Below are 266115 nucleotides of genomic sequence, written 5' to 3'. Positions count from 1 at the left end.
GAAGCCCATAAGGCCATGGAATCCAACCCGCTGCTCAGCGCAGGAATCCAACTTAAACCATACCTGACGGGTGGCTGTTGAGCTGCCTCTTGAATGTCTCCAGTGTTGGAGAGCCCACCACCTCCCTAGGTCATTGGTTCCATTGTTGTACCTAGCACTAACAACTAGGAAGTTTTTCCTGATGTTTAGTTGAAATCTGGCTTCCTATAACTTGAGCCCATTATTCCATGTTCTACACTCAGTGATGATTGAGAAGAGATCCTGGCCCTCCTCTGTGTGGCAACCTTTCAAGTACTTGAACAGTGCCATCATATCTCCTCTTAGTCTGCTCAAGGCTAGACATGCCCAGAGCTTTCAGTCTCTCCTCATAGGGCTTTGTTTCCAGTCCCCTGATCATCCTTGTTGCCCTCCTCTGAACCTGTTCATAGGGCTGCAGCCCAGAAGTCCCAACAAAACCATGGTTTCCCCTGCACTGTCTACAACTGTTGAAGTAGGCTAGAGCCCTTTGACTAAAGAAGCTTCTCTCACCAGAAGCAGTGCTAGCCATCCAGCAGAGCTAGCCACCCACTCTTAAGGCTCACACACCAAACAAATGAACACCAGAAATTAAAACACTGGAACACCACCCCCAAAAAAGGGGTGACATGAGGGCAGAGGGGGGAGGGGAGCTAGGGGGAGGGAATAAAGGATTTACTGTTTTATTGTAATAAAGTGAAAACCCTAATAATCTATGCATTTTATTAAGGCTCAGTTAGAGGTTGCTTGTTCCTGAAGCAATATTTGAGCCTTGCTCCTACGAGTCTCCAGCTTGAATTCCTTATGGAGCTGTCCAGGGTGCTATCTGTAACCTGAACGTCCATGTTGTCTTGGGCCACATCTACACCATAAATTTAAAGTACATTTAATGCACATGGCTTCCCCCAAAGAATCCTGGGTATTGCAACTTTGTAAGGGGTAAACAACAGTTCCCAGGATTCTTTGGGGGAAGCCCTGTACATTAAATGTATTGTGTACATGTGACCTTGCTTTACTTTGACTTATCTTGCTTTGCTTCACTATGCTTTATCTGTCCCTGCTGTGCCTTGTTGAAAGCTGGACTCTGCCCTCATTTGCCTTGTCTGCTTATCCAGGCTGCTGCTTGGGCTAGAACCCTTCTATTGCTAAGGGCATCACTTGGAACAGAAGATCTGTCCCAATCCACCCATGTTCAGTGCCCGAATTACAGGGGGCAGAGGGAGTCTGGCTCCATTTCCTAGTGTTTTTAGAAGGTTTTTGGGGGAGGAGGCTTATGATTTGGCTAAAATTAATGTAATGGATGGAGCCTGTGGATTTCATTAAGGCCCTTATGTGTGTCTCCCCTCCACCCCAAAGAATAAGAATAGCACCTTAGACCTCTGAGACCTTATGCTGTCAGGGTGGATCAGGTGTGGGGAACCTTTGGCCCTCCAGATGTTGCTGAACTACAGCTCCCATCAGCCCCAATAAGCTTGGCCAATGGCCAGGGATGATGGGAGTTGTAGTTGAGCAACATCTGGAGGGCCAAAGGTTCCCTATGCCTGGGATAGATGAAACCAAACTAGATAGACCAAAGGACTTCCTCAGTATAAGGCAGCTCTGTATCTTCAATTTTATTTGTCTGAAATAAATCAAAGGTGGTTTTGCCATCTTAAATATACTGCATGAGATCAAAGGCTGGCTATTATAGCAGTCTTCATATAGAACAATATCTAGTCTTCATGTATTGGAGTGGGCATCCCTAGACAGGTGTGGGGCCTTGCCTGAAGAGGCAAATAACCCACCCACCCCCATAATCAGCCAGCACATCTCAGCCGATTTTCAATGTGTCCCTCTAGCATAAATCCTGTTAGTGGTTCTGTGGATAGTGTCATTTTATAGCTTAATCACTAGATGGCACTGGGCTTAGTTATATCCTGCTGCTCTTCAGTTCCTTTTTTAGGAGACACAATGAAGTTCTTGTCTAGCTTCCTGACTGGTGTGCCAACATTCTGTTACAGTATAAATGGAGGAAACTATTCACAATTTCCCCCCAAACTCTCCCCCGTCAAATTGTATCCAACAGCCATTCATCTGAGTCATATGAATTGTTAGACACACATTCAGATTAGGATGACCATTTATGCATCAGCAGAATAGAATGAAAGACAAAAACAAATTTCCATACAATTTGCATGTGCTAATTCATATGTATAGATGCAATTTAGAAATAGTGAGTGATAACCAACTGTCATACTCAGACTTATGTCCATTGGGTTGTATTCAACTAAGCCCTACTCAGAACAGACCCATTGAAATGAATGAAGCTAAGTTAGTTATGGCCATCAACTTCAGTGGCTCTACTCTGAGTAGGACTAGCATTGAATGCCACCATTGATTTCTGTGGGTATGTTCTGAGAAAGACTGATGTTGGATATCACCCAATTTCTATAAATAGAAATAGAATACATCTTGCAATAGTGGAGAAGACTGTAACCAGGTACACAGTCTGCTGTCCAGGTGCAAATTGTTGACGGGCAACTTCAAGACTTCTGCTTTCCCTTCGAGTTCCTTCTTGAGGTTCTTTATCTTTAAATGAGACTTGGATTGGGCAACCTTTTGAATAGAGAATGCCTTCAAATAGAGAACTGTTCTCTGTAAAGTGGTATGCATAGCCACCATAATTCAGATCTAGACCATGGGTTGGCTAGCTAAGGACTGGTTTTAACCATTTAAAACCATTTAATATTTAAACATTTCAATTCAAAGTATACTTTTTCAAAAGCTTTCCAATTAATTTTTCCCTTGTAACATTTCCCCCCCTTAAAAATCTACATTCAACAGCATCTTCCTGTGGTGATCTTGGGGGAAAAAATGAATTAGACTATATAAATGCCCATGTTTGCAAACACATTCATTTAGGATAGTCTGCATGAGAGTGTTCTTTCTGTTGTGCTGTTGATGGGGCTGGTTCACACATATAAGCTGGTTCCGTTTCTGTCTGTTTACGTGACCCTTTTATAAAGATTATCTGGAGAAACCGTCATTGTGATCATGGAAGTGGCTTGTAGGCTGTCTCCTTTCATGAACTGACACTCTACATGTATCTGACCCCTGCAGACCATAGCTGAACCGGCTAAGCAGCTCTGTGGCTTCAGAAAGCTCAGATGCTCTTTTCTAAAAATCTAAAACAGGTTTGGGGAACTTGTGGCCCTTCAAACGTTGTTAGACTGCAACCAGTAGAGGTTGGCCCATTTGGGCAAATGGGGCACTGCCCCAGTAGCCTCAGTCTGCCTTCAGCCAGCCTTCACTTGCCTGCATTCTTACAAGCAGTCCAGGAAGTGGCACTGGGTGTCAGCTTCCTCCTCCTCAGTCTCTGTGTTTAATTACTCCACAAGGAGGAGGATAGAGACAAAACTGGAATGAGTTGGCTCTGGCTGTCATTGGCTCTGGTTCCATCTTACTGTTGGGTCTCCTTGCCTTCAGTGGGCACCTGCCACCACTGATGACAACTCATGGAATCCCTGGCCATTGGCCATGCTGGCCGGGGCTGATGGGAGTTGGAGTCCAACAATATTTGAAGGGCCGCATGTTCCTCATCCCTGACCTAACGCTCTGTTCTGTGAAGCACAGCAGCTTCATGTACAGCAATTGCAATGCAGGCGCCTTTATGATTTACAGTTGAGTGTCTCTGGCCATACCAGGCTTTGCCAGTGCCTGCTTTCTTCGGCCCACTGCATGAAGGATTTTCTTCCTTGGGCCTAGTTGCATCTGAATGCTCCGTAGGTCTTCATCCGAACAAAGCAGGAGGGCCTCTAAATCAATGTTTTCACTCATCAAGATGGGAAGGAATTCATTCAGGTTCTGGGATGCCAAAAACACCTCAAGCGGGGTGGTCTCCACTTTCCCATTGTCCCATCCTATTTCTTCTTCAATCCAGGATTCTTCAGGATCATTCTCTGTGTCTGGGTCGGCACCGTCAGTCTCAGGCTCTTTGAAATGGAGCAATTCATCAGGCATGTTGACGCTGATATCTTCTTTCTTGCAGAGCATTGCATCAGTGTTTTCACCCACAGTGGGCAAGTTGCTCCAAAACACAATGTTTCCAAGCCCTGGCCGCTTGAAAATGGATTCTGGCCCCAGCTCATCGTCATCTTCAGAAACACTGTTTTTTCTCTTAAATTCATTTGTCAGCTCTTCCTCATCGTTTTCATTGAAGACATCCATCACGACAGTTCGCCCAGCTAGGGTGCCTTTATCTTGGCCAGTGCTCCCATCTTCATGACCATCTAAATTCTCCTCTTTCTTTTTGTTCCTCAGCTTGAAGGTGTCTTTCAAGTGTTTGGGCAGTGGGCTTAATGAACTGGAGGTAAAGAAATTGGACACTTTTGTCCTCGTGGCTGTTCCCCTTGCAGAATGCATGGATCCTTTGCTGAAGTTCTTGGCCATTTCATGTTCATGTTTCTCTTGACGTCTCTCACATTCACGGATTTGCCTCTCTGCATCACGCCGAGCCTGGGCTTTCAGCCTGGAGACTCTTTTGAGATTCTTCATGTTCTGCTCGGTGGCTGCGTTGTCGAGGATCTTGACGCATTCATATTGGTTTCTGTTGGCAGCCACGTCGAGAGGAGAACGCATGTAGTTATCCAGGACAAAGATATTGGCACCAAAATTGATTAAGAAGGTTACGCAATGGACGTGGCCGTTTGAGGCTGCATGATGAAGAGGAGTGTTCCCCCAAATGTCACACTTATCTGGATCACCCCTGAGAGGAAAAAAAAAACATGAAGGACTCAAACACTTAAAATCAGCTCTGGGGTCTGGTTTTCCAATGGCAGGAAAATGAGGCAGAATGGATAGCACTTCACACTGCAGACTGGGAGTACCATTTATGAATTCTTCCCTGCAAGTTAAAGCTAGCAGATTAAAGAGGTGGCTTCTGGGCCAGCACATTCCCTGATGTGCTTTTTTGAGTGCAGGGAGTTATTGATGGTGGTGTTTAATCTAGGGGAGCATTAAAATGTGAATGTCCACCTGCGGTCCAAAGTGGGTACAGTCCATTCTGCTACCTTAGGACTCTACCATTTCATTCCTACTTCATTGTCTTATACATGTTAACCAAGAAATAAAAGTCTGTGAGAGCTACATTTCATACCTTCCTGGAGCACACACTGATCAGAAGAGGCACAACTAATTTGAGCACTACAGCACATTTAATAGCTGCAAAAGAAGGCTGGCAAATGTAATGGAATTCCAGAGGGATATCCTTCAGCAGTTGATGCATGTATTTCAAGGATTTGGCCTTCAACAGACTGGAGATTCTAGCCAGAAAGACAAGATTATCCCAGTCATTAGCTCCCGCTGAGAAAATATCACTTGATCTCCAGCTGTTAGCAAGCAATCAGCTTCACAATCATTGGTCACTCAGCATAACTCCATCCTCTTATTCATAAAAAGGCCTGGTCCCCAGACAGGTTCTAGATTTCAGCTCCTCCCAGAAAAGAAGATCAGGTTAGGCTACTAAAACCCAAAAACATACTAAACTGTAGTTAACAATTATTAAATGTTTAAATGTATTTCTCTTTCCAAGAATGAGGGATGGGACTGAAAAAGGCTTTCTCCACTCTGAGGGCTGGCCCAAGATATTTTACTGCTTGAGGTGAACAACAAGATGGTGTCTGTCCCCATTCCATATTCAAAAGTTGACCAGACAAGTAGCTGAATATTTTCACACAGGCAGTGTGTGGTAGCGAAAGTGACAGATGGTCATTGGCCCAAGATAGCTCAAAGAGCTTCAAGGTAATGTAGGGATTTGGCTCCAACGTAGCTTCCCTCATGGGAAAATAGCAGCCACAGAGAGAGTGTGTGCATCCTAATCCAAATCAGAGACCTCAGTGGGGGTAAAGGCCTGCCCATGCCACAGTCCCAATCCAAGGCTGCATACACATACCATTTTATTCTAGAATCAATGGAGACTGAGTACTTGCTTGTTCTATGTGTTCCACATACAATCTAACCCCACCGCATACTTTTTGCCCCTGTGAGGTGCTTCTTGTGAGAAACTGATTTCATTCCAAAAATAAACGCTCGTTACAGACTGATTCTGCATTACATTATCAGTGTGTCCATTTGAAAACAGATGTTGGTGGTCCCAGCAATGGCGGGGTGGTGATGTATCCACACCTGCAATGTTACTGGGTTCTTAACAAGTGGTCCATGGATGGGCTTCTGGGAGTCCATGAACTGGGTGCAAAAAAAAAAAATCTAATGCAATAAAATAAATTGTATGCAATTTTTTTTGTGCTGTGTGTTTACGTGCGCTGTTCTGGGGAGAAGTTCTATAGCTGTCATCAGATTCTCAAAGGGCTCCATGGTGCAAAAAAGGTAAAGTACTACTGGCAGATACCATGATTGCAGTCACCATTTCCTCTTTCATTCACCTGGGGCATGCGGAAGAAGAAAAAGGCATGGATGACTTAATTGAGGGGAGGGGTTTCAAATCCATATAAAGTAGCCACACCCACCCTTGTGGACAGCATGATCTGGAATCAATCTAGATTGAAAACAGCATGTTGAGGACAAGCATGAATGATTCTGGATTGAGAAAAACGACAGTCTTGTGTTACAAATGGGTTAGAGTGTATGCAGCCCAGATCAGGATCAAGTATGTAAGAGCCAAACATCCCATTCAGCTGCTGCAAAGGCTTCCATGATCTCAGGAAAAGGTATTTGGAGCCCATTACACTTAACTGCTGCAGAGATTCTGAGATTTGAGGATATAAACATATCATGATGTGTATTTCTGTGTTATTGTGTCTAGACTGTAGCTATTTTTAAGTATGTTTTATTGACTTATTTTAGTTGACTTTATGATGAATTGTTGTAAGCAACTTTGAACAGTCATTGACTGGAAAAGCAGCCTGGAAATATTTTGAAATAACATAAGAACATAAGAAGAGCCTGCTGGATCAGGTCAGTGGCTCATCTAGTCCAGCATCCTGTTCTCACAGTGGCCAACCAGGTGCCTGGGGGAAGCCCGCAAGCAGGACCCGAGTGCAAGAACACTCTCCCCTCCTGAGGCTTCCGGCAACTGGTTTTCAGAAGCATGCTGCCTCTGACTAGGGTGGCAGAGCACAGCCATCACGGCTAGTAGCCATTGATAGCCCTGTCCTCCATGAATTTGTCTAATCTTCTTTTAAAGCCATCCAAGCTGGTGGCCATTACTGCATCTTTATTTATTTATTTATTTTGTTGCATTTATATACCGCCCATAGCAAGTAGCTCTTGTGGGAGCAAATGCCATAGTTTAACTATGCGCTGAGTAAAGAAGTACTTCCTTTTGTCTGTCCTGAATCTTCCAACATTCAGCTTCTTTGAATGTCCACGAGTTCTAGTATTATGAGAGAGGGAGAAAAACTTTTCTCTATCCACTTTCTCAATGCCATGCATAATTTTATACACTTCTATCATATATCCTCTGACCCGCCTTTTCTCTAAACTAAAAAGCCCCAAATGCTGCAACCTTTCCTCGTAAGGGAGTCGCTCCATCCCCTTGATCATTCTGGTTGCCCTCTTCTGAACCTTTTCCAACTCTATAATATCCTTTTTGAGATGAGGCGACCAGAACTGTACACAGTATTCCAAATGCGGCCGCACCATAGAGTTATACAACAGCATTATGATATCGGCTGTTTTATTTTCAATACCTTTCCTAATTATCACTAGCATGGAATTTGCCTTTTTCACAGCTGCCGCACACTGGGTCGACATTTTCATCGTGCTGTCCACTACAACCCCGAGGTCTCTCTCCTGGTCAGTCACTGCCAGTTCAGACCCCATGAGCGTATATGTGAAATTAAGATTTTTTGCTCCAATATGCATAATTTTACACTTGTTTATATTGAATTGCATTTGCCATTTTTCCGCCCATTCACTCAGTTTGGAGAGGTCTTTTTGGAGCTCTTTGCAATCCCTTTTTGTTTTAACAACCCTGAACAATTTAGTGTCGTCAGCAAACCTATCCACTTCACTGCTCACTCCTAATTCTAGGTCATTAATGAACAAGTTGAAAAGTACAGGTCCCAATACCGATCCTTGAGGGACTCCACTTTCTACAGCCCTCCATTGGGAGAACTGTCTGTTTATTCCTACTCTCTGCTTCTTAACCAATTCCTTATCCACAAGAGGACCTCTCCTCTTATTCCATGACTGCTAAGCTTCCTCAGAAGTCTTTGGTGAGGTACCTTGTCAAACGCTTGTTGAAAGTCTAAGTACACTATGTCCACTGGATCACCTCTATCTATATGCTTGTTGACACTCTCAAAGAATTCTAATAGGTTACTGAGACAGGACTTTCCCTTGCAGAAGCCATGCTGGCTCTGATTCAGCAAGGCTTGTTCTTCTATGTGAATCTAGCTTTAATAATACTTTCTACCAGTTTCCAGGGACAGAAGTTAAGCTAACTGGCCTGTAATTTCCGGGATCCTCCCTGGATCCCTTTTTGAATATTGGTGTTACAATTGCCACTTTCCAGTCCTCAGGCACGGAGGAGGACCCAAGGGACAAGTTACATATTTTAGTTAGCAGATCAGCAATTTCACATTTGAGTTCTTTGAGAACTCTTGGGTGGATGCCATCAGGGCCCGGTGATTTGTCAGTTTTTATATATGCAATTATTTTAACTGTTTTTTATAAGTGTGTCTGTTTATAGATGTTATTTATATAGTTAAATAGCTTCAGGATGCCTCATGGGAATGGATTCACAAATGAAATAAATAAATACATAACTAATAAAGGGAGATTTCTTATGTATGGTCCTTTGTATTGCGTTTACAGTGTACAGTATATGCACAGCTCAGTTTATCCCCCCCTCCTCCTGCTAAGGCAATACAGGCAACCTTATTTGCAAATTTCCCTCTCTGAATATAAGTTGCTGAGACCTTGGACTTCAATTGCTCTCAGATATGCTGTCTGTATCCATGGCAGCCTCTTGTGCGTTCCAGTAAGAGGAAGCACGTCCTGGCTCTACACTTAACTTTCCTGCTTTGCTGTTGAAATCTGACAGAAGCCATCTATTCCCCGAGGTGCTTTGTTCTCCCAACTGCATTTGCTCCTGAGAAGTTTTTTCAAAAATGGAAACACATTTGCGCAGAACGTATGCCTTCAGCGGGTTTCCAGAGACTTTGGAAGCTGTTGCCCCCAGTAGATAGGGATGGGAAGAGGCAGCGGGTTTGGTTCAAGAAGAAAATAGGGGTAGCCCTCATCAAACTCATTTTGATAGCCCTGCCTCACTTTTGATAGGATTATTATTTTTTATTCCCCTTGTTTTTTTCGCCACCCCCCCACCCCCAGCCTGGACCTGCGCCTGGTGTCCCCTGGACTGGCTTCCCCTGGACTTCCCTCCCTCCACCCTGGAGCGTCTGAATTGGGACAAACTACAGATGATGGGGAAGCCCACTTTCCTAATCATGCATGTGGGGTTCTGAGGATCCGCTTTCACATAAAACTATGGTTTTTAATGAAATTGTTTTACAGTGCAACTCCCACCCAGAGGAAAAAATGTTCGCTTTAAAAATGGATATTTAGCAGCCTTGGTGCCTACTTGCAGTTTTATAATCCTGCTACTCACCTGTGTCTCCATGGCAGAGAAACCTGTTTAATGTGTTAAAGACTCAGGATGTCTCATAGTGGCATCTGTGAGACTTAATTCAGAGCTGGGGGCAGAGGTTGTAATCCTCTTACTACAGCTCAGAAGAGCCTTGGCAATTGCCATAGAAAAAAAATGGAGCCTCTAGGTCCAGAGGCAGCTATTTCTGAACAGGGGGCAAACCTCTAAAGCAATGGGAACAGAGTGTGCATCTGGGCATGCACGAAGTACTTGCACTTTCTTTTGGCAAACTCAAGTTTTTGATAGGGATTATTTGTAAATCGCTTTCCCCTCAGACTGTGCTTTTCAAATGAAATTGTTTTGTAGTGCAACCCTCCCTCACTGGAAAAAAATGTTCAATTTTAAAAACGGGCATCCAGCAGCTCATGGACACACGTACTGCATTTTTCCACCAGGGCCCATTTTTCTTACCACCACCATACAGGGCAGAGAGAATGTCTGCTCCCAGCCACACCAGCTTTTTATCAGATCCATGGGCGGGGAGAGATGTTTCTCCTAACAGTCGGTCATTCTTTTCTAATCCACTTCAAGAGACAACATGAATTGGTAAGGAAAATAAAGATTGCAGAGGGGAGGGGAAAGTTAGGTCCAGAGTTTTAAAAAAAATGATTAATAATTGTATCTTGCTGTTATTTTTTTACATAAGAATTATCTGCTTTCATGTGAATGTATTTTTATATAAAGGTGTTTATATTATAATGTATTTTATGGATGTTTATGTTTTAAATATGTTGGAAGTCGCTTGGAGACTTTTTGCATAACCAGCAACTAACCAGTTTAATTATTATTATTAAAGTGATCATTTAAAAAAGAAATTTTATTATAACAATAGTAATAAAAATAGCAGTGATAAAAACCTTCCTCTTTCAACAAGCATTTTAAATAGAGACCTTTATTATCCCAGTCTGCATCTGTATTGGAATTGTTTTTAGGATGTTTTCAGAGCTTTATCATCTGTTTGCTGCCCTAGGATCCCTTTGGGAGGAAGAGTGGGATATAAATTTAGATAATAAAAATAAAAATAGAATAGATAATAAAAATAAATAAATAAAATTTCTTTTAAAATTGCATCTGTGGGATACCAACCCAGATTGGGACTGTGGTGTGAGGGAAGGGGAGCTTAACCTTTTGCTCTGGTGAAAGTCCCGCCCCCAACTTATTTGTCCCTAACAGTGCCATTGCAGCAAATTCCCCGATCTTGGGCCATGGTCCCAATCCAGATCAACCCCTCCCTTCACCCAAACAGGAGCTTGATAACAATGTGTTTAGGAAACAGAGGGAAGAGATCCAGGGGAAATGACGTGATGCTTGGGGTGGTTGTTTCAGGTTAGCTGATGATGCAAACAAGAGCTAAGTTAAATATATCTGGGGTAACCCTCTTCCTCGTCTGTTCAAGACCCATGTGATCTTTGGGGAATGCATTATCCAGCAATGCACTAAAGCACTTTCAGAGGACTGATGTAGCACAGGGCTTAAGAGACACAGGCTGCAATCTTATAAAGTCACACTTACCAGGAAGTAAGTTCCCCTCTTCATTACCAGGAAAGCGTACTAAGCACTTCATCGATGTTCGGGCCGTCGCAACTGCCGCGCGGATATGAGGCATCCAAGAAAGGGAGGAATGGAATAACATACCTAGATATTTGTAAGCACTAACTTGCTCAATGGAGTGGCCGTTAATTTTCCACATGGGAGTTAGGGAAGATTTTGTAAACGCTAGAATTTTAGTTTTTGAAAAATTAATTGTTAATGCGTTCTCTGAGCAATACTCCATAAAAATTCTAATCAAGCGTTTGAGGCCAACTTTAGAAAAAGCGAGCAAGGCCGCGTCGTCAGCGTAAAGCAAAATAGGACAACTGGTTCCTTTAATTTTAGGCGAGTGGAGGTCAGGTGAAAAACATTTAGGGGCCAAATCATTTAGAAAGAGATTAAAAAGGAGCAGGGCCAGCATACAGCCTTGTCTCACCCCTCTTGACGTGATAATTGAGTTGGAGAGATCTCCTTTTTGGCTACAGCGAACACGAAGGGAAGTGTTCAGGTGCAGCTTATAAATCAAGAACAACAATCTCTTATCGATAGTTGTTTTAGCCAATTTGGCCCACAGTATATCCCGTGGGATAGAGTCAAACGCCGCCTTCAGGTCAATAAAAGCAACGTAAAGACCACTCCCTACCTGATTTCTATATTTTTCGGCAAGATGGCTTAATAAAAGGCAGTGGTCCATGACCGATCTACCACTCCTAAAGCCTGCCTGTTCCTCTCCCAGTACATTTTCCTCCTCCATCCAGTTGGATAGCTTGTTCTTTAGATAGTTAGCATATAATTTCCCAATCACCGATAGTAAGCTAATTGGTCTATAACTAGCCGGCTCCGTCCTGGGGCCTTTCTTATAAATAGGCACAACAATGGCTTCCTTCCATGCCTGAGGAAAATGTCCCTTATTATTAATCAGAGTGAAAAGATTGGCCAAAATAGGCGCCCACCATTCTGAGTGTGTTTTTAGAAGCTCAGGGGAAAGATTATCACCACCTGGAGCTTTGGCCGGTTTTAGGTTTTTAATTAAATCAAGTATTTCTGATTGTGTAACCGGCGGCCAAAGGGGAGAGGATTCATAGTCAACAACAAATGGAATCTTTGGAGACGAGCGATAAGAATCCTTTTGGCAATCCATGAAATATTGTTCCCAGACGTTTGGAAGGATGTTACAAGGGGCAAAATTGGAAGGTCTAATGGAGCCATTAATTAGAGACCAAAACCTTTTGGAGTTGCTATCTTTGGCTGCCTGTCTTAGGGACTCCCATCCCAATTGTATTGCTTGTCGTTTTTTGGACACTATAAGGGCTTTGTAGTTCCTTTTGGTTATATAATATATCTCAGGCAAGACTCTAGCATTTTGATGACGATAACATAGATATATGTTTCTCAATTGTCTCTTTGCGTTAAGGCATTCTTGGTCGAACCATTTATGCGAGTCATCCCACACGTTTGATCGAGTGGGCACATTATTCGGTATTAACAAAGGTTGAAATGACTCAACCAAAGAGTCCAATGCAATTAGGGATTGAGTGAGGTCGGGAGAATTTCCAAAAGACTCCTGAATGTTCTTAGCCAAGGGAGATGCTATAAATTCTGCTACTTTAGAGGCAACTAATGAGGTCCACATGGGTCGTTTGTATTTAAAATACATTTGATTGATGGCCGGATTATATTCTGCCGCTAACCTACAGTTCACCTTTAAATGCAATGAAAAAGAAATGGGTAGGTGATCGCTGTCCAATCTCATGCCGACCGAAAAATTCGTAATCGAATTCAAAAGATGGGGGGATGTGATCGCGTAGTCGATCACGCTACTTCCTCTATTTGATATGTATGTACTCCGCACAAGCGTCAAGGGGCTTTAATCCATTTAAAATGGTAAGATTATGGCTGCCAACCATACGGGATAAACAAATTCCTTGATAATTGACGCTATAATCCTTGGAGGTTCTCACTAGCTCAGGAACTAGATGTGTGTTAATTTCCCCCCTCCACAACTTAGAAGCTAGAAGGGTCTCATTGTTCTGGCCTATCCTAGCATTAAAATCTCCCAGGATAATTACCAAGGCTCCAGGGAATCGGGACTCCAACTCCGTGGTATAATAATCAAAATCTTCCCACAATTGATCAGTAAGTGACCTAGAAGTAGCAGGGGGGATATATACATTGATTAATAGAAGAGACATTTTAACAAAAGTCAGGTGAACAGCCATGGCAAAGTTATTACATGCTGGAATTTTGTTACAACGGACATTTAATGCTGTAGAAATAAGGATAGCCAGGCCTCCTTTAGGGCATCCCTTAGTTTTTTCTATTTGGTGGACAGCTGGTAAGGTTATAGCGTTGAAGCCATCTATGTTCAACTCTGTGGTATTCCAGGTTTCCTGTAAGCAAATTACATCTTGACGATTTAAAAAGTTAATAAAGTCTGGAATATTTTGTTTGGATGACCACCCTGCTTAGTACTTAGTGCTTAGTACACTTTTTTTTATAACAAAGGGGGGCAATATATCCCGGCAGCTATACAGGTATTCAGAGCCAAAATTCTAGCCCAACTATTGTATGGTGTCCAGATATGGATACATGCGTTCAATCCCATGGTGGAGACAGTGCTGTCCATCTTCTTATGAAGAATCTTTGGAGTTCAAAGATGCGTTCCAAATGCTGTGTTAAGATTGGAAGCGGGATCGTGCTTGGTAGAATGCCAAGCATGGTCCCTAGCTTTTAATTTTTGGACTAAAATTGCTTATATATGCCCGTCAGGTTATCTGTCATGTCTTGGAGAAGACGGGCTCCTATCCAGCTGGATGAAATGCTTTTTAGACAAGCTGCCCTACTTAGGCCTTTCATTAGAATTTCTTTCCTCCCAAGACTTTGGTAGGGCTAGGCAGATTATTAAGGATAGACTCCATGACATTGATAGACAATCAACAATCCAGGCCGCATCTAAAGTATGTTCCCCCCTTCATCATAAACTGGACTTCAACTTTCTAAAGTACGCGCCATATCTAGATGTCTTAATGAATCCCAAATACCGATTAGCATTCTCTAAGGCCCGCTTCAACTGTCTGGAGTCTGCGCTCCTGGAGGGTAGATTTAAGGGCATGCCCTTAACACAACAACTTCCTGTGTAAGGAAGGCTTAATAGAATCTCTGCCCCATATCCTCTTTGCTTGTCCTCTATATGCTGAGGAAAGGGATCTATATATCATACCTTATATGCAAAATCATCCCAATAGATCTCCTGAACATTGGATGTCATGGCTTCTATCTGGCAATAATAGCTCTCATTTGATTTCAGTTGCTAAGTACTTTTATGTAGCCCAACGTAAAAGACAGTTATTTACTATTAACCCTTCTATGTAATTGCTTAATATTACTAGTACTAGTTTAGTGATAATTTTAACAATATGTTTGCAACTGGTTGTAATTTTTATTTTTCTTGACGGGTCATTGACCGTAATAAAGTATCGATTACCAGGAAATAAGTTACCTCTCCCACGAACACCCTAGGTGACCTTTGGCAAGCCCTTCTCTGTGCCATATGGTGATAATAATACTATCTTACAGGGTCGTTGTAAGGATTACAACTAGATAATGCATGCAAAGAACTTTGAATGCTTGAAACCAGTAGGCAGATGTTTATTTATTTCTAATGTATGGGTTAAAATCATAGACTTGGAAGGGGCCTATAAGGCCATCAAGTCCAACCCCTTACTTAGTGCTGGAATCTAAATTAAAGCATACCTGACAGGTGGCTGTCCAGCTGCCTCTTGAAGGCCTCCAGTGTTGGAGAGCCCACCTCCTCCCTAGGTCATTGGTTTCACCGTCCTACTGCTCTAACAGGAATTTTTTCCTGATGTTCATTCGCAATCTGGCTTCCTGTAACTTGAGCCCATTATTCTATGTCCTGCACTCTGGGATGATTGAGAAGAGATCCTAGCCTTCATCTGTGTGACAACCTTTTATGTACTTGAATAGTGCTATCCTATCTCCCCTCAGTCTCCTCTTCTCAAGGCTAAACATGTCCAGTTCTTTGTCTCTCCTCACAGGGCTTTGTTTCCAGTCTCCTGATCATCCTTGTTGCCCTCCTCTGAACCTGTTCCAGTTTATCTGCATCCTTCTTAAAGTGTGGTGTCCAGAACTGGACTCAGTACTCAAGATGAGACCTAACTAGTGCTGAATAGAGGGGAACCAATACTTTAAGTGATTTGGAAACTATACTTCTATTAATGCAGCCTAAAATAGCATTTGCCTTTTTTGCAGCCACATCACACTGTTGCCTCATATTCATCTTGTGATCAACAACAACCTCAAGATCCTTCTCACATGTAGTATTGCTGAGCCAAGTTTCCCCCATCTAATAACTGTGCATTTGGTTTCATTTTCCTAGGTGTAGAACTTTGCACTTATCCCTGTTAAATTTCATTCTGTTGTTTTCAGCCCAGTTCTCCAGTCTATCAAGATCCCTTTGAATTTTGTTTCTGTCTTCCAAGGTATTAGCTATCCCTCCCAATTTTGTATCATCTGCAAATTTGATAAGCGTTCCCTGCACCTCCTCATCCAAGTCATTAATGTAAGTGTTGAAGAGCTCTGGGCCAAAAACTGAGCCCCGCGGTACCCCACTCATTACCTCCCCCCAGTTTGAAAAGGGAACCATTGATAAGCACTCTTTGAGTACGACTCTGTAGCCAATTGTGGATCCAACTGATAGTTCCATCCAGCCCACATTTAGCTAGATTGCTAATCAGAATAGCATGAATCAGAATAAATATCTTGCAAGTTTACCTACAAATGAGTTAAGCTAAACTGTTACAATCTCATCTTAGTCCTGTTGATGTCAGTGAAGTTATCTGTAGAAAAGGTTTTTCCTGCAGATCAGGTCACAGTGATTTAGTGTCCTCCAATATGAATGGTCTACAGGGCGGCATCTTTTTGTTTTATAACAAAGGTTTTTTCTACATCAGGCGCAACGTTGCATTGAGTTTGTTGCTTAGATGATTTAATGTGATCAGTCACAAGTTAGGAAGATGATCCATTTGCTTAGTGATGGTTCCACTCCTTGAGATTTGTATTAACGTGATTTGCATTTGTGATGGTGGCCAAAGTATTTTTTTATTTTGTTAATTAATTACTTTTTAAAAACAAAAGTCCTTCCTCAAAGGAGTTCAGGGTGGAGTACATGGCCCCTCCCCATTTCGTCTTCACAAAGCTCTGTGAGGTAGACTAGGCTGAGTGAGGCTAGCCCAAAGTCACCCCGAAAAGGACCAGGGAAGAAGAGCAAAGGCACTATGAGCTCCTATCTGGGAGCCAACAGGTTCACACAGGCTTGCTAAGTGAAGGTTTGATTTTTTTTCTTTGAGCAAGGCTTTTTTTTTCTTTGTTAGCTAAGGAGTGATATTCATTTTAACTACAGTGAAATCTGGCTGTAACTTTAGGACAAGCAATTACACTGTTTAAAGGTTGTTTTTATTGGCAATAAAATGTGGCATATACAAGCGCAGGCCACACCCAAAAGCCAGGAACTAAGAAACATATTGTGGGCCTGCACTTAATGTTTGCATGGCATTGTAACACTCTAAGCCAGTGGTGCGGAACCTTTCATTTAAGCCAAGGGCCACATTCCATTGTTAGCAACCTTCTGGGGGCCACATGCCAGTGTGGGGGAGCAAGAGATATGATTCTTACTTTTGTATAGTAGGACTACATTACAGACATGTAAAAGTCATCTCTCCATCCAGGAATGCAGGGATGTAGTCGTCTGGGGTCTTGGGGTGGTCTTAGACCCCTTGGCTTTTTGGAAGCAGGCTCCCAGCAGGCTCACTATATCTCCAGTGTCCTACAACCAATCAGCATGAAAGAGGAGTATGTTTGCCACTGAGAAGAGTTTTCTAATTTACTTGCTGTTTGGTTCCAATCAGAATGAAAAGAGGTAAGTCAGCCACTGAAGACTCTTCTCAGTAGCTTACACTCTCCTTTTTCATGCTGATTGGCTCCTAGGGACATCTGTTGTTGTGGGAGAAGGCATTGACAATCTAATTCTCAATCCAGCAGCAAGAGAACAAAAGGGGGGGAGGGTGTGTGGATGTGACTATCACAAAGGGACCCTGCACTTCTGAATTTGCCACTACATTACTGCAGGCAAGCAAGAGGAGTTAAATTCAAGGGCACGTTCCAGCCAGGCAAAGCACTCAAGGAGAGTATAGAGCAAGGCTTATATGGGGTGTGGCCTGATGAGAGGGGTGTGGGTTGGGGAGAGTCCTGAGGGCCAGACAGAGAGACCTAGAGGGCAGCAGTGGCTGGTCCCCCTAGGGCAGAAAACAGGGAGCCCAACAGTAGGTGGAACTAGAGCCAATGACAGGCAGAGCCAACTGATTCTAGGGTTGCTCCCATCCTCCTCCCTGCTGAGTTCTACGAGGGTAAAACTGAGACTAAGGAGGAGGAAACTGTCCAGGCAGTTCTACCATCCGGACTGGTTATAAGCAGGAAGGTGGGGGCTGGCTAATTGCAGCGCCTTATTTGCCCCAGTGGGCTAGCCTCCACTGCTAGAGGGCAACATGTGTCCCCAAGGCATGACCTTCCCACCCTGCTTGTCTCCATTTTACCTTGCCATGGTTTTAGTGTGCTCTACATGGGAAACTGCCTTACTGAGTCAGACCATTGGTCAATCTAGCTCAGTATTTGTCTGCACTTACTGGCAGTGGCTTCCCAGGGTCCCAGGCAGGGTTTTCTTTCAGTCCTAGCTGCAGATCATGGGGACTGATCCCAGGACCTTCTGCGGGCAAAGCACATGCTGCATCACTGAGCTAGGGCCCTCAACCTTCGTCAGTATTTCTGTATGACTTTGGCTCTGCAAAATGAGGAAAGAGGGTAGATGGGACTCAGAAACATCATCATAACATGCCACCAAACATCATTAACCAGAGCCGGCGTCAAGGGTCAAAATGGTTGGGCGTGTGTCGAGGGCCCACACCCCGGGGGGGTGGGCACTGATATATAGCAGCAAATTCAGAAGTGCAAATTCAGAATTCTTCCACATCCAGAAGTCACAGCCACAGCACTTCCCTCCCCCTCTTTTTTGCTGCTAGGTTGAGAATGAGATTCTTGTTAATGCCTTCTATTGCAACAACAGATGTCCCTAGGAGCCAATAAACACGAAAAGGGAGAGTGTTAGCAACTGGAAATAATCTTCTCAGTAGCTGACTTATCTCCTTTCATTCTGATTGGATCCAATCAGCAGGAAAGGACAAGAAACCATGTTAGAAGAATCTTCTCAGTGGCTAACACACTCCCCTTTCATGCTGATTGGCTCGTAGGATGCTGGAGACATAGAGACCCTGCTGGGGCCCTGCTCTCAAAAAAGGAAGGGGTCTAAGGCCCACAAGACCCCCGGAGAACTACACCCCTGCTGACAAAAGACCACAGGACCTGCTCTTCCACTTCGCCATTGCAACCTGCTTGCTTGTTCACCTGCCTCCCATTCCAGCCCACACAACGGGGGTGGTGAGAAAGAGAACAGAAGGTGCCACTGTCTGCTTGGTCATTGGTTCTCTGCCTGGCATGCAGCCAGGTGGTAGCAATGATGACAGGTGGGGGGAACCTTTGGCTGAATGACAACTCCCATTACTCCGGTCCATTGGCCATGCTTGCTAGAGCTGATGGGAGTTGTCGTTCAGCAACATTGGGAGAGCCAAAGCTTCCCTGCACCTGAATTATGAGGATGGGGCACAGGAGCAGCAGCAACTGATGATGATGATGGAAGTAAGGAGGTAAATCAGGGATGTCGGCTGGGGCTGATGGGAGTTGGGAGTCCAGCAACATCTGGAAGGTCACAGTTTGCCCAGCCCTGAGGCAAGGGACCCCAAGGCGTTTTCCTTCTGAAACCTGAAGCTAATACTGTAATCAACCAGTGGGAGAAACCTCAGAACATTGTTTCAAGAGAAATACGGAGCCTGGATGAATATTCCTTGTATGGATGGGCAAATCAGTCCATTCTGGCTACTCTCCGTTTCTCAATTTTCTAATCTTAAATTCAGTTCTCTGCATTTCCACATTGGTTTGTGATGGGGGAAAAAAGCCCTCATGAAAAATCACCAGCATTTTAGAGCAAATCTAATATATGCATTTTTGTATACAATCTTGCCTAATTTGCACATTTTTGCAAAGGAATTTCCTCCTAGTATATTTCATTTTCTTTGTTATTTCCTGTAATGTTTGCACCTTCATGCACACTTTACCCCAGTATATACATTTTTGTATATCTTACTAGGCTGGAGATGGGCACTGCAAAACCTCTAAAAATGTGAATTTTGAAGGATGGCTGCATCTCGGTTTGCACATTGTTTTAGAAAGTGTGAATTAGGGAGGTTCACCTTGAAATGCAAACAGAATCAAATTTCTCCCCCATCCCTTAAATATGGTCTGTGTATATCAGATGCTTTTGAGCTTCCCATGGGTATCTGGGTGGCCAATGCGAGACTTTCCTCTTCTCCCAGGCATTTTAGCATGCGTTTTTTAAACTGTTTTTTAAAATGTGTTTTTAAATGTGTATATTTGTTTTTAATGTTTTTAATTGTTGTAAACCACCCAGAGAGCTTTGGCTATGGGGCAGTATACAAATGCTGTCAGTCAGTCAATAAATAAATAAATAAACAAACAATAAACAAATAAATAAATAATGGGATGCTGGGCTGGATGGGCCATTGGCCTGATCCATCAGGCTCTTCTCATATTAAACACAAGTTTACAAAGGTTACCTCCTCATTGCCCACAAATGTCATATCATTTCTAAAACAAGGAATCTCACAAATGTCAGTCAATGGCACACTTTCGTCTCTCCCCCCTGGGCCTGCTGAACCTAACAAATGAACCTAACAAAAGTTAATCAATGACACGTTTTTGTTCCTCCCTAACCACCGAATTTATGATCAAAAAGGTATTACAGGCTATATGTAGGCCTGCTGAACTTACCCTCTTCGGCAAATGATTTCCATTGCCTCCAGGTTGCCGTGGTATGCCACCAGCAGGGTGGGCGTCATCCCGTCTGCATCAGAAGTGTTGAGGTCTTTTCTGGTAGCTTCTTTCAGTAGTTCCAGATTGCCATCAGCAGCTGCCTGGTGGTACCGGGTGGACATTTCCCCCCAATAGTATCTGGCTGAGGCAGCTTCTCTCACACAGCGTAGTAGCTGGACTCCACAGATGCACACTTCCCAAAGCGCGGGTAGTTAATGAATAGTCACAGACAGCATTGCCAGCTTTGGGAAGATAAAAATGAGGAAGCAAAGGTCACTTCTGTTTGCACAGACTGCCTTATTCTTCATGGAAATGGCAGGCTTCAAAATGTCATATCCTCAGTTTTAACTTCTGGTGAAGCAAAGCAAGATAGACCAAAGTAAAGCAAGGTTACACATCCATACCATACATGTAAAGCACATTTAGAACACACAGCTGCCCCAAATAATCCTGGGACCTGTAGTCTGTTAAAGGTTCTGGGAATGGTAGCTCTGTGAGGGATAAACAACAGTTCCCAGGATTCTTTGGGGAAAGCCATAGGCTTTAAATGTGTGCTAAATGTATGGTGGGAATGTGACTCGTGTGTGGCTTTGAACAGTGGCGGATGGTGGCTCCATATCAGTGGGACAGTAGAATCCGCTCTGGGGTTTATTCTGAACTTTCAGGGGCTGTCCAAGGTGCTGAACCTCTTGTGGGAGTATGTTTCAGCACTTTTGATAGCTCCTTGGAAGTTCACACTAAAACCTGGAGTGGATTCCACTGCCCACTGACATGGACCCACCAACTGAACGAACCATTGTTCCATCAGGCCCAAATCCCTGCATAGACCTGGATCACCAGACTCCATTTTCAACATCTGACAGCGAAAAATTAGTTTGTGTTATAAATGAAGGACTCTCATAGCACGGCAGTGAGCAAGACTCCTCTATGGGCTAGACTTGCTGGGGTGGCCATGTGTCCTACTTTATAGAGGACAATCCTCTCTTTGAAGGCATCCTCTGTTTGGAGGGATGTCTGGTGCAACCCCGGTTTAAAGATAAAGAAACCAAAGAAGAGAGAGCAGGAGCAACATAGGAAGAATCTGGCTGCTGGCCTATGAAGGCCTATGTAGTCCTGGATTCTGTTCTCCCAGCAGCCAAACAGATGCCTGTGGGAAATGCACAAGGAGAAAGCATTCCCCTGCTTGTGATGCCCAGAAACTGGAATGCAGAGGTGTAGTGCCTCCTGTACTGGAGTTAATAAGCCATCATGACCAGTCGCTTATGCTAGCCTTAGCCTCCATTAATTTGTCCTTTTAAAGCCGTCGAAATTGGTTGCCATTAGTACATCTTATAATACCCTAGTTTAACTATGTGGTCTAGTCTCTGGCCACTGCACTAAGGTGGCTTCATAGGGATGGAGAGAAATCATTTTAATCAGAAACCACCTAATTCACACTTCTTGATCCAACACATGAACAGAAACACAATTACCTTCCAAGATTGTCACTTCACTGAAAGGTGTGATGCAGTTCTCCGACACAACATGTGCAAAAAAGCATAATTAATGAGAATAATATACAAAAATGCCTTGTTTTAGGGGAAATTGCTGGCAAAATGTACAGTCAAAAGGGCATACAAAAATGTGTATGTTGAGATGAATTTTCATGAGGCCTTTTTTGGCTGGCTTTAAAAGAGGATTTGACAAGCTCATGGAGGTTAAGGCTATTAATGGCTACTAGCCATGACAGCTATGTTCTACCTCCATTGTAGGAGGCAGTGTGGCTCCGAATGCCACTTGGCAGGAATCACAGTTGGGGACAGTGCTGTTGTACTCAGGCCTTGCTTTCAGGCTTCCCGTAGGCATCTGGTTGACCATCGTGAGAACAGGATGCTTTTCTAGAGGGACCTTTGGTCTGCTCCAGCTGGGCTCTTCTTATGTTCTTAACAAAAGAATTTGTAAATTGTTGCAGAATGTAGAGAACTGAAATGTGAAACTGAAATTGACAAATGTGTCCATCTCCGGCTGGTTTACAATCCAGTACACAGGAACATAGAAAGCTGCCTTATACCAAGTCAGATCATTGGTCCATCTAGCTCAGTACAGTCTACACTAACCAGCAGCAGCTCTCCAGGATTTCAGACAGTGGTCGCTCCCACCTCTGCCTAGAGATGTGGGGATTCAACCTGGGGCTTTCTGCATGCAATGCAGATGATCTACTACTGAGCTATGGCCCTTCCCCAAACTCACCCTTGTTATCGACAAGAGGTTCTAGGGCTAAAACTGAGCAGAGCTTAGCCCAGATGAATATCTGAATGACTTCATACACTGGTTTGAAAAGACACAAGATCTTCTGACACCCTGAGACTCGCAGCAAAGTAAGGGTGCAGTCCTGAGACATTGCCATTAAATGGGAGTTTTGTCTTTGATTTTACTGGAGGGGGGGCACTGTGTGTGTAATAACCCCCTGGGTCACAACCGAGTGTATGCAGTGTTGGGCAGCAGGAATGAATTCAATTCCCTTTTTGCCCATTGCAACTGAAGACGTAATGAAGCCAGCCTCAAGAAGAAAAAGGAAGGACTTAATGAGCCGCATTGTGGGTTCTGCCAGGCAGTTTGGAAAAGATCAAACGAAACTGACCCCGAATTCCCTCCCAGGAGTTTATTAGCCCTTCTGACCAGGTCTTCACATAGCTTTAAGAAATGAGCTACGTTCAAACAGAACCCTTTCTTCTTCTTTTTATATAAGTGTTAAATCAAAAGCAATGAAGTTCTGAGCCACAAGAATTATCTTTTCTTCTTCCTCCGCTGAAGATCTCCCAAGGCTCAAATCACTTCACAGTGAAATGGGGGTGGGGGGAGTGAAGCCTCTGTGTGGGACTCATTAGGACGCACTGATCGCTGTTTGAAACAATGCTTTTTAAATTTGTTATGATTGCTCAACTCCTATCTTTGCAGTCCAAGTCTCTGCATGTTCCCTGAAAGTACATTCCTCTGTCTTCCAGGGGACTTTCTCCCTTGAAAGTGTGTTCTAGGATTGCAGCCTTTACAAAATTATTGGCAGAGGGGAAAGGGATGTTTTTAGAAAAGGTTCTTTTTTTGATTTCCAGGTTGATGATGACTGTTTTGTGTTTTTGATTCTCAGTTGCCCAAAGAATTCAGACTTGCTGAGAACGTCATCGGACAGAAGAAAGCAACAAAGAGACACAAAGATGTTATTTCTCCATTGAGTTGTGTTTGCTGGCACACCCAAACATTTACAAAAGCATCATAAACTGCCATCTCATAAAGTATCAATAAAATAACAAATACCATTTAAAAAAAAAGTACAAAAATCAGCATTAAAGTGACTGGCCAGTCAAAAACACTAAGCATCTGCATGGGCCTATCAGCATAAAAAGACCTTCAAGAGACGCCTAAAAGTCAAAAGTGAGGATGCCTGCTGAATCTCTGCTGGAAGAGTGTTCCACAGCATGGGACTGGCAACACTAAATGCTGGACATCAAGTGGAGGCCAGCTGGGTATTGGGACAGTTATACACAATCCCACTTTCAATACTGTTGGTGCCTGCAAACATTTTGGGGCGGACATACTGCTTCATTTGCAATCAGTGGATATCATGTAATTTCCTACTGATATCCTGCAACTTTTCCAAACATAAATATTCTGTCTTTCCCCCCCCCAGCTTTTTTGGGGGGGCTATAACTCAAGAGCACCCCTCCAGTTGGCAACAATGCAGTGACACTGGAGAAGTATTGCAGAACAACTAACAAAGCAGAATGCTGTGGACAGTCCTGTATAAATCCACCACTAATGAACTATTGCATCAGTGACATATTGTAGAATACACCGGGGGGGGGGGGGAAACCACACCAGGGGCCGTAAGACTGCAGCAGCTGAAACAGCAGAAGTTTATCCATTAGGACAAGTGGGGCACTGCCCCACCAACCTCAGTCTGCTCTCAGCTAGCCCCCACCTGCCTGCTTTCCTACTTACAACCAATCAGAAGGTGGATGGGCTTGCCATTGGCTGCGACTCCACCTACAGCTGGTCTCCTTGCCTTCTGCCCCATCAGTCTGAATGAGCACTGGACACCTGGGAAAAAAAAGCTGGAGTCTTTTTTGTTGTGCAATTTCTGTCATTCTGCCTTCTTCAGCAGTTACTCTGTTCTGTCTGCTGATGTTTCTCTCTCCCCACCCCCTCTCCCCAGCACAATGGGAAATGCAAACTCTGTCACAAATAAACCAAAGAAACACACTGATCTTATTACCATTGCAAATGCCTTTGTGTGGGAAAAAGAGAGCAAGCGAGCTGAGGACTGAGGCTGTAAAGGGAGGATGCAGAAAGCAAGAGCCTTCTTCAGCTTTGTGAAATTAGGGTTTCAGAACTGGGGCTGTTTACTCTAAGCCTTTGACAGTGGCTTCTTTTCAAAAGGAAGAGGGGGGAAAAACAGAAGGCAAGAAACTAAACTGGATCTGGAAACGGACGATATGGCTTCTCCATTAGGACTATGACTTCCTCCAACAATGCTCCCATGTAAAATACCAACATTCTCATGCTGATATTTTCATCAGCCTCTGCTAGACTGGAAATCGTTTTTAGTCATTAATGAGCTAATAATTACCTTTGTTCCTCAACTTGGATCAGTGTCACACTGGCTTTTTATTCTCGCCAGTCACTGTCTCTCAGCCTAACCTACCTCACAAGGTTGTGGTGAGCATAAAATTGGGAGGGGGAGAACCATGTGTGTATGCGTTTTGCCAAAGGTGTTTTTTCCCAGAGGCAAGAAAGTTTGAGAACTTAAAACACACTTACGAAGAAGGAAATTTTAGTGCTTTATTGAATTGCAAAAGCTGTTTTGCAGGCAGACACTTAAAGCAGCTAACGAGCACAGCTCTTACGTTTTCGTTTCTCCCTGCTGGAAGCCCCAAACAGCAGACAGCAGAGAGATCACGTTATGGCCCTGTTTGGATTTACACCATGCTGCTCTTCCCTGCAGTCCAGTGTCAAGGCTTATCTGCCCAGATCTAAGGCCTTCTATTTATACCGAAAAAGCTCCTCTGGGAGGAGGCACAGGTGGCACCTATACCTGTGAGATTTTTATCTTTCCCAGGGGTTAGTGTCTTTAGATCTCACACTTTTAACTTTTGTGGACCACTCCCTGTGGATCAGTGTCCTTGAATTTCTGCTACCAAGAGCTGCAAATGCAGCTGTGAAGCTCACTCTCAGCCTTTGTCAGTGTATGTGATTAGCTCATCCATTGTCTGTTTTGGCTAATTAAACAGTCTTTTCCAGCTCGTTTTCAGCAAAGACTGATGCCAATGGTGCCAGATGGACTTCTCAGGGGACAGCATCCCACAGTTGGGGAGCCACCACCAAAAAGGCCTGATCTCATGTTGCCACTTTCCATACCTCCCTTGGATGGGGCACAAGATGAAAAGCCTCAGATGATGAATGCAGGGTCCAGGTAGATTCATATGGGATATTGGGGTCCTGAGCCGCATAAGGCTTTATAGGTCAAAACCAGCACTTTGAATTGAGCCTGGAAACTAACTGGCAACCAGGGCAGTTGGATCAAGATCAATGTTATATGATCAGACCTCCTACCTCAAGTTAACAATCAGGCCACTGAGTTCTGCACTAGCTGCGGTTTCTGAACTGTCTTCAAAGACAGACCCTACGCATTACACATTGCGGTAAGATAACCTAGAGGTTACCACAGCATAGATAACCCAAGCTAGGCTATCCCCGCCCAGACAGAGTAGGCTGCCTGGTTACAGCATTGGACTAAGGAGAATCTGCTTCAAACTCCCATGTTATGAAGCATCCCTAAAAACTCTCCACTTTTTGCGATGGTAGTCTGCATCCGAGGTTCGATTTTGGCCTGGGGAAGCCTCAAGAAAGACTCTCTCACAGGAAGTCGGCATGCAGGTTCAACCAAGCTGAGCTGCAATACCCACTGATTGTCTCCTAAATCTTTGCTTTTCCCCAAAAAATACGTTAATCTCTTTCCCCAGTCGCACATGGGCAGCTAAATAAGATGCATTTTAGAAGCCATTCCACCAGCATTTTAGACCAACTCTTTCTGGCTGGCACCATTTAAGAACCATTTAACATCTATTCACTATCGGGAAGACAGATTTTGCAATCTTTGTTTTTATAATTTTCAAGCCCCCCCCCTTGAGCATAAGAGGTGATGCTTTTCACCTCAAGGTTTAGGAATCTCAAGGACAGGTCATCCTTTCTTTCCTGGCAAAAACCTTCATCCCTTCTCCTCTCTTTCCAGCCCAAGCAGATCCCTTTTTCTTGGGGAGACCTGCTCTGCTCTCTTCCTCCCCCTTGCTATGCTCTTTCCCTCCTCCTTAGCTGTCTCACCTCTGGGTCTCAGATCCCCACCGGAACACAGGAAATTGCCTTATACTGAGTCAGACCTTTGGTCCATCTAGCTCAGTATTGCCTACACTGACTGGCAGCAGCTCTCCAGGGCTTCTCTCAGCCCTACGTGGAAATGCCACTGGGACACTCTGCATGCCAAGCAGATGCTCAGCCACTAAGCTACAGCCTTTCCCTTTCCCTTACTATCCAGAGGCACCCACTGCAAGAACGGACCTTTGTCTCTCGGCCATTGCCCCATAGTCTCTCACCTGCCCTCCTCTGATTGTTTCACCTGAGAGCTTTGCCAAAGCCCCACAAAATCTCTACCCAAGCTCCCTTCCTCCTTTGGAAAGTTCCTAAAAGTTTTGAGTTCCTAAAGCCAGCAGCTCCTCATTCCTTCCTTCCTTCTCTCCTGCCCCTTCCCTGACTAGGGTTGAATACACGCCATACATTTTTTAAAAAAATGTTTTTGACGTTGTTTTGTTTTAATGTATTTTAAGGTCTGTTTTTATGATGTTTCAAAGTGTTTTTAGCATTTCTGTTTGCCGCCCTGGGCTCCTGTTGGGAGGAAGGGCAGGATATAAATTGAATAATAAATAAATAAATAAAATTTAAAGCTCCCCTGCCCCCCCCGAATCTCGGGAACTGTGGTCTTCCCATCACAGAGCTATTATTCCTGGCATCCTTAACAAACTACAGTTCCTGGAATTATCTGCAGGGAGAGGGGTTGCTGTTAATATATCGTATATACACAGCCCACTTCCTGGTTTTCCTAAATGTTCCCAGGTATGCTCTGAAAAATAACTCTTGTATTGGTTTTAAACTCTTTTCAAACTGGGCCTGTTGCTAGCGTGGTGTATATCTTTAGTAATATAAGTGGATTTCTGTTTGACAGAATAAAGTTTTACTTTCGATTTCTTGCTGTTGCTTTGTGTTAAGTCTTGGGGTGCCAAACTCTGGAGTGCATCCAGGTTTCAACATCAAAAGACCCCTAGTACTGAGTATGAGGACTGCATGTGGGAATTGCAGGCTTGTGTGCCAATTGCACACTTTCTAACACCCACTCAGTCATGAAGCTTATTGGGATGGTTGCTAGTGTTCAGTTAACCTACCTCACAAGGCTGCTGTGAAGGTAAGTGGCAGGTAAGCCATGTATTGACTTTCTCAGGAAGGGGGTGACATAACAATGCAATAAAGAACGCCCCTCGTGAGAGCTCAGGATCACCCAACTTTATCCTCACACAAGCCTTATGAGGCAAGACAGGCTGAGACCAAATGACTGACTCATGCTTCTTAGTGCATTTCCTGGCTGTCAGGATATGAACCCAACTCTTCCCATGCCAAGTCCAGCACTCTAACCAGCACTCTGATAAATTGGCCAGAAACTTTTGAGAAAGAGCAGGAAAATACATAGGCATAAGTAGTCACAGGATTGGGACCACCTAATGTTAAAAAACAGCAGGAGGGTCAGTGTGGTATAGTGGTTAAAGTGTGAGTCTGGGACTTGGGAGTCCAAGGTTCAAATCCCCACTTGGCTGTGAAACTCACTGGGTGACCTTGAGCCAGTCACTGTGTCTCAGCCAGGCCTACCTCACAGGGCTGTTGTGAGGATAAAATGAGGGCAGGGAGGGAACCACATACACACCCTGAGCTCCTCGGGGGAAATGAATGCGATAAATAAATGCAACGGGTACAATGCTAGTCTTACTCAGAGGAGACCCACTGCAATAGCTGGAAATGAATAACCTTGGTCCATTCCTTTCAGTAGGTCGACTCTGAGTAGAAATTAGTTGGATGCAACCCCAATGTTTGTTATGCCTTCTTTACAAGCTAATTTGGGCTTTAATTTAACAAGGGAAAAGATCCCCCCGCCGCCGCCGCCGCCGCCTTGCATATCTAATCATTCTGAGCTCGGGAAATGAAAGAGGAAAACCGACAAAATGTAAGAAGTGGAAAGGGGGCTGGAATGCGATCCACAGACTACTTAAACTCCAGTTGCTCTGAACTGAGATTACCACTGTTTACTGCCCAGCCTCTGCATGCTTACTCGGAAGTAAGTCCCAGTGCATTCAGTGGAACTCAACCCTCAGGTAAGGCTACAATCGTAAGAGAATAACACCCATTAAACTCAACGGGATTTACGTACGAGTAAACACTCCCAGAGTGGAACTGTACGGCTGAAACCCTAAGTGGATTTACTTGGGAGCAAGCGCCTTGGTGCATCATGGGACTCTGTTCCTAGTTGACACGCAGAGGATCGGGCTCTTGCATATGCTCTGCGGCCGTGCAGGCCCGATCCCAGGAATGCTACTCAGAAGTCAAGGCCCAGTTTGAGTTCAGCGGGAGCTTAAGTACTTCTGACTAAGCGCGCTTAGGATCACTGCTGCACAGGGGCAACGCGCGTGTCCAGCCCCAGCCTGCTTGTAGTAGTTGCAATTTCTGTGCCTTCTGAACTGTGCGATGTAACTGCAGAAAGAGACGCGTCCCTCCGCGTTGCACCGCCTATTACACGGAGAAGAAACCCGACCGCGAGACACGTGTTGACAGCCGCGGCGACGATCTCTAATCAGGCGCTAATTGGAGAACATCGGCACTTTCCGCTACCCCGGAGAGGGACAGCGCATGCGCGGCTCTGAGGCGCTGTGTATAAAACTCAACCAGCGGCTCGTGGAGCGCATGCTTTGGGTTGCGCTGGTTGTTTAGGATGGGGTCGTACGGTAGCGGTGGTTTTTGCGCCGTGCGGTAAGGGGCGTTGTTTTATGGAACTTCGGGGGGGGGGAAGGGAGGGAATTGTAGTGTAGTTTCTCAAGGGATGATGTTTCTCTTGTTTGTGTTTAGGGTGCTTTTCTTGCTTGGCTGTTTGATGGGAAGTATTCAGGATTCTGGAGCTCTAGATTTCCTAGGTAAGTTGAATATTTTGCTGGGTTTGGGGAGGATAAACTTCTCTCTGTCTTTCTCCTCAGAAGTAGTAGGGAAAACCAGACTGGGAGGGTCTTTTGAGGTGTCTTCTTGTACTGTGCCTTCATCATAACATGTTCATGATGGTAGTGGGATGGTAACATGTAATCCTGCTTCTAATATCTGGTTCAAGAGTCAGGGTGCTTAGAGTGTGAGACTAGTACTTGAGAGGCCAGGGATCAAATCCCCACTTGGCTATGAAGCTTGTTGGGGGACCTTGGGCCAGTCACTGTGTCTTAGCCTAACCTGCTGTACAGGGTTGTTGTGAGGATAAAATGGAGAGGGAGGAGAACCATAACTGCTTCCTTGAGCTCCTTGGGTAACGGGTGGAACAAAGTAACAACAAATAAAACATATTGTTACAGGATTGGAGGAGTTGGTTTGGATGGTGCCTTTAGGTTCTCTCCAAACCAGTGGCTTTGTATCTGTAAGATGGGAGTCTCCAGCAAAAGAAAATGGCCAAACCAGTCTTTGTGGCCTAATGACCCCAGCAGAGCCTGTTAAGCATTGTTTTTACATGTCTAAAGACTTGGTCAAGTGCAGATGTGCTGCCATAGAAACAGCATGTTAGTGAAGCCTCCACAAGGTGGTGTTAGGTTTTCTTGGTCTCACTTGGCTGGAAGCCAGGTCATTCTAGGGGCAGGAGAACAAGAAGCCAGGGGAGTGCTTTTGTCTTCATGTCCTGTTCCTGGGGTTCAGAAAGGAGTTTGATTGGCTGCTTTGGCATAACAATACTGTGGAAGCTAAACGCTGGACTGGATTGGCCTTTGGCCTGGTCCTGCAAGGCTCTTACATATTGAGGTCTTGTTAACAATTGTGATGGCTACTCTTGTCTGTCTACATCTATTTCCTGAATGCTTGAGTTTTTGCACCTGGTGAGAAGTACCCCAAGGGACCTTAGCCAGGTTGCAATGCTTATTCAGGCAAAGCTATTGCACACTGTGAATTGAGTTTCGGTCTACGTATTGACTTGCTACAGAGAGCAATAAAACTTAAAACGACTCAGCTGTATGTAAGTCTAATGTCTCTGTGCTCTTCAACCACTTCCTAACAAAGGAGAGAACAAGTAGAATCTGCAATAAATTGTTGCAGTGTGGAGTGCTCCTTTTCAGGGTTCAAGCCAACCATGTTACCTTCCCGGATATTCCATTTCCCTCCCCCCAGTTCTTTGGGTTTTTTCCCAGGAGTCAAAGTTCTGTGCTCACTGAGCGCTGTTTCCCTGCCTCCTTTAGCGTTTTTCTAAAGATTTCAAGCACTTGCAGACCGTCACTCTTTGGGGGTGGGGTTCAGTCACATACTGGCAAATTTGGTTTTTGCAATTAAAATGGGTTGGGAAGTCTTGTGCAACAAACCAGCTTCCCCAAAAGGCTGGACTTCTGGTGATAAGGAAAATATGCTGTAATACTCGCTTTGATGCAATGTCTAGCCTCCCCTCAAATCATGAGGCTTCTCTGAGCCAGCTTGATATCTCCCTCTTGTGCCTGGATAGTTCTGTTTTAGCTACGTAAGGATCCACACTTGGAGAATAGGTTCACTACTGGTGCATAGGACTTTATTATGTATGGGAATTGAATTGTGGTGCAAACATATGTGCTTTCTATTGCATGGCTCTAAGATGACTGAAGTCTAAGGCTGGCTTGGTGCTGTTATCTGTTACAGGTACAACAACATGCTATGAGGATGAACTACAAATCTGGCTTCCCAGGGAACTTGGAGACTTGAGCTCCCGGCATATAGAAGTTATTGGTATTGTTGTTTTATATCAGGGGATGGGAGCCTGTGGCTCCTCCAGATGTTGTTGGACTCCAGCTCCCATCAGCCCTAGCTGGCATTGTCAAGGAAGATGGGATTTGTAGTCCAGCGGCAGCTGGAGAGCCACAGGTTTTTCATGTTCAGTCACTTCCTGTCTCCAGCTAAACTGGCTCTTGGTTTCTGCTGTCAAAAAGCATGCTTGATTGCGCATCTTTCTCCTTAGATGCAAGTGGGGAAGAAATAAAAGATTGTGACTATGATGTGGACCTTGAAAGGCGCGCACTCACCGCTGTGTACATGAATTGTACAAAATTGGAGGTAACTATATATGTTTGCGATGCCTTCTGGGCGAATGTAAAAAGTGCTGCTGCTTCCAACAGTGTGTTTTGTTAGTAAGGTAATGTCCCAGCGCTCCACTGTACAAATGCTATAGGAGCTGTTCATAAGAACACAATCCAAAGGTTAAGTTTCTTAATGCTTAAGCTTCTTAATACTATGGGTGGTATTCAGTGTTAGTCATGCTCAGAGTAGACCCTTTGAAATTAACAGACATGGCTAACATGGGGTTCATTAATTTCAGTGGGTATACTCTGAGTAAAAGGAAGTCTAATACAGCCCTAAGAAACCTTCCCTGTCCTGGATCAGACCAACAGCTATACTGTGATTTTTTTCATATATAGAAGTCACTTGCCTTCCATGGTCAAGAGTTAGCCATTTTGGGGACCCCTCTTATTGAAGAACAGGGTACAAGTAGATCTACGATTGTAACGCCAATCTTCAAAAAGGGATCCAGAGGGGATCCCGGAAATTACAGGCCAGTTAGCTTAACTTCTGTCCCTGGAAAACTGGTAGAAAGTATTATTAAAGCTAGATTAACTAAGCACATAGAAGAACAAGCCTTGCTGAAGCAGAGCCAGCATGGCTTCTGCAAGGGAAAGTCCTGTCTCAGTAACCTATTAGAATTCTTTGAGAGTGTCAACAAGCATATAGATAGAGGTGATCCAGTGGACATAGTGTACTTAGACTTTCAAAAAGTGTTTGACAAGGTACCTCACCAAAGGCTTCTGAGGAAGCTTAGCAGTCATGGAATAAGAGGAGAGGTCCTCTTGTGGATAAGAAATTGGTTAAGAAGCAGAAAGCAGAGAGTAGGAATAAACGGACAGTTCTCCCAATGGAGGGCTGTAGAAAGTGGAGTCCCTCAAGGATCGGTATTGGGACCTGTACTTTTCAACTTGTTCATTAATGACCTAGAATTAGGAGTGAGCAGTGAAGTGGCCAAGTTTGCTGATGACACTAAATTGTTCAGGGTTGTTAAAACAAAAAGGGATTGCAAAGAGCTCCAAAAAGACCTCTCCAAACTGAGTGAATGGGCAGAAAAATGGCAAATGCAATTCAATATAAACAAGTGTAAAATTATGCATATTGGAGCAAAAAATCTTAATTTCACATATACGCTCATGGGGTCTGAACTGGCGGTGACCGACCAGGAGAGAGACCTCGGGGTTGTAGTGGACAGCACGATGAAAATGTCGACCCAGTGTGCGGCAACTGTGAAAAAGGCAAATTCCATGCTAGCGATAATTAGGAAAGGTATTGAAAATAAAACAGCCGATATCATCATGCCGTTGTATAAATCTATGGTGCGGCCGCATTTGGAATACTGTGTACAGTTCTGGTCGCCTCATCTCAAAAAGGATATTATAGAGTTGGAAAAGGTTCAGAAGAGGGCAACCAGAATGATCAAGGGGATGGAGCGACTCCCTTACGAGGAAAGGTTGCAGCATTTGGGGCTTTTTAGTTTAGAGAAAAGGCAGGGCAGAGGAGACATGATAGAAGTGTATAAAATTATGCATGGCATTGAGGAAGTGGATAGAGAAAAGTTCTTCTCCCTCTCTCATAATACTAGAACTCGGGGACATTCAAAGAAACTGAATGTTGGAACATTCAGGACAGACAAAAGGAAGGACTTCTTTACTCAGCGCATAGTTAAACTATGGAATTTGCTCCCACAAGATGCAGTAATGGCCACCAGCTTGGACGGCTTTAAAAGAAGATTAGACAAATTCATGGAGGACAGGGCTATCAATGGCTACTAGCCGTGATGGCTGTGCTGTACCACCCTAGTCAGAGGCAGCATGCTTCTGAAAACCAGTTGCCGGAAGCCTCAGGAGGGGCGAGTGTTCTTGCACTCGGGTCCTGCTTGCGGGCTTCCCCCTGGCACCTGGTTGGCCACTGTGAGAACAGGATGCTGGACTAGATGGACCACTGGCCTGATCCAGCAGGCTCTTCTTATGTTCTTACATTCTTACAAACTCTTTAAAAAGTCCCTCTGACCTTCCTCATAGGAATGTATGGCAATCCCCTCAGTCACTTTGGCTACTCTTTTCTGTTTTTCACCTTAGTGCCCTTTCTGAAATGGGTTGACCTGAACTGGCTGCAGTAACAAACTTATGGAATAAGTGAGACCTGCAACAAAATGTTGCAGTGTGTGGAGTGCTTCCTGTTGACCATTCCAGTTATTCCATTCCCTCAGCTTCTGTTTTCCCCACCTACCAGCTGGCAGCTTTTCTAAAAATCTGTTGTACTTCTATGAATCTTAGGGTTTCTCTAAGAAATTGATGCATATATGTATGTGTACCATCTTGGCTACAAAAGTCATAGCACATAGCTGACTCCAAATGATGAACTGGGGAAAATATGCGACTGCCTCCACGATGGGTTTTGAGATTTCTGATGCCTTCTCTGAGCAAATATGTGATCACATAGTTTGCTGCATTCTAGCACGTTTCTGCCAACAGCATAACAAGCACCACCTGCGATTTAGGCTGCAGTTCAACAATATGACAGCAACAGGTCCTGAGGATGTAACTTACAATGTTGACTGTGATGCTGTCCAGGCAGATGAATCCTCCTTCCCCAGTGGCTTCACCAGTGTTACAAACTGCACCAAAGATTTCATGACTGTAAGTAATGGCAGCTCTCCTTAAAGGAAAAAGTTTTGTTGCATAGTATTACAGTTATAGTCTGGCTGAGTGACTTGTCCATATCGGTGTAACATAAGCTACTTCTGGCTTGCATTTGAAGTTAGCTACTCTTGCTTTAAGAGAAGCGAACATGTCCAGGGCTACAATTCCTAGCACTGCTGAGGCTGGTGGGCTTTGGAGGTTGATACCACCTGGCGGGCCACAGTTTCTGCATCCCTACCTTAAGGGCTGAAATGGGACACTAGCAGCGCAGTGGCTTCTTCCAAGGGTCCAAACATGTTCAGGTTGGGAACAATAAATGCGCACTGTTGCATGGTCAATATATTCTGCTCTGATGTTGGCTTTTGTTGGATGTTGCCTCTTGCCAGGTGAATCCAAGTTTCTATAATTTGGGTACTTGTGGTTTACCTTCCTCCTGTCGTTACTCATCCACGTGATCTTGAATAGCATAGCAGGCGCTTGTCTGCAATGAATGCCCATTCAGCACTGCTTCTGTGGATCTTGGGGTCCAGTTTAGATTCAATGCTAAAAGTGTCATTACAAAGCATGTCTCATTTTTAAAAATAGCAGACCTAGAGAGGTGAGGCGTAACAAGTGGCTTCTTTACTAGTACCAATGAAAAACTAATCTCCCCTTCCCCCATGTTACCCTGTAGAGGCAGGAAAAGAAAACAGGTTGGTAGGAAAGAAATGGACAATCCGCCTTTCTCCGTGCCTGCTAACTTTAAAAAATGACTTGCGTGGCCCTTATGCTTGCTCTTGGACTTTCAGTTTCTTGATGGCCACCATTCACTGTGCAGGATTTGCCCAGGTGTGTTCAATTAAGTGGCCAGCAGCAGCATTTTCTTGCTCTGCCAGCAGTAAATGGCTCTCCTAAGCCTTTTAAAATACTTTTCTCTGTGGTCTATACATCTGCCCCCGCCCCTGTCCCTTGCATCCCATGGTAAGATCAAGTTCAACTGGACTTGTTGCAAGTAGCAAGATCTTTTCACTAAGGGTAGTCCACCGCATATGCAGGGATTATTTTGATCCTGTGCACTTAATGCTGACCTCAGGATAGGGGAGCCATGATAACCAGGGGACAATGGGAACCCATGTAGTTCATCTTGTTTTTGTAGTAAGTGGAGCTGAAGTGATGTGGGTGTTGACACCAGCAGTTTCAACCTTTTCAGCCCAACTTTAGCCCAAGCATGAATTAGAGACTCATTTTTTTAAAAAAACTACAGGTAGTATATATCCCTTGGGCAGGTCCATGGCAGGTCTCAACCCACCAGTTGAAGGCCAAGTATTTTCAACAAATAACAACCTAATTCTGCATCCTTGACTTGAAGCTTTTAGGACTGGGGAAGCAAATGTACCCTTGCTGATAAGAACAAAGGAACAGTGCAGATGACATGGACTGTGACGGTCCTTTACAACAAGGGAATATGATCTGTAGACCCTGCTGCATGTACTCAGCATATCTCTTTGCAATACCCACTCTCATTTAACAGCCGTTTCTACAAACGTACCTGGCCACTTCTTTGTCCAGAAGCAAGGCTGGCACAAGATACTGTCCAATCTGGGATGTGCTCCAGAATTTTTTGGGAAGTAATTTCCCATGCAGCTTGAACTCTGCTCAATGACATATGGTCATAGCTCAGTGGTAGGACACTTAGTTGGCATGTAGAAAGTCCCAGGTTCAATCTGGGAAAGACTGCTGTCTGAAACCCTGGAGAAGTACTGCCAATCTTCAGGCTTCTTTGTTTTAGCAGTCCTAGGTGAAGCCTGCCTAGACTCAACTGGATTTGGCTCAGCTAGGTGCTATCTTCTCCTACACTCAAGCAAGACTGACCCATTGAGACTACATAGGATTCTGCCGTATACTGAATTGACCATAACAAAGTTTCAGATAGTATATCAAACCAACTTTCTTCTCTTCTAGTGTCCACTCTGTTTCAACATTGATTTTTTTATTGCTGTTTGTCCATTTGGTTCTCATGAAGGGGTCATCTCTGGCAGCGGCCCTCAGGCTAGAAGCTGGCCTGCCATCATTAGCATGCCAAGCGTGGCTGCTTGCCCTAAAATATTGCACCAAAGTTTCCTATGAAACCCCTCTGGGTTATTTAGCATACATGTGGAATGATACCCATATTTCCTGTTGGAATAACAACATCAGGAATAAGCTTTCCCAGATTGGTCTATCTTCTGACTATCTGTCATCGCAAACCTTTTCCTCGGCCAGAATATCCATCTGTACCCGTCTTAATGATATCGATTTCCAAATTGCCAACAATGAGGCTTCCAAAACTTGCTCTCCAGTATATTTTAAATTGCATTTCAAATTTCATAAGCAGGCTCCCTACCTAGATTACCTTGAAGTACCCAATCTACATCTGGCCTTTACTCGGGCCAGATTCAATTCTCTTAATTCCGCACTTTTGACAGGGAGATATAAGGGGATTCCCCCTGACCGCCGCTTATGCCCTTGTGAATCTGGCAGTATTGAAACACTTGAACATGTTATATTATTGTGTCCTATGTATAACTATATACGTCATATTTTAAAAAAACCAATGGAAACTGTCTCCTGGATGTCGCCCGATAATAAAATACGTTATCTCATCTCAGGCATCAATAGGGGAATAACAAACGGAGTTGCTAAATTCCTGCACGCTGCACAAAGTTTACGCTCTAAAGTTCTTCCTGAGTAATGTATATCACTTCAGCTGTTAAAGATTTACCCTTTTTAAATGTTCTTTGTTAACTTTCTTTGCTCTTTTGCAATGTTTTATTATATGACGGGTCAGTGGCCGCAAAATAAAGAATTTGATAAAGGGGTCATCTGACTGCATATATTGGAATTTTCCATGTGGTTGCACATGACTTCCTCATGTGGCAAAAAGCAATCTGTGCTGACAAAACTGAGCTACGTGAATCACTGGCCTGACTTGGCAGCTTCATACAATCTCATCTCATTGTGAATGGTTGTGAGCAGCAATCCAAGAAGTGTGTTCCTCTTGGTTGGTACCCTAAAATGTTACCTCAAGCAGGTTCTGGGGGGGGGGAGGCTGTGTAGTTGGACCAGTCTGGTTTAGAAGTATCTTGGCTTTAAAGATGTTGCCGCTCATTTCTTTGGGAAGAAGATGGGTAGTACTAAAATGTCCCCTCTTACCTCCTGCAGGTTGCCTTTCCGAGACTCTCTTCCAGCATCCATGATGTCTATGCGGTATATACTACTATATTTTATCAGTTTCTAGACCTTGCCACATATATGCCCACTTGACTGCTTTGATATGCAGAACTAGCATTGTTATGGGTGCCACATAATACTCATTCCATGCTTGTTAAGAAACTGACCTTTTAGTTTTGTTTACCACTTGCACTTTGGAACCGAGCTCTCTAGGAAGAGGGATTGACAGTGAAATGCTCTGGCAATTGTATCTCTGAGAGGAAGAGGGGTCTCCTAATATCTCTTGGCACCCTTCGCAAACTACTGTTCCCAGCATTCTTTGGGGGAAACCATGACTGTTTAAAGTGGAATAAAAGCAGAATAAATGTATGGTGTGAATGTGCCTTAATCTCTTTTAGCTTACTGCTGTTTTAATAGTGTTTTTAATTGTTTAACTATTGATTTCTCTCTTGTAATCCACTTAAGGGGTTTTTACAATCAAGCAGCCTATAAATCTTAAGCGCAGAGGAAACACAATGCTAATGGGGAAAAGGCGTCAGTTACATACCATTATCGGACTGAAAATGGCAGCAACAAATATTGACCATAATCGCTGGACTGATTTCTGTTCCAGACATGGGACAAACAAGCAAACGCAGCAATTTTTGCTCCTGTTTCTGTTGGGATTTTCCAGCAGCCCTATTTCCAATCTACAGTTTTTATAAGTAATTGTATTTAAAAACCTGCTGCCTGACTTGGCTGCAGTATCTCATTTAAGGCCAGTTGGTTAGATTAAAAGCTGACACTCTGATTGAGGGAGGGGAACCTAAAAACCACTTCCTGTACATGCATCTCTTAATTCAGTTGCGTGTTTACCATCGTAATGGAAACCTTGTATTGCAGACTGAGTCTCAGATGGAATGGATTGTGTCAATAGATTATGGAAGACAAACACGGAGGCTAAGCCTTAAACAAGCCATACAACAGGGCTCCATATTTATAACTGAAGACTCTGCAATGGCTGTAAAAGTCCCGTTACAAGCGACAGGAGTTGTTACGTACAAGGTATTGGGGAGGGCAGTTTGATGTTTCTTGGGCAGCAAAGCCCTTGGGTGTATATTCCATCTTCAGTCAGACTTTTGACATAAGAGCTCTGCTTGATCAGACCAAAGGTTCGTCTAGCATCCCATTCCCACAGTAACCAGTAAGATGCCTCTGTGAGGTCCAAAAGCCCTTTTATACTGCTCCCTAGTGACTAGAAATTTTCTCAGTGCTGGTGGTGGAGCAAAGCCATCAGGACTACGCCACCTATCTCTTTTTAAAAGAGCCCTCTAAACCAGCATTTCCCAACTAGTGGGCCACCAGATGTTGTTGGACCACAATTCCCATCTTTCCTGACCATTGGCAATGCTGGCTGAGGCTGATGGGAGTTGTGGCCCAACAACATCTGGTGGCCCACCAGTTGGGAAAGGCTGCTCTAAACCTTTCAGCTTCTATACTAGAAACCCATAAACCCGTGATTCTCAAACGGTGCGCCAGGGCACACTGGTGTGCCGCAAGAGATGGCTAGGCATGCTGTGAATATTATGAAAGTATATTAAGTTATTTTTATTCATATATATTTTTATATTAATATATTTTTAATTTTGTACACTATGCGCCAGAAATTTTTTACATGTTTTACAGTGCGCCATGAACCAAAACAGTCTGAGAACCACTGCCATAAACTATATAGTCTTTTCTCATCGGGAAGCTGCTTCAGTCCTGATCACTTTGGTTGCACTCCTCTGCAACTTTCTCAGCTCTGCAATACCCCCTTGAGAAAGGGATGCTAGAGTTGTGTACCAAGAGAGGCGCACCTCCAGCCTGGGGCTGAATGTGGCCCTCCAGACCTTTCTGTGTGGGTGTGTTCTCAACATGCCTGAATACCAGCTGCTGGGAACTGCAAGTGGGAACAGCACTGTTATGCTTGGGCTCTGCCTATGGGCTTCCCATGGCCATCTGGTTGACCACTGTGAGAACAGGATGCTGAGCTAGATGGGCCACTGGCCTGATGGAGCAGGGCTCTTAGGTTAAATGGCTGTGAGTGCCTTATCCTTGGTGCCACTGCTTTCTTGTAGTGTAGGATGCTCATGCCTCATCTATCCATCTCTAGACTATGGTAAAGTACCTCTTAACTTTTAAAACTGTAAAGTTTTCTTTTTTAAAAGTCTAAAAAGTTCTAGTACCAATACCTTCTTGATATCTAACTATTGGTTTCTTATAGTGAAATGTACATGCTTGAATCCTTTTTCTCTATTGCAAGCCACTCCTATATTAATGGAAGAGTGGGATTTAAATTTCATCATGCTCATTAAAAAGCCCCAAATGCTGGGGAACATCACAGTACTTACTAGTAATGCTAGTAAGTCCTGGTCACTGCTAGTAGACCCAAACCCTAGTAAGAAGCCCTTCCTGCCCACTAACAACGCTTGCTTGCATTTTTAAAGCATTTGGTACCACTGTTAATGGAATGGTGAGGCTTGTTGCTCTGAACATGGAGAGGACTTTGAGCATTGTCTCTCCAGCATATGGGTCAGTTTTGGGGTGGGGACAGTTATGGCATCATGTACAGCCTTAACCAATGTCAATGGCTAATGGCAGTTAATACATTATAGCAAGATGACCGAGTGCTATACACTACGGCACTCAAGCTTACCTATGGGCCTCCTGAACAGCAGCTGACGATGGAATCAAGAATGATCTGTGCCCCAGGTAAGCAGAACTCTTTCAAGATGTGTGTAGCCTGTTCTGTTCACTGCTTTGGAAAGAAGAGCCCAGTGGGAATGGCTTCAACAGAGGGGTGTGCAAATTGCTCTTCTCAGTCCATGTCAGTCTTGCATGTATTCACCCATATGTTTTTCTCTTAGTTGTTACAAGTTGTACTTTTATTAAGTACCGATTTCTACCTTAACAGTTAATAGCAATCCCCTTCATACTAACTGATTATGTAAAATAAAAAAGTGGAGAGACAGTGTGTTGTAGTGGTTAGGGTGTTAGACTAGGATCTGGGAGGCCAGGAGTCGAATCCCTGCTCAGCCATGAAGCTCACTGGGTTACCGTAGGCCAATTGGTTTCTCAGCCTAATCTACCTTGCAGGATTGTTGTGAGGATAACATTGAGAGAGGGAGAACCATGTGTCACCTTGAGCTCCTTGGAGGAAAGATGGGATATAAGCTAATAGTAAAACAAATGATTTGAGCCTCTGATAACCAAGAGAAAATAAGACAGTTTCATTCAAAGTGGCCTTCCTTTCTCATAAAATCATAAAAGGATTATAGTTAATGCCCCCTTACATTAGTTCTATCCTGTTTTCACATCTCTCCACGCTTCAAAATGCACTCACATTTGAGCCAAGAACTGAATTGGGACATTCAAGTGCAAAATCCACTGGATATTTTTAAATTCCAATCATGCATCTACTCCAGGAGGGGTGGTCAGTTTCCATCAGAATTAAGAATTACTTCCTCGAGCATCCCTCCTTCAATGCAAATGTGCATCGAGTCACAGCTTCATTGGATAATAGCTTTTGGACTCCTGTTCTAGGCCCAGTGACCTGCAATTCAACACACATGACAGTTACGGTCCCAGCTTTTCCAGGAGCGCTGGCAGCTATGCGTCTAGACAACAGGAACATTCTGCTGGACCAGCGTCAAGTCAATGGAATCAGTATAGACACAAGTAGGGGTGTGAAGTTGTACATTAGCAAGAGAGCCTTGAAGTCTCGGGTAAATTCCTTGTTTACTCCACAGAACAAACTACTTACAGGCAAGCTTAACATAATCCTGGGAGCCCCAGAAACCTTTCAAATGGATTGGAGTAGAAAGGGGCTGCTTTTAGCCACTACAGTTAATGTGTATGTTGCCGTCTCTCAACACATCAGGGAGGTGTACAGCAACATGCAAACACTTAAGAGCAATTCAAGCCTGTTTGTTTTTTTTCTGAGTTGGGTGATGGTCTAACCAGTGACACAAACTGAAAATGGCAAATCTCATTTCAGCTCTACAGAGATGACAGCTGCTCAGGCTTTCAGTCGTATGCGTCGTCCTTGAAATTGGATTTCAACTATCATGGCAAAGTGGCAGCGATGGTAACTTATCCTGAGTGTCCTTGTGAGCAAACTGCACCACTTGGTAAGGGCTTCACACATCCTATATATGCCCCAGCACACAACACCTCCCATGTGTGCTAGGAAAGTATAGTCTTGCCAAGCATGTTAGTTTTCTTCCTGGGGCCTAACTGATGAGATTTTGAGGCTATAGCTTCAGGGCATGTAAAGCTAGCTTGGCAAATGGAGTCCAACGCACTCTTCGGCAGTCCCTGTCTTGGGCTTCGTGCAGCTGCGTGGCTCGAAAGCAAGTGTTCCTACATGATAAAGATGAGCTCGATAGCTGTATACAATAGAGCTGCTCCTGAGGCCAAGAAGGATGCAAAAATAGAACAGAATGAAAGTCAAGAGGGACGAATTGTTCAGATGGAGCCCAGCTGCCTAAATACTGAGCCTTTCAACAACAAATGGCATAATGGACGCTCTAATGCAGCCGTCCCCAATGTGTGGCCCTCTGGATATTGTTGGGCTCCAGCTCCCTTCGATCCCACCCAACATGGCCAGTGGCTTGGGAGGAAGGAAGATGTAGTCTGACATCATCTGGAGGGCTGTAGGCTGGGAGAGGCTGCTTTAATGCTTCATGGGTGGAACACAGTACCCAGTCCACGAATGCATATATTGCAGAGTAAAAAGATGGCTCTCCTGTACATTGCAGTCAACAGTGCAGTTAACCCAGGGCTGACCCAAACCTAGTAGCTTTTGTAGCAAACATGACCTAGAATTGCAGTCCTTTCAGAAGAATCCCTCCCTCCCGGATGTTTCACCTCTTGTGAAACCAGGGTCTTTTCTTCACTGAGGAGAGATCTTGATGGGCTCCCTATTGCTGTCAATGGTTTCCTGCAAGATCTCAGGAGGCGGCCTTGTACAGAGTCACACCGTTGGTCCACCTAGCTCAGTGTCATCAGCACTGACAGGGAGCAGCTCTCCAGGGTTTCAGGCAGGGGTCTCTCCCAGTCCTACCTGGAGATGCCGGGGATTGAACCTGGGATCTTCTGCATACAAAGAAGATGCTCTACTACTGAGCTGCAACTGCCCTTTTTAGAAGCTGTGGTCACTACTTCCTGCCCATTTTTCCCCCTAAAGGAGACAAAGGGGCTGTACACAGAAACATAGATCTGGAAGTAACCTTGAGGCCATCTAGCTCATCCTGCTGCTGGATACAGGGTAGCCACTACAGGACAGGCTAGCTTTCCTGCTTCTATTCTAACTCCGTTGGCAGCAAAGCCCCTTGCAAAAAAGCCTCTCTCAAGGCTGAGATTAAGCATTGTAAGCAGGGATGCTGCAACCACCCAGTCATGACTGTTACAAGCCTCTATCGCCTATCATAACTCAACCGTCAACTTTGTTACAGTTGCTGTATGCACTCGGGATGGTCACATGGCCTTTGAAATAGCCAATAACAGCACAAAGCCGTCACTTAATCTGGATTCACTCAAGCTTAAAGACCCTGCCTGCAAGCCAGTTTTCAGATCTCCTTCGAATGATGTGGTTCGGTTCTATATCCCACTGAATGGGTGTGGCACCATGCAAAAGGTGAGTTTTCCTGAGCTGTGGCACATCTAATGGTCTTAACTCACCTGAGACTAACATAGCTCCTCTTCCTGTCTGCAGTTCAATGGCGAGAGGACTCTTTATGAGAACGAAGTGGCTGCATCTTGGGCAGACCTTCCACCACGGGCAATTTCCAGAGACAGTGAATTTAGGTGAGTCTTTAGTCCTCCGATTGGCCCTCACCCATACCAGTTGGTAGGGATGAGGAAGAAATTTGACTCTGTTCACCTTGAAAGGCAGATCTACCAAATTTGCACTATTGAAAAACAATTCAAATCGTAATAGAGCCAACCTTCAAAATTTGCACTTCTCTGCATTTTCCAGTGCAGTTCTCCAGCCAGGTGATGTGTACAAAAATGCACATTCTAAGGAGAAGAGTGCATAAGCATATATATGTTTGTGAAAATAATGCATAAGATGCATTGTATTAAGGGAAATAGGCTTTGCAAAAACATGTATATTAGACATTATTGCATACAATACTAGGAGAAATTGGTACCCAAATGCTGATGAATTTTCATGAGAACTGTTTAAAAAAATCATAAACTGATGAAATGAGAACAGAAGGTTAGAAAACTGAGAAGCTGAAACTGATGGATCTATTTATCCCTATAGGTTGGTCATGGCGACAATAGGTTCCTTCCAAGTTCAGCAGTAGTATGCATCTGAATTACCAGCTCTTACGGCACCACAGCAAGAGACAGCTATTGCCTTCAGGCCCCACTTGGGGGCTCCCCATAGGCATCTGGTTGGCTGCTGTGGGAACAGAATGCTGGACTACATTGGCCTTGGTCTGATCCAGCAGAGCTCTTGCATTGCATAGCTGTTGTACCCTTCCACTGAAGCCTCCAGCGGCATGAGCTATGAACTGCAAGAGCTCTATGCTGCTGTTTTAAGTTGGTGGTAGAAATACCTCGGTGCTAACTAAAGCCTTTGCATCTCACAGGCTAACAGTGATATGTTCCTATGGGAACGATGATGCCTCACTGAATGTTGAGATAAGCAGCCTTCCTTCTCCAGCATCTGTAACAAACCAGGGTCCACTCTCCTTAATTCTCCTAATCTATCCAGGTGAGGCTTCCTGAAGGTGAGGACCTGTGGCCCGCCAGATGTTGGTGGGGTCCAATTGGCATGGCCAATTGTTGGGAATGGTGGGGGTTGCCCAGCAGCATCTGGGGGGCAGCCAGTTCCCCCACTCCTGTTTTAATGCACAGTTGCAACTTGTCAGTTTGCATCATCATTATTACTATTTAAATTTATTACCTGCTTTTCACCAGAAGATCCCAGCGTGGGTCACAATAATATAAAATACAGTGTTTAAAACAGTTTATTGCAGACATGAACATCTGCTTTAAGGAGTGCTCTTGCATAGCTTACCTACATGTGTTCAAATTGTTACCAGACTTGGCAGCCAAAATAATTGAACTAGGGATGAGAACTTGCTGCATTCAGTTCCTAGATGTTCAGTCTTTAGCTCTGTTCCTGTGTAATCTAAAATATCTCTCTTAATCAGGAGAATAGCTAAAATTCCAGCACTGGAGCATGTGCAAATGTAGCTTTCAGTATGATTGCATCTTGTCCCTTCTGTTAACTAGTTTGCACTGATAAGACTCTGCAACGAGGTGTTCTTGATGTCATGTATGTGGGTGCCTCAGGACTCTGAAATGGTGTACTAACGTGCTCTAGCATGTTGGTAAACCATCTTTGTATAAGAGTGTCACACTTGGTCGTATCCCATGAATCATCAATGTGTACATGAATTGGTAAAAAACCTACATGGTGCTCCTGATGCAACTTTGCATACATTCATAGAGTTCCTGATTCAATGTGGGCTTTGGTAATGTAAAGGTGGTGATGGTGGGGGAACGGCAAGCCAGTATTTAACAGCCCCAGGGAACACTTAACAGTAGTCCTGTAAGAGTCTGACAAACGTGGCAAGGTTTTTCTTAGTCCTTCAGACGCTCTGGCCTCACACCAGATACTACCTGCACCCATGTGAATCGGCCCAGGACTTCAGATTGGCTTCAGAGGCCTTGCTGGAGCGTGTGCGCTATCTTCAGATTTGTTATATTGGTGGGGACTAGGGCTGGGGCCATCTTGATGGTGGCCCTGTATTTGTGAGAGATATGTCTGACCATTGGTGCTGCCTATTTTTTTTTTTTTTTGCAATGGGTGGTAGAAAACCCTTTTGTTCTGAGTTGGCAGTAGCTGAGTATTGGTCCAATTAGTCTTTATATGCTAGCCTGGACTGTAGAATACGTTTTTAGAAATGCTTTATTTCAAAGGGGACATTGTAACCGTATGTTGAATGCTGGTTGCCTAGAGTGGGCTTTGCCCTGAATGTTGACTAGAACAATTTTAAATTGGGTCTTGGCAGGTTGCCAACACTTGTCATGCAAGGGTCCTGCTCTGTAACCCAAAGGTGGCTGATTTGAGTAGAGTGACATGTAGGAATGAGATGCCGCAACTGGTCTCTTGTCTTGCAGATGCCTCCTACTTGTACCCTTATAGCGATGACCAATATCCTATTGTAAAATATCTGCGGCAGCCAATCTTCTTGGAAGTTCAGGTGCTCAACCGTAATGATCCAAACATCCATCTGATGCTGGATGACTGCTGGGCTACGCCATCTCTGGATCCAGCCTCCTTGCCACGCTGGAACATCATGGTAGATGGGTAAGATCAGTGAGGGGACCAGTACTGGTGCATTTCCCTGCTCTTCTCCAGCAAGGGTGAAGTCCTGATATATGCTCTTAATAGCAGTCCTTAACCACACCAGGGGTCAATAGCAGTCAGAAATGCTCAGCACTTAAAGGTTGCATAAATTCACATGAGAGTGTTTGCACGAAGAAATATATAGATGAAGAAAGATCTAGTCTGTGTACACACTGTACCTTTAAAGCACATGGCTTCCCCTCCAAAGAATCCTGGGAACTGTAGTTTAAGGGTGCTGGGGATTGTAGCTGTATGAGGGGTAAACCACAGTTCCCAGAGTTCTTCCTTGGAAGGGGGAATATGTACACAGCCTTAAATACACATGGTTTAAGCAGTCTATGAAGCCTTAGGAACATCAGAAAAGCCCGGCTGGATCAGTCCAAAGGTCTGTGTGGATCAGCCCCTTGGTTCCCCACAGTGGCCAACCAGGTGCTTCTTGGGAAGACCCCAAGCATAACATAAGCATAACAGCACACTGCCACTGGCAGCTAGGCAAGGCTTCTTCCAGTGGGACATTTGGCTACATTATATAGAATTAACTTCTCCTAAGCAGCAAACATAGCATCTCTACAATAGATGTTGGGACATCTACACTCTAGATTGAGGCGAACATTACCTAGAAATAGGTAAAAGGCCTGCCAAGTTCACCTGGAGGGGCCAGAAGGCAATCGCCATGGGCAGAGCAGTGTAGCAACATTGAAGGATGTTGAAGGCTACTGATGGGAGTGGAGATAGCTGGTGGCACTGGCTTGCCCCCTGTCCAGAACAGAAATCAGTTCAGCAAAGACGATCGGTGTTCACTGTCTTCACTCTGCAAATGATAAATAATGAATGTTTTTCCCATTTGCGTTGTTTCCTTTTCACTGAGATGAATGGTGTGGAATCACTTTAATTACATAAAACCCTGCTGCAGCAGAAAGCAAGCCGAGTAATGTAGGTTTTTGTTGTTGTTGTTGGAAGTCAAACTGCAGCAGACCTGCCACTCTCCAGGTACAGTTAAGACTACCACTCCCATCATCTCTGACCACTACCTGTGGTGGCTGGAGCTGGTGGGAGTTGCAGTCCAGCAACATCTGGAGAGACTTGCAGATCCCCCCCCCCCCGTTCCTGGCTTACAGCTTGGATCTTGGTCCCTTGGTTGCAAGCTCTGAAGATTTCTAAAGGTGCCCTCCAGCTGAGAGCTCAAGCCCAGAAAGTGAGTTTGCTTATGTTCATTGGCTTTATAGGTGTGATTATGAGCTTGACAACTACAAGACAGTGTTCCATCCAGTGGGCCCTGAGGTCACCTATCATAACTTCCGCCAAAGGTTTGAAGTGAAGGCGTTTGCTTTTGTTTCTGGTGGCAAGGCTTTACCCAGCCTGGTGAGTTGCAGCTGAAAAACTCTTGCCTAATGGTGCTTCCAGTAAAGGGGAGGATTCTGGTATGGGAGAGGCGGAGTAATCATCGCAGCAATGCCTCTTCTGCACTGGGGACCTGAATGGGAACTTGGAAGGGGGCTACTTGATCTGCTGGTCACAAAATGCCCTGTTGCGCCACAAATGTCAACTGGAGGAAAAGGGAAGCTGAAAGAACATGGAATTCATACAGTAGCTTAAAACTGATCCCTTGGAGCTGATGAAATAACCAGCTCTTTCTTTCCTAGGTGTACTTTCACTGTAGCGTTCTCATCTGTGACAGATTTCACCCAGATTCCCCTCTGTGTTCAACCGGATGCCCTCTTCGTCCTTCCAGAAAAAGACGAGGTATCAAAGCATCTTCTAATGAAGAGGGAAGGCCACTGTTATAAGACCCTCAGGAGAAGGTCTTTTAACACTTCTTTGGTCTATTTGTGACCCTAAAATGACTTCCAAATATCATACAGGTGCATGTGTCAAAGCCCAGGGCTGGTGTGGCTCTCTGCTGAGAGCACATTTCACACCAAAAAAACTTCCGCTGTGAAATGTCTTAACTCTGGCAAACCAGCTTTGTTCATGTAGATCCGGTGTGGGGAACCTGTGGCCCTCTAGGTGTTCAATTACGACTCCCATCAGCCCCAGCTGATATAGCCAAGGGCCAGGAATAACAGGAGTTGTTCAGCAACACCGGCAGGCCACAGGTTCCCCAAACCTGATGTAAACGACTGAATGACCCAGCCGACAGTGTTGATCTATCTTTACTCTGCTGTCCTGAAGCAACGAGAGTACAGGTGGTGATGCTTCTAGTGCTTGGAGCTGCAGAACAGCTAATCCTGAGTTGAGACCAACACTTCTGAGATCTGCCAGGGGACTGCAGTTATGCTTGTCCTATAGCAGCAGTGTGGAATGCCCGGAAGCTCTCCCCATTTGGCCTGTGAGGCTGTCTCTTCTGAGCCATGTCCACCTGCCCTACATTGTGATGTCAGGTATGGGGCAGGTATAGACTTGGCAGAGCGGGGTTTGTAGGTGCTGCTGAACAGCTGATAATTGGTGCAAAACATGCTGGAGTTTTGCAAGGGCTGCCAACCAGATGATTGGGGGATGGGATCGGAGGCGTCATATGCACTAGTGGAAGATCTCAAGGGCACCACTGTGCCCTTCAGAGCTATGCTGGTCACTTCTGAAATAAGGATATGAATGGTACGATTTGCTTATAACCTCTAATGGGGTCTTATATGCAGTCACTAGAAGTGTTGAAGGCCTGGGAAAAAACATTGAGGCAAAAAACCTTGGTTTTCTTTTTTCACCTGTGCTCTCACATCTCTAGCAGTTGGACAGTTCACAAGCTCCAGTTGTGACTTGAGAAATGACATACAAATGCCTTAAATGGAGGACTGCAGGGGCTGGGAGCTTAATATAGTCAATCTGTTGACCCACAAAATCTGAGACATTCTCTCTTGCAGATGTGATGCCTATGGCAAACTCTGCTCTGGTGACTCTTCTTCATCCTGTCATTTTGGTACCAAAGGAGCAGCTTGAGATTACAGGTATGTTTCTTACATTGGTGGTTACGATGAGCTAAGATGGGTTGGGTCCTGGATAGGGGGAAGAGGCAACCTGGCAGCCCAAAGGAGAGCACCGAAGCGGCGACTAGGGGAAACCTGAGGCTGTGTCCAACTAAGTTTTGCCCGGAGCCATTGAAATCAATGAACCTAAGTTACTCATGTCCATTAATCTGAACGGGTTTGCTCTGAGTAGGACCAGCATTACATACAAACCCTGGCCCCAACCTTTAGGCACAGCATCTCAGTCATGGCATACCTCTAGAGATCCATTGTGACGTGCAAGGTAACTTGTTGGGCTGCAACTCCCATCAGCCCTGGCCAGCCTGGCTAATGTTCAGGGATGATGGGAGTTGTAGTCCATCTGGAAGGCAGTAAGTTCCCCATTCCTGGTCTAGATGTCTAAACTGGATTAGGAAAGCAGAAAAACCGAATGTGCTAAACATAAAACATTCCTTCTAGTTAACAAGTGTCACAAGTAAAAGATAGTAGATCGAGATCTAGCCCAATCTCTCCAAGTGATCTTTTGCCAAAAAATACCTAAACCTTGGAGGGCAGAACCTTTTCTGGCTGTCTGCATACCCCTGGGGGGGGGCAAATCTGATAGGTTGGCAGGGCTACCTGCTTGTCAATCACCTGGTGTCATAGCGACATAAGGTAGCACTGTGCTTTGAAGCCCTGGTTCCCAGCAGGGGAATCGGCACATGCAGCCAAACTGAGCAGGATTAAACCTTTTGCTCGCCAGCTGATCACTGGCGAATGCAATCCTTCTGGCTTACAGGGGTTGCCTTCACCAGCAAGCTCCCTGCAGGGAACCAGTGATGTCACCTAGGAATGTCAGCTGATGGACGGGCAGGCTTGGTTTGGGAGAAATGGCCTCATAGACAGTCTCGGACTGCTTGGCAAGCGGAGGGTTGCCCATAGGCTGGGGGTCACCCACCCTGATGTAAACTGGCCATGAGCTTGCTTCTGACAACAAAACTGGTAGTGGTGAATATGCACACATGTGTAGAACCAGGATGGAAGGGTAGCTGCTTGACCCCTTCTGTTCACAACTTTATACACATGCATGTACGTTAACAATGTACCACTCAAATACATACCCTTGATCTGAAGCAGCATGGGTGATTCCATCAGACCAGTGACGTTTCTGGCATTATTACACTTCTATCCCACCTTTCCTCCAAGGAGCTCAACTTGATGTACAAACATGGTTCTCCCCTTCCAGAAGTTATCCTTGCAATGACAGCCCTGTGAGGTAGGTTAGGCTGAGAGACGGGGACTGGCCCAAGGTCACCCATCGAGCTTCATGGCCATGCAGGGATTTGAACCCTGATCTCCCAGGCCTCAGTCCAGCACTACCAACTGCAGCACACTGGTATAACTTACATAAGCTAGCACAATAGCCATCTAATAATTTCTATTGCTCTAAAGGCTTGATGCAAACTAGATCATAGATCATAGAATCACAGAGTTGGAAGGGGCCTATAAGGCCACCAAGTCCACCCCCCTGCTCAATGCAGGAATCCAAATCAAAGCATTCCTGACAGATGGCTGTCCAGCTGCCTCTTGAAAGCCTCTGGTGTCAGAGCCCACCACCTCTCTAGGTCATTGGCTGCATTGTCATGTGGCTCTAACAGTTAAGAAGTTTTTCCTGATGTTCAGTCGAAATCTGACTTCCTGCAGCTTGAGCCAGTAGATCCCCAGACCCAACTAGTAGATCCCTAAACCTTTCTTTCATCTGGGGCAGGGGGATTGACAGCCTTGGCATTTACTATATCACTACTTCCACAGGCCAAGAAGAATGGAATGAAGACAAATGGATAACTTGTACACTGATGGCAGCTGTGGTTCTAGGGCTTTTGGGCATCGTACTAGCTATATTCAATTGGTGTAAGATTCCCAAAAGAACTCTCCGGGTAAACTGAATAAAACAAGATACAAGCTGTAAGCTATCTGATTGCTTCGGCAGAATTATTTCTTTGCAGTATTGGGCTTGTTTACCAATCCCTGGGTGCTGAAAAATGGATCAGCCAAGAAGCATATACAAAAATGCATGTAAAATGCATATATTTTTTAATAATAAAATGGTGAAAATGACATACAGTGCATTTGTCATGCACATTTTTTGCATGTGTATATTAGCATTTAGTGTGAATTTCTCCTAACAAATTTTCATGATTTTTTTAAGTGAGATGCTGATGTAGAAATACAAAAACTGAATTTAAGATTGACAGGTTCACCTGTCCCTCTCTAGCCTCAGCAGGTGCCCAATGATGCTTACCCTGATACCAGCACCAAATCCTGGGTAATTACACACTCATGATTTGAATGTGTTGAGAACAGGCCATGGCTCAGTTGTTCTGCATCTGCTTGGTGTGCAGCAGCCCCAGCATCTGCAGGGAGGGCTGGGAGGAACTGCCTCTCTGAAACCCTGGAGCACCACTGCCGGTCAGTGTGGGTAACACTGAGCTAGATGGACCCCTGGTCTGACTCTCGGTAGAAGGCAGCTTCCTATGTTGTGAAACTGATGGCCTGAAATGTGTGCTGCTTCTCCCTTCCTCTAATGGCTGAGACATGCTAGGAATTGCATGTGTACGTCCAGCAGGGCTGGAGAACCTGTGGCCCTCGGGCTGATGTTGGACTTGATAGCCATCACTGGTCAAGCTTCTTGCAGAACATCTTAGCGTGCTGAACATTAGCTGACTGCCTTCCATGGAAAAAATGGACTGCCTTGAAGTCGATCCCGACTTATGGCAACCCTACAAATAGGGTTTTCATGACAAGTGGTATTCGGGTACTGTTGCCTCCCTCTGAGGCTGAGAGGAAGTGACTGGCCCAAGGTGCCCCAGTGAGCTTCATGGCACTGTGGGGAGGTCGTAGTCCAACACCTTAACCACTATGCCACACTGGCTCACAGTAGGTGGAGCCAGAGCCAATGGCAGGTGGAGCCAATTGAGGAAAAGGAAGCCAACAGACAGTGCCACCCCCTGGAGAGTTGTATAACAGTAATCTGTCAAAAATAACAATAGCAATCAAAATATAATGAATGATATAACAAGGCAGAGAATCCCACACGTTTTAAATGGAGGCCACAGTAACTTTTGATTTAGGCCTGTCTTTGGTTGCATTTCTCTGAGACATTTTTCTATCCGTGGACTGCCTTCAAGTTGATCCCGACTTATGGTGACCGGGTTTTCATGGTAAGCGGTATTCTGAGGAGGTTCCCCATTGCCTCCCTCTGAGGCTAGTCCTCCCCACCTGGCTAGGGCCTGCTCAGCTTGCCACAGCTGCACAAGCCAGCCCCTTCCTTGTCTGCAACTGCCAGCTGGGCGGCAACTGGGCTCCTTGGGACTATGCAGCTTGCCCACGGCTGCACAAGTGGCAGGGCACATAACCCCTGAGCTGCTCACTGTGTGTATGTGTGTGTGTCGGGGGGGTGATCTTCAGCTGGCCCTTTACACCCAGGAGACACGAGCGAGGATTTGAACTCAGACTCTGGACTCCCAGCCAGGTTCTTCTCCCCATAGTGGCATGCATATGCATGTACTTTAGAGTTGCCACATCATATGGATTACATTGGCAGGTAAAGCCTTTGAAGCAATGGTGGCCTAGAGCCAATGATGGGAAGAGCCAACTAAAAATCTAGCTTGGTCTTCCCTGCTGAGTTCTACAAGGCCAGCCCTGGGGCTCAGGAGGTTGATAGGCACTTGATGTAGGTAAGCAGCTGGGGGCTGCACATGGGTGGTCTGAGGTTGGTTGGGCAATGCTTCTACTGCTTTGAAGCAATTTTAACTGGGTGTGTGTACACATCCTACAACAGAGGCACATGGTTTTCCTCAAAGAACTTCGGGAACTGTAAGTTTGCTGCTCACAGACATACAGTTGGCAAGATTCTTGGAGTCATGTACTTTAAGTGTGCTTGGAGTCATGTGCCGCCCTGGGCTCCTGCCGAGAGGAAGGGCGGGATATAAATCAAATAATAAATAAATGAATTTATGGTATATATGCAGCCTTGGAGAGAAGCACAAACCCCTTGGCTTTCATGAGCACACTTGTTGGCTTGTTTGTGCTTTGCTTGAAGCTTTCTTCTGGTTAAGCCCTTAATCCAAATGTGAGTGTCTGAGTTGACATACAGCTGAGCTCTGTGCTGCCTCCAGATAGTACTGGGGAAAGCTGTATGCTTTAGTTTCATGAAGGCAGGAGGTCCAGCACAGCAATACTAGTGGCTCACAAAGATGGAGACTACTGAATGGATCTTTACATGGGTGTTCTAGGGCCTGTTCAGTCCACAGGACTTCCCTGCCTTGGCTCTCCTTTCCTGTGTAGAAACGGTTCCTTTTAAAAATAAGATTCCTTTGTCAGTAGAGGCACCTGTGGACCGAAGTAAAGGAGAGATTATAGGAGAGTGGTGGCTAGCTATGTTGCTGGTCTACAGCTCCTGTTACTTCTGACCATTGGCTATGCTGCCGGGAGCTGGAATTCAACATTATCTGGAAGGCCACAGGTGTCCCCCCCCCCCATGTTCTAGGACAAGAATCGCAGGCCAGGATTTCTGGGTTTCATTCCACCTGCCAGGTATGTGTAGGAAGGACATCTTGTAGTATAGAATCTAATCCCAGTCATAGATTGTCAGGTTTTTAAATATGGACACCAGTCAGTGAGAGCTTCAGCTTTTACTTGTAGCCAGGGGTGTTCTCCACATGGTACCATAACAGGGAGCTGCATAAAGCCTGTATGAACCTGCCTAAACCTTTAAGATATGTATCAAAAGTAGCTTGCCAATAAGTAGATTGGTGGGGCAGGGCCTTTTTGGTGGTGTGCCACAGTGGGAAGGGATTAAAAACTCCATGCTTCCTTGCTGCACATGATCATAATTATTACTTCCCACTGTTGCAGTATGGGGAAGAAACTGATATAAAGGTATTTGGGAAGGGTTAAAGTGCTAAGAGTTCTCTCCTAGGCAGGGGACAGATGGACCATAGAGAATGAAATGCATAGAGTGATCGACACAGGTTATAACTGACACAAAAAAATACTGAACAGTCTGCCACCTACACCTGGAGAAATTGCCGAGTTGTTTTTTAAAGTCGGTGCCTGTAAGTGCTAGAAAATAAGGGAGCAGGGTGTTCTGTCCACATCATGCAGATGTCCCTCTTTTTTTTAATAAAGTGGAATAGCCATGCTTTGTTCACAATAAATGCCCAGTGTGGAAGTAGCTTGAATTCTTACTGTGCACTTCATGCCCTGTCAGAGATGGGAAGACTGTGGTTCTCCAGATATTGCTGAACTTCAACGCCTATCAGCCTCAGCAAGCATAGCCAATGGTCAGGGAGGCTGGGAGTTATACTTCACCAACATCTGAAGGGCCATGTCTCCCCCGTCGCCAGTCTGGGAGAACGTCACAACCTTGTTCCAGAAAGCAAAATATTGGTTGAGCTAATAGCAATTTGTGCATTGGTCCTGTTAATTGCTTCTGAGCTCTAACGAGAGATGACGCTTCTCTCAAAATTCCTCTGAAGTGACAAAACATTTTTTGCTCCCTGAGCTGCTGGCACTCTCCTCCAGTAAGCTTCGCTGCCCTTTCATCCTGAAATGAGAACGTCGATTGTGTAATTGGAAACAGTATCCTGGGAGCCACAGCATAACTTGCTGCAATTTGCTTGTTAGCACTTCTGGCTGACTAGATTTGGGGGAGAGGTTAGTAGAGAAGAAATTTTGTTCTAAGTCCTGGCAGTTTCTTGCAGCTCTCATCTGGTGCTGCTTTTCTGCTGCCACATATTTTTATGTAATGTGTATGGGTGGGAATGCTGCCCTAGTTTTAGGCTTTTGCTCGTTCTCTGCAATCTAGCAAGAGCCTGCTTTTGCGGATAGATAATAGTCCTCACTGCCCTCGCTTTGCACCCCCTTGGAGTTTTCCTGGCTGGAATGTAGCCTTGGATTCTGACAATGGGTCCTTGCTTGTCTGGAAAGAGGATAGAGAAGGGTGCATGAGTGTGGCTAGGAACTGGCCTATTCTACAAAAGGAAAACTCACATTTGTTTCTCTGTCTGCTCTTGTGGCTGGTCCCCGTCCACCACTGGCATGGGGCCTCAGTCTGTAAAAGGTCTTCCTCCTATGTTTTAACACTGTGTGCTGTATGTATGCCTTACAATCTACACTCTCCAGGATACCTTGGGGGATATTTAAAGTGGAATAAATGTATGGTGTGAATGTGGGCCTAATGTCTGGGGTCTGTTTCAAAATTATTGCAAGCATGTGAAAGAATGTTGTGGGTGTGCAACTACTATTATGGGGGGAATTCTTTGCATTGTAAAATGTAGCCCCATCTTAAGAGTTTGCGGCATATAACGACATCGCCATCAGCTTATCTGACCAGTGTGTGTGTGGGGGTCCATTTGCCTAAAAAGTAACCAAGCCAACAGCTATTGTACCCTGCTAGAGGTACAGCTGTATACTTTCTTTAAAAAGGGGGAGGGAACACAAGTGTCAGCCTATGCACGTGGCATACATTTAAAGCACACTTTCTCCCCAAAAAGAATCCTGGGAACTGTAGTTTGTTCATGGCGCTGAACATTATAGCTCTGTGGGGATTAAGTGGCAGTTCCCAGCATTCTTTGGGGGAGCAGCAGAATTGCCATCTTCCCCCCCCTTGGCTGTGCTTCTGTGAGTTTAGGCATTGATGACGGCTGCAATCCTATACTCTGAGTAGTAAATCCTTTTGGTCACTTCTAAGCATACATGCAGAAGTTTGAGCCAGAAGTTTTCCCACGATTGATATAGCCATGTCCTGAATAGCTTCACCTCTTCACTTTCTGCCTGTTGTGCTGTTAAGGAGGCAAGAGTGGGGCTAAGGGAAAAATGGGGAGAAAGTAGTTTCACCTACCAATTATCTGCTGTGGTGCCTTCTTCCCCAGGAGGCCCAATGGGAATCAGCTGCCACTAATCAAAGATATGCCAATTGGCATAACCCATTTATATTACAGTATTGCACCTGCTCTATTCCTCCCCCTAGTGGTGAGAAATTCTGGGTGTGGCTCCATTTATAAAGTGAGGTCACTGAAAACTTAATAGCAATTTGTAGAGTTATTTGGCTCTCTTAACAAATTTGGAAGCAGAGCATGGGGGGGGAGATATACAGCTTAAAACTCCAGCATCAGCAAACATCTGTCTTGCATCAGATCTGCAGAGAAGCTGGCCGGACACCTGCAAAAGATGCTTTTAGTTGTCCAGAACTCAAAATGCGCCATGAAGTTCAGTGACTGACTTTGGTCCTGTCACACATCATCACTTTATGCTGGTTTTCCACAAATAATGCTCACTGTGGCTTACAGCAAGGAGAGCAGCGATGCTTCACCCAATCAACAACTGCAAGAACGATTGCACAATAACAGCAGTGGAGCAGATTATAAAGCGGTCAGTCTGTAAGCCCCTTGAAAACAATGTAGTGATTACTAGAAGCCAACATGGATTTATCAAGAATGCCAGACTAATTTTATTTCATTTTTTGATCAGATAACCTCCCTGGTAGACTGTGGGAATGCTGTGATCACAAACTGAATATGAGCCAAAAGTGCAATGTGGCTGCAAAAAAGGCAAATGCTATTTTAGCCCGCATTAACAGAAGTATAGTTTCCAAATCGCGTGAAGTATTGGTTCCCCTCTATGTGGCGTCATCTTGAGTACTGCGTCCAGTTCTGGACACCACACTTTAAGAAGGATGCAGACAAACTGGATCAAGTTCAGAAGTGGGCAACGAGGATGATCAGGGAACTGGAAACAAAGCTCTATGAGGAGAGACTGAAAGAACTGGGCATGTTTAGCCCTGAGATATGATAGTGCTGTTCAAGTACTTGAAAGGTTGCCACACAGATCATCCCAGAATGCAGGACATGGAATAATGGCCTCAAATTACAGGAAGCCAGATTTCAACTGAACATCAGGAAAAGCTTCCTAACTGTTAGAGTGATATGAAAATTGAACCAATTACCTAAGGAGGTAGTGGGCTCTCCAACACTGGAGGCACTCAAGAGGAAGCTGAACAGCCATTTGTCGGGTATGCTTTAATTTGGATTCCTCCTTTGAGCCCTGCCATTCTCTGAACCTTTTCCAGTTTGTCTGCATCCTTCCTAAAGTGTGATGTCCAGAACTGGATGCAGTACTCAAGATAAGGACTAACCAGTGCCAGATAGAGGGGAACCAATACTTCACGTTGAAACCAACTCCATGCTCAATGCAGGAATCTATCCTAAAGCACACCCGATAGGTGGCTGTCCAGCTGCTTCTTGAATGCCTCCAGAGCCCACCACCTCCCCAGGTCACTGGCTCCATTGTCGTACTGCTCTAACAGTTAGGACGTTTTTCCTAATGTTCAGCCGAAATCTGGCTTCCTGCAACTTGAGCCCATTATTGCATGTCTTGCACTCTGGGATGATCGAGAAGAGATCCTGGCATCCTCTGTGTGACAGCCTTTCAAGTATTATTACAATTTGTTACCCATCCTTCACCCAAAAGTCCCAGAGCAGGTTACAATTTTAAACGCATAATTAAAAACAACCTAAACAACGTCACAGAAAATAGGGTGGGTCCTAAAAATGTATATAGTAACTCAGGTGTTGAAGGCCAGAGTAAAGAGGTGCATCTTCAGCATTGGCTGAAAGTTGTACCATGAAGTTGCCAGACGCACCTCAGTGGGGAAGGAGGTCCACAGCTTTGGGGCTGCCACAGAGAAGGCCCTCTCCCAGGCCACCACTCCCTGTGCTTCTGCGGGTAGCAAAACTACCGAAAGAGCCCACTCTGCTGCTCTTCACATCCAAGAGGGTCTGTAGGGGAGGAGGCACTCTTTCAGATATCTGGGACCTAAGTTGTTTAAGGCTGCAAGCACTAACATGAGTACCTTCAACAGGGCCCGGAAAGAAAGAATTATGGAACAGCTTACCGGAGGAAATACGCCTGGCGCCTACGGTTCTTTCTTTTAGGCGCCAGGTTAAGACCTGGCTGTACTCCCAGGCATTTTAATGTTCAATGTTTTATGTTTAATGTTTTAGTTTAATGCGTTCCTTTCTGTTACTGATTTTATTCTATATTGTATTTTAATCTCGTTTTGTACACCGCCCAGAGAGCTATTAGCTATGGGCGGTCTAGAAATGAAAATAAATAAATAAATAATAAATAAATAATAAAGTGGCAATTAATGCAGCTGTTTTAAAATAGATGTTATATGAGATCTAAAGGGAACTCCAGCTAGTAATCTGGCTGCTGCATTTTGGACCAGTTGAAGTTTCCGAGTCATCTTCAAGGGCAGCCCCACATAGAGTGCCTGGCAATAATCCAATCTGAAGGCTACCAGGGCATGGGGCACTGTGGCCAAGTCTTCTCTGTCCAAAAGGGGCTGAAGCCTGTGAACCAGCTGGAGCTGGAAAAAGGCACTCCTAGCCACTGAGGCCACCTGAACCACCAGTGACAATGTTGGATCAAGGAGTACCTCCAGGCTGTGGACTTGCTCCTTCAAGGAAAGAGCAACCCCATCAAGAACAGACCGTCCTCCCACCTCTTGGACATGAGAACTCTGGTCACATAACACTTCTATCTTTTCAGAATTCGGCGTCAATTTATTTGCCCACATCCAGTCCATCACTGCCTCCAAGCACCAGTTCAACACCTCAACTGCCTCTCCTGATTCAGATGGAAAAGAGGTAAAGCTGGGTGTCATCTGCATATTGATGGCACCTCACTCCCAAACTGCTGACTGCAGCTCCCAGTGGCTTCATATAGATGTTAAATAGCATGTGGGACAAGATGGAACTCTGAGGAACACCACAGGATAGTTCCCATGGTGCTGAACAGTAGCCTCCCATAATTGCTTTTTGGAAGCGGCTCTGGAGGTATGAATGTCACCACTGAAGCACAGTGCCCCCAGTCCCCACCTCCTCAAGACGTTTCAGAAGGATACTGTGGTCAACAGTACCAAAAGCCACTGAGAGATCAAGGAGAACAAGCAGGGTCACATTCCCCCATCTCTCTCCTGACAAATGTCATCAACCAGGGCAACAAAGCCAGTTTCAGTGCCATGGCCAGGCCTGAAGCCAGACTGGAATGGATCCAAGTAATCAGTTTTCTCCAAGCATGGATAGACCACCACCACCTTCTCAAGGACCTTACCCCAAAAGGGGATATTTGCCACTGGGTGATAGTTGTTTAATACTTCTGGGTCCAGGGAGGACTTCTTAAGGAGAGGACGCATCACCGCCTCCTTCAAGGCAGATGGTACATCTCCTTCCTCCAGCAAAGCTTTAATCGCTCTCTGGACTGACCCAGTCAGTCCCCTACGGTCAGTTCTTAGCAGCCAGGATGGGCAGGGGTCAAGAGGGCAGGTGGTGGGCTGCACTTCTTCAAGCAACTTGTCCACATTCACAGGCCGCAATGAAGAGTGCTATCATATTTCCCCTCAGTCTTCTCTTCTCAATGTTTCTTTCAGTATCTCCTCACAGGTATCTGTTTAATGAATGATACACGTGACAGTTATATTCTACAAAGCAGAAGGGGGTTGCCTCTGAGTCTCAAGCAGCATTTATTTCTGCCTGATCGATATCTGGCTAGCATCAGAAGTAGTTCCTGCTGTTAATGCATAAGCCATCTTGGACTCCTTTTCTCATTAGGGTCTCTTGCCATGGAACCGTACTTACAATTGTTCTGAGTTTATTAAAATCAGCTTTCCTGAAGCCAGGGTGCACGTATGGCTACTCTCAGCTTTTGCTTCTGTTAAAGTCAAGAATTCAAGTATGGTGTGGTCACTTTCCCCCAGAGTTCCCGTAACTGCCACTTCATCCACCAAGTCATCTCTATTGATTCAAATCAAGTCAAGAATAGCTGATCCTCTAGTTCCTTCCTCCACTTTCTATAGGAGAAGGTTATCTCCAACACAAGTCAGGAACTTCTTGGATGGGCCGTGTTTGGCATAATATGTCTCCCAACAGATATTGGGGTAACTGAAGTCCCTCATTACTACTATATCATGACTCCTCGAAATATTGGCAATTTGCTTGCAAGAGTTTCATCCTCATTTTCTCCTTGATTGGGTGGGTGGTAGTAGACGCCAACTACCATGTTCCTTTGATTCCTTGCCCCATTAATTTTGATCCAGACACTCTCGATGGAGCCAGCAAGCTCATTCTCCTGTATTTTTGAGCAGGGATATGTATATATTTGCCTTGAGCCATGATAGCAGAGGGTGGACCAGCAAGGAGGAGGAGAGCGAGGAGGACTTCGACTGAGATGATCCAATCGGGGGAGGACCGGGGGAGGACCGAGGGAGGGGTGGGACACCAAAGTAACCTCCACTCTGGATGTTGATGGGTCACCTCCACCAGTTACAGATACCCCCCGGAGAGACAACCAGACCTGCCTGTCACTCCTCAGCCTGATGAGGCTTCTCTCCCAGCACCCTCACCGCCACTGGAGAGCCCTACCCTCGCAGAGGAAGAGGACAGGACAGTTGCCATATTCCAATCATGGGAGTCATCCCACCAAGTTTCAGTTATACCTATCAAGTCATATTTACCTTCCTGTATTGAGAGTTCAAGTTCATGCAGTTTGTTTCCCATATTCTGGGCATTAGTATACAGACATCAAAGACCATTTGATTTATGGTCTGGCTTCCTACATTTTTATGAAGACTATTATTGGGTCCCATTAGAGGTGTTCTCTCAGTTCCTGTTACTGTGCATAAGCCTTTGTCAATCGTTACCTCCACATTTATGTCTCCCTCCCCCTTAGGATTCAGTTTAAAGCCCTCCTGATGAAATTCTCCATGCTTTGGCCAAACACACCTTTCCAGTCTTTGGGAGGTGCAGCCATCACTTGCCAGCAGTCCGTCTTCCACAAAGTGTAGCCCGTGGTTCCAGAATCCGAATCTCTCGCATCAGCACCACTTCCATAGCCCGTCATTCACCTGGAGCATTTTTCTTTCCCTTTCTACTTCTCTTCTAAATACTGGAAGGATGGATGAGAAAACTATCTGGGCCCCAAAGTCATTGAGTTTCCTTCCCAGAGCTTCAAAGTCTGACGTGACTTCTTCATAGCTCCAGTTTGCGGTATCATTCATTTCCACATGGATGAGAAGAAAGGGATGTCTGTCAGTGGGCTTTGTGAGTGATGGCAACCCTTCTGTCACATCTCTAATCCATCCTCCAGAGAGGCAGCATACCTGGCAAATCCATGGATCTTCTCGGCATACTTGGGTTTCAATCCCATGCAGTAGGGAGTCTCCTACTGCTACTCTTCTTCTTGTCATGGGGCCTCTGCTTGACTGAGCTTCAGCCTCTCACTTGCTGTCCCATGGGGTCTCCTGTAATTCCTTCTCTGCAGGCTGTCCTCCAGTCTCATCCTCAAGTGCCTGAAAGTGGTTCCATAGTTCCACCAGTGCAGGATAAATGGATATCCCACCCTTCTTCCCAGAAAGAGCCCAGGGCTTCTAGCTCTTCTGCTCCTGTCACTCTATTCCATGGAATTTCCTCCACTTCGTTGTTCCTCTCTTCAGTACTTTCCTCTTCTGTTTCAACTTGCTGTTTTTCTTCCACCTCCTGTACTTCTCTTTGGTATTGTTCTTCCAGCATTCTGTCTAAGAAGACTTTGTCTTCCCTTATACTCCAGACTTCTCACTTTTTCTTCCAGCTTGCATCAGCTTGCACTTGTTGCTTGTGTATGCCATGTTGTTCTCAGGCAAGAAAACAAATATTGCACACACCTTGGTCAACACCACTGGAGAACCTTGATTTCTTTGAAGGAATAATGAGATATAAATGTACTAAGCAAATAAATCCTTCTCTAGGATGCACACCTTAACGTGGTGAGGGGGTTTGAGAGTGTCAAAGAAGCTGAGGACAATGCCATCAGCAGTCTAGACCGCTAGACTCCTAGCAGGTGCACCCAAGGCGGAATAGTCAAAGCTGAGACACCAGACTAAGATGCATCCAGACTCAGAGAAAAGCAATGGTAAACCATCTCTGAATACCTCTTACCATGAAAACCCTATGAACAGAGTATCCAAAATGCAACACGAGATAGTGCTGGAAGATGAGCCCCCCAGGTCAGAAGGCACTCACTGAGCTACTGGGGAAGAACAAATGACAAGTATGAGTAGCGCTGTGACTTATGACGCCACTGGGTCAAGCCAAATGGAAGCCCAGAGGCCGATGCACACAGATATGAAAGAGTCTGGAGTTGTATGACATGCACAATAGGAACATAGTATGTGAGAATTGTGAACCAGAGAATTGTGAACCAGGGAAAGTTAGAAATTATCAAGCATGAAATGGAACACATCAACATTACAATACTTGGCATGACTGAATTAAAATGGACGGTAATGGGACATTTTTAATCAGGCAACTACAAAATATTTTATGCAGGAAATGAGAAATTAAGAAGAAATGAGCTTGCTTTAATAGTGAGAATTGATGTAGGAAAAGCAATTAGGAGCTATAATGCAAGGTCTGAGTGAGTGATATCAATGAGATTAAACGGGAAACCTATCAACACAACCATCATCCAAGTCTATGCTCCAATGGCAAACACAGAAGAAGAAGAATTGGAGAGATTTTACACAGAAGTACAGGAAGAAATTGATCACACACCAAAACAAGATGTTCTGATAATCATGGGGGACTGGAATGCAAAAGCAGGGAACAGAGAAGAACTAGCAACTGTGGGGAAATGGTGCTTAGGAGACAGAAATGAAGCAGGAGAGTGACATTGGTTTATGTGAAGCCAATAATTTGTTTCTTGCAAACACATTTTTTGAGTAACCAAAAAGATGACTGCATATGTGGACATCACCAAATGGTCAATACAGGAATCAAATTGATTATATAATTGGTAGCAGAAGATGGAGAAGTTCCATACTTTGTGTAAAAACAAGACCAGGAGCAGACGGAGGTACAAATCATGAACTGGTGATATTGAAAATCAGAGTAAAGCTAAAGAACAACAAAGCAATCATAATGCCAAAACACAATTTAAATAACATCCCAGAAGCACATAAAGTTCAAATAAGGAACAGAGTTGAGGCTTTAAACTTAGTGGATAGAAAACCAGAAGAACTATGGATTGAAGTCAGAGACATTATCAGGGAAGAATGCAAAAAGACAACACTTCTTGTTAAAAAGAGAGAAAGACCTCAATGGATGACTGAAGAAACTCTTAAAATGATTAAAGACAGAAGGAAAGCAAAAGAAAAGGAGACAGAAACTCGGTCAGAACTCTAAATGCAATAATAGAACGACTAGTATGTAGGGACAAAGAACTATTACAATAGTTATTGTAAAGAAATAAAAGAGGACAACAAAAAAGGTAGAACAAGCGCCCTATTCCAAAACATTAGACAAATTAAAGGGAAATTTGAACTAAGAGTAGGGATGTTGAATAATCAACAGGGGAACATACTGACTGACCGAGATAAAATAAAAGGAAGATGGAAGCAACTCTGTAAAAGAGATGCAAGGATGACAGATTCATTCACAGAGGAACTGTAGGATGAAGAACCAGAAATTTTAGAATGTGAGATGAAAGCTGCTCATAAAATACTTGGAAGAAACAAATCACCAGGAACAGATGGATACCAATAGAGTTGCTACAAGTTACTGAGACTGAATCTGTCCAAATTTTGACAGAAATTTGTCAACAAATATTGGAAAAGAAAACAATGGCCCACAAACTGGAAGCGTTCCATATACATCCCAATTCCAAAGAAAGGGGATCCCAGAGAATGCAGTAATTATCGAACTATTGCCTTAATATCCCATGCAAGTAAAGTAATGCTCAAGATTCTACAACAAAGGCTCTTACCACATATGGAGCAAGAAATGCCAGCTGTCCAAGCTGGATTTAGAAAGGGAAGAGAAGAGGTACAAGAGATCATATTGCAAACATACACTGGATAATGGAACAGACCAAGGAATTTCAGAAGAAATCACCCTGTGCTTTATAGACTACAGCAAAGCCTTTGACTGTGTAGATCATGAAAAACTATGGAATGCTTTAAAAGAAATTGGGGTGCCACAGCATCTGATTGTCCTGATGCACAACTTATACTCTGGACAAGGGCTACTGTAAGGACAGACTATGGAGATATCGATTGGTTCCACATCGGAAAGGGTATGAGACAGGATGTATTTTATAACCCTGTTTCTTTAATCTATATGCAGAACATATCATACGGAAAGCAGGATTGGACCAAGATTAAAGATGTGTGAAAATTGGAGTGAGAAATATCAATAATTAAAGATATGCAGACGATACCATACTACTATCAGAAACGAGTAATGATTTGAAACAAATGCTAATGAAAGTTAAAGAGGAAAGCACAAAAGCAGGATTACAGCTGAACGTCAAGAAGACTAAAGTAGCGACAACAGAAGATTTATGTAACTTTAAAGTTGACGATGAGGACATTGAACTTGTCAAAGATTATCAATACCTTGGCACAGTCATTAACCAATATGGAGACAATAGTCAAGAAATTAGAAGAAGGCTAGGACTGGGGAGGGCAGCTCTGAGAGAACTAGAAAAGGGCCTTGTGATGTCCTTCCCTGGCACCACCTGTGTCGCTCTCACTCGTGCCTACCAGCAGTCTGGATCGTCGTGTTTATTTTTACCTCTCTCCACTCTAGCACAGATCTCAAAAGATCCCCCTGCTAGGCCACACTACCCAACACTCTGTGTATCCAATATAACCTCTAGACTGTGCTTTAGTCTCTTCCTGGTTATTTTGATACCTTGTGTCTCCGTGTATAGGTAATTCCCAACCCCCCTGAAGCCTCTTGCCTATGAAGCTCACAGCTCTGGGTTGCTCTGTGGTAGTGGATGTTGATACAATATCTCTTCCTTCACCGCTGCTACCATTCGACACTATTCCTTCTTCAGCCTTGGTTACTCTGCCTCCCCCCTGGTCTGTGCCCCCCAGCTGAGGAATCAGGCTTTAAGTAAACCAAGAAAATATTTATTGATAACACTAAGAATAACAAGATTACTTATAGATTTCATTGACAAGCATATGGTTTCATATATGTTTCTCTTATGTTCCTAATTCCTACTATTTGCCTCAGAACTCCCAATCCAATATCTCAACAGCCACCTCTTACTCTCCACATCAACCTCCCTGTCCACAACCACCCTGTCCAACCCCCACTCCGACTCAACTGTCATACTCTCAGCCATTCAAACACACAGCCAATCATCATCCAGCATTCTACAGCCCATCTACTCCCCCTTCTCACTCACTCCACTTACCATATTTCCTATAATAAACCCGCACTTACCATATTTACATTACATTCACATACAGGAACATCACAGTCCTCAAATGCAAAGATGTATCCCTGAACACTAAAGTCAGGAACATTCAGACCATGGTATTCCCGATCTCTATGTATGGATGTGAAAGCTGGACAGTGAAAAAAGCGGATAAGAGAAAAATCAACTCATTTGAAATGTGGTGTTGGAAGAGAGCTTTGCGCATACCATGGAGCGTGAAAAATACAAGTAATCGGGTGTTAGAACAAATTAAACCAGAACTATCACTAGAAGCTAAAGTGATGAAACTGAGGTTATCCAGAGATGGATTGATTTCATAAAGGAAGCCACAGACCTGAACTTACAAGATCTGAACATTGCGGTTTATAACAGATGCTATTGGAGATTGCTGATTCATAGGATCACCGTAAGTCAAAATCAACTTGAAGGCACATAACAACAAATCATATAAATAAAAGAAAATGGTCTATCTGACACCAAAAGGTCATAGAGCATGGCACCTCCTCTAGGGAGATGAAAGAACAAGGAAATATAAACCAAACCTACAGAAATAGACAGCAATACAGAATTGGGTTTGCATATCTGGGTATATAAATATTGATATAAAAGTTAATAAAATAAATAAAAATGTCCAGTTTTAATCTCAAACAATTGATGTGTGTACACACACACACCCCAGAGAGAGAGAGAGAGAGACTGACACTGACACTGACCTGTGAAAGAATCGCTATTTGGAAAAGGCCCTGCAAGTAAGAATGATTGAGCAAACTACATGATAAATCCAGATCCAACAAAGGATATAAATATATTCTCAGGAGTAGATAGGTCATTATATTATGTTTGGTTACAACAGAAAACTGCATGTAGTGACAAAATTGAATCATATATTATATGTATATTGACCGCTGAAGAATACCCATTCAGGGTAGAAAAGCCTTTGGTCCACTGTCTAAGTATCTGTTTGTTGCATTTGTTTTGTCACAACATTGTTGGCTACATTAGTTGACGTTATGATATATTCCATATACATGTCAATAACTGAGTTTTTAGACATTTAATATATTATCATTATATATAGATATACATTAATTGTTTGAGATTAAAGTTGGACATTTTGAGTTATTTTATTAACTTTGGTATCAATATTTATTATACCCATATATGCAAACCCAATTCTGTATTATACAGCCACGAGAGTCACCTAGAGTGGGTGATCTCTTGTCTCACAGTGCAGATGGGGGGCAAGACTCCTTCACATGTCCTCTCGGAGATATCATTTCTTTAGCTAAGAATTTAGATAAGGGCCTAGAATATGCTGGGGGGGATGATGCTTTGGCTTGAACATACAACCAGTAATGATAGCAGCAGCACCTTCTGAGCTTGGTGTTCACTGCAAGCAGGGATTCACAAATGTGCTCACCAAGTCGCCAGTGGCGACTGCTTTCAATCTGGTGAGTGCCTGCTCCAGTGCAGGATGCAAGATGTGCGAGGGCTTGGCTTCGCTTTGTGTTGGGACTTCCAGAGCTCAGTGGAGTGAGCCTCCATTCTTCTTCTAAGCCTGGGATGTAGGTGACAGATGGGAGCTCACTCCTGTAGTGGTGCTGAGGATCCTTCCTTGAATCAGGTTGGTTCAAAATTTGTGGGCCAGCCCACAGGACTGGCACTTGGAGACTTCTGTTCTTCTCATGGATGCTACCCTTGTATTTATTAAATTTTTATTGCACCTTTCCTCCAAATACCCCAAGAAAATATCCATGATGATTCTCTTTCTCTCCCCTTGTAGCCTTATGACAGCCCTGTGTGGTAGCTTGGCCTGAGAGATGGTGACTGATCTGAAGTCATTCATTGTTGAGCTGGAATTTGAAACTGAGTCTCCTCATCCTGGTTGGTCACTGTAACCACCAGACCGCACCAACTTTCTTACATGCAACTCAGTTTAGCTGTTCTGTTCCTAAGTATGTGGCTGAGAATAATTCTTTAGAACAATGGGTCTCAAACTTTTTTCTCTGCAGACCGCTTGAAAATTGCAGAGGGTCTTAATCATTTTATCAGCGCTTCTTTGTTCTACAAATCAAAGCACAACTTGTACTTTAATAATTTTCTTCTCTTCAGCATGGGCTTCATCAAAACCGTGAATTATAAAAAAATCACGGGCCTTAGACTGCGGCCTTGTTAGCCTATTTGATAATCCAGTCCTGATTAAAATGGCCTTGATCCCCATTATCAAGGGAAAAAAATAACCAAGAGCAGAGCAAAGGACTGATCATTCTTGACTCTTCTGCAACCTGAATGGGGCTTGCAGACAACAGTTTGCATTAGAAAATATATGTGTTCGTACACACACACACACACACACATGAATGTGTACACGTGTGTATACACATGCACATATACAGAAACATTATGTATGTGTGTATATACACCTACAATCAATCCAGCAATGGTTTAGTCAACCCTTGTCAAGATTTGTTAAGGACTCTCAGGGTAGGTGACTTAAAATGCAACAGGGAGTATTGCAAGATACTTTAATCTTTGCCCCAGGTATCTGTTTAATGAATGATACACGTTACAGTTGTATTCTGCAAAGCAGAAGGGGGTTGCCTCTGAGTCCCGAGCAGCATTTATTTCTGCCTGATCGATATCTGGCTAGCATCAGAAGTAGTTCCTGCTGTTAATGCATAAGCCAAAATGGAAAGACTCCATTCAAAGCAGCTTCCATGAAGAGACCCTTTTCCTCTAATCATATGGTTTACCAACCCTCCCGTCTGTCTCTTTTAAAATGAGGAACAACAAGCAAGTTGAAACAAAAGAGGAAGACTGATTACGAACGTGAAGGAAGAATCACCGTGTCTGTGCCTGATCTTGGAAGTGGAGAAAGTGTGAGCAGTTGAATAAATTGTCTGCATTGATTAAAGAAGCACTTGATGGCACGGTTACATCCTGTTTTTCTGCCAATTAAGCAGGACTAGAAATAGGTGGTCTTTCTACTGGAAGAACTGGGCTGTGAGCAGCTAGAATACTGTACCAGCAAATCTAATCTGGCAAGCAAGACACTGAAGGTCTTTTCGCCTTGGGCCTCTGTGTGAGAGTCACAATGTAATGAGGACCGTTTTGATGTTAATGAAGCAGCTCTAACAGTAGAGAGCCTCTCTCTTTCTCTCTCTCCCCCCCCTTGCTCCATCCAACTAAACGTAAGGGCCAAACTAGGGGTATCTCCAGACTGCGGGTAGGATCCACACTCATGGGCGGAGCAACAAATGTCAGTTTAATTTGTTTTACACTGTTTTTACTACTGCAGTTTCTATTGTGACCAGCCCTGGGACCTACTGGCGAAGGGTGGGCCATAAATTTAATCATAACAATACCTTTGTACAGTTGGCTTGTTTCTCCACACACCCCTCTCTGTCCTCCATCCGGGCAAGCAAGAGGCATGATCAAAGTTCAAGGAGACATTCTAGCCGGGCAAATAAGCAAAGTGAGGCCAATAAGGGGTGTAGCCTTGGAGGAGTTCTGAGGGCCAGATAGAGAACTGTGGAGGGCCGCATTTGGCCCCTACGCCCGAGTCCCTCACCCCCACTGCTCTAGTGCAACAAATTCACTTTAAAAAAGAAAAAGACTTTTTGCAGGGGGATTTTTTTGCAAAAAAGAAAAGACTTTTTTGCATTGAAAAGTGTGGGGTGAACAAAGACAAACACCCTGCAGACAAATCAAGAGCAATGCAGGGTGAATGCTCACTAAGAACATCAGAAGAGGAGAGGCCAGCTGGCTCAGGGTGCCAGTGGCCCATCTGGTCCAGCAGCCTGTTCTCGCAGTGGCCAGCCAGATTTCTGTGGCAAGCCCACCAAGAGGACCTGAGCCCAACAGCACTCTCCCTTCCTACAGTTTCGAACAACTGGTATTCAGAAGCATACTGCCTCCAACAGTGGAGGTATATAACCTGCTGGAAACAAATCAGAGCAGAGGTTCAGTAATGACTGGATATAATGTAACCTCTACATAAGCTTTATGCAATCAAATCAGGACGAATGCTCGATATATTGGTCATCTGGAGGAGCCTAGATGTGACAATGGGGTGGAGGGAGTCACAGGGGTGCCCCAATCATGCATTGAAAGAAAGTATGAGGGGGATCATGGGGCTATGTGGCTCAGCCTGCGTGCCTCCTACGGACATGCTTGGAGACCACTGGCACGCTCCTGTGTGTTTGGAGCGTGTTAGAAGGGGCTTGGTGCATATACCGTTGTCCATGTGTAGGTCTCCAAAGGAGGGGAATGACTCTGATTGTACCTGGGTCCCCCTCCATGCCTGAAAGTGCTCTGGGCGTGTTCATCTTTTTCTGGGTCATGCTGAGTGTACAAATGTTTGGGGACCACATCTTAAGTTGTTAAGTTGGACAAATGCAAAAAGTACAGTTCTGCAAAACAGTAAGTAGTGGCCACAGGGGGCAAATGAGGAAGGGAGACTTTAACCCTTTCCAGTCATGCCACGGTTCTGAAGAAAACAGCTCACCCTTGTTGCTATTTGTATTGGGAGGAAAGCCTCCACCAGTGCCTCTGTGGGTCTGCTTGCTGTCTCTCTCTCTCTCTCTCTCCCTCCCACCCCCAGGTGGTAACTTACATTTTTAAAAAGTGTGTTAATTGAATTCACACTATCTACATTGCATCTGGTTTGGCCTTTCATCTCACAGAAAGTTGCAAGACGTAACAATATGATCCTATGCATGTTCATTCTGCATGTACAGGAATCGAAAGCAACGATCTTTTAGGAAAGGGACGTAGCATGCATCTGTTATGCGTGTGGAAGGTCCCAGGTTCAATCCCTGGCATCTCCGAGTAGGGCAGGGAATGTTTCCTGTCTGAAACCCTGGAGAGCCGCTCCCAGTTAATACTGAACTAGATGGACCAATGATACAAAGGCAGCTTCATATGCTCATTTGAGACTTCACAGTGTGGTGCTCTGTGCCTTTAATTGGCCTCTTGGGATGTTTTCCTTCCTTACCCTCCAGCTTTTATGCTAGATCAAACTGGATAAAATTCAAAGTTATTGAAACTGCTGCCTACAGCTTTTTTATTATGATGCTGCTGCCTTATTTTACATGGTGGTTAGCTCTCTTGAAACCTTGTAAAAAGGAGGGCTATGTATCCAAAGAGAAGCACACAGAAAAGTTTTGCTTTGAAATGCCATGCAGTTCAGTAGGATAGCAGTTACTCCTGAGTAAGTGTGTATAGGAGTGCTGCCTTACGGTGCCATCCTAACCATGTCTGCTCAGAAGTAAGCCCTGTTTAATTCATTGAGGCTTACACCCAGGTAAGTGGGGTTAGGATTGCAGCCTTCGCTGTGACTAGAGATGGACAAATCCATGATGAATGTTGGTTTCTTATTTTTTCCAGTCTTAATTGCAGTTTCTCGCATATCAGCATCAATTAGCAATTTTTAAAAAACAAAAATTTCTTAAGAAAATTTGTTAGTATTTTAGTGTAAACTTCTTTTAAAAAATAATTGCAGTTGATATGGAAATGCGGAGAACTGGATTTTAGACTGGTGGTGTACCAAGCCCTATATAGCTTGGGACTAAGATACCTGAAAGATCTTCTTACCCTTTATATAGCTAGTCAGTCAATACGCACTGCAGGTGAGAGCCTCCTGCAGATAACCACGATATCAGGAGGTCCGTTTCACACAACATTGGAATCTGACCTTTAGTGTTGTGGCACCTACTGTTTGGAATTCCCTCCCCTTAGATATTACACAGATGCCAGCGCTGTTTTATTTTCAGCCCGTACTAAAGACCTTCCTCTTTCAACAAGCCTTTTAAGTAGAGACCTTATCCCAGTCTGCGTCTGTGCTGGAATTGCTTTTTAAGATGTTTTTAAAGTTGTCTTTTTAAAGATGTGTTTAAGATGTTCTGTTTTAATATATTTTAATGTCTGTTTTTACAATGTTTTAGAGTGTTTTACTGGGGTTTTTTTGCCGCCCTAGGCTCCTACTGGAAGGGCAGGATATAATAATAAAATAAATAAATAAATGGAAAGGGAGAGAAACTGCAGGTGAAAGATTTGCCTATTCCTAGCCCTAAGCCAAGGCCTTGTCAGTTTGTTCACTAAATCTGGCTCTGGTCAAAGTGGCCTTCATGGTCAGAAAAAAATGCTTTGAGTGCACGACCAAATGCTCATATTCTCAACTGCTAGCTGGCTTGGGGGAACCACAAAATTTGCAGAAGGACAAGAAAAGGACCCTATAATGGGGGACTGAGCATGCTCAGTGGGCATGAAATGCTGACTGACTGTTGGAAGGAAAAATGGAAAAAGCTGGGGGAGGGATAGTGGAATGGAGTATCTTGGAAGAGGGCATGGCTGATTGGCTGGAAGCCTGAAGAGGAGCACTCCATACTGCAACATTTTGTTGCAGGCCCCACTTGTAGCTTATGCACAGTTTGATGATGCTGAGCTTTGGGATGGAAACAGACTCAGAATGGGCTGTGCCCATTAGTTAGAGGAGGCAAAAACTTGATGTTTCTTTGTCTTCTTGGGGTGGGTGGGTGAGACTGGTTCATTTTGCTGGTTCAAAACAGGATTAAATTGTTAAATTCTGTTGCCAGTAGAGCAGTTCATCTGGGGACGGTTAGGAGAGAGATGTGAAGAAGCTGGAAGGAAAGATGCCCTCTGAAGAACGTCTGTGTAGGACATAGGAGGAAAAAGCCTAAGAAGCTTTCCGGTCCTACTGGCCAGCTTCCCATTGGCATTCGATTGGCCTCTGTGCCTCCTCTTTTGGTGGGGAGAAGGGTGTTCCCCACCAGCTGGCAGAGGCCGGCAGGGCTAGGTGGAGGACACCTCCATCTATTATTAGCAGTTGTAGTAGTAGTAGTAGTTGTAGTAGCAGTTGTAGTAGTAGTAGTAGTTGTAGTAGTAGTAGTAGTAGTTGTTGTAGTAGCAGTAGCAGTTGTAGTAGTAGTTGTTGTTGTAGTAGCAGTAGCAGTTATAGTAGTAGTAGTAGTTGTAGTAGTAGTAGTAGTTGTTGTTGTAGTAGCAGTAGCAGTTGTAGTAGCAGTAGCAGTTGTAGTAGTAGTAGTTGTTGTAGTAGCAGTAGCAGCAGTAGTAGTAGTAGTAGTTGTTGTAGTAGCAGTAGCAGTTGTAGTAGTAGTAGTAGTTGTTGTAGTAGCAGTAGCAGTTGTAGTAGTAGTTGTTGTTGTAGTAGCAGTAGCAGTTGTAGTAGTAGTTGTTGTTGTAGTAGCAGTAGCAGTTGTAGTAGTAGTAGTAGTTGTTGTAGTAGCAGTAGCAGTTGTAGTAGTAGTAGTAGTTGTTGTAGTAGCAGTAGCAGTTGTAGTAGTAGTAGTTGTTGTTGTAGTAGCAGTAGCAGTTGTAGTAGTAGTTGTTGTTGTAGTAGCAGTAGCAGTTGTAGTAGTAGTAGTTGTTGTTGTAGTAGCAGTAGCAGTTGTAGTAGTAGTAGTAGTAGCAGTAGCAGTTGTAGTAGTAGTTGTTGTTGTAGTAGCAGTAGCAGTTGTAGTAGTAGTAGTAGTAGTAGTAGTTTTCCTTTCCTGCCTCCCAAAGAAGCCCAGGGTGGCAAACATATTAATAAATACAATTAAAACTTCTAAAAACAATCTTCTTAAAAACCATTAGAAACTTGTAAAAAAACCCAATCACCTACTCTCACAGCTAATAATTTCAGGGGGTTTAGTGACTTTAAATATCTAGGAGTTACTATTATCAAAGATTTAAAACAATTAAAAACAGTAACTTTGATCCAGTAATACGACCGATCAAAACTGAACTTTATTCTTGGAAAAACCTTTCCCTTTCTTGGCTTGGCAGAGCGGTTGCAGTGAAAATGGCCATTCTGCCCCAATTCCTCTTCCTTTTCCAAACTCTTCATTTATCTCCCTAAGACACTCCTACAGAAATGGCAGCAAATGCTTGACTTCTACTGTAACAGCGGTAAATGTTTGCGCTTAAGCAAAGCAGTTCTTTATTGCTCAAGCAATAAAGGAGGTTTTGGTATGCCAGATCTGTAGCTATATTATGAAGCATCGCAGATTAAACAATTAGCTCAAATGATTCACTTTGACCTAAATATACCTTGGATTTCAATGGAAATTACTTTGAATTTGAAGTGCCCGTCAGTAAGATCACTTCCTTTGCTACTGCTATCTAAATGTGTTCTTTCCTCAATCACACACCCTTTCTTGAATGCCACATTGAAAATCTGGAAATCTGGTCTGCAAATTAGTGTCTTGGCCATCCTCTCTCCTTCCATTTTTAGATCATCCCAAGTTTTGCCACATTGACAAATATCGGCAATTTGAAGGTTGGGAGCAGAGGGGATTGCTGATGATGCGAGATCTGTTTGATCGAGGATGTCCTTTACAAATTTCTCAGTTAGAAAAACGTGTCTCTGGGTTAGGAATCAACTGGTATAGGATCTTACAAGTATCCTCCTTTATAAACACAATATACAAAGTTGAAAGTTTGCCACTTTCTCTGGCATGTCCTACAGAGCCATGTGGGAACTGAAAAGGAGCTATCTCTGTAATTTATAGTCTCCTATTAGAGTTTAAATATGAAAAAGAAAATTTAGCATGTAAAGCCTGGGCTAAAGATTTGTGGAGGGAAATTGTGGAAGAGGAATGGAACAATATATGGGTAGGCCCACACTCTCAAGCCACCTCAGCTCTTATAAAAGAAAATGCTTTGAAAGTTATGCATCGGTGGCACCTCACTCTGGTCAAACTGAACTATATCAGCTCCTCCCTCCCCCCTCTGTGCTGAAGAGGATGCCCAATCCGTGGTTCCTTTCTCCATTTATGGTGGGACTGAAGTACAATGAGACAATTCTGGAGAGATGTTTTTCAAATTGCTAGTAAGGTTCTTAAAGCTACAATTACCCTGGATCCAGCCTTGCCACTTCTTTTCCTTCAAGGGGTTCCCATTTCCCCTAAAACACATCTCTCCTATTCAGATCCCTACTTGCAGCGAGGCTTGAAATAGCCCAAAATTAGAAGGGGGCAGAACACTTAGCGATAAAGAATTGGTTTACTAGACTTTGGCAGCTTGCCCTAGATGAAAAATTAACTCAAGAGCGAGCCTAAAAAGCTTGGGGGGAGACATCCTCCATAGTCCCAAGCTATGGTCTGAAGGCACATAAGGCCATCTCCCTGCTGAAGCTAAGCCGCCTTGGAAACCCATCGTGAAAAGAAAGGTGGGGTATAAATGTAATAAACAAATGTAATAAATAAATAAATAAAATCCTCTGATCAATTCACCCCAATATGGTATCTTTTTATATGTTATGCCATCAAAAATGAAGCGAGACCACCCTCAACACTGACTTCCCTTTGATGGGATGCATACCCTGCTTTTCAATTCTATTGTCTCACTTTCTGGCATTATTTCTATTTTTTTTTAATGTAAACCTGCTATTGCTGAATGTACTATCTTTTTTCATGTAGAGTGACATGTTTGTTATACTTGTTTGTTGTTACATTTACTGGAAATCTCAATAAAACATTGTTTATATAAAAATAATTTCAGGGGGTATCATTCACACACACCCCGCAGCCCAGAGCAAAGGGGGTTTGGATTGCAGCCTAAATAACTAACCAGTTGCTGCCCTTTCATGATACTCAAAATCAGGTACCTGAGGCAGTGCCTTACTTTGCCCACTGGTCAGACCGGCCCTGCTGTTATTAATAAAATGTGTATGTTTGCTTTATGGTTTAAATGCTGATCCAATCCCAATGTCTTTAAATTCTCTGTGCTATCTTAAGTCTGTAGCTGGGATAGGGGAAGCTGTGGCCCTCCAGGTGCTGTTTGGCTGGGGCTGTTGGGAGTTGGAGTTCAACAACGTCTAGAGGGGCACACCTACCGCATCTGTGGCCTCGTTTGCAGACTGAAAACTAGAGACTCTCAAACATCAATTATATATGTGCATGTTACTGATGACAGTAGCTCAAATGATGGCACCATGCTGTTTCTTAATACATCAGTAGACACCCTTGAGCCATAAGGGAAAAAAAGTGAATACTTCTTACTTCTCAATTTTTTTTCACATTGAAATCAATATGTCTTGTGTCTGGTTTCCTGGGTTTATACTGTTGCCCTGTTGCTAACAATCTCAGATCTTTCCGGGAGCTCAACCTTGAATCAAAGCATGCTAAAATCAATGAACGCATCTGATGAGTCCAAAGACAGATCATGCAAAACAAGGCTGCCCTTATGGTTTTCTACTATTTGTATTTTACTGCAGCATTTCTGTGGAATATTCCAATGCAAAATGAACAATCATACTGCAGTTCTACCTCCTATCAGCTAAGGCCAGCAAATTTGTATTCTTTTGGTAAACTGCTCTGGGAAAATGATTGAAGAGCAGTATAAAAATATTCATAAAAATCGGTGGCAGCCAGTGCCCATTGGGAGTGGTAGGACGGACGATGGAGAGGCCAACAGCAAGTGAAGCCAGAACCAATGACAGACAGAGCCAACTAATTCTCATCTTGCCCTTCATTCTTCCTCTGCTGATTGCTATAATGGCAACACTGAGACTGAGGAAGAGGAAGTTAACTGCCAGGTTCACTTGCACTTGCCCGCTCACCTAGGGAGAATTGCTAGTCACCCCAGATGAGAAAGGAACTAACAATCTGCAGCTCACTGTTAGTTATATTCACTTATAGGTAAAAAAACCCCTTGCGGTTTAAAATGTACCTATGGCCAACAGATATTTCTATCAAACTTTAACGAGCAGGGAAATTGGGCAGCTGTAGTGAATACACTTGGGGAGCTGGAGACCTGACCTCCTCTCTGAGATATTGTACTGCCCTACACATTTGCAAAAATGCAAACACAGTTTGGGTTGGTCTTTCACAGTCCAATCCACTTGCTGTGTAGCTTGGAAGAATTTGGTAACATGTGCCTCTTGGGCAGATGTTGGGCAGGCCAAGTTTGCTTTTTCCAACAGCTAGAGTCATTGCTTAAGTACCAAAATATTGTAATCAGTCTGATTTTACATCACACTGCAGATGCAACTGTTAATGCATCCAAAATAGAAATAGAACATAACCTTCAGTTTGAAACACAAAAGGCTGTCTTCACCATCATATGACATTGAGCAATAAAAAGGCCTTTAAAATTAATAAAAATAAACTTGACACAGGTTTCTAGGATGAATAGTGAGAGAAATATAATTTTCTAGGTTAGATTCTCTGTAGAAACAGAATAAGTAACAGTAGTAACACAGGAAATAAGCAAAGTAAGAAGAACACTAACAAACATACAAAAATGTAATTCTCCATCTTTGGAGATGGCACATTACCAAATTCTTCCAAGCTACACAGGAAGTGGATTGGACTGTGAAAGACCAACCCAAATGGTGTTTGCATTTTGACAACTTTGTAGGGCAGTCCAATATCTCAGAGAGGAGTTCAGGTCTCCTGCTCCCCTGGTGCATTCACTATAGCTGCCCAATTTCCCTGCTTTTTAAAGTTTGATAGAAATATCTGTGGGCTGTAGGTATGTTCTTAAACTGCAAGGTTTTTTTTGCCTATTAGTGAATAAGAACTAATGGATGGTAGTCAATGCTAGTCCAACTCAAAGCAGACCGATTAAAATGAATAGACAGGACTAACCTAAATTCATTAATCTCAGTGGGTCTACTCTGATTAGGACTTAGTTGAATATAACCCCAATATCTTTTATGAGATTTCTATTTCTGCTTAACTTTTTGAAATAGTTAACTATATTGACTTATAGTGATATGACTCAAAATGCAACAAATGCGTCATTCCATATTTTTTTGACAAAAGCTATATAGGGAAGGGAACATTTTTAAAAGTCAGCTTTCTTCAAGCTGGTGCCCTCCAGATGTTTGAGACTACAACTCCCACCAGCCCCAGCCAACATTGGGGCTGAAATCCAAAACATCTGGAGAGTACCAGGCAGAGGAAGACTGTTCTAAATGTTGCATTGGTGCTCAGCAAAATGTGAGTTAAATTGGGCTGCTCCTCTCAAGTTGCAAGTGGGAAGCTGACACAGCTAGTAACTGCTCCTTGGTCTTTGAGGTGTCAGATTCTCCCCAATACTTTCAAAATGCAGTATATTTTCATACCATCCTACTCACAAGTGATCACACACAGCTGATGCATCTTGGCTGTAATCCAGGATTAGTAACAGCCCACCTGTGTGCAGTCTTGAGACTGTAATTTCCAGGTGGATAATTGTGTGGTACCTCATGCTGGTGGTGGTGATGATAAGGTGTGTGTGTTGGGGAAGGGTGCCACTTTATCTTGGTGCTGGGAAGATTAAAATACAGAGATAATTCAGGCATCAAATTGCCTAAAGATCTCAAGACAGTGACCCTTGTTACTCTCCATTGGGAGGGAGTTGTGCAGAAAAGATTCCACCTCTGAGGGTGTGTGTTTGGGTGAAGGTAGGTTTGGCACCAACACATGGAAACCTCAGGCAGCTGCCTGGACCCCAATACTATGTCAGGGTGCAGCCCATTGGTACCTCCCTTGGGCTACATGGCTGGGCTGGAGACACTCCTGCCAATTTAATTTCCCACAATTATCTGGAAGGATGCTACAGTGGGAGGGAGGCATTGTGGGAAATTTAAATGGTTGCTTGTCATGGTGACACTAGACTGGCAGGTGTGTGGTCCCACCTACCAATCAAAGTGGCCCTGTAGGGGTGGGCAAGCGAAAGATTTGTCTTACTGGGTCAGAAAGGTGTCCCACCCCTGCAGTGGGTGTATATTAGGAAAGACTCTACAAAAATGTATATATTTAAAAAATCATATGTTAGTAAAAACAGCAAACTAAAATGTATTATATTAGGGACAATCACATGCAAAAAATGTGTGCGTTAGGTAAAATTGCATGCAACAAGAGAAAATGCACATGAACATATGTACACATTTTCATTTTCTTAAAATTGCTAGCTTGTGAGGAAATGGGGCAAGCTGAATTTAAGACTGGAAGAATGAGAAATGTGGAGAAACCAAAACTGACAAGATTCATCCATCCTTATTTCCATACTGTAAAGACTCCACGAGGCTGAAACAATATATTGGCATCCTGAGGCCTGCCAGCGCTTTGGTATAGCAACTCCATGGTGCAAAATCCTCCTTTCCATTCTTTCTGACGGACTCATTAATCACCCGGCTCCTGTCTACTGCCTGCAGAAGTTCTTTGAACTAGACAAGTAGCATCTTGGGAAAGGGGAGAGGTGGAATGCCTGATGATCCGTCCCTTTTCTTGCACTTGCAGTTAGGCACTTGTGTTATCTGTCTTCTGTCTGGGGATTTTCCCCAAGTCTGACGATGTAGCTTTGTGGTTTTGCATAGCTCAGAGGATCAGTTTCAGTTCGGCTTTTGATATTCCCTTGCAGGCTGAGTAGGGCTTATTTTCTTAAGACAGCAAGGTTTTCCAGAACCCTTTAATACATTGTACATGCACATGTGCTCCCATGGGTCATGTTGCAATTATAAAGCCTACAAATCCAAGAAAATACAGCTGGTTTGGTGGTTATCCAGATAATAATAAATTAGGACATATCTTTATCCTACTCTTCCTCCAAGGAGTTCAGGATAAAGTATATTTCTCCCTCCCCTTTTTTTTTCACAGCCACCCTGTGAGGTAGAACAGACTCTCATTACGTGCTGGTGAAAACATATTGCTCTGAATCCATATTCCATTACATATTTCTATGCAGAACTCCATGCAAGAACACACAGTGGTCATATCTGATAGAGCAGGTGCAGGGAACCTTTGGCCCTCCAGTTGGTGCTAAACTACATTCCCTGGCCATTGGCCATGCTTGCTGGGGCTGATGGGAGTTGTAGTTGAGCAACATCTGGAGAGATCTCAAAAGAGGCCCAAAAGAACTGAGCATGAGAATGATGACTCAGTATTGGGGTGGGGAAGGGAAGGGAAAACCTGGTAGAAAGGGAATGGAGCATCCTGGAAGAGGTTATAGCTAGCTGGAATTCTGAACAGGAGCACTCCATGCTGCAATCATTTTGTTGCAGGTCCCACTTGTGAATGTACAATGGCTTACTCAATAAAACCCATCCAAGCACCTTCTTTTCCTGTGCCATGGCTGCTTCTACTGCATGTCCCGCACCCGGTCTTTCTGTACTGGAGACATGTGACAGTTTTCTAAAGCTTGGTTTATGTACAAATATACAAGCTCACTGGGTGACCTTGGGCCAGTCACCGCCTCTCAGCCTCAGAGGAAGGCAATGGTAAAACCACCTCTGAATACTATTTACCATGAAAACCCTATGCATAGGGTCACCATAAGTCGGGATCGGCTTGAAGGGAGTCCATTTCATTTTCACACAAGCACAGGATAAGTGGAGGCAAGCAGCATGATCACTCCTATGCAACTGCAGTTCTGCTGCCCCACATCAGATCCCCATCGAGAGATCCTGCATCTGTATGGTCTCTGCAGCCAAGTCTCTGTGCTTCCTTGCACACAGCTTCTCTTCATCCATGTGTACCCGCCTGAGCTTGGTAGACTGGGGCAGTCGCATTCCCCCCAAGTTCTGATGGCTTTCTCATTCAAGCGCACAAGCATTTGCATGCTTCCTCCACCCACCCCTCATACACCTGCCTTAACAGAGCAAGATATAGCTTCATAGGGCTATGTGTGGGGTCTTCTCATAGGCATCTGGTTAGCCGTTGTGGGAAAGAGGATACTGGATTAGAGAGGTCTTTGGTCTCCTTATGTTTTAACACTTCCTTCTTTGTCAAACCACAGTTTGTTGTTATATCCAAACTGAGTAAACACTGGTTTGAGCCACCCATCCAAACCGGAATAAAACAGTGGTTTGCAAACCTGGCTTGGAGTGATAGGTCAGATTAGTATTTGCCAGTTTATTTATTTATTTACTGTACTTATATACTGCCCCATAGCCAAAGCTCTCTGGGCGGTTTACAGTTCAGATGTCACAGAAGTGTTCTGTTAATCTGGGCACGCAAAGAGAGGAGGGAAGGGGTGGATGAAATGCAACCACACATGGCTCATGTCCAGTCCTCTAAACCTGGGATGAGCAACCTGCAGCCCTCGGCTCAATTTCATGTGGTTGGCAAGGAGGGAGGAAACAGAGGAAAGGGGGTAAAGATAGAGAGAAGAGGTGTTCTGCTCACTTTGGGCTCTGGCCCTATCCACTGCTAACAAGTGGCCCCCAAAAGGTTACCCCTGAGAGACAGTGGCCGTCAACAGAAAAAAAAGATTTCGCCACCCTCACTCCAAACCACTGTGTGTAGGAGCTGAGAATGAATCCAACGTGCTCATTAATTTTCCACTTTCTGACCTCTAAGAGTCAACACAGACTTGATGACATGGCAGATCTGCAATTTGATCTTCTACTTTTCATCAGTGTATGGAAAGGGAATCTATAAAGAGAGAGAGAGAAAGAGAGATAAAACTCTTTTTTTCCCCTTTCTGTTTTTCCAGTTGACAATAGGACACAACAAGAAGTATTGCACTAGTATATTGCCCCTTGTGTGACTATAAAAGTGGCATTGGGCTCTGTTTGTGATTTAAGCTGGGGACATGGCATGGGAGAAAGTGTTAAGAACCCTTCTCCACTGCCACCGCCCTGATAAAATGTTGAGCTTCCTTTCTGGCTGCTTTAAGGTGGTGGTGGGGGGGGAAGGAGGTCCGATCACAGATTTCCTGTACAGGCGCCATGACCTCTGAATCCAGCAGTCAGAAGCTGTAGAGGCAGCAACTATGGGGCCAGATCATGTTTAGGACTGCTGGAGATCAGGAGATTCCTGGGCCTGAAGCTGTCAGAAAGGAGCCCCCAAGAAAAGCCTTCCAAACCACCAAGGCCTGTAGGGCCAGAGGCAAGACCTTCATCAATATCTTCCCCTGAGCCTGAGGAATTAGTTGCCACCCACTACATGTCACCTGTCCAGCAGTGCTGGTAGTGCTCCGAGAGGAGACTATAGACAAGAGGAGGAGCACTGGTCTTCAGGCCAGAGGGTTGGCCCTTTAAGTCTCTGAAGTTCTTGACAAGGAGGTGAAGCCTGGAGGAGGTAGTCTGGTGATAGAGGCTTAAAAGAGCTCAGCCTGCTCTCAGTCTTTGACAGAGCAAGTTGCTCACTTGGAACTATCTGTTGTCCTGCAGCTTCTGACCAGCCTTGCCTTCTTCTGTGCGGGGCCCAACACTGGACCAGAACATGACAAAGATATATTGCAGTCTAAGGAAGGGAGTAAGAGGGTGTTCCCCAATTCCACTTACAGGAGCTGAGCACCCTGGCCTTTGAATCTGACTCGCCTGCACCTAGTGTCATGTTCTGGTCCAATGCTGGAGAATGCAGCAAGGCTGGTCAAAGGTTGCCAGGCCATGGACAGCTCCAAGTGAGCAACTTTATGCCGCTGTCTCCAGACTACCTCCTTTGGTTTCCAGGACTTCAGACCTTTAAAGAGTCATCCCTCTGGCCTGAAAATGGGCAATCCTCACCTGTTCTTCAGCTTTCCTCCTCATGCACTCCCTGTGCTGTTGGACTGGTGATGTGCAGGAAGAGGCTTCTGGTTCTTCAGGCTCAGGGGAAGGCTCCTTTGAGGGTCCAGGCTCTGGCCCTATGGTGGTCTGGGACTTCCTGTCCAACAGCCTCAGGTGCACCTCCCTGTCTTCAGCAGTCAGCTCTGAGCCCTGGACCTGACTCGGCTTCCCATCTGGCGCCCCAGCAGCCTCCAACTTTGCATCCAGATCACTGCAGGATAGGAGCTCCTGACACCTAGCTTAGGGGCTGTGGAGCAGACACTCAGCAGGTGCGCAAAGCTCTGTCTTTGTAACACCTTGCTGCTACTCCCCACCACCCAGCATTTACTGCCCGAGGCAGCTGCCTCATTTGCCTAATGGTAGAGCCGGCCCTGTCAAATCATGTCTGTTTCAGCCCTAATGCTATGAGTGTAGGTATGCTGCAGAATCCCATGTCCTCTATTCAACAAACTGAGCCTTAATCCACCAGGTGGCTTTTCCAAGCGATGATTCATGTTTGAGCAAATAAGAGTACTTTGCTGCAAACAGAAGCTTCACTCCCCCAGCACAGCTCTGGCCGCTAAGGGCTTTAGCTCAGCTGGAGCCATCGGCTCAAATTAAAACAGAGAAGCAAAAATGCTTTTCCTAGCTCTCTTTCTGGTTCTTGCAGAGAAGACATGTTGTTTTCTGGAGAAGGATTTGGTCTTCTTTGTTACATAACTTGTTTTTTCAGGGATCTGCCTTTCTGGTGTATTGGGGCTGTGAATTTCAGAGGAGTTGACGTGTTGGTCTGTTTCAACAGAAACAAGAAAGAATCTTGGGAAGCCATAAAGAGTAATGCACCTATTGTGTTCCAGCTTTCATGGCTCAGGACTAACATTTTCAGCTGCACAGAGTTATCCTGACTTGGTAGATGATATGTACATGGTCACAGAGAAGAAGGAAAAATGGTAAACAGTGTGACCATTTATTTGGACTTTACAAAGAAATACCACAGGCACACTGCCACCCCTTTCATTGGGTGGCCTTTGGGCCCATTTACAAGTTTTAATCAATCCACTCACTCACTTACTGCAAGGTGTCAGGGACTGGCCTGTCTCCTCTTCTTTACAGGAGAGTTCTCACAGCCACAGTACAAATTCTTATAGCAAAATCAGCCTGGTGGGTCCTCACCATAGGGAGTTCAAGCACCCCTCTTATTCCACAAACTCTCTTTGTGCAGCATTTTCATGCGAACACTTTTTCTCTTTCTGGTTCCTCAAGGAAGGTCTTCCACACATTCTGCCTTTCGGTGCCTGGTTCCCCACTTGTTGTATAACCCCAGATCCTCCTCCTTCACCCCTCAATTCTGCTTGCCTTCCTGGTCTGTGAATCCACTGGATCAGGGCTGTAGACCTTTCCTGCTCTGCCATTCTACTGTGCCTCCCTCTGTCACAAGAGCTGCATCTGCCCTCCTCCAAGAACTCACTTCATATGTTACTGCTCTCTCCTTTCCACAATGGTTACCTAGGAAAGAGTGCTCTTGTGCTCAGGTCCTGTTTTCTATGGGCATCTGGTTGGCCACTGTGAGAACAGAATGCTGGACTAGAAAGGGCATTGGCTTGATCCAGGAGGCACTTCTTGTGTTCTTAGACAGCTGCAGTAAGGGGAGGAGAGCGTCTGGTGGTCAGCTGACACATTGATCCACTTCTTGCCTGGCTATGTTGATGTCCAGAAAGTCCAATTGTGGGAGAGCACAAGAGTTGGCAGCCCCTGTGCCAACCTTCTTACACAGGGGTCCACAAGTATGATAGATAAGGTCACCAGCGGCAAGTACATTTCAAGAAGTGTGCTTATCCCAGTGCAAGGGTGAGAGTCAGACAACATCATACTGAGCTTCTCTGAATGCCTCTGAAGCTCCGTGTGATGAGCTCCATCCCTTCTCTTAAGCTTGCAAAGCAGGGGAAGGATGCAGGGCTGCCAAGAGGGGGTTCGGGCCCCAGTGAGAAAAAAAATTCGGGGCCCCCAGCAAGGGCAGACCGGCTAAAAATCTTTACACAGGATTTGTATTGATGTGCAAAGAAACCCAAAAAACCAAACATGCCGTGCTTGGTATACAAATGAAACATGGAACAGGAAAAGAAGACATTTATTCTTAAAGAACATATAAACAAAACTAAACAACACTGTAAAAAAACTTAAAACTAAAATCACATATGTTATATTAAAGAAAAAACAAATATGCCCTGCCTGATATACAAATGAAACCTGGAATGCGAAAAGAAAACATTCATTCTTAAAGAACATATAAAAATTAAAATTAAAAGAACATATAAAAAAGCTTAAATCAAAATCACATATATCACATTATTATAATTCACATTGCAGTAAATACTTGCAAAATGCAACCTCGCAAATTGCAACTTTCTGCAAATTGCAATACTCGTATAATGCAGCATATTTAAAATTAACTACTCGCAAAATGCACCTGCTTTTTGTTTTTCACTAGAATGTTAAATTTTTACATTTTTATAATTTTGACATGAGATCTTGTTTATTTGAAAACTAAGAGAAAATACGTTTAGAAATATTTTTAAAAATAAATGGTATTTTTTTGTAAAATATATGGGTAGGTCATTTAACCTTTTGTAATTAAAGGTTAACTAAAAAAATTAAAATATATACTTAATCATAATAAAATAAAATTGTACCCAAAATTCCCCAATTGCAACTTTATTCATAAAAAGCTACATTTTTAAAACAATCGATTCAGGAAAGCTGCATTTTGCGAAATTTATTGTATCATTTTTATATGAGTGGAGCTTTATGAGCTTTGCGATTTGCAAATAAATCAATAACTTCAGAAAAATTGCATTTTCTAGCTAATTCAGCCTCAACTGACAGTAAACCTAAATCTGTCAATCAGTTTTGGGCCATTGTAGACCTTAACACGTCTTTTATTCTAGAAAGACACCTGAAAGAGTGTTCTGCTTGAGCCACTGTTACTGGTATGGTGCAGAACAACCTTACAGCAACGACTACGTTTGGAAAAAGAATTTCAAGTTTTAATTGTCTTAGTTTATTCAAAAGGTTTATTGGCGAAAGAAAATTTTCTTGCAAATTTGATTTATATACTGCCTTAAGATGTATTAGCTCGTCGTAAATATTTTCGCTAATATCCTGTTCATAATTACTTTGCAGTTTTTTGGCCTTTTCTAGAATTTCTTCATCCTCTAATTCATGTAACGCTGAATAAAGAATTTATTGCTTTTGCCACCTCAAATTGTGTTGTCATATTGCCAATGACAGTGTCCAAAAGAACATTAAACACATTGCACTTGAATATCTTTGTTTGTGATGATAATCCATGGTAAGAATTGAAAAGGGGTAAAAAAGTTATCTAAAATTAAAAAATGTATCATAGTTATTTTAAATTCACTGCAATATAAAATAAAATAAATGTGTGATATTTTATATGAATAATAAATATGATAATATTCGTATCTCTTGAGAATATTAAGATCCTAATGACTAATATCAATAATATAAACACCCACAGGATCATTGCTGAACTTTAAACATTTAACTGGTATGTGTAACACAACACAATGTGTATCACACAACAACTTTGTTGTGTTCGCACGGTGTTCACTTACGAAATGAAACTTTGCATAATGAGATGAGACTGTCATCTGTCATACTGTCAAAGAGCAGAAGTGAATGTTCGTATAGAGTCGGAAATGCTCGGAAATGCTCGCTTCACAGCAGAAGTTCGCAAGCCGTTATTCAGAATTGTGTGTGCATTGAACATGAAATATATATTTTGTTAAGAATTACATTAAAATATAATCATATTCTATTCTTACTATGTAATTAGTAGTTCTTTGGTTGATTATAATCTATATTGGCCAATAACTGACAGAATTTTTTATATCATTATTTTCTTTGAAATTCACCGATTTTACAATGGATGTCAAAAACAATCAACAAATAATGATATTACTGAGAAAGACAAAAACATATGCAGCATAATCGGGCCCCGGGCCCCCTTCCAGACCACCAGGCCCCGGTAATTTGTACCAGCTCCTCCGCCCATCGACCCTGCAAGGATGGAAACTCAACCGTGCATTTGTGCTGAACTTTGAAGACTCTCAGAAACGCTGAGCCTTCTCTTCTGAGAAGTCTCTCCACAGTTCAGGGTGTGGTTGGGCAAGATCCCTATCCTAAACTGGGTCACTGATGACTACAAGTTTGTGAACCTCCAATGAAAGCTTACTCCACATCAAATCTTTAAGTCTTTACGGTACAAGAGACTGCAGTTTCACTGAGTCACCTTTTATGATTCCGTTGGCAGGGCACAAGAGCTTTCTGCCTGGTATGTCTGTTTGCAACACTGTAATATTTCTCTGTTCCTGCAAGTTGAGAGACAAACAATATGCAACAAAATGACTGTCTGTTCCATTTGCTATCTAGACACCTGCTCATTAGCCCAGAGGATTAATGGGCTAATCCTCTAATGAGCTACAGGGTTTTAGCGCTGACATTCTCCATCCTTTCCTCTGCAAGCCACTTAAAGTGGCTCCCTGCATTTAAGCCCATTTATTTCACAGGCAAATCAATAGTACCAAATTGGACTATGGGCAAGTATTTAGGCTTGATTGGTTCGTGGATCGAGCTTTACAGAAACCCGGGAGAAAGAAGCTCGCTTAAAATGTCAAGAATCGATAGCTTTTAATGAGTCACATGTCCTGTCTTTTTCTAGGTTGAGGTTATTGGGTTTTGTTGCTGGAAAATCTATTCCTGCCTGCCAAAAGATGGGAAAATTGGGTTTTGATTCAGAGTCTTTATGTATTATAAGCAAGTTAAGAGAGAGTGCTTCTATACTATCTGTACACCACCTGTGCATACAGTCTTCCAGAAAACAAGTTGGAAAAACACTGTGTGTGCATGAAAACTTTGACTATCTTGTATCATAAGAACATCAGAACCATTGGTTGACATATCCATTGCATTCCTGTATATGCAGACAGAAAGCTTGTAAGTTTACTGGTAAGGATCTCAGTTGTCCTCTGCAGCCTTCAGAGCTGTTTCATCATTTGGTCGATGTGTTCTGCTAAATCATTTGTGGCTGAAGGTTGTTGTGACTCAGGTGTCTGTGTGTTTCATGATGGTTTGGCATTCCACTGACTCAGACTGAAGGAGATTGCCCGTTACAGCTTATAAAGCCAAAGGCACGCCAAGCCATAATAAAAATGGCATTTGAAGGAAAATGTCGGCTGGGAGTTTTTGATGAAAAGTGTCTCTGGAATGGTCACAGGTTGCAATCATGAAAATGCTCAAAGTGCCCCTTTGATTTTTCTTTTTCTTTGTTTGTTTAGCAGCTGCATTATATACTGAAGTGCTACGAGTATCTTTTTATTATTATTACCGTTATTACTCCTGTCAAGTCTGAAAAGGGCATTTCACAATTCTGTAGGCAGGGGAACATTTGAGCTCACATATTTAACAGGGTTCATATAGGGTGCACACATTTGTCTTACCCCAGCCTGGATTAAATCACATTTCTTTAGATTTAACAGCCTTCATGGTGACAAATGCCTGAGTGATTCCTGTCGTTATGGAGAAAGAGACGCTCAACAGTATAGCTGCCTAAAACTGTGATGAGGGATCCCTCCTTGGTAAATTGGCTGGGGGACTGACAAAGGATTTCATATGCTTCATGAAAACTCATCAGCATTTTAGTGCAAATTTCTCTTGATATACACATGTGTGTGTGGAATTTTGCCTAATAGGTACATCTTTGCAAAACAATTTCCTCTAATATAATGCAGGGAGGCTTAGAGGGTGGTGACAAGGGAGATGGCCTTTTCAGTTATGGCTCCTCAACTGTGAAAGACAATCCCTAGTGAGGTCTGCCTGGTGCCTTCATTGACATCTTTTTAGCACCAGGTAAAGGCATACCTTTCTCCCCAGACATCTGATAGACTGAGATGATGTTGTTTTGCATTAGTGTGCTGCCAAAGCTTTCTGTGGCTATATGGGGGCAATTATTGTTTTATTTATTTTTGTTGTAAGTCACCTTTGGGTAACAAGCAACTAATATTAATATCAATATATTAATATCAATATCAATAATAAAATCCATCCAAAATTAAAATATACACTAAAACAATTCTATCAAGCATGAAAATGCATCCATAATTTTAAAAATGCAATAAAACAAGCCAGGAATGAAAGCAGTTTAAAAACAATGAAAACAATTTGATCACAAGTTCAAGTTCACAAGTTCAACTATGAAGGGACCGAGCAGTTGCTTTCTTTCACCAGGACCCCAAAGTCTTGCCAGTTCGAGGCTACATCCCTGGTGTAGCAACATTCCCAGGGACATTTTTTGAGTGGGGGTGGAAGAGAAAAATGGCTGTCCCCATGGGCAGTGGAGACAGGTGTCTCCAATGTGCAACAACGCCTTGGTCTGGTCCTTGAAAGTTCAGGCTAAAACCTGGAGTGGATTCACTATCCTACTGACATCAGAGCCACCCGCCTCCACTACCCATTGGTCCTGTGAAAGTGGGGTAGTAATGTGGGCTCCTGCTGGGAGGAAGGGCGGGATCTAAATCAAATACATAAATAAATAAAATATATCCCAATTCCATATATGTTACAGGCATGAGGGGAGAAACCTCAGGCCCAAGAAGCCAGATGTAGCCCTCCAGGCCTTTCTGTTTGGCCCATGGAACTGTCCCCAAGCCACACCCCCTCCCCAGGCCACACCCCTTGCTGCTACTGCTTTGTACCCCGAGTGTTTTGCCTGGCTGGAACATGTCCTTACTCATGCCTCTTGCTTGTTTGGAATGAGGCTAGAGAGAGGTGTGAGAGTGTGTGGAGAAATTAACTTACTGTACAAAGGCAACGTTTACATGGTTTGCTCCTCTGGCATGTGGCCCTTGGAAGGTTGCCCAGAAGGAAATGTGGACCTCAGGTGGAAAAAAGTTCCCCACCCCTGTTATATACAGACCTTGTTGTACGTCCACAACAAAATGAAGCTACCTTGCATGTTGTTTACTTTTCTCTTCCTTGCTGGGGATTCTAGGCAGGGAGAGTTGTGAAATGTATTTGATTTCTTTGTTCATCTTACATTAACACTGATAGCAAAAAGCATGCAGAATTTCACCCCAGAAACATTATTGAGGCAATCTGCTATGCTCTGAATCAGTGTGCGTGCTGCCAAAGCTTTCTGTGGATGTATGGGGGTGGTTATAGTTTTATTTTATTTTTGTTGTAAAAGACTTTCAGGTAGCAAGCAACTAATAAATTGAATTATTAATAATAAGGTTTTTAAAAAATATATATATATTAATAAAGAACTGAAGTTTCAAACACTCAGAGAAGGAAAACATCATCTTGGATTTTTCAGTGCGCTGTGACGATTAAGAGGATTTTATATCCAGTGGATTAAAACAACCTTGATTTATCTAGAAAAGATTTAAATTAATAGATGTGAATTAACTCAGAACTAAATGCAAGGCAAGAGGATTTTATATCCAGTGGATTAAAACAACCTTGATTTATCTAGAAAAGATTTAAATTAATAAATGTGAATTAACTCAGAACTAAATGCAAGGCAAGCTCCTATCTTTTTGGAAATTGAGGCTCTCACACAATCTCTTCAAAAAACAACACCATATTGAACATTCTTTTTATTCAAGATTTTTCAAGAGTGCAGTACAATGTAACACATATAACTCGGCACATTGCACCAACCTCTAAGCAAAACCAAACAAAATTAAATCATTGCATATCAGATCCCACTTGTAATCATTCCACTGGTCATAAAACCAATACAGGTATATTCATATACCTAGATGGAGTTGAATAAGATATAACAGAGCTCTCCAAATACATTGTTAATGAATGAAGCACATCCAAAATAATAAAAAAAATTCGGATAGAGCTGACATCATTTGAAATGTCTTTTTTTCCCCAGGCTAAGAGTATCCTAAACTTTCAGCAGTCTTGGAGTGGCTTGCTGGGACTCTTTCATGGGGAAGGAGTGTAGCCCAGTGATAGAGCATCTGCTTTCCCTGCAAAAGGTCCCAGGTTCAATCCCTGGCATCCCCAGGTAGGGCTGGGAGAGAACTGGAGAGCTGCTGCCAGTTGGTGTAGATTATACTGAACTAAATGGACCTATGGTCTGACTCAGTGTAAGACAGCTTCCTATGGGAGATGGAGGCTGCAAAAAAAGAAAGCTCTGTGTGGGTGTAGACTATGGTTGCCAGGTCAGAAGCTTCCCAAACCCTGAGAGTTTAGGAGGGGGGCCTAGTGATGTCACAGGGGTGGGCCTGAGTGATGTCATTAAGCATGATACATTAAGCATCAACCACAGTTGCTTGGCACATACAATTCAAACAAAAACATTGCTCTGATTGGAAATTAAGAAATTTTAGCTAAAAGATGGAGCCTGGGTAGGGAACTTTTAAACTAGCCTACTTGCTTCTAGCAAGAAGGATTAAAGTGCCCGCAGGCCAGGCCGGTCATCAGAAGGCCATTGTAGGAAGAAAGGAGCCTAGTGTTGTGGAGGTGTTAGATGGGAGCGCTCAAAGGGTAAAGATGGATGCCCTTGAAGGCTGCAATTCTAAACACACTTACTAAGCCCCATAGAATTCAATAGGACATACTTCTGAGTAGATATGGTTTGGATTGTGCTGTTGGTGAAGCTTGACTAGGGATCCTCTGCAAAGATATTCATATCCAAGCAGGGTTGGCAACCCCCTGCCTACCTCTTAACATGGCTGCTCCAAACTGCTTTACAGATTTGACCCTTCACTTCAGAAAGAGGTTTGAGAAAGAGTAAGAGTAAGAAGATTCTCTACCCTTTTCTGTCTACCCTATGGGCTGCTATAAACTCACTTTGACAGCTAACCCAATTCCAATGAGTAATAATTGTCAGACAGAAAACACACATTATTTGGTCTACCTTCACAGGCAGCAGCTTGGGAACAACAACAATTGCAGCCACACTTCCCAGTATGTGAATTCTCTTTTACCACTATTGGGCAAGAAACAAACTGTAATTCAACCAACAAGGGGCATCATCAGTGGATTTAAGGGGACTGAGCTGAGTGCATGGAACCACTGTTGTTGCTTCTGTGGATGTAAGGGAGTGAGGTTAAAGGTAAATGAAATGCAAATAGAAAAACAAAAACAAAAGACAGTGATGATTTCCTAAATGCAATACCATACCAACCACAACAAAATTCCTATGAGTAAGGCAGAAAACTCAGCATTCCACAGTCAGTCAGGATTTCTAACCAAAAACCAAAACTAAAAAAATCCTGGCAGCCAGTCAGCCAAGGTCAGAGAAATTCCCATGCAGCACAATCTGGCCTGAGGGCTGCAGTTAGTGCAGAATGCTGTGGCACGATTGCTGACAAGAGTGAGACCCTGTCAGCACATAATACCTCTGCTCTGAAATCAGCACTGGTTGCCGATTTGCTATCAGGCCAAGTTCAAGGTGTGCTTTCCATGTTACAGGTGCCACACAGTACTTGTTCTGCTCTTGTAAGAAATCAGTCCTTTAGTGTGGCAGCACCTATGCTTTGGAACTCCCTGCCTATTGACATTAGGCAGACGCCTTCATTGTACTCTTTTCAGCACCTGCTAAAAACATTTTTGTTTAGGCAAGTCTACCCAGGCATGTAGAAATTATTGGGTTTTTTATCTGTTTTTAACTTCTTGGTTTTATTATTTTGAATGTTTTTAAATACGTGTCTTTAACTGTTTTTGCCAATAACTTTATTGTTTTATTGTTTTAATTCTCTCTGTCAACTGCTTTGAGATTTTTTACAATAATGCTATTTATTTACAATAAATGTTGTAAATAAAATACATAAATAAATTTTGGACTCACTGTCGCCCTTGGGTCTCTTTCCACTTTTCGGAACAAAGGAATCTGCCTTATACCAACTCAGGCCATTTGGTACCATCTAGTTCAGTACTGATGACATGGGCTAGCATTGGCTCTGCATGATTCCAGGCAATAGCCTTTTCCAGAAGTTGAATTTTGGACCTTTGCACACAAAGCATATGCTCTACCACTGAGTTACAGCCCTTCCACTTTTTTAAAAAAAGTATATTTTAAAATCATTCTTTTCAATTCACTAATGAATGCACATCATACCTAGGGCAGATACACACCATTCATTTAAAGCACATTCAACTCACATTTGAAGCACATGAATCACACCTCAGAATCATGGGAACTGTAATTTGTTAAGAGTGGTGGGAACTATAACTGTGAAGGGGAAACGACACTTCCCAGGATTCTTTAGGGGACGTCAAATGTTTTAAATGAAGAAATATTGATATAAGCATGTCTGTCAACGATGTTTATTATTTACACAACCTGTAAAGATATTTGTAGTGCAATCCTATGTTTGTTTACTCAGAAGCAAGTCCCAATGTATTCAATGGGGCTTACTCAAACAGGGAATCATGCACAGAACTGCAATCTCCAGTGAAGAAACTTCACTCACCCATTCCAAAATTCAGAATCATGTCACTTTAAGCTGTTTTGCAACTGTATATACTTGTTTTTATGGTTATTGGAATTTAAAGGGATTTATTTTTTGTTGTGAGCTGCCTTGGTTTCCACTCACCAACCCTACCTCCCAGGGTTGTTGGGAAAACTCCATATATACACACAACACTGGAGATGTAAAAATACATACACCCCACATAATAATTTATTGTCAAAACCAGTTGGTCATTGAAGAATATTTTCTTTAAAACATAACATCATTATTTGTTTCCTACATAATAAAAGCAATGATACCTATGTAAGCCCAGCCTAATTGCTTTAAAAAAATAGGATTGGAGGGGGAAAGACAGATTTACAACACAAACAATTCTTTGCTATGTTTACTCAAAAGTCCCATTCATTTACAGCACAATCTTAACCATGTCTACTCAAAAGTAAGTCCTATTGAATTCAATGGGGTTTGCTCCAGGCATGTGGGATTTGCATTGCAGCTTTACTCCCAGAAAAGCGAGTATTGGATTAAAGCTTCATATTGGGACGGTTTTCAAAACCCTGCCCTCAACAGCCCAGGAAAATTTAAACTTGTTTGACTTCTGCACACAAGAAAGAAAAAAACTACTCAATTTATGAAACAACAGTTTTCAGGCCTTGCAATGTGGTCTTGGCACTGCCTGGAGGTCAACACTTATTGGCTACAAACCTGAAAGGGCGGGGTTAGAACAACCAGCTACAAGCTCATTTTACAGACATGGGGGAACTGATGTTTTGGTGTATACCTCAAGAACCAAACCACCTAGAAACTAAAAATTTTTTAAATGAAAGCTGAGAGTCTGACGATTAAGATGACTTACCCAGAGAGGACCCCAAAAACCTGGAGTCTCTGGGCAAAAACCAGACACCTAGCAATCCTAGTGTAGACTGAATTTTGTTATTGAGGTAATTAAACAACTAGGTAGCAGGACAGAGATCAAGGTTAGAATTCATTTCTCTTCCTATATGTAGGAAGAGTCAAAGGCAAAGAGGAGAGTGACCTGGAGTAATCCAGGAATCTCCCTGTTTTGAGTCACGTATGCTTACCATGCTCTGATCTGATGTGTGTTTAGCTGTTCTGAGTCGCCATGTGTCAGCTAGGTAAATGGAAAGGTTGAAGGGCGCCGTAGCAGCTTGAGTGGAAGGGGCTTGGCCTGATAGCTGTTGATTGAAGGGACATGGCCTGATAGCTGCTGAGTGCAATTATTAGCAGCTGTGTGTGCTGGGAGGTTCATTCTGTTTCCCTACTCCTAACTGAGCAGAGCAGAGGAAGCTGCCTTAGCTGGTCCAGAGGATATATAAGTGAGCCAGCTGTCAGGGAGCGAGTGAACAGGGAGAGCTAGCAGGAGTTTGGTGGGGGAGGTCCTTAACTTTTCTTTTTCTTGCAGTGTGCATCATATACCAGTGGGCCCAATGCTCTTCAACATTTTTATTAATCTTGGATGAGGGAATGCTTATCAAATTTGCAGATGATACATACTTCATACTATTAGAATACTTGTATAGTACATTAGTCTAGTATAGTACTATATACTAATGCCCAGAGTATTGGAAACAAACAGGACAACCTTAAACTTGTATGCCATGTAGTTCTTAGGCCAGAAAGCAAACACTCGTACGCTATGCAGGTTACCACCACTGGAATGTCCTTTCCGTCCATAGTCTCTATTACCTTTTGTTGCTATCTTTCTACTTGTATTGGAATAGTGTGCGCTTTGTCCTGTCCTCCTGGAACATTAACAGGAGAGTCCAACTGGGAACAAAGCCCTATGAGGAGAGACTGAGAGAACTGGGTACATTTAGCCTTGAGAAGAGAAGACTGAGGGGAGATAACACCCTTCAAGTACTTAAAAGGGGAGGAGGGTCATCCTAGTATGCAGGACACAGCATAATGGGCTCAAGTTACAGGAAGCCAAATTTTGGCTGAACATCAGGAAAAACTTCCTAACTGTTAGAGTGGTACAACAATTGAACCAATTACTGAGGGAGGTGGTGGGCTTTCCAACATTGGAGGCATCTAAGAAGCAGCTGGACAGCCACCTGTTGGGGGTGCTTTAAGTTGGATTCCTGCATTGAGCAGGGGGTTGGACTGAATGGCCTTATAGGCCCTTTCCAGCTCTACTATTCTCTGATTCTATGAGCAAGCTACCAGTGCTTATTAGCCCGCTCAAAGATGCTGCAGCTGGTGTCAGTTGTCTGAGGTGTGACTCCACACACTGGGTGAGATAAATATTGATTTACTTTCTGCATAAGAATTAGAGGTACTGTTAAACATAACAGACCACTGGAAGAAGCCTTAAGATATATTGCAATGTAACTTGTTTGATTCTAACTTATTGGCTAAGACCCACTATATGCACTTATGTAAAAGATTATTAAGATGTTTAAGAAGTGTTAAGATATTCAAGAAATGTTATAAAGATGCTGTGCTGTTGAACTCCCGATTATTTTCATTATATTTCCCAAGTCCCAAAAATTCTTGGGGGGTGGGGGAGAATCTCCAACCATGAGTCTGCCTATTCAGACAACTGGCGTTAGTAAGCCTGCAAGTTTAGCTGAGCACAAAGTCTGATGTATAAGGAATCTGAATAGCCTCAAGGCAAAGGGGAGAATGTGAGAATCCTCAATCCTGTGCATTCGTAGGAAATGGGCCATCCAGGAGGTTTCAAGCCACTGTTATTAGAGCAGGGGCAGCCAATGTGATGCCCTCCAGATGTTGTACTACAACTCCCATCATCCCTAAACCTCTGGCTGGGCCTGATGCAAGTTAAGAGTCCAACAACATCTGGAGAGCATGACATTGGCCATCCATGCACTAAGAGAACACTGGGTTAGAGGAACAAATAGTGTGATATGGTATAAGGCAGGGATTATAACCTGTGGCCCACCAGATGTTGTTGGACTATAGCTTCCATCATCCCTGACCACTGGTCATGCTGGCTGGGACTGATGGGCGTTGGTGTCCAGCAACATGTGAAGGACCACAGGGTCCTCATCTCTAGTATAAGACATGTCCTTATGATGCTTTATTAATGAAGATTCTGCTGTTCCATCTGCAGTATTATTTAAAGAGCAGAATCTTCAATAATAAAGCATAATAAAGCACCATTGCTTTAAAATCCAGGAGGGTGCCTTTTGGTTAAAGGTGATAAATGTACAAACCTATTATAAGACAGTTATGTTTATTGACCTCAGCAGCTGCCAATGTGATATTTCAGGCTGTGCACTGCTACACGCCACCTCAGTGTTTGTGCATATGTCATGAGCTTTAGCAACAAGATGCATCCATTCCCCATTGGATGTTTAACTTCTAATGCAAAAATGGGGAGCCTGTAGCCCTCGCAAATGTTGTTGGACTCCAACTTCCATCAGGCGCAGCAAGCATAGCCAATGGTCAAGGATGACAGGAGTTGTAGGCTACAGGTTCCCCATCCATGCTCTAGTGACTCTAGGTAGGCTGGAGCAATGGGCTGAAAACAACAGAATGAAATTTAACAGGGATAAGTGCAAAGTTCTACACCTAGGAAAAAGAAACCAAATGCACAGTTATCAGATGGGGGATACTTAGCTCAGCAATACTACATGTGAGAAGGATCTTTGGATGGTTGTTGATCACAAGCTGAATATGAGCCAACAGTGCAATGTGGCTGCAAAACAGGCAAATGCTATTTTAGGCTGCATCATAGTTTTCAAATTGAGTGAAGTTCTAGTTCCCTGTTATTCAGCACTGGTTAGGCCTAATCTTCAGTACTGCATCCAGTTATGGACACCTCACTTTAAGAAGGGCGCAGACAAACTGGAAGAGGTTCAGAGGAAGGCAACAAGGATGATAAGGGGACTGGGAAGAAAGCCCTATGAGGAGAGACTGAAAGAACTGGGCATGTTTAGCCTTGAGAAGAGAAGACTGAGGGGAGATATATTTCACACAGAGGAGGGCCAGGATTTTTTTATTATCCCATAGTGCAGGGCACGGAATAATGGGCTCAAGAAACAGGAATCCAGATTTTGTCTGAACATCAGAAAAAAACTCCTAACTGTTAGAGCAGTACGACAATGGAAACAATGACCTAGGGAGGTGGTGGGTTCTCCAACACTGGAGGCATTTAAGAGGCAGCTGGACAGCCACCTGTTGGGGATGCTTTAAGTTGTATTCCTGCATTGAGCAGGGGGTTGAACTTGATGGCCTCATAGATATTCCATGATTCTATGAAACCTAGTTGTTACATTATCAAAAAATGTTCAGGGTCTCCCCCAAAGCAAAAAGCAGGGACAGCTATTTACTGGTGCAGGTACCAAAAAAGTTGAAGGAAAATCCAGTTTAGGTGGTGTATGAATTATAGACACCAGTGCCAGCCCAAGACATTTTGTTCCCTGTGGCAAAAATTGCACCTCCCGTTCTCTATATGAAAAGCGATCTCATTGGTAGCTGAATCTAACTTCAACACTGGCTATGGGATAGACTCCACTACCACACCTGAGGGCATCATGCTAGGTCAGGGTGGGCAGGCTACATGGCACACACAGATATTTCCTTCTACACCTCTGTCCCGCACATCTCCCAGTATCTGCTGTCTGAGGCAGCTGCCTCATTTTACCTAATGGCAAAGCCGGCTCCTTCTTCCCCTTCCACGCAGATCACAAGTATAAATTTGGAATACCATACATGGTATGACTATATTATTGTAACCTGTCCTGAGGCATTATGGTGAAGGGCGTTTAAGAAATCCTACAACAAATAAACAAATAATTTTTTAAAAAAATGCTGGATGTATATTCATGTTGTCCAAAGTGTTTCTAATCCACAATAGGCATCGACGTGTCTACTTCCGGCTGAAGTTCCTTTGGTGCTTTGCATGCTCTTCCTCCTGCTCATCATTCTTCATTCAGAGTGCTACAGTGTGAGGCCAGATGGGATCAAGATCCCCCTTCAAAGGATGCAGTTCCTAGCACTTAAGTCAATAGCTGTGGGAGGGGCCAGGAGGACAAATGCAATCTCTTTGAGGGCGTGGGGATGAATCCCACTGCGGCAAGTATGCTCAGGCGAAGGTCTGTAGCTCATCTGATTAGCATGCAGAAGATCCCAGATTCAAACCCTGATATCTCCAGAAAGGCCTGGGAGTGTCCTGAGCCTGAAACCTAGCTACTGCTAGACCATATAGACCCAGCATAGCCACCTTGGCGACCTCCAGATGCTGCTGAACTGTACTTCCCATCATCCCTGATCATGGACCGTTTATGCTGGGGCTAATGGGAGTTGTAGTCCAACAACATCTGGACAGCATCATGTTGGTTACCCCTATTGTATTTATTATTATTTATTTATTTATTATACTTGTATACCGCCCCATAGCCGAAGCTCTCTGGGTGGTTTACAACAATTAAAAACATTAAAACAAATACACAATTTAAAACACATATTTTAAAAACAATTTAAAACACAATTTAAAAATTTAAAACACAAATTACAATTTAAAAATTTAAAACCATTTAAAACACATGCTAAAATGCCTGGGAGAAGAGGAAGGTCTTGACCTGGTGCTGAAAAGATAACAGTGTTGGCGCCAGGTGTACCTCGTCAGGAAGATCATTCCATAATTTGGGGGCCACCACTGAGAAGGCCCTCTCCCTTGTTGCCACTCTCCGAGCCTCCCTTGGAGTAGGTACCCGAAGGAGGGCCTATTGTAGACTATACTTAGCTAGATGAACCAATGGTCTGACTCAGTACAAGGCAGATTCCTATGTTTCCATCTTCTTACCATCAGTAGATGATGAGTTCCCATAGCTAACTGGATCATGAGTTGGAACTATACCACTTTGTCATCTCTACCTGGCTGAGACAGAGACCAAATGCAACAGAGGCTGCCCAGACTCGCTAGGTTGTGCCCGGCCACTTTTGATCCGATTTTGGGATGTATCCTCTCCTGCATCTGCAGGCCTGACAGAGACAACATTTTTTCTGCGGAAGTTCTGTCCGAGCAAGATGTAAATGAAAGGGTTCAGGCAGCTATTGGCGTAACCTAGGCTGATAGCCACATTGTAGGCATAGTAGAAAGCCAAGGTGGGCTGGTGCACGGCCAACTGGACCAGCTGTAGAACATGGAAAGGGGCCCAGCACACAAAGAACACCAGGCAGATGGCGATGGCGATCCGGGTCACCTTTTTGGTCCGGAGCCTGGTGCATCTCTGCCCTGTCAATGCTTGTGAGGACCTGGCCATCCTCAGCAGGATCCTCCTGTAGGCCACTGTGATGAGGGCAAAAGGGATGGCAAAAGCCAGGAAGAACTGGTAGAGGGTGTACCAGTAGATGTCCCACTGAGGGTCTGGCAGGCGAATCCCGCAGCCCAGCAGCCCTCCTGGCAGGGGAATGAGCTGTGCGTACATCCACACTGGAGTGATGCTGAGGAAGGATAGAGCCCACAGCACACAGATGGCTGAGATGGCCACAGGGGGCTTCCTGAAGCGGGTGGAGGTAAATGGGTAGACAGTGGCCAGGTAGCGATCAATGGACATGGCGGTGAGGATGTAGGTGCTGGTGAACTGGCTGTTGGCATCCAGGGCGGTAATGATGGTGCACATGGTTTCTCCAAACTGCCAGGCGCCATTGCCCAGCAGCTGATGGATAAGGAAGGGCATGCCCAGGACAAAGAGCAAGTCCACCATGGAAAGGTTGATGATGAAGATGTCAGGGACACTGCTGCCGGGGCTGGATTTTTTGAAGACAGTGCAGATCACCAGGCTGTTGCCGACGATGCCCAGGAGGCAAATGATGCCAAATAAGGTGGGCATGATGAAGGTAGAGTAGCTCACAGGTCTAAGATCACCTACCAAAGGGAGAAAAAAGGAGAGCAAAGACAGAATGACTTCAAATGATGTCCACATGGTGGTGGTTGATAATGACAATAATTGTTTGTTTATTTATTACATTTATATCCTACCCTTCCTCCCACAGGAGTCCAGGGCGGCAAACGTGTGATGTATGGGTGAGAGTGTTGGACTAGGAACTGGGAGACAAGGGATCAAATCCCCCACACAGCCATGAAACTCACTGAGTGACCTTGGGCCACTCGCCATCTCTTAGCCCAACCTACCTTGCAGGGTCATTGTGAAAATAAAATGAGGAGAAGAACCATGAAGGCTCCACTCCACAGGAACCTCGAGAAGGTGGAATCCCAAAGTACTAAGTTTTAAAGCAAACGTCCAGACCACTTTCCCATAGCATGTTGTGCGTCCCTGAAACGTGCCCCACAACATCTTAGTCTTGCTGCCCCCTCCTTTCCATAAACTAAGGTATTTAGCAGGATGGGGAACCTGTGGCCCTTCAGATGCTGCTAGACTACAAGTTCCATCATCCCATATTATTGGCCCTGCTGTTTGGGGCTGATGGGAGTTGATGTTCAACAAACATTTGGAGGTCCGCAGGTTCCCCATCCCTGGCTTATAGGAAGCTCCCGGTAAAATGTGCACAATGTTTTCCAAAGATGATAAGCATGTGATTGTGGGAAATGTCTTATCCTTGGCTAATAAAATGAAATAAAATGAAACAGTATCCTCTTCCCCCAAAGCCCTCCAGATGTTTTTTGCCTCTTAGTCCCATCAGCCCATGACCAATTGTCAAGGACAGTGGGAGTTATACTCTAGCAACATCTGGAGGGCCACAGATTCCCCCACCCCACCCTAAAAGCTAAGGTTACTGCTAACGTCACCTGCTTCCGATATTGGGTAAGAATGGATTTTTCCTTCCGATATGCTTGGTATGCACTGTGGCCACTGCACCTGTTTGCAGTGATGCTTCTTGTAGAATGCGAGTGGAGAGAAGCAAGCAGAACTCAGAAGGATCTGTCCACTTTCAGTTTTGTGCCTGTACAACAGCTGTATAAAATACCCTGTGGGAAAAGGCTTTAGAACAGAAGTGTATAGATAGTACATCTTTCTCGCCTCTTATTTACTGAGGCATTTGGAAGAAAATGGCACAGTGTTTTTGTTTATTAAGCAGGAGAGAGCAAACTGCACGTGGATGGGTCAGTGGTATGCAGTCATGCACAGGAAGTGCATGTAGAAGTCTCCAGATTTAATACAGCCTTGCAAACCTACCTAGTTCTCCGTGTTCCTATATGTAATATAGTTATAGAACAGTAGTTGCCTATACAAACACACACACACTTGTTCCAAAGATACACATGCTTTTTTGTACAATTACTGTCACCTGCCTTGATTCCTTTCGACAGGGCAGGCTACAAATCTAATGTGCATGCACAACATTTAGCAACAAAGCAAAACACCAGCAGAGGTGGATCTGACATTTGCCTCTGAAATGGAAAGAGATTTGGATGAGAAATGGGGGAAGCAGTTGTAATCATAACAGATTCAGGATCTTTATACACAATTATACAGAATGGTCTTACGTTTTTTCTTATTCAGTTGCCCAGTTTAACTCCCCATCGCCTGTAGATCGGAGAAAGTGCCCTTTGAAAATAGCCCCTTTATATATACTGTATCTCCAAATATTACAGCATCCTCCCCAGTGACTCGACTTACCGTTGTGGGTAAAGTTTTGTCCCATCTTAGTGGTGTTTGGGGTGCAGTCGTTCATGCTCAGGGTGTGATTCGCTTGAAAATCCTTCTGGGAAAAGAAACTAGATCCCATCAACAGTTGGAAGATGCCATGCTTTCCTCACTGTTTCATGCAGAAGAATGACAAGGGGGAGGCTGGGTTCCTGCGAGACCCATCCTCCAAGCGATTCCTTCTGCAAGACCAGCCGAATGAGTTTCTGTTGTTGCTGGGTTCCGCTGTAAAACAGCCATGAAGGCAGATGGTGATAGTGGGGAAACCTCCGACTTTGCCTGCTCTCTGCACCACCCTCAGGACAAAACTGACACCAGAGCACAGAGTCTAGTGTATCATCCATGCAACATCTTTGCATCATGCAACTGAAAAAAGGTAGTCTGAGTAGCCTGGAGTGAAGAACTGAGTTTTGCCAGGCTTTGAGCCATCATTTTTATTTTGCTTTAGGAGGAGAAATTGAATGAGTACAGCGACACAGTCAGGCAGGGATAGCAGGCTGTCCTACTTTACAGAGGACAGTTCTTTATTTGAAGGCGTCTTCTCTTTGAAGGGCTTTCTCGTTTAAAAACAACAAGAAAGGGAGATCGGAAGCCTTGAAGTTGCCTGACAGCCTGTTTCAGACAGCAGACTAAGCCGCGCAGGCACACAAGTCACCAGGTCAGTCTTTGCTGCTGTGGTGAGATGTATTTCTATTGGAACTATAGTCATTATTTCTAAATTTGCATCTATGCAATTAGGACATACATTAGGACATGCCATTTTTTTTCAAATCTATGTCCTCTTTTTGTGATGATGCAGGGCTGCTTTTGTTTGGTGATGGAAATCCAGATTTTATAGGAGGAGAGGGGGCTTGAGGCAAGATACTCCCATGGGGCTGCTCTTCGCTGCTGTCAGAGAGACATAGGAAACGATCAAGAGCTCTGTGGAATGATCCTGGAGTGATGAAGAAGAAAAGATACAGAATGAGACCCGAAGAAAGGTCCTAGTAACTTGCAACCAGGAAGTGCTGACACAGTAGGCTTCAGTACCTTTGACCGTGGCAGCTCCTTCCCCTTAGCTCCAGTTACAACACTGGCTGATCAGGAGCCCATCCCTTTTCCTCCCCTCCCTTTGCCCAAGCTGCTGCCGCTGTGCACACCTCCTCTAGAGGAGGGTCTCAATGAGGTGCCACCCCCCCATCGCCTCAGACACACAGACAACTGCACCGGCAGGCTCACCTAGGAGGAGCGCTTGTTCACGCAGGCGTTCCCGTTCTGTGACACCTCCCTCATGCAAGTAGAAAGGGCCCGCCTGCGCCTATTTAAGGGTCATAGGGGAGCATTTCTAATTGCTGCGACATCTTACCTTTGAGTTGTAATGCCTGATTATGGTGTGTAGCGATGCAGAATCTTGTGTAACCTGTAAGCTGACCCATGAAGCATTCTAGACGGACGTTTCTCTACCAGAGAAAAATACCCCATCAAGTCGGATTCCAACGGGCTTGGCCAGGACAGAAACTGCCTTGGATTAGTCCATCTAGGTCAACATTACAGATGCTGATAGCAGCTCTACTTGTAGTTTTTATTTCTGCAGACCTCGAGGTTCCCACACCTGCTTTGCACATGGGTGATGCCATTTTGTTGTATCTCTGCTGGTGGAGGTAGTATGCCTCTGGATGCCAGTTCCTGGGGATGACAAGTGGGGAAGAGTGCTTTTGTGCTCCACCCCTGCTTTTGGGCTTAGAAACCGCTGGCTTATCTAGCTCTGTATTGCCTACACTGACTGGCAGCAGCTGTCCAGGGTTTAAGGTGGAGGTCTCTCCCAGCCCTACTTAAGAGGTGCCGGGGATTGAACCTGGGACCTTCTGCATGCAGAGCAGATGCTCTGCTCCTGACCTACAGCTCTTCTCTATGGGCTTGCTCAGCTGGCACCACCGTCAAGAAAGAAAGAGGGTAAGGTGTGCAAAGATGACAGCTGCTGCTTCTTGCCCCGCTCCCATCTTGCTTGCTCAGGGAAGGCAGGTGGACAGGCAACAACAGCAAGGAGGCAGAATAGCACAGCCTGGAGTGTCCAGGGACTGGCGGTGGGTCCCCTGCAGGGGCAAGGGCCTTCATAAGTGCTCATTGATGCTGACCTCCTTTGCAGTTCCTGTTGCCCTTGAGTGGGGAGGCTCCTGTACTGGGGGAGGCTTCCTCTGCATTTTAGGACCCCAAGTTTTCCAGGCTTCTAAAATGTGTGGGGACTGAATACAGGAGGCTCCCCGCTTCTTCAGATGTCTCCCTCTAGTGATTAGAGGGCAGCCAGAATGGTGACGGGGCGGTGGTGGAGTGACTGTTCTCTTCCCCGTGCCCCTCCATAAGTTGTCTTAACTCAGAAGGATAACTGAAGAGAGCTCAAGATCCTGGGGGTTGCGCCTGGGATCTTCTGCCCACAAAGCATGCATGTGGCCTTCCACTGAATATACCTCCTCTGGAGATGTGTGTGTGTGTGTGTGTGAAAAAGTAAAGATCCATGCTTAGCTACAACCTGGGTGATCTTGGGCAAGCCATCCCCTCAGTTTGAAGCTTAATCTATCTCTCCAACTGCACAGTCTTAGACATGCTTAAGTTCTGCTTGCTTAATGGAGCTCAATGGCAGTTAAGTGTGCATCGGATTGCAGCTTTAGATCTGTATCGACCTATATTGTCATCCTGATTGCGATTTGGCCACAGAAATGTACTTAAATTCACCAGTCATTTAGAACCTGTTGGGGAATAGTTTTGTTCTATCATTCGGCATTTTAAGTTTTATTTTTACCCATCAATTTTAAGGCAGTTTTCAATCTGTATAATTTTCTAGGATTGAATTGTCAAAGTAGTTACTTGTGTTTTTGAAAATCAATAAAATGTATATACATAAAAAAAGAAATGAATTTAATCAAGGAGCTAGCAGAACAATTAAGAATCATCAAAGTAATCTTCAGTTGGTGAACAGCTCTAATCTTTGAGCCCTTGTGATGATCATGGTGTGAATTTTATGATGCTGTCTGCCAGATTTGTAATTAGAAATGTTCCCATTTCTCACCAACAAGGAAATCTGCTTATTTATTATTTATATTTCTATGCCTATGTTAAGGTTAAAAACCCTCCTAAGGCAATATATATTCCATTCCATTAAAATATAGACATTTAAAAGAGCGGTTTAAATAACATTTCACAATCCAGCAACACACATCTATAGAGTAGTTTAAACAATTTAAGAGGAAACATTTTTTTAAAAAACACCAGCGATGGAACGGAACAGGCCAGAACGGGCCCTTTATAAAAGAAATTGATGCCAAAAACACTGAGATGTGTTAGAGACGCTTGAGAACACTTGAGAACAACATTTAGGAACAAAAACCATTCTAACAGGATTTTTTATGAACCCTTTAACAACCAAAATGCCCTCCAGAACTGAATGAAACAGCCCAGAACGGTGACTTCCCAGCGAGCCAAACCCATCAAATCATTGTGTCCTCCTTGGGTTTCTTGCACAGATTACCCATTAAACACAATGACCAAGATGACTTTTAATACTGTTGTACTGCTGACGATAAGAATGCAATTGTAGACAATGGTTCTTTAGGCACATTTCTTGAGACAGGAGTGTTGAAATTGTTCATGACTTTCTGATTTGTTTCTTTGTTCTCTGCTGCTGTCTCTGAGTTGCACTTGGTTGTGGAAGTAATGCATTCTTGCTGAGCAGTTCCGTAGCAATCCACTGCCGTACAGGGACCATGTCTACCGGGAAGGGGATTGGAGAGCCACTGCACAACACATGTGCAAACAGACATACAAACACCCCACAGTTGGAAGAGTCCTTTTGAACTGGTATGTCAAGAGGTGCATGAATGATCCACTCTGACCAATTCATTGCTGAAGCTGACTGCATCTCTATAAATGTTTGCAGCATGTTGGTGTACTTGGTGGAGATGCCATGTTTGGAATCAAGATACAGAATAATTTTCCACTTGAAGAACCCAATGAGAACTGTGTACATTGGTGGGGAGGAGCCAGATGTCCAAGTTTGTGCCAAAGTTATGAACGCTTGTTGTGTATCCCTGTAATTCCATGGACCACATAATAAATGGGCTGAAGACACACACGTCAACATCTGTACTTGTCACAGTCTCTAAATTTGTTCTAGTAATTAGGAATCCCTCAATTACAGTGTCAACTAGCCAGTTTTGATTCAGAAGAGACTTCATGTCATCTGCATTGATGTAGACCCTTGGTATGGTTGAATTTCTCATGCGTGGATAGCATGTTACACTTCCATCAGGCACTTCGTATGCGTATCTGTGAAACAACACTTGCTCTGCGTTAAATAGTCTTTGAAAGTATATCTTTCGTACCGGAGGATCCCCCCTTGGTATCAAATGCCTTCCTTTTTGAATCCATGTGTACTGATCACATCTCCAGTCATCTTTTTTATGTTTGTGGCCTTCGTAGCTATAGACAAACAGCTGCCCACATTTTGGCTTAGCAGCTGGGAGAGTTGATATTTTCCCTGCTACTGGGTTTTCCAAAATCTCAAGAGCTTCAAATGGTGAAAGTTGCTCAAACTTACGCATGTATACTACACTCATGGCTTTTCTGCTGTAGGTAATGAGAGAAGACACTACTTGCTGCCACTGAGCCACCTCCACAGTATAAATATAGCGTACCTGGGCTGCTGCCTTTTTGGTCTGAAAGAAGAAGGGATCATCCTGTCTCTGCAGAGACCAACAGATCTTATAGTGCCCCTAATGGGAAGAAGAGTAAACTGCAGCTATTCTCTAGCACCAAAAGCTATCTGTAGTTGCATTCAATACCAGTATTATAGCTTACTACAAAAACCTTGCTAGGAAAGAAAAACAACAATGTACTATATTGTTTTCACACACATACCTCATCACTCATTACTGTTCTGAGAAATGGGAAAGGGCTCCTGCATTCACACCCTGCCAGATTTAGGATGTGGAATCCTCAGGAGAATTGGCATTCCAGTCTTTTGTCATGTATGTGGAGTGTCCTTCATGGCGAGGCAAACTGTAATTTTGACTCAGGTAGGGGTTGCTGGGACTAGGATCTTCACTTCTATACTCAGAATAGTAAGTCTCAGTTCTTGGAGAGTCATAGTTTTCCCTTAAATAAGTCCTTGTGGAGCCGAGAGCTTCTCGCCCATAGCGGAGGTTCTCTCTGCTCTGTGGACTTACAAAAGTCTCTCGTACATAGCTTTCGCTGCTGGATGGCTCTGTGTAGGACAATGATCCTCCAGGGGAAGGGCGCTGTGTCCGCTCAGTCTCATATTCATAGACTTTCTTTTCATAAAGTTTCTGGGTTGATCCAACAACAGGCCCATGTGGGATACTGTATTTTGATGTTCAGCTTTCCCTCCACGGCCTCCCAAGGCCAACAGCGCTGGGAGGCTGGTGAGATCCTGATGCACAACAAGGCCCGCAGCACCCAGGGGTGAAGTCACGTCTCTGCCAGGGGTAGCTCCTCCAAGCCTTCCTTCCCCAGCTGGTATCGGGCCAGATCCTTCCAGGTGACCAGCCCAACCACCTACAGGGAGAGAGGGAAGTACACACACAAATCAGAAGAGGCACAACAAACATTGTAAGCAGATGTGGGGAACTTGCAGTCTAGCAACATCTGGAGGGCCACAACTTCCATGAGCCCCAGCAAGCATGGCCAATGTCCAGGGATGATGGGAGTTGTAGTTCAGCAACATATGGAGGGCCAAATGTCCCCCACACCTGTTTTAAGCAGAGGTGTGCCTTGCCCAGGGTATGTCATGGCCCCGTCAGAGGACTCATCAGACAAGGATGACTCAGGAGTAACAGCAGCAGACCCAGAAGCAGCAGACCCAGAAGGAGAAACGGAGGAAACTCCTGAGAACCCAGCTCCTTCTCTGCCTCAGCTGCAGAGCACCCCAGACACAGCTGAAGCTCTTCAGCCAGACGCAGCCAGTGAACAGGATACTCCCCCCTCACCTGCAGAACATAGACAGCAGAAGGTCAGGCAGAAGAGGGGCAGGCCTGTCCACTTAAGGCCAAAATGCTGAGGGCTCACACCTGCTGACAAACCTGCTCCTTAAAAGACAAACCTTGGGTTCAGCTTGTTGCTGACTACAATGTCAGGTGTGGCTTTGTGTGTTTCCAGATTCCCTGAACCTTATCTTGGACTGACCCCTTGGCAATTGAACCCAGACCTCTACTGACCTCGTTTCTGGCTTGGCATGTAAGCTTAGGACAGGCCTTGCCCTTATCATGCTTCATCCTCGTTAGCCTGGCAGATTTATGACCAGACTGCTAGCTAAGGACTTTCCCGCCCTGATAACTACCCAGGAATTTCCAGCCCCCACCGGCATTGCTGTCTCAGTGCAGAGCTGACAGGGTAGTCAATGTGATGGTGTCCTCCTCCAGATGTCTTTGTTGTTGTTGTTATGTGCCTCCAAGTTGACTATGACTTATGGTGCCCCTATGAATCGGTGACCTCCAATAGCATCTGTCATGAACCACCCTGTTTAGATCTTGTAAGTTCAGGTCTGTGGCTTCCTTTATGGAATCAATCCATCTCTTGTTTGGCCTTCCTCTTTTTCTACTCCCTTCTGTTTTTCCAAGCATTATTATCTTTTCTAATGAATCATGTTTTCTCATTGTGTCCAAAGTATGATAACCTCAGTGTCATAATTTTAGCTTCTAGTGATAGTTTTGGTTTAATTTGTTCTAACACCCAATTTGTCTTTTTTGCAGTCCATGGTATGCGTAAAGCTCTTCTCCAACACCACATTTCAAATGCGTTGATTTTTCTCTTATCTTTTTTCACTGTCCAACTTCCAGATGTCTAACAGCATTAAATATTTAGACTGATTTTTAATCAATTTTTTATTGCTTCTTTTGTTTCTTCTTTTGCACTTACAGCTTGAATTCTGTGGAATGCAATAAAATACAACGTATAGGAAATAAAAACTATAGAAATCATACAGCATCTAGCACAGCGTATTACAATTGCTGCAACAGGCAGAAAAATCATCAAGCGGTTTGCCATTTTTCAAGTGGTCCGTAGGGGGAAAAAGCTTGGGAGTCGCTGCCTTGTGTTATTACATTATCGCTGTCTGGAGGGGCCCTCTTGCGCTATAGCACAACAAAGTCCGGGCTAAAGACATATACGGGAACATTTGTGCTAGGGAAAATGACAGGATCTCAGCAGAGAGCGATGGGTCATGCTCTGACTGGAAATGAAGCAGTATGTCCACCTGGAAACTTCTGCAGGCACAAACTGTATGGCATGGTAAATTTCTTCTATATTGCATGTTTTTAAAGTGTGTTGTAAGTCGCCTAGGGACCACTAGGTATGAGGCAACTAACAAATTAAACAAATAAAGTAAATAAATGAAATAATAATTGGCAAGATCACATATACTCGCCCCCAATACCATCATGAGCACAAAGCATCATGAATGCACAATAAAAAGGATGTCTAGAGGGGCCCCTTGTTATTTAAAGACAGGCAGTTTCTAAGATTGTTGTTACATGTGCTTCTTATCTGCTTTCATTTGTTATTTTGTCAGAACATTTTTACTTGTGGCAGTGTTTTAAAGTTATTATTATTTATTTATTGCGGCCGATGGCCAACACAAAATCATCATACAGTTAAAACCATTTTTTAAAACAAATTAAAACCAGTGTCGATACTCTTTATATGGACTTTTGATTTAGCAGTGTTCTACGAATTATAATTGCTGTGGCGCAGAACTTAGCAACGATGTATGTAATCTGAGGGTGGCAATCTTGCAGTAAATGTCTTGTATAGTATAATGAGTCACGGACAGGTATCGATTGAATGATAGGAGTGATGCTGCAAGTGTGGATATCTTGGTAGAAAGTACAGTATAAAAGGACACGGGATATTGTCTCAGTTTCTCCAGTTCCACATGGGCACAGCCTATCCGAGCGCGGGACCCCACGAAACCTACCCTCGAGTAAAGCTGACAGCATCACGTTGAATCTCGCCATGGTAAAAGTTCTTCTGTATCTGGCAATAAGGAGGTTACTAAGGTATTGAGCAGGGGCAAAGCCCCTGGAAAAGGTGATGGTATCAAGCTTGTTAGATGACACAGATAGTTGGGTTTGCAGTTCTATGTCCATTATGCGTTGGGACATAGCTGACCATGCTTTAACATATCCTAAGTTGTAAATGTTGGCAGGCGAAAAGCCGAGAGGTGACACTTTCTTAATCACCGACTTGGATGATTGAAAGGTGTCAGAGAGTACTAAGGAAGCCAAGCCTACAGGTGAGAATTGGAGTTTTAGCCACCACTTTATTTTAAGTTTCCAAATTCGAGCTTTGATGGAAGGGAGACCGGCTTCCATTCTTACTATCGCATTTGAGACACATGATGGGATCCCAAAAACAGCCCTCAGGAATTTTGTCTGTATAGGTTCGAAAGGGACTGATTTTGGAAAAGTTAGTATCTGTGTGCCATACATCAATTGGGAAATAACCTTCGCCACAAACACAAGGATGGTAGAAGAGATGTGTTGTCTACCCTTAGTATGAAAGAAAGAGAGAAGTGCTTTGGAGGTCCTCCGCGCGATCAAGATGGTATTCTTGATATGGAAATGCCATAAACCTGAAGCGTGGAAAGTCACCCGCAGGTATCGGAAGGATGAAACCTGTTCAATTTTCAATCCATTCAATTGCCAGTTATGTCTCACCTTACTTTTAGTAAACACCAGTACTTTTGTTTTAGTATGGTTAATAATTAGGTGGTCCTTGGCACAATGATCCGCCAACGCACGCAACAGGCGTCATAATCCACTGCAAGTTAGTGATAGCAGAATTGCATCATCAGCGTAAAGTAATGTAGATATCATTCTATTAGCTAGAGTCGCTGGTTGTGATGCAGTCTGCGCCAAAGAATCGATCATGGAGTTTACATAAAAGTTAAATAAAGAGGGAGCTAAAACACATCCCTGTTTGACTCCCTCGTAGGTGGGAATTGGTTTAGTCAAATGTCCTATGTTATCGCATCTGACCCGTAGTCTGGTATTTTCATGAACGTATCAACATTAAAAGTCGTCTATCTATGTTGGTTGTCTCAAAATTGTCCCATAGTTTATTCCTGGGTATAAGATCAAAAGCTTGTTTAAAATCTATAAAAGCCACATATAGGGCACTCCCCTTTTTAGTTGAATATTTCTCCACCAGGTGTTGTATAACAAAGTGTTTTAAAGTGAGTCTTTATTGCACCCAGCAAAAGAGATTTTAGATAAGAGACAGAGACAGAGAGATGGAAGGACAGACAGACAGACCAGTTGTTGTTCTTTTCAGTTTGCCTTCTGGCCTGATGGCAGGCACACTGTCAAAAATTAAAAGGAAAAAAAAGTGCTTGGGGCTTTTAAGTTTATGGATAAAAAAAGATGACTGAGAATGGTGTTGGAGAAAAGGAGACATGGTATAGAGTGTTTTGCAAAATTATAAGAGGTGTGCAATTAGGGATTTTTTTTCTCCCTCTCTCATAATGGAAGAACTTGGGACAGCTGAATGAATTTGATCAGCAGCAGGTTAAGGGCATGGAACAAACAAACAAACACAAAAGACCGTCTGCATGCTGCACAGTTATGGGATTCGTGCCGCAAGGTGTCGTGGTGGCCAGCGGCTCAGGCAGTTTTTTAAAAGGCTTAGGAAAATTCATTGGGGGGAGGGGAGAGAAGAGGAGGAAGTCTGTCAATTGCTAAATCTAAATGGATCCTCCACATTCCAAGGCAGCATACCTTTGGTCACAAGACAACAAGGGCGAGCAATGGGAAAGGGCTCCTGCATTCACACCCTGCCAGATTTAGGATGAACATCAGAAAAAACTTCCTGTTAGAGTGGTATGACAATGGAACCAATTCCCTAGGGAGGTGGCGGCGCTCCAACACCGGAGGCATTCAAGAGGCAGTTGGAGAGCCACCTGTCAGGAATGCTTTAAGTTCAATTCCTGCATTGGGCAGGGGGTTGGACTGAATGGCCTTATAGGCCCCTTCCAACTCTGCCATTCTATGATTCTGTGATTCTATGGTGGGGCAGTGCCCCATTCACCCAAACAGAGCATCCTCCTCTCGGTGGTGGGTAAGGATGGGCAAATCAGTCAATTTCAGTTTTTCTTTCTCATTTTTCCAGTCTTAAGTTTAGTTCGTCACATTCCCAGATTAGTTTGCCATTTTTTAAAAAAGGCCTCATGAAAATTCACCAGCATTTTAGTGCAAATTTCTCCTAATACTTAGGTTTGTATGCAGTTTTGCCTAATGTGCTCATTTTTGCAAAGCATTTCCCAAATATTTATATTTTCCCTAATATAATGAATTCCTCTATGCTGTTTCCACTAATATTTGCATTTTTATGCACACTTTCCCCTAGAATACGCAATCACTTGGCTGGAGAACTGCATTGCAAAATTCAGAGAAGTGCGACTTTCAAAGGATGGGTGTGTTTCAGTTGGCCAAAGTGCAAATTAGGGAGGTTCGCCTTGAAATGCAAACAGAATCATATTTCTCCCCCATCCCTGATGATGGGATGGCGAGAGTTTCCCTGCGCCCTTGATGGCACGTACTGTTCAGTGCTGAACCAACTGCTGAAAAACCACACGGGATGGCTAAAGTGGACTTTGCTTTCAGGCAAATAGTTTCTCCCCCAACCCCAATCTTAGTTTAACTTCTGAAGAAATCCCCCTTCTCTCTTTAAGGCCCTGTTTATATGGGGCCCAGGATCCACATTATAAATGCTTCTTTTTGCAGTGTGATTGATTTGGATGGTTCATATATGTCCGTCCTCGCTGCGGATTTTTTTTTTTGGTGTTCACATGCGCACGCGTTATCTGCATTCGGGTTTTTTCTTGCCATGTGTCAGCTCTACACTGCATCAGCAGTGTCAGGAGGGGCTGGAAATTCCTGGGTCTTTGGCAGGGAAGGAAAGTCCTTAGCCAGCAGTCGGGTTGTAAATCTGCCAGGCCTATCCGAAGCGTACTTTGGAAGTCCAGAAGCGAGGTCAGTGGAGGTCCAGGATCAATTGCCAAGGAGGTCAGTCAAAGAGATGCTGCAGGGAAACTAGGTCTACACAATGCCACGCCTGACATTGCAGTTAGCAACAAGCTGCAGCCAAGGTGTGCCTTATAAAGAGCAGGATGGACAGCAGGTGTGAGCCCTCAGCGTTTGGGCCTTCAGGCCTGCCTCTCTTCTGCCTGACCTTCTGCTGTCTACGTTCTGCAGGTGAGGGGGGAGTATCCTGTTCACTGCCTGTGTCTGGCTGCAGGGCCTCTGCTGTCCCTGGGGTGCTCTGCAGCTGAGGGGCAGAAGGAGCTGGATTCTCAGGAGGCTCCTCCGTGTCTCCTGCTGCTCCTGGGTCTGCTGCTGTTACTCCCGAGTCGTCCTCATCTGAGGAGTCCTCTGACGGGGCCATGACACCATGCCCCATATTAAAATGTTAACTGAAGGGGCGGTGTTTCCCTGTCTCCTGCAGGTAAAGTCTGTGGACACTGGGGGGTGCTATTCTCCTCTTTTCTGCTCTTAGTTTCATCCAGGCAAAAAACCTGTTGCCGCGTTGCAGGCTTCTCCCTCCACCCTCATTCCGTGGCTGCTCGGGTGTCCTACTTTGAAAAAACCAAACAGCAAACAGGAAAAAAAACCCAACTGCAAACAAAAAGAGGGGGCCTTTAGCTGCACCCCTCCCTGCTGGTCGCCCGGGCATTCTTGGTGGTCCCCCTGCAACTTATGGGGGGTTGGATTTTGCTGCGCTATGGAAGAAGAAACATGCTGTCAGGGGAAAAGCCCATCGAGTAGAAAAAGGGCAATTCAGGGGGGGAAAACAACCGCAAACAACAAGAGGGGCTCTTTAGCTGCACCCCTCCCTGCTGGTCACCCGGGCATGCTTAGGGGTCCCTCTGCAACTTATGGGGGGTTGGTGGTTTCAGCATAACATACTGTCAGGGGAGAAGCTCATCAAGTAGAAAAAGGGGAATTCAGGAAAAAATCCACCAACCGCAAACAAGAGGGGGCCTTTAGCTACACCCCTCCCTGCTGGTCGCCCGGGCGTGCTTGGGGGTCCCTCTGCAACTTATGGGGGGTTGGGGGTTTCAGCGCCATTGAAGAAACATGCTGTCAAGTGTCAGAATTAGAGCAGTTCAGGCTTTAATGATGTATATTTCAATGTCTGACTAACCTGTACCTGTTATTTCTTTGTAGAAGAAGCTGTTATTGTATTGTTTGTTTGCAGGTCTGGGACAGGCCTTTTTCAGAGAAGGGTGTAGTGTTATGAGCATGGGGGTTGGGTAGGATGATTCCTGTGGCCCCCCTTTCCAACCTCTTATTTGGAGACTTGCACCTGGGGGCAAAGAAACTCTCTCTGCTGGCCAGATGAATTTCTTTTGTTAACCAAATAGAGTGGCCAGGTAGTTAATGGGCCTATTTAGTTGCCCAGCAACTGGTTAAATGGGCCTGGAAGATCCTTTTGTCATTGAAACACTTAAGGAGAGCCTTCCCCCCCTTCCTGGTGGCTAGAGGTTTGTTTGAGTGTGTCTAGAGAAAGGCTGGGGACAGGAGGGAGACTGGCCCTCCACACCACGGCTTTTTGGGTGCCTCCTGTAACACTTATTGAAAAACTGGATATTGGACTGCTGATGCATTGAACCCCTCCATCCTAAGCTCAGGTTGGAATGTGTGTAAATAAACCATACTTCATAAAGACATCGCAGTCTCCGCTAACCTTCTTCCCAAAGGAAACCAAACCCTGGATGAGCGCACGGACCCTGGAAATCTCACTGCTCGGAGATTGGGGAGGAGCTGCCTGCGTTCCCCGCCCTGGACCCTGTTGAAAAGGTAAATGGACAAAATGGTGCCCGTTGGCGCCAAAATTTAAATCAGCACTTGCAAAGAAAAATGATCTTATCCCTTTATTAGCTCTTCCTACTGTCTTCCTCTGACTATAAGAGGCAGTCCTCCAGAACATTTTTAACTGCACATACAGGATTTGATGGTATGTTATTGAATCCCACTTGAAAATCGCAACTGCAAGGAAGCACCCACAGTGTCCTTCCATGTATTGTGTTGGCTTTTTTCTATCCAGGGTGATGGTGTTGGTGGTCATATACCCCTAGAATAGTGGACTTGGAAGTGGCCTATAAGACTGTTAGGTCCAAACCCAACAAGAAAAGCCGTCACTACTTACTCACCTCACATCCACCCGGGAAGATGCGGAGTTGAGAGCACTGTCCCACTGCCAGAGGCCCAGAAAATATGACACCAGATTTACCTTTGCAAAGGGGTCCCAAAACCTTCCAGCAAGATGCCTTTCAGAAATGGGAACCCCGTTTATTGAAAAGACACAGATTATATACTTTCCCCAAAGAGTTACAGTGCAGGGAGTAAAACGTCATAAAACAAAGAGAAAAACATATGCCAAGGTAACATTTTAGGCATGAAAGGGGTACTTGGAGTAACAAAAGCCAGGGACATCTTACTCCCTTTTCAGGCTTAGTCTTGCATATTTTCACAATCTTGAGATAAACTCCCATCAGCCCCAGCAAGCATGGCCAATGGCCAGGGATGATGGGAGTTGACGTTCAGCAACAGCTGGAGGGCCAAAGGTTTCCCACCTACATCCACAGCTTTAAAATGGCATTGCGCATGAAGAAAAAGGCCACAGCCTATTTGCTCTAACAATGCATGGCTTCTCCCACTGTTGCATCTGGCCATGCGCCCCTGGTATGCACCCCCCAAAAGGGGTAGTGTAGTGGCAAATTTGGAAGTGCAGGGTCCCTTTACGATAGTCACAGCTGTGCCCCCTTCTAAGGTTATAGAAAAAACGGGCCAGGCGTCAATACTGCTTTCTGCTTCTCTATCGCTGTCACCATTTGACTGTCCTTTCTGACTGTCAAGAGATATTGCTTGAATTACTGAATCCAGTGTCTCTACACCTTTATCTCCTGCTGCTACCAAACTGTGTGATGATGTAGATGGGATGCTCTCATCAGGATTCGCTGCCTCTTCTTCTGCAGTTACAGAATTCTCACTCAACTTGGCTGTTTGAAGTAGGCACTCCTTTCACTCTGCTAGGCCCCAATCAGCAGGGAATGACAAGGAAGCATGCTAGAAGACTCTTCTCAGTGGCTTTATAAGATTGTCATTTTACCACCATTACTGCCCAAATTATATGTGTCTAACAATTTAGAAATCTAAAACTGTAATCCTAGGTTCAATCTGAAGAAATTCCCACTGAACAATGTGCAATCGACTTCCGAATAAATGTGTAAAGTACAGAGCTTGGAAAAGTTACTTTTTTGAACTACAACTCCCATCAGCCCCAGCCAGCATGGCCACTGGATTGGGCTGATGGGAGTTGTAGTTCAAAAAAGTAACTTTTCCAAGCTCTGGTAAAGTATTGCACTCCACATTCCTAAACACGCTTAGCAGTATAATCCTATGGCCTATGCTGGTCTGCTCAGAAAAAGGTTCTATTGAGTTTAGTGGACTTATTTGCAGGTAAGTGTGCTTGGGATTTCATCCTTAAGACTGAATATGAGACTTCTGAAAAAAGATGCATAGGATTTAACTGTTAAAGATGAATCCCAAATCCATCTACTCGGAAGTAAAACCCACTGAATTACATAAGTTCATTTTTCTCATGTGCATGCTGAGGACTGCAGAAACTTCCCACTGAAATTAGTGCCATTACAACATAAAAAAGATCAGACCATTAGTATAGAAATAAAACACATGATAAAGATCCTTATGTGGTCTGATCCTATACAGGTTTACTCTGAAGTAAGTCCCACTGAGTTCAGTGGGTTTTACTCCCAGGTAAGTGTGTACAGGATTGCAGCATTTATAGTCCAATCATATGCATATATACTTGGAAGTAAATTACACTATTCTGTGGGACTTATTCCCAAGAATATGGGCTAAGGATTGCAGTACTAGAATTTTTTCTCTTGTTTCTCTCTTTTTACAACTAGTATTAAATGTGTTTCTTTTAATGTACAACTCCATGGCTTCAATACATTTTCTTGGGGTTGCCAGCTGTTTACTGGCATTGCTCCTGTACTTTTTACTGCAGGTGTGGGGATCCTTTGGCCCTCCAAATGTTGCTGACCTATCACTCTCATCTTCCCTAGCCATTGGCTGTTTGCTGAGGCTGATGGGAGTTGTAGTTCAGCCACATTTAGAGGGTTAAAGGTTCCCCACATGTGTTCTACAGCTATGATGCAGAAATGAAGCAAGTGACATTTTTCCTGGCATTTCAACTAGCATTGTGAAAGAGTTGCCTACTAGAATTTTGCATGGCAAGTTGTTGTTACAAGCACAGGAACAAGATGGCAACATTCTGGACCCTTACTGGGGTGAAGTTGCCCTAAGAGAGCTGCACACAGCTTTGTGTCAGAGCTCAAGAGAATTCCTCCGTAGCCAGCGCCGGTGACAAGCTTCCTTGTTTCTCATTTCCCTCCCTTCTAAAGGACAACTGGTTCCGTTCTTTGTTATAGTTCTCTGGAAATTATTATGCAATCGTAAGTAAAGTTTTACTTGCTTGATTTCCATAACCTTGCTATACCGTCAGAGTCATCCTAGCTCCTTTTCTGGCAAGTAGTTTTGCTGGAATGGAAGAGCTGTTGGGCCAGTGCCCCAACCCCAACTCCAAAGCCCCATATCCTGCTCTAAAACCCTTCTCCCAATTCTGGTGTGCAATTGGGGGAGGTGGTCAGGGGGGAACAGACTACCCTTTACAGGGCTGGATTGGGTGCAGTTTCTGCTCCCTACTCAATCATTAAGCATCGTCTGAATAATACAGAAGAATCATGAAGTACACATTTAGCCACCATACTTAAAATGTCTGTCCATGTGTGCATGTATTTAGTATTTGCTTTGTAAATTTACATGTCATTTTTCTGTTAAGAACCCCACAAAGCCAGTGCAAAATATCAGGAAAACACTTTGCGGAAGCGCTCTATTAAAAGACAAAAGTCCAATTAAAGTGTAACAAGAGAACAGTGGCAACCTTCATAATTAGGAATACTAGTAAATAAATGTCTTCACCTGTGAGCAAAATGGCAGTGGGCCAGTGAGGACCTGCAAGGATGGTCCTTTGTTTGGCTTTCAAAACTACACATCAGGGCATTGAGCAAGCTGATGCTTTTCATCATCTTGATGAAAAGCATCATCTGTTTCAAAGAAGGAGGATATAATGTTGTTTTGCTAACTGTAAATATCTTGGATGCTAGCATGGCACCCATGTTCAGGTTGTGCTTGAGACAGGGATTCCTTTCTGGTTCCCTCTCACACACACCCCCTTTTCCTCCCTTGCAAAAAAGTGCTGTTTCATGTTTTAAAAGAGAAGGAAATAAATACATGAGAAGAAATCAGTACTGACACACACACCCTGTACAGGGAAGAGGAACTCATTCTTTAAGGAGAATTTAATCAGTAATGCCACGGCTGCACTGTGTACAAGAAGCAGGCAGAAGCCGAAGCAACAAGCAGGAAGCATCTAATTACTGTTGCAGGGATCATTTGCTGAAAAGGGCTACAGTGTCTCTCAAATGTTACAGTAGGATCTTGGCCATAGAAATAGTGAAACCATGGTTTAATTCCACTTCCAGCTGGTTGTGAAAAAGTAATGCCTCAGCAGAGCTTTGCCTTCTCTAAGAATTTTGTGAGCAAATTCATATCGGAGTCACAAGATCAAAGAATTATAACACTGCATTAGTGAGGTTAACATTTGTTCCATTTTAAAATCATATACATTTTCAATATCCTCAGGAACCACACTGTTTCCTAAAAGCAGGAACCGGGCAAGAGGCTGACCCTGGTTATTTACGGAGTGCAGGATGCCTTGGTGCTGTGAAACCATCTACACCTGAAGGAAAGCAGTGCTGTCACTACTCATTTCTAGGCCTTGGGCAGGCCCTAAATTCTGTGTTGCAACCAGCAGCAAAGTAGGTAAGAACGGTTGTGGACTTAGAAGGCACTACTGCTGCAGTTCCAAAGCCAAACTGCTGGCAATGCTCAGTGGCTGGATGCGCTTAGGCTACGGGCACAGAGTCCATGGAGAAGCTGCAGTGGCGGCACTCTGCCTGGCCTATTGCCCTCAGAACAGGCTGGTTTCTGACTTGGCATCTACCATTTTGAAAACATGCTTGAGTTTTCACGCCCCAAAGAAAATGTTATATATTTTGACTATCGATACACTACATAATCTTTGAATGCCCATTTTGTACCCCTGTCCTGGTTGTGCCCACTCTAGTTAAATTGCTGAAACAAAGCACACGATAAAGAGACGAAGGGAAGCAACCTTGTGTTTCCCTGTCATTTGCGAGTGAGTCATTCTTTATTGCCAGAATTCTGTCTGATTTTGTGTTCCCAAATTAATTGACTGCAGTTTTTTGGAGAATCTTGCATGGCAACTTAGCTGTGCAACAAGCAGGACCACCCAGAGCTTCTGGAGGCTGAGCCAATATCCTTCATTCCCCCACATTTTGTTCTAACATATATGCTTGCCGATTGATAGAATATTCCTCAAAACGTTTATCGCCTGGACAAACGTGGCTACCACAAACAAACACTTTGTTATCCCCAAGAGAGCACACCGCATGTGAATGATGCAAGCTGTAGTTATCTGGCAAGAGAGGCATAAGGTTTGTGGATTTGTTCATTGTGATTTTCTGCAGATTTATTTCCAGACTCTCTTTGTGGCTCTGTATGCTCAAGATGTTCTCCTGTGGAAAGGACAGCAAGGGCTTTTGAATGAACTGGATGGGAAATTTTTATTTATTTAATTAATTTAATTTCTATACCGCCCAAAGCCAAAAGGCTCTCTGGGCGGTGTACATAAGAGTAAAACAGCAACATAAAATACAAAAACATAGAAATAAATAGCAAACTCAACAGAACAAATAATTAAATAGCATTATAATACAATAAAATACAATAGCAGCATTCCAGCAGGAAGGGTGGTGGTGGTGACCGCCAGGGGAAGCAGCACAGCAGCAGCAGATGACAAGGGGCTCTCCCTCCCTGGCAGCGCAATGTTCCTCTTCCTGCAGGCAGAAGGATGTGAGGCCTTATACGGTGTGGGATCACAATACCTTGTGGAACGCCTCTCCCGCTATGAACCTACCCGTTCACTTCGTTCAGTATCTAAGGCCCTCCTCCGAGTACCAACTCATCAGGAAGCCCGGAGGAATGTTGTTAGATCTAGGGCCTTTTCTGTGGTGGCCCCCGAACTCTGGAACAGCTTACCTGAGGAGATACGCCTGGTGCCTACGGTACTTTCTTTTAGGTGCCAGGTTAAGACCTGGCTATACTCCCAGGCATTTTAATGTTTTTACATTTAATTTTTGTTAGTTAACTTGCTGTTATGTGATATTGATTTTATTATATTATTGTATTTTAATCCAGTTTTGTACACCGCCCAGAGAGCTACTAGCTATGGGCGGTCTAGAAATGAAACAAAATAATAAATAAAATAATAAATAAAAAAATAATATTGCACCACATTCCCGGTTTTAGTGTCAAAGCAATCCAGTGCACCTACTCGGGAGAAGCGCACATCCTCCAGGCATTGCCCTGTCACAATGTAAATAGCCTCATCTCCCTTGGTGATTAACGCAGTTGCATCCATAGGAATACTCATTTCCCCAGCAAGAATCCACTCCTCTTTCCCTTCATTGTACTTGTAGATACTTGAAATGTACTTTCTTGGGGCTGTGCTTCCTGCTATGGAGTACACTGCCCCCCCCCACAAGTCACCATGGTGTGGAAGGCCAAACCTATCGGCAGATCTGGAAGTCTGGTCCAAGAGTTAGTATCCGTATCATACTTCCAGGCTGTCTTCAAGCGAGAGGACTGCTCTGTTGCTCCTCCAGAAACATAAATGTATTTCCCTAATGATGTTGCACTAGGAGCAGCTGCTTTGTATGGCATCTCTGTGAGCTTTAGCCAGATGTTCTCTCCAATGATATAAGCAAAAACTCCGCTGTGGAAGTTACCCTGGACTTTTCGTCCCCCTAAAATCACCACGGAGTCCATTAATGCCCCTTTCCTTTGGTAAAGCATCAGGCTTTGAGGATTTCCCTGTTTACGGTCACTCAAAGTACTCTCTATGCGAGATAGGGGGCCGGTGTGGTCTGAAAAGAGTACCACTTCACGGTAAGCAGCTAACAGCATCTTGGTGGAGACCGCAGATAAATGTATGCAGGTAAAATACTCTTTAAAAAACCTCTCCCTTTTATGTTTTACTCACTGGAGGAGAGCCGAAAGGGTCTGGTCCTCATTTTCCACGTGAAGATTCTCATCTTTAAGGAGCCTGCTCAAGATGTGATGAGGGCAACGCACAAAGTCTGTTATGCCACGGCCCGCCCAGTAATTGAAGTTGTCTCGTATACCATCATAGGCAGCATTTCCCACGTCTATCATTTCATAACTGGTGGCCAGGAGCATGTAGTAGAGACAGTTGTTCTTCTTAAGGGACCTAAGGAGGAAGTCAGAGCAGTGGCTTTTTAAAGTCTGGGAACTGAAATACTTGGCTCCCTTCAGCAGCTCCTCCACGTTCTTCTCAGAAATCACAAACTTCCCAGTACAGAAGTAGTCAAGCAATTCCTCCACCAAGGCCGAGCTCAGGGACTTGGCATCAAAGTTAAGAAAGAGTCCTTCGTCAGCTTTCATGTCATTGCTGGATATTAGAGTCCTAATACGGGGGGACATGGCTGCTAAGACATTGAGGTGGGCGTAGAAGATTTTCTGGTCCATGCTGACAGCCACATCACAAAACTCCTGGTTCTTTCTCTGTTCGTTGAGGGCCTGCATCACAAAAATGTTGTGGTTGTTTTCTATAACCTGCATCCTCATTTTTGGAGCCAAGCTTGTCTGGAACTGAGACAAGCCTATAAGCATAAAGGACTCTGCCCAGTTGTTCAAGACCCTACTCTGGGTACAGAGCAGTGATGTCATCAAATATAGCTGTTAGGTCACAATTATCTGTGACATGGGTTGGGAAGAGTATTTTCAAATTGTCGTGTGTGTGTTTGAATCCTTGCTAAGATTCTACCATGCCCACCACCACATCGTCAGCTGATGGACAGGAGGCTATGGTTAGGGGAAAACAGCCTCATGGGCCGATGCTGTAACTGGACTCCTTGGGGAAGGACATTGAATTAAAAAATAAATAAAGTTGCAACCCCTGGTGGGCCAAAATTGGCCTGCGTGGCAGAGGTTCCCCACCCCTGCCATACTTTTGTGTTTTGCTTGCTCTCCTCCCGCAAGCTCTGCACAACATCCAGCGTGATGAGTTCTGAAGCTCACTCTTTTGTGATGTAACCTAATAAAGGTATGGTGCAACAAGAACTTTTGGAACAAATTCTCAGCAGCTTCCAAGGCAATCTGTGGTGCTGCTGAAACATCTGTCCTGTCAAAGACGAGAAACTAAGCCTCGATCAGGCCTCCTCTCCCTCAACTGTCATCTGGGAGTGGCCATTCCACCAGGCCACCTCAGTGGCAGAGGTTGGAAGCAGGGCTCATTCCATCAGCTCTGCTGAAAGGCCGGCTCCATCAGGCACTACCTGTCCCTGAACTGTTTCTATAAGAGCTGGTCACTGTAAGAACTACTCTTTAAGAACTGGTGCCTGAGTTTGCTTTTTTCCTCTTCCCTCCCTGCCCCTTTCCCCTTGTGTGTCGTGTTTTTTAGATTGCAAGCCTGCAGGCAAGGGACTGTTTTGTACTGATTGATTGCATGTAAGCGACACTGGGAGCCTTTTTGGCTGAAAAGTGGAGTACAAATACAATAAATAAGCCAGGCCACAACCGGTGGCTTATAGGGAAAAAGTAAAACAGGTCTCGGCAGTTATGGTGGAATTGTTTGGCCCCAAATAATAGTCTGATCACGTACCTTGGAACCTGCCAACTCTTTTCTTTGCAACGGCCTCAGAGCAATCGGTTCAGCTTTAAGAAAGAAGGATCTTGCCTTCTTTAGTGCTCCACAGATCGTATTCTCAACACCTCGCATGTCCCCCAACATCACAGTTAAAAATGAGCACATTCAAGAAGCAACTGTGATGACATCCTGTGCGAAAAAGGCAAATGCTATTTTAGGCTGCATTAACAGAAATATAGTTTCCAAATCACGTAAAGTACCACTTCCCCTCTATTTAGCACTGGTTAGGCCTCATCTTGAGTAATGCGTCCACTGCTGGACACCGCACTTTAAGAAGGATGCAGACAAACTGGAACAGGTTCAAAGGAGGATAACAAGGATGATCAGGGGACTGGAAACAAAGCCCTATGAGGAGAGACTGAAAGAACTGGGCATGTTTAGCCTGGAAAAGAGAAGACTGAGGGGAGATATATCACTCTTCGAATACTTAAAAGGTTGCCACACAGAGGAGGGCCAGGATCTCTTCTCAATCATCCCAGAGTGCAGGACACGGAATAATGGGCTCAAGCTGCAGGAAGCCAGATTTCAACTGAACATCAGGGAAAACTTCCTAACTGTTAGAGAGGTATGACAATGGAACCAATAACCTAGGAAGGTGGTGGGCTCTCCAACACTGGAGGCCTTCAAGAGGCAGCGGGACAGTCAGCTGTCGGGGATGCTTTCACTTGGATTCCTGCATTGAGCACGGGTTGGGCTCAATGGCCTTTTAGGCCCCTTTCAACTCTGTGATTCTATGATACATGACCACATTATTGAGCAAGGATCAGCAGGACCTCCCCGAGAAGTAAAACAGAAAGGAAAGGCGATTGACTGAGTTGAAGATGACTGGCTGAGAGGGGCAATCTCAGGGAGTTACTTTACTGCAGGGGCAGAAAGAGCAGCTGTCAAATACCTACAAAATCAGTTGGAAAATAAAGACTAATAATAACATTAGTAATAGTTCAGTTTACATCCTGCACATCCTCCCAAAGGAGTCGAGGGCAGCAAATATATCAATAGCACAATATCATTAAAAACATTATAGAAACAGTTAAAAACCATCACATTCTGTCACCTGATGATTTCAGAGTTGCCTGGATCAGTATTTTTCAGCCATCAAATGCCTAGGTAAACAAGAATATTTTTTCTTCCTGACAGTCAATAATGAGGGAGATAGGTGCACATCACTGGGGAGGGCATTCTTCAGATGAGGAACCACTACTAAGGCGGCCCTGTCATAGGTTAATGCCAACCGGGCAACTCCCAATAGTAAGGCCTCCAACATCAACCAAATTATTATTAGCAAACAACCCTCGCTCATATGCTTTTAATAACTGTCAGTAAATCCTGAAGCTACACATTGAAATCTCTGTTTTTCCTCCCTCATTCAACTCTTGACTAAGGCTGCAATCCTAACCCTCCTTACCCGGCAATAAGCCCGACTGAATTCAATAGGACTTACTACTGAGTAGACATGGTTAGGCTTGCTGTCTGCAAACCCTGCTCTTAAATGACCCTGACTTTTCAAACTGCCTTTAACAGACTCATGGCCATGGAATGCTGCTGTCCTCAAGGGAAGCTCCACGTCAACATTCCAAAAGGGCAGCTTTGTATTTAGGTACTAGCTTGGTAGCCATAGGCGAGCAGGAACTCCATGCAGGTGAGCAAGCATGCTGGCAGAGGAGGGATCAAGCAATCCATCCCGAGATGGATCACTGTGCCTGTCTCCCCCCCCACTCTTTTTGGCAAGGGGCTTTTTTGTTTCTTAACTGAGCCTGCTAAAAGCTATCAAACAGCATTTCTTTACACAGCAGCTGAAGAACATAACAAGAGCCCTCCCTTGTTATATCCCAAGCCCATGGGGGCATGGGCAACATCTCCTCTGGCGGACCCCCCTCTTACATTGATGTGTACCTAGCAATGGGTGCGGACAACAGCAATGCTCCAAATCTGCCATTTTAATTCCCCACAATGCCTTGGTGCTCCCAACTCAATGTCATTCCAGGGCATTCTGGGACATTTAAATGTTGGCACACAGACCAAGCTGGTGGTCCCTGGCAGCTGCCCTAGGAGGCTAGATACTGATGCTAGGCATGGCTTTGTGCTGGGTCAGACCAAAGCTCCGTCTTGTCCAGCAATCCTGTTTCCCTCAGTGGTACATAAGCAGTGTGTGCAGACAATAGCTTTCTTCCGGTGTTTCTCCTGCAACACATAGCATTCTAACTTTAGGTACACTGCCTCTAAACCTGGAGTTTCTACATAGATATTGCAACTCACCAAAACATGGAGGAGGTAAAGATATGGCCTACTGGCTGGAAAAAAACACCCTACTCTGGATTTAGGGCTTGCAAGCCCAAACCAGCATTTTATATTGGGCCCGGAAATGAATCGGTAGCCAATATTTTATTTATTTCATTTATATCCCACCTTTCGTCCACGGAGCTGAAAGTAGTGTACATGGCTCTCCCCATTTTATTTTCACAACAGCCCTGTGAGGTAGATTCAGCTGAGAGACATTAACTGGCCCAAGGTCACCCAGTGAGCTCTGTGGCTGAGTAGGGATTCAAACCCTGGTTTCCCTTGTGCTCATCCAAAACCCTCACATGACACCACACTGGCTAATATGATCTGGGTGCCCACAAGTGTTCTAGGAGCTGGAGTCTGTGGCCGGTGCAGTTTCTGAACCCTCTTCAAGGACAGTCTTGTGGAGAGCGCGTTGCAGTAATCTAACCTGAACGTAAGCAAAACATGCATCGCTGTGGCGAGATTTCTCTGGATAAGGCCCAGAGCTGCCAAATCAGCCTAAGCTGGTAACAAGCAATTGATGTCACATATAGCTAGGTAGCAGGTAGCAGACAGGTCCCTAACCTTTTGGGGCCTATTTGGAATTTTGAGAAAGCATTGAGGGCACCAACATAAAAATGGCTGCCGCCCAGGGAGGGAGCACAGCCAGACACAAAACACCCATTTCACAGAAGGCAAAACTGGTGAGGGTAGAAGACAAGTAACTTCCTCAAAAAAAATGAGGACAAGGCACGGGGGGTGGGGGGGTCTGAGTCCAAAACTACTTTGAATCTACATAACCCCATTTCACAAAAAGCAAGAACCCCCACACACACCCATTTCACAGAAGGCAATCTCTTTCTTTCTCTGCCAGCCAACCAACTAGAGTTGCCAACTATGGTTGAGAAAAATCTCCAGAGATTTTTTTCAAACCGAGATTGCTTTACCCTTCTAAATTCTGGTTAGAATTTACAGATCTAATTTCACCCCTTCAATTCACCTTTAATCTGTAAACCTCAGGGAGAGTAATGGGTCTCCCTGGACACCAACTCACTCTTTGGGGCCCTTTTTGTCACCCTCCTAAGCTTGCCGGATCCTCCCTCCCTGCGTCCCAAAATATCTGAATCAAATGTGATATTTTTACCTTAAAGCTGGGTTGGCTTGCCCTCGGTTTCCTTTTGCATTTGTATCTCAGCGGACCTCTTGTTGTTTGGAGCAGATCTGGGTTCCTCTTTAAGAAGCTGAGAAACTGCATAGGTCACGTTAACGTTCAGTCGCACCTTCCCGAGGCCTGGTTTTGTCCTTAGGAAGCTGCCATATATACAGAGTCAGACTAAAGGTCCATCTAGCTCAGGCCTGTCTACGCTGGCTGGCAGCAGCTCTCCAGGATTTCAGGCCGGGGAACATTTCCAGCTCTACCTGGAAATACCAGGGGTTGAACCTGGGACCTTCTGCATGCAAAGCGGGTGCTCTACCACTGAGGTGCACTAACTCACCACGATTCCCCTTTGAAGGACTAGGAAAACAGATTTATTGGGGGAATGAATGAACCCCCAGAGCTAGCACCTGAATGAATGCTAGTTTACTCTCTCTAGCCCTTCTTGGACTGTCTCATCCCCTCCCCACGTCTCCTGGCTTCATTTTGCAACATTTACCCAGGACTGGTTTCCATAGTTTTTCCCACTCTTTACTGACTTATTTATTATTTGAAAAAATGTGTGCATTAGTCAGAACTGCATACAAAAATATATTGATTAGGAGAAATTCACACTAAAATGAGTAAGAATTTTCATGAAGATTTTTCTTTTTAAAAAAGTGCAAATTCCTGCAGAAATGTACCGAATTTAAGATAAGAGAAAGGAGGAACTGGGAGACCCAAAATGTACAGCTCCTTCCATCCCTATGTCAAATCCAATGTCCTAGCCTATAGAGCTACAGTTTGCAGGCAACCGGTGGGGCTAGGAGCTGAGCTTCACTCCCATTCCAAAATGGCGCTGCCATCACAAAAATGGCCGTCCAGGAGCATGGCAAGAGGACTGTGAGTGGCCAGCTCAAGCCAATGAGGAGCCTTAAAACACTCAAGGAGAGTGTGGCCTGGAGAGTCCTTGAGGGCCACGTTTGGGCCCCAGGTTCCACGCCCCTGCTCTAGTTGAATGGCAGTTGGAGATGTCGCTGACGCCAAAAAAGGAACATTCGAAGACGAATGGACAAAACTCTGTGTGTGTGTGTGTGTGTGTGTGTTGGGGGGCGGGGGTAATCCAGGCCATGGATAAAAGGCCTCTCTTTTTTCTCCTTAGGCTTACACACCACAAAGTCTCTCAGAAACCCCGGAAGAAGATCCCAAGGAAGACACGCCACACCCCCAAGAATACGCTGGTCTTGGACCTGGTAAGGCAATTCAGACTTTGCAGCCAAGGAGAGGCCGAATCTGCCTCCAGAACTCTGGAGGCCAAGATTAGGTTGTTGCTGAACACCCTCTCCTTGCTATTATTGATGAGACTGTTATGATGTTGTGCAATGCTTCAAAACATTTTACCTACTCAAGAGGATCAAGAGTCAGGAAGCGAATGTTGGCAAACATTCCAACTTCTCTGAGGAAAGTTCAGTTTTGCTTTGGGGAGGAGCAAAACTGCTCTACAACAGGGAAGGCTATGTTGAGATTAGATTACGGCAATATGCTCTACGTGGAGCTCCCCTTGAAGGCAATATCAAAACTGCTGCTAGCACAGAATGCAGCAGCCAGAACTTCACATAAGGACCATATAACAATGGCCCTAAAGGAGCTGCACTGGCTGTCAGTATGATTCTGGTTCAATTTCAAGGTGTTAGTGATGATTATGAAAGCCTTAAACTTCTCGGGACCTTGATACTTGTGGGAGCGTCTCTCCCTATATGTTCCTGCTATGGGTCGGTCCTCCACATTCCACCTGTGGGAGCTGTACATGATGTGGAGATGTGAGAGAGGGCCTTTCCCACAACAGCACCCCAGCTATGGAAAGCCCTCCCATCAGAGACCCCCTTGGCACCGTTTGGAGGGGTTGGAGCTCAGTGGTGGAGCATCTGCTTTGCATGCAGAAGGTCCCTGCTTCAATCCCCAACATCTCCAGGTAGGCTGGGAAAGACTCCTATCTGGAACCCTGGAGAGCTGCTGCCAGTCAGTGTAGACAATAGTGAATTAGGAGGATGCCAATGGGTCTCTCTCTGTATTAGTCAGCTTCCTATGGGTGGTATTCAGTGCTAGTCCTACTTGGAATAGACCCACTGACGTTAATGGACATGGCTGATGCGCACAGATGCAAAAGGAGAGTCCAGAGTTGTACGATGCACACAATAGGAAAAACAGAAGGGAGTAGAAAAAGAGGAAGGCCGAACAAGAGATGGATTGATTCCATAAAGGAAGCCACAGATCTGAACTTACAAGATCTGAACAGGGCGGTTCACGACAGATGCTCTTGGAGGTCATTGATTCATAGGGTCACCATAAGTCGTAGTCGACTTGAAGGCACATAACAACAAAACTTGGGTTCATTAATTTCAGTGGGTCTACTCAGAGTAGGACTTTGTTGACTGCAATTCTGTGGTGCTATGTCATTGGTCTAATTCTGGCACCAAGGTCAGGCTATTCACTTGAGCATTTGGGAGACGTTGGGTGCAGTTCTATTGGAGCTGCTTATGTTAAACTTCCTGTCGCTGGTTGGATGTTATACGGAGGTGGGTTCATTTGGTTGTTTGGTTTTTAGCATTACCTCTGTTCATTTTTGACTGCCATCTTTGTCTCATCCGGGGCCCCTGCAGGAAGGGACTTTGGCGGTGTCCTCCCTGACAGCTCTCTGGGATGATGCGTCGGCATTCACCACCTATTTCCCGGATAAGCCCTATCAGGTTAGTATTCTTGGAGTCCATCTTTTCACCAGGGCTGAGCCCTGAAATGGAAACAGGAGTGCCTCTGAGTATGTGCAGAGGTCTCATCCCTCACCACTCAAAGCTACAGTTGGCTTTCCCCTATGTATTCCGGACTGTGCATGTTTGCCTTCAGAGCCAGAGTATGTGGTTTTGTTGGCTTTTTCAAGCCAAAATGAGCACTGGGGTTTTCCCTAGGGCAGGGGTGGGGAGCCTTTGGCCCTGCAGCTGTTGCTGAACTACAACTCCCGTCAGGCCGAGCAAGCACAGCCAGTGGCCAGGGATGATGGATATTGTAGTTCAGTAACATCTGGAGGGCCAAAGGTTCTCTACACCTGTCACAGGGCTACCATTCCCAGCACCCTTAACAATCTATAGTTACCAGGAGTCTCCATGACTGTTAAGAGTGGTATAAGTATGCTTTAAATGTATGGGGTAGACGTGTCCCGTGTGTGGGAGAGAGTGGGAAGGTAAGTGTTAGTGTTCTGAATGGATCAGGCTGCATGAGTGTATGTGGTCACCAGGAGTGTAGTTGTCCAGGGTCTCAGGGGATCTTAGACCCTCTACTTTTTTGGGAGCAGGGTCCCAGCAGGTTCCCTATGTCTCCAGCATCCTGTGAGCCAATCAGCATGAAAGGATAATGAGAATAATAATGAGCCACTGAGAAGAGTCTTCTAACTTACTTGTCCTTTCCTGCTGATTGTGTCCAGTTCTCAGTAGCTAACACACTCCCCTTTCATGCTTCTTGGCTCCTAGGGATGTCTGTTGTTGTGGGAGAAGGCATTAACAAGGCATTCTCAACCCAGCAGCAAAAAAGGGGGTGGCTGTGAGTAACACAAAGAGACCCTGCACTTCTGAACTTGCCACTACACTACTGGTGGTCACATACATTTAAAGCAGTTATCAGACCACTTTAAACAGTCGCGGCTTTCCCCAAAGAGTACTGGGAACTGTAGTTTGTTAAGGTGCCAAGAGACCCCTCTCACAGAGCCACATTTCCAAGCACCGTTTAAAGCGGTACAAGAGTCTTCTACGTATGGTGTGGATGTGACCTTTAAAAAAACCCGGTGTGTTAATACTTTGGATTCTGCACTAGGCAAGGGACTAGATGACCTTCAAGCTCACTTCTAATTCTATGAAACGCACCAACATGATTTCACCCAGAACTGAGGGATGCGTCACTGCAGATTTTTGGATGGATTTCAAGCTGGTAGAGCAGAGCAGGGGGTGGAAGGGTCTGCCTAACCCTTCTGTTCATTTGACTTTCCTGCTCTTGTTTGTTGTCATCTTTGAGGTTTCGATGAAGCTGAGGCCCCACGTGCATGAATTCCTGGAAGCACTTGCCAAAATCTATGAGGTCAGTGCTTGCAACCTAACAGACCCTGTAGAGCGGGTGACAGGGCAACCTTTGACCTTCCAGATCAGCGGCATCACTAGCGGGAGTGTGTGGGGGGGTGCGGACCTCCGGCGCGCGCCCTCCCAGGGGCATGGACGAGGTGGCTGGGCTTGCATGTGTGTGCACTTGCGCACGCGCACTCAAGGCTGGCCAGCCCCGGCCATGCCCCTGGGAGAGCACGCGCCGGAGGAGCACCCAGCCGGAGAAGGCCTGGGAACACCGGCGTGCCTCCATTGCCCTGCCGACGCTGCTCACGGTCTTGCCCGCTTCCAAGGAGGAGTTGGAGCAGCCTTGCCGGGCAACGGCGCGGGGTGGCTCTGGGTGTCACCCCCCTCATGGTGACACCCAGGTGCGGGCTGCACCCTCCGCACCCCGGTAGTGATGCCCCTGCTCCAGATGTTGGTGAACGACAGCTCCCATCATCCCTAGCCATTGGCCATGCTTGCTGGGGCTGATGGGAGTTGTCGTTCAGCAACATCTGGAGGGCCACAGGTTCCCCACCCCTGCTGGAGGTAGTTGGCCGCGAATCTAACTTTTCTGCTGAATTCAACGCCCTGGCCCTACGGGCAGATTGTTGCTTACTGTGTGTCAGTGGAGCATGGAGGCCTCTGGTGGGCCACTGTGAGAACAGGATGCTGGACTAGACTGGCCATTGACTTGATCCAGCAGCCAGGCTCTTCTTATGATGTTATGCAGCAGAATCCTGCCAGGTGTAAAGCTTTTTCCTTTTTTCAAGAACAGTTTGTAGGATACAATAATACTTAAACTATAAGTTGAAGGCGTCGAACAGTTGCACACTATCCTGATGCTCGTTATTCCAAAACATAGACCGTCTCTCCCTCACTCCCATGAATCTATTTTGCTGATTAACTGCCGTTGCCTTAAAAAACAAAAGGGAATGTTCCCATTGTCACTATAGTTTCTCAATCAGTTCAAATCAAAGGTGGTGCATTTCTCTTCTCCCCCCCCCCAGTGTTTAGCTACAGTTGTTTTGGCAATGGTTCATAAATTAATTGCTACCAACAGATCACTTTCTGTAAATGCTCTTTAAATATCCAAGAACTGTCTTGGGCTCCTGAGGGATAGCGTAGCCTCGCATTTCTGCAAGAGCATTACAAACTGTGTTCCCCAAGCTCTGCGTGAGAGGACACTCCTCAAATATATGAATTTTTTTTTTCTGAAGACATGGAGAGCACCTGCTTTGCATGCAGAAGGTCCCAAGTTCAGTCCCTGCAATCTCTAGTTAAAGAAGGATCAAGTAGCAAATGATGGGAAATGCCTGCTGTCTGAGACCCTGGAATGGTAGGGAAAGGGTTATCCGCCAACTCCTCCTCCCCATGTTGCTTCTCCACTCTCCCAATAGGAACCTATCTGGACTCTGAGATCTTCTGTTGAGGCCCTTCTCCAGGTCCCCCCTCTGAGGGAGGCTCGGAGCGTGGTGACAAGGGAGAGAGCCTTTTCAGTTGTGGCTCTCCACACTCCCCACCCAGAGAGGACTGCCTGGTACCTTCATTGACATCCTTTCAGTGCCAGGTAAAGACTTAGATTTTTTCCCCAGGCATTTGACAGGCTAAGATGATGCTTGTTTTTATTTGTGGGCTGCCAAAGCTTTCTGCGGCTGTATGTGGGTGGTGGTGGTTCTTTATTGTTTGGCTTTATGGTATGATATATTTACTTTTGTGTTTAGTAGCACTGTAGGTCGCTTGGAGACCTTTGGGTAATAAGCAACTAATAAACACAAACATAATAATAATCCACCTGCCCCTGTCACTGCTGTTTGGCTCTCTCCTGCCCCCGCTCCCTGCTCAATAAACAGGCTGTCTGGAGAAGCCCTGGCTCTTGTGCTGAATTTTGCAATCTTGCAGAAGAAAGAAACAGTGCCTAAATCTCTTAATTGCCATCACTTTGCAGGCACCAGTTGTATCAAGAGGACTGCCTTACCAGGAGTCTCCATAACTGTTAAGAGTGGTATAAGAATGCTTTAAATGTATGGGTAGACGTGTCCTGTGTGTGGGAGAGAGTGGGAAGGTAAGTGTTAGTGCCATGTTAAACAGTATATATATCTCCTGATCTATTTTTGCCTAATGTCATCACACAGCAGTTTGCTTGGCTGCCGAAAGGTGGTGCTGTGACCTACAGTGTGACAACAGATTGGCGGAGGAGGGAGACAGAGGCAGGCAGGTGTAAAGGAAGGGGTTGGGTAGTGGGCGTAGGTGATGTGGCAAGCAAAACAAGCATGGGTGCAGTCCTTTTTATTGTGCATTCGTGATGCTTTGTGCTCATGATGGTATATGTGAGTATATGTGATCTTGCCGATTATTATTTCATTGATTTACTTTATTTGTTTATTTAATTTGTTACTTGCCTCATACCTAGTGGTCCCTAGGCGACTTACAACACACTTTAAAAACATGCAATATAAAACAAATTTACCATGCCATACAGTTTGTGCCTGCAGAAGTTTCCAGGTGGACATACCGCTTCATTTCCAGTCAGAGCATGACGCATCGCTCTCTGCTGAGATCCTGTCATTTTCCCTAGCACAAATGTTCCAGTATATGTCTTTAGCCCTGCCTTTGTTGCGCTATAGCGCAAGAGGGCCCCTCCAGACAGCGATAATGCAATAACACAAGGCAGCGACTCCCAAGCTTTTTCCCCCTACGGACCACTTGAAAAATGGCCAGACCCACCAAATTCACCAGTCCCACATGACTACATGGGCTGCATGCAATAAGACACAAAACTTCCACGCAAACCACGTTCCAATACCCGTTCTGGGCTATAATACGCTTTTATGTAAAACAGCCTGGAACGGCGACTTCCCAATCAGCCAGACCCACCAAATTCACCAGTCCAACATGACTCGATGGGATTCATGCAAAAAGTCACAAAACTTCCACATAAGCCACGTTCCATGCAATAATACATCTTTCTGAACAGAGCCCAGAACAACATCTGAACCAGCCAAGTCAATCAAATGCACCAGTCATGCATAACTGGATGAGTCAATGCTCTGGGCCACAAGCTTTCACAGCAACCACTTTCACTTGCATACACACAAGCAAAGATTCGTGCTATGCGCTCCAATTGTTTTCAATGGTATATAGCCAAATATAACTTCAGTTAATTTAACAACAGAGACAAATTTCATTTGATGTCAAATTTAAACTGGTACTGCTGAAAGTTAAGGGCACACTTCTGTGTTTTTGTGAATACTTTGATTCTCTTATGTTACTGTAATATATATTAAAGATGACCTTTCATTCCAACGAGCGGTAGTGTTTATTTATAAATTATACAGTCATCTACACAAAACATCCTGAATGAAATGTTGATAGTATGCAAATTTAACTGCAAACCAAATTGCTCCAATAAATATTATTACTTAGTTGGCAGCTCTAGTAATGAGTGATGAGGTATGTGTGTGAAAACAATATAGTACATTGTTGTTTTTCTTTCCTAGCAAGGTTTTTGTAGTAAGCTATAATACTAGTATTGAATGCAACTACAGATAGCTTTTGGTGCTAGAGAATAGCTGCAGTTTACTCTTCTTCCCATTAGGGGCACTATAAGATCTGTTGGTCTCTGCAGAGACAGGATGATCCCTTCTTTCAGACCAAAAAGGCAGCAGCCCAGGTATGCTATATTTATACTGTGGAGGTGGCTCAGTGGCAGCAAGTAGTGTCTTCTCTCATTACCTACAGCAGAAAAGCCATGAGTGTAGTATACATGCGTAAGTTTGAGCAACTTTCACCATTTGAAGCTCTTGAGATTTTGGAAAACCCAGTAGCCAGGAAAATATCAACTCTCCCAGCTGCTAAGCAAAATGTGGGCAGCTGTTTGTCTATAGCTACGAAGGCCACAAACATAAAAAAGATGACTGGAGATGTGATCAGTACAAATGGATTCAAAAAGGAAGGCATTTGATGCCAAGGGGGGATCCTGCGGTACAAAAGATATACTTTCAAAGACTATTTAATGCAGAGCAAGTGTTGTTTCACAGATATGCATACGAAGTGCCTGATGGAAGTGTAACATGCTATTCACGCATGAGAAATTCAACCATACCAAGGGTCTACATCAATGCAGATGACATGAAGTCTCTTCTGAATCAAAACTGGCTAGTTGACACTGTAATTGAGGGATTCCTAATTACTAGAACAAATCTAGAGACTGTGACAAGTACAGATGTTGACGTGTGTGTCTTCAGCCCATTTATTATGCGGTCCATGGAATTACAGGGATACACAACAAGCGTTCATAACTTTGGCACAAACTTGGATGTTGTGATGAAGGACATCTGGCTCCTCCCCACCAATGTACACAGTTCTCATTGGGTACTAATGATTGTGTTCTTCAAGTGGAAAATTATTCTGTATCTTGATTCCAAACATGGCATCTCCACCAAGTACACCAATATGCTGCAAACATTTATAGAGATGCAGTCAGCTTCAGCAATGAATTGGTCAGAGTGAATCATTCTCTTGACATACCAGTTCAAAAGGACTCTTCCAACTATGGGGTGTTTGTATGTCTGTTTGCACATGTGTTGTGCAGTGGCTCTCCAATCCCCTTCCTGGTAGACATGGTCCCTGTACGGCAGTGGATTGCTACGGAACTGCTCAGCAAGAATGCATTACTTCCACAACCAAGTGCAACTCAGAGACAGCAGCAGAGAACAAAGAAACAAATAAATGAGAAAGTCATGAACAATTTCAACACTCCTGTCTCAAGAAATGTGCCTAAAGAACCATTGTCTACAATTGCATTCTTATCTTCAGCAGTACAACAGTATTAAAATTCATCTTGGTCATTGTGTTTAATGGGTAATCTGTGCAAGAAACCCAAGGAGGACACAATGATTCTCTGCCAGGGAGTCTGTCAGGACTGGTACCATCTGTCCTGCCTTGAGAGAAATCAAGCTCCTTGTGGCATATTCAAATGTCCAGTGTTGTGACAAATGAAGAATCCATGCCACAGGCAAAAATGTTTCCCTCTATAACATGATCTTGTCTAATGTTATATGATTATTTTCAGTGTTGATACTGTTCTATATTGAAATGATCTTGCACGCCTACCTGCACAAAAGAGTACCTTTGTGTTCAATTTATTTTGCAAAATGTTTACAAAAATATTGGTTCAGTTGCTGCTATTTATGTTACATTTATATCCTAATGTTGTTTTAGAATATATATATATATATATGTATATATATATATATATATATATATATACATACACATATTTGTGTACATTGTTTTAGTTCTTGCTATGTGTGTTTATTTTTTACTGGATTCATATTTTTCCAAAGAATATAATGATGCTATATGTTAAAATATCTTTAGAAGAATGAAAAATCATTACAGTATTTCAGAACTACTCTTTATAGTTATATTTATTTATTTGTGTCATCGTAGCCATATATAGAACAGGTGTGCTAAACCTTTTCTGGGTGGAGGAATGGATGCTTGCCCCACCACTTTGTAGGCCAGATAATGTCAGAGGGACTGACATCGGATTGCTTTGTTTTGTGATTTTGTTGATATACACTGGTACAGTGGTGTGGCATTTTCGGCAAAGGAGGTGGTACAATTATTATTATTATTATTATTCCCAATGTAAATAGCAGGTGCAGGGACTAAAGCCCCCATGTCAGGACTCCACTAGGGATCAGCTGCCCTGCACCTTCAATTTAGTGTTGCAAAGCTCATCGTGCAATTGTTTATTGCATGATTGGTATCTCATCTAGTTTGGCCCTCAGACTGGCAGTGGCTGTCCAAGGTCTTGTGCTCCAGCCTTCTTGCCTGAGAGCCGTTTGACTGGAAAGTTCTTCTGCCTCCACCTCATGCGCTCTGCCCTATGAGTGGGAGGCCCTCCCACAGGTTCCAGACTTTAATAACTTTGATTGTGAAAGTAGTTGCGTCAGAAACTCATTTCACAGAAAGCAAACTGGTGAGGTTTGGCCCAGAACTTGAATACAAGGCAGAGGTGGAGTCTGAGCCCAAGCACACAAGAGCACTTCTTTGAACCCATTTTTTTCCTGTGATAGCACATCTATTTCACAGAAGGCAAACTCTATTTTTCTCCCCCTTCTGCCAGCCGACTTGCCCCTCCAATCTCTCTTTCTCCCCAATTCACCAGCCATTTGCAACCTGGTAGCAGCACCAATAGTACTGCTTCGTGGACCTACAAACAGCAAGAAAGGGTATTGCTGATCACCCCAGAGGTTCCTGGGTCATCCTGTGTTATCTCCCATTGCCCAACAAAAGGAGAGGCAGCAACATGTGTGGCTGGTGAATTTTGGTAGGTCTGGCTGACTGAGAATGGGTATCAGAACATGGTTTGCGTGGAAGTTTTGTGTCTTATTGCATGCATCCCATGTAATCATGTGGGACTGGTGAATTTCAGAGGTCTGGCTCGCTGGGAAGTCGCTGTGCCGGGCTGTTTCATTCCATTCGGGAAACCATTTTGGTTGTTAAAGGGTTAATAAAATCCCATTGGAATGGTTTTTGTTCCTGAATGTTGTTCTCAAGTGACTCTAACACATCTCAGTGTTTTTGCATCAATTTCTTTTATAAAGGGCCCGTTCTGGCCTGTTCCGTTCCGGCTTTTACACCGTCCCCAGAAATTCAGCTCAGCATTTCACCCTAAGACTCCTCAAAATTAATGGGATTTCAAAGCCAGTTCCCTAATACTCTGTTGCATTGTGTAGCTGCAGAGGCTGTCTTAAGTGCATTTTCTACCTGGTCCAAAGGCTTTGTACATTAAACGGCTTTGTACATCAAACAGAATGCCCAGTAATTATCTTGATATCTGATGAAGGTAGCACAAATCAGTCAGCTAATGAAAAAAGCATTAGTGCCCATTGACTATCATCTTAAGCTGTTTCTTTGCAAACCTCCCACAAAGCTTTTTAAAACGAGACTATTTTAGAAAGCGCAAACCTTCATTTTCCTATAGATAGAATCTTTAAGTTTCTTTTTATTTTTATTTTCAGAAAATAAACTTCTCTCTCTCTCCCCAAATCCATTTTCTGCCATTAGAATTAACTGGAGGCAAAGAGGAAAGGGCAAACCGACAGACACACCCTCTTTCCTCCTCAGCTGTTCAGCATTATCAAGTCACTTCAGTCCTGGTTAAGTGTGTTCCTTGCAGAGGAGGAAAGCAGTGAGTGTTTATCAACATTTTCATCAGTGTTCCGAGTCTATTTCCTCAGCCAGATTTGTTCATTCTCTCTCTGTCTCTCCATTTAGTGGGTGAAAGTCCAACAATAAAAAACCAGCCAGTTGCTGTAAAGTGGGATATAGAAGTCACATTTTCATATCCGCCCTCATCTGTATCTATGTTGCATTTTGATATAGGTATAACAAGTGGCACCCACACAGACCATTGCAATGTGCAGCACTACTGTTCAGGGTGCCAGCCAGCCATGTGCTTTTCCAAGGTACTCCATTCCACTCTCCTCCCTGCACCTGGTTTTCCTTGATTCCCCCCCCCAAAAAAACCCTAGCCAACCAGCATTCCACTACTGAACCTGCTTCATCTTCACTGAGCTCTTTTTTGCCCCCTTAGGGTCTTTTTTTTCCTGAAGATTTTTTGTATTTCTGCAAACTTCAGGCTTTGCATAGTTGGTTCAGTTTTGAAAGCAAGGCTACCCAGGATGACCGAGTACACATTATACATTTCAAGCACATTTCATTCCCCTAAAAGAATTATGGGAACTAGAGTTTACATCTTACAGAGGTACAATTTCCAGCACCCATAACAAACTAAAGTTCTCAGAATTCTTGGGAGAAAAATAATGTACGCAGCTATAGAGTTTGCTATTTGTTACTGGAACATGCTTCCTGCCTACCTTAAGTCAGGGCTGTAACCCTGCAGGTATTCTTGGACTACAGCTCCCATCATTCCTGGCTATTGGCTTGCAGGCTGGGGCTGATGGGAGCTGGAGTCAGTCATCATTAGCAGGGCACCCGGTGGGGGAAGCTGGTCTTTTCTATTACATGTTGATTTGGCTCCACATTTAGATTTTAAGAAGATATTCTGGAGCGCTACTGGTTATTTTATAAATAAATCCCATTTTTAAAAATCAATGCTGTAAAAGGCAGTTTACAAAAACATCTGAAACGTCAAATATCCATGCCTGCATACAAACTAGCCAGCAGGTATACTATGCTATTGAAACAATGCTTTATGCTTTTCTGGAAGATGACTTGGAAAGGCTTTTTTTTTACCTTGAAAGGTGGTTTCAACACATTTTAACTAAAAGAAATTATCTGTTGCGCTTGTTGCTCCTATGGAATGGGATTTTCTGTGCTCATTGGTTTGTCTGGCTTTTGTAGTTTGTAACTTAGGTTACTGGCATGGTGGTTTTTTAAAATTGATTCTTGCCTGCCAACCCGGTGGAGGCTGATCCATTAGGGCAAATGGAACAGCGGTCCACCATCCTAAGTCTGCCCTCAGCCAGCCCCTCATTTCCTGCCTTCTGACTTATACCAACCCAGGGAGTGGCACTGTATGTCAGCTTCTCTTGCCTTAGTCTCTGGATTGCCCTTGTAGAACTGAGATGGAGAAAAAACGAGGCACTAGTTGGCTCTGCCGTTGGCTGCTCTGGATCCACCTGCTGTTTCCCCCCCCCCCCAATTTATATACCGCCCTTAGCAGAATAGCTCTCAGGGCGGTGAACAAACAAGATAAAATACAATATATCATAATAAAAATCATAAAAACATATACAAACAAACAACAAAAAACACTACAAAAACACAATACGACAAAAATTAAAAATACGGATTAAAAGATTAAAATGGTTAAGAAAATTAAAATGCCTGGGAGCATAAAAAGGTCTTTACCTGGCGCCGAAAAGATAAAAGTGTAGGCGCCAGGCGTACCTCTTCGGGGAGGCTGTTCCACAACTCAGGAAAAGCGCAAATTATTAAATAAACAAAAGATTAAAGGTAACTAAACCCTGGAATACATTCTACCTAGGGATTATCCACCCACCCCTGCGGATGGCAGGATTGTGTTTTTTTACATGGAACTAGCAATAGCAATGGAGAATATATCCAGAGCAGAGAGTCTATCTGCTTTCTACATTCAAAGGCAATTTCATGGTAGGACACTTGGTAGTGGCAATCAACCACAGAAAAGGGACTTGTTCTCCAATGCAATTTTTGTTCAGTCCAGGGATAATTTGGAGCAGATACAAATGCACTGGCCCAGTGGTTGCTGGTGCTGATTGGGACTGGTAGGGTGGAAGATAGGGAGCCCAACGGTAGGTGGAGTCAGAGCCAACCACAAGCAGAGCCAATTAATTCTACTTTTGTCCCCATCCTCCTCCCTTCTGAGTTCTACAAGGGTCATTCTAGTCATTGGGGATCACTCGTGGCTGAGTAAGATTGTCTTCCAAGAAAAGGTCTTTAACGGTGGGTCCGTAAGTGACTGTGGAGGCCAATTCTGGATCCACACAGCCTCCCACAGTGAGGACATAGGTTTCCAGATGGAAGATGGTTGCGATGAGGATTTGCTTGACGTGCCTTCCGCTTGGCTCGTTTGTCCCTTTTGCCCTGTACTTGTGCTTCTTCAAAGTCCATAGCACCTTTGATAATGGCCGACCTCCTATGTGTAGGAAGGCAGGCAGGTGGTCTTGGAGAAATCTAGACTGAGGTTGGTGGGGCAGTGCCCTGTTGGCCCTAATGACCCATCTGGTACAGGTGTATTGACTAATTTTCTAAGTCCCAGTTAGAGGCATTTCTCAGCCCAACTGAGCTTCTTTTAAATGCAAAACTGGGGACCTTCTGCATACGAAGGCTAAAGGCCAAGCTCTCGCCGCTGTCATGGCCCTCCCTATGTCTCTTTTAGACACAGATGCAGTTCCAGCGTAACTGGTTCCTAATGAAGCCGTTTTGGGGGAAAGCATCCCATATTTTATGTATCTGCTGTTCCCTATCAAGGGTTCTGGTTTGCCTTTTTAACAGAGGTAGGCAGCCAGAGCACCCAATTAGTGCCATACTCTGGACTGCAGTATCCTTCAGCAAACACGTTTAGATTAATACAAAGAAAACAGAAGGGCCTTAGACATTATGCTTAAATTCTGAACGGTTCAGGGCTCCAACTCCAGGGAGCCATCCACCATACCTGTTGTGAAGACTCCCACCTGTTTCGATAAGACTTCAGTAGGATCTGTGTGTAAAGTCTATGGAAGAGTTGCAGAACTTTGTGGGTTGGCATCCACAGATCATCATCTTTAATGGAGGACTGATCCACACAACTGCGCTGAATGTCCCCACACACGTCTGCCCTAATAGCAAACTGCACTGGCACACAAGTCATCCGATTCCTTAGGGACAGCCTCCTCAGTCCCTAGCACACAATATAGTGCACAAGTCATCTGATACCTTAAGGACAGCCTTCTCAGATATGATCTCACCCATGCACTCAAGTATAGATGAGTTCATGGATGCCCTGTTTTGCATCCCCTCAGTCTGAGGCAATGGTCGGTGGCTAAACGAGACAGTGCCTTCTCAGTAGTGGCACCTAGATTATGGAGTTTTTTTCCTAAAGAAGGTTCATTTAACTCAGTCCAAGTCTGGCTGCCTGTCAGCAGGTTTCAAAACTCTCATTGTCCCCACCTCTGTCTCACAAGACACCCAGATCCTGTGCAGCTGGAAAACAACTCCCACTGTCTAAAAATGTGGTGTTGTGGCTTCTGCTGCACTATGGACCAGGTGATTGTTGTAGCAAACTGTAATTGCAGCCTTGGTGATGTGGGCTTTCATAGACCCACCAAATAAGCTGTGGTCATCAGGGTGGAAGAGGTCTGGGTTTGGACCAATGGTGGCTGGTGCCCACTGAAACTGGGAGGGTGGAATGCAGGGAGATAAACAGTAGATGGAGCCTGAGCCAATGACAAGCAGAGCCAATTAATTCTAGTTTTGTCCTAATTATCTTCCCTGCTGCCCTTACAAGAGGCAAAACTGAGACTAAGGAGGAGGAAGTCGCTAGGCTGTGCTATCCTCAGGACCTCTTGTAAGTAAGAGGGCAGGCAGGTGGGGGCTGGCAGGGCAGTGTTTCATCCATCGTAATGGATTAGCTTCCACTGGACCCGACACAAACATCAAGTGTAGGTCTTAAAAAGTGTAAATGGTTATTATGAGTCTTCTTTCACTCTCTCTCAAACTGACCCGAAGAAACAAAAGACAACAGGGACAACTTGGACAAACAAGTAGCCATTTAGTGGCAAAGTATACCTGACAATGGCATTATCAGTTAAGCAAGGAAAAAATGTAACTATTATAACGAAAAGGTTTGAAAGGGCATGAAAACACCTGGCCTGAAATAAATTTCTTTTAAAACACACACATGAAATAAGGCACAACTCTTGACCAACAAATATTCTGCAAAGCCCCCAAAGCTCTGGAAAACATAAGACAAAACCAGAAAGACATCATTTCTGAATAACTTAAAATGCAACAAAAATGCTTGACCTATTAAAAAAAACCCACCACAATCATAAAGAGATCCACCCCCTTTAACTTGGATTTTCCACCTATGTCTTTGACAGAGTGCAAGCTCCATTCTCCATTACAATGGGTGTTGTAAGACTTTTTTTATAAGGCTTGAATGTAGTCTCTCTCTCTCTCACTCTCACAAAAAAAGTACTATTACCAGCAGTATTACGTTTTATCTCCTGCCAGGCAGATAATATAAAGCTCTGAGTTTAACAAGTTATAAGACCAGTGGACACAAAAGCTCTCTCTTATGCAAAACATCCACTAATCTAAACGGGAGATAAACCTGGAGGAAGACAATGGGACCCTGCTCTATAGCGACTGCGACTGAGTTACTCAACACATGACAGCATACTTAATGATGGTTCAGCCATTATAATGACAGCCAGAAGAAAAAGAAACAGCCTCCAGCTTCTGGAAATAATAAACCACAACTTGACCATTCTGACAGGTAAACATTTTGAGAAGGTAACAATCCCTTCAAAATTCTGCATTTTTTTAAAGTGCTACTCAAGGAAGAATTCAAAAGCACCAGTCCAATTTATTCAGTCTTATTAGCACCACTATCCTGGTTGCTTGGCATAAAACTGCTTCCGTTAGCAATTTCTTTCTTTGACAGGTGGCTGTGAAAAAGAGAGAACAAAGTATTTTAGATTTCCACTTTTATGGCTCACACAAATCCAAGTCTCATAGGTTAGCATGCCTATTATTCAGAAAGCCCAGAAGATTCCCCATTAGGTAGAAGCATTTAGGTGCCCTCATCCACCGATCTTCCCAAAGCTTTTCAAAAGGAGACCATGCAACCTATTCTGACTTTGAGGGAGGGATGACAATGCCGTTTTAGGAGCATTATTTTTAAAAGCAGTTCCAAGTCTGTATAGGTTTTGCTGTGCACTCTGAATAATTGCCTTAGGCTTCATAAGCAGCAAAACTCTTGTCAAGAGAGGTGCTCTGCAATAATGACCATGAGAGAAGGAAGTATGCCCTTATAGGCCAATGCAAAACAGCCAATAAAAACAGTTTAATAAGGAACGCTGGGGTGCATTTGAGACCATAGTACATAATTCAGCTCAGGAGCTCTGGTGCTAAAGTGTGGTCCAACCAATGGCTCAGAACAAAATCTTGACATGGCAACTGCACAGAGTATCATGGCTGGTGTCTTACAGATGTAGTTTTTACTATGCAGTTAAAGCAGTTCTGTGCTGCAAGGGCAAATGAGATCATAAATGGTGAGATTCTACAACAGTAACAAAAACAGGCTGGAGATGGCACTATAATGTAATCTTTTACAAAGTGCTTCTTAGGTAGCTGCAGTGTTGACTGAAGATTGCGGCCCGTAAAAAAAAAAAGATAAATCAAGGCATATAGCCTCATTTAAGAACTAGCACCAATGCCCTCTGACCATTGCCTCTAATTTTGGGCTAGGCTCGCACAGGAAGTTATGATCTCCATACAATTATTCTGACCTGTTCCTCCTGACTACACATTCACAATTATGTGGAAGAACAGAAGCCTAAACTAAGTGTTACATGGATATAACCATAATTATGGCACCCTTTCCCCCCATTCATATGGTGAAAATGTCTTGGATACGCATGTAGTATCTCTTCCGCTATACCAAGGATCACTACCCAAGCCCCCCACCCACACATCAGACACTGGTGAAGGCTCTAAAACCTGCAGTATTTACATACACTACAATAGTTGCTGATTTCCACAAATATGCTAAGCAATATTGGCATCTCTAAAGTAATTGTGCCCATTTGCATCAATGTCTGCAGATCCCAATACTCTCCAGGAAAGATCCCCAAGTGACACTTGAAGGAACATGCATGCAAGGTATGGATTCAAGCAGATCTGGTAACAGTATATATGGGCAGGGCATGCAGCATACAAGTGCTACATTGAAAATGGTAAAATGGGGCCAGAGCAGCGCTCACTTACACTTCCCGTGTGCATAATGAGTTTAACCCAAGTACTCCAGAAAGTACCTTAGGCACCCTTCAAACTTCTGCTTGAATGATTTCTTAAAATAAATGTCCCTGCCCTAATAAAATTATAGTTGCTATTACAATGTATCAGGAACACAGTTTATTGTGACAGAGCTGTTAGCACTTACTCTGGAGTGGGCCAGTAGCTGAGCAGAGTTGTAAGAGACAAGTAACAAACACTCAGCACTCCAGACACTGCCAGTGATAGCATACCCAACCCGCCAAGCACACAAAGCAAGGTGACTCCTCCCAACGATATTACAAAACCTACCAAGAAAAAAAGCAGTTAGTTCTACATGTCCAGCAAGAGTAGACGGTAACATAAAGCCCAACCACTCATCTAGTAAACTGGGCTGACCTCTTTTTTCTTGATTATTTATTTACTTATTGTACTTGTATACCACCCCATAGCTGAAGCTCTCTGGTTAGAGGAGTGGGCTCCTGCCATGTTAAAAGCAAGAAGCAGGACCTCTGATATTAACTACTATGTGCACCTTCCGTTGGGAAAGAAGTTGCCCTGGAGGTGAATCCATTTTTTAAATTTCTTACTTCTGAATGGCACGGTTGGTTGTCAAACAAAACAGCTTATGATGCTCCACTTCTTATGTGGCCCAAGGAAAGTTGCTGATCTCTCCTTATGGGAGGAGGGTCTGCTAGGTAAAAAGTGGCACTTTGCACACTCAGCATGATAAAGAAAGGGCTACTAGTCACGAAGGCTATGTTATTCCTCCACTCTTGGAGGCAGTATGCTTTTGAATACTGGTTGTTGGGAAATACAGGTGGAGTAAGGGCTGTTGAGCTCAGGCTCTGCTTGCAGATTTCCCATGGGTATCTGGTTGGCCACTGTGAGAATGGTCAGGACGCTGGACTAGATGGGCATTTGGCCTGATCCAGCAGGGCTCTTTTTATGTTCTTAGAGAAGGACAGAGGGGGCTACAAAAATCTAGATGGGTTCCATATGCATCCTGCGGATTGTGAGTTGGCTGGACCTGTCTTAAAATACAATAGAGGGAAAATTCAGATATAAACATTCACCACTGAGGATACCGAGGTTTCACGAGCATCTTAGCAATACAAGTATCCTGTTCGGAGATAGATTCCACATTTCTGTTTAATAAGATTTTTAGCATGCGGTAGTGTTTAAGTGAGCACTTCCAGGACACATAGATGTTATGTGGGAAGTGCTCTCCCAAGATAAGAACAGCCTGCTGGAACAGGCCAATGTTCCATCTGGTAGAGCATCCTGTTGTCACAGTGGCCAACTAGATGCCTATGAAACATCAAAGTGACATGCAGACATGCTGAAGCCTATTTCAGAGTGAGACTGTTGCTATGTTGGCTTCAAGCAAGGTAGTGCTTAGAGAGCAGGGGTGATAATTTGTGGCTCTTCAGATACTACTGAAATACAACTCCCATCATCCAGTTATTGGCCATAATGGCTAGGGTGGATGAGAGTTGTAGTTCAGCAGCACTGGGAAAACCACAGATTAGCAACCCTTGGTGCAGGGAGAGTAATCATCCTCTAAGAGGAAAAGAGGCTGCTGTCCCTTTAAGAATCCACAGCCACCTATGTTCAGTATTCAGTGATATAAGTTGTATAAGTATTTAATATCTGATCAAATTCAATGTTGTTCAGTAATATTTAAGGATGTGTCAGATTTTAATTTTGGATTTACCTGGAAAGAACATTTATTTTTTCTCTTTATACTTTATATGAATATCTATCATCATCCACAGTCCTGTTTATGTTGTTTCGACAGCCTGCAGCATTTGAAACGATGCAAATGCCAAACACGTTTTTCATCGTTATGAAAAGGGTGAGGTGGAACAATGTAAGTTCCACAAATATTAGAAAGGAAGAGAACTGCTCCCCCGCCCACACACACAAAAACGTGTGTATGAGTGAGAAACAGGACTACAATGGGAATATGGAAGCACAAAAGTGTGCTACACGGTAGAAACATTAACTAGTGATCAATAACTGATGTTTGTAAGCAGAAGATAAATTAGGGGAAAGGAAATTCATAGGAACCTATGAGTCAGACCACTGCTCTCTGTAGCTCAGTGTTGCCCACTCTGGCTGACAGTATTCCTCCAGGGTTTCAAGCAGAGGACATTCTCAGCCCGACCTGGAGACTGAAAGAGTTGTTTCTCCATACAAAGCATGTGCTCTGCCCACTGAGCCCACAGCCATTCCCTGGGCAGAATTCCATCAGCCCACATCATATAAAAACAACAAGAAAACAAAATACCTTCCATGACAATCACTCCAATGCAGGCAATTACAGCCGTGGCAACAACAAAAACCAGAAAGAATGCAATTGGAATTGCAGACGCTGCAATAAAGACCAGCAGTGATAGCGCAACAAAAGGGTGGTCATCTAAATACTGGCCGATTTGGGAGTTCATGAAAGCAACAACCTGCAACATAAAGTGAAAAAGAGGAAGATTTTAAAATATCTGTATTAAATTAACAAATTATTTTGGGAAGTGAAGTTATTTCAAGAGCAAATTGCATACTTAATACTGTCTATTAAAAGAGACTGACTGATGTTCTCAATGCTGGTCTGTCTAGAACAGCCTTTCCCAACCTGGTGCCCTCCAGGTGCTTTGGACTACTCTCATCAGCCTCAGCTAACACAGTCATGCTGGCTGGGGCTGATGAGAATTGTAGTCCAAAACATCAAGAGGGCACCAGATTCAGGAAAGCTGGTACAGAATACACTTTTCCTACACTTGTTATGCAAACAGCTGAAAGCTTGACAAGTTCTTTTCTGCGTGGAGTTGAAGACATTCTCCTTTGATGTGTGTGTCAATGCAGAAACATGAACATGGCTGTTAGAAAAAGCCGATCACAGACATCCAGATACAGGAGCTAAAACTAGCATTGAAGGTTTAATTTGCAGGCTTCCCCTGAAGGTGAAAGCAACAAGAGAGGCAAGTTTAGAGGTCAATGTTATCATTCTACAGCAGTAGAATGTTGTAATAATGCATTACGGCTATCCTATTAAGTATGACACTCGTCATCCTCAGAACCTGCATACTGTACCAAGTAGCAAAGAGGAGACCCATTAAAAATGAGATCTAAATGAATTCATCACACAATAGCAAGGCTCTCGATCAATTGTACTTTTTGACAAAACTAGAATGTTGTTAACAAGGAGAATCTAAGGCACAATGTCTTTTAGAACAAATGCCAATAGAGATTTCTTAGTTATGGAACACAGGCAAAAATAATGTCTTCTGGCCAAAACCTGGTGGCGAGCCCTTCTGTTGCCTTCTACATAATGTATACAAAGCTCCAGGTTCTAGCCAGACGGCATGACCTCTTCCGTGATATTCCATTCCATTTCCCTCCTGCCTGGTTTTCAGTTTGCCTGTCCCCTACAGTCAGTCAGTATGCACAAAAAGGGTATTTAGTCTTCACTGGGCTTGGGATTCTCCTCCGCACCACCCCGTTTAGGATCTTTCTTTCCTAAATATTTTTTGTACCTCTGCAGACTTTGGTTTTCCCGAGCCAGCTGATATCTCCCTCTTGTGTGTATGGATGTGGCACTTTGGCCACATAAGGATCCATACTTGGAGAATGAGTTTTCCGATAATTTACAGGAGGATTCAGTGGAATCGCTTTTGTTCATTTTCCCTCAGTAGTTCCAGCTGGCAGATGTACAGTTCTTCCCCTGGCTGGAAAGCCCAACTATGGGTGCTCCCTGAAGCGCTACAGGGCTATCCTGGCTGCCCCTCCCTGTTCTGAAGGCTCAGGAAAGAAATCCAGTACAGCCCCTCAGTCACTCTTTCCCTGAGCTGGAAACAGCCTTAAAGTGCCAGATATACAGCTGCATCCGCTATGTACCAGGAAAGAAAGTGGTGCTCGCGGCAGTGCAGCAAAGGCATATGCTGCCTCTTACTTCCTCACCTAATGATTTGGGTGCTTTACCACAGTTGTTCTTGCGTGTGTGTGAGTGTCTGCCCATGTATATATTTATTTATGATTACATCTGTTATCCTTTCTCCAAGGAGCTCAAGGTGGCATACATGGTTTCCCCTCTCCTTATTTTATCCTCACAACAACTCTGTGAGGTAGGTTAGGCTGAGAGGCAGTGGCTGGCCCAACATCACCCAGTGAGCTTCAAGACTGAATGGGGATTTGAACCACAGTCTCCCAGGTCCTAATCCAACACTTAGCCACTACACCATTATTCTGTTTTTACCTTGCACACTGCTTCACTGGCTTTAAGCTTTAAAGCAGTTTATAAATTTATTAAATAACACCACTACCACACCAAAGTAGCTCAAAATCATTTTAAAAAATCTGAACTGCAATTAATCGGGGCACCACCCAAAGAGAAGAAAAAATGCCATAATAAAATGACAACAAAATTCATTAACTCACGCGTGGGTTGCTGTGAACCGTTTCCATCATGGAGTGCCAACTTTTCTGGAGTTCCTTCATCTCTTTGGACATGATGGAAGCTTTAGTCCAAATCTTGAATCTTCTTATAAATAAATTAGTGCATTCTTAACCACCAAAACCTAAAGGACAGAGAAAGAGGAAATGAATTATTACTTTTATAATATTAGTTTTGCAGCAAGTGCTTAACACTCACACACTTTGTGTATGGTTTTTTTTCATGTACACTACTTAGAAATTTGAATGATTAAACCATACAGTAGGGCCCTGCTTTACGGAGCTTTGCTTTACAGCAATTTGCTAATACAGCAGTCTCAATTAGACGCAATTAGACTAAAGCCCCACTCATACGGCGCTTGTTCCGCTTTTACGGCGGTTTTCGGGCATCGCGCGCCATTCTATTCAATGGGTTCTGCTTTACAGCGGTTTTCACTTTACAGCGGGGGTCCAGAACATAACACACCGTATGAGTGAGGCCCTACTGTATATAAATGTCTCAAAGAAAATAATAAAATAAATAAGCACTCAGAAACAGAAAGAAATATTTTCTAATAAGCATGCCAATGGAAACACTATAAAGGCAGTGGAATCTCTTGGGTTAAACGTATGTGTGTATATATCTTAAGCTTAAATGGCACTCTGGGTATTGTTGACTGTTGTATGGTTTCTTATTTTTGTATTGTTTGGAATTTCAAATAAATATTTATAAACTAAAAAAACCTATAAAAGATAGATTTATAGTTTAAGCTGTAAATACTACATTTATGCTTAACCTTGAGGTTTGAGTAGGAGTAGTAGCACAAGGATTAAATACATCTGATACTCTTAATTTATAAATTTCCTTCCTTTGTTAGGAACATTTACACATCCTTTACTGAACAACAATTTGTGATCAACTGTCTAGTTCTACTTATATGTAGGGCTGTCATCCAAGAGTTTCCAGTGTGACACCTTCCAGGCTGCACAAATAAACCAAAAAGGGGAAGAAGTGAATGGGGAACAGTGGACCAGCAAGAGACACAGGAAATCCACCCCTAGAAGAAGAAAGGAGAAAGAGAAAAAGAAAGTAGAAGAGGAAAAGGAGCAAACACTATGATAATAACAACAGAATTGCAGTGCAACCTTATGTATTTTTATTCACACGTAAGTCCCACTGTGTTCAACAGGCCTTACTTCCAAGCGTGCATTGTGAATTGTAGCCTTAGTATGTTACAGAAGACAGAAGGAGCTTCCAGACTGTGGCTGCTTTCTGGCAGGCTTCAATCACATCCTGGCAAATTCAGGTTGTGCAATTATAGTTGATTGGGAGGTCTCGCGCAACAAACCTGCTGCCCCAAAAGTTTATTTTTATATATATATATTAATAATATATATATAAAGAAATTGTGGGATAGCATTTGTTTTCATACAAGCATTATCTAAGCTCCCCAGAAACAAATCAGAATGAAGGCTCAACAAATAGGTCACCTAGAAGCACTCACCAATAAAACAGTGAACATACAAATACCAAAATATACATGGAGCACTTTCTAGAGAGATCAAACATTTACAATCTGGATGTGAAGTTGCTCAAAACTCCCATCAACACAGATAGGATCTCACTTAATAATCATAATAAGTCCTAAAGGAAGGCTGGTCCGTTAATCTCTTTTGGGAAGCATGCCGGCAGGAAGACAAATACTGACACAGTGTTCTACAGCTAGGGCAGAACACTGAGCACACAGGATGACTCCAAGTGTGGATCAGGTTTTAGAACTGGAGTAGAAAGAAAAGGCTTCCTTATGTAAATATTTGAATAGCAATGCTCTTTAGTAAAAGGCACAGAGAACAATGATCTTCCATGCCTGACCATGCAGAAAATGTCACACTGGATTAGAACAATGTGATTGGCGTGAGTGCTTGAGGCGTTTTTCCTCCACCAGCTGTAAGAAAAAGTACAGTGAAATATGAGCTATGGCCACAGTGCTAAAATCTGTTGTGTGAGGGAGAAATTAACTTTTCAAAGCCAAATATTAGAAGTGCTCTTTGTTAAAGGAGGAGGAAGAGGAGGGAGAGCACCAGGTTGTGGATGGCTGATGTATGCTGTCTTCTTTAGTCACACTTCTCACTTTTACAAGCTCACTAAGCTGAGTGAGTCACCCAGTGTGGCTGGCTAGATCAGCGGAGAACAGATTTCAGGCTTGAGGGATGTACGTTGGTTTTTTACTAGAACCCCCAAGATCCACCAACCAAAGTCAGGTGCAGTGATGTGGGTTGGGAAATTTTCCAATGTTTTATTTTGCCGTGGAAAACTTTCTGTTTCATAAGTTCATTAGTAAAAATGAGTGGATGTGAATTGCAAATACAGTATTACGCAAGCCTGGCAGTTTCAACAGTTTTAAGCTTTGTTTACTAAATATCAGTAAAATAAACAAAATAATAATAATATCCAGATCACTCTAGGGGATCAGAAAACTTCCTGATGCTAATTACCCTATTCAAAATCTTCACTGGCCCTGTGCAGAAGCCCTACACATAGTCTGAAAGAACGTGAGAAAAGGAATTTGTTTTGAGTACTAGAACAGAACTGAGACCACTCAGTACATTCAAAAATCCCCTTCTGGTTGCCCCCCCCCTTTCTTCATTTCAGCAGTATTACAAAGGAGGGGGAGTCATTTTGTTGTTGGTATTGTTGAACAACTGGGAGTCAGAAATCCTTTGTCAATCTACTTCAAATCACCCAGAGACTTACCAGTAGTTCCCAATCTACTTTCTGCCCACCCTGAGTTATAACGTACCCCCTCCTATGCAGACAGAACTTTAAAAAATGCTACAGTGGTAGAGCAACATGTTCTTTTGCATACTACATGCATAAAAATAAAACTCTAACATGACAGCAAGCAGAGTTAAATGGAGCCCTTTTTGTGCAAACACACACATGGAAAATGTCTATCAACTAGGTGAGCATAGCATGCTAAAGACTGCTGCCAGTAGTGTGACAACATGTCCATCTTGGTAGGCATAAAATGGACAAGACCCTTCAGCATGCCACTGGACACAGTACCACAAGAAAGCGTCAAGTCCCTGAATAAAAAACTGTCAGAGCAAGAAAGCTGGTATTCTACTATTTGAACTAGGACAACTACAGCAGGGACCACAAACCTTTATAGGGCTGTGGGCGCATTTGGATTTTTCAGTGAATGATACGGCACAACCTCCTTCGGTCACTTCTCTCCTCCTCCCCAGAGACAGATGGAGAAAATGCATGCACACATAGTGTAAAGGAGCTGGGTAAAAGTCAGATCCAGTAAAATTAATCTAAACCTTGCAAAGCACATACAGCTGAAAGATGATGCAGGAAAGAATATCACTCTAACTTCCTCCTTTCACCCTATATCATTTCAAGGGAGAAAAAGGTAACCACCCTCACCATCAAGGAGACAATGAAGGAGGATGGTGGAGCTCAGAGGCTCACAGACACCAGGGGAAGACTGCAAGCATGCCATTTTGCCTACAAGCACCATGTTAGCAACTGCTGAGCAAGAGGATATGCTCCAATATTAGGTACATGCTCTGGTAATCTCCAAGTTAGATGACTGCAATGCACTCTATGTGGGGCTTCCTTTGAAGATGGTTCGGAAACTGCAGCTTGTGCAAAATGCAGCAGCCAGATTGGTAACAGGGACCAGATGGTTCGAACACATAAAACCGATTCTGGCCCGCTTGCATTGGCTGCCTGTATGTTTCTGAGCTCGATTCAAAGTGCTGGTTCTAACCTACAAAGCCTTACATGGCTTAGGACCACAATACCTGATGGAATGCCTCTCCCAACACGAACCCACCCGTACACTATGCTCAACATCCAAGGCCCTCCTCCAGGTGCCTACTGCGAGGGAAGCTGGGAGTGTGGCAACAAGGGAGAGGGCCTTCTCAGTGGTGGCCCCCAAATTATGGAATGATCTCCCTGACAAGGTGCACCTGGCGCCAATACTGTTACCTTTTCGGCACCAGGTCAAGATTTTCCTTTTCTCCTAGGCATTTTAGCATGTGTTTTTAAATTGTTTTTAAAAATGTGTTTTTAAATTTGTATATTTGTCTTTAATGTTTTTAATTGTCGTAAACTGCCCAGCCAGCTTTGGCTATGGGGCAGTATACAAATGCAATAAATAAATACATAAATAAATACATATTTAATGCATGTATCTCCTAGCATCTGATACACTAACACTGCTCCTGTTCAGTGTTCCAGCCAGCCAAGCCCCCTCCCAGGATACTCCATTCCATTCAACTTCCCATTCCCCTCCCTCTTATAGTCAGCAGCCTTGGTCCACACTAGGCCTTGTTTTGGGGTTCCGCCTCCCACCTTAGGGTTTTCTTCCAAGGCTCTTTTGTAGACCTTGGGGTTCCCCCAAGCCTGACAATACCCATGCAGAGGGAACTGATGCCATTTTGGCTATACAGTGCCTTGCAAAAAAATCAAACCCCTAACCAATGCTCTCATATTACTGAATTACAAATGGTACATTGTAATTTTGTTCAAACCAAAACTATCACTAGAAGCTAAAATGATGAAACTGAGGTTATCATACTTGGGCCACATCATGAGAAGACATGATTCATTAGAAAATATAATAATACTGGGGAAAACAGAAGGGAGTAGAAAAAGAGGAAGGGCAAACAAGAGATGGATTGATTCCATAAAGGAAGCCACAGCCCTGAACTTACAAGATCTGAACAGGGTCGTTCACGACAGATGCTCTTGGAGGTCGCTGATTCATAGGGTCGCCATAAGTCGAAATCGACTTGAAGGAACATAACAACAACGATATTTTATTTTGAAACACTGAAACTCAAAATCAATTATTGTAAGGTGACACTGCTTTTATGTAAGGAAATGTTTGTAAGAAACATAAAAAACTGAAACATGATCCTGTATAAGCAACAGGACTCATAGCCTGAGCACCAGAAATACGGGAATTATAGGATTACTTCCCTGACTTGTAAGTATGATTTCCTATGTGAAGCAATATAAGCGCTTATAAATAAAAATGCTTTATGAGTACTCAATATCATTACCATCACCATGATTGGCACATGGGATTCTTCTCTGTAGATAGACTGTTTTCACACATGACACTGTGAGCTATTTGTGACACAGGTATGAATGCTACTAATACAGGATGGGATGAGGAAGAAAAGCTGAACATACACCGAAATCAAAGCATTCCAGATTGTTTTTAATCTCATTTAAGGCAGGGCTAGGGTAGGGATCTCTTCCCTGGAATGTGTGAAGTGATGCTAAAGAAGTTCCACTGAGGATGTGCAGGGTGCCCACTCCCTCGAGGAGCACAACTTTCTCACCACATACACCCTTATTTCTTGGATTTAAAAGGGCTTTGTGGACAATTCCAGCTAGTCTGAAGTCAGTCTTAACATCACTCCTTCTATAAATTAAACACAGGTGACAGGATCCTCAACATGACAGTGGGCAGAATTTCACTCTTGGTACACAGCCCCTTGCACGTGTATGAACGGAACTAGTTTAGAACTGCTTCAGTTCAAGGATCACACAAAACAGAACAACCACCAGTCCTGCAGGACCTTAAAGGCTAACAGGTTTACTGTGGCATAACCTTTTGTTGAGCATGTAGAGAGTGCCATGTTCTTCTCTGCCTTGAAATTCTTCCTCAAAGTATACCTTTTCTGTCTGGGCCTTGCCTCACCCCCATTTCTAACTGTATCTAAGCTTTAAGGACATGTAACTGCATTTACCCACATTTGTCCTCTCTACCCTTGACTCTTCTTCCCCTCCCACTGTCTATTTTAGACTGTCAGTCTCTTGGAGAGAGTGACCAGTTTGTTTTTGACTATGCAACTGAAAGGCATCATGTACACTTAAATAATTATGAAGGACGTGTGAAAACTGGAGGGAGAAATATCAATAATTTAAGATATGCAGACGATACCATACTACCAGAAACCAGTAATGATTTGAAAAGAATGCTGATGCATTCTTAGAGGAAAGCACAAAAGCAGGACTACAGCTGAATGTCAACAAGACTAAAGTAGTGACAACAGAAGATTTATGTAACTTTACAGTTGACAATGAGGACATTGAACTTGTCAAGGATTATTAACATCTCGGCACAAGTCATTAACCAAAATGGAGACAACAGTCAAGAAGTCAGAAGAAGGCTAGGACTGGGGAGGGAAGCTATGAGAGAACTAGAAAAGGTCCTCAAATGCAAAGTCAGGCTCATTCAGACCATGGTATTCCCGATTTCTATGTATGGATGTGAAAGCTGGACAGTGAAAATAGCAGGTAAGAGAAAAATCAACTCATTTGAAATGTGGTGTTGGAGGAGAGCTTTGTGCATATCATGGACTGCGAAAAAGACAAATAATTGGGTGTTAGAACAAATTAAACCAGAACTGTCACTAGAAGCTAAAATGATGAAACTGAGGTTATCATACTTTGGACACATCATGAGAAGACATGATTCACTAGAATAGACAATAATGCTGGGAAAAACAGAAGGGAGTAGAAAAAGAGGAAGGCCAAACAAGAGATGGATTGATTCCATAAAGGAAGCCACAGACCTAAACTTACAAGATCTGAACAGGGTGGTTCATGACAGATGCTCTTGGAGGTTCAATATCTCCCTTTCAATCACCAATCATTCATTGCACTCTACTAAAAATGTACTATAACTACACCATCTCACTCTGCAATAAGCAGACTTACTAGCCGAGGCATATTTGTTTTTCTGGCTAGTAACATCGTCAAACACCCTCCCACACACATTTTCTGGTACTATGCCATCTCTTTGTGGGCATGTGTGAGAAATGGCAGGCTGTGCACTCCACAAGGCCTCAATGTCCACACACACACATTCACCTACATGAACCCTGGTGACAAGATGCACAGAGATTTAAGATCTCAAGAGATCTTGGGAGCTGAAACCTGGCAAGAATGGCAAAGAACCTAAGAAACTTACACAAGTCGAATGTTAAAAAGGCATCCCCACAGAGGAAATAAAACAAAATAATAAAAATAAATAAAATCAGGACAAAACAGGGAGAGGTGATTTACCAAAGATAGGGGCGGGCCCTGGTGAATAAGAACAAGTTAGTGCATCCTGTTTCAACCAGATTGCCCAGAAAACACAAGGCTTATAAAGGTAGTACTGGGGGAATTTTACCCTCTTGATCTTAGCCCTTGATACCTGAGGTGTATGCTTTCAGGACCCACCCTACTCCTGCGATTGTCACTTCTTGTCATTGCTTTTAATGTTGAATTGTACACTGTTGTAACTTGCCCTGACGCCTCCTGGCTGAAGGGAAGGTTTAATAAAAAATAAGATTTAATAAAAAATAATAAGATTGCCCTATTGCATTTCTAAATTTCTAACCCTGTTATGGTTTCCAAAAGCCGGAGAGAGACAGAGATAAAGAGAGAGTTTGCCCTGTTGAATTTCTGCCGGCTATACTTTTAGAAGCCCACAAAAGCAGAACACGGGACGCCGCCCTGTTGAATTTCCGCCTAGAGTGTTCCCCATTCACGGCGTATGAAAGAGCCGGGCTAAAGCGGCGACTGCTGCTTCGGCCTGGCACGAAAGCTAAAGAATCAAGCCCAAGTGCGGCGGGGAGGGGCGCCCTCGTTCGGGGAGGTTTAGGCCTCGGGCCTATGTTCCCGCCTTCCCAGGCCTCCTCTTTACCTACCTCAGTCCGGCCAGAGCAGCCCTCCCGGCTCATTCTGCCAGCTGCGTCGCTCCTCTCCGGGCTAAGCTGCCGGGCCGCCCCCAGCGGAGCTCGAGAATTTGCTTCCTTTCCCGTCTGGGCCTACAAAAGAGCGACGCCCGGAGGGGAGGCGAGCGTGGTTGCTGTTGCCTGCCTCCGTCTCTTTCCTCCTCAGTGCCAGGCCGAGCGCGCTCCTGTGAGGAGCTGAGGAGTCTCTCTCGCTAGAAAGAGCAGAGCTATAACCGTATAGTGGCGGCATCAGGAAAAAATGTCGGAGGGGGACACAGAAGGGGCAAAGTATATTTCTAGGTGGGTGGATGAGTTGTGTGTATATTAAGATCTCTGAAAGCAAAACAACGGTATATTTCACTCTGAAACTTCCATCCTAAACATTTTTTCTGAAATACAACATATATGCATTTAGATAATAAATCTGTATATATTGCATGTATTAACCAAATTCAATTTATACTCCTATACACGCATTGATAAAACCTTGTAGCAAGGTGTTTGTGTATCCTTGTTGGATTCTACGTGGAGGGAGAGATGTACCTACTACATATGTGTGCCTGTGTATATTATATGTAAACATAAATTTATTTCTCATTAACAATGAGAAATAAATTGAAGAAATAAATCCATGTAGTAAGCCCCGTGAATATTAATCAGTAGCAAGTAGGGAATGGATAGCTGCACCCCAATTAGTAAAAGTAAACGTGTGTCTATGTCTGTATATACAAAGACAGACCAAACTTTGTATTTTCAGGAGCACAAACATCTTGTAACAAGATAAACGATATGGACAGTAACAAGATTAAAAACAAAATCCGAGGAAAGGATTAATTCCATATATACCGATACTTCATTGAGGTACCAAAAAAAAAAAGTGAGGAGCGACTGGGAACAAACTGTGGAGAGCAGACACACTGACAGAATATTTTTGTCTATATGTGTGTATAACCAGTGGTGTAGTCATCCAGGGTCTCAGGGGGAGGGTCTTAAACCTGTTACTTTTTTGGGAGCAGGGTCCCAATGTCTACAGCATCCTGTGAGCCAATCAGCATGAAAGGGGAGTGTGTTAGCCACTGAGAAGAGGCTTCTAACATTGGAGCCAACTGGAGTGAAAGGAGGTGAGTTAGCCACTGAGAAGACTCTTTTCAGTAGCTAACACTCCGATTTCATGCTGATAGGCTCCTAGGGACATCTGGTGTTGTGGTAGAAGCCATTAACAAGGATCTCATTCTCAAATCAGTAGCAAAAGAGAAGAAGGGGCATGGCTGTGACTATCATGAAGGAACCCTGAACTTCTGAATTTGCCACTACACTGCTGGATATAACACACATCTACATTAGGGCGGCTATCCTGCCCTAGGCTCTTCCTAGGACAGCCTTTCCCAACTTGTGGGCCACCAGATGTTGCTGAACTACAATTCCCATCAGCCCCAGCTAGCATGGCCAATGTTCAGAAATGATGGGAATTGTAGTCCAGCAACATCTGGTGGCCCACAAGTTGGGACAGGCTGTCCTAGGAGGAAGAGTGGGATATACATTTCATAAATAAATGTTGACATGTTCCCCAAAAAAGAGGAAACACATCACTAAAAAATACAGGTCAAAAGAGGAAAGAGACTGGCAAAAATAAATAAAAATTATATATGCTAATACAGGTGTATATATGCAAATTAGAAATCATTGCCATAATTTGAATAGACAATGTATCTCACTCTAATGGGGAAGGCTGTGGCCAGGGAACCTGTGTGCCTGCTCAGTCCACTGTAAGGATACTTACTCTTGATGATAGGCAACCTCAAGGCTGCTGCTCTCTCTAATTAGGGTTCTTTATATTTAAGCCACACTGAATAGCCCTTTGAACAGAGGACACAGTCAAATATGACTGTCCTCTGACAGCCCTTAAAATAGAGGACTGTGAAGGACAACACATGGCCACCCTAACAAAGAGAGATGTTTGACAGTTTTTTTTTAAAGAGTGCAATCCTGACATAAAAAGCAACACAGAGGTGTTGGCACTTTTATATACTTTTACTATGGCATATGCTTTGAAAATTGTGATACCACTTTATGCATCTGACTCTAATCGACAAAAGCTTATGCCACAATAGATGGCTTGTTTTCACTAACCATTGTTAAGATTAATCATCGTTTATGCTTTTGGTGACATGCTAAACTGCTGTCAATTTAAAATGGGCACGAAAGCACTCAATCTCTTTTGTGAAGCTGCGCCAGACGAGGAGAGGGGAGGCTAGGCTTATATTGCCTGAACACTGAGCTGTGGCTTAGCATTGCCAGTGCTGGCTTCAGGTTTTGGAGGATGCTTGGACAACATGTTCTCAGTGCTCCCCTCCCTGAGTGGAGTGCTCCCCACTGATCTCCCCACTGCCTATTTACTCGCCCATTCCCTCTGGACCAAATCCACAGAACTACCTTGTGAAAGAGAAAGGTAGTAGAGAATGCTGCTGGTAGGTGAACAAACAGTTATAAGATAAAAGTGTGTGAAGCATTCACTGGAAGCACAAAATAGGAGGTCAAAAACCAGAATGCTGGAAAACTGTAGCTTTTATTCTGTGCACAGTGGCACCATTGATGTTTTGTATATAAAATAAAGAAATTTCTGTGTAAAATATGCTAAAGCCCAACGTGTTTCAGCCTGTGCAGTCAAGCCTTCATCAGGGGAAAATATTAAAACAACCTTTTTCTGGTATCTTCCTTATCGCTGTTGTCATGCGATAAGGAAGATACCAGAAAAAGTTTGTTTTAATATTTTCCCCTGATGAAGGCTTGACTGCACAGGCTGAAACGCGTTGGGCTTTAGCATATTTTACACAGAAATTTCTTTATATACAAAACATCAATGGTGCCACTGTGCACAGAATAAAAGCTACAGTTTTCCAGCATTCTGGTTTTTGAACAAACAGTTATAGCCAAGAGTCTCTGGAAGTTGACACTGGCCCCCTGCAGGGAAGCAGGCCTCAGCAGGTACCCAATGATGCCTACCTATGATGCTGGCTCTAAGCACTGCATCCAAAGGCAGCTGCCAAAGGCAGCCCATGAAAGACTAGTTCTGCGGTGCAACCAGTCAGATGATGAAGAGGACAGCTTTCATTAGAGGAATGAAGAGGCACTACCACGTGTTCAGATACATTCACAAATGGCACCTTGTAAGAAAGAAAATAATAGTAACTCTGCTGCAGCAGATTTTTGCAAGTTCTTATGTGATATGTATACTTGGTGCCAGGTTTGGAAGGACTGAGGGGTAGCCTCATGCAGCTTCAAAAACAGCACAATGCATTACAGCAAGGTTAGCCAGCGTGGTGCCCTCCAGATGTTGGTGGACTTCAATTCCCATCAGCCCTAGCCAGAATGGACAATGCAAGGATGATGCGAGTTGGAGTCCAGCAGCATCTGGCGGGCACCGTGTCGGCTACATTTGCATTACAGTAATCTAACCTAGAGATTTATCAGCACATGGATTACTGAAGGTCAAAAGAGGTTTGGTCCAGAAAGAGTCATAGTTGGCACACTTTCTGAAGCTGGTGGCAGGGGCACTCTGCCCTGAAGGCCATTTGGAACACCACAAGTCTGGACAGATGACCCACTCAACAACAGTACCTCCATCTTATATTTGCTCCAGTGTATTGGCCTTCATCAATATGCTCAGCTAAATCTTTTAAAACCTTTTCCTCCCACTCATCTCAGCCCTAGCCTGAGTTAATAATCCATCCTACCATATCAACAGGGTTTTCAGTTGTTACAGCAACTATCCTTCATAATACCAGCTAAAAGAGATCAACCTAAAAGACGTTGCTGCTCCAGACAACTGGGTGGACAGCCAAAGGGGAGGGGGTGAACAGGGAGAGAGGAGTCATTCTTATGTTGCCTAGTGACAATAATGCTGTCACCTTGGCTACCCTGGCTGAGAACTGAAAGAGAGAGTGTCATACATAGAAGTTCTTTTTGAGCTGCAAGCAGCAACCAGTCACAGAGACAGGTAACTAGGGCAGTGGCAAGTAGAAGGTGACCCCTCTCCCCTTTTCCTGGTCCTTTGACGTGCAATCAATACGGGTGTTGGAAAGAGGCAGAACAGGCCAGTGTCTGCTTTGCTTTCTCACAGGGACTCTGTGGTTGCATTCATTTCCATCTCCTTTCTCTAAAAGTGCATGAACTTGCCCTGCTTTGCAACCACTCCACAAATGGGAGAGGGTGGAAATCAGGTTTGATAGGAGAAAAAGCTAACTCCACAGGAAAAAGAGGTGGCATGAAATTGGAAGGAAAGAGGGGACTTGGAGAATGATTATTTATTTATTTTGGTAGCAAGCAGAGACCGTGTGTGTGTGTGTGTGTGTGTGTGTGAGAGAGAGAGAGAGAGAGAGAGAGAGAGAGAGAGAGAGAAACTGGGATATAATGAGATGTGTGGGTGGTGTAAACAGTCAAAAGTGGTAAAAGAACAAGGAAAGATCTGGAGTGCTTTTTGGGACTTCTGCCAAGAAAAATCAACACGAGAAGTCTTTCGTCAAACAGAAGGCATGGATTTGGCAAGCTTAGACAGAAGAACAAAGTTGGGAGACCTACTTATTTCTAGCTGGTGGCTTGAAAATTTTTTGAAAACTAAACATATAACAACAGTTCCATAGGTTTCTGTACTGAACACAGCTCCTGAAATGACTCCCCTCAATCTGTGTGTTTCTAGGTGTTTAAAACAAAGTGTTAGCTAAGAATTTATTGTAAGAAGGATACGTCTCTAACTAGTACGTTTGAAGCAACCCAGAAACAACTGAAGCCAAGAAGGCGTTTGTTCATCATGAATCCAAGACAGATTGACAAGATTGTGAGGGTAAGTGTGTGCGACAGGACTGTGTTTGGGCCTTGGGGTGAAGACAAGAAGCTGAAAGGGATTTGAAAACCTTGTGCGAAGGTACTTGCTGATGAATGTGCAGTTCAGAAGCTTTGTGGGGTTAAATATTGGTGAGAGTTTCCCAGTTTTGTGAAGTGTGTGTAGTAAGCTGGAAAGTATTAGTTTGGGAAACAGGTTTTTCCAGTGGGTGGAGCTGTTTGCACAAGGATTAGTTTTTAATAGTGTCTGTCCCTTTCCATATTGACTAGCTCCTCCCAAACACTTTGGCTTTTTCAGTTTTTAAAACTAAAGCATGGAACTTGAAGCCAGAGAAATGGGTTGGGTACCAGGTGATGGGAAACAATCTTTGTCTTCCTCAGACCCTGGGGAGCTGCTGCCAGTCATAGAATCACAGAGTTGGAAGGCACCTCAAAGGCCATCTAGCCCAGCCTAGCTTCCTCATGAGTAGACTGAACTCCTCTGATAGCTCAAATGGCCAACAGCTGTGCCCATGGAAGGGCTTAGAAGCCTTCTGGATAAAAGCATTCAGTCCCAGGGAAAAGTTGTAAGAACAACTTCCTTACTCTAGCTCCTTGATGTGGCTCTCTGACTGAGCACCCCTCAATTCACTTTGGACTGTGACTTGACCTTGGTCTTTGGATCACGCTGTAAGTGGACTCCTGGCATCCTTATCCTCTGAAGCCAGATAGCACCTCCATATTCAGTAGAGCTTCCATGTTCAGAGGCAGTGTATCTTGCAATGCCAGTTGCTGTGGAGGGCTGTTGCCTTCACGCCCTGCTTGTGGGCTTCTTGGAAACATCTGGTTGGATGTTGTGGGAAACTGAATACTGGACTAGATGTATCTGCGGTCTAATCCATCAGGGTTTTTTCCCCCTCTGTAGGGGGATTTTTTATGTCTGAAATAGCATTCAGTCATAGGAGCACTTTGAAGGAGTATAGCCTGGATGCTGGCTGATAATCTTGATGAGAGCCTGGCCTGAGTGTGTGTGAAGTAGACAATCACATGCAGCTTTTTCGGAATAGCCATATGTACTGCTTTGCTTGAACATTGTTTGGTCAGAAACTGAAAAGGGCTCATTTTCTTTCGTGTGTGATTATGTTTTCCATTCACTTGCAATATACAAATAATTCAAGATTTTGCAGGTGTTTCCATACTGCTCTGACATATGCAATCCGCAGGCTCTAGTGCAAGAAAGGCTTATGCCAGCATCTAGACCATGGTAGCTGATCCATTACGACAAATGGTGCACTGCTCCACTAATCTCAGCCAGCCTCTGCCTGCCTGACTTACAGTTACAACTACTTACAACCAGTCCAGGGGGTGGTGCTGCCTGTTGGCTCCCTCCTTCTTAGTCTCAGTGTTGCCCTTTCAGAACTCAACAGGAAGGAGGATGGAGGTCAAAACTAGAACTAGTTGGCTCTGCCTGTCATTGGCTCTGGCTCCACCTATTGTGGATCTCCCACCCTGGGTCAGTGGCTCTTAGGGACTGGAAGGGTAGAAGGCAGGGAGCCCAACAGTAGGTGGAGCCAGAGTCAATAAGTCTGGTCTCCATCCTCCCCCCTCCCCAGCTGAGTTCTCCAATGGCAATGCTGAAATTAAGGAGAGGGAAGGTGACAGCTTGTGACAGCCCCTGGACCAGTTGTAAGTAAGAAGACAGGCAGGTGGGGGCTGGCTGAGGTTGATGGGGCAGTGCCTCATTGGCCCTAACAGATCAACCTTTTCTGCACTAGACAGATCTAAATGTCCCTTGTCTGTCTAGTTTTATAGGCTTTCTGCGAACATTACCCTTTTTTTAATGATTCCTAGGCACAGAATGATTCTATCTATAATATGAGCCATGCTAAACAAATACCAGAGTTGCCACCTTTGCCTGGCTTGGCTGCAGCAGACCCCTCTGAACTCTATCAGGTATGTATAAGAGTCTTATGCTGCTCACTGGGTTACAGGTGCTAAGGCACCTTCAGGCATTGTTTATTGGAAATGAGTGATAACCTGAAAGGGAGTGGGGCAGAGTAGGATTGCCAGTCAAGTCTCCAGATCCTAGAGCAGGGATATTCTTAATAAAGCCTTGCTACAAATATTGGGTTCCAAATGAAATGTGATCTGCGAAATATGGTCCATGGCATAACACTCTTCTCTGGATAGCTGAGCCGAGCCAGGAGGTCATGCAAAGGCTTGGAGCTGGACGGTCAGTACTCGGGAACAATGTGAGAGCCAAGACAGACTACTGCTGCCCAGTGAAAGTTGTACCAGGAGCCACATCTGGTAGCCCTTTCTGCACTCCTGTGGCATTGTGGTGCATAGGCAGCCCTCTGTGTAGCTACGGTTGCATTGGGCAGGATTGCTATTGCCTTGGAAGAAACTTATTAGCAACAGAAGGCCCGGGGAGAGTAAGGGCAGAGCTTGGGAAAGTTACGTTTTTGAACTACAACTCCCATCAGCCCAATCCAGTGGCCATGCTGGCTGGGGCTGATGGGAGTTGTAGTTCAAAAAAGTAACTTTCCCAAGCTCTGAGGCATAGCTCTGTGGTAGAGCATCTGCTTTGCAAGCAGAAGGTCCCAGGTTGAATCCCCAGCATCTGCAGGTAGGGCTGGGAGAGACTTCTGCCTGAAAGTCCGGAGAGCTGCTGCCAGTCAGTGCAGACAAGCTTGAGCAAGATGGACCAATGGTAGCTTCCCATGCCCCTAACAGGAAGCCTTTCTAGCTGTTCCTGCTGAGGAGAGCCAGTGGGTATCCTGAGAGAATTTGAGAGTTCTGAGAGGTGCTCGGGGACCTATGAAACCTTGGGAGATGTTACGGTCTGTTATCCTAGTGCAGCGAATAGGGAATCTGCAGCCCTCCAGATGTTGACAGATTATAACTCCCATCATTCTAAAACCCAGTCAGCATTGCCAAAAGTTGATAGCCAGCATAGCCAAAGTCCAACAACACCTGGAAGGCCAAAGATTGCTCATCCCTGCCCTAGTGACTCACTACATGGGATGGGTGCATGCGCAGTCATGGGATTGTCTCAAGCTAAGTCCTACTCAGAGTAGACCCCCTGAAGTTAATAGACTAACCTAGGTCCATTAATTTCAGTGGGACTACTCTGAGTAGGGATGGGGGAGAAATGTGTGTCAGTTCGCATTTAAAGCCGAATCTATCAAATTCACACTTTCCAAAACAATAGGAGAACCAAAACACAGCCATCCTTTGAAATTCACACATATCCGAATTTTGTGATGCAGTTCATAAACCAAACAATGTTTACAATAATGCATATATTAGGGGGAAATGTGCAGAGAAAAGAAAATGTATGAATGAAAATCAGATACAAAAATGCTTTATATTAGGATAAATGGCTTACAAAAGTGTGTACATCAGTCAAAACTGCATAAAATGAGTTTATTAGGAGAAATTAGCACTAAAATGCTAGATATTTTTTGTGAGGATTTAAAAAAAAATCACCAATTGCTGCGGTAATGTGGAGAACTGAATTTAAGTTGGGAAAAATGAGAAAGGGAACCAAAATGGGCAGAATTTTCCATCTGAGTAGAGCTTAGTTGAATGCAACCCATGCTTGATAAAGAGTAAGAAAGGATCTACTTGTGTGTTTAAGGCGGCAACTTGGAAAAAGCAATCACTTTGTATTGTAATAATCTCCTTTTCTGGAGGTTACATAGCGCTTCAGCTAAATCAGGGATGAGAACTTGTTGCGCTCTAGATGTTGTTGGACACCAGCTCTCATCAGTCCTAGCCAGTCCTATGGCCAGTAGTCAGGGCTGACGGGAGTTGTAGTCCAATAACATTAGATAGGACATTTTCTGGGGGAAAAATAGATGGTTATGACTCCAATCCTCATTGGTTAAATGCTATTTGTCATAACAACATGAAGGACTTTACACACCAGAAGGAGCCCTGCACCAGACTCCCCATATTTTTTAAGATCTGCAGAGGAGCCCTTTTTTGACATCCCACTGTCAGGAGAGATTGATTATGCGTTGACACAAGAAAGGGCCTTCTTTTGTGGTGGTTCCCTGGATATGGAATGCCCTCCTCCCAAGTTGGCGCCAACTCTTTTCTTATTTCAGCGCCAGCTTAAAACACATTTAAGCTGCATACATACCATACATGTAAAACACATTCTCTTCCCCCCACAAATCCTGGAAACAGTAGTTTACCCCTCATAGAACTACAGTTCCCAGCACCCTTAACAAACTACTGTTCCCAGGATTCTTTGGGGAGGGGCATGTGCCTTAAACATGTTTTAAATGTATGGTGTGTGTACATAGCTTCCTTACTCAGCTATTTATAGAATACTAGCTTTTGCCTTATTTCAAAGGATGAAACTGGCCTGTATTTCAAAGACTGCTTATATATATTGTGTTTTTATCTCTGTTGATGCTTCTGGTGGTATGGAATATGATGTTTTTAAGTTAAGTTGGTGTCTGTACCCCTGGGATCAATTTCTGTGAAGGGTTAGAAATATTTTAAATAAATAAATGAAAATGTCAGGCTTGGAGAGATTAAACAAAAGCAGGTTAGATAGTTCTAAAAGGTGAGTACAGTCTGAAGTGGAGCCAGCATCTGTTCTTATTACCTTGTTCCAGTTAAGGAAGCTGCTGCCTAGCACAATTTAATGTTGCTGCTGTTTTTCCTCTTCACCCCGCTCCATTTCAGATGATCCAAAAGAGCAGCCATTACCCTTTTCTGATGCAAAGAGCATCCTGGATGTTGGCAGCTCCATTTAAAGAGCAGCGTCATTTTCGAAGCCCAAGCAACTCCATCGCCAATAATTATACCCTCACTGCACAGGACTTGAAGATGAAAGATCTACAGAAGATAGGTTCAACCGTCAGGGCAAAGAAGGCTTTTGGGATCACAAAACAGAGAACTGAATCTCCATGTATCCTATGTGCTTGAAAACATGCTCACACCTCTCATCAAATGCTTCTGTTTGTCTGCCTGTCATTTTGTTTGACAAGGCTTTCTATATGTGCTAGCCTGGCCTTTGCCCACCTGGACTACAGCCAGCATATGGCTAGGGCTGATGGGAGTTGTAGTCCAAAACATATGGAGGGCACCAGGTTGGCGAAGGCTGGATTAGGCTGTGTTGTCGTGGTAAATATTGAAGTGCAGGAGCTGCTCCTGATAGCCACACCCCCAAGGAGAGTCCCTCCCCCCAAAATGCCAGCTGACAGTAGTGGCTGGTGCCCATCGGGACTGGTGGGGCGGAAGTCAGGGAGCCCAACAGTATGTAGAGCCAGAGCCAATGACAGGCACAGCTAAGTAATTCTGGTTTTGTCCCTATCCTCCTCCCTGATGAGTTATGCAAAATCAACCCTGAGATTGAGGAGGAGGAAGCTGACAGGCAGTGGTACCTCCTGGCTTGGTTGTAAATAAAGAGGTAGGCAGGTGGCGGCTAGCTGAGGTCAGACTGAGTGGTGCCCCACTTGCCTTAAGGACCAGCCCCCACTGCCATCTGGATAGACCTCAGTTCACATACCTGATTAGCCATGAAGTTCATGGGACCATTGTCTGAGTCTAACGTATCTAAGAAAGGGATCATCAGCCAGCCAGTCCTGTCCTGCGGCCCCCAATCTTGGAACATTGACAAATACTGCTCCAGTAAATGACATCATAACTCCTGTGAACAAGTGGCATTGCACTCTGCTGTTTTCCTGTTCCGCTACACCCCTGGTGCTAGCAGTGCTCTGCACACCCAGCTGCCGCCATCAGGGAGAACTCTGTGTTTGGAACACTTTGCCAAGGGAATGCTCAGAATGTTGGAGGGAGCTGTTGTACTCAGATCCTTATTTTGAGCTTCCTATGAGCATTTGGTTGGTCACTGTGAGAACAGGGATGATAGAGTAGATGGACTATTGGGCCTGACCCAGTAGGGCTCTTCTGATGTTCTTAAGTGCCTTACTGCTGGTCCCCTTTGCATCCTGTGGTAACACTGGAACTGCTCCACAAAGCAATTAATCTCAAATATCTGGACAGTCTTTGGGATGAGCTAGAGGTCCCTGTGTTCATTAAGTATGGGTTTGCATGTCTGTGTACCAGACAAAGGTTGCTGTACATTTTACTATCAAAAGAATGGAGTAAAACCTGCCATAGCTTTGAATTACCGTCTTCTGATGTTCTCAGCCATCCCACCTGCTGTCTGGCTCACTTTTAGTAGAGGCTGGTCCATGAGGGCAAGTGGGGCACTGCCCCACCAATCTCAGTCTGCTCTCAGCCAGCCCCCACCTGCCTGCCATCTTGCTTACAACCAGTCAGGGAATGGCTCCGCCTCTCATTGGCTCTGGCTCCACTTACCATTGGTCTCCCTGCTTTTCGCCCCACCGGTCCCAGTGGGTACCAGCCATCACTGCCTCATTTCCAATATCAGAACTGGAAAGGGGGGGGAGAGAGAAATGGCTAAAAGCAGCTTAGCATGGCAAGATAGGGGAGGGGAGGGGACATGTTTTACTTCACTCCCCAATGCACTTCTCTTGTTATAAAAAAAGGAGACTCTCCACTCTGCTTTATAGGCAAAAGGGCAGCCTGGTGGTGGTAGTGATGATGATTTAAATTTATATCCCACTCTTTGTCCTGAGAGGCAGCCTGAGGTGGCAAACAACATGCAATAAAACACTAAAAACATCTTTAAAAATATCCAGAAAGCAAAACATATGTAAAAAAACCTCCATGCAGATGCAGATTTGAATGAGGTATCTACTTAAAAGGCTTGCTGAAAGAGGAAGTTCTCCAATAAACACACATGGGCCTAGTTTGTCTCTGTCCTGTATATTTCCCGTTTTCATCCCCTTTTGGATGCTTACACATGTCTTCCATTTCCCCATTAAATCCACATAAAATTAGCATTTAAGATATGATTAAATAATATTTTAAAATATATACATTTTAAGTGCAATCTGGGAAGTGCAAAAGCTGGCAGGTAACGTCAGTTTTGATCTACACGTTAGTCTTGGAGGTGCAGACTGTATATGTTTATACTGGAATTTACAAAGCTCAGCTTCTTTAAAATGTAAATGTACTGCCTTCAAGTCGATTCTGACTTATGGTGACCCTATGAATAGGGTTTTCATGAGGCTGAGAGGCAGTGACTGGCCCAAAGTCACCCAGTGAGCTTCATGGCTATGTGGGGATTCGAACCCTGGTCTCCCAGGTCGTAGTCCAACACCTTAACCACTACACCACACTGGCTGTTATGCCTCCCTAAATCTGGATTAATCTTTTTTTTTAGTAGTGCTTTTTTTCTTGACTGAGTCTTTCAGCTCCAAAAGAGTATGCTCCTTCCGAAAAGAAGGTGAAACTTTCACCAGGAAGTGTTGGTGGTGAAACTGACAGGTATTGTGTAGTTAGCAGCTCTGAATTTATTTGACAGATACTGCAATTAGGAATTTGGATGGCAGTTGTTGCCCCATAAGCTTTCAGTACTGGCAAAAGAACCAGTGGTAGTGTTGCTGAATGGTCTAATGCACTAGGTTTAGGCTCCAGTCGTTTTGATAGCATGAATTTGAATCCTGCCATTAGCAGGACACATTTTTGGAGAAGTGGGCATAGCTCAATGGCAGAGTGCATGCTTTGCATATAGGTCTCAGGTTTAATCCCTGGAATTTCCAGGTAGGGCTGGGGAAGACCCCTGCCCAAAACCCTAGAGAGGCACTGCCAGTCAGTGTAGACAATCCTGAGCTAGATGGGCCAATGGATTGATTTGGTATAAGGCAGTTTCCTATGAATTTTCTTTGCTCTAATTTCCCTTCTGCTTACAAACAACACTATTTAGCACTAGTGAATGTTTTCACCAAATGGCACACTTCTGTCCTTCAATTTTTCCTGCAGTTTTAAAATGTTCCATTAAGAAAATCCTGTTTTCCTTTTCTTTTTTGCCCATTCCTTTCCCTTACTGACATTGGCGGAGCTTGAATCTGAGTTGCTATGAGGCAACTGCCTACGTTCCTCAGTCTAAACCAAACCACCTGGAGTCCAGCCTTGCTACCTGGCAAATGTGGTTATAATGATACAGAGCGTTGTCCACCACTAGCTTTTTTATTTAAGGGAGACAGCCGCTTGAGCAGTGAAGGGAGACAGCCGGTTGAGCAGTGAGTGGTGCATCAGAAATGTGCTACGTTCTGATGGGCTCACGTTGATATTTGTGATAAAAGCTGCAATTCTAACCCCACTTACTTGGGAGTGGGCCTCAATGAATTCAATAGGATTTACTTCTGATTAGACAGGGTGATGATTGCACTGTCCCAAAGGCAGGTGCCATATACCGGGTCAGACTGCCTTTCAGAATAGGGGAAAGCATTCTGCCCTGTACTATGTCACTTGTGGCTTCTTTTGTAGCTTTAATCGATTTTCAAGCAGACTGACGGGTTGTGTGTGTGTGATTCACCCACGGATAAGTCAAGCAGCACCAGACTGCTGTATGCACCCATGTTTTGTCACTTGCATACAATATTATCATTCTGTCTATCGAAGTGTTCACTTGACGGATACGTCAAAGGCTATCATTAAGACTTGCAAGATCCAAGCAGTAATTATCTCTTTATAGTCTGCTGGCTGGTTGTTGCAAAAGCCTAATTTCGTCTGGGGAAAGTGGCGCACATCCTGCATATGAGTGAGAAGGGGGTGTTTTATATTTGAGCTGTTTTGAGTCATTTTTCCAGCTGCTGTAACATGATATTCTAATGTTGGCCTCGCACTGCTTTGCATAGCTACACAGCAGCTCAGCACTTCCCTGCTATATGCTGTAGTGTCCTTCCACTGCCCTATGATCTGATATCTGTATGTCAGGAACAAGGAACCTCAGGCCCGGGGGCTGAATGTGTCCCTCCAGGCATCTCTCTGGTCCTAAGGACTGTCTCCTGGTCACACCCCCTTTTCCCAGGCCACACCCCTTCCCAGCTCTGCTTTGCACCCTCCTTGATTGTTTTTTGCCTTGTTGGAATGTGTCCTTGAACTCTGATAATACATCTTGCTTGCCTGGATGGAAGATAGAGAGAGGTGTGCAAGTCTGTGTAGATATTAGCAAACAGTTCAAAGCTAAAATGTACATTTGTTGCTCCACCCACTTTTGCCTCTGGCCCCACCCATCACTGGCATGTGGCCCCCAGAAGGGAATGCAGCCATTGGGCTGAAAAAGGCTCCCAAACCCTGGCCTACTGGCTTTCCAAATTGTCAAACAGCGTTTCTACCCAGTCTGGCATTTAACCTGGTATTCTTTGCATGTAAAGCATGTACTCTATTACTAAGCTACGACTCTTGATACCCAAATTCAGTAATTCATATTTATAGCTATCTATATAAATGTGTTTATGGATATATTTTATTTTTCTTTATTTCTTTATTTATTACATTTATATCCCACCTTTCTTTCATCATATAGCCCAAGGTGGCAGGGATACAGTTCCTAGGTGGTCTCCTATCCAGGCACTGACCAGACCCAGACCTGCTTAGCTACATGTGCCTTCAGACCATACCTCCTGTGCCTTCAGATCCTTCCATGTATAATATACATTTGAAAAATATGCATATGTTTACCTAACTAGGTGTTTTTATTTGCCATGAGCCTAAGGCAGTGCCCCCCCGCAAAAAAACCTGGGGTTCTCTAGATGTTTTGAACTACAACTCCTATCATCCCTGAGCATTGGCCATACTGCCTGGGGCTGATGGGAGTAGTAGTTCAGAGCATCTGTTGGAGGGCACCAGCTTGGGGGAGGCTGGCCTACGGGAAGTAGAAGGAAGCTTGAGATTTATTGAACAGTTGGGAACAATAAAAATATTCCAGAGATTTGGATTGTCCAAAGTGTCCTTTCTGGTTACTAGCATACTAAAATGGTGGCATTTCATTCCAGAGCTGCAGCAGCAGACCAAATATGCAGTTTGGAATTGCTGCTGACAACAGATAGGCAACTGTCAATAGATAGACAACCTTCAGAAACAGGAGTTCTCCACTATTCTGACAACCAGCCTCTAACCCCAGAAGAACAGTTAGTTGTGATGCTCAGGCATGAGGAGGAAATAAACAAAGAAGAAAATCTACCCACAGAGACTGATCTGCAGGTAGGTGAGCTGTTTCTGAAACAGAGAAGCATAGGGTCCCTCCAGAGGACCTGTTTATTGAGCATTCATCCTGATTTGCTTGCACACAGCTTTAGTAATTGTTTCTAATGTGTTGCAGGACAGTTAGATGAGAATGAGCATTCATCCTGATTTGCTTGAGGGGATGTTTATGCGTCTTCCCATTGGTCATTTGTTCATTCTACACTTTTCAGTGCATTTTGCCCTCACTTTCCAAAAATTGAGGGTTTTTTTATATATAAAGGTTGATTTGGTGTGCTCTAAATTGAAAGTCCCCATATGCAGTTGAATTACTCTTGCAAAATTCTAATAATCTGGAGGCACCCATATTTCAGAGCACATTCTTTGATCAAATGCATGATTGCTTTGGGGGAGGAGTCCAGGTCTAAGCAACAATGTCAATATAAAACAACAATTGACATCTAGTCGTCATCCCCGCAATTATTGCATTCCTTTTGTTTTGATTTCCTCCTGCCGGTGCCTCATTTGATAATCTGTTTGTCTTTAAATATTGGCTGCAGGGCAAATGTTTCCGTAGGCAGGGGTAGGCAAACTGGTAATGTCCAGATTTTGTTGGACTACAACTCCCATCATCCCTATCCATTGGCCAGGCTGGCTGGGGCTCATGGGAGCTGTAGTCCAACAGCATCTGGAGACCCAAAGGTTGGGAGAGGCTGGTCTAGAATGTCTGGAGGGTACTGGAGTTACTTCAGGATGACATGTATGTTGAACATCCATTCTGATTTGTTTGCAGGGAGATAAGATGATATTGTGTCAAGAAAGCCCACTCTTACCCAACACCTTCCAGTTCATTTTGCCATCACTTTCCTTATTGCAAAAAGCCTGATCTTTTGGAGAAATGGGTTTGTTATGCAGGAGTTCCAGATCAGCTTTAATTGTGCAGCCTGAATTTGCTACTATGAATCCTACCTGAAAATAGTAACAGTCTGAATGCTAGGCAAGGAAGAAGGCAGCAATTTCCATTCCAACCTGCATTCATCACAATCAGCACTATTTCTGTTCTGTTGCAGTTTGCTTTCCGGCAAATACTAATTTGTTTGTCTGGCTGTCCGCTATTTAACTTAACTCATGGAACTATTTATGTAAGTTATGTAACTTACGTTCATTTCAACGTAAAGGGAAGTCAAAACAACGTTACAAAAAGAAATGAATTATTGTTTGCGGACTTAAAAAAAGAACAGCCTTGTGAACACATACCAGTTGTTTTCACTTGACTGATTTCTATTCCTGAGTACAAACAAACTTGCAAACTGCAACAATTTTTGCTTTCCCTTTCCCATTTTTGTTGGGAATTCTCTGGCATCCCTAAGTTCTTGTAATGCGGAACTGAAACTAAAAGTACAATGCTTGAGAATTGACTCAGGCAGTTCCTGGTATGGGAAGCCAGGAGGGCCAATACATTACGCCACCCTTGGTAGAGAGATGCTCCATGCCATGCCCACTATATGGAAGAGTCGTGCACAGAGTTGGGGAACCCAGTTTTGGCTCGTGACTGGTTGAGTTCCACAAGAGAGTTAGGGCCAAACTAGATGTAATGTGAGAGAGGTCCATGGACCAGGTCTCCTGAGTTGCATCTGGTTTGGCCTTATTTTACTCAGTCCAATAATGTAATTCTGTCTACTGATATACATATACAAATTTACTTTGTAGCGATACTGTTATTACATTCATAAAGGCATCCGGAAAGACATGCTAGCACCACAGGACAAAGAAGTGATGGACAAAGTTTTAATGCATATTCCAACTCATTTTCTCGTCAACCCAAATCTGGAGAAGTTATTGAGTAGTTTAACCGAAGAGATTCAAGATGATTATCATATCTGGCTTATGAAAGATATTGGTAAGAGAAAAGTATAGTTCAGGCACAGGCAATGATTCTTGAATTTTTATTGTGTGGTTTGCAAGCTGAACACTAGAATTCTGCAGTCTAGATTTTAGAGCCTGTCCTACCTTGAAGTGTAGAGTGTGGAAAGCACTTAGGTGGCAGTTTTTGGGTGCCAATATAGAGTGGCAAAGTGTCCTCACATTTGATTTATTAGATATGAAGTCTCTTTAATAATAATAATAATAATAATAATTTATTTCTAGGCCGCCTATCTGGCCACGTCAACATTGTCAGTAGGGCTGCCAGTGTTTAATCACTTAGATTTACTGATTAAATACATTCTTGATCAACCAAAAAGTCATCTTCTGGCTACTTAGTAGTCTTTTACAAAAGTACTTTTACAAACGCTTACTCCTGACTACTTTTACTTAGGGCAGTTACTTTAGTTGTAATCTTAAAACAACCCATAACAACATGTTTCAGATTTTCAGGAGTGATGGGGACAGGTCTGACCATGAGTCTCTAATTTATTGATGGGTGGACAGGATAAATATTCATCTGTGAAGACTGCACATTTTCTATCTGCAATAACTAATAAAAGGAGAAAATTCTCAAGAGAGTATATTGTGTCCTGCCAGGGAGGTTCAGAATGTTAAGTTTGTTTTATGCTTTTATTCAGATTTCCATAAGTTCATTTCATTTCATCCCATGTTGTTTTCATTTTAGTGTTTCTTAAAAGAATAACCCCCCCCCCTTTTAAAGGGGTGTACTATGATCTGCTGGGGAAATTCAGCATTTTAGGTTGTTTATGTTGTAGTTTATTTGGGTATGAGTTAAACTTTTACTGATGTTACTTTGTGTTACTTTCACTCTGTTGAGCCTTTGTTTTGAAATTGCCTGATGACTACATACAAACAGGTGTGCAGTCCTCTCAGGATGCATCAGGACACTGTCTTGTTACTTTTTTTGCAGGTGCCCCCCCTCCTGGCCCCTCTAATCTGCCAACTCCTGCCACCATGGAGAAGGCAGGAGAGGAGGGCCCCACCCATGGGGGAGTGAAATTAAGCAGATATTTGCCCACTCCAGCCTGCAGCCTCTCTCTTGCCATGCGGTGTGGTGCCTCCTCTTCCTGTTCCTCTGTGGTCTGGCCCTGCAGGGGAGGCTGTTCCCAAGTCCCCTGCTCTATCATGTGGCCCAGAGTCCCTGTCCTCTCCCACCTTCTCCTCTGTGTGGTCAGAGGGGGCAGCATCTGCGGATCCTATCGCTAGTGCAGGTGTGCTTATTTACAAAAGGGGGTTGCTCAAATTGTGTGTGTGTGTGTGTGTGTGTGTGTGTGTGAGAGAGAGAGAGAGAGAGAGAGAGAGAGAAGTTGTGAGGGGGCATGGCATGACTCATGAAGGGATCCTACACTTCTACATTTGCCACTGCATTACTGCATACAAATAAATAAATCTGAACTCACTCTCTCAAGGCACACTTTCCCCCACAAACGTCTTTACACAGTGAGGCAAATTTAATTCTTAGATTTCCATGTTCCACCAATTCTGTGGTTTGGCTACCCCATGATCAATAATGAATATTTCACATCTTGAAGGGTTTTGTTCTGTTACAGGATTATCACACATACTCAAATGAGAACAGATTGTTGAATTATATGTCTGGGCATGTTCACCTGATAAGACAAGGAAAATAAAATCAATAAAAAGGGGAAGCTGGTAATAAGTTTTATTTGAAGTCACATCTCATAATCAGAATGTGAGGACAGTCATTCTGTACAAGATTGGATTTCCAAGAAAATGTTACATTAAAGAGAGAATTTGTTTTAGATTTTATTATTGTTTCCCAAGGAAAATCAGTATATATAGCAGACTACGTATTGGTTTGGACCCAGACTAAGGGTTGCTTCCAATGCTAGTCTTACCTAGAATAGATCCATTGAAACTCATGAACATGAGTAACCTTGAGTAGAACTTAGTTGGATACCACACTAACATTACAATCTTATGGTTGTCAACTTAAAAATAAATCCTGTTGACTTCAGTGGGGAGTTATTCCCAGATAAATGTGTATAGCAAGTCTGGAGAATCTTCTTGGCCTGGTGGACAAGATCTTTATCTCTCCCCCTTTGTGGGCCAACTCTGATAGTGGGCGGGACCAATCACTTGCCAATCTTCTGATATCATGATGAGAGCAGGTGACTGGGTGGCCATAGGGGTGGGGAGAGGGGTCTACTTCACCAGCATGTTCCTTGCAGGGAATGTGACAGCACCCAGCAGGATTGAACCTCACCCCCTGCCTATTAGATGTGGTTTGGGGGAAATGGCCAAGATTGGCTCGCGGGCTGGAGGTTCCCCACACCTGGTGTATAGGATTACATCTAAGGTTTATTTAGAGAGTTTTATAGACCACTTAAGCAGCATAAAAAATGAATTGCCTTCAAGTCAATCCCGACTTATGGGGAACCCTACAAATAGGGTTTTTATGGTAAGCAGTATTCAGAGGTGGTTTACCATTGCCTTTCTCTGAGGCTGAGAGGCAGTGACTGGCCCAAGGTCACCCAATGAGCTTCCTGGCTGTGTGGGGATTCGAACTCTGGTCTCCCAGGTCGTAGTCCAACACTCTAACCACTACACCACAGCCTAACACAGCAGCATATGTACAGCTAAAATGCACAAAACAATTACAAAACAAATAGGCATAACATAATGATCTTTAAAACACACAAAATCAGTAAACTGTTAAAATGAATACTGGTGACTAAATTATATGTCTCGATGGGTTTTCTGAAATCAAAGTTTACACAGGCTTCTAAAACTATATAGGGAGCAGAACCCGCCTGCCTGCCTGCCTGGACTTTGCAATTAAGGCTGCTGTCCTATTCACCAGGGATGAGGAACCTGTGACTCCCCCAGATGTTGTTGGACCACAGCTCCCAACATCCCATAATCAATGCCCATGCTGGCGGGGGCTGATGGGAGTTGAACAACATCTGGAGGGCACAAGGTCGCTCATTTCTGCTATAAACAGCTACCTGGGAGAAAGTCCCATTGGAAACAATGGGGCTTACTTCTGGATAGAGATGTATAGGATTGTAGTGTTAGTCTGGATCCAACAATGTCTTCATTTGTCTGAATTCTTGTTTTTATTTGTTTTTACATGCTTTTATGCATAGTTTTATTATTTTTATGTTGTAAAATACTTAAAAATGTAAATGCACTGCCTTCAAGTCGATTCCAGCTTATGGTGACCCTATGAGTAGGGTTTTCATGAGGCTGAGAGGCAGTGACTGGCCCAAGGTCGCCCAGTGAGTTTCATGGTGCTGTGGGAATTTGAACCGTAGTCTCCCAGGTCGTAGTCCAACACCTTAACCCAGACTTTCCCAACCAGTGTGCCTCCAGATGTTGTTGGACCACAATTCCCATCTTTCCTGACCATTGGCAATGCTGGCTGAGGCTGATGGGAGTTGTGGTCCAACAACATCTGGAGGCTCACTGGTTGGGAAAGGCTGCCTTAACCACTACGCCACACTGGCTCTCTCTGTAAAATACTTAAGAGATTTTTTTTTAAGTGATTTATAAATGTGATAAAATAAATAATAGAGTTAGGTCACATCCACACCATATGTTTAAAGCACATTTATACCTGTTTTAACACCATACCTTCAAAGCACATTTATACTGGTTTGGTTTCCCTCCTGAAGAATCTTTGGAACTATGGTTTACCACTTACAGAGCTACAATTCCTAGCACCATTAACAAAGGACAGTTCCCAGGATATTTTGGGAGAAGCCATGTGCTTTAAACATGTGGCGTGGATGTGACCATTGCCAGAAGCCTGAACTCCCTCCACAGTGCCACCTAGTGTCTCTTCTATGTGTACTGCACATGCTTAACCACTACTCCCAAAGTAGGGTGGAAGAATCTGCAGTTTTTGGTTGTCTCCATTTCTCATTTTTCCAATCAGTTCCCCACATTTCCTCAGCAATTTACTTTAAAAAAAAAATCCTTATGAAAATGCTTTGGCATTTTATCACAAATGTATCCTGATGAATGCATTTTTGTATGCAGTTTTGATGAATGTACCCATTTTTTGTAAGAATATTCTCCTAATATAATGCATTTTGTATGTTATTTTCACTAAAATACTGGTTTTATTTGCACTTTTTCCTAAAATATGCATTTTTGTAAACTTTGTTTGGAGAACCACATCAAAAAATTTGGAGAAGTGCCAATTTCAAAGGCTGCCTGTGTTTTGGTTCTCATATTGTTTTGGGAAATGCCAGTTTGATAGATTTGGCTTTAAATGCAGACTGAGTCTAATTTCTCCCCCGTCCCTATGCCAAACTGTGTTCAAAACAGAGCTTTCTTTTTGCCTCCTCCTGCCTGTGCTTTGTGTGGTTTTACTCTAGTTGATTACATCCTGATGGATCCAGATGAGAGAAAAAGACTCTTTGTACACAGCATCCCACGGCCTTTCCCTCGAAGAGTGATCCGTGCACCAGTCCCCTGGCACGCCATCTACCAAGAAGTGAGAAGCTGGAATGAAGGTCACCTCTTCACGGTGAATCCAATGATGCTTACTTTGCAACATCTCTGGTTCACAGAGTAAGCTGCCTTGCATAAAAAATATCCTGTTACCTTTTTAAAAAATGTTTTATTCTTTTTCAGACTATGCAAACAGTAATCAACTATAGATTTTTTTAAAAAATAGAAAATATTTTTTAAAATCTAAGCATTGCATGGCGTGCAGTATCTTCATGCTCACAGCCACCTTTTGTCACTCAACAATAATGACTATGGAGCCAGCTCCCCCTCCCTCAGTTATGGGCATAGATCAGTCCAGAAAGATTTCTGGTGACTGAGTGGACCAGTTCCAGAGGACTCTTTTGTCTATAAGCAGCAGGAATGGCTTTGTCTGCTATGCTAGTTCCAATCCAAGGGCCGTAGCTCAGTGGTAGAGCATCTGCTTTGCATGCAGAAGGCTCTGAGTTCAATCCCCAGCATCTCCAGGTAGGGCTGAGAGAGATTGCTACCTGAAACCCTGGAGAGCTTCTGCCAGCCAGTGTAGACAATACTGAGCTGAAATGGACCCAGGCACTTTCCTGTGTTTGATGTGTTTAAAGCAGATGCTGGTATTATAATTGCATTTAATCCTCAGACTACCTCGTTAGTTCAAGTTCATGCATTTCCCCCCCATAGGTTTTGTGAACTGAGGTTTGTTCGTACCAAGGAAATCCTTGGGGGCGATTTGCCACTGCTGCCCAACGAATTTGAAGACTTGATCCGAACACACTGTCAAGAAGCTCATGATATCCTTGAGAACAGGTCAGAATGCTTTGTATAGGGAGCCTGTGACCGTCTAGATGGCATGTGAATACAACTCCCATAATACCTCATTATTGACCATGCTGGTGACGGCTGATGGGAGTTGGAGTCCAGCAACAGCTGGGGGCCACAAGCTCCCCACCTCTGCTTTAAGTGAATGTTAATGACTAACAACTCCTCTGCCCACCCCCAACCCTCTCAATATTCTTCAGGCAAGCGTATAGTCAGGTAGAACTTTTGGGGTTCTCCAGTAGGGATGGAAAGATCTGTCAATTTTGGTGCGCTTAGTTTCTCATTTTTCAAATCTTAAATTCAGTCTGCAGCAATTTGTGATTTAAAAAAAAATCCTCATGAATATTCTCCAGCATTTTAGTGCAAATTTCTCCTAATAAACACATTTTTGTAGGCAGGTTGACTAATGTGCACATTTTTGCAAGCCGTGTCTTGTCTCATAATGCATTTTTGTGTATTATTTTCACTCATACATTCGTTTTTATGCACGCCTTCCCCTAATTCATGCATTTTTGTAAATGTTATTTGGTTGGCAAACTGCATCACAAAATTTGAATTCAGTGTGAATTTTGAACTATGGTTGTTTCAGTTCTCATACTGTTTCCGAAAGTGTGAATTTGAGAGGTTCACCTTGAAATGGAAATTGAATCTAAATTCTTGTCCATCCCTATCCTACAGCAGGGGTGGGAAACCTTTTTCAGCTCAAGGGCCACATGCCTCTCTGGGCAACCTTCCAGGGGCCGCATGCCAGCAGTGGGCAGGGCCAAGTGCAAACCGGCAGTAAATCTGAATGCTGCCTTTGTACATTAGGCTTCATCCCTCTTTATCTTCCATCCAGGCAGGTAGCAATCGTTATTAGAGTTCACAGACACATTCCCAGCCAGGCAAAAACACTCCAGGAGGATGCAAACAGGGCTGGGGAGGAGTGTGGCTCAGGAGTGTACATGACCTTGGAAGAACCCTGAGGGCCAGGTAGAGAGTCATGGAGGGGAGCATTTGCCTCCTGGGCCTGAGGCTCCCATTCCAGTCCAAACGTTACCGTCCCTAACTTTGTTAAAAGTTAAAATAAGCATAGCTGATTTTTTTGTTTTACAGCTTCCATTCTTTTGCATGGATTCTTCTGGGATTGGTTGTATTGCAGCTAAACCTAACCTGTGCCACATCAGTTCTGCATCTATCTGCAACTTCAGACTCTGTAGGGCACAGTAGCTTTATGGCAGCAATGTGGGACCAGTGGCCCTTGAGATGTCATTTTCATGCCTGGGAGTGACACCAACTCCCACCCGCCCCAGCCAGCAGCAGCTGGAGTTCTGAAGGCTCCCTGTCCCTGTTTCATGCCATTATATTGTGGGGCCGGGTAGGAGTACAGATCTACTTCCAAGGCACCATAAGCAGTGCAGAAGCCACACAGGCAACATAAATGTTGCTCTCTCATTCTTTGAAGACAACATTTCTTTAACTAGAATTATTGGGTTCCTTACAGGAACAGTTAAACTGGGTAAACTGCAGTTCCCAGGATTCTTTTTTTGGGGGGAGGGGAGGAAGATATGCTTTAAGTGTATGCTGTGTAAGGAGCTTTCGCATGCATCATTTTACAATGCAATCCTACGCATGTCTACTCAGCAGTTAGTTCCATTACGATCAATGGGGATTTCTCATAAATAAGTCTATATGGTCTAAACACCATGGGTAGCCAATGTGGTGCTCTCCAGATATCATGGTGAACTACAACTGCTATTGGTTGCAGTCAGGATGTTCAGTGGTCAGGGGTGTTGGGTGTTGTAGCCCAATAACATCTAGAAGGTGCCATGTTGGCTACCCCTGTATAGCCAGGGACAGAGTCCATGGGCTTGGTGGCTGAATGCCATCCTCGCAGGCCTCACTCACCAGTAGGGATTGGGAGGGTATGTCTATTTCGGTTTTCACAGTTCCTCATTTTTCCAATCTTAAATTCAGTCCTCCACATTTCAGCGATTTCCTTTTTTTAAAAAAAATCTCAAATTCTTCAGCATAACATATAATAAACACATTTTTGTCTGCAGTTTTGACTGATGCACACATTTCTGCAAGCAAGGGTTCCTCATAGAATGTATTTTTGTACATTACTTTCATTATTCATTTTATCTATGCTCCCCCCCCCCAATATATGCATTTTTGTAAATGCTATTTGGTTGGAGAACTGCATGGCAAAACTCAGAGAAGTGCGAATTTGGAAGGACGGGTGTGTTTAGGGTCTCACATTGTTTCAGGAAGTGCATGTTTGATAAATTCAGCTTTAAATGTGAAATGAATAGAATTTCTCCCCCATCAACGTAACATGAGAACGTAAGAACAGCCTGCTGCATCTGGCCAATAGCCCATCTAGATCAGCCTCCTGTTCTTACAGTGATCAGCCAGATGCCTGGGGGAAGACCGCAAGTAAGACCTGAGCACAAAAGTACTCTCCCCTCTTGTGGTTCCCAGCAACTGGTATTCAGAAGCATACTGACTGTGGAGGCAGAGCATAGCCATTGTGGCTAGTAGCCTTTGATACCGTCACCCCATGAATTTGTCTAATCCTCTTTTAAAGCCCTCCAAGTTGGTGGCCGTCAGTGTTTCCTCTGGGAGCAAGTTCCATAGCTTAACTGTGCCCTGCGTGAAGAAATACTTTCTTTTATCTGTCCTGAATCTTCCAGCATTCAGCTTCATTGGACATCCACGAGTACTAATGTTATGTGAGAGAGAGAGAGAGAGAGAGAGAGAGAGATGTCTCTCTATCCACTCTCTCCATGCCACACATAATTTTATATATTTCTGTCATGTGACCTCTTACTTGCTTTTCCTTTAAACTAAAGAGCCCCAATGCTGCAACCTTTCCTCACAGGGGAGTTGTTTCATCCCCTTGATCATCTCGGTTGCCCTTAGAATCATAGAGTTGATAGGGGCCTATAAGGCCATCAAGTCCAACCCCCTGCTAAAGGCAGGAATCCAAATTAAAGCATCCCCGACAGGTGGCTGTCCAGCTGCCTCTTGAATGCCTCCAGTGTTGGAGAGCCCACCACCTCCTTAGGTCATTGGTTCCATTGTCGTACCGCTCTAACAGTTAGGAAGTACCTAACTGAACCTTTTTTTGAACCCTTTCCAGCCCTAAAATATCTTTTTTGAGGTGAGGCAATCAGAAATGTGCACAGTATTCTAAATGCAGCCACACCATAGATTTGAATAACAGCATTATGATATTGCCTGCTTTATTATCCCTACTCTCTGGCCCTTGAGAGGACTCTTCCCAATAGAACTTCCCAATCTATGCCCTTCTTCCCAGGTCACATCCCTTCCCAGCCTCCTTGAATGCTTTTGCCTGGCTGGAGTGTGTCCTTGAACAATGCCTCTTGCTTACACGGATGCACAACCGTGTATATATGTGTGTGTGTGTGTATATGTGTAGAATCAAATGACTTCTACATACCTAGAATGCAACTTACTTTAAAAAAAGGTAGAAGTCATATCTGTTGATCTGTACCCTTTTGTTTATCCTGCTCATAGAGAAGCCCATGTGTGAACAGAATAACTTTTAAAGCCATTCATTTTTGTCTTTGATCATAGCAAATCCTGCATATGTCCACCTCATTTCAGAGGCTTTAGAGAAAATACTATGAACAGCATGGATTGATGCTTCTGGCAATAAAGGAGGGGTGGGGGAACCTTTCTGGCCCAGTGGCCCAAATTTTTATCAGGCCCCCAACCCTGCGGTCCAACTTTGAAAGATGGGCAATGCCACTCACTCAAATGTGGCTATGGGCTCCCCCTGGGAATGTGGCTATGGTGATCACAATGAGCTCCTCCACTTCAAAATTTACCACTACACCACTGCTTACAACAGCCTTCACCAACCTAATGCCCTCCAGATGTTTTGAACTACAACTCCCATCAGCCCCAGCTAGTTGGCTGAGGTTGATGGGAATTGTAGTCCAAGATATCTGGAGGACACCAGGTTGGCAAGGGCTGGCTTACAAGATCTCATCGTTTTAAAGCAATTTTGATGTGCAGTAACTGAGATAAGGATAACTTACGCATTACAGGTGGATTCCCAAATGTGCAGACCTCTTTGTTGATCAGAAGCAAAACTGGCTTCATCTTGCCCCCCAGAATGACTTTGACTCCTCTCAACCAATAGAAGAATATTTTGCTTCGGTAGCAATCCTCATGTCATTACAGCTACGAGAGATGGTCATTAATTCATTAGAAGATCTCCTTTCCTTTTTTAAGATACACAAGGTATGCAGAGTTGATCATGTCACATTTGTACCTCTTCATCTTACATTATGCATTGTTTTATTTATTGTGCTTATATTATTATTATTATTATTATTATTATTATTATTATTATTATTATTATTATTATTATTATTATTTATTACATTTGTATACTGCCCCATAGCCGAAGCTCTCTGGGCGGTTTACAACAATTAAAAACAAATGTACAAATAAATTTAAAAACACTTTCTAAAAAAACAGTTTAGAAACACATGCTAAAATGCCTGGGAGAAGAGGAAAGTCTTGACCTGGTGCCGAAAAGTTAACAGTGTTGGCGCGAAGCGCACCTATATTAATTTATAAGAACTTTTTATAAACTGCTGTGAGAGCTTCCACCCTTCCACTATGGATCCCAAGGGTCTTCAGATCCCCAGGGGTTCTCTTTCCTTCAGAAAACACCTGGTGAGTTCTTCACAGATGAGTTTAGAGCCCTTCTGAGATCTGTACATTTAATCAGTCTTGCTTCCGCATTTATCACCAGGTGTGCAAGTAGCCTCTCCCTTTCGTCAATTAACTTTTTCCCTCCTTGACTCGCCATTGGGGTAGCTAGCCCCAGAATTGCTGCGTATTTCTTATTCCTGTGTTGTGTACTAAATTGCTGTGGCAAAGCTTGCCCATAGTGTCAATCTTAACTCTCTCCTGTTTATGTTGGAGGTAGTACTTCTGAATATCAGCTGCTGGAAACCACAGAAGGGGAAAGTGCTCTTGTACTCAGCTGCTGCTTGCAGACTTCCTGTAGGCATCTGGTTGGCCACTGTGAGAACAGGATGTTGGACTAGATGGGCCACTGGCCTGATCCAGCAGGGCTCTTAAGTTTCTGCTACTCCTTCTCTGTCCTTGCTCCTCCTTGCTTGGAATCACCTCTAAATGTGCAACTCACCATACCTTTATCTTCTGGATGGTTGAGCATCTCTCCTCCAGCAGGGCCACCCTGCCCAGCCTCTTCTGATCTGTTTGGCTCACATTTGCAGCTGATCATTGAGCTGACAGTGTGGGGAGGGAACTCCTGCAGCAGCTGCTCCTGACAACTGGCAACTCATAAAAACATCATGGCAGTATACAACAAAATCATTAGAATATCGTTCAATTATTAAATCAAATTCTAAAGCTGTAAGCTTGACTGTAATGGTGTAGATGGGATTAGTCCTTAATTCCAGTTCCATTTTGAATTCACAGTCCCCCCTCCCAATAGATAACCACAGCCCTTTATTGTTAATAATGTTCTTTGTCTTTAGAATGGAAATGATTTTGGAGAAACTTACCATGAGATGCAGTTCTTCGTACCGCAAATTCTGGTAATCAAGCTGGATGTGGAGGAACCTGCTATTGTATTTGAACCGGATATGAGAGCTTGTTGGGATTTAATCTACCGCTGCTTCATGGAGATCCTGAAGAATTCTGAGGGACTTCCAAAGGTATGTAAAAGTGAGATGTAAGAGTGCAATTCTGTGCATGTTTACTCAGAAGTAAGCAACATTATGCCCATTTGGGTTTACTCCCAGGTAAGCAAGCATCGGATTACAGACCTCAGCTGCAATCCTATGCAAAGACTGATTGATCACAGTGGCCTGGTTCACATATAACACTAAACCATGGTTTAATTTGATCATTTGAATCTGGCCCAGCAGCTTGCTTAACCACGATTTATTAAGCACAAACCAACCACATTTGGAAGCCATGTTTTGCTGCTGGTTTATAGACCTTGGTTAATGTTTACTATAGCTTAGTGTTAAATGTAAACGAGGCTGCTGTGGTTTAGGTCTGTAAACCTGCATACGATTATGATGCTGTTTAATCATGTACAGAAGCTTATGGAATGGATTCTAGGATATTACATGAGCCAAAAATCTATGGTGTATCTGTCCAAACTTTAGACAGGGTAAAATGGCTTTCTTTTAAAAAAAAAATTCTGTAAGTCAAAAAACAATCATTTTGTGTGTGTAGCATTCATACTATGTGCATGCTATTTATATCACCCTGTGTTTGCTGTGGCTACCCCTGCCCCCCCCTTTTAGGTACAAGTTAAACTTTTCCCAGAATTAAAAGGGGATGACCTGATTCTTCGAACCGTTCAAGAAGATGAATCTTTAGTTTCAGAATATGTGAACAAAACTGCTGAGATATTTGATCGCAATCTTGTTGGTCCACAGAAGTAAGTATATGTTTCTAATAGTATTGCTCACATACACCAAAATCATGCAAAATTTGGTTACAATCAGTGCAATTTTAAAAGGCTGAGTCCGCCATCTTGATTCAAAATGGCATCCAATTGTATCCAAGCAAAGATGAAAACCTGCTCCTTGATCTCAGGAACTATCATGCAAAATGTGGTTCCAATATCTTAAGAGGTTTCCAAATGCATAGGAAACAGAAAAACATATTTCCTTCTTTGTCTTGAGGATAGAAATGACTTTGGAGAAAATTATCATGAAATCATAGAATCACAGAATAGCAGAGTTGGAAGGGTCCTATAAGGCCATCAAGTCCAACCCCTTGCGCAATGCAGGAATCCAAATCAAAGCATTCCTGACAGATGGCTGTCCAGCTGCCTCTTGAATGCCTCCAGTGTCGGAGAGCCCACCACCTCTCTGGGTAATTGGTTCCATTGTCGTATGGCTCTAAATGCAGTTCTTCATACTGCAAATACTGGTCCAAAGGCATATGAGGCCACAATCTTGCTGAAGCTAAGCAGGCCTGAGTCTGGCCAGTGCCTTGATGGGTGACAGCCTGGTAACCACATGTAAGCTGCCTTGTATGATGAAAGAAAGATGGGATATATTTATTAAAATATACATAAATTGTTCTTCATTACCATTGATCCCGATTTGGAGAATTTCTGTTTCTTTTCTGTTCTTTTCTTGTGTGTTTAAGATACTTAAACGTGTACAAGAAGTACAACGATCTCTTGAATAACAATGCTGAAAAAGACGTGACTGAGTTTTTAAGCAAAATACACGATCTGGATGATTTTGTGGAGGTAACAATATGTCACTTCACTGAAAGCAACATTTGCAGAGTAACAAATGTAATCTGGGGTGACTTCTTTTTCTTAGAGGGCTTTTGATTTGAAGGGCATGCCGGCAAGGGGGCACCCTGCACTTCCGAATCAGCACTTTCAAGCAAGATCAGCAGTGCAGAAATCTCCACCTGGAGGGAAAGGGATGACCTTGATTGAGACTTTTGTGCAGCATGAGGCTTCTATGCATTGACTGAATGAGTGTACTAGGGACCTGAAAAGGGAAAAGCCCAGCCCCTATGAGATGCATACGTAGTTTAATGGGCATTTAACTGTGTGAATACAATAAACATGTATGGGTTTTAAGAACATAAGAGAGGAGGCTGCTGGATCAGGCCAATGGCCCATCTAGTCCAGCACCCTGTTCTCACAGCTCAGTGGGAAGCCCACAAGCAGGACCTGAGTGCAAGAGCACTCTCTGCTCCTGCAGTTTCTAGCAAGTGGTCTTCAGAGGAATACTGCCTCCAACAGCAGAGGCAGAACATAGCCACCATGGCGAGTAGCCATTGATAGCCTTATCTCCCATGAATTTTTGTATTGGTGGCCATAATTACTTCTTCTGGGAGCTATTTCCATAGATTTCACGGTGTGAAGAAGTCCTTTCTTTTGTCTGTCTTCCAACATTGAGTTTCACTGAATGTCCTTGACTTCTAGTGTTATGAGAGAGAGAGAAAAACTTTTCTCTTCCCACTGTCTTCACACCATGCATAATTATATACACCTTTGGTGCGTAGATCTTGGTGTCCTTTTATTTTATTTTATTTATTAAATTTATATACTGCCGTTCCTCCTAGAAGGAGCACTTTGCATGGTTTCTATGGTCTTGAACAGTTTTGGAGACTCCAGAGATGACTTTGGGTTTGCTTGACATAATCCCTGGGAGGAGAATCTGAAAATGAACTCTGGGTAAATGAATCAGTCAAGAAGGCTAAGGAGAGACTGATGCAAGGCAAAAAGAGAGGGAAGAACTGGAAGAACTGAATGCAAACGGTCCCAGGCTGAGTCCCTGGGAAAGACACCTGCCTGAAACCCTGAAGAGCCACTGCCAGTCAGTGCAGACAATGCTGCGCTTAATGGGCCAATGGTCAGGCAGCTTTCTACACTGTGTGTGTGTGTGTGTGTTTCCTTCACCACTATCTCTAACATCGGTTTAGAAAACAAATATCTTTGGGGAATGATATTTTCTCTATTTCAACATCTCTGCAATCATATATGAGCCTAAAATAGCCGTGTTGTGTTGTATCCAACTAAGTTATACTTGGAATAAACCCAATGAAATGAATGGACCTAAGTCAGGCTGCAATCCAATACATATCTATTCAGAAATAATCGCCATTGGGTTCAATGAGACCTACTCCCAGGTAAGTGTGCAGGGTTGGCTCCAGGCATGACTGGGCCCTTGGGCACCAGCCTGCCCCAGGTGCCCACCAGCACACCCTGCCTTCCTCTCCTGTCGCCTCATGTGAATGCTATGCACGCTGCACGCGCATGCCTATGCACACGCATCCTGCCATCAACCAACATGGCAGCAGGGATGTCAGCCCCTTAGGGAAGCATCCTCTACCACCTTGGCTGATGGCAGGTATGGACATGCAGTGCACACAGCATTCACAGCAGCAGGAGAGGTAGGTGGGGTGGGCATGTGGGCTTACTGAAGCTCGCATGGTCTGTATAGGGGGATGCCTGGGAGCTCTCTCTCTCTGCGATCTGCGGCAGCGTTGGGAGTTGACGCTGCCATGGATCGCAGAATGGGAGTGCTACCCTCCCACCCTAAGGGGGGCCCTTCAGGGGCCCCTCTGGGCTGCAGGAGCCCTCAGCCAGGGCCCGACCTGGCCGCCCTCTGGCATCAGCCCTGTAAGGGTGTATTGGATTGCGACCTTAGTCATGTCATGGGTTTACTCTGCGTAGGATTAGCATTGAATTCAAGCCATCATTATTGTTTCCACTATGTAACTACGGCAATGTAATCCTTATGCAGAAGATTGATGGTTTAACAAAACTGAAAAAAGAAATTGCGTCTATGCATGTCACCGTCCCACTGGCCTTGTTCTGCCTTGATGCGTTAAAGCTGAATGAGGAGCTTTGCTGTCGGACTCAAAAGCTGAAAAACAGGCTGATTGAGTTTCAAGTAGAAGAAAACAGGGAGGTAAACCAGAGGTATGCAAAAGTAAGGCCAGAAGTAAGGATGAGCAAATCTGTCAGTTTCATTTTTTCATTTTTCCAATCATCAGTTCAGTTCTCCACTTTCCCACATCAGTTTGTGATTTTTTAAAAAAAGTTCTCCTCAAAATTGTCAGCATTATAGGTCATTTTGCCAATATGTACTTTTGCAAGCAATGTTCCATAATATCATGCCATTGTATGTTACTAGAGTATCACTACATGGATGCATTTGTATGCACACTTTCCCCAGTTGTATTCCTTTTTGTACACATTGCTTGGCCGAAGGACTACACGGTTGAATTCAGAGAAGTGCGAATTTAGAAGGATGACTGTGTTTCCATCAGTCTGCGTAATGTTTTGGGAAGTGCAAATTATGTTGATTACTCTGAACTGAACTTTTCCCCGTTTTTTTCTGCTCTTCCAAAATTTGCTTCTTTTCTGCCATTTTTGTTCATTATTTAGTGATTGCTTTTGTCCTCTTTGGTTGATTTTCATGTACATTTTGATATTTATTTTGTTAGTTGCTTTGAATCTTTGTTTGGTAATGTGTTTTATTTGCATGTATTTTGTTTATGGTTTAGCTTGCATATTTGAGCTATGAAATTTCAAACAATTTTGCATTTTTAATCCTGTTGAAAGAGATTACAGTAAATGTTTGTTGAAAGCTAACAAAGGAAGAAAGTTGGTTTCTCCTTGATCTACAAGTAACAGAGCAATCCAGATGCCAGGAAGCAGGCGGAAAGCCCCATGGGATCCACCTCCCGCTCAGGAACTGCCAGCGTGGCTGAACACCGGCTCCATTGAAAGCTGCACACATGAGGTGGCCAGGAAGCACCTGCTCCCATGAATCAGCCTCCTGGGGAGTAAGAGCTCCTCATAGAGGCCCATTATTATTTTTTACTGCACCGGCCTTTTGGCTGGAGGAGTTTCCTGGAGGATTGGGACCTGGGGGAGGGCTCCGAATGCGAGGAGGATCTCACATAAATCTCCCCATGGTTCCACCCCTGCCATGTCCTGGAATGCCCCATTTTCCAGGCTTCTGCAGCTTCTTCCGGCCTTCTATCCACTGGGCTCGCCATCCCTGATGGGTCCCTAGCAGCGGCGACAGGCTCCTGGTGGTGCCACAGTGGAGGGCTGCTGCTGATAGAGGCTGGTGGAGCCCAGCAGTGCTGGAGGTCACCGGCATCCAACTCCCCCCAGCCTGGCGGAAAGAAAAGTTGGATTGTGCCCTAAGTGTTCAGGTTTTTATAACAGGATACAACGAATGTGAAGAATGAGGAGGCCATGACTGTGTTGGATCGTGCAATGTAGGACCGCCTGAGCAAAGCATTACATTGTCTCCAGTAGAGACGGAAGGATCTGTCAGTCTTGGTTCTCTCTGCCTGGTTCTCTCAGTTCTCCACATTTCTGCAGCAATTTGTGATTTAAAAAAATCCTCATAAAAATTCAAAAGTATTCTAGTGCGAATTTCTCCCAATAAACACATTTTTGTATGCAGTTTTAACTTATGTAACACATTTCTGCAAGCAGTTTCTGCTAATGCAACACATCTCTGTGTGTTATTTTTCACCAATATACTCATTTTTATGCACACTTTCTCCCAACATACGCATTTTTGTAAACGCTGTTTGGTTGAAGAACTACATGGCAAAATTTGGAGAAATGCAAATTTTGAAGGATGGTTGTGTTCTGGTTCTTATATTGTTTTGGAAAGTTCAAATGTGAAAGATGGGGTGAGAGTTCAGGCAATGAAGCAGGACCATGGACAGCTCTGCACAGGCCTCAGGAATAATTCAGGCTTGATGCAGATACCCCAAGAGCATCAGACTAGGTGCAGAGCCAACTAAAGGTTTAAATAGGTTACAGGGAGGCCAGGCTTTCTATCTCTGCCACCCCGGGGAATCTTTTGATACTTGAAGCACTTGTGAACAACTCTTCAGACGTTGGCTCTGGGTATCTAGTTCCCTCACTCACCAGCATGCAATCTCTTGTTGCCTGTGGCTATCAGGCTAATGTTTAAATATAAAGCTTCACTAAAGAGTGTACTTAATAAACCTGAACAGATTAGCCATAATCAAAGTTTACGCTGTCCTCTTTGGATAGGCCAAACAAAAACAAAACAGAAATTTTCGCAACTCCAATTATTTCCATGCATTGAGATGGCTATTGAATGACACGGCCTTCTTCTATTTCTGTTTGTAGCATTTGCAATCAGTACAACATCATTGCAGACAAAGTCAGTGATGTGCCTTTAACGACTGAGGAGCTTGTTGAGACTACAGCCTATCTGAAAAAATCCAGTGAAGTGACTGTTTTTAAGCTACGTCGTGAAATCCGGGAGGCTATCTACAGACTAGAATTCCTCATGGACTATGCCGATCTTCCTTGTACGTTTTCCAAAAAGAAAAATACAACAAGCTAAGAGTTGGTATTAGAACTATCGGCCACCTACAGAAATAATAGTTGGCGCAAGCTTTAATTGATTCATTGGTTAAATCTGTGTATGAATATAAGCAATAATGCTGAAGCAAAAACACTCCGTATACCTTTCTTTGTTTTAGGTGATGGATATGTTCGCTCCTTCCTTCTGTGTTAGGTTATATGTTATGTTATAGTTTATTTCTCTGCTACCTTTTGTCCATAAAGGCCCCAAGGCAGCTCATAAAGAATGCAAAATACAACTAGGAAAAAAGTAACACAAATTACAAAAACTTAAGACAACAAAAACATAACATTTCAAAAAACGAAAAGCCAAATATACACTATGAGAAGGGTGAATGTCTATTCTAATAGGGCCCCTTTCAATCTGCAGTTTGAGTAAGTACTTGGATTAAAAACCAGAGTTCGGCGAAGTATTCAGCCTAGCCTAGTTTGTTAGGCCCTCTGTGGCGCAGAGTGGTAAGCAGCGGTAACGCAGCCGAAGCTCTGCTCACGGACGGAGTTCGATTCCAACGAAAGGAGGAAGTCGAATCTCGGTAAAAGGGGTCAAGGTCCACTCAGCCTTCCATCCATCCATGGTTGGTAAAATGAGTACCCGGCATATGCTGGGGGGTAAAGAAAGGCTGGGGAAGGAACTGGCAATCCCACCCCATATATACGGTCTGCCTAGTAAACGTCGCAAGACGTCACCCTAAGAGTCGGAAACGACTCGCACTACAAGTGCGGGACCCCTTTACCTTTACCTTTTAACTTATTTATTTAAAGTAATTAAAGCCCCTTTTTAGAGCATCACCCTCATAAAGGAGCAATAGTAAAATATCCGTTGCAAAACAGATGTGCAGATTAATATAAAATATAACATTTTCCTAGCTGATGATATAAAACTGAACAGCACTGTTCTCCATTGGCCCGACGAGATTGAGATCATCTTTGAAACCAGTAGGAACCAGCTGATGAACCGAAGGGACCACGTGGAGCTCGCTCTCATCAAAAGGTAATTTTATTAGCTTAAGGGTAGGTTACCTTGGAAACTGCCTGCTTCCATAAGAACCTCCCCAAACTGTCAAGAGAGGCCCTGGAGGCCTTACTCTAAGGCTGAGTGAGGCTTGATTCTAGAAGGCAGTGGGATCTGCCCCATGGCTGCTTCTCCTGAGCTCCCTAACTGTCCACCTCTGTTGGAAGACAGAGCTGCGCATATCACATGACCTGTTCTGGACATGGTGCAGAACACTATCCCATGGGCAGTGTTGAAGTGAGATTCATCTACCAGCCCAGTCAGCTTCTGAAATGGGGCATGGAATGGAGAGATGGCATCATCTTATTGTTTGCCTCAATTTAATATGTATATGCATATACATGTATATGTGTGTGTGTGTGTGTGTGTGTGTACACACACACACACACACACACACACACACACTCAATTAAGTTAAAGTTCCTTTATTTATTTGTCATCTAGACATTTTCTATCCCGCTGTTGCTTCTTAAAAACAAAACACCTTCAAAGTGGCTTCATTCTTCACTTTATTTTCTGATTTATTTTTTAATTTATTTTAAACTGAGGATAAGGATGAAACAATATATCAGTTTTGGTTCTCCCAGTTTCTCATTTTTCCAATCTTAAATTCAGTTCTCCACATATCTGCAATTAGTGACTTTTTTTATTTAAAAAGTCATGACAATTCTTCAGCATTTTAGTGTGAATATCTCCAGACAAGCACATTTTTGCAAGCAATTTTTTCTAATATTACGCATTTTTGTTTTTGTATTTTATTTTCATGAACGTTTTTAATGCCGATTGTCCCCTAATATATACATTTTTGTAAACCTTCTTTGGTTGGAGAACTGCATTGCAAGATTCGGATATGTGTGAACTTTGAAGGATGGCTGCATTTCTGTTCTCATATTGTTTTAGAAAGTGCAAATTTGACATATGTGGCTTTAAGCACAAACTGAACCCACTGTCTCCCCCATCCCGAACTGGGGAGCATGCTTTAAGATGAGCATATGCTTTGCTGTCTTTGCTTTTAACCAGGTGCTCTGAATTTGAGGCTATTCTAGAAGGTTATAACAAAGAAGTTGAAAGTTTCCGAAAGAAGGACGTCATGACCATGGAAGAAATGAAGAATAATGTTGAAAAATTTAATGAGTTGTCTAAGAATTTGGACGCAGCTCTAGCTGAATATGAAGTTAGTCTGTCCATAGTTTTTGAATGTGCAAACATTGACTTGCAGTGCAATCCTAATCACATCTACTCAAAACTAAGTCCTATTGAATCAATGGGGTTTACTCCCAGGTAAGTGGGTTTAGGATTGCAGCCTTATAAAAATTATTTTATAGTGCCAGCCTGCGCATGCTCATGCAGAAGTAAGTTCCACTGTCCCTGCAAATGTGTGCACACCACACATTTAAAGCACATTTAAAGCACACTTCTCCACCCCTCTAGTAAGTGAGCAAGGGGATCCAACTTAAATATTGAGAATGGCTGAGCAAAGATCTTTTCTGGATGGCAAGTATGTTCACTAGACGTCACTCTGAAAAGTTTAAATATTTTTAATTATTTATTCATTGTCATTTCAATAATGTTCATGGAGCTTCACAAAGTGCAAGAGGGCAGATCTCTGCCCTGAGCAGCTTAAAATCTAACGTTCAGCATTGGCAACACCTCAAAGGGAGGGGAGGGAAGGCGCAGTCAAGGAAGCAGTATGCAGTTGTTTCAGTTGCACAGAGGAAGGGCCCTGCTGGATCAGGCCCAAGGCCGGTCGAGTCCAACGTCCTATCCTCAGCAGTGGCCAACCAGATGCCCCAATGAGAAGCCCGAAAGCAGCATCTGAGAGCAGTGGCGCTTCTTGCTCATACTGCCTCCAACAGCAGAGGCAGAGATGTTCAGGCTTAGTTGCATGCTTACTTAAAGTTAGAGCATGGGAGCCAGGGGGTTACATCTACACTGCTGTCTCCCAGTGTGGGCATACCTAAGCAATAAGCAGCATTTTAAATGTGCAGACGTGACCCAGAGTGACTCCTTGTCGATTGCTTTGGAGTACAGTGGGAAACTTGAAATGGTGGCTTGTAGCTGGTTGCCACCCAACGCAGGAATACCAGGGCAGGTGTGAGGGCCAACGGGTACTACCAGAGCATTGGGACCCCACAGCTCAGAGTGTTCTTGGGTGCTAATACTGGGGCTGACAGTTGACATCCTTCACCTGCAGTACTGATGTCGTGCAGTACATGCCCTATCAAAGGGATGGGGGAACCTGTAGCCCTCCAGGTGTTCTTAGACTCCAACGCCCATCATCCCTGACTTTGGCCACGCTGGCTGGGGCTGATGGGAGTTGGAGTCCAACAACAATTGGCAGGCCACCGCTTCCTTTATTCCTGCTTTGCCAGACACATGATACTACCACCTTAGTTTTCTGCATGTGTAGAATCAATGGAGGTTGGTCCATAAGGGCAAGTTGGGCACTGCCCCACCAAGCTCAGTCTGCCCTCAGCCAGTCCCCACCTGCCTGCCTGCCTTCCTTACAAGCAATCCTGCAGGGATCACTGCCCGTCAGCTTCCTCTTCCTTTGGTTCAGCATTGCCTTTTTCGAACTCAGCAAGGAGGAGGATGGGGAGGAAACTAGAATTGGCTGGCTCTGCCTGTCGTTCTCTGGCTGTATCTACATGTATCTTCCTGCCTTCTGCCCCACCAGTTCCAACAGGCAGCTGCCGCCACTTGTACAATATGCTGTAGCAAATGTTGGATAACGGGGATGACTGTAAAGGGAGGGCTTAGTTCTGGATTTCTTCATTTCCATAAAGAAACTATTTTAGCTCTTTTTGTAATGCTGATTCAAAGAAAGTGAGAGCTCCATACCAAACCTTTAAAATAATAATGTGTGTACGTGTTGCAGGCTATTAATAAAGAAGAGGAGCTGCTGGAGCGAGAGAAAAGCCAGTTTCCTCTACTGCAGAATATCATTGTACACAAACAGCCCTTTGAACAGCTTTGGGTGACTGCTTATAACTTCCATACAAAATCTGAGGAATGGATGAATGGTGAGTTTCTTTGTACATGGCCATAAGTTGCTTGCAAATGAGATGTGTGTCTTTAAAAATGATGGGCTGCATCCGTTGCTAGTCCTAGTTATAGCAGGCCCATTGAAATTAACAAACTAACTCAGGTCCATTAATTTCAGTGAGTCTGCTCAGAGTAGGACTTAGTTGGATACAACCCAATATTTCCTGAGTTTTACTGATTTGGGGGGAGGGGTGATGTGTACTGTCTTCTCAGAAAGCAGACGATCAGGTCTTGAATGCTAGAAACTCCAAAAAATAATAAAAATGTCTGAGAGCATTTCTAAAATGAAACTGTCCTCACTCAGGCAAGCATTTGTCAGAAATCATCTCCATTTTTTTCCTGATTAGTTTGCACAGAGGTTATATGTGGACATCCGTTATTCATTAAGCATTCATACTGATATGTTTGTGCAGAGGTTATACAACTTCCCTTCAATCGATAGGTATCCCATCTCTTTCCTCACCTCAAAAAATCTGATTTTTCAAAAGTGGGTTTGTTGCACCAGTGTGCTGGACTACGACTTGGGAGACCAGCGTTCGAATCCCCACACAGCCATGAAGCTCACTGACCCCTCAGCCTCAGAGGAAGGCAATGGTAACCACCCTCTGAATACCGCTTACCATGAAAACCCTATTCACAGGGTCGCCATAAGTCAGAGTCGACTTGAAGGCAGTCAATTTCATTTTCAAACTTGCTGGTATGCAGTTGCATCCCTCCTGCAAAATAGTGACAGTCTGGAAGTGACCCTGGTGTTAAAGTTCATTTTTAATACATGTAACTATGGTACTTGGAATGTATAAAAAACTCTCTATGAAATATTTTTTGTTTTCTCAGTGCTGTCCATATACTGACCAGCAGTGGTGGCTCCAATGGCAGTGAAAATAGGTTTCAGCACCTTGAACATTTGGACTAAAACCCAGAGTGGATTCACTGCCCCACTGACATCTGAGCCACCACTCTCAATTGCCGACCAGTAACTCTTTGCAGGGGAAATGTGGGATTTGAGATTTACAAAATCCTTGCTTTCTTTTCCATTTCCACCTGCAGGACCTCTCCTTCAGTTGAATGCTGAAGAAATCAGTGAGGATGTCTCCAGCATGTGGCGGACCATGTACAAACTGACAAAGTCCTTTATAGAGCTCCCTGGACCGAAGCGTTTAGCGGAGAATGTGAAATTTAAAATCGACAAGTTCAAGCAGCATCTTCCTGTGCTCTCTATCGCCTGCAATCGTGGGATGAAGGACAGGCACTGGGAGCAGGTAGAGATGGGTGAATCAGTCCATTTCGGTTTCTCTCAGTTCCCCATTTTTCCAGTCTTAAGTGCAGTTCTCCATATTTCCACATTATTTTGCAATTATTGTTTTTTAAAATCGCATTTGGTGCGATTTTCTTCCCATATACACACTCCTAAGCAACATTCCCTAACATAATGTGTGTGTTGTTGTATGTTATTTTCACTAATATATGCTATTTGAATGCAGTTAATTCTTAATTGTCTTCATTAGCCTGGTGGTGTTGAAGTGTTTCCAGCAAACATTTAAAGGTCAATACAGAAGATCTGTCTTGGAAGAGCTGTCCACAGGACTGCAGTGATGACACTGAAGGCTCAGTTTCATGTCAATGTCAAATGAGTCCCACCAGCTCAGGGAACAATTGCTTTTATGGGAAGCAGTTCATAAATGAACAAATTAACTGGTAAACTAAATAATAAAAGGCTATAGAAAGAAAAGACACCATAATCTACCTAGGATACTTTGTTGGCACATACCTTTTAACTACAATTACAATTTGCATTGAGACAAATATGCCTATAGATATGGAGAGTAAGGTTTCATGTGGTTCTTTCAACACTTCTTACAACATCCTTGTAAGATAGGCCAGTATTACCATCCCCATATAAACTCCTTTTCTGGATTTTTTTTTTGGTTCATGATCAAATCTGTTTCACAATTTATTTCCAGATCAGTGAAATAGTTGGATATGAGATAAGACCTGATGAAACTACTTCACTCATGAACATGCTAGAATATGGTCTCTCAAAATACATTGATAAGTAAGAAAAACACCCAAATCTTTTATCTAGTTGATATTTGTTGCTTGCATTATGAATGTGAGGACCTTGAATTTCTACTTTATATTTCCTGAAATTATTTAAAGCCTTGCATTTGTTAAACAGCTTGTATTTATGTAATATTAGGAAAGTCAGAGCAGACTGAAGTTTTCAGTGCAAGATGTATGTGGGGAGGTATCTTGTTCTTGCTCCATACCTGTCTGGGAGCCAATGCATGCAATGCTTGTTCCCATGGGGCTCCCACGTGTATAATTCTTTCTATGAGACTCCTACATGGCCTCCCAGGACATGGTGCCAAATCTTTTATACTGCAGTAGTCACTCTACACACTCTCAGTGGCCTGCCCTTGTAAGGCTTTAGATGATTGGCTTTGCTTGAGTAGATCAATTTAAAACTTGCAGCTTAACTTTTATTTCCCATTTCCATCTAGACTAGAGCCTATTGGAGCAGCGGCAAGCAAGGAGTACTCTTTAGAGAAAAACATGGAGAAAATGAAATCTGAATGGGCCAATATCTGCTTCACTTTTGTAAAATACAGGGACACAGTGAGTAAATTTCCTGCTGTTGAACAACTCTTTTGGGGACCGTCGTTCTTTTCTCAGTTACGTTGCTTGCTGACATCAGTAGGTCTGCTTCTGGTTTGCCTGTTGCTGTCGAGGGCTGCTGGAATCTCTGTGTGGCTGCCCCATGTGGTGAACCACTGAACTACAGGTCACAGCAGCCTTAGTAAAGGGATGTCTGGACTGACTCCGCCCACCCAAACTGGCCATTGGAATTTCCGGAACAGTAAGGAGTATAAAAGGGCTTCCTTTTCCAGCTGAGCCTTGTTTGGGCAACAAGGTCTTCATGATCTCTGACAGGTACCTGGACTCTTTGGTCCCAATGCCTGGCTTGTCTTTCAGATCTCCTTCCCGGTTTGTCCTCCAGTCCTGACTTGCTCTTCGATCCCTGGTTTTGTTCTTTAGTCCTGAATTGCTCATTAGTTCTGGCCATTGCCCTGGCTCACAGCCGACTCCTGGCTCCAGGCTCCTGACTTACCAAGGCTGCTGTCCGTGGCCCATTCTGATGGTAGTGTCCATGAGAGTACAGTTTGTCCCAAGAGTCCATGTGATGCTGCTGCTGATCTTTTGTTTGTTAGTCTCTGATGGCCACATTAACAAGGGCTAATATTTATAAGACTGTTTGCATTGCCTGGACATTCTCCATACCAGCACCACACATTCCTAGAATATATGGTACGTGGAGATCAAGGTTAGAGAGAAGGTTGCTCAGCTTTGGTAGCACAAAACCTGTAAATCTGGCAGCTAGAGCCTTGTGGAGAAGGATTAGATGACGAGTATCACCATTCCTTCCATTTCTGATGTCCTGGCTGGGAGTGCCATTGTATATATGGCCATAAGGACCTAAGAAGATCCTTGCAGTTGGATCAGGTTCAATCCCAGGCATCTCCAGGTAGGGCTGGGAGAGATCCCTGTCTGAAACCCTGGAGAGCTGCTGCTACTTGGTGTAGATTGACCTAGATGGATCAATGGTCTGGCCTAGCATGAGGCAGATTCCTATGTTTCTAAGCAGGACCTGAGTGCAACAGTGCTCTTCCCACTTGTGATTCCCAGCAACCGGCATTCAAAGGCACACTGCCTCCGACAGTGGAGGTAGAACAAAATGGCAAAATGGCATCACTCATGCACAGGAGGGAAGTATCAAGAGGCTGTGGGAACCTTAATATTGGCTGAAATATGAACTAGGACTAGAGGAGAGGCAGTGGAGTAGTCAAAAATCTGACCAGGACCAACATTTTGTTACGGGGCCCACTTGTATATGGAATAATAATTGCATCAAATAGACCATATAACTTCCATTTGTATATGGAATAATATAATGTTGACTTGTATATGGAACAATAATATAGGTTTAAGAGGCATGGAGTGGGGCTTCAAATGAGTTTGGCTTCTTTGCAGGACACCAGCATTCTGTCAGCAATCGATGACATCCAGCTTTTGCTTGACGATCACATTGTCAAGACCCAGACCATGTGCGGTTCTCCATTCATCAAACCGATAGAGACTGAATGTCGGGTAAGGAGAAACAGGGTTGTCTGTGCTTCTCTGTGTTTCCATGCAACACATTAGCATAAGAATGCCCTAATTTCCAACTCTGACATATTGCAAGAAAAGCAGCTTGTTTGTGGGGGAAATGGAACAGGAAGACTCATTATACAGTCAGGGCATTGGTCCCTCTAATGCAGGGATGGGGAACCCATGGCCCTCCAATGCTGCTGAACTAGAACTCACGTCATAGCCAATAGTCAGGAAGGATGGTAGTTTAGTTCAGCAACATCTGGAGTGCCACAGGTTCCCCATCCCTGATCTGATGCATCACACTGCGCTTGTTCAAATCAGCAACATCCCAAACAAGCCTAGTAATAGGATCTCTTAGTAGAAAACATAATTCTGTATTGTTCTCTGATATGTGGTCAACACATTTTTAAAATTCTTCTAGTTGGTGCATAAGGCTGTAACCCTAACTCCACTTACCTGGGAGTAAGCCATTGCATTCAGTGGGACTTACTTCTGAGTAGACATGATAAGGATTGCAGCCTAAGCCTGTGATCTAGTGTCTGCATTACAGAACCCATCTGTAGCCTTTTGGTGTTTATGAAATCCATATGATTTTTCAAGATTATTTTTGGTGATTTTCCTCTCTGCTGAATGTGATTTACATGCTTGAGTGGATGAATTTAAGGCCTCCCAAAGTACCTCCCTGTTGAAAGGAGGAGTGCAAAATCATGCGTTTTCAAAAGGGTTACTTCAACCAAGAGTCCAAAGAGTATGCATTTCCTTTCAATATTTGATGATGGGGTGGGGAGGCATACCTTTATGCTTCCCAGCCCTTAAAAACTTTCTCTCTTTGTTCCTTGTTGTCCTGCTGAGCTTCACCCTGTGTGTGAATAGAATGGGCAGAACACAAATAACAAATATGGCATTACTATTTATGAAAAGTTTGGACAGCTCTCAGAGTTATTCTGGGAATTGGTTTACCCTTCATATCTAGCATGAAGTGATTTTTTTTGGGGGGGGAAGCAGGTAGCTGTCCAGACCATTTACTTAAACCACCCCAAACAGACTAAAAATACCAAACCAAGCAGTGAGAGGTGTGGGGCAGCAGTGTGCGTTAATTTTTATTTATTAATTTAATTAAATTTAAAATATTTCCATCCCGCCTCTTAATATCTGGGATTCCCAAGGCAGCTAACCAGATGATAATATAAAATTGTCTGATGAATTTTATGCATACTGTCATGACAGAGGTTGTCTGTTTTCTCAGCATCTTACAAGATCAAGTTAAAATAATTGCAATAATATGCAGAAAATAAAACACAATTATAGTTAAAAGGTTTTTTTAATGAACTGCATATGGTTTTATTATAGTGTATTTTTTAAAAACATATGTTTATGATTTTTAGAATGTGTATGACTCAGAGACCTTTTGTTGTGTAAAAAGTAGCTAACAAGTCTAATCAATACTACTAATAAAGTCCACATTGAAAACAGAGAACAGAGGAACACAACTTCACAGCAGCTGGTAAATCATACATACAAAGCAGTATTAAACCACCACATAAATTAAAAATTAGTGACTAGGAAAAATAAAAATGTCTTTGCCTGGTGCTGGAAAGACATTAACATAGGTAGGTGCCTGCCGGACTTCTCTGGGGAGGTCATTCCACACGTGGGAGGGGCCACAGCTGAAAAGGCCCTCTTGCACATGGCCACCTGCCATCCATTATTTAGTATAATAGCCCATCATGGAAATTTAAATGGACAACAAAGAGCAAATGACAATTCAACGATACCAGCAGCATCAAACCCTAAAGCAGGAGTTTTATATTTTATAGAACAAAACAAGTTTAGGAAGTGGACCCCCCCGCTGCCGCCATTTTCAAGCGATCTGTAAAAAAGAAGCCTGTGAACCGGTGCTTAATCAGGCTTAGAAGGGTAGGATTGTGTGCAGTTTTTATTTTTTATTATTATTATTTATTTAATTTGTTAGTTGCCTCATACTTAGTGGTCTTTAGGCAACTTACAACACATTTAAAGAACACCCACTATAAAATGAATTTTAAAACATACAGTATACAAGATTTAAAACACAAACAAAAAGGACTAAGACAGCATACCAAAGGCCTGAGCGAAAAGGACGGTCTTTGTTTGATGACTAAAGATGGATCGAGAAGGTGCCAGACGTGCCTTCCTGGGAAGAGCATTCCACCGCTGGGGGGCCCACCACTGAAAAGGCCTGTTCTTGTGTTGCCACCCACCGAGCTTCCCATGGAGGGGGCACACAAAGAAGATGAACACAGCTTCTGGGTTGGTTTTGTAAGTATGCTGATGCAACAGGATGGGTGGATGAAAGAAGAAAAATGAAGCATTGGGTTATTCTTCTGCATGCACAGAACATGGTGTAGCAAACTTTGGGTGGTGTCCAGTGCTAGTCCTGCTCAGAGTAGACTCACTGAAATTAATGGACATGACTAACTTGAGTCAATTAATTTCAGTGAGTCCACTCTGAATAGGACTTAGTTGGTCACAACTCTCTTTGTTTAACATTGTCTCTAGTCTGTTGAGTAAGAATTCAAGATAGGCCCTCAGAGACTGGCATATTGAAACAATCTCTTTACAGAGGTGGGAAGAGAAGCTTGTTCTGATGCAGGAGATTTTAGACAACTGGTTAAAATGCCAGGCAACATGGCTTTACCTGGAACCCATCTTCAGCTCTGAAGACATCATTGCTCAAATGCCAGAGGAGGGTAGAAAGTTTGGAATAGTGGACACTTACTGGAAGGACATCATGGTGCAAGCAGTAAGTACTCATATTACATACAGTTGCACTTGGGATCCCCTGCCTATCCACCCCGGCCAGTTCTTCTTACACAGCATTAGCGTCTGTGTGGTGTAGCAGTACTCGTGTTACACCGAGACTGGGGATGCCTGGGTTCAAATCCCTGGTCTGCTGCAATGTTTACTCTGAATCATTGCTGCTCTGTCTGGTACATCTCATAGGGTAGCTTCAGTAAGCCTTGACATGGCTAGTGACATGTCAGGCAGTCTGCTTCACCCTGGGGACTGTCTTGTTCTGAGGTCACAGAGCCCACAGAAATATGGGGCCCAGCCAGCAGGCAGGAGCAATAGCAGGAACCAGGTTCAAAGAGTAAGATACTGGACTGCAGGCGGAGACAGGCAGCCAAAACAGGTCCAAAATGCGGGAGAACCAAGATGGTCAGTTACAAATCTTGCAGAACCATGGACAGATCACTGAATGCAATGAACTTGTTCTAACCAGGTCCTAGCTGCAAATGATGCTGTATACCAGGGATGTGCCTGTGTTTTTCTGATGTTATTGGACTCCAACTCCAATCAACCCTAGCCAGCCTGACCACTGATCAAGGATAATAGGAGTTGGAGTCCTGCAACATCGGGAGGGCCAGAGGCTTCCCATCTCTGTCTATCAGGCCCTGATTACCCTTCTTAGGCCTCACCTCCATGGCTGTGGAGCAGAGAACCTGAAAGGGACATCCCTTGAGCCAGAACTCAGCACTTTGCCTTATGTTTACTTCTTGCCCAGTGTGTTCCTTTGTGCTGATGAGCAGCTATTTGGTAGCAGGAAGTGTCTTGTATGATGACTTCAGCTCCCTGTCCTGACCTACACCATGGTGTTTAGTAACTATATGAACTAGGCACACCTGGCTGCGGCCAGAGGGGGTCCCTGTTTCCCCACCTTTCCTCACACTGCTCATTAATGTTTGATTTAAGTTGGATTTCTGCTGGATTTATTTCACACTTTTATGATTGGGATTGACTGTTCTGTGTATATCCTGCTTAAACAAAAGTTCTTTAAAAGTGTTTTTTAAAATCCCATAAACAAATAAGCAAACCAGATGTGATGCCAGTCTAATGTAATGTATTCAGCATCTGTGTTTTTACGAAACAAAAATGGAGCCACAGCTTTTTTAGTATTTTTTTTTTAAAGGTAAAAGACACCAGAGTCCTGATGGCCACTGAACAGCCAAAGATGTTGGACAGACTTCGGGAAGCAAATATACTTTTGGAAGATATACAGAAGGGCTTGAATACTTATTTGGAAAAGAAACGGTTATTTTTTCCAAGGTAGGCTCATTAACAAGTCCAAATGTGAAAGAAATGACTGTTTATTAAGACATTTGTTTTGTGATGGTACGTGATACATGGAATACAATTCCTTGCACAGGGACCACCTACTGTATTAGACAAACTAACCAGATTTACGTAAGAAGTGTCTTGATGGATCAAACCAAAGGTCTGTCTAGGCCAGCATCCTACAGTAGCTAACTGATGCCTTTTTGAGACGCCCACAAGCAAGACATGAAGGCAATAGTTCTCTCCTGCTGTTCTTCCCCAGCAACAGGTATTCAGAGGCTGGTGCCACTGATCTGGGACACAGCATGTAGCCACCATGTCTAGTAACCACTGATGGCCTTATTCTCCCTGAATATGTCTAATTCCCCTTTTAAAACTAAGTTGTTGGCCATCACCATATACTGTGGGAGTGAATTCCATAGTTTAACTAAGTGCTGAGGTGTAAAAAGGTACGTCCTTTTTTCTGTCACAAGTCTCTGATAAATCAGCTTCATTGAACGACCCTGTTGCTAGCACTATGAGACAGAGAGAGAGAGAGATAGGAGAGAGAGAGAGAGAGAGAGAGAGAGAGAGAGAGAGAGAGAGAACTTCTTTTGACCCTCTTCTATGCCATATGTAATTTTAAAAGCTTTGGTCATGTTCCTCCCTTAGCTGCCCTTTCCCCCTCGAACATAAAAAGCATCAAACATTGTAACATGTCCTTCTGAGTAGTGGTGTTAAACTTGGCTGAAGAAAGACGTTAGGGAACAAACAGCTGTCATAAAAATCAAGAGGTGGTGCTTGGCTCATCTCTGATGTTTGAGTTTTAGTAAGACACTACTTTGAGTTTAGACCCTCCGTGGCGCAGAGTGGTAAGTGGCGGTACCGCAGCCGAAGCACTGCTCACAGCCGGAGTTCGATTCCAACGGAAGGAGGAAGTCGAATCTCCGGTAAAAGGGGTCAAGGTCCACTCAGCCTTCCATCCATCCGTGGTTGGTAAAATGAGTACCCGGCATATGCTGGGGGGTAAAGAAAGGCCGGGGAAGAAACTGGCTATCCCACCCCATATATACGGTCTGCCTAGTAAACGTCGCAAGACGTCACCCTAAGAGTCGGAAATGACTCGCACTATAAGTGCGGGACACCTTTACCTTTTTACTTTGAGTTTTAGTAAGACACTACTTTTACCTTTGTTAAGCTTATCACCACATAGCCTTAAGGGCTAGAGAGTTGAGGCTTTTTTTAAAAAAATGAAAGGTGAGATTTTTCACGGCAGTTGTCAAAAGTGACACCTGTCAGGTTCATGGCGTGCACAAGGCACTGGGTGTCTTCAACTGTTGCACAGTAAGCACCTATCAATAATAATAATAACAATAAGCGGCTGTTCTTGTTAAAAGTGTGTGTGTGGGCATAATAAAAATAATATTGGGAGCATTCACATTTTTTTTCTTTATTTGTAACTAAAATAACATATGTATTGTAGGAATGGTGCAGAGAGAGAATTCTGTGTCAATATTCCTAGGAATGTGAATTTTCTGAAATCAGAATTCATTTATTTGAAAGGCAGTGTTCTGTTTTTGTGCTTGTGCAAATCCCACCAAAGACCTTGGGGATCTGATCATGGAAAATCGTTTGGAGACATTGTCTCCTTGGTGGAAAAATGCGAGTTAGCCCTTTGTCTGCAAGAACATTAGCTGTGAAAAAAGTCCACACATGTAAGCAGTCTTCTAGATTCTAGTATGAACCCAGGAAGCTGCCTTGTATCAAGTCAGAAGATGAGTCACTTTGTTCATCTAGTGCAGTGCTTTTGCTCTGACTGGTGGGGGCTTTGCAGGATCTTTGGCAGCTCTTTTCCAGCCGCCTAAGATTTTTTTCAGTGAGAAGCTAGAGGCTGAACCTGGGGCCTTCTGTGTGCAAAGCATGTGCTCTGCCCCACTGAGCTATGGCCCCTCTGCTAAACAAGAATCTTCATATGAACATATTAAATGCTTTGTACTGAGTCAGGTGACGGGTCCCTCTAGCTTAGCATGGGCCACTGTAACTGACAGCTGCCTTGCAGGGTCTCAGGAGGAGAAAGGCTGTTGCAGCATCTCCTATTGGGAGGGGGAACCTCAGGCCTGGGGGATGAATGTACTCTTCCAAGCCTCCCTGTGATTTGGCCTTGGGTCTCTCCCCAGGCAGTGCGCCCTTCCAAGCCACACCCCTTACTAGCCCTGCACTACACCCTCCTTGAGTGTTTTTGCCTGGCTGGAATATGTCCTTGAACTCTGATCATGCCTCTTGCTTGTCTGGATGGAGGAACAGAAAGGAGTGTGTGAGTTGGGTAGAAACTAGCCTACTGTCCAAAGGTAATATCTGCATTTGTTCCTTTGCCCACTTTCGCCTCTGGTCCCATTCACCACTGCCACGTGGCCCCTGGAAGATTGCGCAGAAGGGCATGTGGCTTTCAGGTTGAAAAAGGTTCTCCACTCCTGATCTGCTATGTGACACTCTTTTGACTGCAGTGGCTGATGATTGAGCTGAGGTTCCACTGCCATGCAACATACCTGCTCTGCCACTGGGCTGTGGCCCCTCTCCATGAAGGGTCAAGGGTCTATAAAATGATGGCCACTGAATCCCTTTCCCCATTCTGACTTCTGACATGAAAATTAATGTGTGTGCATTAAAAAACCTATTTTGAACAGATTCTTCTTCCTTTCTAATGATGAGTTGCTGGAGATTTTGTCTGAAACCAAAGATCCTCTCCGAGTACAGCCACACTTGAAGAAGTGCTTTGAGGGAATTGCAAAACTAGAGTTTACGGACGACATGGAAATTATAGGCATGATCAGTTCAGAAAAGGAAGTTGTTCCTTTTATAAAGAAAATCTACCCAGCACACGCCAAAGTAATTGTTGCATAGAATTTTCTCTTTTTTTATTTGATAGTTTGGTCATAACCATATGCTTTTTGGGAAATGCCCTCTCAAACTGAATTGAATCTTCTAATTTTTAGATGACAGTGAAAAGCAGTAATTTTGTCCATCATCCATTCTCTGTACTTGGTAGCAGGGCAAACCAGAGCTAGGATTGGGGGAGAAACTCTATTAAGTTTGCATTTATTATGACAAATCTCCCTAACTGGCACTTCATGAAACAATAGGCAAACTGCAATGCAGTCATCCTTTGAAATTTGCCCTTCTCTGAATTTTGCAGGGTAGTTCTCCAACATGTAATGTGTACAAAAATGTGTATGGAATGTGTACGAAGAAATGCACATATAAGTGAAAATATGTATTATATGAAGGAAAATTGCTTGCAGATATGTACATACTAGGCAAAACACCATATAAACATGTGCATATTATCAAAAATCTGCACTAAAATGCTGATAGGCTTTCATGACAACTTTTTAAAAAAAGAATTTTGGAACTTGGAGAAGTGAACTTAAGACTGGAAAAATAAGAAACGGAGAGAAACCAAAACTGACAGATTCACCCACCCCTAAACCCAAACAGAAGCTGCTTATGGGAGCACAGCAGGGAACTGTTATCCCAGGAAAGGGCCAGGAGAGATTGAGAGATCCTCTCAAGCTGCTCCTCCCCATTCCAGGCCATATGCTGTGTCCCAGTGCACACCTGGTCGTTGACTGGCCTCTTCCTCCTCCTGAGTAAACCCTTGGCAGTGAAGATCTCTGGCTGCCAGGCAAGCACTCATCCACTGGTTCTGGATTTATTGCCAGGACTGATGCCAGCTCTGCACCTGGGGGGCGGGGGAGGATGAAGGGGAAGAGACTAAGGCCGGAATCCAAGTGTAGTGTGTGGGGGTCACAGAGCTTGGAAAAGTTACTTTTTTGAACTACAACTCCCATCAGCCCCAGCCAGCATGGCCACTGGATTGGGCTGCTGGGAGTTTTATTTCAAAAAAGTAACTTTTCCAAGCTCTAGGTTAGCTGCAGAGTCCCACTCCTCTTTCTCAGATGAGGTCACTTTTCCCCTAGAGCCCTGACCGGGCTGGAAGCTGACATATAACTTATAATGTGTAAAAAAAACAACAACAACAGAATAATATTACATAAGCAATTTATGACTAGGAAAACCATTGGTAAATTCATTACACTATTTAAAGACATATAGATTTGTTCTCAGCAAAGATTTTGTCTAATGTTTCCACACTAGATGCTTACTATAGAATAGCCATATTTTGCTCACTCACTTTTTATGGGGCATCTCTATAACTTTGTCATGAAATCCTTTTTCTCCCAGGTTTTCCCTGCTTGACCTTTCAGCAAATCTGGCATTTAAAAAAAAAATAATGACAGAAGAGCCATGCAATCTCCCCAGCTGCAGTTGAGCCATACCACTGTTGTCCTGCAGCTTTTCAACAAACAGCATTCTCTGTTATGTCCTGCATAGGTCACTTTAGGCATTTGCAATCTCTGTGGTCTCCCCATCCTCTCTAGGAATGAATTCATTTACATTCACCAGTAGAGACTGGTGGCCCTGATATCAGTGGGGCAGTGAATGCGCTCCGGGGTTTGGTCTGAACTTTAAAAGTGCTAAAAGTTTTCAGCACCTTGGACAGCTTCCTTTAAAGTTCCAACTAAAATCCAGAGCGGATTCACTGCCCCGCTGACATCAGAGCCACCAGTCTCCACTGATATTAGCCCTTCCATTTCCATTTGTTTTGCATCCCCAATCAGGATCAAGACCACAGTGAGGGCAGAGGAAAATTTCTCCCCCCCACAACATTTAGGGCTGGGAAAGAGGGACTGCTCATTTGAGTACAATGTATGGAAGGAGAGTTGCTATTCCACTTCCAGCTTGCTTCAGAAAAGCAAAGACTGAGTGCTGCTAAAACACTCCACTCTGGAAGCGGAGGGCATTTCCAATTAAAATCGTATTAACAACGTATGTATGCTTTTCTGTGTCAGCTCCTTCAAATGAACTACTGACATGATTTCTCTCCAGTGTCTAAACGTGCTCATTGCGAAAGTTCACTTTCAACCGCTGTATATTTTGATGTCGAGAGATTCTTCATTTTCACAGTTATCTTTTTTTTTTAAGGGCATGGTTGAGAAATGGCTGTCTCAAGTAGAAGAAATGATGTTAGCCAGTATCCAAAAAGTCATAGAAAGGGGGATTGCAGGATATGATGAGGTAATAAGCAATGCTTTGCAGTGACACATTTGCACTTAAGATATCTTAAGTCTCATGAACACAATTGAGCTAAAGTAGATGATCTTTATTTATTAATTTGTTTATTGCATATATATCCCACATTTCCTCCAAGGAACTCAAGGTGGCATACATGGTTCTCCTGCTCTTCATTTTGTCCTCATAACAATCCTGTGAGGTAGGTTAGGCTGAGAACTTCATGGCCAAGTGGGGATTTGAACCTGGGTTTCCAAGGTCGTAGTCCATCACTCTAACCACTACACTACACTGGTTCAAATGCAAGTACACCAGCTTACATGGTCCATTGATAACAGCCATATTTTAAAGGACAAGTTTCTCAAAAGTGAATAAGAAACATAGGGATTTTGTTTATAAGGATAATTTGACTTCCTATGCCAATCCATAAAATGCCAGTCTCCTTATATGCCCAGTTGATCACAGCCCTTTGCAGGTGAGGGCCTCCTGCAGATACCATCTTATCAGGAGGTTTGTTCTGCACAATATAGGAAACGGACCTTTAGTGTGGCAGCACCTACCCTGTGGAATTCCTTCCCTTTGAATATTAGGCAGGCGCCATCTGTGCTATCTTTTCAGTGCCTACTTGTTTCAACAAGCCTTTTAAGCAGAAACCTTATCCCAGTCTGGGATTGTGTTGGAATTGCTTTTAAATATGTTTTTAAAGGTTTTTCTTAAGATGTTTTGTTTTTAAGATGTTTTCATGTTTTGTCCCTTGTTTGCCACCTTGGGCTCCTTTTGGGAGATAGGGCAGGATGAAAATTTGATGATGATGATGATGATGATGATGATGCACTTATGGCTATTCACTGGATTCTCATGACCATTTCGCTTGGTTGCTATTAACAGTAGTCAACCTTTTTTGTTGAACCAGTCTTTCAAATAGCATGACATGCATCCTCTGCACAACACACCAACCTTATGTCTTTATTTATTTATTTATTACATTTGTATACTGCCCCATAGCCGAAGGTCTCTGGGCAGTTTACAACTATTAGAAACATTAAAAACAAATATACAAATTTAAAAACACATTTTAAAAAAGCAATTTAAAAACACATGCTAAAATGCCTGGGAGAAGAGGAAAGTCTTGTCCTGGCGCCAAACAGATAACAGTGTTGGCGCCAGGCACACCTCGTCAGCAAAATCACTCCATAAGTTGGGGGCCACCACTGAGAAGGCCCTCTCCCTTGTTGCCACACTCCCAGCTTCCCTCTGAGTAGGCACCCGGAGGAGGGCCTTGGATGTTGAGCGTAGTGTACGGGTGGGTTTGTGTTGGGAGAGGCGTTCCATTGGGTATTGTGGTTCTAAGCCATGTAAGGCTTTATAGGTTAAAACCAGCACCTTGAATCGAGCTCGGAAACATACAGGCAGCCAATGCAAGCGGGCCAGAATTGGTTTTATATGTTCGGACCGTCTGGTCCCTGTTACCAATCTGGCTGCTGCATTTTGCACAAGCTGCAGTTTCTGAACCATCTTCAAAGGCAGCCCCACATAGAATGCATTATAGTAATCTAACTTGGAGGTTACCAGAGCATGGACAACTGAAGCCAGGTTATCCTTGTCCAGATAGGGGCATAGCTGAGCCACCTATCAAAGTTGGTAGAAGGCACTCCATACCACCAAGGCTACCTGAGCCTCAAGTGACAGAGATGGTTCTAGGAGAACCCCCAAGCTACAAACCTGCTCCTTCAGGGGAAGTGCAACCCTATCCAGGACAGGTTGGACATCCACCATCCAGTCAGAAGAACCACCCACTAGCAGCAATCCAATCTTGTCTGGATTGAGCCTCAGTTTATTAGCCCTCATCCAGTCCATTGTCGCAGCCAGGCACCGGTTCAGCACATTGACAGCCTCACCTGAAGAAGATGAAAAGGAGAAATAGAGCTGTGTGTCTTTGACATGCTGGTTGAATCATGAAGGCACAGGCTGAATACTTCACAGAACCCTGAGCAGATCTGAATGAGTCATTCTCTCTCTCTCTCTCTCTCTCTCTTTCTCATGCACGCACGCACGCACACGTGTTGCCTACAGACAGCAGGTATTAGGCAACTAGGAAATAAAATACAAATAAATATCAGAATTTTTGGAAATATTTCACCCATACCTTTCTCTTTATATTAAAATTCCAGACCCCTACTTCTCCTTTGCAATCTGATGCTGGTTGATGTGTTTTTAAGGTTCCCCGGAATAAGTGGGTGCTGCAGTGGCCTGGACAAATTGTTATCTGCGTATCGTCAATCTTCTGGACAAAAGAAGTATCAGAAGCCATCAAGGAAAATACTTTACCTGTAAGACTAAAAAACAAATTACTTTGGGTTGTATCCAGTGTTAGTGCTACTGACCCAGTGAAATTAATGGATGTGGCTAATGTTGGTTCATTTATTTCAGTGGATTTATTCTTAGTAGGACTTAATCCATTTGTGCTGTGTCTTTTTAGATTAGATGCCTGAGAGTGGAAACCATCTTGTTTGTATTGATCTATAAGCTGCTCTTTATTGGCTGAAGACTGGGATAAAGTTATTTAAGTAATAAATAAACAGAACACATCCCTTGTAGTCATCTGGAGTCTCGGGGGAGGGGTCTTAGCCCCTTACTTTTTTAGGGAGCAGGGTCCCAATAGAGCCCCTATGACTCCAGCATTCTACAAGCCAATCAGCCTGAAAGTGGAGTGTATTAAGCCACTGAGAAGAATATTCTAACATGCTTCCATGTCCTTTCGTGCTGATTCGAGTCAATCAGAGTGAAAGGAGGTGAGTCAGCCACTGAGAAGACTCTTTTCAATAGCTAACACTCTCCCTTTTCATGCTTATTGGCTCCTAGGAACATCTGTTGTTGCAGGAGAAGGCATTCCAAGGATCTCATTCTCGAACCAGCAGCAAAAAAAGGGGAGAGGGGGCATGGCTGTGATATGAGGAGGGCGTTGGATAGGGGAGAATATACCTTCCTCGTTCTCCTAGATCTCTCAGCGGCTTTCGATACCGTTGACCACGGTATCCTGTTGGATCGCCTAGGGGGATTAGGAATAGGGGGCACTGTTTTACAGTGGTTCCATTCCTATCTCTCAGATAGGCACCAACGGGTAGCTTTGGGAGATGAGGTATCAGACCCTTGGCGTCTTAATTGTGGGGTGCCACAGGGCTCTATCCTCTCTCCCATGCTGTTTAACATCTATGTGAAACCGCTGGGGGCCATCATCAGGAGTTTTGGGCTGAAGTGTCACCAATATGCGGATGACACTCAGCTCTATCTCTCATTTAAGTCCTCACCAGAGTTGGCTGTGGATACCATGTCCAAGTGCCTGGAATCCGTAAGTGGATGGATGGGAGAGAACAGGCTGAAGCTGAATCCCGACAAGACTGAGGTGTTGCTTGTGGGAGACAGAGGAAGGCTGGGTATTACGGACCTGATGCTTAATGGGGTGAGATTACCCCTGAAGGACCAGGTCTGCAGCCTCGGGGTCATTCTTGACTCCAGGCTGTCCATGGAGGCTCAGGTCTCGGCGGTGAGTCGGGCAGCTTGGTATCAGGTACATCTGATATGGAGGCTGCGACCCTACCTTCCTGTTCATCTGCTCCCACGGGTGATACATGCCCTGGTCTCCTCTCGCTTAGACTACTGTAATGCGCTCTACATGGGGTTACCCTTGAACATGGTCCGGAAGTTACAGCTGGTACAGAATGCAGCGGCACGCTTGATTAAGCACAGCCGTCGCCGTGACCATATCACGCCAGTGTTAATAGATCTTCACTGGTTATCAGTTGTTTACTGGGCCCAATTCAAGGTGTTGGTGCTGACCTTTAAAACCCTATACGGTTTCGGCCCAGTCTATCTGAAGGAGCGCCTACAGAATCACCAATTATGCCACCTGACAAGATCAGCCTCACAAGACCTTCTCTCGGTCCCACCGGTTAAAACAGCTAGGCTGGTGCGGACCAGAGAGAGGGCATTTTCGATTGTGGCCCCCACCCTCTGGAATTCCCTTCCTTTTGATCTCCGACATGCTCCCTCCCTGATGGGTTTTCGCCAAGCCTTAAAAACCTGGCTATTCAGGTGGGCCTATGGGATTGGGGAGGATTAATTTTATAAGGTTTTAAATAGAAATTGGTTTTAAATTGATTATGATTGTGTTTGCTTGTATTTTATTTTGTATTATGTACTGGTCTCTATTATTGTAAGTCGCCTAGAGTGTCCACTAACCTGGACAGATAGGCGACCAACAAATAAAATTTATTATTATTATTATTATGGCTGTGACTATCATGAAAGGATTCTGCACTTCTGAATTTGCCACTACACTACTGCTTGCAATGAAGGGAGAAATACACTTCAGAATTATGTTTCAAGTCCTATTTATTAGTAATAACAGCCTCCTCTGTTTTTGCCACAGGCTTTTTTGGAGAAAAGCAACAAACAGATTGGAGAAATTGTTGAACTGGTGAGAGGAAAGCTGTCCAGTGGGGCCCGGCTGACTCTGGGGGCCCTCACAGTCATCGATGTGCATGGTAAATGGCAGGTTTCCCATCCCTGCCTAGGGATGACAAGGAATTGAACCTGGGATGTTCTGCATACACATGCTGTACTGCTGAGCTATGACCCTTTCTCTTAAGCAACCTATCATTCCCTCACTTTAAGCCCTTTTGAGCTGGTGGAGCCTTATTTGAGTCACAGTTGAATGAGAAGTGGGGCTCATTTTCTGCAGGATTTCTCAGCTGAGATATTACTGGGAACAGGGAGAAGTGATGGTCCAAATTATTTCAAGTGAAGCCGGATGTGGCTATGAGTACCTCAGCAACCCTCCACAGTGTGGTTTATTTAAGCCATAGCTAAGACTAACCACAGTTTGTCCAAGTTCTCAAGTGACAACAAACTGTGGCTAGTTAAAAGGAGAACCGGAATCTTCCAGTCTCCTCCTTATGGCCGGACCAGAGAAGGAGAGAGTGCATTAGTCCAAGGCTCATGCATGTAATGCCAATCCATAGTTTAGTACTGCATCCAAACCAGGCCAATGCATCCATCTTAATAGACAGAATTAATCAAGCTGCATGTCTGAAAACATCTGGTAGAGGAGCAAACATGAACCTGTTGCTGAAGGACACAGGGTCCTTTATACAAGGGCAATGGGTCTTCCTCCTAGGTTTGTATGTGTAGGGTTGCATCGCTGGTGTTTCTCCATTTCTCTGTTTTGAAATTCTCATGTGAAATTATGCTATTTCATTTATGAAGGTTAAAATTAAATTCATTTGAAAGACAGATTTTTACTAGATTCCTCTAAAAACAACCAGCTAGTCAGAAATGCTGGGGGGCATTATTCTGCTAGATTAAGCACTTTTACATTTCTCTTAGTTCAGTTTCAGAATCAACCTTGTGCTTTAAACAGCTCTACTGAAATTAAGGGGACCTAAATGTGCTAAACCTCAGTGGGTTAATACCATTACGTCCAATTCATGAAACTATCACAACAGTGGTTTAGGTGACTGGGAATGAGCTATGGTAAGCCTTGGGCTTGCATGTGCTGCTCTGCTCTCTTTGCCCTTTCCATGCAAGAAGAATAACTTGCAATTTGAGATCAAACCACAGTTCTATGTCATACAAACTTTGTTTTAACTAAAGCTAGCATATAAACCATGGTGTCAGATCCTGGTTTATTAACTAAGGGCTAAATTCTGCCTTGGCTTCTAATTTATTAGAATGACTGGGTAATAAATCATAGTAGGATTAGTCATTCTGCATGAAATCTGAACTTCAAACAGAATGCAATATTATTAAATGCTTGATATTGCTAACTTAACATAGCACTCCATTGCAAATCAATTGCACAAACTGATAAAATATCATTATTTCTTCAGCACGTGATGTCGTTGCAAATCTGGCTGAAGACAAAATTTCAGATCTGAATGATTTCCAGTGGATTTCTCAGCTGAGATATTACTGGGAACAGGGAGAAGTAATAGTCCGAATGATTACAACTGAAGCCAGATATGGCTATGAGTACTTGGGCAATTCCCTGCGTTTGGTGATAACTCCACTGACTGACCGATGCTATAGGTAAAATCACCCTGCCTTAAAAAGAAAAACTTTCCATGACATATTTAGGACATTGGTTTGGTAAAAGTTGGAAGGGGAGAACCAGGGATGAAAGTAAACTGTATCCTCCAATGTTCATGTATTTTGTTTAAATATCAGGTTCAGAACTAGAATATCAGCAAGGCATAGGTTAGGAATCCACCTAGAGCAGGCAGTAAGCAGAAATAGGTAGCTGGGATGCAGGAATTGGTATCAGAGAGAAGGTACGTGATGTTAAAAAGAACAAGTGAGATCAGGTTTCAGGACCAGGGATATCTCCAATGCATCACAGATGTTGCTCTAACATAGGTTAGGAGCAGGTAGGAATGAGGAAGAAATTCAGTTCAGTTCACATTTAAAGTTGAGTCTATCAAATTCACACTTTCTGAGAACCAAAACACCGCCATCCTTTAAAATTCGCATGTATCTTAATTTTGCGATGCAGTTCTTCATTCCAAAGAATGTTTATGAATATGCATATATTAGGGGAAAGTGTGCAGAAAAATGAATATATTAATTTATATAACATACCAAAATTCATTATTTTAAGAAAAACTGCTTGAAAAAGGTGTGATTAGTCAAAACAGCATTCAAAAAGGTGTTAGGAGAAATTCACACTAAAATGCTGAAGTATTTTCATTTTTTCTTATGAAGGTATGCAGGTATGCAGAGAACTTGAATTTAAGACTGGAAAAACAAGAAAGAGAGAGAACTTACATTGGCAGATCCTTCCATCCCTAGTAGTAGTAAGGAACCTGTGGCCCTGCATATGTTGTTGGATTCCAACGCCTATCAGCCAGTTGTGGCCAGTTGTCACTGATGATGGGAGTTGTAATCCAGCAACATCTGGAGGGTAACATGTTTTCCACCCCTGATATCTGTATCTTTAGAGCTGAAAATATATGCTGTGCTGATTTCCCCTCCTCTCTGTGTCTTAGAACATTAATGGGAGCTCTGAAATTAAACCTGGGAGGTGCTCCAGAAGGACCTGCAGGGACTGGCAAAACTGAAACCACTAAAGATCTAGCGAAAGCACTGGCTAAGCAGGTATCAAAATAACCCTCATTTTGCTGATATGTGTTGGGTTGCCCAGCTCACCTGGGCCTCCCTATATGTGCCCCCCACAGGCAGGGGAGGGAGCGGGATCCATCCCATCTTCTGCTGGACCAGGCACTAGGGATGGAGGATAAATTTGATTCGGTCTATCAAATCTGCACAATATGAGAACCGAAACACTGCCATCTTTTGAAATTCACACTTATCTAAATTTTGTGATTCAGTTCTCAAACCAATGTTTACAAGAATGCATATTTTAGGAGAAAGTGTGCATACAGCTGAATGTATTCGTGAAAACAACATGCAAAACCTGTGTCATATTAGGAGAAATTGCTTGCAAAAATGTGCTCATTAGTCAAAACTGCATACAAAAAATACGTTTAGGTGAAATTAATGCTAAAACACTGAAGATTTTTCAGGAGGAATTAAAAAAATTCGCAAATTGCTACAGAAATGTGGAGAACTGAATTTAAGATTGGAAAAATGTGAAACAGAGAGAACCAAAATGAGCAAATCTTTCCATCCCTGATAAATAACAGTGTTGCTGTTCTTTTCTCTTTGTAAACTGCTAGAGTTGTAGCTCAGATTGCCATCTTCTCTAGCAGGGTGCTTATGCCTTTAATAGCTGCATGATGCGCCGAGCAGACAAAGTGTCTTGCACTATGCAAATGCAATGATGGCAAAAACTTGAATTTCTGCATCACAAGTGTTGTGGGCACAACAGCTACACCAAGAAGAAAATAAATGCTTGACAACGTTACTGCAAGGAACAATTTGCAACAACTTAAAATAATTGAACAATGTCCTGTGTAATTTGTTTTAGTGTGTGGTCTTCAATTGCTCTGACGGTCTTGATTACAAAGCCATGGGCAAATTCTTTAAAGGACTGGCACAGGCTGGAGCTTGGGCCTGCTTTGATGAGTTCAACAGAATTGAGGTAACGATTTGCCTCCATATCCAGTGTTCAGGCTGTGAGTGCTGTTGCTTCGGTAGCCAAAACTACACCACCCACCCACGAGTAGGAGTTATTAGTAGGCTTGGGAAACCTCAAGATATGCATTTTTAAAAAAATCTAAGGGGAAATCCCAAAATAGCCCAATGAGAACTAAGTATGTTCAGGGGCTACAGAATGCTGACCAAATATTGTGGGAGGTAGAATGGAATATTGTCAAGGAGTGTGTGTGTGTGTGCATGTTTTAATCTGAAGTATTATTTTCTTTTATTTCATTGTTAGGTTGAAGTGCTCTCTGTAGTGGCGCAGCAGATCCTCAGTATCCAACAGGCTATTATTCGAAAGCTGAGAACGTTTATCTTTGAAGGCACAGAAATTTCACTTAATCCAACCTGTGCAGTATTCATCACTATGAATCCTGGATATGCTGGTCGGGCAGAACTTCCTGATAACTTGAAGGTAAATTGTTCTCCTTTGGCAAAGCTGAAAACCTATGGGATGCTGGGCAATGCCTGAAGAAAATGAACCTAGAGCAGGCATTAAGGAGAAATAGATAGCTGGGATGCAGGAATCAGTACTGGGGAGAAGCAGGATTCAAAAGAACAAGTGGGATCAGGTTTCAGGACCAGGGATAGCTCCCAAGGATCACAGATGTTGCTCTGACAAATGCATGTAAAGGGGTAAAGTGTGTAGAAAGGGCCTGCACCTGATGATATATGGTTTCTCCTGGCCTTGCCCACAGCATCCATGTGCAGAGGCTTTCCTGGGTTCTGGAACCCTGTGTGGTTGAGGGGAAGGGCCATAGCTCAATGGTAGAAAATCTGCCTTGCATGTAGAAGGTCCCAGGTTCAGTCCCCAGCATCTCCAGGAGAGACTCCCTACCTGAAACCTTGAATAGCTGCTGCAAGTCAGTGTAGACAGTACTGAGCTAGATGGACCAATGGTCTGACTCAGTGTATGCCAGCTTCCTCTGTTCCTTTACATGTAGACGTTTGCATGCAAATAAATACCTTTCTGCCTCAGACATCTATGCAAATAAGAAACATTGTTTTATATAAACCACTTAGGGGTTTGTTTAAGCTATAAATACAGATAAATAAATAACCACCAGGGATGGAAGGAGCTGTGTGTCGTTATCTTTTTTTTGGGGGGGGAGCAGGCATGACACTACAACCTTTCTATACTTTCCTGCAAGTAATGTGTGAAGGAGGCTAAAGTGCAGGTTCACAAGCAGGCCTACTGTGAGCTCAGCTGATGTAAAGAACCATTACCAGCATCAATGAGTCACGGTGGCTTGTTTGGTGCCTGGAAACCAAAATGTACTTCTTCCCTAGTGCAAGGAATGTGCCTATATGCTTGCTAAGGAAAGGAGCTTCAAGGGACAGCTCTGTCGTTCAGAGCTGTCATGGCACTGCGGAATGGCCTTGTTGCCTTCCCAGTTAGACATTTGAGGGAACATGCCATACAAGATGAAGTGATCCACTTTGGGCAGCATCATGAGATGGGTGGAGAATTGGTGCTAGCCTTTTTTTCAACAACAACAACAACAATGTACAAGCAGCTCAGGTATCAGCAGGTGCTCAATACAAGAGGCGGTCTTGTGCGGGCCAAGCTGTATCTGTTTGGAACCACCAAATTCTGTGTATCAGTCCATTTAAAATGGATTCCACCTTCACCCCTACTCATTACTAGACAGATCCTGGCAAGCCTAATTTTTATTTCTTAGCTAATTAATTCTGAAGTCATAGGCTCACAAGTAATATCACTCAACCACTACATCCCTGAAGAACAAACATACCTGATGCTCTTTGTTTTGAGAATGCACTGTGTATCTATTTTTAATTTATTTTTTCTGTACTTCTTTAGGCTTTATTCCGTACTGTAGCCATGATGGTCCCAGATTATGCTTTGATTGGGGAAATTTCACTTTATTCAATGGGATTTCTTGACTCCAGAAGGTAAGTTAGGGTGCAGTCTAACTCACCTTTCCACTGGACTGAGGTGAGTTGGATGCTGTTGGATGCCGCTAGCCTGGCTGACAGAAGGCCAGCGGAATCCTCAGAAATGGGGTGTTCCAAAAGGCTGGTGGAGTAAAAAACTAGTAATGAGCCTCTATGGGGAGCACTTCCTCCTCAGGAGGTCAATTTGTGGGAGCTGGTGCTTCCTGGCCAGCTCATGCATGTGGCTGCTGATGGAGCTGGTGTTCAGCTGGGCCGGCAGCTCCTGAACAGGAGGAGGATCCTGTGGAGGTTTCCACCGGCTCCTCCTCCACCAGCCCCCCTTCCACCGGCTCCCCAGAATTTTTTGTTTTGTTAGTCAGTTTTCATATATTACTCTGAGTCTCTCAGAAATACTTTACTGTATTTTATTTCTCAGGTTAGTGTTTATGTGCCTTCAGATGCGTGTAACATCAACTGTGTTGTTAAAATATAGCAAAAGGAGCCTTTATAGTTGACTTTGAAATACTTTTGATGGTTTACTAATTGTGCCATGTTGCTACTAGGGCTATGCCGAAATTTCATGGGTGAAAATTTGTAAGTGAATGTTCTTCAGAAGATCCCTCAAACTCTCTTTTTTGTGTTTTATTCCACCCACGGAATGAGGCCAGCAGCACTCTGCTGAATGCGGAGGTCCCTGTTCCACCTGCTGAACATGCAGCCAGGCAGAAGCACCACCGTTGGGATCCTACCAGCAGTAGCATGCGAAAAGCTCCCCAAAGGAGTGTTGCGGGAGCAGGGCAGGGGAGCTGGACCATCTGAGGATCCACTGCAACCCTGGCATGCCCACTGCAGTTGCTAGACAGCATTGGGCCTAATTCAGGCTTGCTCGCGTTTTGCCTGCTCTTTCCACCTTTTGCCCTGGAAGGTGTGAATGATGAGGCTGTGGATGCGCTGGTGGCTTCACCACTCCATCATGCCCTGCTGTTGCCCAGCATGAATGAATGAATGAATCTTTATTTTTACCCCGCCCTTTTTCCAAAACTGGAACTCAGGGCAGCTTACAAATAAAAACTACACATAGGTAAAAAACATACAAAAATATACAATTAAAATAGAATTAAACTATTTGTGACATTAAAACCATGAAACATACACTTAAGATACTAAGACAATTTAAAACATTAAGAACAGCAGGGCTTTGGATTGTCTAGCCTGCCAATATTGTCCCCAAAGTAAGAGGAAAAACCTGTCATTTGAATCATTCCTCCACCTTTTATAAACTTTCTTGGTTTTTTCCATTTTAAACATTCAGATTTTTATATATGTAGACATTTTATCAATTTTCCATTGTGTTTGCTGCCCATAAATTGTACCATATTATAATCTTCCACAGCCTTGCCCAGAAAATTGTTGCCACCTATCGTCTTTGCTCTGAACAGTTATCATCGCAACATCATTATGACTATGGGATGCGTGCAGTGAAATCAGTCCTGACAGCCGCAGGGAACTTAAAACTAAAGTACCCAGATGAAAACGAAAGTGTATTGTTGCTTAGGGCTCTGCTGGATGTCAACTTAGCTAAATTCTTGGCACAAGATGTTCCTCTGTTTCAGGTAAGATAATGGGTGAAGTCTTTTAGAGGCTGAAAACACTAGCCGCTACTATATGAATGCAGAAAGGCAAATATGGATGAGAGTGTCATGACTGACTAAGAAGAAAGAGTTGTTTCATTCGTTTAGAACAGCTTGAAACATCTTTATGTACAGTCAGATGTTCTGGTCCTAAATTACATAATAATAATATTTAATTTGTTTGTCGCCTATCTGGCAGATAGCCACTCTAGGCGACGTACATTAAATTGGGATAAAATACACTAGTATCAAATGCATTTTCTCCTTTCATTTCACAGGGAATCATATCTGATTTATTTCCTGGTGTTGTTCTTCCACAACCGGATTATGAGCTCTTCATTCAGGCACTGAACAGCAATATCCAAAAAATGAATCTACAGCCAGTTCCATGGTTTATTGGGAAAATTATTCAGGTTTCTTTAGTTTGAATATTTACACATTGGAAAGATGTATGATGGAATGGAGAGGAGGGAAGTGGATCTGGCCAGCAGGCCAAATCCTTACCCCCACCCCCACCACTGCTGGCCAACTTTGACAGGTGGGTGTGGCCACTCACCTGTCACTCACCTGATGTCATAAGGATATCAACTGGCCCTTTGCTTATATGATTTGAAATCAAACTACACAGGCAAAGGTACAGTGCTGTTCAAGCATGGACGAACAGCTGGCCATGAATGTTTGTGTAGCCCTGTGCCTTTGCAAGCACTGCCAATCATGGTGTCACTTGTAAAGGTACAGGGAATGAGGTGCTCCTTTCAGTTCATGCCACTTTCCTCATTGAAATGTCTCCCTCCAAACTGCTATTAACTCCATGGCTGTGTGTGTGTGTGTAATCAATCTACTGTATATTGTAGAGGTGGGGAACCTGGTGACCTCCAGATGTTGCTGGCTTCCCAACTCCCATCAGTGCCCAACAGCATGGCCAATGGTCAGGGAAGGTGGGAGTTGTGGTCCAACAATTTCTGGAGGATCACAGGTTAGCCACCCTAGCTGTATTGTGTCCCCTACTTGGGACAATAAGAGCTTGGGTGTGTGATTCTGGACAGGAAAATGACATGAGGTAAAAAGATAGGCCATTTCTCCACACTAATACCCCTACTCAGATCAATATCGGGCAAATGTTGCACATAGGACCACAGCCTCTTCCAAGATGGTGCTTGCTACAACAAGGATGTCCAGGCTATGGTCTGAAGGCACATCAGGCCAGCTCCATGCTGAAGCTAAGCAGGGTCAGGCCTGGTCAGTGCCTGCATGGGAGACCGCCTGGAAACCATATGTAAGCCACCTTGGGTTTCAATCATGAGAGAAAGGCAGGGTATAAATGTAATAAGTAAATAAATAAATAAAATAAGGATGTGCATTGCCTGAGCTAGAATGCTTTGCCTTAGAACGATTGCTCCCTCCCCGAGTGCTAATTGATGGATTAATCGACCAAGATTTCTTTAAGTTGGCAACATTTCTATTTTACCTTTTAACTAAAGACTGCTAAGATCACATCCTGAATCTTCCATGGCACCTCTGCTTTGTCCCTGACATGCCACTATGGTAGAGCACGGTACCATATATACTAATAGTGGTGCTGAGCTATGATGGCTATATAGCTACATGGCGCTATGTAAAAATAAGTGGTAAGGTATCTGCGGGAGAAACTACGGAGGCAGCCCCCCCCCAAAAAAACCAGCCTATTAGAGCTGAGCATGCTCAGTAGTAATAGAATGCAGAGGGCCTGTTGTTGGAAGAATGGAAAACTGGGAGTGGAATGGAATGGAGTAACCTGAAAGAAGGCATGGATGCTTAGCTGGAAAACTGAACAAAAACGATCCATTCTGGCCTGCTTCGCACAGCACAGTCAGCCGAACTATGGCTTACTGAGACTGCACACATGTGTTGTTTCCTGGAGAGGAACTCGTGCCTGCTTTGCCCTATCTCAGTTGTTTTAGCCCAGCATGGCAGCTAAGCCTGGACTTAGCATGTCATTGGAAACCTCTGGATTGTGGTTAAGGTCTATCCTCTTTAACCACGATCCATATCCTTGGCTACAGATTGTGGTTAAGGAGAAGAGACCTTAACCATGACCCCCGGTTTAGATGACATGCCACGCTAAGAGGAGCAAAGTGGATGCGAACTCCTCTGTGGGAACTAACACATTTGTGCAGCCCTGGAAAGCCATAGTTTGACTCACCATGACCTGCAAACCAGTCCACATTACATTTTGTTGCAGTTCCCATTTGGCCTCAGTTGATTTCCCTTTCCTGGTTCCTTGACTTTGACTTAAGGGTCTGCCTTCCATATTTGCACAGTTCCTATGAAACTGGGCCACTTACGGCTCAAAATGCTTTGGGGTTTTGTTTTCTGTTGACTACATTCCTGCCTTCACCCTTCAGTGGATGCCTCACACTCTTCAAGACAGAAATGAAACTCACTTCATGTTAAAAATTTATTTGTGCCGTGTATTTTTGCCAGCACTCATGTCATTGGTACAGATTTATGAAATGATGATGGTTCGTCACGGCTATATGATTGTCGGGGAACCGATGGGAGGAAAAACCTGCGCCTACAAAGTGCTTGCTGCAGCTCTTGGGGATTTGAGCCAAGGTACATATCAATTTTAATTCTACCCAATAGCTTCTTAATTTAAAAATGAGCGTTGTCTTCTTTTTCATCTGTAGCAGCCTTCCCCAATCTGGAGTCCTCCAGATGTTTTCGACTGCAACTAGCTACTAGTTGCCAATTAGCTATCAGGCTATGTTCAATGTGGTTGGTACTGGTATACAAAAACCTGTACAGCTTGGGACTATGATACCTAAATATCACCTCACCTATCCAGTCCATTGTTGCACTCTGCAGAAGAGAGTCTCCTGCAGATACCATTTCATCATGAGATCCCTTCCATAAGCTATAGGAATTGGGCCATTAGTGTGGTGGCACCAACCCTTTGGAACCCCCCTGCTCCCTGTCATCTCTATTGGCCATCTCTATTGTTTTGTCAACTGTTGAAGGCCTTCCTATTTCAACAGACCTTTTAAGTTGAGACTTTTATTCCACTCTACATCTTTATTGGTTTTGAATTTATTTTTATATGCATGAAATGGTTTTAGTTTTTTATATGAAATCGTTTTATATATTTTTCATTACTGATGTTTTAACCGTTAAATTGCTTTAAGTTGTTTCATAGGCAGCAATTAATAAATGAAAGGCTGATCTTGATAGAGGAAACTTACATCTTGAGTTATTTTTATTATTGTTATTTGCCTGTAGCCTTGGGTTGTTGGGGAGCAGAGATGTGGATAATGAAGGTTATAAGTACCTAAATAATCAACTGCTAATGTTGTTTTTTCTGCTGTGCACAACAGAGGAGAATTTGAATAGCCTCGAAGACTAAACTAAAAGCTTCCACTGGCAGGAACAGGCCTCTGTTAATCCAAATCTTGAATGAATAGGCAGTTAAATCACTTAACACCCTTTGTTACGCCAAAACTATGCTTTTCTTCCCAGTGTTCTAACAGTGTTGGAGAACTGAAACCTTTTAGGCATGATTTCCTCAGCTTACCACCTGCCCCTCAGAACTTCTTCTGTCTCCTCTCTTGCCTTCTCACCTTCCCTGTCTTTTTTCTTCCATGCCAATCTGCTACTAGACTATGTTCAAGGTTCTTGTGTTAATTCACAAAGTGCTCAGGAACTTGGGCCCAAAGTACCATAAGGACCCATTGGAATAAATGTACTGAAGTTAGCCATGTCCATTAACTTCAGTGGGTCTACTCTAAGTAGGACTAGCAATGGGTACAACCCACAGTCATTTGCTCACTTTCCCATCTCTTCTTTATATGAATTCCACTAGATAGCTGTGGAGGGTTTCTCCCAGAGCCTGGCGTATGACACCTACTTTGTCCTGAGAAACAGCTTTGGAAGAACAAGGATTTAAAGTATTAATATCTGCCGGTGATTTTGCATTCTGACTAATCAGAGATAAGGTTGGGTGAATTTGTCAGTTTCAGATTCTCTCGGTTTCTCACTTTTCCAATCTTAAGTTCAGTTTTCTGCATTTCCATATCAGATTGTTCAAAATACGCATGAAAATTCATTGGTATTTTTGTGCAAATTTCTTCTAACATGCACATGCTTGTGTGCAATTTTGCCTGTGGACATTTTTGCTGAGCAATTTCCCCTAATATAATGCATTTGTGTTATTTTCATCAATATTTGCGTTTTTATGGGCACTGGGGCTGGCTTGTGCAGCTGTGGCAAGCTGAGCAGGCCCTAGCCAGCTGGAGAGGACTAGCCTCAGAGGGAGGCAACGGTAAACCCCCTCTGAACACCGCTTACCATGAAAACCCTATTCATAGGGTAGCCATAAGTCGGGATCGACTTGAAGGCAGTCCATTTCCATTTCACTCCCGTATATGCATTTTTGTACATATCATTTGGCTGAAGAATGGCATTGCAGAATTCAGAGAATTTTGAAGGACAGCTGTGTTTCAGAAAGTGCGGATTAGGTAGATCCACTTCTAAATGCAAAAACTGAGTTTCTCCCCCATCCCAAATCAGAGATACTACTGTCCTTGGTGTTTTTTTGGTCTTAGAAACATCAATGGAGGAATCTGCAGTTGAATACAGAATTATTAATCCCAAAGCTATCACCATGGGGCAGTTGTATGGGTGTTTTGACCCCGTGAGCCACGAATGGACTGATGGCATTCTTGCAAACACCTTTAGAGAACAAGCTTGCTCTACCACAGAGGACAGGAAGTGGATTATCTTTGATGGTCCAGTAGATGCTGTTTGGATAGAGAACATGAACACAGTGCTAGACGACAACAAAAAGGTAAGGGCTGCAACCGTGGGGCATTTGTTTATTGCAACTGGATAATTCATTGCGAGATCATTTATTTTAAAATCACAAATAGAATAAACTACATAATTTGCTTTAAGACAGCAAACAACCTCATTTATATGGAAGTAAGCCCCACTGAATTCAGTAGACATAATTACAATCGTGCAGTTATAAACTTTTTTTAAAAAGTAAGAAACTGTATCTGTAGAAGTGAGATTGAGGATCTGTGTTGATATTTATATCATTGTTGTATCACAGAGGAAAATTGATATTGATATTCATCATCGCCATCAGTAATAATAATAATAATTTGTATTTATTGCTTTTGACAAAATAGCCTCTGTGCATCTTACAAGACAGAAGATCACAATACACTTGACTGCTCCCTCGCGTCAGTTCTTCAGAAACTAGTTTTCTTAACAACTCCTTATACTATCCACAATGAGATTTTGTTGTATATAACTGCTGTAATAATGTTATGTTACAACCTATGGTCATATAGTCTGCAATTACTCAAATAGTTCTTTGGATCTTGGCCTTCTGTCTTTTTAAAATGTGTGTGTGCGAGTGTGTATAAACTGTGATTAATCTAAACCAGAATCTTCCAACACAGCCATGTTGGAAGAGAGAATGAGGGGCTTGTCCTTGTAATGCTAAATCATGGCTAAGCATTACATGCAACCCTTTCATTATGTTTTGCTCTCAAGTATTCAAGCATCAGAAGAAACAAATGAAAGAACGAGGTTCACTCTTACAAAATGTCACTTTCCTTCATGTGAGTGCCTGTAAAATGATTGCTTCAAAGATGGAAAATGTACGTGCTGAATCAAAAATCCAGTTATTTTTTTTAAAGGTGCCATCAACAAGAAGTATTAGTGGAAGTGTAGCTTGCTGTGCATGAATCTTTTGCTGTTAATGTTTTACTCCCAATATAATTATTTACGTGTGAATGAAACTCTTAAGTGACACATGTTGCAATAGTGCAAGTACATGACTGAGCAAAATGATTAGTAATTCTGTCACACTATCTACCGCACACATGACTGAACTATGGTTACATTATGTTTTCATTCTAGCTGTGCTTAATGAGTGGTGAAATCATTCAGATGAGTTCAAAAATGAGCCTAATCTTTGAGCCAGAAGATCTGGAACAAGCATCTCCAGCAACTGTCAGCAGGTAATTTTTGCAACAGCAAAATAGCAAAGCTAATAGCAGCTTTGGATATATATGACTGGGTGATTAATCTGGATGTCCTCTGTGGGACCCATCCAAGCCTGCAGTTTTATATCTGTAATATGAGATTCTGCAGTAGAAGGAACTGCTAGTGGTCAAACTCAGTCTTTTTGTTAATGGCCCTAGCCAAGTCTCTTAAACATATTTTTACATGACTCAAGAGTTGGCCAAGAACAGGTGTGTTGCCATAGAAAAAAAACTAGCTAATGATGTTTCCAGAAGGAGGGAGCAAGCCTTCCACATCTGGCTGGAGGCTACTACATCCTAGGTTTAGATGAATAAAAGGCCAGAGGCTAGTTTTGCCTGGTCTTGTCTGGAACTGAGAGCTGGGAAGACACAGAGGCTTGACATGCTCTCTGGCTGAGTCCACAGCTATGGCTTTGACCCCCCCCCAAAAAAATCTAATGGGGAAGCAAGACCTGTTGAAGTGGTAATGCTGAGAGTCCTTCCATCATTCTCAGCCTGTATATATGTGTAAATAAAACCATATATCACAAACGCACAGCAATGACCTTCATTCCAAGGAAACCAGATCCAAGGAATGTGTTGGCACCCTCTTTCACCAGAGATTGGGATGCACGTAAATCTGTGTGTGTCTGTAAGAAAACCACATAGAGAGAAGAGTTAAACACTCTGATAATGGAGAGAGAGGTCCGCCTTTGGAAAGACAGAGACCTGGCCTCACAGGCTGCAAAAAGGTCCACAGCTTAGTCCCCCTCCAAAGTCAAAGAGGAGGTGTTCTGGTTCTCCCATGTAGGGATGTGGGGAAGATTTGATTCAGTTCATGTTTAAAAGTGAACCTTCATTTACACTTTCTGAAACAATACAAGAACCAAAACACAGCTAACCTTTGAAATCCTTAGTCCGGGAGGTGCAGATCAGGTCAGTTCACAACTAAATTCACAGAAATCAAATTCTTCAAGCATCCCCAATCATGCTGACCAGTTCCGGAGGTGGGAACAACGTTATTCTCTTAGAACAGGCATAAAGATTCTTGTGGTGCCTTAACAACTAGCAGATTTATTGTGTTAGATGTTTTTGTGAGGCTACTTTGCTACTGTGTCAGTGAGGATAACGTGAAGTTTTCTTCTGCCACAATAAATCTGCTAGGTTCTTAAAGTGCCCAAAGACTCTTTTCTGAATCATCTGAAGGCTGAGTCAACTTGCATAAGTTATTCTCTCTTACTACAAGCAAAATGGTGCAACTAAACTGTTAATTCTTCCAGGTGTGGCATGATCTACATGGAACCTCATCAGTTAGGCTGGAAGCCTCTGAAGGATTCTTACATGAATACATTGCCTCCAAACTTGCAAGATGTACACAGAGAACTGGTGTGCAAGCCTAGTTTCATTTTAAAATAAAAATAACATGAAAACAAAAGGGGGAATCAAATTAGTGCCCTTTGGGGGTGTACAGACATACCAACTGTATATGGTGAGCTCATTTGCAATCTGTGTAGATGCAAATCCAGAACATAATAAGAGCCTGCTGGATCAAGTCAATGGCCCATCTAATCCAGCATCCTGCTCTCACATTAGCCAACCAAATGCCTGTGAGGAACCGGCAACCAGGACCTGAGCACAACAGCACTCTCCCCTCCTGCAGTTTCCAGCAACTGGTGTTCAGAAGCAGACTGCCTTCAACAGTGGGGGTATCATTTACATAGGAATGCAATACATCTCGTAATAGTGGGGAAGACTGACCAGGTGACCTGTGTTCTTGCTCAGTCTGTTGTCCAGGTGCTAACTGTTGATGGGCATCCCCGCTCTCTGTTCTTAGGGTTATATTTAACTTTCAACTGGGCTTGGGCTGGACAGCTCCTCTCATATAGAGGACTGCCTTCTGTATAGTAAGACACATGACACCTTACACTTTACCCACAATTTCTATACAGTCAGTGACCATTCCAGAAGCAGCTCAGCTGGTGGGGCGGGGCCCTAACACTAGCATCCCAGTAGCGGTGTCACTGCCACTTACCAGGAGGTGGAGGGGTGAGGCAGTGGAGAGGTCATTGGAGGGCCCAATTCAAGGTGTTGGTGTTAACCTTTAAATCCCTATACGGTCTCGGCCCAGTTTACCTGAAGGAGCGCCTCCAGTACCACAAATTAAGCCGCCCGACCAGATCAGCCACGCAGGGCCTTCTCTCAGTCCCACCAATGAAAACAGCTAGGCTGGTGGGGACTAGAGAGAGGGCATTTTCAGTGGCGGCCCCCACTCTCTGGAACTCCCTCCCGTTCGATCTTCGCCATGCCCCTTCCCTGGATACATTTCGCCGAGCCTTAAAAACTTGGCTCTTTGGACAGGCCTTCGGGATTTCTGGGGTGGGCTAATTTTTCTGTGATTGCTTTATAATTATTCATTGATTGCCCTAAATGATTTTATACTGCTGCATTAGTGTTGACTGCATTGTATTCTATTTTGTATTATATTGTATTTTATTGAATTTTAATGTGTACGTCACCTAGAGTGGCTCTGGCCAGATAGGCGACACAAAAATTAAATTTATTATTATTATTATTAGTGTGGGTCAATGGAAGGTGGTGGCTCTGACATCAGTGGGGCACCACAGCACCTTGGACAGCTCCTTGAAAGTCTGGACTAAAACCACTGACACTGGAGCCACCAGCCTCCATTGGTGTAAGTGCATCAGTGAAGTCAACTTGGCACTCCTGATGGGGCACCTGAACTGCACTCCTCGCCACCTCACCCCTCCTGGTAAGCATCAGAGACACCACTGCTGAGAGGCTAGAGTTACATCCCCATCTGCTGCGCTGCTTCTGGTCCATTCACAACAGAGTTATTACAATTATATTTATTAGTTGCTTTTTTTTAAAAAAAGAGCTCATATATATATATACATTGCCTGCTAGCTAAAAACAGGTAGCATGCCTCACTGGAGAAAGCATTCCACAAAAGGGGAGCCACCACTGAGAAGGCCTCATCCTTGTGTTGCCACCCTCTGCACCTCCCTCAGAGTGGAGCGCACAGAGAAGTGCCTCAGATGACAAACACAGGGTTGGGGAGGGTGCATGTGAGGGAAGAGCTGTTGTCTAGGTAACTGAGGGAGACATAGTCACTCTAGCTTTGTTATGCTACTCTACCCCCTGTACTAGAAGGGCTGGCCCAGTATTGGGCCGAGTGAAGCAACAAGTTCAGGCAGCAGGTCCTAGAGAGAGCAGGGAGCACCAGCAAAATGTTGGAGATCAAAGCGGTGTGTGCCATGCAGCCTGCCCTGCACCTTCTAAGTGAGCCTGCTGCCCTTGGATGCAGTAGAGGGTGCTGTCCTATTGCTGGTGCTGAAGTAAGATTCGGCTGCCAGCCCAATGGGCTTCTGTACATGGAATGGGACTGGGGAGGTGCCATCTTCTTTGCTTCAGGCAGAAGAATGTCATAGGCATTCTGCATGTTGGCTGTTGGCAAACTATTATCATTGGTGATAATGACACAACTTCTGCTGCATTTAAAAGCCACTTACTGTTTTTCAACTTGCAGATTGATGACTTGTTTATGTGGCTACTTCATCCTTGTTTGGAATTCATTCGCCATCATTGCAGGGTCATAGTCCAGACATCGCCCATCCATCTCAGCCATACCATGATGACACTGTTCACGACTTTGCTCGGTAAGGAACCTGTGAGCCCAACTACCCCTGTGAGCGGAACAACTACTCTTGTTGTCCCTATTCATTTGTGTCCTGGAAAGGTATGGAAGTGTCATTGAACAAGCCTATGTTGAGCTGTGTTCTGGTTAAATTGCAAAGCACACCAGTATATGTAATCAAAGAAGCCAATGGGAAGCTTGACAAGTGTTTGTAACTAGAGGTGGATTGTTTCCCAAACGTCTTCATTCCAGTCTGGGTGTTGTGTGTCTTGGCCACAAATGTTTCCCATTCTTGCTTGCCCTGAATAAAAATAAATAAATGATCTGCCCTTTCTCGATTCTGAAAAAAAAAATCCGGGTTTCCCCCTAGTATTCCATCCATTTTAAGCAGAGCTGCACCAGTTAATCAATTACCAGCTATTAGATTAACAGTGTGGCTCTTTACACGATTACTCAGAAGGAAGTCCCACTGAGTTCTGTGAGCTTTATTATTATTAGATCTATTATCCATCCTTCACCAGATGGTCCCAGGGTGGGTTACAACAATACAAAATACAATATTAAAAACAGTTGAAAACAAATTACAGTCAGAACTAAAAAATGGAAATGGACTGCCTTCAAGTCGATCCCGACTTATGGCAACCCTATGAATAGGGTTTCCACGCTAAGCGGTATTCAGAGGGGGTTTACCATTGCCTCCCTCTGAGGCTAGTCCTCCCCAGCTGGCGAGGGCCTGCTCAGCTTGCCACAGCTGCACTGGTTATATTATCTCTAGTCACTGGGATTCAAGTACATACCAGAGATTTAAGTTTGTGCCACTGAAGTGGATTAAAGCACTCTGTTGCCCTGGCACAAATCCAGTTAGAAAGAAAAACAGTCTTTTTATGGTTCAGAAAGTGATGGGGATTAACAAATGATTAACAGAGAGACTTATAAACCCCATACAAGCAAATCAGGATGAATTCTCATTATCATATAACCTCCCTGCAAACAAATCAGGACATATGCTTAATAATGACCGGGTATAGTCTAGCCACTGTGTAAGATTTGTGCAAACAAATCAGGATCAATGCTCAATAAACAGGTTGTCTCGAGGAGCCTTCTGATCCCTACTCAAGTTCTTGACCATGGCTTTCATCTGGGAACAGTCTTTATCAACTCTTATTAATTTTGTTTTATAGATGAAATAAGGAGTTCCAATGAAGAAGAGACAGAGACCATGTCCAGCCAGCAGATCACCCTGTGGCTGCAGGGACTGTTCCTTTTTGCCTTGGTTTGGACCATTGGTGGCACCATCAATGCAGAGGGCAGGAAAAAATTTGACCATTTTTACCGTGAACTTTTGATGGGAATAGATGATAGACACCCACGTCCCAAAAGTGTGAAGCTAACCAAAAACAATATATTTCCAGACAGAGGTCAGTTTATGCATACATATCCTTATGCAGATTTTAAAATTGATTTAGTTTTTATGCTATGAAGTGTTGAAAAAGGAAGAAGATGGCCCTCGAACCACCTTGTCAGCATTTTTGTTGGGTTGTCAGACCTGTTTGTGTATTGGTTTACAGATTGTGTGGACTAATCATCATATCTTAGTTCTGATCCTGGGGCCAAAATCTGGGCAAAATAAGATTCACTGCCAAACACAGAGTGAATCTGAATCCTCCAATAACTCTACCTGTGAGTGCATCTCTCAGCCAAGGGATTTGTTTTCAGTTCCAGAACTGAGAGGACCAAAACTGACAGATCTTTCCATCCCTAGTTCACACACGAATCCATTTTGGGGCATTCCCCCCGCTGTCCAGTTTTCTTCATATTAACAGCCTAATTTGAAAGGGGGGGGAAGTTGTTACTATTGTCACACAATTGGAGATAGAAATTCTTGATGAGCTTCTGCTCTGCCTGCTGCCCCCACCCTACCATAGTCAAGATTCTGGAACACTTGAATTATTTCTGTTTGGCTAGAAAGCATGCAGAGAAACCTCTCCAAACATTATAATCTGAAATAACATCTAAAGCCAGTTGTGCTGTGTTGAAGTGAGCTTTCCTGATGGTCTTTTCCTCCTCGACCAGGGAGTGTGTACGACTTTTATTTTCATAAGCAAGCCGGTGGACAGTGGAACATGTGGACAGAATACATAACGAAGGAAGAGCAAACAATCTCTCCTGGCACAAAGGTAAAACGTCCACATTTAATGCCTCCTAATTGCTCAGGCTGCTCTTATCCAATTGGCCGGGCCAGTATCAAGGGTCGGCATGGTCAGGCACTTGCCAAGGACCATACCCCAGCAGAGGGCTCACCAGTACGTCCCCTAGACCTGCTTCCCCTTGTCCAGTGGTGGCTGGTGCCCATTGGGACTGGTAGGTGGAGGGCAGGGAGCCCAAACACTAAGTGGAGTCAGAGCCCATGGCAGGCAGAGCCAACTCATTCCAGTTTTGTCCCCATGCTCCTCCCTGCTGAGTTCAACAAGGGGCAACACTGAGGGCAGAGACCCACTTGCAGTTGTGCTGCCTTCAGTGCATCTCCAGCTCTGTTTTCTGAAGTTGGAGACACACTATGCTAATCGAACTCTGCCCCCTTTTACCCCAAAACCTGGGGAAATGCAGCTCTAGTGCATTTCTCTGTGAAACCAGCTTCACACAGAAATCAAAACTGTTTGGTAGATGAACTCTGTGGTGTGTCCAATGACAATGCTTTGCTGTAGGTTGGACAGAGACAGCGACTGCCTCAACACTTTGCTGTGGGTGGTCTTAAAAGGTCTGAGATAAGCAGTGGGGAAGGGAGATGTGTGCAGCCATGGGCAAATGCTTTTTGAACCAAGGCCAGAGAAAACAGTCTGACTGCTTTCGAAGCAGCTAGAGTGTCTGCAGCCTGAGACTAAGGAGGAGGAATCTGACAGCATATGCCACCCCCTGGATTGGTTGTAAGAAAGAAGGTAGGCAAGTGAGTCTGCCTGAAGGCAGATTGAGGCTGGATGGGCAGTGGCCCCCATTTGCCCAAATGGACCAGCCTCCTGTGCCCTTGTCACCATTGTCACCATTGCCTCTTGCTCCGACCCAAAGGGGATGGGCATACAAACAACAGCGGTGGTGAGGAAGAGGAGGAGCCACCATTGCCTGCTCTCCCGTTGGCTCTGCCTGTCAAGCGAGCTGGTGGCAGCAGCGATGGATCAGAGGAGAACAGCGCCTGGCAACAATGGCAGGGAGTGGGTAGCCTCTAAGAAGGAGGAGGATACTGATGGCATCCGATTTATCTCTTGAAATTTAGCATGGATCTAGAATGTTATAGTGACTTTCCATTGTGCATTTTTTTATGGAAGTGCCCGAGTTCAGTTTTCAAGCTCTTCAGGAGAAAAAAACAGACAGACCCTGATATTAAAAAAGAGATGTATATGGGTGATGGGGATTGTCTCATAGTGCAAAAGGACTCACGTCCTGGCATCTCCAGTTATAAAGGTATCTGGGGGCTTTGAGGGTCACAGCCAACTGGTGTAGAGATTGTGCAAGGTGTGTTCTTTACTCTTGCGCCCCTGCCCAACCTAATCTCTTCACAACAGGTCTCAGAGCTTATCGTCCCAACCATGGAAACAGCCAGGCAGACTTTTTTCCTAAAAACATATGTGGAGCATGAAGTTCCAATGCTGTTCGTGGGACCCACCGGCACAGGGAAATCAGCAATCACCAACAGCTTTCTGATCCACCTTCCAAAGACAAAGTACACCCCCAACTTCATCAATTTCTCTGCCAGAACCACAGCAAATCAGACCCAGGATATTATTATGTCAAAACTGGACAGGAGGAGAAAGGGGCTTTTTGGCCCCACAGCAGGGAAGAAGGCCATTGTGTTTGTGGGTAAGATTGTGCCTTATGCATTTTCATTACGACACGCTGCGGTTTAAAAGCCTGCTCTTCCAACTACAACCTAATGCCTTTCACAAAAAGAAATGCAGAACATAGAAAAAGTGTGGCATGGGGCGGTGAGTTAACTTTTTCCTCCATGTGCTGTTTTCCTGCTGAAAAATCAGCCCCGGGTGCTGCTTTTTGCAGGGAAGAGCATCTTTGGTGTGAAAATGCAAGCAGTTTGATTGAGAAGGGCTCTTCTGATTGTCTGCTGAATGTTCCATATAAATCTTGATTGATTTTATTCTCACAAAATAGGCAGGATGTATGTTGGGAATCATTTAGATTGCTAGCTGTATGATCCTGCGCATGTCTACTTAAATGTAAGCCCCATAAAGTTCAGTGGGACTTTAGTGTGTATGTGGGATTGCAGCTTGATTACCTGTTTTGACTGACTGACTTTGGTCAGGTGGCAAAGGAAGGAGTTCAGATTCTGCAGGACTTTATAGAGACCATATTATAGGGGTTCATCAGTGATGAAAGGGTTGAACACCATGAATCTAAAGGTGGGAGTTCACCAACTTAAAAGAGTTGGGAGAGTAAATTACAGAAGAGTTTTATGGTGTATGGAAATAGCGCGGTTATTCTGAGCTTCTGGTAAGAGTGGAGAACTTCAATTTAGTTTGCATTTAAAGGCAAACATACATAATTCACACTCTCCAGAACAATACACAGAGCCATCCTTTGCAATTCGCACTTCTCTGAATTTTGCAGTGCAGTTCTCCAGCGAAGCAACATGTACAAACATGCATGTACTGGGCTAAAGTGTGCATAGCACTCTTAACAAACTACACTTCCCAGGATTCTCTTGGGAAAATCCATACAAATAACAAACAAAAATGCATTATGTTAGGAGAAATTGCTTTGCAAAAATGTGCATATTAGGCAAAATTGTATATAAAATGTGTGTATTAGGAAAAATGTGCAGTAAGAATGCTGACGAATTTTCAGAAGGCCTTTTTTTAAAAAAATAATTGCATACTGATGTGGAAATATGGAGGACTCAGCTTAAAATTGAAAAAATGAGAAACTGAGAGAAGTCAAAATTGTCAAATTTGCCCAATCCTAGCTGCTGGTTTAGTTAGATGCTGGACTTCTGGAAATCTCTGGCTTGCTTCTGTTCTCTCTCTGACAATCTTTTGTTTGCTTGCTTGTCTAATGGAAACAAGGTAGGGTGTTCTTTGTCTTATGAAAACAACTGTATCAATATTCTTCCTAGATGATTTAAACATGCCAGCCAAGGAGGTGTATGGAGCCCAGCCACCTATAGAACTCCTTAGACAGTGGATTGATCATGGCCACTGGTATGACAAGAAAGACACATCAAGACTCGATATTGTTGATGTTCTGTTTCTTTCAGCAATGGGACCACCAGGTGGTGGAAGGAATGATATTACAGGTATGACATTTGCTTAAATACAATAGGATTTCATCACTCCGAACAGCGAACTCAGCTGGTGAGTGCCAACAGGACTGTAGCCAAGAAGGGCCACTGAGAAAGAACAGGGAGGTATTAAGATGCTTGGGAGAACCCTGAGTTTTGCCGAAGTACAATTTTTGTAAAAAAATAAATACTGAAAGTGGAAAAATACACCCAAAATGCTGTGTAATGAGAACTGGACATGCTCATTAGCCAGGGAATGTTGAGCATAAGTTGGGGAAAATGGAAAATTGGGAGGAAGGAGTGGGCCACCCTGTTCATAGTATCCTGAAGAAGGGCATGGCTGGCTGGAAACCTGAACAGGAGCCCTCATTAGAAGGTGAGGATACACTGCAGCATCTTCTTCCCTCTAATTTCTGTTATGTAGATTTGTACAAATGAGCAGAGATCTTCAGCGGTCTGAGATGCGCGTGTGCCAGTGTGTGCATTTACCTAAGTGGCAGGCTTTTACCCTGCATTAGGATAACTGAGACTTAAGACTTAGTAAAATAAGAAAAGCTACTTTATTTATAGAAATACATAGTAGATAGGAAAGGCATACTTAGTCCTAACTAACTAACTAAGTTGGAGGTGCAATGCCCAGACTTCCAGGAGTGCAGTCATTTGAAGATTGTCCTTCTCCAGCCTCGGGATGCTCGTCTTAAGTGTTGATTCTCCAGCCATTGTTTCCTATCTTTTGTTCTGCTTTTCTTTGTCTAGCCTAGTCTCCTTTTTCAATCTCTTTGTAAATCACACACAGTATTTAGCCTTTTTAGCTTTTAGGCACAACTTGCAATTCAACTTCGCTTACTGGGCCAGCCATAAACCTTTCTTATGTAAATTAGTATAGATAGTAGCAGAGATTGTCAATGGTCTGAAATGCGTGTGTGCCAGTGTGTGTGTTTACCTAAGTGGAAGGCTTTTACCCTGCATGTAGATCACCTGAGACTTAATACTTAGTAAAATAAGAAAAGCTACTTTATTTATAGAAATACATAGTGGATAGGAAAGGCATACCTAGTTCTAACTAAGTTGGAGGTGCAATGCCCAGATGTGGGAGTTGCCCTCATGGCTCAGGAGAGAGAGCAAAGACAAAGATGTCTCCTGTCTCTCGGACAGTCGAAGAAGAGAAGAAGAAAAGGGCGGAAGGAGGAGAGGCAAGTAAGCTTCCCTAAGCATATCAGTCTAATGACGGAAGGAAGTCAGTCAGAGCATCACAGGTAAAGGTAGTCAACCTAGCCATCTGGAGGACCTTAACTTGATCTCCCTTCTGGAACATAAACAAAAGAACAAAACAGGAGTTGCTCTTACCCCACTTCCAACAATTTCAAACTCAGGTGGTTGAGCGCCAATCAGTTTGGAAGCAAAATGGATGCACCTCAAAATTATAGCTCTGTTGAAGGGTCTCTTAAAAAACTCTCAGCATTCTTAACAAACTACACTTCCCAGGATTCTTTGGGGGAAATCCATGATTTAAATTGGTATGAGAAGGCTTTAAATGTACGGTGTGAATGTGACCATAGTCCAATGTTCACCAGCAAATTAAAAGATCTACCTAAGGTCATTCAGAAAGAATGGCAAACTGCATTGAAACTTGATTCTTGTCTTCCTTTGTGTCGTACAGGGCGTTTCACGCGACACTTGAACCTTGTTTCCATCAGTGCTTTTGATGATGAGATTTTAAACAAGATTTTCACTTCCATTGTTGACTGGCACTTCAGCAAAGGGTTTGAGGCATCATTCTTAAGGTAAGTGTCCCCTCTGCAAGGCGCACGCCTCATGAGTTCCTTCTTCAAGATAGCACAACTTTTTCCAAGCTCTTCTGGCCACCATCTCCTACTGCCACTTCTGTTGCTATATAATACTGTTGTGAGTTTGTTATCTGAGTGCCAGTAGGATTTTACCTTAAGCAACCCCTGCTTTGGAATAAGGGGGTTGATAAAAAGAATGTTAAATGTTTCTTCATGGCTAACAACATAGGAAGCTGCCATTTGTCCATCTAACTCAACAACGTCTATACTGACTTGCAACAGCTCTCCAGGGCTTCAGGTAGAGATAGGATCCATTAGCTGGTGTTGGTTAACCTAACAGGCCAGTATCAATTTGAGTTCATTCTTTGTCCACTAGATACTGTTGTTAATAATCTGTTTTTCCCCTTGCAAAAATATGGGTATTAATATCAATACTTTGAAAGGGAATATCAGCAAAATTATTGTTCCTACTATCAATATTTTAGTGGCAGACTTTTTAAATAAAAAAAAAATCCACAGAAAAATGCTACATAAAAATCCGATCTGCAAGAATAGAGAAAAAATGAATTAATGGGAAATTTGGTACCAAAGCTGAACTGGTTGGCATTCTAGCACTTCCCTAGTTTCAGGCAGAGGTCTTTCCCAGCCCTCACTGTAAAGCATAGGTCCTACCACTGAACTGTGAAGAGGGATGGTTTCATTTTGTATTTAAAGATGAAGCCACCTAATTCACCCTCTCCGAAACAATAAGTGAATCGACATGCAGCCATCCTTCTGAATTTGCTCTTCTCCCAAATTGCGCAGTGCAGTGCTCCAGCCAAGTAATGTGTTCATAAATACCAGGGTAAAGTGTTCATTAAAATGCCTATGTTTGTGGCAATAACATGCAAAAATGCATTGTATCAGGGAAAATTCTTGCAAAAATGTGTGTTAGGAGAAATGTGCCTGAATGTGCCCACAAATGATGATTTTTTATGAGGACTCTAAAAAAAAACACCACAGTGTGATGTGGAAATGTAGAGAACTGGATTTAAGATTGGAAAAATAAGATGCTGAAATGGACAGATTTGCTCATCCCTAGCTATGACTACAGCTCTTCCCTGTGGCAGTCAAAGTGAGAGAACAAGTGTGGGGTGTGGGGTGTGGGGGTGGAATTAAAGGCTCAAGTTTGCATTCAATATTTTTGTTCCTTTTCAAAGGCTTGGCAAAATGCTGGTCCATGCTACCATGAACATTTACAAAATGGCTGTGGAAAATTTCCTCCCGACTCCTTCAAAATCTCACTACATCTTTAACCTGCGTGATTTCTCCCGGGTGATCAGAGGAGTGCTGTTGTGCCCTCATACCCATTTGCAGGTATGCTACATTTGCTATTATTTCAACAACAGGCACATCATTAGCACCACTATAATACTAAGTGTTTATATTGCACTTTTGGTTTCTAAGCGCTTCACATGCACGGTCACCTTGCAATCATTATTACAACCTTGTAAGTTAGGTATTTTATCATCTTATTGAAGATTGGGGGGGTTGACGTTGAGGCTGAGCAAGTGTGGCTTACCTAAGACCATCAAGAGAATTTGTGCTAGAGGTGAGTTTTGACGTAGAGATTTCCTGATCTGCAGCTTGGTTTCAGGGCTAGTATGCACCCAGCTGCTGAATCTCCAGCTATACTTTCCCCTCTAATTTCCATAGAAAAAGTGGCTCAAATTATCTGCATGTAGGGATCAAACCTTTTCTTCTGCAAAGGCTAGAGCTGATCCAGTCTAAAGTTCTGTACATTTCATAGACTCATAGAATCATAGAGTTGGAAGGGGACTGTAAGGCCATTGAGTCCAACCCCCTGTTCAATGCAGGAATCCAAGTTAAAGCATACCCGACAGGTGGCTTTTCCCACATTTGCTTTTTTTCCCATTTGCAGTCATGGCTTCTCACAAAGAACCCTGGGAAATGTAGTTTATGAAGCGTACTGAGACTTGTTAGGAGACCCCTATTCCCCTCAGAGCTACATTCCAGAGTGGTTTGTCAGTCCCTCTTCCAAGAGAACGCTTTAGTGCTGCCACACTAAAAGATCAGTTTCATAACAAGTGTGAAATGAGTATTATATGGCATCTGTAACAATGCCAGTTCCACAGATTGAAATGGTCAAGCGGGCGCATATGGAGTAAGCTCTAGAAACTGATTCACTGATTAAATTCTTGTTTGTTCGCTTCCTCCTGCCAGCAGCCAAGAAAAATCAGGTTCCTAGTACGTGTGTGAATTAGGGATGGGTGAGAATGTCAATTCAGTTCACATTCCAAGCTGAATTATTAAATTCACACTTTCTAAAACACTATGAGAACTGAAACACAGTCATCCTTTGAAATTTGCACTTATTTGAATTTTGCAATGCAGTTCACCGACCAATGTTTACAAAAAGGCACATGTTAGGGGAAAGTGTACATAAAAATGAATACATGCATGAAAATAACAAACAAAAATGCATAATATTAGGAGAAATGGCTTGCAAAAATGTGTACATTAGTCAACACTGCCTACAAAAATGTGTTTATTAGGAGAAATTTGCACTAAAATGCTGGAGAATTTTCATGAGGTTTTTTTTTTAAATTGCAAATTGGTGCAGAAATGTGGAAAACTGAATTTAAGATTGGAAAAATCTTCAGGACCTAGTACTGAACTCATAACTATTAAATTTTGTTACAAAGGTTTTAAAATAGTAGAATGGACTCTACTGTTCTGTTATTCTACATGGAACCAATGACCTAGGGAGGCAGTGGGCTCTCCAACACTGGAGGCATTCAAGGGGCTGCTGGACAGCCCCCTGTCAGATATGCTGTAAGTAGGATTCCTGCACTAAGCAGGGGATTGGACTCGATGACCTTATAGGCCCCTTCCAACTCTATGATTCTGTGATTCTATCACAATGAGAAACTGAGAGAACTGAAATTGACAGATCTTTCCATCCCTAGTGTGAATATGTTTATATCTGTTTCCAAACAAGCAACAATATATTTTCTGTGTTTCCTCCTTTCTTTGATAGGATGGAGAGAAACTGATAAGGCTTTGGATTCATGAAGTTTATCGCGTCTTCTATGACCGGTTAATAGATGCAGAAGACAGGGAGGTGTTTTTTAACATGGTGAAAGAAACAACTTCTGACTGCTTCAAACAAAGCGTTGATAAGGTAAGCTGGTCCTTAAGCAGAGAGAGAGAGAGAGAGAGAGTTTGAATTCAGGGAAAACAGTGACATATATTTATGGCAATATGAGATCTCTATTGTGCTGGGCTGAAATGCCCACCTCCAAACATGCCAGTTCTTTAGGGTGCAAAAGTGGAGGAGGAATTTTGGCAATTTTCTGGGGTTGGGGGAAATTTCAGAGGTGGAACTCCAGTAACATTCACTGCTTTTTCTCTGGTCTGTTGGTCTGATTTCTGCCATTTTTCTTTACCCAGAATGTCCCTTGGAATGATGCTACGTTGATCAACCGATCAATCAATAAATAACATCATAACTGATAAATTATATGTTTTAGTTTAGAAAATAAGACAAGCAAGGGGGACGTGATAGAGGTGTATAAATTATGCATGGTGTGGAGAAAGTGGATAGAGATACTCATGATACTCTAACCTGGGGCCTTCCACCAAAGCTGAATGGTGGGAGATTCAGGACAGGCAAATAGTTAAACTATGGAATTTGCTATACAAGATGCAATGATGCCCATCATCTTGGATGGCTGTAAGGAGGATTAAACACATTCATAGAGGATAAGGCTGTTAGTGGCTACTAGCCACTAGCCATGATGGCTGTATTATCTCTGATACAATATAGGTTGCTGGGAATCATAAGTGGGAAGAGGGCAAGTGTGCTCATAAACTCCTTGCGGGCTTCTCAAGAGCCACCTGTATGGCCACAGTGAGAATCGGATACGGGACTAGATGGACCTTTGGTCAATCCAGCAGGACACTTTTTATGTTCTTAATAAATAAATGATAAATAAAAATTAACCTCACTCTTCCCACATCTATAATTATTTATTAATTTTATATCCTATCCTTCTTCCCGAAGGAACTCAGGGCAGCAAACACATCAGTAACAGAATACAATTAAAATGTCTAAAAACAATTTAAAACTTCTAAAAAAATGTTTAAAACTTCTTTTAAAAAACAGTTAAAAACTTCTTTAAAACAGTTAAGAATGTCTAAAAAAAACTATCACCTACTCTCACAGCTAATAATTTCAAGATTGCCAGGCACAGATCTTTCAGCCACCAAATGCCTGTGTAAACAGGAATGTTTTTAGATTCTTCCTAAAATTAATAATGAGAGAGATGGACACCCCCCACTAGGAAAGATATTCTACAAATGGGGAACCACCAGTAATGGTATCACTAAAAGGGCTTCTGCTACCCGTTGTAGGGCCCAAATTTGTTGATATTGGGTAAAGTGTTCTTTTAGGTACTTTGGTCCCACATAATTTAGGGCTTTGGGCTTTGTATGTACAAACACCTTGAATTGGGCCTGATAGCTCATTGATAGCCAGTGCAGTGCTCTCAGGACCAGTGACACATGGTTTTATATCAGAGAGGTGATAGCAGAGGGAGCCAAAATTACTTTAGGTATCCTTTGGTCTCTTCCATAGGTACTAAGCCATTTGTCACGTACTGGAAAGATCAACGATGAAAACATCCGGAGCCTTTTCTTTGGAGACTACTTTAAGCCGTCAAGCGATACAAAAATCTATGATGAGATCACAGACTTGAAGAATCTGACGTCTGTCATGGAATACTATCTGGAAGAGTTCAACAACATCAGCAAGGCACCCATGTCTTTGGTGATGTTTAAATTTGCCATTGAGCACATCTCTAGGATATGCAGAGTACTGAAGCAGGACAATGGCCATTTGTTGCTGGTGGGGATTGGTGGAAGTGGCCGGCAGAGCACGACTAAGCTGGGCACTTTCATGAACTCCTATGAGCTTTTCATGATTGAAATAACAAAGTTCTACACCACCAATGACTGGAGAGAGGACATCAAGAAAGTCATGCTGCAATCAGGAGTGGCGAACAAGAGCACCGTGTTCTTGTTTTGTGATAACCAGATAAAGGACGAGTCCTTTGTAGAGGATATTAACATGCTGTTGAACACGGGTGATGTGCCTAACATCTTCGCAGCAGATGAGAAGGCTGACATTGTTGAAAAAATGCAGGGTGCGGCAAGAACTGAAGGCAAGAGAATCGAAGCCACTCCACTAGCCATGTACAACTATTTTACTGAGCGCTTGAAGAAAAATCTACATATAGTTTTGGGTATGGATACAATATGTTCCTTTTCTTCCATTCTGCTTTCTTTCTGCTAATGTTTGACTGGATTTGCTTGGGAAATAATGGATCATCTCCAACTAATTCAGAGTAGACTCATTGAAATTCATGAACTGCATTTATCCATGTTCATTAATTTCAATGAATCTACTCTGAGTATGACTAACATTGGCTATAACCAAATAATTGTATCCTTTTCAGCAATGAGTCCAATTGGAGATGCGTTCCGGAATCGCTTACGAATGTTTCCTTCGCTGATCAATTGCTGCACTATCGATTGGTTCCAAAGATGGCCCAAGGATGCTTTGGAAATGGTTGCGAATAAATTCTTGGAGGACGTGAAGCTGGAAGATGAAATCAGAAAATCGTATGTCATGGGATGTCTACAAAGTTGCTTCTCTGTATCTCTTTAATGTACCAAATGTATCTAGGTTGTCCCAGAAGGGTAGCCGTGTTAGTCTGTTGCAGCAAAAATCAACAAAGGGTCTTGTGGCACCTTAAAGACTAACACATTTATTATGGCACAATCTTTTGTGGACTTGACTTGAGTCTACTTCAAAAGTGGCCTTCCAGATGTTGTTGGACTACTATTCCCATCATTCCTGATCATTGACCATTCTGACTGGGACAGGGTTTGGTGCTTGTACTTCCACTTTTGGTGCTTTCCTACTGACCTAACTGAACTTAGTTTGCCCCATCATGGTCTATGGTTAATATGGAGCTGGACCCATTTCTGACAAAGGCATTAAAATAGAGCAAAGGCATTAAAATAGCAGTTTAGGCCATAAAGAGTAGTCCAGAGTGTAGTTGCTCTAAATGCTTGCAGAGTGGTTGTTGACTGCTCTCCATCACCATGTGGCTGTTTTGATATGGTTAACTAGCATGTCACAAAATAATTTTTGGCATGGGCCCTAATAATTTCCAGAGAGCATCTCTTGACCCAAACGTTGACCAGAAATCATCTGTGGCTCTTACACAATACACTGTGTCTGGATAATGCACAGTTTCCCTCAATGTTTGTATTAGCTGCCTATAAAAACATGTATTTTCCCTGTAGGGTTGTGTCCATGTGCAAATATTTCCAAGAAAGTGTGAGAGAACTCTCTGTCAGCTATTACAGCACTCTTCTAAGACACAATTATGTAACACCAACATCTTACCTGGAATTGATTCTGACTTTTAAGACATTACTGAATAGTAAAAGGCAAGAAGTTGATATGATGAGAAATCGTTACCTTGTGGGCCTTCAAAAGCTTGATTTTGCAGCTTCACAAGTAAGTATGGACTGGAAATGGTTGACATTCTTACAAGCTTGTTTTGTCATTAAGTGATAAAATAATGCAAACACTTGTAATGGTTTTCATTATCTACAGTTTTACCATCTTCAGTTGGTGAAAATAACATACACAAGTGCATTATATTAAGGAATTATTTTTGCAAAAATGTGTATATTAGGAGAAATGCACACTAGAGTGCTGCTGATTTTTTTAAATTGCAAACTGATGCAGAAACATGGCGAACTGAAGACTAGGAAAGTGAGAAATTAAGAGAAACCAAAAGGATAGATTTGTCCATTCCTACTTGGACAATATCTTGGTTGTTCCCTCTTCCTTGGTGTCCTCTTTAGGTTGCAGTGATGCAAAAGGAGCTGACAGCTCTTCAACCCGAACTGATTCAAACCTCTGCAGAAACGGAGAAAATGATGATCCATATAGAAAAAGAAACAGTTGAAGTGGATGCCAAAAAGGAACTGGTGGCTGCAGACGAGAAGGAAGCCAATCAAGCTGCAGCTATTGCACAGGGAATTAAGGTAATTTTAATGTGTGTCACGGGGCTGCCCCTGCCAGAGCTTATGCTTCCAACAGTGAAATTTAATAAATGAGAAATCTTTTATTAAGAGGTAAACAGCAGCTATGTATTGTTTCAGCCCTATTTATTGGTTCCCTGATTCTCGGGGCCAAACCAGACAAGACATTAAGGCTACAATCCTATACCTCAAGGAAGGTGAATCTTTTTTACCCTAAGGACTGCATTATCTTCTGGGCAACCTTCCAAGGGCCACTTGCCAGTGATGGGTGGGGCCAGAAGCAAAAGTGGGTGGAGCAATGAATGCAAATTTAGCTTTGGACGGTAGGCTAGTTTCTGTACACACACACACAGAGCCTCTCTGTTCTCCGTCTAAGCAAGCAGGGGCCATTATCAGAATTCAAGGACACATTCCAACCAGGCAAAAACACTCATGCGAAGGAGGGTCAGAGAGGGGTAGGGAGGGGGAGAAATTTGATTTGTTTGCATTTTAATGAAAATCTAATTCACACGTCTGGAACCAACACACAAACTCAAAAACACCTGATCCTTCGAAATTTGCACTTTTCCTTAGTTCTCCAGCCAAACAATGTGTTAAAAAAAAAAATCATACATTGGGGAAAAGTGTGCATAAAATGCATTTTTAGTGATAATAACATAAAAGAGTGCTTTATATTAGGGGAAATGGTCTGCAAAAATTGTATTTAGTCAAAAGTGAATATCAAAAAGTATACATTGGGAGAAATTTGCACTAAAATGCTGATGATTTTTTGGGAGAACTTTTTTTTTTTTTTAACAAAATCACAAATAGCTGTGGAAATGTGGAGAACTGATTTTAAAGCTGGGAAAATGAGAAAAATGAGAAAATTGACAGACTTGTCCATTACTAGTGAGAGGCGTGGCTTGCAGGGAAGGACATGTGGACTGGGGTGAGTTCCAAGGGCCATATAGAGAAGCCTAGAGGGCCGCATTTGGTCCCCAGCCCTGAAGTTTTCCACCTCTGCTATGCCAACTTACTTGAGAGTAAGCCCCATGGAACTCAATGAGAGTTACTTCCGAATAGACATGTATAAGATTTCTATGATTTGCCCTTCCATGGATGTGTTCATTCCCAGAGGAGTCCAGGGTGGCAAGTGACAAAGTAACAACAACAACAAAGTTAAATAAAACATATTTAAATTAATTAAGAACTGCTGAAAGCCTTTAAAAGCAGTCTCATACCCTGTGAAGGTTGGTGGCTCCAATGTCAGTGGGGCAGTGAATTGGCTCCAGTTTTTAATCTGAACTTTGGACAGCTCCTTAAAGAAAACCCAGAGCAGTTTCACTGCCCCACTGACATCAAAGCCAACAGGGTGCCAGGAACAGTATATTTCAGCCATGAAATGCTTGGGTGAACAGGTATGTTTTAAAATTCCTCCTGAATGTTAATAAAGCAGGAGAGAGACATCCCTCACCAGGGAGGACATTCGGCTCACAGGGGAACCACCACCGAGAAGGCCCTGTCACAGGTCAATGCCAACCGGGCAGCACCCAGCGATGGCGCCACCAATAGGGCTTTGAAAGAAAAGGGCCATTCTTGCAAATTACTATTTTGCTCAGCTGTGCAGTGGAGTGCTGACAGTGTGGTGGGATTATGCTTGATGTGATTGCAGGAAGAATGTGAGGGGGACCTTGCGGAGGCTATGCCAGCTCTAGAAGCTGCCCTTGCAGCTCTCGATACCCTGAATCCTTCGGATATCTCCCTTGTCAAATCCATGCAGAATCCACCGGGGCCTGTCAAGCTGGTCATGGAGAGCATTTGTGTCATGAAAGGAATAAAACCAGAAAGAAAGCCTGATCCAAGTGGAAGTGGTAAAAAAAAATATCAAGTTTTTGGAGGGGGGAGGATCACATGCTCCTTTGTTGATACTGTTATCATATCACTTTTGAATATTTTATATACATACATATAAAATAGATATTGGACGGAAACAAAGCCCTATGAGGAGAGACTGAAATAACTGGGCATGTTTAGCCTGGGGAAGAGAAGACTGAGGGGAGATACGATAGCACTCTTCAAGTACATGAAAGGTTGTCACATAGAGGAGGGCCGGGATCTCTTCTCGATCGTCCCAGAGTGCAGGACATGGAATAATGGGCTCAAGTTGCAGGAAGCCAGATTTCGACTGGACATCAGGAAAAACTTCCTAACTGTTAGAGCCATTCGACAATGGAATCAATTACCTAGAGAGGTAGTGGGCTCTCTGACACTGGAGACATTCAGGAGGCAGCTGGAGAGCCATCTGTCAGGAATGCTTTGATTTGGATTCCTGCATTGTGCAGGGGGTTGGACTTGATGGCCTTATAGGCCCCTTCCAACTCTACTATTCTATTATTCAACTAAGTCCTAATCAGAGTAAACCAATTGAAATGAATGAGCCTGTTAATCTTGTCCATTAACTTCAACTCTGAGTAGGACGAGTATTGAATACCACCCATAGATGTAAAGATAATTAACCTAATAAAATCAACCATATAAACAAGCGTTACAAGATATAACTGGCTGGGGTTGCACTCCCCCTGAAGGAGCAGGTACACCGTCTGGAGGTGTTTCTGGATCCAGCTCTGCCACTGGAGGCCCGGGCAGTCTCAGTGGCTGGAAGTGCCTTTTATCAGCTGCGCATGCTAGGACAACTATGACCGTTCCTGGACCGGGAGAGCTTGGTCACAGTTGTTCAGGCATTGGTGACTTCAAGACTGGATTACTGCAATGCACTCTATCTGGGGCTTCCCTTGCACTTGACTCAGAAACTGCAGTTAGTGCAGAATGCTGCAGCCAGATTGCTGACGGAAGTGAGACCCTGTCAATGTATAACATCTTTGCTCAGGGATCTACACTGGTTGCTGATTTGTTACCAGGCAAAGCTGAGGTGTTGCCAATGGTATATAAAGCCCTTAACAGCTTGGAACCCATTTATTTGCAGGACTACCTTACCCCATATATGCCCACTTGAACACTTCAGTCTGTGGAACAGGCACTGTTACATGTGCCACATAATACCTGTTCTGCACTTGTAAGAAATCATACTTTCGCTGTGGCAGCATCTTCACTTTGGAACTCCCTGCCTATTGACATCAGGCAGGCACCTTTGCTGTATTCTTTTCGACATCTCCTTCAAACTTTTTTGTTTAGGCGTACCTATCCAGACAAAAAGGTGTTAACGTGTTTTAATCTTTTTAGTCTGTTGCTGTTTTAATTGTTTTAAAAATGTTTAAATTACTTGTTTTTAACTTTTATTGATAATTTTAATGTTTTTTGTAAACCGCTTAGAGGGTTTTTTTTACAATCAAGCAGTATATATATATCTTGTTAAATAAATAAATAAATAACTGAGATCCAGTGAGGTGTAGTGCTAAGAGTGTTGGACTAGGACCTGGAAGACCAGGGTTCGAGTCCCCATTCAGCCATGAAGCTCCCTGGTTGATCTTGGGCCAGTCACTGCCTCCCAGCCAAATGTACCTCACAGGGTTGTTGTAGAGATTACATGAGGAGGGAGGAAACCATGTATGCCAATTTGAGCTCCTTGGAGAAAAGGTGGGATATAAAAGCAATGAATAATAACAGATATCACTTTACCCATTTGTTATTTTATGTTCAACCCATTTGTTTCTTTCTAGGCTGCCTTTTGGCCAAAAAGGCCCCCAAGGCAGCTTACACACAAATGGAAAAACACAAATAAAAACAATACAATTTACAAAAAATCAAGCTAACAAAATCCTAGCATTTCTAAAAGAGCAACAACAGCTAAAAACCAATGGCATTCATCTTCCTGGTAAAGGACAGTCCCCAGAAAAATGTCAGTAAGAGCAGGGGTGAGGGGGCAAAGCAGATGGAAAAGCTTGCCCCTGTTGGTCCCATCACAGTCTCACCCCTGCAGCAGTGCTTTGACTTCTCTGGATGCTCAAAAACCATTTCAGGGAAATCTTCCACGTTCTTTGATTGTAAAATGAGATGTTTCTATTTTTTAAAAAACATTTTAAACACATATATGTGTATTTGTGTGACATTGCAGGTAAAATGATAGAAGACTATTGGGGTAGTTCCAAAAAGGTTCTAGGAGATCTGAAATTCCTTGAGGGCTTAAAGACTTATGATAAAGATAATATTCCTCCAGCTGTAATGAAGAGAATCAGAGAGAAGTTTATCAACCATCCAGACTTCCAGCCGGCTGTCATTAAAAATGTGTCTTCAGCCTGTGAAGGCTTATGCAAATGGGTGAGGGCCATGGAGGTGTACGATCGCGTCGCAAAGGTGGTTGCACCCAAACGTGAACGACTCAGGGAGGCTGAAGGTTTGCTCGACATTCAAATGCAGAAGCTCAATACAAAGCGGGCAGAACTTAAGAACGTGATGGACCGCCTCCAAGATTTGAATGATGAGTTTGAAGAGATGAATAACCGGAAGAAAGAACTCGAGACCAATATAAATATATGTTCCCAGAAGCTGATTCGGGCTGAAAAGCTGATCAGTGGCTTGGGAGGAGAGAAGGAGAGATGGACGGAGGCAGCGCGTTTGCTTGGAATCCGCTACACTGATCTTACCGGGGATGTCTTGCTGTCTTCAGGTACAGTGGCTTATCTGGGAGCCTTTACCGTCGATTACCGTACTGAATGTCAGAAGAAATGGCTGGTCTTGTGCAAAGAAGAGAAGGTCCCATGCTCTACTGATTTCAGCCTGAGTAACACTTTAGGGGATCCAGTTAAGATCCGTGCCTGGCAGATTGCAGGATTGCCAGTTGATTCCTTTTCTGTTGACAATGGCATCATTGTTTCCAACTCAAGGCGATGGGCTTTAATGATTGATCCTCAAGGGCAAGCCAACAAGTGGGTTAAAAACATGGAAAAGGGCAATAAGCTTTCTGTCATCAAATTGTCCGACACAAACTACGTAAGGTCATTGGAGAATGCTATCCAGTTTGGGACCCCAGTCTTGCTTGAAAATATCGGTGAGGAATTGGATGCTTTTTTGGAGCCCGTGTTGCTAAAGACAACTTTCAAACAGCAAGGTGTGGAATACATGAGATTGGGAGAGAATATTATTGAGTACTCAAGAGATTTCAGGCTTTACATAACAACACGTTTAAGGAATCCTCATTATCTTCCTGAAGTGGCTGTGAAAGTTTGTCTGCTTAATTTCATGATCACACCTCTAGGGCTTCAAGACCAGCTTCTTGGGATCGTAGCTGCAAAGGAAAAACCTGAGCTGGAAGAGAAGAAGAACAAGCTGATTGTCGAGAGTGCAGCTAACAAGAAGCAGCTGAAGGAGATTGAAGACAAAATCCTGGAAGTTCTTTCCAAGTCGGAAGGAAATATCTTGGAAGATGAAACAGCCATTAAAATCCTCTCTTCTTCCAAGGAGTTGTCTGAAGAAATCTCTGAAAAGCAAGAAATTGCTACTATCACTGAAATGGAAATAGATTCTACCCGAATGGGATACAAGCCTGTGGCTGTTCATTCAGCGACAGTTTTCTTCTGCATTTCTGATCTGGCTAATATTGAGCCAATGTATCAATACTCCTTGATATGGTTTATTAACCTCTATGTGCAGTCTCTTGCGAATAGCAGGAAGAGCGATGTTTTGGATGAAAGAATTGAAAACATAATCGAGCATTTCACAGTCAGCATCTACAATAATGTCTGCCGATCTCTGTTTGAGAAGGACAAGCTTCTTTTCTCCCTCCTTTTGACTGTAGGGATCATGAAAGGGAGGGATGAGATAGATGATGAAGTCTGGCGTTTCTTACTGACAGGAGGGGTTGCTCTCGAGAACCCGTATCCCAACCCTGCCTCAGAGTGGCTGACTGACAAATCATGGGCTGAGATCGTGCGTGCATCAGGGCTGAAAAACTTGCATGGGCTGATGGATCACGTTGAGTCCAACGTCCTGCGGTGGAAACTGATTTACGACTCTGCCAAACCTCACGAAGAAGAGTTTCCAGATGAGTGGAAACTGGTCACGGGTCTTGATCGCATGGTCATCCTCCGATGTCTGAGACCAGATAAAATTATCCCAGCCACCCAGCAGTTCATCTCAGAAAACATGGGGAAGACGTATATTGAACCTCCAACATTTGATCTTGTTGGAAGTTACAATGATTCTAATTGCTGTGCACCTCTGATTTTCGTATTATCTCCAGGAGCTGACCCCATGGCAGGTGAGGTTTCTTAAACAACAGAATGAAATGTTTTGTTCAGGATAAGGATATGTGAATACCTTTTAGCCGAATGAAGCTATAAGTTGCAACTGTTGTTACCCCATAAGCAGCAGCTGCTCAGACCCAGAGGAGGAAAGGACAGTTAGATCAGAAGGACCCCAGCAGGGCAAGCCATGGAGATCCAGAACTCCAACACTTAGTTTGAGCCAAAGACTCCAAACTGGGCAATTCCTGAGTCAGATTCTCCTGTGGGACTAACCCCCTCTGCACCAGGGCCCTCACACTCCCTGTGCCTCTTTCCAGCATATGCTGTAGCTTAATAGCAGAGCATCTGCTTTGCATGCAGAAGGTCCCAGGTTCAATTCTCAGCATTTCCAAGTAGAGTTGGGAGGGACTCCTGCCTGAAACCCTGGAGAGCTGCTGCCAGTCAGTGTAGACAATACTAAAGTTGATGGACCAATAGTCTGACTCAGCATAAGGCAGCTTTGTATGTTCCTAGGAAACAGAGAGGAGACAAAGTGCTAGGCTGCAGGCTATCCCTTTTATGGCTCTCCACTCTGATCTGTGTCAGGCAGTTGGATCTAGCCATCCTTTTGAGGCCTGCCAGGTCTGACAGATGAGGGAACCCCCCAGAGGACACTCTGCCAGGGCTCCTTCAAGCCAGGAACAAACCAAGGCTAGAATCTCTCTCTCTCTCTCTCTCTCTCTCTCTCTCTCTCTGCATGTAAATGAAAGCTGGCATTTTCAGGATTCTAGCATATAGCACCACCTGCAGCTCAAGTTCTGTACATTGCCCATCTTCAGAACAGAAACTCTTTTTTAAACTTCTGATTTCTGTCTTTTTGTACAAAACTCATGAATTACTGTCTAGTCTTGTCACTTCTTCCTTTTGTGAAATCATTTCCTTCCTTTCTATGTGTGGTGTATTCCCACGGCAAACAGTAGAAAAAGGAAGATTTGAGATAGAAATACATGACTGTTAAAGCCCGTAGGTGCATAAGAAGAGCCCTGCTGGATCAGGCCATGCTGTCCACCATCCTGTTTCCTCCAGTGGCTAACCAGATAGCCAAGGGAAGCCCACAAGCAGGACCTGAGTGCAACAGTGCTCTTCCCACTTGTGATTCCCAGCAACTGGCATTCAAAGGCATACTGCTTCCGACAGTGGAGGGAGAATGTGGCCATCATGTGTGTTTTGTATATTGTATCATGCGTATATTGATAGCCTTAGCCTCCTTGAATTTGTCTAGGCCTCTTTTAAAGACATCCAAGTTCGTAGCTGTAGCTACATCTTATGGGAGCAAATTCCACAATTTAGCTATGCATTGTGTGGCAGAAAGTCCCCAAGAAAACACTTGTATTCCCTCCCTTAAATTATAAAGATTCAGTCTGGGTTTCTTGAATAGTGTTTCTGGGTCTAAAACCTTATGCATTTATCAAAAGTATATGTATTTAAATATTTGACACTAGGCCTGCTGAAGTTTGCTGAAGATCTTGGCATGGAAAGCATTCAGACTATTTCGCTTGGGCAAGGGCAAGGCCCCATCGCAGCCAAGATGATTAATCAGGCTATTGTGGGTGGAACTTGGGTCGTCTTACAGAACTGCCATCTTGCAACCAGCTGGATGCCTGCTTTGGAAAAAATCTGCGAAGAAGTCATCGTGCCTGAGAATACCCATGTCAAATTCAGGCGAGAATTGAATATTTATTCCTAATTCTACATGGATGCAAGAGAAAACTTAATTTCCTGAGCTCCAGAGATCTCGGTTTGCCAGTCAACAAAGGGTTGCACTGAATGTCCTTTTTTATCTGTTCCACTTGGGGCTCACAGGAGAAGTAGCAGCTTTCTTAAATATGGGCCTGTTAGGTAAAAGTCTCTTCTAGTAAGGGCACAGCAGGTAAGGTCACAATGAGCAGAGTCACACAGGTAAGGTCAGGTTCAGTATCATGCAGCTTGATTCGGCAATATACACCCAGATTCAGGCAAGCCGTATCAGGACTGTGGGAAGCTCCCAATGATCTCCATGGGCTGCAGTCCTTTCCTTACTGTGGTTACTGGAGGGATGTTGTCTCAGCAAAGAGGTGAAGCCATCTGAAACCTTGTGAAGGTTGGCAAGTCCTGTTCAGCAGTTGGTCCTACAGCAGGTGACAAGCATCCAAAAGCAAAAGGAGAAAAAAGGGGGGAAACCCAAAATGACCACCATTTATCATTTTGAGCAGATTTGCTACAAAAGAATATTTTAGATCAGTTCATCCCCTGACGAAGGCCAAACTACTGAGTGGCCGAAACGTGTTGGGCTTTTGTTAAATAAACATTTTTTTCAAGCATTTTGGGTTCTCTCCCTTTTTTTCTCCTTTAGAAGTTGGTCCTTCCTCTGCGGAGAAGCTGGCTGGCCTCTTTAAAGGGCCCTTGTCTGGCTCTGCAACCGCTGGCTTCTATGACGCTGAAGAGATGAAATGCTACTGGGGACTTGTCCCAAGAGGTTGAGGATGGTGAGAGAGCTTCATCCTCAGCCTGGAAAGGCATCTAAGAAGGGGTTGAAGTCCCCCCCCTTCAGTGGGACAGTCTGCATCTCCTCCTCATCTGAGTCTTCCTCAGGAGAGTGCAGGGGCTCAGATTCAGGGTCCATTACATTTTTTAATTTTTTTTCTATCAGACAATGGTGGTTTGGGGGGGGACACAAAAGTTTCCCCATAACAGCTCCTCTGCCCCTTCTTACTGCCACTGCCATGTGTTTTTGTGGTAGCAGCTGTGCTCCTTGTTGCAAAGAGGCACCATGTCCGTACACCACCCCCAACAAGGCTAGTTTGAGTTTGTGATGGTGCTTTGTGACAGTGATAGTCTTACCTTTTCCTGGTCAAAGTAGTTTTCTATCTAGAAGGATCTTTTTTTTAATGGAGGCGCATTCATTCATCTGAGCTCCCATCTTTAATCTGATGTGGTACAGTCCGTACACAGGTTGACGGCCTTAATGACAACCAGGCTTCTGATTCATTTGTTACTAAGGTGCATACAAAATACTTAACCATTATTCCAATATGGGAATAAACATGTGTACCAGGGGTAGCCCATGTGGTGCCCTCCAGATGTTGTGCGCTACAATTCCCACCAGCACCAGACAGCATAGCTGATAGGGATGATGGGAGTTGTAATCCAAAACATCTGGAAGTGCCACATTGGCTACCCCTGACCTACACATTGGTAACATCCAGTTTTTATTTTTGCTCTCCCTTTATCAGATTGTGGCTAACGAGTTATCCATCAGAGAAGTTTCCTGTTAGCATTCTCCAGAATGGCATAAAAATGACCAACGAGCCACCTAAGGGAGTGAGAGCGAATCTCCTTCGATCCTACCTCAACGACCCAATTTCTGACCTCACGTTCTTTAACAGTTGTGAAAAGAAAGAAGTATGGCAGAAGTTGCTGTTTGGTCTTTGCTTTTTCCATGCTCTTGTACAAGAAAGAAGGAACTTTGGTCCTTTGGGTAAGAATTGGTGCATTCTGCTGTTTTTCCAGAACAATGGTTTTGTGGGATTTTTTGGTGGTAGATGGCTCCAGAGAGGAGTAGAGGGAAAGTCTCACTGGAGCAGGTTCTGATGTGGTCTTCACTCACATCTCTCTCTCTTCTGTGAACCTTCCCACAGGGCAGTTGATGGGCGATGGTTCTGGGAGCGGCGGGAGGCTACAGCAGGCTCTGGGATGGCATGTATTCCACCCTTCCTCCAAGCTGAAAGCACTATACGTGGCCGCTACTATCTGCGCGACCCCTTTTATTCTCACAACTTTGTGAGTAGGTTAGTCTGAAAGAGAGGGACTGGCCCAGGGTTACTCACTGAGCATCATGTTTGAGTAGAAACGGGGGAGAAATTCAATTCAGTTCACATTTAAAGCCAAATTTATCCCATCCACATTTCCCAAAACAATATGCGAACCGAAACACAGCCATCCTTTGAAATCTTCACTTCTCCAAATTTTGCAATTCAGTTCTGTAACCAAATAATATGTACAAAAATGCATATAGTAGGGCAATAAAAATGCATATATTTCAGGAAATAACATACAAAAATGCATTATATTAGGGAAAAGTGCTTTGCAAAAGTATGTTGTTGATGCTGATATGTGCCTTCAAGTTGATCACAAGTTATGGCAACCCTATGAATCAGCGACCTCCAGTAGCATCTGTCATGAACCACCCTGTTCAGATCTTCTAAGTTCAGGTCTGTGGCTTCCTTCATGGAATCAACCCATCTCTTGTTTGGCCTTCTTCTTTTTCTACTCCCTTCTGTTTTTCCCAGCATTATTGTCTTTTCTAGTGAATCATGTCTTCTCATGATGTGTCCAAAGTATGATGACTTCAGTTTCATCATTTTAGCTTCTAGTGATCTGAATTTGTTCTAACACCCAATTATTTGTCTTTTTCGCAGTCCGTGGTATGCGCAAAGCTCTCCTCCAGCAACACATTTTGACGAATTTATTTTTTCTTTTATCCACTTCTTTCACTGTCCAACTTTCACATCCATACATAGAGATCGGGAATACCATGGTCTGAATGATCCTGACTTTAGCGTGCAGTGATACATCTTTGCATTTGAGGACCTTTTCTAGTTCTCTCATAGCTGCCCTCCCCAGTCCTAAAAAAACGGTCCTCAAACTAATGTGGAGAGCTGAACTTAAGATTGGAAGAATGAGAAATTGAGAGAGACCAAAATGGACAGATCCGCCCGTCCTTATCCCTGAGTGGGGATTTTCAGCTCCCTCATCCAGCCCTCTGTCCACAACCCCACCCTGGTGACATCATCATTTGATATATGTTGCACTTCTTAACTAAGTCTTACTTTCTCTCAGACATACTAGTTTTCTATGTAGAAGGATCCTCCTTTTTTATTTTATTTTTTAAAAAAGGTGCATTCATTCATCTGAGCTCCCATATTTAATATGATGTGGTACAGTCCAAAAACAGGCTGATATCTTCAATGAGAATGAGCCCTCTGACCCATTTGTTACTAAGGTGCATGGATCAACCTGGCACTGGTAACAACTTTTGAGCCCATGCTCATAACGGCACAACAATTGCAGCAATCATCTGTATCCCAAAGCCCAGTTTTGCATCACTGTGTAGCTGACATACAGATGGTCATCTCTTTCTGTGATTAAGCTGGGGCTTAGTTTTATTGAAGATTTCCTCATGTTATGTTGCTCACTGGGCCATTTTTTTTCCTGCTAAAGGTACCCTGACTAACAGATGGAAGCATTTTTTATGAGGTTATAAACTTGATTCTGTCATTCAGATCTCCTAGGTAGCCAAACAGGCAACTTCTGCTCAAATTAACTAACGACACTTCTGTCTTTTCTGTGTCTATCAGAATGCAGCTGTTCAGTTCTGAGCTCAGCAATTTTTAAATGACAGCTAAGGGGCACATAAATAATATTTAATGTTGGCAGTTTGAATTACCGTTAGACCTGGAATACATTATGGCACTGTAAGGGAAGATACCTAAAGGCAAATAACTCCCACTTGGATACAATATTGAGACAAATCCCTAGACTTCGCTATGGTATTGTTTTAGCTAACTAAGCCTATTAACTCCCAATGACATTTTATTGTTTGCCATTGACATTATTTCCAGAACAAATACTGTATTGGGGACTCACTTTTTTCCCTCCTCTGACTGGACAGGTTGGAACATTCCATACGAATTCAATGAATCCGATCTTAGAATCAGTATGCGGCAGATCCAGATGTTTCTGAATGAATATGAAGAAACGCCATTTGAAGCTCTAACATATCTTACAGGTATGGACACAATGTCTGCATTCAGACATAATGTTAAACCGTGGTTTAGGGTTACGAAAATGAGCCTCGCCTTCCCCAAGGCTCATGCGCTTCTCTTCCTCTCTCCGCCTCTGGTGTGGCCAGAGCAAAAGATGTGCAAGAGAAGAGGGCATGCAAGGCTCACTGCAGCTCATTCATGCAGCAGGAAACCACATAAACATGAGAAGCTGCGTTTATACTGAGTCAGATCATTGGTCCATCAAATTCAGTATCATCTACTTCTGCTACCCTCCAGGATCACAGGCAAGGAACTTTCCCTGCTTTACCTGGAGATGGTAGGGGTTGAATCTGGAATCTCTGCATACAGAGCATGTGTTGTACCACTACTATGGCCCCTCCCCAAAACGATGGTTTCCAATTTACCTGTGAACCGGGCCACAAGTGTCATGGTCACCAACATCCTCCTCCCCTCAAGGAACATTCAGGACTAGCCCCAAGTATACAGGGGCCCATGGTGGGAGTCCAGTTCTGATAAAACTGCAGGATCCCAAGTAATTCAAGACCACCTACTGTATGCGTGGTGACTGAAAACGTCCCACTTGGTAGTTCCAATTTCTCTCTGAGCCAACTATATTTGGCTCACATTATGAGCAGTCTTATCAGTCTTTCTTCCTTTCTGCCTTTGATTTGGAAAAAATCTCTTTTCAACTAGGGAATAAGGATAGGTTTCAAAGTTTTCATCCAGTCATTCAAGACTTGCGAGGGAGCTAAGCAAACGTGATGAGTCTTACCGTACAGGTTGATAATACTATCAAACTTTTAGAAAAGAAATGAGTTTATTGCTCACGGCAGTATATGTATTTTTAGAAGGCCAGCCTATTTTGATGATTATGTATTGTACTTTTAATGCTGTTTCTACATGGAGCTCCCTTTATTCTTCCTTCCATCCAAGGTATTGGCCAGGTCCAGATCTACTTAGCTTTACTAATGATGCAGCATGAAGTGCTCTTTGATCATTTGCTGGGTTCTTGCCTTAACAGTTTTCTGTTTTAAAGAAAAATGTCTCCCTGCATGCTGCATAAACATCTTACCATTTTCATTCTAATGCATTCTTTATATTCTTAGGGGAATGCAACTATGGTGGGAGAGTGACGGATGACAAGGACAGGCGTCTCCTCCTCTCCCTGCTTTCCATTGTATATTGTAAAGAGGTAGAAACCCAGGAAAACTATAGACTTTCCCCAGGAGGGGAATATTACGTACCACCCTTTGGGACGTACCAGGTAAGATTGCAAAAGGTGCAGATAAAATGTGAGGATCAGAGGCTGCATCCGCACCTTACATTTAAAGCACTATGATACCACTTTAAATTGTGATGGCTTCCCCCAAAGCATCCTGGGAACTGTAGTTTAAGGGTGCTGAGAGTTATTAAGAGACCCCGTCACAGAGCCACAATTCCCAGAGTAGTTTAAAAACCAGTCCTCTTCCCAGGGAACTCTGGAAACTGTAGCCCTGTGAAGGGAACAGGGGTCTCTCCTAACAATTCTCACAGCGCTCTTAAACTACCACTCCCAGGATTCTTTGGGGGAAGCCATGACTGTTTAAAGTGGTATGACACTGCTTTAAATGTATAGCACAGATGGGGCCCTGTCTGTACTAGTTTGGGTCAGTGTGAACAATACTTTCTCGCTATCTAGCTAATCTGCTTGCAGTTGATTGGAGTCAAAATATATCTTTTATTATACATTGCTTCTTTACAGTCTTACATAGAGTATTTGAGAAGTCTGCCGATTATAACCCACCCTGAAGTCTTTGGGCTCCATGAGAATGCAGATATTACGAAGGACAACCAAGAGACCAACCTGCTTTTCAGTGGCGTCCTGTTGACTCTGCCTCGCCAGGCAGGGGGTGGTGGCAAATCCCCACAGGTAACAAGACATCAGAGCAGCGGCTTCATTTCGCATTTAAGGCCCTAAACGACTTAGGCCCCAAATATCTCCGCAACTGCCTCCGCTCCTAAAGACCCTCCTAGGTGTTGATTCTGAGCAGAGGGGGCCATCTTGGTAGTTCCCCCACCCTCAGAAATTTGGTGGAGGCGGTCCGGGAGAGGGTCTTCTCTGCGGCAGCCCCTAGCTTGGGGAATTCCCCTCCCACAGAGGTGCGTCTGGTACTTTTGCTGTACAGTTTTCGTCATATGCTGCTGGCCTTTGACACCTGGGATATATATTCTGAGAGCTTGTTGCTATAGGGCGGTTTAAAAGCGTAATTAAATAAATAAATTAAATAAATAAATTCTCTTGACTAATTTGTTTTAGCTGATTTTCATATTGTATTTCTGCATCATTGTAACCTGCCCTGGGACATCAAGGTGAAATTAATCCTCCTCCTCCTCCTCCTCAGGAGTGCCATCTCCAGGTTTTGAGAGGCCTTGGCCAAGGCACCCTCAGTGGACCCCCCCGCCAACTCAGTAGTGCATCCACCTCTCCCTTGCTGGTGTCACTGCGGCCCTCTACCTTTGGGCTATCTCCTCACAGCCACCCAGAGGGAGAAGGCAAGGTGAGCCAGGGTACTGCTCTGGCTCCTTGCTTTTATCCCTGCTCACACTTAGAGGGGACAGGTTAAACAGGCAGTGACAGCAGGGAGAAGGAGCAGGTGGTGGGCTCCAGGGCTTAGCAGCGGGCCCCTTGCTGGGGTACAGGCCTTGGCAGTTGCACAACACCAGGCTCAGGCTTGTGTGATCCCACCTTCCCTCTGCATCTCTGGCATGGCCGAAAGGAGGTGATTGGAAGTGTTCACCTCGGCATTCAATGAACTACAGTTTGTTGTTTCATCTGAAATGGGAGAAACTGGTTAGGTTAAACTATAATAAGTCTGAACAAGCTGAGATCAATCTGTAATTTGGGATCATGGCTTGCTTGGATAAAGCATAGTCAAAAGTTCATTGGAACTCTGAGTTGGGGCAAAATGGCAAACTGGTTAATTGAATGCTTTTAATCTCCCCATTTTATTGATTTAAATATTTATAAAGTGCACTTTTGTAAAAATGCAACAACCTGGCGTACACCATATAAAAAATTGCAACAACAATGAAAAGTCATTTTATTAACATCCCACAGGAGGAGAGGACAGGGGACAGCAGGCTAATTAATATATTGTTAAGCTATGGTTTGGCATTACATCCAAACCAGTTCAGTGAGGTCATCTCTGCAGTGCAGTTGAACCAAGATGTCTCCAACTCCATGTACAGATGCAGCAAGTGGTCTTGGTAGACGCGTGTAAAACATCTGGAACATCATCCCTGTGGTATGGCTCCATGACCGAACAGAGAAAAAAATCTGCACTATGCATCATTTACTACAAGCTCAGCACTGTCAGCAAGTTTGAAAAATAACATATTTGAAGGACATACATGAAGATGTCAGCTCAGTCAAGATCTACAAAAATGCTATTTTCAAGCTTATTCCATTTAAAAATTGTTCAATTTCCTGATTTTAGGAAACTGTTGACGAATTGGCACAGGACATCCTCTCCAAGTTACCACAAGATTTTGACCTAGAAAGCGTGATGGAAATGTACCCAGTGCTTTACAGGGAGTCCATGAACACTGTTCTTAGGCAAGAGCTCATCAGATTCAACAGGTAGGATTCTTGTTTCCCTGTCTTCTCTACCCTAAAATATTGATAGAAATTGAAAAGTCTTGGCGCAGCCACAAGCCTGAAAATTCTACATGTATTTTATCTTAGCATAGTGGACATTAAGATAAACCACTGATATTTGCCCACCTGTTATTTCATGTACAGAAGTTGAGGGGACTGGCAGTTGAATCTTACTTCAACACTGGTGGCAGAACAGCATCCTCCACTGCACCTGAGGACAGCAGGCTAGTTTTGGATGGAACAGGACATGACACATAGCACACAGATCTCCATTCTCCAAAATGTTCCTGTCACTCCCTACCATCTGCCACCTCACTCTGCCTAATGGTAGGGCCAGCCCTACCTCCTCCCTTCAAGGCACCCCTAATGATATGTGAAAGTTTCCAGTTAAGCATCGTTTCCCATTTCACCAAACCGGAAAAAGTTGGTTAACAACTTCAGGACAAGTTATGATCTTAAATTTTGGTTTGAAGATTTAAGATCCTGGCTTGTTCCATTGATGACAAACCACAGTTTCTAGTTTGGATGAAATGGGAAGCTGTCATCAGTGGAAGACTTCCTGGTTTGTTTGCTGGCTAGCACAAATTTTCAGGATTTTTGCCACTGTTTCGTCTCCCGTTAGGCTTACAGAAATTATACGAAGCAGCCTTATCAACCTAGGCAAGGCCATCAAAGGGCTGGTGTTGATGTCTTCAGAACTAGAGGACGTCTTCAACAGCATGCTGGTGGGCAAAGTGCCTGGCATGTGGGCAGCCAAATCCTACCCATCTTTGAAGCCTCTGGGGAGTTATGTGTCTGACCTTCTCATGCGACTACTCTTCTTCCAGGTACACTTCAGCTCTCATGGTTCATTTGTCAGTATTGTTGTCAAGCTTATTTACAGATGAGTAGGGATGGAGGAGAAATTTGATACAGTTTGTATTGAAATGCAAACTTTCCTAATTTGCGCTTTCGAGAGAAACAGAAATGGATAGATTTGCCCCTCCCTACATGTGAGTTACGATAAACTCCAGAGTGGTAACCAGCTGTGTTTAGTCTCAGAGTATTTATATACTGCTTAACACTGTAGTGTTTAAATGGCATAAAGGGAGCCAGCAAACAGAAAGCTAGCTAGGTGGCTAAAAAGAGCCAGAGAACAGAGGAACTGTTGGAGGAATAAAGAGGTTTTTTAAAAAAACCTGGCTGTCAAAACAGATGGGGAACCTTTGGCCCACTGGATGTTGCCGAACTACAACTCCCATCAGCCCCACAAAGCATGTCCAAGAATGATGGGAGTTGTAGTTCAGCAACACCTAGAGGGCCGCAGATTCCCCATACCTGTACTAAATAGATTTCTGGTTGTATCCAATGCTAATCCTACTCAGAGTAGACCCATTGAAGTTAATAGACATGACTAATTTGTCCATGAACTTCAATGGATCTACTCTGACTAGAATTTAGCTGAACACAGCCCTCTATCTTTAGATAAACTTCAAAGTAATACAATTGCCAACAATAAATATATAAAAATACCCCAGAAAAAAATGATGTGCAAGCCACACAAATGTGCAAATTTATCCTGCCAGTGGGATTTTAAGGTTTAGATACAGTATAACCAAGTCTACTCTTGTGAATCTAGAATCCCAACATCGAATATCTGGTCAACACTAATTTTATTGCCAGTGATGTTTGATCAATTTTAGGGTAACTTTGTGTCGCTGATTCCGAATATGGCATCGGTTTTGCTAGATTGGCTCTAATTTTTGAGATAACGGATGCCCCCATTGAAAAACATAACAAATTCAAAACATTTAATGGTCAGGCATAGCCTGCCCACAAATGACATGGAAACTGTCTCAAATCATACAAAAGTAAACACATGAAATACCTAATGGCATTGTATTCAGTACAATAACATTAAAACAAAGTAAGCTGATTCAGATAATCACAATTAATGCATAGAAAAATGCTCTGTGTACGATTTTCTTTTATGTGGGGCATCAGGACAATCACGTTGGAGGCTCCAGCAGTAGTCTGCCTTCATGTGTCTGTCCCATCTGCCTTGATACCTTTCCTCCATCGCCTTTATATCCTGATGGAACCTCTCCCCATCTTCCTCACTAAAATCACCAAGATTATCTGGAAATCTGTCTAAGTGGCTATGGAGATAGTGTACCTTTATGCTCATATTAGTACCCAAATGTTTAAAGTTAGCGAGCATGTTTGCACTAGTTCTTCATAATTGTCTGCTTTGTGGTTACCCAAGAAGTTCTTGACAACTGAGACATAACTGCACCAGGCAGAAGCTTCAACATCATTCATAAATTTAGTGAAATTCAAATCATTGATGAGTTTACGAATTTTAGGACCATCAAAGATTTCTGCTTTTAGTTTTTCCATAGTCAGTCCAAGGAACGATCTACAAATGTATTTGAAGCAATCACCATCTTTGTCCAAGGCCTTAACAAATTGCTTCATCAGTCCAAGAGAATGATTTTTTCTCTGACAACCAATGGCTTGTTAATGATGTTCGCTGCACCTACAGTCATGTGTTCCCTTGAAGGCCATGTCACTTTTTCCCAATGATCTCGCTTTGCCCCACTATCCCACAAGCAGATGAAACAAGGGTACTTCGTGTATCCTCTTTGCTGCTCAAGCAAGAAGTTCACCATCTTTAGATCAACACAAATAGACCACTGGTGCTCATGATAGCAGAACTTCTGCAAGACCATTTTGATATTTTCATATTCTTCTTTAAGTTTTGTTGAGTGAGCAATTGGAAGAGATGCATAGCGGTTACCATTGTGCAATAAAACACATTTCAAGCTTCTGGTGGAGCTGTCTATAAAAAGCCACCAATCTTCTGGTCGATATTCCGGTAGTCCCATTTGGAGAAGAAGTCCAGGAATGTTATTGCAGTATACAAGTTCTTCATCTTGGCTGAAGTATGGAAGAAGTCCCTCCTCTCTTGTCCGATAAACTGTTATGTTAGCTTCCGGCTGTAGACAGTTCTTTTCCATTAGCCTGGATGCTAAAAGTTCAGATGCTTGCTTTGACAGACTGAGGTCTCGTATCAGATCATTGAGTTCTTTTTGGGAGAACTGCTCAGGTGTTGAAAAGCTTTCTTCATATCCACTTCCAGGGCTACCACCTGCGCTACACTCCACGTCCAACATTTCTTCAACATCTGACAATGGAAGGTCAGGCAGTGAGGTAAACACTGGTATGGGAACGTCTTCGCTGTGTGGCACAGGTCGCCTTGCTGAGTCCAAATCAGGATACTCCCACTTAGGTTTCTTGTAAGCGATTGATATTATATGCAATGGATAAACTTGCAAAACGATGTTCAAGAGTAAAAAGACAGACCAAACCCTGCTTCATATGTCAGCAGCTACAGGTCATATTGGGGTACAATCGTCATTTGAGGGGTATCCATTATCTCAGAAGCTAGAGCCAATTTGGCAAAACTAATGTCATTTTTGGATTTAGCACCCCCAAAATACCTTAAAGTCATTCAAACATCCTTGGCAACTAAAAATTTTTTGTTTTTGTTGGGCTATATAGTTTGTTTTTGAATGTTTAAATCCTATTCCTGGAGTTTTTAACCTCAATCTTTATATATTTGAGGGTTATGTTGGTATTTTATACTAGGCTAATTTATGGTATCAGTTTCTTATCCTAATATTTATAAATTAGGATATTTTTGTTTAATGCTAGAGCCTGACAGTTTGGGATGCCATTGCTGCAGGCTCTTGGCCTTTGAGACTTGACAGGTGACCACATGCAGGCTTTTTTTTAATCCCATGTAATAAATCTTTGTTTTGTCCATTCACCAGGACTGGATCAAGCACGGACCCCCAAATGTGTTTTGGTTATCTGGTTTCTACTTTACTCAGTCTTTCTTGACGGGTGTTTCACAGAACTATGCCAGAAAATATACCATCCCAATAGATCACATTGGATTTGAATTTGAGGTAAAGTATTTGAAATAACTTTATTCCATGCACATGAGGTTTTGTATACTGGAGGTTCCCCACCGTTCTCCCCACAAGGACCACTTGAAAATTGCTGAGGGTCTTGGCAGACCACATCATGGTTTTTCTGCTTGTGGTAGCAATTACAATGCAGTTTGATAGGTGGTCTGGTTTTTAATTGTATGTTATTTGCGTCTTTTCTTTCTTTTATTTGATCGCATTACCGTTTGTGTTCCACAGAATTCAAATTGTAATACAATAAAATAAAAAATCAGAAATGAAGGAAAGAAGCAATAAAAATACAGTTAAAAATTAATGTGAACATTTAATGTTGACATGCCTTGGACCACCTGAAGGAAGCTTGTGGACCATTAGTGGTCCACAGGCCACAGTTTGGGAACCTCTGCTCTATACTATGCAAAACCAAACTTGGTAACCCATAGTGGAGATATTGGGAAGCATCCTCTGAAATAACCAGATTTTTAACAGAGCACAGAACTTTTATTGGCATCTTTTCTCTTCCTCCTACTGTTTATCTGATTGCTATTTTCCAACTCTTCATCCAAGTAGCTCAGGATGATTGTGCGTGATCTCTTCCCTGCCTACCCCACCCCACCCCAAATTTATCCTTACAACAATCCTGTGAAGCAGGTTAGACTAAGAGACTGTCCTGAGATCCCAGGTTCAATCCTTGGCACTTCCAGCTAGTGTGGAATGGGAAAGAATCATTCTTCTGAAACCTGAGGAGCTGCTGCCAGTCAGAGTGGGTAAAACTGGGTTAGATGGACTAACAGTCTGGCCTGATATAAAGCAGCTTTCTATGTTAGTGCAAAGACTTCAAGGCATGATTATACCTGGGCCTGGGATACTTTTAGCAGCAGAGAAAGCAACAGGAAATTGCAACAGTCTAGACAAGAGATGACGAGAGTGTGTCCCCCTGAGAAGGTCAGAGAATTTGTCTCCCCTCCATTGCCATCAGCCAATCCATTTCTAGAGAGCACAGTTATTCTGGAAAAGACTGGGATGTTTGCGTGAACTGGAATCCAAGGAACAATAAGGCCTCTCTACCAGTGGTACAGTTAAGTATTTTAGACTCTGGAGTTAATGGTTGTAAATCACCCCCTCAACGTGTATTATGTCACTCATTTCAAAGATGAATATTAAAATATTTTAAATTTAACATTCTAAATTTAATATGATCTTAATTTATAAATCTCAATGGCAATTTTATTAATGTTTTATAATTGTACTATATATATATATATTTTCCACACTTGCTCATATTTTAATTGTGATTTTATTTGTTGTACACCGCCCTGAGAGCTTTCTGCTATAGGGCGGTCTAGAAATGTAATAAAATAAAATAAATAAAAATAAATGTGGTAAAGCAGCCCTGCTACATTTGGCGGCCCATTCTGTTGAGTAGGGCCCCAGACATCTGCCCTCAAGTCCTGACCTAATGACGCCACTGATCCCTAGCGTAAAACTCTGCGGTGGTCACTGAGAAGGGATTCTTTCTTTGTTCCCCACAAAACATGGATTTTTGAAGCTGCATTCTCTTGAGTCCATTCAGAGGCCAGAAATAACAGAGGCCACTTTTTCCATTTAATTGATCCCTCAGTGTTGGAAGATAATAGTAAAATATTAAATAATTGATGGCATAATGCTGAACGGAAAGAGAAAAAACCGAAACAGCAGGCGCTCAGGATCCACCCTCAGCCCTATCTTAAAACATGCCTTTGGGGAGTTGTGCAGAAAGTACAGGCTCAAAAATAATAAGTCCAGAGAGCATTACGAACGAAAACGTAATGAGCAGACAGAAACATGAGAACCCAAGAAGGCAAAAAGACAAACCACAGGACCGAGCTTTTGCAAACCTTTGTAGAGATTTCTCTTCCAATCGTCATGTTTAAGAAGCTTGCATGAGCTGGGGGGGAGGCAGGGGAGAGAAAGTCTGATGGACAATCCCAGTAGATACTCTGTGCACTCTGGACAGATTGCATCACAGAGGATTGGAAGTGATGTTTTAGCGTTTCCCATTTCAGATCTATGGGAGGCATTATAAGCCAGTGCTCACCCTACCTGGTCTCCATGGCTAGCAGGAAGGCTGTGCCTTCCCAGCAGTGGAGGCCAGTCTCTTTGTGCAACAGAGAAATTGCGCCCCCAGCCTCAGACAGTGCCCACTGGCCTGCCATCTTACTTATACCCTGTTGAGGGGGGTGGCCCTGGCTGCCAGCTTCCTCCTCCTCAGTCTCAGTGTTGCACTTGTACATCTCAGCAGGGAGGACGGGGACAAAACTGGAATTAGTTGCCTCTGCTTGTCATACGCTCTGGCTCCGCCTGTCATTGACCTCCCTGCTTTCCACCTTATCATACTCAACGGACGCCATTGGTCTGCAGGCCAGCGACGCTGCCCAAAATGAGCATGGGGATATGCAGGGGCAGAACGTACCTGCTTTGTCCTCGCGACATTTCCAGTGCTAAGGAAGGGCCATTGGCAGTTCAGTGGCAGAGCCCACGGTGTCCGTGCAGAAGGGCCATAGTTCGGTGGCAGCGTATCTGCCTTGAATGCAGAAAGTCCCAGGTCCAATCCCCCAATGGCATCTCCAGGTAGGGCTGGGAGAGACCCTGGAGAGCCACTGCCAGTCCGTGTAGACGATACTGAGCTAGATGGACCAGGCAGCTTCCCATGTCCCTCAGGGCCTGGCTGAACCTTCAGCATCGCCAATGAAAAGCAGTCTCAGGTAGTGGGACTGGAGATGAGTTCAGGGTAGGAAAAAGGAGTAGTGAGGGCAGGATGGCAAGGGTCTGATGGCAATGTTTGGTTCAACATGTGCTGGTCAGTATTTCTTTAAATTTATACCCCACCCTTCCTCCCAAAGGAGTCTAGGGTGGTAAAGACACAAGCAACAAAGCATCTGAAAACTATTCCAATATAGATGCAGTTGAGGCTCATGTGACTCGGGAAAACGTGCAGAAGGACTGGCCCAGAAAAGCAAGCTGAGAAGTAGTTAGCTGATTGCATTTATGCATCAATTCCCACAGAAAGAAGTCCCGAAGTGGTTTACAAGAAAAAAATAGAGTAATGAAAATATACCTAGGAGCCCTCAGCTCCTACTGGGAGGAAGGGCAGGATATAAATTTAATAAATAAAATAAACAGATTGAGAACATAAACAGAGTAAAAAAAGCCAAGTGTTGGTGCGGCCAAATGCCCGGGTACCTAAAAACATATTTGCCTGACACTGAAATGCTGACAAAGTTGGCACCAGCTGGGCCTCCACACTGTAGAGAGACATGATAGGAATGAAACTTACCAAATTTTTCATAAATTGGGGGGTGGGGAGAGGGAAACTGGGGAAATGGGGTGGCTTATAAGTGGCAAGGAGCACTCTTCCCAGAGGTGGCCAATTCCCTCCCCCCTCCCCCGAAGTGCCCTGGGAACAATACTAGATCATAGCATTGTCTTGGATGACTTCTAGGATGAGCACTCCTTGCTGCCACTGTGAAACTGGCAACAACAGCATTTGGGGAAAGAGAGAGAAAAGGGAGATGTCTTGTTCCCCTTACACCTCCAATTTTGAGCTGAACTTAGTAGCTCTAAGTTAAACAAGCCTGACTTGAGGGCTCTTCAAGACAATGTGTTGCCCCCTCTCCCATGTATACAGAATGCATAGTCATTATTTATTTCTTCCCAGAGGTGGCTGATGTCTCCATGTCAGTGGGGCAGAGGAATCCGCTCCAGGTTTTAGTCTGAACTTTCAAGGAGCTCTTTCCCAGGATACAGACCATGTTTTAACACACCATCACCTCTTCTTCTTCCTCTCAATTTAGATGATGAGACAGGAGCACAATATGGATAGAAAGCCCGGAGATGGAGCCTACGTGAAAGGGCTTTTTTTGGAAGGTGCCCGGTGGGACAGGGAAACCATGCAGATCACAGACTCTTTCCCCAAAATCCTTTATGATTCCCTGCCCATTATTTGGCTGAAACCTGGAGAGAGTGCCAAATTTCTGCACCAATGGATCTACTTGTGTCCCGTTTACAAAACCAGCGCCCGGAGAGGGACCCTGTCCACCACTGGACACTCCACCAATTATGTCCTCTCGATTGAGCTCCCTTCTGTTTTTCCTCAGAAACACTGGATAAATCGGGGTGTAGCGGCACTTTGCCAGCTAGATGACTGAAACTGTTTATATTAATGCTATATGCCAGCACTTTCCAATTAAAGATATATACCTTCTGCAACTAGCACCATTTTTTAAAAAAAAAAGCCTTTAGATGCTTCCAGATGAAGGGAGGGAGGTTAGACAACATTAGTTATTTACTGAGCATTTTATCCTGATTTGTTTTTTGGACGGGTGAGATGACATCAGCTATTTATTGAACATTCCTTCTGATGTGTTTGTGGGGAGGTTAGACTTTGTTGCATCAAGCAAGCATCATCCCATACTTTCCGGGGCATTTCCCAGTCACTTTCCCTATTGCAATCTTTTGGGGAAGCAGGTTTGTTGCACAAGGCCTCCAAACCAACTTTAATTGCACATTTGCTGGCATGTGATGGAATCCCACCCGAAAATAGTGGCAGTCTGGAAGTGTCCTTGTTCTCAGATCATTTGCTTTCTCTTTTGTTTCAAGCCATTTTGTCTTGGAAATGGAAAAGGGTGCCATCCCTTTTCACTCCTCTAATGACCGATTGCACTCACAGTGACCTCTTTGCTCTCAGTGTG

The 266115-nt window shown here is 43.6% G+C and overlaps 5 protein-coding genes, 1 long non-coding RNA gene and 1 pseudogene across 9 annotated transcripts; 3 read left to right on the top strand and 4 right to left on the bottom strand.

Moving 5' to 3' along the window:
* Positions 1-2116: 2116 nt before the first annotated feature.
* Positions 2117-20426, bottom strand: ANKS4B (ankyrin repeat and sterile alpha motif domain containing 4B). Its single transcript, XM_061599256.1, has 2 exons — positions 20168-20426; positions 2117-4759 (listed from the first exon to the last, which is right to left on the bottom strand). The coding sequence occupies exons 1-2, from the start codon at positions 20329-20331 to the stop codon at positions 3670-3672; spliced, it is 1254 nt and encodes a 417-aa protein (XP_061455240.1). The 5' UTR covers positions 20332-20426; the 3' UTR covers positions 2117-3669.
* Positions 20427-29198: 8772 nt separating this feature from the next.
* On the top strand, positions 29199-50883 carry ZP2 (zona pellucida glycoprotein 2). Of its 2 annotated transcripts, XM_061599254.1 has the most exons (18): positions 29199-29305; positions 29402-29466; positions 31181-31267; positions 31497-31591; positions 34072-34236; positions 37420-37464; positions 38311-38472; positions 40065-40161; positions 40993-41174; positions 41447-41579; positions 42906-43087; positions 43166-43257; positions 44052-44176; positions 45592-45781; positions 47047-47182; positions 47464-47563; positions 48679-48762; positions 50572-50883. In XM_061599254.1, exons 1-18 carry the CDS (start codon positions 29268-29270, stop codon positions 50703-50705), a joined length of 2112 nt encoding a protein of 703 aa, XP_061455238.1. In that variant the 5' UTR covers positions 29199-29267; the 3' UTR covers positions 50706-50883. The 2 variants fall into 2 exon arrangements, with proteins under 2 accessions (XP_061455238.1, XP_061455239.1); XM_061599255.1 differs by lacking the exon at positions 31181-31267.
* Positions 50884-97940: 47057 nt separating this feature from the next.
* LOC133371840 (melanin-concentrating hormone receptor 1-like) lies at positions 97941-100728 on the bottom strand. 2 transcript variants are annotated; one of them, XM_061599711.1, is made up of 2 exons: positions 100644-100728; positions 97941-98938 (listed from the first exon to the last, which is right to left on the bottom strand). In XM_061599711.1, exons 1-2 carry the CDS (start codon positions 100705-100707, stop codon positions 97941-97943), a joined length of 1062 nt encoding a protein of 353 aa, XP_061455695.1. In that variant the 5' UTR covers positions 100708-100728. The 2 variants fall into 2 exon arrangements, with proteins under 2 accessions (XP_061455695.1, XP_061455696.1); XM_061599712.1 differs by having other exon boundaries at positions 100653-100728.
* Positions 100729-113441: 12713 nt separating this feature from the next.
* Positions 113442-126254, top strand: LOC133372013 (uncharacterized). Of its 2 annotated transcripts, none has more exons than XR_009759441.1 (3): positions 113442-113524; positions 117458-117637; positions 126185-126254. It is a non-coding gene; the product is annotated as an uncharacterized LOC133372013 (long non-coding RNA). The 2 variants fall into 2 exon arrangements; XR_009759442.1 differs by lacking the exon at positions 113442-113524 and adding an exon at positions 116099-116208.
* On the bottom strand, positions 118063-120562 carry LOC133371889 (calicin-like; annotated as a pseudogene).
* Positions 126255-140395: 14141 nt separating the features above from the next.
* On the bottom strand, positions 140396-155032 carry LDAF1 (lipid droplet assembly factor 1). The gene is made up of 5 exons (XM_061600425.1): positions 154797-155032; positions 147078-147217; positions 144937-145105; positions 142813-142951; positions 140396-141316 (listed from the first exon to the last, which is right to left on the bottom strand). The coding sequence occupies exons 2-5, from the start codon at positions 147147-147149 to the stop codon at positions 141235-141237; spliced, it is 462 nt and encodes a 153-aa protein (XP_061456409.1). The 5' UTR covers positions 147150-147217; positions 154797-155032; the 3' UTR covers positions 140396-141234.
* On the top strand, positions 154692-265685 carry DNAH3 (dynein axonemal heavy chain 3). The gene is made up of 62 exons (XM_061600426.1): positions 154692-155123; positions 159520-159663; positions 161493-161594; positions 164346-164571; positions 166949-167021; positions 169535-169742; positions 171432-171621; positions 176015-176210; positions 176805-176930; positions 181001-181196; positions 182471-182650; positions 183251-183387; positions 184107-184212; positions 186230-186408; positions 188617-188801; positions 189724-189847; positions 190889-191042; positions 192747-192891; positions 193961-194172; positions 194875-194966; positions 195415-195529; positions 196943-197059; positions 199665-199844; positions 201012-201148; positions 203821-204022; positions 206180-206272; positions 208486-208596; positions 210696-210810; positions 212155-212353; positions 213310-213418; positions 214251-214364; positions 214662-214838; positions 216246-216337; positions 217713-217932; positions 218229-218363; positions 220434-220545; positions 222531-222772; positions 223858-223958; positions 225242-225347; positions 227509-227638; positions 228798-229034; positions 229690-229793; positions 231174-231468; positions 232736-232915; positions 234561-234684; positions 235887-236043; positions 237728-237871; positions 239327-239993; positions 240207-240372; positions 241063-241279; positions 241633-241815; positions 243464-243662; positions 245864-248005; positions 249473-249692; positions 251243-251487; positions 253681-253797; positions 254902-255059; positions 255537-255704; positions 257272-257414; positions 258055-258259; positions 261248-261385; positions 265219-265685. Exons 2-62 carry the CDS (start codon positions 159631-159633, stop codon positions 265570-265572), a joined length of 12234 nt encoding a protein of 4077 aa, XP_061456410.1. The 5' UTR covers positions 154692-155123; positions 159520-159630; the 3' UTR covers positions 265573-265685.
* The last annotated feature ends 430 nt before the right edge of the window (positions 265686-266115 follow it).

This window comes from Rhineura floridana, chromosome 17 (assembly GCF_030035675.1).
Source record: "Rhineura floridana isolate rRhiFlo1 chromosome 17, rRhiFlo1.hap2, whole genome shotgun sequence".
NCBI lineage: Eukaryota > Metazoa > Chordata > Lepidosauria > Squamata > Rhineuridae > Rhineura > Rhineura floridana.
The sequence above is the reverse complement of the archived record's forward strand: the minus strand, read 5'-3'. Positions and strand labels throughout refer to the sequence as shown.

What these genes read in the sequence shown, in the direction of transcription:
- LOC133371840 (XM_061599711.1), bottom strand. Translation starts at nt 100,707, where the DNA reads ATGAACGACTGCACCCCAAACACCACTAAGATGGGACAAAACTTTACC. An exon ending in TACCCACAACGGTAAGTCGA is followed by an intron (nt 98,939 to 100,643) that starts GTCACTGGGGAG and finishes TCCCTTTGGTAG; the next exon opens with GTGATCTTAGACCTGTGAGC.
- ANKS4B (XM_061599256.1), bottom strand. Translation starts at nt 20,331, where the DNA reads ATGTCCACCCGGTACCACCAGGCAGCTGCTGATGGCAATCTGGAACTA. An exon ending in GAAATCATTTGCCGAAGAGG is followed by an intron (nt 4,760 to 20,167) that starts GTAAGTTCAGCA and finishes TTTTCCTCTCAG; the next exon opens with GGGTGATCCAGATAAGTGTG.
- ZP2 (XM_061599254.1), top strand. Translation starts at nt 29,268, where the DNA reads ATGGGGTCGTACGGTAGCGGTGGTTTTTGCGCCGTGCG. An exon ending in GGTGGTTTTTGCGCCGTGCG is followed by an intron (nt 29,306 to 29,401) that starts GTAAGGGGCGTT and finishes GTTTGTGTTTAG; the next exon opens with GGTGCTTTTCTTGCTTGGCT. An exon ending in GGTGTGGCACCATGCAAAAG is followed by an intron (nt 43,088 to 43,165) that starts GTGAGTTTTCCT and finishes TCCTGTCTGCAG; the next exon opens with TTCAATGGCGAGAGGACTCT.
- LDAF1 (XM_061600425.1), bottom strand. Translation starts at nt 147,149, where the DNA reads ATGTCCAAAGAGATGAAGGAACTCCAGAAAAGTTGGCACTCCATGATG. An exon ending in CGGTTCACAGCAACCCACGC is followed by an intron (nt 145,106 to 147,077) that starts GTGAGTTAATGA and finishes TTTATGTTGCAG; the next exon opens with GTTGTTGCTTTCATGAACTC. An exon ending in TGGAGTGATTGTCATGGAAG is followed by an intron (nt 142,952 to 144,936) that starts GTATTTTGTTTT and finishes TTTTCTTGGTAG; the next exon opens with GTTTTGTAATATCGTTGGGA.
- DNAH3 (XM_061600426.1), top strand. Translation starts at nt 159,631, where the DNA reads ATGAATCCAAGACAGATTGACAAGATTGTGAGG. An exon ending in CAGCTCTAGCTGAATATGAA is followed by an intron (nt 191,043 to 192,746) that starts GTTAGTCTGTCC and finishes TACGTGTTGCAG; the next exon opens with GCTATTAATAAAGAAGAGGA. An exon ending in TGGAAGGAATGATATTACAG is followed by an intron (nt 232,916 to 234,560) that starts GTATGACATTTG and finishes TGTGTCGTACAG; the next exon opens with GGCGTTTCACGCGACACTTG.